At 34.6% G+C, this 288,358-nt stretch overlaps 1 pseudogene across 1 annotated transcript; it reads right to left on the bottom strand.

Moving 5' to 3' along the window:
- Window positions 1-126,381: 126,381 nt before the first annotated feature.
- LOC308264110 (transcription elongation factor, mitochondrial-like) lies at window positions 126,382-276,117 on the bottom strand (annotated as a pseudogene). Its single transcript has 4 exons — window positions 275,969-276,117; window positions 218,447-218,529; window positions 218,051-218,244; window positions 126,382-126,940 (listed from the first exon to the last, which is right to left on the bottom strand). The product of its transcript is annotated as a transcription elongation factor, mitochondrial-like (transcript).
- Between the last annotated feature and the right edge of the window lie 12,241 nt (window positions 276,118-288,358).

The following is a 288,358-nucleotide window of genomic DNA, read 5'->3' as shown; positions in this document are numbered from 1 at the left end:
CCCTCCATTATCTGGAATTCCGATGGGTCAAAGACTTAGAAATTAGAGCCGAGACCGTGAAGTTATTAAAGGAGGGCATAGGCTCAGCTCCACAATTCAACATATAGGCACAGATAGTAACTTTCTCAACAAGACCTCCAAAGCCCAGGAAATCAAAGTAAGAATTAACAAGTAGGTTGGCATCAAACTCAAAAGTTTCTGTTCATCAAAGGAAACCAGCAAGAACCTAAAGAGGAAGCCTACAGAATGGAAGAATACCAGCCACCACTCTGGTAGAGTGCTAATATCCAGAATATACAAAGAGCCCAAAATACTCTATACTAGTCTAAATATTTATTAAGATATTTCAAACAAATTTTTCCAATGCAGTTGTTTCCATCTTTTGCATAAAATATATTTACTGGGGCCGGGCGTGGTGGTGCACGCTTGTAATCCCCGCGCTTGGGAGGCGGAGACAGGAGGATCGCGTTGGTTCGGAGCCAGCCTTGCTGGCTTAAGAGACCCTGTTTCCAAATAAAAAAATATAAAATAGGTCTGGGAGTGTAACGTGGAGGTAAAAGGGCTTCCAGGAACCCCAGTACCACCAAAAAAATTATATATATATATATATATATATATATATATATATATACAGATATAGATATAGATATAGATATATAGATATAGATATATTGCTTACTATGCCCTTTAGCATCTGACTTGTTCCTCAAATAAAAATCTCCATAATCCTTACCATCTTTAAATTCTCCCTATAGTCAAACTTTTAAGTTCTATTTAGGATTGTTTTTCTCATCCCCAGTATTATAAATATTCTGGGCTATTTCCTTCTTTGGGGAAAGAGGGTCTATCCTGTGCATTGTTGGCCAATTAGCAAAATTTAGACAACCAAAAAGAATTAAAAAAAAATTTCTAGTGTCCCTAACTGAGAATCACTGCTTTGAAATAACTTCTGTTCCTAATCTGGGCCTAAGTAAAGAGTTCTGGTCAATTATAATGGTTTAACATGCATATTTTACTATACTTCCTCATAAAATCATTAATAAAATTAATCATGGTGGTGCATGGCTGTAATCTCAGAACTTGGGAAGTTAAGACAGGAATATTGTAGGTTCGAAGTTTACAAGTTCAGCAACTTAGTGAGTTTTAGCAATTTAGTGAGACCCTGTTTCCAAATAAAAAATAAAATAGGTCTAAGGTGTAGCCCAGATGTAGAAGATCCTTGGGTTTTATCTGCAGAAACACAAAATAAATAAATAAAATAAAGTAAAATAAAAATGTCAATAAAATAGTACCAAAGCAATAAGAAGGTATAAAATAACAGGGGATAAAATAAGCAGGGTCAGTTGATACTCTTTATATGGGACTATTAGTTTTCCAGGTCAAGTTTTATAAACTTTTGATGAATAGAGTGTACCATGAAAAGGTTGAATTGAAGACATTTTGGACTGAAGAATATCAAGAAATGCAGAGGGCAGAGGTCCAAGACTGAAAGAAAGAAGATGAGGGGACAGTTTAGTTACTAAAGTGCATATAGTCACTGATGATACAAATTCAAGAAAATTTCAGCATACTTATTTATGTTCCATTACCAAGAACCTAGAGGATTTGTGTGTGGATTATGACAAGTAATAATTTGGAAATGTTTTTTTCAGGAAGAGAACATTCTACCACAAAATAAAGTAGTTGGTAAGACTCATTCTTAGACATGCAAGTTCCAATCACCTTTATGAGTCTTCACTCTTAAATTTGAATAAAGATCACAATTCATCTGAGCAAAAATGCTAAGATATAGGATGAGAAAGATAATAAAAAATAGATTTAAAATTTTTTTGGTTTGTTTTGGTATCGGACATTGAACCCTGAGGAATTCTACAAGCAAGTGACACCTCCAGACGTTTTTATGTTTTTTCATATTGAAACTAAGTTGCTGAGAGTCTTGCTAAATTGCTGAGGCTGACCTCAAGCCTGAAATCCTCTTGTCTCAATCTTCCAAGTACTGGGATAATAAGCATGAACAGCTGGAATGTTTTTTAAAACCTAATATTTTGTGATATTTTAGAAACAAAGAAAATGACTGAACTAAATATTACAAGAAAGGATTATATAAAACCTATGTTAAGAGGTAAAATTGTAATATGAAAATAAAAATAATATAAAATAAAGGTAGTAAATTCTACCAAAAAGACAAGCATGCAAAGAAAAATGCAAAGAAAAATATTTGAAAAATAGATTTGTAAGAAATAAAGCAACTTTATGACAAAGATATCAAAAATAAAAGGACAAAGAAAATGTATATAGAGTAAATTTTTACGTGATTGGAGTCTTCATTCATTCATTGATACTTTCAATCATTCACAGTTCATACAATACACACTACCAGTTTATCTGCTAAACCTCACTGATGAACATCTGCACACCTTATTTGAAAGGAAACTGCAACTTATCTGCCTCTCTAATACCTGCCTAGAAATCCAGCAACTAGCTCATTGGTGATTTGATGTCCTAAAATGAGGACAGTCCCTCCCTCTCAACACTCATGTGAATTTTTCTTCCATAAACCAAGCATAAAAGTCATTCTGGATTTAGAATATTTTCCTTAAAATGAGTATTGTATTATCTTGCCTGCCTAAAGACAGGAAGGTTTGAAGAAATAAGTTTGAAACTTATTCTAGCTTCAGAAATCTTGTTTTTTAAATTACATGGATCTTCACAGTCAAAGCACACTATGAAAACATATCATACTAAAAAGTATCACAGAAGCCAAGGAATTTTTAAACCATCGGATGATAATAATTGACAGGATAAATATTTTAAGGAAATGCTTCCAATTGTTATTCTTTTTTCACTGCAAAGGAACTAACATTCTGAAATAGTAAAGGGCTTTGGCAATTCAGCTCTTGAACAAAAAAAAATTTGATGGATTTCTCCGTGGGGAAATAAGAGATACATCGTTGACTCTTTTTTAGGTCTTGTAAGAACATTAATGAGCCTTGTTCTCTTGTTCTTATGAATATAAAACTTTCACTGGCTTGAATGTAGTTCAGGGTTTTTAGAAGATAGCTTGAATGCTGCCTAAGAAAGAATAGAGTGAGATACCTGCTTCCTGGGTCTTTAGAGACAGATGGCCCCAAAGTGTATATGCATCCTCCAAATTCCACTGGTATTAACACTTATGATTTTAAAAAAATTATTTTTTATTCCACAAATGTTTTATTCTCATAAATGAGGTTATGATATGTATACTATTTTTGAGAATCTTTTCTTCAATTTCTCTGGGGCATCTCTGCTTAATAACAAATGCCTGCCTTCTAAATGGGTTAGTTCCTTTTAATTAGCAAAAACAACAACGAGATTTTTTTTGACTTGTGGAACATAAAACTTTGCCCATGTGTACTATTAGATATTGTAAAACCTAAAACTAAATTCAATTACTTCCTTGATGGCCATGTATTAGAGTCCTGGCCAATGAAGCAGAGTTCTGCTATCTCTCATCATTTTTATTCTTGAATATTCCCTGTGATACCTGAAGCTGTAGCAGCCATTAATCAAAGATGGTGGAACAGGGAAGGAAGAAACAAGTTTCTTCAAGGCCTAAATCTCAGCTGGAAATTTGATATTTTATTAGCTGCAAAAATAACAGTCCATACATGCAAATATAGCCTAGTAAAAAAAAAAATACTAGAAAATCACTGTTTACAAAGGCTCACCATTGGAATATTCTGTCCTTAAGGGACATGGTGAACTCTTGAGGAAGAGATGTAATTTTTACAGAAGTGTAAGGTGAGACTCAAAACTGTAGAGTACACCATGGACAGAATGTATTTGAGGGAAAATTATCTCATACTAGACAAAAGCCTTGACTTGCTCCCTTATTAGCTCTGTTTTCTTAAAGCATACAAATCTAATATTTCAAGATGATTGTAAAGTAAGAAGATATAGTTTTATAGAGCATTTCTAGTATAGAACAAGGTTATATGTGATTTCTCAAAGTTAGCAAAACATTAGTTAAATATAGATCATATTAATATGATGCTATATACATTCAAGGTGTGAGTCTGTGGGTTAAACATCATTTTGTCTAGATAAATTTAGTTTATCTCCTCTGCTTATCACACAAACTAATGTTCTTCCTGCTTCTGAGCAGGTAGCAGAGATTTCTGGGCTAAATTATTTAAGCACATGTCAATGGGAGACACATGCTTAAATGAATATTTCTCACTATTTGCCTGGATTATTTCCTGATAGGGGATAACCTCTCATTAGCAACTGCATAAGAAGCAGAGATTTGCATTAAAAATTGATGAATGGAAACTGAAGGAATGAGTGGAAAATTTTCAACTGCCAATACACCACCAACTGATTTTTATTTTCATTGAAAGCTGTCATTGTATATGTTGAAATGCTAAGGAAGGACTTCTTAGACACAGAATATTTGTACACACATGCATGTGCATACACACACACACACACACACACACACACACACACACACACACGATACCAAGTGGAATAAGAATGCCTAGGGAGAGGATTCATTTTCTCTCTTCCTTTGAAAGCAAAGCATGAACATATGAATTAATATTGACATCGAGAGCTGGCACTTGTCCTCTTCTGGGTTAAAGTTCCAGTGGGTACTAATGAGCATGCCTCCTAGCATTTCCTCATTAGTCTCCAATTCTTTCCTTTCAGTCTGAACTCCTTCCACTACAAACTCTAGATTCAATTAATATTAAAATAGGCAGGAATTGCTATTTTCTAAAAGAAAAAAGTCAGCAAACTGCATCATCTTCAAGATTTTCACACAGTACTGTCCTTCACAAATAATTCATTTACCAACTAAAACGCCACATTCTGAAACTGGCTCTGTAACCTTAAGGAATCTTCCACAAAGATATTACAAACAAGAAGAAGCTTTCCAGAAAGCTGTCACAGTTAATGTCCATGAGACAGACATTTTCAGCCAATGCAAAAGGAAGGCTGAATTAAATAAAGACTTTCTCACCCTGTACAGAAAACAATAAGTCATGACAACTTCAATTATGGGTAATGAAAACAGCTCACATATATAGAGCACTACAGAGTTTAAAAAGGGTTTACTCATACATTGCCTCCTACAAACTATCATTATTCTAATCATTGTTTTTCCAGAATACTACAAAACAGGGATCCTCAGGGTGTTTTACTGCTTATCAGGCTAAAGAGACAATGATTTGTGACAGTTGGTCAGATTATAAGCAGCAAGAGCTAACAAAAATTTTTGCTGAATGTTCAGTTTCATTGTGAGAAAATGAGAAATGAGACCCCCCACTCTATCTATATCCAGGCAGCTCCTTTAAACCCGGTCAGCAGTATCAGGCAGTCACTGTTAAAGAGATCTAAACATCAATGAGGTAGCAAGCCTTTTTTTCAATCTATTCCAATTAATGACATTCTAAGTTATTTTAGTTAGAGTGAGAGCTATTTAAAAAAATTTCCCAAGAATATTTAGATTTTTCAAAGGAGAGAAATTTATGACAGCTAAGTAGTTCTCAAAGAGTCATTATGAAGTACTATATAGATTTTGGTGAGGTGGTAGAGGTGGTTTAAGAGAGTGGTAAAATACAAAGGCAAGGGTGATTCAAAACGGCAACTGCAGGAAACAGCCCTTCTCAGTAGCTGAAATAAATAAAGTTCAACTCCCCAGAAGGCAGCGTCTTAACCAAGAAAATAATTATATCTCAGGAACCAAAACAGATCCAGGAACCTCAGCAGAAGAAATCCAGAAACCCTGAACTACGAGATCCATGCAAAAAATAAAAAACGTTCAGGCATGGTATCTGTTGCAGACACAACCGGCCTGCCTATCCATGCAAGGACGAGTTGCTGGCCTAAACTGCAATCCCTGGACCTGACTGACACCACCGTGGCAAAATAACCCAAGAGTTTGAAAATGGACATAGAGTGTCAAAATCTTAAGCAACAAGCAGCGCCCTAGCCAGAAGCCTGTGTGCACACCAAAGACAGGACCACAGCAGCACAGTGAGTCCTCCAGAAACCTGAATGAAGGAAGCCAGGTATCTTAGTGCATACAGAGAAGCTGTGGGTCTTAGAGCGTGCCCCATGTCTGGCACTAGCCCTGGGTGGCTATCCCCTGCCCAGGACCCAGCACTATCCTCGTGTGCACTGCCCGTGCCCCAGGACCTGTGCTAGTTGTCTATGCTACCTGCACCCCTAGACTCGGCGCTCATCTTGTGCGCCTAGCCTGCACACCCTGCCCAAGCCCAGGGTCTAACCTCACGGGACCAGCCCACTAACCAGGACTGCAATAGCTGTGTGTGCCCCACCATACCCCGAGATCGGGAGCTATCCTTGGGCCCCCAGCTCATGAACTGGGTCCAGCACTATCCTTATATGCCTGCCCTATGCCCTTGGACCTAGCAATACCCTCATGCACCCTGCCTGAGCCAGAGAACAGTGCTAGACCCTGTGCTCCACCTGCGCCCTTGCACCCAGCTGCACCCATCCCACACCTCACCCATTGCTGGGTGTCTGCACCCGCCCTGCAGCCAGAGACTTAGCGCTAGTCTAGAGCACCCAGGCCATGCCCCGGATCTAGCTCTAGCCCTGGGCACCCTGCCCGAGCCCTGGACCAGGCAGTAGGCCTCTGTGCCCACCTGTGCCCGGGTCCAGGGATAGCCGTGCACCCAGCCTACACCCTGGGACCTGGCAGAGCTCTGGCGGTAATTGTGTGCACCCCAGAACCCTACAACAACCTTTTGCCCAGGGTGCATCTTTGGACCCCATGGGTAGCCCAGTTAGAATTTCCAGAGACAGGGGAAAAGTCATCAAGATGCAATACCTGCACTAGGCCTCATGGGTAGGTATCAAGACTACTTTGGAAATCCTCCACTCTGAGGTAGGGAAGCACAGGCCTGAATCTAGGGTGGAGAGTGCAGAGGCGCCGACTACAGGCTGGAAATACACAGAACCTGGGACTTGTACAGAATTTATGAACAGCAACACCAGACACCCTGACACCTAAACCAAAGCTCTCAAAGGAAAGAGAGTTGTCCAAACACCCAGAGAGTGGCATAAAAAGCTGACAATAGAGAATAGAGCAAATTAAGAGACATTGGATTATAATCCAAAAGCTATCAAAGCAATCATTGAAATATTATATGTCCCCGACCCAATATTCCTAAATTAGGACTGTTTTTTTTTTTTGGTAGTTGTTGTTGTTGTTTTCTTTTCCCCCCCTTCTTTCTTTAACTTTTGTTTTTTTAAATATATTTGATAGTTTGCTTTGTTTTCTGATCTCACACAGTCACTAGTTCTTTTTTTAAATTTTATTCTTGTCCTTTTTTTCCTCTTTCTTATCCTCTTTATTTCTTTATTTCTTTTTCCTCTTTCAATTGTTTTTTTCTTTGATTATATAATAGTTAACTTTTGTATTTTGTGTTGATACACTATTTGTGTTTGTTTGCAACTTCTCCCACCCCTCTTACAAATTTCCCCACTCTAACCTATCTATTCTCTTCCCTCAAAACTTTATCCCATACTATATCTCCATGTTTAATATTCAAAGTATTTCATATCTCATTACTTAAATACTCTACTAACTATAGAGTCTTACTATTAAACGCTGTCTCATTCTCAACAAGGTATTATCTTATCATACTTAAATTCTTACTCAACCTAAACGTATCCTCTACCTAACCTGAATCCTATACCCATCACCTTGGCTCCTCCCCCATCACCCAACCCTTAACATTGGAAAAAGAACTTCTGACCTGCTGACACCTCTAAACTCCTAATACTAAGACTGGATTAGACATAATACTCACAAACAATGGGTAGACATGAGAAAAACAGGCCTGAGAATGTTGAAAATTCGAGAACCACGAATAATGAAGATACAACAGAAATAACTTTCTCAATAAGACTTCCAAAGCACAGGAAATTAAAGAAAGAATTAATAAGTGGGATGTCATCAAACTAAGAAGGTTCTTCTTATCAGAGGAAACCATGAAAGACCTAAAGAGGAAGCCTACAGAATGGGAGAAGATCTTTACCAGCCCCTACTCTGATAGGGGGCTAATATCCAGAATATACAAAGAGCTCAAAAGACTCTACACTAGCAAAACAAAAAAACCCAATCAAGAAGTGGGCAACTGAAATGAATAGACACTTCTCAAAAGAAGAGATACAAATACAAATGGCCAATAGATACATGAAAAGATGTTCATCACTAGCCATCAGGGAGATGCAAATCAAAACTACTTTGAGATTCCATCTAACCCCAATCAGAGTGGCAAGGATAAAGAAATCAAACAACAACAAATGCTGGCGAGGATGTGGGGAAAGAGGAACTCTTTTACACTGTTGGTGGAAGTGCAAAGTAGTTAAGCTGCTATGGAGATCAGTGTGGATATTCCTTAGAAAACTGGGAATAGATCCACCATTTGATCTGGCTATACCACTCCTGGGTATCTTTCCAAAGGGGTTGAAATCAGAGAACTACATTAACATATGCACACCCATGTTCATAGCAGTGCAGTTTGTAATAGCCAAAATATGGAACCAACCTAGATCTCCATCAACAGATGAATGGATTGCAAAATTATGGGAAATACACACAATGGATTCTATTCAGCTATAAAGAAGAATAAAATAATAGCATTTGCAAGAAGATGGAAGGAACTGTAGAACATTATGTTAAGTGAGTTTAGTCAAGCACAGAAAGAGAAGGGACATATGTTTTTTCTAATATGCCCAAGCTAGGGATTAGTGGTAATACCAGAGGGACTCCAGATAATGGAGGGAAGTCTCAGCAAAGCTAGAATAGAAGGATAGGAAAGGAAGAAAGCTGAGGTTGTTCAATGGAGGAGCTACATGCATATATGTGTAATAATATAAATATAACATGGTTAACCTGGACACTCTTTATTGAGAGGCGGGAAGGGAAATGGGGGGAAAGGGCACTTAGCACAATTTAAATGTACACTATTTTCAATATGTTCCACTTATAAATAAAATAAAATATTAAAAAAAAATTTAAATGAAAAAAAAAATTAAAAAAATACAAAGGCAAAAAGATAAGTAGAATAGTAACTGGCCAATGAGATTCTTTTGGTTTGATTTCAGATAAAATTTCCACATTCAACTCAAAACAATTCCAGGAAAGTATCTAATTATTTCAATTATTTTATTTTCATTTCATTATTTTTGGTAGAAAAAGTAAGGAAATATAAATAGCAACTATTTTAATCCTCAAATTCAACAAAATCAATGTAATTTACCCTGAAAAGATGTTCAGATCCTGATTTTTTTGTCCTCAGGAAAGCAATTTTTATCAAATGTATCTTTAGACTATATATTTTTAAATTGAAATGATGCAATGTTATTTCTGCAGAGTAATTATACACTTAACAAAGAGAAAAGAGAATCATATTGAATTATGGGATTGTTATTACAATTTTCTATGTCTATCCACCTTGTAGGCGAGAGGTGATGGAATATTTATTCTTTTATCAAATATTTTAAGAGTCTACTATATAGCAAACATTATTTCTAGACCCTTTAAGCTGACATAAGTAAATAAAGGCAGCCAAAAGTCTCTGCCCTGCAAAAATTGAGGGCCACAATGTTATTTAAAGAAACAAAACAATGATCATTTATAATGATCTTGACAGAGGTTTCTCTGTAATGCAAAAAGGGAAAAACATCTTTGTTTTTCACATCAAGTTTGTAGTTAAATTAATTTATTAAAACTTTTCATTTTTATTTTAGAAATTTATTTCATATTTAATCCAGTACTGAGTTCATATTTTTAAATCAAACATTATATCTATTTAGCCTTAATATCTTATAATAAACTGCTATTAAAACATTATTTATGTGTAAAATTTATCAATTAATTAAAATAACATGTCCATTGACCCAAATACATCAAGATAAAATTCACGTAAAAAAGTAACAACTCCCAGAGTCAATAATTTCTTACCAAAATCTCTGAAAGGTTATTTTTCTGAAAAAAACTAAGGAAGTTTTTGTATTTTCAGCTATTTGCTTAAATGTCATCTACTTATCTGAGAATATTGTTACATTTTAACCATAATGATAAAAATGATCATGTGACTTTCATACTTCAAGTTGAGTATTTTGAAATACAAAGTCTCATACCTTATCATTAATACAGATGTTGCCATAGCAGAAACATGTGTGGGTAATAAGTTTCAAACCTGTTAGCTGAGAACTGTAATAGAAAGATCCAGAGAATTCCCCATAGTGATCTTAATACCTGTCACTTCTGAAAGAATATTTGTTAAAGTAGTGTTTTTGGGAAGATTGAGTTAAAAATACTCTGTATGAAGAATATTGGAAATGCCACAAATTAAAATGCAATCCTTCAGTGTCAAGAGCCCATGTTTTATATTTGCTCTGCTACTGTCATAAAATACAGGTCTCTCCAAGGGCACATTGTAGAAAGAAACAGCTGGAATTAGCATCACTGAGATTGTTTTAAAAATAAATGTGTCAGTGATGTTTCTAGTGTTAAAATGATTGAAAAATTTTAATGAAAAATACACTTAAGTAGAAACAACAAAAAAACTAACAGAAAACTAATGAAATTGTTAGATATGGAATTTTTTTTTTGTTTCTGTGCTGTATTAATTGCCTTCTAGCCCAGAAGCAATACTCAGATTTTGAACTTCTATTACCCTTGCCATGACCTCATGATCTATTCTTCACTAAGATATCTGCAGTAACTTCTAAGAGGCTAGAAACCCAGGAGCAATGTGGGGGATGGAGCTGTCTGAAACCAATCTGTTATTAGTTTTAGGTCAATGCCTGCTCTTTTCAGCTAATACTGAAACAGATGGGCAAATTAAGGAACAAAATGGTTATATGAAAATATAAAAATTTAGTTACTATGAAAACTTAAGAAATGTTAGCATAAACAGCATTATCATGTCAATAGACATAAAGAAAAATAACAGCTTTATCTAAGATCCCATAAACCAAAATATGATTAACACATTTCCAAAGACCACAAACCCAAAACATGGTGATTTGATTTATTTAATAAAATATATTATAAATATCTAGGCTATAATAATAAAAACTACAATTATGAATAAATCCCTATATCTAGTGAGTTCAAATCTTCATCTAGAAGGATAGTGACACATGCAAATGCTACATAAAACTTATGAGAAAATTTTGGAAAATATTGGACTGAAGAAGAACATGAAAAACAATGTATAAATAGGAGTTTCTAGGTTGTTAAGTCATTTTAGATGGAGAATGTAAAATGTACAACAGCAATGAAACGAACACTACACTTTTTCAGAAAAAAATATTAGTTTAGTTGCTCCAACCAGAGGTTGGAAATGACTGGAAAACTATACGAGACCCATGTCACAAAGCTCTTGGATACAGAAACAGAAACTCAAACTTTCTTCAAAGAACCACAAAATAGAGAACTCAATATGGGTCTTAAGCAAGAGTAACATTAATTTTCTTTTTTAAATCTCCTAGATAAGTAAAGAAGTAAAAAGAACATAATGTTTAACCCAAAAGTTCAAAAGTAGGCTCTGCTATTATATTATAGAACCATTTTAGTTTTCATTTTTACCACCTGTAAAGTGGGGATCAAATAGTTACCCTATAAAGTTAATGTAAGGGTTACATATGAGATGGCTATATGAAGTGTATACATATAAAGCAGATGGACATATGGACTAGATATTAGAAAAAATTGTAAGCTAAAAATAGATACTGATATTAGTTGGATGTAGCTGATAGGTGAAGTTGTAGTAGATAGAAAAGAAGAAAATGAAAGAAAGAGAAGACAGTTTGGAAACATACTGAACAACCAAATAGAATGAGTAGGATTAGACATCACAACAGAAAACAATATAGATAGTATATTCTATTGAGGAGAAAGGAAACTGAAGAAGTTCATAGCAAAAGACAGCCAGCAAAGACCTCTTCTTGCAAGGACTCAGTCTATGACAGTCAAGGACACAATTCATACCATTTTTTCTAATTTGATAACTCCATGTTTTGAAAATCTATACTCAGTGAATTGCTTATCGCTTTATGAATTCCATTATTATTATTATTATTATTATTATTATTATTATTATTATTATTTTGTTGGTTCTGGGGTTCCTGGAAGCCCTTCTGCCTCTGGGCTACACTCCCAGACCTACTTTTTATATTTTTGAAACAGGGTTTTGTAAGCCAGCGCCGTTGACTTCGAACCTGTGCCATCCTCCTGTTTCCGCCTCCCAAGCATGGGGATTACAAGCGTGTGCCACCACGCCCGCCCGGCATGAATTCCTCTTTTAACTAAGGATGAGTAGCCTGTTTTATAAATATTTCTGTAGAAGAATAACACTTGTAAAATCCTAACTGTAGTGGACGTAATGAATCCAAACCCCTGAGGTTCATCTCCAGGTTGTGGTCGCCACTTTAGTCAAGGCTCCCTTTGCAAAAGCAGTTCAAAGAATCTGTGCTCTCCAGAAGTCACTTGGGGTTTGTGCCCCCAACAGTAAAGTGCACCATGACCTTATGGAATGGCTTTCTTGTAGCCTCCCAGTATAAGCATCACTAAAATGATACTATTTGTGAGCTAATCCACCTAAAAAATAAAAAAACAAAGAACATGTCCATGTGATACCATGTGACACCCAAGAATCCAAAAGTTCTTGACTGCTTTTTGGTAAGGACAAACTAAAAAGACAACAGGTTCTTTTATTTGTTTTTGTTTTGTTTGACTAGATTTAGTGTTATAAATTAACTTAAGAAAATAACTACTTGGTAGGCACTCTTCTGAACTTTAGAGTGGGTATTTCAATTTTTAAATACTCAAATTGAGAAGCTTCTTCTTCAGCACAAAAATCCCCTATAAAATATAGTCATCATTAATATTAGAAATTCATTTTAAAATAATGGTATCATGTTTCCAAGAAAAGCAACCATATTTTCTTCTAGTTTAAATGTAGATTAAAAGCCGAGCGTGGTGGTGCATGCTTGTAATCCCCATGCTTGGGAGGTGGAGACAGGAGGATCACGCAGGTTCAAAGCCAGCTGTGCTGTTTTAAGAGACCCTGTTTCCAAATAAAAAAGTATAAAAAAATAGGTCTGGGAGTGTAGCCCAGAGGTAGAAGGGTTTCCAGGAACCCCAGTACCACCACCAAAAATAAATAAATAAATAAATGTAGATTAACATATGATCACCTATTTTAATAATTTCTAACATAAATCTAATCATATTAGTGTATTTAAGGAGAGAAAGGAATTTTAACTAATTTATAATAGCCAAAAACATTGTCCAAAAAGATAAAGGTAATTACATATAAAATTTTTATGTAAAGAGCAAATATATAAAAGTGCCTTTCAATGAAAATATTAAATCCAGAGTAAACCATTTTTCTGTACAAACTGCCCCAAAACATGTCAAAATAAAATGGAAACTGACCCAGCTGCAGAGCTTCAAGGATATAGATTGGAAGGAAAAATGAATCAACAAAACTATTAACATCGGCACTAGTGAATACAGTAACCCGACTGGGGCAGTAATGAGGATGAAAACCACAAGAAGGGCCTTCTGATGTAGAGTGCTACTACCAAGCTGACACTTTACTTTCATTATCTCTAATTCTAGCAACAATCTCACAAGGTGATTATTATTATCTGTTTCACTGGAAAGAAACTGAGCCTCCGAGAGCACCAATTATTTGCCCAAGGCTAGACAGGTAGCAAAAAATAAGCCACACTGAAACCTAGCAATCGCTGGGTCCCAATCTAAGAAACTTTCTTTGTGATGCGGCCTCACAGTCACAGAGATAAAAGGAGTACAATGGGATCGGAGGGAGAAAATAGGAAAGTTCAAATAGAGGAATTTCAAAAAGTATAGGGGAAAATGGGAGTAGAAAACAGGCTGGCAAGGAGTAAACATGAAATAAGAAACAGCAGAGAAGAAATGGAGCAAAGATGGAATCAAGTGCTACCAGTTAAGTATATTTTCCTAGATTCTTGATGGATACAGACAGGAGAGACATCTAAGAGAATAAAGGCAGAAAAATAATAAAGAGAAAGAACCCATTAAAAATAGAAGGAAGATCAAATAGGGTGGAGTCGGGGGAGAAAGCAATTAAATCAGTGTATGAAGCATATTATTTTTAAATGCGGGTGCTCTGTTAAAGCCAGAGATATATAGCTCACTAAGCACACCTGTGTGTGGCTCATACATGATGTTTAGTGCACAAGTGTAACTCTCACAGCACACACAGGGTATGAGGGAAACAGGAAATGTGTGAAAGATGCAACTCCAGGCATGATAGGTAATGTGCAGGCACAAGTCCTGCTGATCAGGAGCACCTTGACAACCACATTGAGTCTCAGGCAACCTGAGACTATGATTGTCAGCATGAGACTGAAAACCAGCAGCTGCTGCTTTGGCCAAAGAGCTTTGCCACAAGGACATTCTGACCACTGATAATGAAGCCAAATGCTGACTCAACCAGCTGTGCTGGTAGCTGTTGGGCAATTCCTCACCTTCAGTTCTGACTGAGCACTGGTTAAGCTCAAGCTTGAAAATTGGAACAGACCCACCATTGACCTGAACTTGATATCCCAACACAGCAACTTGAGCTCTGTGGTAAATGGACTACCTAACCTGCTTTCCAGGTTGAACTAACATCTTTCTATCTGCCCTAAAATAGCATGTGTTGTGTAAAGGTTGCATGGAGTGTTAGTAGGTGAAGAACCTGTCCTGGTCACCATTATGATAAATGTTGTTGAAGTGCTTGAGACTGTATTTTGATTGTTTTCCACAAAGTCTGCTCAGAAAAGTCGGGCAACTTAAAGTAAAATACGACTCAAAGGAAGGGGGCTAAAGGAAGCTAATAAAAAAAAATTACAACTTTTGTCTTTCAAACAAAACCCCAAATAATAAACCTCTCTCTCTCTCTCTCTCTCTCTCTCTCTCTCTCTCTCTCTCTCTCTCTCTCTCACACACACACACACACACACACACACACACACACACACACACACACACACATTCTCTCATACACATAAACATAGATAGGTCTAAACTTTCACTCCATAGTTAGCCAAATTTCCATAGTTATGAAAATATTTAAAATTTGTTATATATTCCAAGCAGTCAGAGGCATATGTGTTGTTTTTAAATAACAAAAAATTCTTTTCTAGCTACAACCAATTCTTTTGATAGGTATAACTAATCATGTAAGCAATGGTACATCTATTATTTTATGTTGTTAAAATGGTCATCTTAAAGTTATAAAGTGACAACCCAATACACCTAGACAAAAAAGGCTGTATTTCTCAATGTTTATTAAAAGTAAGGCATTTGCAAGCTGAATTAATTTCTGTTAAATCTATAAAATTTCACTATTTTGACTGATGCTAAGATGGTGTATACTGGCTTTTAGTTCCCCCAAATTTTCCAACTTTGTGTAGTTTACTACACAAATAAACACTTGCATAGGCTAAAAGTATTTCTTAAATGAAATAAAACCCAGTAATTCTTTAAACACAGTTTTAGTTATGTAACACATTTTATTTTATTTATTTTTATTTTTATTTTTTGGTGGTACTGGGGCTCCTGGAAGCCTTTTACCTCCGGGCTACACTCCCAGACCTATTTTTACACTTTTATTTGGAACAGGGTCTCCTAAGCCAGTGTGCGTGGCTGGCTTCGAACCTGTGTGATCTTCCTGTCTCTGCCTCCCAAGCGCGGGGATTACAAGTGTGCGCCACCATGCCCGGCTATGTAATACATTTTAAAGATGTTGATCTATATCACTGACTTCAGAGGGGGAAGTTTGAAAAAGTCATGTGTTACCGGCGGGTTCAGTCCTGTGGGGGGGCAAGTCCACTAGCGGTTGGGGGCCTCAGAAAGATGGGTCAAAAGGCAGGCGACGTTCTGCAGATTCTTATCTGCAGCGGTTCTTTCCCCTCTATGAATTCCTTAAGTTTTTAGTTACGACGCTTTGGAAAAGAACCTGGGGTGGACAAAGGCTTTTTGAGCCAATGACACTTTATTATGAAAACCCCAAGAAATTTATACACTTCATCAGTAAAGTTAAAAGAAACAGGGGCGGGTCTTTCAGCTGGCTGTTGACCCTCGAAGAATTAACTTCTGTTTCTCTCCAAGGTCTTGCAGATAAGCAGCTCCAGGTGGCAGCCTCCCAGGATAGTCAAGGCTTGGGAGCTTCTCGGGAACTTTTCCTGGAACTTTCCATCTTTTGGGCTCAGTTCATATAGCAAGTGTGGGGAGATGTGGTGATTCAGGTGGATGTGATGGAGTTTCTTCAGGTGTTGGTACCTTGTCTTCTAAGTCTGAAAGCTTAAGCATACTCACAACACAGTTTGGCAGACAAAATATCACAAATAACACCACAAGGTTCTTAGTTCTAATTGTCAGATGTATTTCCTTAACTGCTGAGCACTCTTCTTTAAACAACAAGTCTATTAAAAGAATCCACTTCCCTGTCACAAACTCTCTGCAACCTGCTTCTAACTTTCTAATTCCTTTCTTTCCCAGTTGGGACTTTCTTATGATAAGCTCTTCTTCATGCAAAAATGCTTTTCTTACTCTTACGGTATTTCTTTTCCTTCATACATATATATTTAAAATGTCTGTCCTTTATTTTGTAATATTTATTTCTAATTATGTGGCCAGTTTTTTTTTATCTCCTGGAATGCTCACACTGAGGTAAAAGTTAACAGTCTTTTTCTTTGGGTCTATTGTATTCGGGCAGCTAAGTTGTTTCTTTAAGGTTACACACAAGGTTTCTCTCTGTCTCTAGGCAGGATTTCAAGGGTGAATAATTATTTTGAACTGAGCTATTTTTGCCAGAGTGATAGATAGTGATGAAGGTCGGAGGCCATTTGTGATTGCTGCAGCTGGGGTGCTTATCACAGTACCTGAATTCTGGCCAGTTTCTCATTATTGTTGAGCAGAGCCAAGGACATTTAGACAAATTATTAGAGAGTTTATTTCCACGGACTCAGTTTCTTTTTATATTTCTAATTTCACATCACTGGAGCAATTCGTGTAGAAAGTTAAAAGGAATAATAGTGAAGGGTATCTAAAAGTGGGGGGTACTTTAGCCAGAGACGACACCTTCTTCTCGGGGCTTTTTTGCCGATTTAACTATGTGGAGTGGGGGTTCTCAACACATAGATGCCGAGGCAGCAGGATGTCTTGGCAGTCATGATTGTGTCAAGTGATAAAAGAGAAGGTATGTGGGTTTCTTTAACCTCTATGAAGATTCATTAAATATCCTTTCTCTTGAGTTACCTCTCAGCCTTTTACCATTTTTTCAATTAGTAATATAACTTCAACCTATAGTAGTTTTGCTCTCTATATAGAGATGTTTGGAATATATGTTTAGAAAATATGAACATTTTAGATTTCATAAAATTTCAGAAGATAGGGAAATACCAGAGTTCTAAATTGGTGTACAATTAAAGGGATCAAAAAAATGTGGAGATATGGTATCATTTCCATAAGTAAGACAGTTTGAAAAGTAAATGAGGAAATTAACTTAATCTAGAATAGAGAAGAGTAGAAATTAGAACACTATAGCAATACATGTATACCAATGGTTATAGTGCACAATTCTCAATCGCCAAATAGTAGAACCAACCTAGGTATCTGTCAACAAATCAACAGATAAAGAAAATATGGTACATACACACAATGAAATTCTACTCAGACATAAAAAAAAACATAAACATATCCTTTAAAGGAAAATGGATAGACCTAGAAAATATTATGCTAATGAGATCAGTCAGTCTCAGAGACCTAAGGATTGTATGTCCTCTCTCATATGTAGAAGTAAGGCAGACAATAGGAAACATAAGGAACTCTAAATACTGTGGAGAGAGATATGTGAAATTGTGCAAGGAGATTGGGAGAGGGAGTTGAAAAGGTGGAAAAAGAGGACTGAGGAAAGAAACAGTTCAAATAATATTATGTGGTATGAGTCAGATAAAATTTCCCTGCTAGAAACAAAGTAGTTGGTAGAGTATGGTCATTGATTTTCATGTTTGACATCTTTGGCTTAATAAAATTATTTGATTCAGGGTGATAACTATATTCCTATTTGAGTCATTCTCATACTTGCAATATTATTCAGATTAAATTCCAGGGTCATCATTTTGTTATACTGGGTTGGATAAAATATAGGTAGGAGACAAGGCTACCTTTAACAGTTAATTTTTTAAAAAATGTCTCTGAAGAAATTAGTAGATGACTATAGTTAAAATATCATATTACTAATTTGAGTATCAGATCTTATGTTACCATCTCTAACTCTGGCTCATAAGTAAGTATCTTAACCTCACTAGTCTTGTCTGCCAAACTTGAAAATGAAAATTTTAGAAACTTACATGGATAACTAATAAATAAAACTGTACACTTAAAAAAAATGTACTTGCCGAGCATGGTGGCGCACGCTTGTAATCCCAGCATTCTGGAGGCTGAGACCAGAGGATGGTGGTTCGTGGACAACCTCAGCTATGTAGTGAGGCCCTCTGCAACTTAGTGAGACCCTGTTTAAAAAATAAAGAATAAGAAATAGGACAGGGGGTGTAGCTCTGAGGTCAAATGCCCCTGGATTCCATTCCAAAACCCCAAAAAAAAAAATGTTGTACTCAATTAACATATATGTGAAAATAAATATTTGTGTTTTATTATTGGCTTTACAAAAATAATGCTATGGTGATATATGAAGGTGTTACTGCCAATTTCATTCACCTATACAGGGATGGAGAAGGGGAGAACAAGAGGGAATATGGAAGGAAATTCAGCCAGAATTGTATGTATGTATGTTTGAATCACACTGAAACTAACAACAAATAAGTGTATAAAAATAAAAATAAAAAAAAGAAAAAAGCAAACAAAAATCTATTTCAGCAGATAATAGAACCACTCAGCAAGAATATTCAATAAGTGTGTTTGAATACAAATGATAATGATACAATATACTAACAAAAGATATAAATGAATTAATAGAGTTGAAAAGCATTGCTCAAAATCATTTATCAGATTCTATTAGACTTTTTTTGTGTGTGATACTGGGGATGGAACCCAGGGGCCATCCAACCTCTGAGCTACACCTCCACCCCTATTTTTTTATTCTTTATTTTGAAACAGGGTCTCCGTGAGTTGCAAGGAGCCTCACTAAGTAGATGAGGCTGTCCTCGAAACATGATCCTCCTGTTTCAGCCTCCCAAATGCTGGTATTAGAAGCATTGGCCACCATGTCCCACAATAGACTTTTATGGCTTATAAGCGTTATGATTAGGTTTTCATGTGATTGTGTGAGATGAACCTTTCTCAAAGTACCTGACCCATGTAAAAATGAAAATGAAACAAACCAATCATTGGCAAATTTAAACGTTTCTCTCTCTCTCTCTCTCCCTCTCTCTCTATCTATCTATCTATCTATCTATCTATATATGTGTGTGTGTGTGTGTGTGTGTGTGTGTGTGTGTGTGTGTGGTACTGGGGTTCCTGGAAGCCCTTCTACCTCTGGGCTACACTCCCAGACCTATTTTTACATTTGTATTTGGAAACAGGGTCTCCTAAGCCAGGGCTGGCTTCGAACCTGCGCGATCCTCCTGTCTCCGCCTCCCAAGCGCTGGGATTACAAGCGTTCGCCACCACGCCCGGCTATATTTTAACACATAAATAAATACATTTAGAAAATTTTGGAGTATTTGGAAAAACAAATTATTAATTGTTGCAGAAATAATCAAGAATAAATACATCGTTGTTAAATGGTCTATAAAAAATGAACAAAATAGCCATAGAGAACACAGTTTTTAAACAGAAACTAGTAAGAACAAGCATTCTTACAAATTTTAGCACATTTTTCTTACTAATTAATAGGAAATATTAAATTCTTTAAAAAGACAAAAGAAAATAAACAGAAAACTAAATTAATTAAAGACCTTATAAAAAAAGTAAGGAAGACAGAACTGCAAACCTTTGTAGAAAATCTCATAAATAAGACTTTTCACAATGTAGAAAGAAAATAAATAACAGTCAATTTCAAAAAAACAATACATTTGAATAAACTATCGATAATGGAGAAGTCATTTATGAAAAAAATTCAGGAAGAATAAAATAGATAAAAGCAATGTCAAAACCTTTAGTTATTATCAAAATACCAATCAAGAGAATCCAACACTTAGGAGACAGGCAAGGGCACATATGTTTCTGTATTCTACAAATCTCAAAGGCTGCATATATAAACCACTTTTTCTTTTACTTTTATTGCTAGCAAAAAAAAAATAGAAAGTTAAAAATGGAGAAAAAAGATGAATAGCAAATGTAACAAATAATAATATGCAGCACTATTTCTCCCATTATTTCTGTCTCTAGAGAGAGAAAAGATTACAAACTAGAAATATTGTACAACATTTATGACAATGGTGCTCTGTCCCAGGCATTTGCAGGGTGCTTGGAATAGTAACAGTCAACAAGATAAATAGAGTCATCTATGTGTATCATCTATGTGCATCTTATTGCAGAGTTCTTTGTCCAAACCGGCATAGCCACAGTGTCTACAAAAATAATTGCACTCAAGAATTAATACTAGGTACTTTGAGCTTATCAGACTTATACCAGAGTTGTTTTTTGTGTGTATTTTTCACTCTTCTATGAAAATTACAAGTATTCAATACCTCTTCAATTTCCCAAGTTATCTAATGGTATGTTTATATGAAAGTTTTACTAATCCACCAATAATAGAGTTCTTTCTGTACACTACCTGGTTACAAAACACATAGTGTACTCCACTTGTACATCAGGTCCCTATTCCTCCTTTCAAGTTCTGTCTCAGTAAGAAGGGGATACAGTGTTCTGCAATAAAATCAACAACTGGAATGTCTTAATGGTTTTAAGTCACAAAGTTTATTTCTAGTTTATACTGAATGCTTTTGTGTGCTAAGGAAGATCTGCTTATTTCTGTCAACTAAAAGCATCAGGCTGGCCAGATGAGGTGGCACATACCTGCAATCACAGTACTTGGAAGCCTGAGACAGGAGGTTTACAGGTTCAAGGCCAGCACATTGTAATTTAGTGAGACTCCATTCAAAATAAAATAAGGTTAGGGAAGAAACTCAGAGTTAGAATGCCCCTGGGTTCAACCCCCATTACACACACACACACACACACACACACACACACACACACACACCACTCTGTTTCAGCACAAGAGTTTATGCTAAAGGAATGGGTAAATGACTTCATGAAAAATCACACAGTGTTCTTAACACTAAGCGTGGACCTTAACCTTTTACTTGCATTCATATTTCATTGGTTAAAGGATCCAGAGTTCAAACATATGTGAATCTATAATCTTGCTTCAGGGAGAGCATCCTATAAGGCTTTAAAAATTAATACATTCTCCCACCTTTGACCCTCCTACACATCATGTTTCAGCACATGCTTCCCTTGTCCCTCCAATGATTCTAAATCAATTTTTCAAAAGTGGCCTGGCACCTAAATTCTAATAATTCATTAATTTTCCCCTCTCTAGTGTCTCATGTATTAAACTAAGAATGTTGCTGGATTCACATCAGTACATACTGTCTTCATTTTAGTTTACAACTTTGCCCCTTATCAGCCTCTGTCCCATTAGATCACATGGTGCCAAGAGAGTTCCTACTCCCTCCCACTTCCTGTTTTCCCTGAATATATCCTTAAGTGTCATGGTCAAGATGATACTATGTGTTTTATCAGTATTTTTATCTTTTATCTTTTTTTAACTGAGAATTAAATCCAGGTACTTTCTAATCCTGCTGTGTTGTTGTTGTTGTTGTTGTTGTTGTTAGTTTTCTAATTATTTATTTCAAACAGGGTCTTGGTAAGTTGCTGAGGGTCTAAGTGTTGGGACTGGCCTGAATTAAACCTGCAATTCTATCTCAGCCTCACAAGGACTAGTATAACTGTCATGCACCACTATGTTCAGTGTTTTACCATTTCTTACTTCATTTTCCTCCACTTGGTCACAAAAGAAGACTATAGTTTTCAGCATTGGTGCTTAAAGATGTATAATGGAATGTTGAGAAATTATACATTTATAAGACATTTAACAAAATAAAGAGGCTTATGCCTAAAATCTCCTTTGCCTCTTCTTCCTTTTTTTCCCCGACACTGGAGATGTGTATTGAAGAAGGCAACATCATAGGGCCAAAGGTAACACTGAGAACACTAAGGATTTCCCTACAACGAGAGATTCAAGGAGAGGCAGCCAAGTGGCACTGAACACAATTAGAGCAACACATCTGTGTGGAGCTCATTTTTGAGATTCCTATTTACTTTTGTGTACTACAAAATGGCCTCTTATAATTGGCACTAATAACATAAAAATGAATCCATAAACAAACAACTGGAAAAATAACACCTATTAAAAAAGAAGGGTCAACATTTTGTAGAATTTAAATGATTTCAAATCATCTTAAATTCTACAAAATTCCAACTTTTAAATATAAAACTGATGATATATTAAGATAATTAGTGTGAAAATATAAAAACAGAATTATGCACAATGTGTTAATTTCAGGCAGACTAATATTTGAATGGAATTTGTAAAGAATTATTAAGGTTAATTTCCCCTACAGCAATCAAAGAATATTCAACATTCTAAAGAATTTTGGCTTATATCAAGATACTCAATATGTATAGACTTAGCTCTGGTTTCAATTTGTTCCTAAAGAGGAAAAAAAATGATATTTCCTGAGCCCAGTTGATCAGTGATGTCTCGGAATTATTCTCTCAGCCAATTATCCCGTAGGTCCTATCAAAAATCCATTATGTATGGTTAATCTTAATACTAAATCCAATTTCAAAGAATATGTGATAAAGAGTCTCTCAAACAAATTACAGACAATTGCTGAGCTTGACTCAATTTAGATTGAGTTCAAAAACATCACAGCCTCGCTCTGCACTGCAGTGTTATGAATGAGCTCATGCTCACACAGCCCACCACCTCCAGCCTTTCCCTTCTGCTTTAGCACATGTGCATCTCCAGCACCCCAGTAAAGCTCCTAGGGAATGCTTATTGTCATTACCACTTAGTTCCCTTCCTTCTAAAAGAAAAAGCCTCTGTATTGTATCAGTTTTCACTTAAAATTATTTATTCCTTTTTTGCCTTTTCAAATTTCCAAGTTTGTTGTGCTGAAATTACTTCCCAAGATCAAGTTTGACTCACTTTAACAAACTTAAAAATTAAATGATCTAAATATCAGAGTTGAGAAACCAAAATGAATGGACCTTAGAAATAATTTAGATCAGCCTACCATCCAACCACATCTCAGAGAGTGAGATTTATCCTTTGCTGAAAACATTATGAGTATGCTAACCTCAACACTTTTTAAGCAAGATATGCTTAATAAAATTGAGTTGTAAATGTCTCTGCTTAATAATTCGACTAGATAGACCAAACTCAGTTTTGGGGAAGAAAATAAAATAACTCTATTTCCTATTTTATAAACCACATTTAAAATTTTTTCAAGGTGAATTTTCTGTTCCCATCTCTCAAATACTTTCTTCTACATAGTAACCAAACATACATGTAAAATTGCATAGTAATGGAGGGATTAAAAATGGCAATATGGGACACAACACTTCTCAGTAGATGAAATAAAGAAAGTTCAACTACCTAGAAGGCAGTGTCATAACCAACAAAATAAATATATCTCAGTAACCAAAACAGATCCAGGAACCTCGGCGAAAGGAATCCAGAAACCCTGAACTGCATGATCCAGTGCAAAAAATAAAATAAAATAAAATAAAAAGTAAAAAAGGTGCTGGTGATGTATCTCAGTAGTAGACCACCCCTGGATTCGGTTCTCTACACCACACACACACACACACACACACACACACACACACACACACACACAGAGTAATGTGAGAAATATTCTCTAAGATGAAAAATGAAGATATAAAGGAAACATAGCAATAAATTTTGATAAAAATAGGAAGTTCAGCCACGGGAAGCATAAAAAATTGCAATTTATTAAAATCTAAGGGCAGTTAATGAACTAAGTCATATTTTCTGTATAGTTTTGCTTTATTTAATATTATTAAATTCTCATTCCACTCTCAATAGGAAACCCAGCATATTTCCAAAAATCTCCAAAAGCTTATGAGGATCCTGATTTTTTCTAAGAATTCCTGGCCCAAGTTTCTGTTTTTTAATGAATTCTGAATTCTCTTTGCATATTGCCTTCTACTATTTCTATCCTTTTTTTAAACTCCAATTAACTTCATAATAGATAATATTACAGTCCCTTCATTTCATCAGAGAATCCACTAAACAAATGACAGTGCATTAAGAAAAAAAACATACAAACTTTTTTCTAAAAATTTGGGATTTATAGCAAGATTATGACACTGCAAAGGGGCTGGCCAAAACCTAAATAAAAATATTGTAAATATTATTTTCAGAAGTAAATCTGCTATACATGTTATGGTGAACACAGGTATCCGTTATTCATTCTGTTTCAGTTTGATTGATCATATCAGATCTCTTATAACCTGCTATTTTGGACTGATTACAGTAACAGCTTCTTCTGTGTCTCCTAAATGTGTTCTTTGTGAGTGCCTTCCAAGCTTCCTCCAGGCTAAGCTATGTGAGAAGCCGTGGCAAATGGCAATATGAAGCAAGAAGAAATTGAGGGACTGCATATCTAGGCTTGTCTTTTTGCTATTTTAGCAACTCTGTAATCTCTCCCATAAATAAGTCCAGGAGTAGCCTGCTGGAAAGACGGCCTAGTCATCATAGCCTTCCTAACTGAAGCTGTCATAAATCAGTCAGCCCTTTTTAATACAACAGATAACCAAAGACACATTGGCAAATTTGGGCAAGATCAGTCAAACCTGGCATAGATGAGAAAATGTCCATGTGAACCCAATGCTAATAACAAATCTATAGAACAGGAACTTAAAATATGATTGTCTTAGCCCATAGTTGATCAGCTTCATATTTTACTGTGAAAGCTAACTGATAAACCAGTTTGTTGCACACAGATTTCTAATTTTTTATCATGCATAATACTCCAGATTTGTGATACTCTCCAACACAAAGCAGGTTCTGGGTTGACACATATATGTGTAAAATTTTATCAAAGTCCTCTGGAAAATAAAAGCTATCTCTCTATTCCATGTCTTTATAATTTAACCACACAACAAATTCACAGAAACAATAAAACTGTATTTTACCTTTCAGAATGATGAGATTCATAGATAAGATTCAGTTTCCCAGCAAGCTCTATAAGTAGAAATACTGTTCAGAATTTTGTTTTCTAGATGAAATTTTTTGATTATATGTTTCCTCATGAGATAGCCCTATTTCCATATTAATTTCTAATATTCTTATAATTTAAGCAATTAAAAATGTCAATAACACTTAAAGTTTCAATGTCATCCAAAACTTAGTTGTCACCATTTTCCCATCTCCAATGCAAAATTATTTTACCTAAATTGTCTTAGAATCATAACAAAATGTAAGCTCAATTACTATATATATATATATATATATATATATATATATATATATATATACGTTTTTAGAGACAAAGACAGAAGTTTCCTTAGGAAAGTGAGACATACATGTTCAATGAAGAGCCTGGGCCACCTCAAGAGTGAGAGAGGTGTTAGGGTTTTACAGTTCTTATTTTATAGGACCCCCATGAGGAGGTAGATAGGGGTGCACAGCAGGTTGGAGGTCTGGACTTCACAGAACCCTCAGGTTCCTGACATCAGTCAGTGGGTTGTAGCTGGGTGGAACAGGAGCTTGATCTTTCTTAGGGATCCTTTGTTTACCATGTATCTCAGGAATTTCAGGTAGGAAAAAGTGTGGGCCTATTGAGGGTTTTTTCCTAAAAATATAGGGCCTGTAGGGTAAAGATAAAGATTATATAAAGCTTCTAGGTTTTAATACTATAGTGAACATACTTTGTGCCTTCACCTTTTTATGTTTTATATTATTAACTAACAAACTAACATTTCCTGGAAATTGTGAGTGCTACCCTCTCCCCTGGCATCCCCTTCAGCCAATGTTGTAAAGATTGTGAGGCTCTGTTCCCACCAGTAGAAGTACAAAACAGAAGCCCTGGGCTGAAATTAAAATGACCAGCAGTTTTCTGCCATGTTGCTCCTGCACACTACTAACTGGTGGCAGGATCCCTTTTTATAAAAACTAAAATTCACTTCTCCAAGCTGCTTTCAAATATGTGTCTTTTTTTATAATGCCATAAAAATGTATTTCTGACACTGGAGGTTTAGCTCAGAAGTATAACGTACCTGAGTGCAATCCCCAGTACAGTACCACACAAAAAAAGAATGATTTTGACTGAAAAAGATGGGTTTCAGTTTCAGGTCAGGCATATAAGGATCTTCAAGTCCTCACTCCATCCTAAGGACAAGTAAAAAACATAACAAACTGAAAAAACCAAATCTTAGTTCTGTCAGAGAAGAGAGATCACGGTGCAAGCCAAGTGAGAGAGACACACTGGGGCTAGGGGTCACAGGGAATCACAGCTTACTGGAGCAGAAACTGATTAGTAGAAACCTCCAGGGGAATCAGGGCAGGGACAGATACTAGGCAATTCACACAATCCTAGAGGCTTCCTGTGGACCAAATCTGAGATGTTAAAAATTCAGGAGGACCCAGTTATGGGGAGGGGACAACTTCTGTGATTTTTATCTTCAGGAGCTCTACCAGATTCTCTCAATGATCAGAGAATACTCCCTGCTGTTTCCAGCAGGGGGAGGAGAAAAATGAATCATTTTGAAATACACCAGCATATTCTGCCTTTAACCATTGATCATCAGCCCTATCTTTTGCTGCCTTCAAATCATGGCAGTATTCCTCCATCATAGTTGAACTCCTTCTATTTATTAATCTTCTGAAACTAGGCAATTTAAGGAAGTTTCAGGCACCATTAACGTAGGTAGTTTGGGATTATGGACCCACTGGTGGGACTAGCATTCTTCTCTACCTGTTCTTGCCATGAGCACCCCTTGTTCTCCTATCATGAGCATATAAATTATTGAACTGTAACTGTGTTGCATTTGCTTAAAATTCTTCAATGATTCCCATTGATCTTTAGAAAAACATAATCCAAAATGAGTTTGTCCTAATAAAAACAATTATAGTGCTTTATAAGATCACACTGCTAGAGCCAGGCATGGTGGCGCACCCTCGTAATGCCAGCATTCAAGAGGCTGAGACAGGAGGATTGTGGTTCACAGCTACCCTTAGCTTACTTAGTGAGGCCCTTTGCAACTCAGTGAGGCCCTGTTTCAAAATAAAGAATAAAAAGTAGGGCTGGAGGAATAGTTTGAGGGTAGAATCCCCTTGGGTTTCATCCCCAGTACTGAAAAAAAAAAAAAACACTTTGCTAAAGCTATTGCAACTATAGCCTACCCTCATGGAAATAATTAATAATGATATTTTATAAATTTAAATGGATGTAAGCCTACTCGGGTAGTGTAGATAAACTGATGATTCTACAAACAGAGGCTTCGCCATTAATTTGACGTTAATGTTAATATTTGTCTTGCATTCCTAGTATTCACATCAAACATGGGTGTTGTATAACCTAGTAAATAAATAGAAATATGATGTATAAATGTTTAAATTTGTATTAGTATTTATATTATATGTGATATGTCCATACACATTTAAAGCTTAATTTATGACATATAATTATTAAGCAATCTGTTAAAATATCAAAAAATATCTTAAAAATTGCTATGGAAGGAAAACATAAAATATTAAAATAGCCATTACTTTTGCTTAAAAACAGAGAGAATAAAATTTAAATGTATGTAGGTATTTCTTGGTTATGCTTCTCAGAGGAAAAATATCTTTAATATTAGACTGTGTGATCTTTCAAAATTTAGATTATTTTGTGCAAGTGTTAAAGTAAGGTAAAAAAAAAAGAAACCTTAAAATCTAAGAATAAAAGACATTGAACTTAAACCTCTGCGTTGCTCAATTGGCAACATGAAACTGAGAGGAAGCCATAGGTGAGAAACCTGCAGTCACAGTCCAGTGAGTGTTGCTTTAGTTACAAAAGCAAAAAACCGGAGCCAAAGACAAGAAAAAGAGGGAGCAGTGTTGAAAGTAAGGATCATTATTAAAAAACAGAAGCCAAGTGCTACAAACCTTCAACAGATAGCAAAATTAAGCTTTGTTAAAAAGCTATAATGAGAAGGTGAAAGAAATGTTTTAAAAGCAGACAGCAGAATAATTAATTATTCATTCATTCATAAACACATGTTAAAGCAGTGAATTTATTTAGAACATGCATGCCCCATCTTAAGGTTATGCTTCTATCAGGACAAAGGTAAAGTCAAGTGTTCGCACATGTATGCATGCATGTCTGTTCAGAAAAATAAAACCAAGGAGCCAGGAGTGGTGGTGCACGCTTATAATCCCAGCATTAGGGAGGCAGAGACAGGAGGATCACGGTTCACGGCCAGCCTCAGCTACTTAGTGAGGCCCTTTGCAAGTCAGTGAAACCCTGTTTCAAAATGAAGAATAAAAAATAGTGCTGGGAATGTAGCTCAGAGGTAGAATGTCCCTGGCTTCCATCCCCACTACCTTAAAATTAAAAAAAGAAAGAAAAATAAAAGCAAGAACTATATGTTTTCAGTGTACAATGTCATCTTCCTGAAATAACAAAATATTTGAAATAGTTTAGAAAAGCAATTCTGAAGTAAAAATTCACCTGTCATCATTATTTTTGATTGACATCCTGATATGCCATACATCAAGATGATGACAAGCTTAGTGGTTGATTTAATAAAAACAATAAATATTATGCCACAGAATAATGATGAAGACATTGTTTTTGTTCAAACTCTGCAAAAGTGGTGATTTCTTCAAATTTTATAAATTGCTTCTGAGTAAGTTAAAATTTTATTTAATTTAATCACACCTACTCTTTCTTCTTTCCTTTAATGCAAACATCCAACCCTCTCCTTTTTGATTTATGGAACAGCCTAATCCTACAAACATAACCATGGCAAAATAGATAACTGCCTATCCAACACCTCCTCCTCCTCCTTTTCTTGCTTATAAAGGCTGATTTAGAAGGATTGAGGCACAATATGCCTGGTCCAAGGTGACTAAAACAATTGATCTAAGCCACCTGTAGTAATCTCATCCTTCTTTGCAATCCTAGGATTAATCAAGTGAAAAATTTCTGGGCAAGAGGAAAAAGAGGTTCGGAAAACCTTTTCATTCTAGCTTTAATGGAGAAAAAAGAGTAAAGTATTGCTTCCCTGCCCCTTTCCTTTCTGTATGTAAAACAGTTTTGTTAGGTTGCAATGCTCAGCGAGTCACTGAGAAGAGATTGAAAATGTAAAAGTATCTATACCTGTTGACATGATTGATTTTCTGAATGGAGCCTGTAACATACTTAACTGTTACAGTCATAAATATCTATATAATCCAACTCAATTTGGGGGGTATTTTATTACCCCAAACTGAAAGCATAATAAGTGATATTATTTTAATATTAAAGAAGGTAATGGAAAAACATATGAACATATATAGTTTTTGAGAATTTAAAATATTTCCACTCAGTATAACATTAGTGGTAGGCTGAAAATATCGGTAATGCAACATTTGACTATACAGACCTGTTAAGTCACATTTTTTCCTCACTCCAACAGAAATAAACTTTAATCTGCTGCAATGTAAATATCTGATCAAGAAGGAAATAATTGGTGTGATACACTGTCCAGATGACATTTCATAGACTTGAGACTCAATCTCAACTATTTAGTCTCCTTGGGCAAAGGGTATTGTCTCCTCCAAGTATACCCTATCACTAGAGGGCAGCATGAATCTATTGATTGGTTGTGGAACATCTGAAGCACAATCTACAATTCAGAGATTCCTAGTGAGTCAGCTGAAGCTTCTGTATTGAATGTGAAATTCTCTTTCTATAATTTCTGTTTTTCTCACTCTCTTCTAGGTATCATTCCCAAACCTACATTTTAAAGATAAATTGTAAAATGGGATTTGGGAGCTAGATTGCCAGTCATTTCTCTCACGATGGAAAGCACCTCACTAAAAGAGGGATTCTTCAGAGAGCAGTGTTTGAAAAATGTTTGAGGCATTTTCTAAAACAGATCTAGATTTACGTACATATAACAGCATAAAGGAATGTGCTGGAAGGTAGAAACACTCTGATGTTTGTGATATTTGAAAAATAAAAGCCTTTATGATGTTTGTGAAATTTTTTATTTATTTTGCAGGGCCATATGTATATACTTTGGGGGAGAACAATAAAAGAATGAGGGTGAACATTCACCAACTTAAGATAAAATGTGTAGGTGACAGTGTTGTCTTGGTAACTGCTAAGAGACTATTATTTCCTGCAGAGTACAATACAAAAAAGATCTTCTAAATAATTTACTCTAAAGGTAGTACATTAACAAATTATTGACATGGCTTCGATTCAAAAGGAATAATCCCTGAAGAATTGGGATAGAGGATTCAGGATTATCATATTCAAAATTTCTCATATTTGTGTCTGTCTGACCCTTGTGGATTATGGAAGTCATCCGCAACTCTGAGTTAACACTCATATTTTCTTTCCTTGAAGATTACACAGATGCCAATGGCTTAATAGACTACATGTCAATCCCCTCAGGCTTTACCCTCAACTTCCAACCTGAATCTTAGACCAACACTAAAATTAAGATTCAATGTAATTTGGTCAGAAAAATGTCCCAGCTACTAAGAGGAAAAATAGGACTATTTATAACTTTTATATATTTCACACACACACACACACACACACACACACACACACACACACGTATGTATATGGATCCTAAAAGTTCTTCATAAAAGAGCAAATAAAATGGCATATAAAGTTGGATTAATGAAAATTTATCAATATGAGATCACTCTCTCATGATTCATAATTGAATATTGAATAACCTGGCCTAACTCCAAGGGAAGGTGCTACTAAACATCTACGATAGCTCATCAGAACAAGAATTTAATGACCCACCTTAAGTGAAATAGAAATACCAGAACTGCTTTCACAGAGAGTGAAAGAGGTAAGTTCAAAGAAGCAGATATACAAGGATAACAATGAATCATAAGTCAGAAAACCTTCCAGCTGACTAATATCCATAAAAGGGCCAAAGGACATTCCTTTTACTACAGAAATAAGAAATGCTCCAGAGAGAACACAACACTGGATTCAGAATTCAGAAAATTGATAGAGGCTGTCCTTTGTAGACTAGGGTTGAGGATGGGAGAGGCTTATTTAGAATAGTACCCCTAATAATAAATAAAAGGGGTCATAAAAGTCAGACAACCTTAATGGATGAGTGGCTGAATTGGATAGTAGCCATGGTGATTTGAGATACACAGAGCTATGGAGATGATTAATAGAACACATCAACACTCAGAACTACACAGATGGGTAACAAAGGTATTAAACTATTGAACAGAAGAAAATCAAGTTTGACTAACAAAGAACTAAGAGAAACTGATGCCCCAAAATATCAAAGACTGAACCAGTTTTCAGACTTAGGATTTGTTGACTCCAAGACAATAATTCCCTAAAACAAGAATCCTGAGAGGCCAGAGCAAATACATAAGGTAACAATTCCACATTCCCAGGAGACCTATGCACATCCTGACATTTGAAATGTTGATAGATGCAAGGTCAAGTTTAAATGAATTCACAGTAACCTGAATCATCAGGAGATGGGAGTAAGGAAGGATACGTCTGTCTGTAGGTGAACCACTGGAGCACAGAGCAGTGTCCCCTGCTCAAATCTAACATAAGAATGGCATAATGAGAAAATATTCAGATTCATGAAGATGGAAAGTCTGGGTTACCCCACCAACCAACGTGCCTGAAATGTCTGGTTTCTAAACAAAGACAAGGAGAATCTAGAATTGTTTGTAGAGAAAAGATGTGAAGAGTACCAGTTACAGTCCTGAGACCAACTCTCATTCATTCTACTTCTGTAAATTCTACCAGGAATAGAGATTAATCTGAATCCATGAGGAACTTATCAGAAATTAAGTCTGTTTTATAAAACAAAACAAATCTTAGAGACACAAGATGTGAATTACCGATATTAATGTTAATGTTATTAATGTTGTTCTTTTCAGATAGATTCCTCTTAGAATTTAGGTTTTTATTCTTCCCAAATAGCTTTAAACCAAAAGGAATTGCTTCACCTGAGCTCATGTCCTCTTTTCAGGGGCAGTCCTCATGCAATGTCTGGTCAACGCAAAAATGTAAAATGCAAATATCCTTGCCTAAAATGAGGATATTTCACATGGAGAGATTCCTACAGAGCATTACAACCTTTCCATATCCCTGTATGTTCTCTCACACTACATAATAGGTGCTGATCCTGAGAGAGCTCCCTAATAAACTACAAGTATATAAATCTCCATCTCAGAGTCTGTTTCCCAGGAAACTCTACTTAAGGCAAGGGTTATTTATTTTTACTTTAAGAATACTTAAAATTTTTTAACATACTGTGATATAATTTAGCTAAGGAAAATCTAAATACTGAAGTTTAAATGCATTATACTCCTCTATATAGTTACCCATTCAAAACACATTTCAACAAGTCTAAGTATTTTCTTTGATGCAATGTCTAAAAAACATCTTCAACAGCCATCAGAGAATAAACATTTGAGTCTAGATTGCAGTTAAAACTACATGCCAAACACATTGGTTTTGCTTTGTGAAAAGGAAGTATGAAGGATATTCAGAGTCTAGAATAACTATATATTGATTGCCTGACAAGGTGACACATGCCTGCAATTCTAGTATGTGGGAGGCCAAGACAGAAGAATCACAATTTCAAGGATAGTGCATAGTAACTCAGTGAAACTACTAAAAAAAAATAAAATCTCTAGTTCCACACATCAATACACAAAATAATGTATAGAATATCCTGAATCTTGTAAAATTATTATATTAAAGAAGGAGAAAGATGTTGCAGACTATATCACACTAAGAACAACAACAAAAAAAACATATTCATAGGCTGGAAGAAAATTTAACAGACCAGGGAAATTATAAAACCTAAATCATATTTCTCTACTCTTATAAGGAGGATCTTCTTCCTAGAAGAGGTAGGATAGAGGCTAAAGATGTATGAGGAAATAGTAAAGGAACACATGCATGCACTTCAGTAAATGCAACATTAAACTATGTGAATAAATAACAGGCTACCGTGAAAAGTCTTATCAGGACTATATTGGAATTGAGAGTAACTTGTGAGTAATCATGGCTAGATGAAAATTGGTGGAGAAAATATATGAGTCAACAATATTTCAACTTTAAAAGTGTAGAATTGGAAAATTATAGATAAGTCAACCTTGTAGTCAAACCAAATTTTTAAATTAATTATTTAAATAAGTGGTTGGAAGTATCTGGAAAAGGCTCCATATAAGGCATACTGAATTTGACTTCTTTATTGATTTATACTTCAGAATGCCAAATGAGGTGGATTCCATACACAGAACATTTTAAATTTTCATCAAGAGTTTAAGAAAGTTTCATAGTTGCTACAAGCATAAGATGAAATTCATGAGAATATTGGTGGAGAAGTTTGAAACTCCACATAAAAATAATACAATAACTTAGGTTCACTGGACATTCAGAGAACTATGAATACTTCCACTAAAAAGATACATTTTTCATACTTTAACAATGATATAGATGGTATACTTACCACTTCTAATGATAATGCCCGAACATCTTGTGCAGCAAGAGATAGACTCACAAGGCCTGAGACTTTAAAGTTCACCTTGGCAAAAGTAGGTGTGAAGTCTGTTTTCAGACACAGAAGATGCATAGATTAGGAGACAACACAAAAGGCCAATCAATAAAAGAGGTCTATAGTCTCCAGGGAATAGCACCATAGTAAGACACCTGGGGATCACCACATATAACCCAATTGTGGTGACTGGGGAGAGTCAGATCAACCCAACCTTATTATGGAGAATGCAGAATCCTACATATACATTGGGTTTTGTCCCAGTAGCACCTGCCACCTATGTAGGTATGGAACAATATAGGTTCAGGGTCTGTGGAAAGGGTAGAGACTTGTGCTTACACTGAATCTGTCCCTAGTGGGCCACATGCAAAGACAGAGAGAGAATCATGGACAGGTCCTGTGAAAAGCTCAGAGATTCAGACTTGCAGATGGAGAGACACCAGTGGCACTCAGTGCCTGCAGAGACAGGTAGAGACCAGGCCAGGGTCCCAATCATTGAAGGAGATCAAAAAGTGAAAGTACAAACTGACATCAATTTTTTGGCTACAGAGCAAATGAGCTTGGAACATGTTTGAAAATCTAATATAGAAAGTGAACATTATGTGACTCAAAGAATCCATGCAAACCCAAATGGACTGCAGAGGTCAAATTTATTCAGTACTGATATATTTGTAGGGTTGTTTATTGTTATTGTTGTTGCTGGATGTTTTATTTATTTGTTTATTTTGTGTGTGCTTGTTTGTTTGCTCTCTTCCCCACCTCTTTTACAATCTTCTTTCCTTCATCATATCTACTATCTTTTCTCCATCCCTTTCATTTTTTATTTTTATATTATATTAAATTCACCTCAAATCACTATAAGTAAATACTCTACACTTCTTACTTGAAATCTCCTATATATACAGTATCTCTAACCTCTACTATATATTACTTTACTACACTCAAACACTTATTGTACTCAAAGTTATCTGCTACTTTTAACTATTCTTCCATTACTAATTTAGTAGTAATAATTAGTTTTATTAAGTAAAGTAATAATACTATTTTCTCTGAAAAAAATTTAGAGAAAACCTCAATGCAATAAAGGAACAACAACAATCTAACACCCAGGACAAGATCAAAAAGAAGCTCTGAAGAAAGTGAAGGATGTAAACATTGAAGTAAAGGCATCAATATAAACTATAACACTAGACTAAACCACATAGAAAATAGAATCTCACTCATTGAAGATGACCATTCCAAAAATGAGCATATAGTATATAATTTAGAAAAAAAGTAAAAACATATATTGGACATTAAAGAGATATGGGTCAATTTTAAAGAGCTAACATAAGATAGGGATAGAAGAGGGAATAGAAGGTGAAACCAAATGGCTCAACAATCTTTTCAAAAAAGTAATATCAGAAAATATTCTAAATATCAAAAAGAGGCCAATACACAGGTACAGGAAATACATAGAACCTCCTTTAGACAAGATCAGAGAAAAAGTTCATCATGCCACATAATAGTCAAACTGACTAACATAGAGACTTTAAGGAAAGAACCTTAAAGGTGATAAAAGCAAAAGATCAAGTGACATTCAGAGGCAAACCAATCAGAATCACTTCATACTTCACAAACTAACACATAAAAGCCAGAAGTGCCTGGAGTAACATATTACAAACTCTGAAAGAAAACTACTTGCAGCCCCAAATTTCCTACCCAGAAAAAAATCTCTCTAATTAAACAGGAAATAAAATCTTCCAAGATAAAGATATGCTGAAAGAATGTGTTTTCCAAACCAGCACCAGAAAAAAAATATTCAAAGAGATAAATTACAAAGAATAAATAAATAATAAATGCCAGCACCAGAAAAACAATACTTACCATCAAACAACTAAGCAAAGAAGAATAAACACTACTTCAAAAATAAGTTGAAACCCAAAGTATTAGAACAAAAATCATCTCTTAATAATCACACTAAATGTAATGGCCTCATCTCCCCAATAAAAAGAAATAAGTTAGCCAAATAAATTTAAAAAACATAATTCATGTATATGCTGCTTGCAAGAAGTACATCTTACAAGTGAAGATACTCAAAAACTAAAGAGGTAGGGATGAAGAAAGGTAATTTATGCCAAAGGAACTCAAAGAAAAGCTGGAGTAGCAACTATGATTTTAGAAAAATTTGACTTCAAGCACAAGCTTATCAGAAGAGACAAAGCAGGTCGGTTTTACTGGTCAAAGAAAAAATTCAGCAAGAAGAAATAATGGCAGTCAACATTTATGCCCTAAACACATGTGCACCCACTTTCTTAAAAAAAAACTTTTTGTATGACATTAAGTCACACGTAGATTCCCAATAAAATAATACTTGGAGAGGTCAATATTTTCTCATACCCCTAGACTGATCTTCTAGACAAGTTAGTAAAGATGCCTCGGATCTAAAGAACGCCATAAACTAAATGTACCTGTTAGACATATACAGAATATTCCACCCAACTACAGCAGAGTTCAAATTTTTCTCATCTAATCACAGAAACTTCTCCAAAGTATAACACATCTTGGGCCACAAAGTGAGCACTAGCAAATTTAAAAAAAATCTGACATACTCTCCTGAATCTTACTAGACAATTATGAAATGAATCTATAAATTAACTTTAAAAAAACCCAGAGTAACCACATAAACAAGTAGAGACTAAACACCACACTGCTGAGTGAGAAATGGGTCATAAAAGTAAGAGGCAAAATAAGAAATTTCTAGAAATATATGAAAATAAAGATACAACATATCGGAACCTCTGGGACACTTTGAAGGCAATACTAAGAGAAAAATTTATAGTACTGCACCCACATAAAAAGAACAGAAAACTACCCAATAAATAATCTAGTGACATGCCTCAAAGCCCTTGAAAAATTAGAACCAGTCTTACCCCAAAGCCAGTAAAAGACAAAAAATTATTAAAGTCAGAACAGAAATCAATAAAATAGAGAATAAAAATAAATATAGAAAATAAACAAAACCAAAAGTTGGTGTTTTGAAAAAAATAAACAAGATACATAAACCACTATCCAACCTAACCAAATTTCTGGATAAACCCAAATTACTAAAATAAGAGATGAGCCAGGCATTGTGGCTCATGCTTGTAATCCTGGCGCTTGAGAGGCTGAGACAGGAGGATTGCATAGGTTCGAAGCCAGCCTCAGCTACATAGTGAGGCTCTCAGCAACTTACTGAGACCCTGTTTTCAAATAAAATATGGGTGGATCTGGGAAAGTAGCCTGGAGGCAGAAAAACCCCTGAGTTCCACTTTCAGTACCACAAATAATAATAATAATAAAATAAGAGATGAAAAAGGAAATGTTACCATGGACAGTATAGAAATCAAGAGGATTATCAGAAACTACTAGGAAAATCTATATTGCCTTAAAATGGAAAATCTAGAAGAAATTGACAAATTTCTAGATGCATACAACCTTCCTAAAATGAGTAAAAAATTTACAAAATTTAAAACAATCAATAGCAGTCAAAGAAATTGAGGCAGCAATAAATAGCTTACTATCAAAGAAAACCAGATGTTTTCCCAAGTGAATTCCATACAACATTTATAAAAGAGATAATTCCAATAATGTTCAATCTACTTAATGATACAAAAATAAACAGGAATCTTCCAAATATATTTTATGAAGTGCACATCAAATTAATATAACAACAAAATAATGAGAGTCAAAAAAAGAAATGTATAGACCCATATCATTGATGAACTTAGACATAAATCTGCTAAGCAAAATACTAGCAGTGTGCATTCAAAACAATATCAAGAAAATAATACACCATGACCAAGTAGGTTTTATTCCAGAGATGCAAGGCTGGCTCAACATACAAAAAATCTATAGATGTAATTCATGACATTACCAGAGCCAGAGACAAAAATCCACATTTCAATAGACATTGAAAACGTGTTTGATAAAACCCGATACCCATTTATGCTAAAAGCACTGTAGAAAATAGGAATAGGAGTAACAAACCTCAACTTTATAAAAGCAATATACAATAGGAACACAGCCAAAATCATATGAGGAGAAACTTCTAGAGTTCCACCTAAAACAAAAAAAGACAAGAATGTCCATTATCACCATTTCTTTTTAATATAGTACTTGAGATTTTAACCAGAGCAAAAAGGCAAAAGAAAAAAATCAAAAAAGTACAAGTATAAAAAGAAGAACTAAAACTATTCCTATCTGCAGATTACATAATATTATATTTAGAAGAACCAACAAACTCAACCAAAGGGCTTACAGAACTTATCAACAAATTCATATGAAGTTTCTGGATACAAAATCAATCTTAAAAAATCAGAAGCTTTTCTGTATGCCAACCATAAATCCACTGAAGAAGGAATTCAAAAAATATTTTTAATAAGTATCTCCCACAAAAAAATAAAATACTTAGGGATAAATGTAATCAAGGAGGTAAAAGACCTCTAAATTAAAAATTATAAATATTGAAAAAAGAAATCAAAGAATACCTTAGAAGATGGAAAGATCTTCATGTTCTTGGATAGACAAAATAAATATAATCAAAATTTTAATTCTTTCAAAAGTGATCTACAGATTAAATGCAATACCCTTTGAAAAAATAAAATCATTCCTCACAAACAGAAAAATCAGTCCTTAAATTTATTTGGAACAATGCCGGGCATGGTGGTGCACTTTTGTAATCCCCGCGCTTGGGAGGTGGAGACAGGAGGATCATGCAGGTTCAAAACCAGCCAGGCTTGCTTAAGAGATCCTGTTTCCAAAAATAAACAGAGTATAAAATAGGTCTGGGAGTGAAGCCCGGAGGTAGAAGGGCTTCCAAGAACCCCAGTACCACCAAAAAAACAAAAACAAAAACAAAAAAAAATTTATTTGGAACAAAAATAAACCCAAAATAGCCAAAGTAGTGCTCAGTAACAAGAACCAAGCATCACAATATACAACTTCAAACAATACTACAAAGCCATAATAGTAAAAACAACGTGATATTGTCACACACACAAAAATGACACATAGACCAATGGAGCAGAATAAAAGACTCAGAAACAAATCCAAACACAGCCAATTTTTTACAAAACGGACAAAAACATACAAATAAAAAAGATAGCCTTTTTAATAAATGCTGTTGGCAAAAATGATTAACCATATGCAGAAAAATGGAAATAAACTTCTCTTTTTCACCCTGCACAAGAGTCAGTTCTAGATGAATTAAAGACTTGGATATCAGACCAGAGAATTTACAGATACTTGAAATGGCACATGTACAAAATTTTAATATACAGGCACAGGTAAAAACTTTCTCAACAAGACCCCAAAGGCACAAAAAACTAAAAGGCTAAAAGGTGAATCAATATGTAGGACTGCATTAAACTGAAAAGCTTCTTTATAGAAAAAAAACACAAAACAAAAAAACTATGAAGAACCTCAAACAAAATCCAGTAGAATGGGAAGAAATTTTTGACAACTACACTTCCAATACAGGACTAATATCTAAAATATACAGAAAACTCAAGAAACTCACCATAAGAAAACAAATACCCCAATTAAAAGATGAACAAGAAAACTAAGTAGACCCTTCACAAAAGAATTGAAATGGCCAAAAACATATGAAAAATGTTCAGTGTTACTCCAATTAGATGGCAATCTTTAAAAACACAAACAACACATTCTGGTGAGAGTACGGAAAAGTAGAGACTCTATTACATTGTTGGTGGGATTACAATTTAGTGCAATGACTTTGGACAACAGTATGGAGGATTATAAAAAGAATGGGAATGAATTTACCAGCAGTACCACTTCTGGAAGTCTACCCAAAAGAATGGAAACCAAACTACCAAATTACTGCATCCATATCTATTTTCATAGCCTCACAGTTCACAATTGAAAAACTATGGAACCAGCCAAGATATCAATGAACAAAGGAATAGATTATAAAACTATGGAATATGTACATAGTGAAATTTTATTCAGCCACAAAAAATAACAAAACTATGTCATTTTTAGGGAAATGGATGAAAGTAAACATTATTATCATAAGTGAGTTCAGTCAGTAACAAAAAGTAAAAACAAAAAAAATGGGATTCTCTCCCTAATATGCATAAACTAAGGAGAAAACGGGTCATAGGAAGAACTCTAGATGAAGAAGGTGAAACCATAGATGAGCAAATAAGGTGACATAACGGAGAAGGATGGGAAGGGGAAGAGAAAAATTCTCTAATGTACATGATGTACATTCACAAACATATTAAAGTCAATCACTAAGCCAAACATGAGAAGGGAGCGGGGAGAGAAAAGGGTAGGAAAAGAGAAATGGCTAATTGAGTGATGTGTGCACATATATCTCTACTATTTTGTACTCAATGAAGATGTATGACTACAATTCACCAATAAAATTTTTATAAGAGCTGGGCGTGGGTGGCACACGCTTGTAATCCCAGCATTAGGGAGGCTGAGACTGGAGGATCTCGGTTCGCGGACAGCCTCAGCTATTTAGTGAAGTTCTCTGCAACTTAGTGAGAACCTGTTTCAAAATAAAGAATAAAATAAGTAGGGCAGGGGGTGTAGCTCGGAGGTTGGATGTCCTTGGGTTCCATCCACAGACCCGCAAAAAAACAAACAAAAAAAAAAGAAAAAAAGAAAAAGAGTGAGGAGCATCATCATTAAAACATATTTATTATATCACAAGCACTGTGGCAGTTATATCAGAGCTTCCGATATTTATTTTTAATTTAATTCTATAAATACTTTTTAAGGTAAGTAAAATTCTAGTTTTACAAGTGAAAAAATTAATACTCAAATGTTTCACAAATTTGGCAAAATACACAAAACTCTAAGTGAAGGAAGAAAGATTTAGCCAAGGTATGATATACTCCGAAATTATTCTAACTTAGAATTTTAAATAAAAACAACACTCTTGGGTCATTAATGAAGAAATTCAAATGGATGGAAGTTGTGGTTTCTATAATCTAGTATAATAACTGACCTTAGAGCACTTCTCTTATAATCATTGTGATTATATTAAGAAGTCATATTTCTCTTGGTCTACAAAATTAAGATATCCTTCTTCCCCTCTACTATTATTTCTTCTCTCCCATGCTGCTGTCTGTTTCTCCCTACAACTATGAATAAATACTAAAATATTATTTAATGAAAATAAAAATAGATTATAAATGAATATGTAATTAGCTTTTGAGGTTCATATCTGAAGGTGAATGTTTGTCTTTATTTTGTGGCATATTTTCTTAAGCAATGTCATTTTATGAATTTTCCAAAATCAAATAAATTGAAGCATATTTATAATAAATTATCACAGATTTCTTTATATTATTTAATTCCGAATATTTTTACCAAATAATCTCATGATACATCTATAATTATATATTTTCACACATAAATTTTTCTAAAAATATTTTTCAATTGCGTTTCTTGAGTTTTTCAGGATCACTGTAGTATAGAATCTTGTTAAAAGTGACAACAACAATGGAGAAAATTCTGCAAGACCCTATGACTAATCTCTAAGACATTTTGACCTGTAGGTTGAACAAAGACAATTGAGAACCATTTAAGCAGCAAGTGCTTAATGATAGAGGTAAACAGGCATATCTTGACTCTACTTGCTTGAAAGAAAGTATCTGAAACAGAAGATATTAATTTTGACATAAAATCTCTTGACTCATAGACTCTTGCATGGAGAGGGGAATTGCTGCATTTATGTTTGACCTCAGTTTATGGTCTATTCTGCAATTCTCTATTGCTTTTTATTTAGGCCTTGGAATATAAAGGCTACCATTCCTGCAACTTTGATGTACTCTCAGCTTCAGGGTACCCAAGCTTTTATCTAAGTATTCCTCCTTGAAAATCCTGATGTTATATAACAGAACTATATATTGCCTGGCTTGATCAAAATCAATAATTTTCAAAAATTTGTTTATTTGGATTTTGGTAAGGCTAATTTATATATTTTATTTGTACTATACACAGAAAAGTGTTTTTCATTTTGATGTGGTAAAGAATCTCATCTACAGCCGGGCTTTGTGGCGCATGCTTGTAATCACCGCGCAGAGGATCACGCAGGTTCAAAGCCAGCCGCAGTGGCTTAAGAGACCCTGTTTCCAAATAAAAATATAAAATAGGTCTGGGAGTGTAGAAGGGTTCCATCCCCAGTACCACCCCCCAAAAAAGAATGTCATATACAATTTGTAACAGCTTGACTGTATCCCTATAGTTCATGTGTTGTGAACTTAATCTCCAATGCATAGTGTTGAGGGGAGACCTTTAAGTAGTGATTAAGTGCATAACTAGTGCTTAGGATATGGAATTAGATGAATAGCAGATTCCAGGTCAGTGTGCCGTAACTTTAAATAGTGAGAACGTGTTTAAAAGTGTAAAAATAGGGCTGGGGATTTGTTCAGGTGTAGAAACCCCTGGGTTCAATCGTAGTGCAACATACATATTTTAAGAAAGTGATTGGGTCAGATTTTTGTCCCTCAAAATGAATTTATATATTTGTGGAGGGAGTGGTTTGTTTTCCCAGGGGTGGTTCTTTAAGAGAGAGGATGTATTATGAAAGTGGGCTCAGTCCTCTCTTGAGTTCTCTTGCTCTTTTATCAAGTGATGTCTTTTGCCATGGTACATTGAAGCAACTAGACCCTCACCAGATACAGCTTTTTGTCTTAGACTTTCCAGACTATAAAAATAAATTTCTTTATAAATTAATTATCTACTCTATGTTATTATGCTATTGTGACACAAAACAAAGACAATTAAACCAGATCATATTAAACTAGTACAAGAATATTCAAATGCTACCTCAATAAGTGTGTTCTATGTCCTGGCTTTGAGAATGATTTGGTGGGCTAATTAGGAACCAGTGGCCTTACAATATTACCATAGATTCCAAAATTAAGTTTCCACAGAGTCATTGGCTTCACACACCAGAAACAAACTCAACTATCAAAGTCCTTAATTTCAAGGCATGTACATTTGGCTTCTTTCCTTCTCTCTTTCTTTCTTTCTTTCTTTCTTTCTTTCTTTCTTTCTTTCTTTCTTTCTTTCTTTCTTTCTGTTTCAGGGGAAATACTGGGAATTAAACCCAAGTGCATCCTATCTCTGAGCTATACTCCCAGTCCTATTTTATTTTATTTTAGTTATTTTATTTTATTTTTGAGACAGGTTCTCACTAGGTTGAAGAGAATCTCACTACTTGTTGAGGCTGTCCTTGAAACTGTCATCCTTAGATCTCAGCTTCCCAAACACTGGATGACAAGCATGTGCCACCATTTCTGGCAGGAACATACATTTGAAGTGGAATGTTTGTGTTAATTCACTGAAGAAAAAAATTGTTAAATGTCTAAATATAAAAACATAATGGAATAATTTTCCAGACTTTAGGCATATTACTTGTTTGTACTTTAGTGAGCAATTCTGTTTTATTTATCAATGATTTATCTTTATGAATTAAACTCTAATAATTCAAATAAATATTAAAATGATAACCAATTTGTTAAATATACATTCAAACATTTTCTTAATTTCTGAAAAGATGAAAGCATAGGAACATATAAAACAATATTGCTTTGCTCTAAAATGAAAATATAAAACTATTACAATTACCTTAGATTTGGAACATTTTTAGTGTTTTAGTATTTCTTTCATTTTAGCACAAATTACTTCTCTCAGTATAGTCATGCCAACTTAATATTTTTATTGGTGCATTGTATTCATACATCATAATGGGGTAAAAACTTGTATCATGCTGACGTATTATAGCTCATGTTAATCTTAAATTATTCAGTTAACTCTAAATCCATATACATATTAATTTATTAGGAGTTACTTCCATTGATCTCATATGGGAACTTCTTGTGATATTTGCTCTCATTGCAACACTGAAGTATGTTTAGAGCTATTGACACAGTGCAAAAAAAAACATAAAAATGACTATCTACCTTAAGTTGCTAAAATGTAAAAATTATTGCAGTGATATTAATGATAAGCATACAAACCTAGAACTAAATGTAATATTTATTACTAATTATGCTAAAATCCAAAACTTAACTGATGGACAAATGATGCAACTCATCCATGTTAAGTACTCAGTCCAAATAAAAAGTATGCATAATAAGGAATTTTATTATCAATGTTTTACAGATTAAAATGCAAAAATTAAGAATTTAGGTAATTTTCTCATTGTCAAAAAGATTCAGATGAAAGCTGAACCTGTTGACTTTACCACTTCTGTTCTTAAATATGCATTAATTTTATTCTAAACAGATTCTTTAATTATTCCCATACTTAATAAATAATAAAATAATACAAATATATGTATATGAGTAGTTATGTACAATGTATAGAATGGCTGTAATAAGGAAAATCATCAAAAAGAATAATTTGTTATATATGAAAAGGATGGTTTAGAATAAGTATGTAAATTACATATTCATACAATATAAGTTACGTATATATGTACATAAAATCTTCCAAATATATCTGTGTCAGATTTTTCCATTGGATATTAATTCAAATAAGCAGTATCAATTTGGATTCTAGTGAGATATGTTGGGAACAAACAAGGATGAGTCAGACACCAACCCTATCCGGAAAAATTATTATAGTAAGAGAAATAATGTATTACACAAATAAGTAGAACAGAATGTAACGATGAAATGCCAGAAGAAAATTACAAATAAAATAAATCTATGAGAGTTGTAGCAGGGGTAATATCTAGTTTGGAGAGAAAGAATACTTTGATTAGAAAAAAATAGAGGTTAAAATATATTTCAGCTAGCTATGAATATTTACATATCAAATTGGAAGGAATGAAATTGTAAAAACTTAAGGAGTCTACATAAGGCAATATTTCAATTTAGCAATATGTGTTAAAGGGCAAAATGGAATTGATATTAAAAAAATCTAAAGGCTGTGAGACTAGAGCTGAACTTTCTTCTGTAATTAGTAGAGAGCGCCAGGAGGATTTATGTGCAGGAAGTCATCATGTACAGAACTGCCCAAAAAGGGCATGAGCATGTAAAAAGGATCAGAGCTGAGGAGAGCTGTAGCTACCTAGTAAAGAAGCTATGGCCATATTCCACTTACCTGCTACCTAGACTGACTTTAGGCAGTTTCCATGCTGCATAGATGTCCATATTATCTCTCTGGTAATAAACAAGTGTTATTAATTTTGTTGTCATCCAAAAGATGGGTCAAGCTATGGGAAGAATCCAAGGCCAATTCATCAAATCTAATATATTTATCTTTTTTGTAAATAAAATGCAACCGTGGTTCTTTATTTACATATTTACATATTTACCCCACAATGTCAAAGTTGAATAGTTGCCAGACATACCCTATGGTTATACCAAAGTCCCTTTAAAAGACTTTATAAAAAGGCTTTATAAAATGAAAAAGCATTTTGAAATAATAGCTTCAAAAACTTTTAAAAGAATACTCTAATGATACATGCACAGCCATACTGATAGTAGCACAATTCACAATAGCCAAATTATAGAAGAAAGTAAGTGTCCTTCAACAGATGAATGAATAAAGAAAATGTGACATATACATACAATGAAATTTTATTCAACCACAAAGAAGAATAAAATCATGTCACTTGGAGGAAAGTGGATAGAACTAGAAAATTTATGCTAAGTGAGGTCAGCTAGTTTCAGAAAGTCAACGTGTATATTTTCTCTCAAATAAGGAAAGTAAAGAGAAAATAAGAAACAAAAGGGACTCAAATAAATGAAGAGAGAGATCAGTAGAATAGTGGAAGGGGATTGTGAGAGAAAGATGGTTATGGAGAAAAAAGAATATTGAGGAAAGAAACAGTGCAGACAATCTATGTCCATATAGAATCTCACTAACATGTAGGAGAAGCAGGGTAGAATGTAGTGTCATCCAGAAGGAATCATACAAGGTACTATGTGTATGTATGTTTGGATCACATCAAACCAAATATGATGTATTATTACAATGTGCCAATGAAAGTATATTAATAAAAATTGTGAGAACACATTTTCCAACATAAACAATATGTTTCCTATATAAGCATTTCATGTGTTTCTCTTAATTTTCCTGAATCAACTACTATACCTATTTTTGAGCTAAATCTTTGTCTTGATCTCCTAACAGTTAAGACATTAATGATACTTTTTAAGGGATAATAGTTACACATAGCTAACTCATTGAGTTTTTCATGAGTTTTTTTCATTTATTCATCATTTTTATTCCCTAAGGCTGCATAATAAATTATCACAAAATTGGTGGGTTAAAACATCAGAAGTCTTTCCTGTCTATGTTCCTTTTTAGTCCAAGCTTCCAGTGTTTGTGCAGGTATAAATTTCATAGAAATCTTGTCTGCTGTTAATTTCAAGGGGAACCATGGCATTAAAATACCAGGATTCTCCACAGATCCTTCCATGATAACTCCACTTCTTTTTTTAGCTTCTGCTGAGATGATTATTGGATTCTTAAATCACATATCTAATCATTACCTTATCAAACAATTGTCCAACTTCACTTTAGATTCTGCTTCCAGAGCATGCTGTCTGGAAGGGCTGAGAATTTTCCAAGTCTTCAAGCACTGTTTTCTTTTCATGTAATGGACCATTCCTTAAGTTTTATATTTCTTCTGTTAATTTGCCTTAAGTAGAAAGAATAAAGCATTCTATACCTTCAACACTTGCTTTAGAAATTGCTTCAACTAAATATTCAAGTTAATCATTTACAATTTCTACCTTTCATTCAAGAGCAGAAAAGTAATCCAGCCAAATTTTCTACCACTTTATAACAGGGATAATCTTTCTTCCAATTTTAGATAGCATATTTCTTATTTTCTTCTGAGATATCACCAGAAGAACAATTAGCATTCATATTTGTAGCAACATTCTTTTTATGACAATATTTGTATTATTTAAAATGATAGAAGCTCTCTCTTTAGTTCTCCTTATTTTTTTCAGAGCATTCATCTGAGTCAACTTTAAGATCCATATTTCTACCAACAGTTTTTTCAAGTGTGTTTAGACTTCTCATGTATCTCCAACTACTTCCAGCCTTTGTTCATTACTTTTGAAAAAACACCTCTTTGTATAAATGAAAAACAAATCTTGATGTGTTTATGACAAAAATCTTCTCTTATCTGTGGGCAAAAGGTTCAAAGATACCCAATGGATTTCTGAAATCATAGATGGTACCAAACTCTACATATAACATGCTTTTTTTCTATGCATAAATATCTATAATAAAATTTAAATTATAAATTATGAATAGAAAAATATTAAAAGAAACTACCATACATCTTTACATCAAAATAATTTTTTTCTTTATTAAGTCAAGAACATTAAGCTTTCAATTAAAGAAAGTATATTTTAGCTTCTAAAAACTTTTTTTTGTTTGTTTTTGTACATCTGAATTGCCACCATTACTGTGGTTGTACTTGTATCATTATTAGGCAAAATAAGAACTAAATGAATACAAGCACTGCATCCACATTAATAACTGTAAACAGTCTGATAGCTACTAAACAACTGAGTACTAAAGACAAAGCTCCTCTGCTAAACAAAGAAATTATTCACATCCCAGGAAGATGGAGTGGGACAGCGTAAGATTTCACACCACGCAGAATGGCCCACAATTTAAAATCTAAGAATTTTTATTTTTAAAAAAATTCACTTCAGGCTGGGCCTGGTAGTGCACACTTGTAATCCCAGCATTTGGGAGGCGCAGACTGGAGGATGACGGGTTTGCGGACAGTCTCAGCTACTTAGTGAGGCCCTTTGCAACTTAGTGAGACCCTGTTTAAAAAAAAAAAAAAAAATAGAGCTCCAGGTGTAGCTCAGAGTTAGAATGCCTCTGGGTTCTATTCCCGGTACCGCAAAAAAAGGGGGATCCTCTTTTTCTATATATAATGAAGTACCTGTCAACTGAAATCAGGATAAGCTCAGATATCATTACTATATTTTAAAATCAAATGATGGAAATATCACCTGCATTCTGTCATTTGTCAGATTTACAGTATATATATATATATTTTTTTTTTTTCATTTTAACTTTTAGCATTAAATAAAAAAAAATAAAATTGGGAGCACCTAAAAAAATTCACTTAATATTTTCACATTACAGTTGACCATAGGTACCTGGAAAGGAAAATTGTGGATAAGAACGCCTGTTGTATAGCAACTTTCATGTGTTTAGTTATTACATCAGCATCCAATTGCTAGAGGCAAAATCTGAACTTATTTCCTAAGGCTAACATATTGAACTACACAGTTTTGGAGGATTAAGCACTAGACATTTTTGTCTCGTAATAGTAGAGTATAAAATTTTTAGATTAAATTTTAAACAAGATAGCGATATCTCTGATGCATATATGGGATAATTCTTCTCCCTTCTCCAGCTCCTGTTGGGTGTCATTAATCTTTAGTGTTCCAATTTCTCCACAGCCTTCATTCCAGTGTATCTATGTCTTTTTCTAAATTTCACTTTTTTATAAGGATACAGATCTTATTTGATTTAGAGCTTACCCTATTACAATATGATGTCATCTTAGTTATATTTGTCAACATTCTATTTCCAGATAAGGTCACTTTTTACTTTGCCTTCTGTCATTATAACAAAATACTTGAGCCTTGCATGGTGGCGCACGCTTGTAATCCCCGTGCTTGGGAGACAGAGACAGGAGGATTGCACAGGTTCGAAGCCAGTCTCACTGGCTTAAGAGACCCTGTTTCCAAATAAAGTATAAAAAATAAGTGTCTGGGAGTATAGGCCGGAGGTAGAAGAGTTTCCAGGAACCCCAATACCACCAAAAAAAAAAGGAGAAAAACTTGAGATATAAAGAAAAAGAAGAGTTATCTTAACCTACAGTTTTGGAGGTTCCAGTGAAAGATGGATCAACCTTGTTGCTCTGGACCTATGGTGGGTGAGGTGGCACAGCATGGACAAAGTGCATGCCAAACGAAACCATTCACCTCATCAAAAAGGAAGCCAAAGAAAGAAGATAATGCAGAGCTCTATAATCCCCTTTGGGGATCTGCCCCTAATAGCATACCATAACCTTTACTGCCTAAATGTTCTTTACATTCCAATTGCATGACACTGAGGTCCAAGCCTTTAACACATAGGTTAGGGGATTTCAGCATTCATAGTATTTGAACTATGTGTAATCACCTTTAAAGTATTCAAGGAAACATGGATTTAATAAAGACACTATTCAAAACAGTTTGGTGGTAAATAAAATTATGTTGAGAAAACTTTGGAAATTCTCTTTAAGATAATATAGTTCTAAAACCTTTTAGTTTTCTCATCCAAAAGAATGTTGATTATGCTTAACACTTATTAATCTCTTTCCAGAAAAAGTTATTTCAGGCTTTATGTAAATCTTAAGTCATTTACATAATATGAGACCCTAATATAACAGTTTAGGAAAGTAGGTATGGAATCCATCCCTATGTGAAAGGGGAAAAAAAGAAAATAAATTTAATGAATAAATTCACAGGAAAATTGAAATATGCAACCTAACCTCAATTCAATCCAAGATAAGAGGCCATTTATGCTTCTAAAGGCTTCAATTACATGTTAGCTTGATCCAAACAAAAGAACACAAAGCATTTTGTTTTCTGCTCCTCTCTTAGCCATTTCACTGCAAAGGTTGCTTGGCTTCAAGGATTGGTGCTCCTGTGCCAAGGGTCTTTGTGTGATCATCTGGCTTTGTTATGGTCTATATGACAACAGGTCCTCCTCCTTTCCAGGTGATTATGTTGGCAGCCAAACATAAGTTGCCCTCATCAGTTACAAATCAAATTTCAATACCAGTTAGACTACAAAGTCACTTAAGAGAGTCTTCCTGAAGGGAAAAGATGTGCCAGACTGGATACCAATAGCCTTGTTACATTTCTATGTATATTTTTCTGCCATTCCATTGCCATGTGTGACTGGTCATGCAGAGATTCCACTTTTCTTTCAGCACATTCTACTTGCTAAAAAATCTAAAACTGGCATCCTACATACATTGTAGAATTTATATATGCTAATACAAAACAGAAAAAATACTAAAACAGAAAGATCATTTTTGGTTATCAAGAATGTCATTCAGAATCTATGTTATTTATTTATTTATTTTTTGTTGTTGTGGTACTGGGGTTCCTGGAAACCCTTGTACCTCCAGGCTACACTCCCAGAACTATTTTATACTTTTATTTAGAAACAAGGTTTCTTAAGTCAGCAAGGCTGGCTTCGAAGCTGTGCGATCCTCTTGTCTCCGCCTCCCAAGCACAGGGATTACAAGCATACGCCTCCACACCCAGCATTCCTCTATGTTTTTATTTATTTTATTTTTATAAGTCACATGCCAGGCATCTTCGTCTGCATATAAAGATGGTAAGAAAATTGATTTTTTGTTCTTTAATTTTAGTTTGTTAACAGAAATTTTATTCTATAGAAATTTTAGCCGTTTAATTGTTGCACATAAAACTAGGGAGATCTTGATTAATCTATGCTGAATAAAAATTATGCAGGCACATTTGGCAAAAAAGCAGGCTATGAATTTCTAGAATGTTAAGACAGACAAACAGCTCATAAAATACATATTCATAATTTGAGTCAATGAATCAAAATGCAGAAACTTTACAAAATAAAAATAACTCATCTTACTCATATAATGGTCAATTCAGTTTCAATTCAACCTTCAGAAAGGTCTACTATCTTGAATGGAAATTTCCAAGTGTCAATGAACAATCAGCCTCCTTCTCAAAAAATAATTACATCTTCCAAGCCTCTTCTGCCACATGCTTAGCTGTCTATTTTCTTTTCCTTGTTATGCTGTCATGGTGACTATGTGTCTTATGCCATTCTAATTTGTTCCTACACTTAAAATATCCAAAATAAATTTAACTGTTGAGCAAACACACAATTTTCTAATTAGCATCTTTAAAATTATCATAGTATGGCAAATAAAATTAAAGAGAAGTAATATTTAGTTTTAATATTTTCATCAGTGTGAAGAAAGCAAAACAGGTACTTATTTCCTACCAGAAAGTACTCTCTAGAAATGTCTGGGTCCATCAGATTCCTTCTTCTGACTTCATTTAACACAAATTCACATCTCTGCTTAAATATCATCACCATCTTTCAAGTATGCACATAGAGGAAAAATAATCCTTCCCTCCCACAACAAAAGAGAAAGAGAAAGATCAGAGTGTATAGAAAATCGATACAAAAATTTTACTTTGGTTAATTTCATTGACTTATTTTCTATATGATATTATTATAAATCTAAGTATGAGCCTCCTTTTTTTTTAGCACCTTCATAGTGAGGTCAATCTTTCACAGATCCCTGCACAAATTCTTAGTGCTAAATCATTTTTTTCATACTTCCTAAAACAGAAGAGTATAAATTTCTTCCATTTTAGTTCACAAAAGTCTTCTTCATTTTCTCCCTTGTCTATCACAATGCATTGCATGTAATGGCAAAAGCCAAAAAAATAAATAAAGGATATACAATAATGGGCCCTAATTCAGAACAGGAGACTAAATTCTTCAGTTGAATAGAGGCCAGTAGTATGAAAATGTAATCCCAAATTTTCTTTGTTGTTTTTTTTTTTTATAGATGTCATAGAAAAAAAGGAACCTTAAGGGCACTTGAGCATTAAGTGTGAAATCAACCTGTATTATTTTAATTTAGGCCTATTTACTAATAGGATGTCATGATGGCCTCAAGCTATGTTTTGTAGCACAGGCTGTGTTGTTTTATTTTAATATTTTATTATCATTATATTTAAAACCAATTTTCAAAACAATCCTTGTTTTTCATTAAAATAGCATGCATTTTATTTGCAATTTCAACTTATCTTTTCATTTGACTAGGTTTTTAGTCTTTTATTTATGACAATTTATTTCTCTAATGTAGACTGTTGAATATTAATATAGTAAATTAATAAATCAATGGAGAAAAAAAGTGGGATGTGTCCACATTAAATTATTCAGGTTTTCTTTGAATTTCCTGGTTACTATATTTTTACATATACTATTTTTCCAGTTACATTATCAGAATTATAGTTTTCATTTTTAACATAATCATTGATGCATATTAAATATACAAATTTGTGGGTTTCATTGTGATATTTTACATACATGTATATATGATGTTTTGATCATAATTCACTTTCCCTTATATCCCTTCTTTTTCTTCCCTCCCTTCCCCCTTCTCCAATCCTGGGTCCTCTTCTCCTCCTTAAATAGTTTCTTTTGTAATTTCAGTTAATTCTTCTTTCTTTTTTCCATTAAAGTTTCCACATATGAGAAAAAAACATGAAATACTTAATGGATCTGGATTTTTTTATATGAGCTTCTATTCTATCCATTTTCCTGCAAATGACAGGACTTTACCCTTTTATGGCTGAATAATAGTTCTATATATATATATACAGATAAAATAGTCATATATATACATATATATGTATATATATGTATATATATAAAATAATTTTTGCATCCATCCTCTGTTGGTAGTCATCAAGACCAATGCAATACTTTAGCCATTGTTAATATTGTTACAGTAAACATAGGTATGCATGGATCTTTCTGCATACTGACTTCATTTCTTTCAGATATATACTCAGAAGTGGTATAGCTAGATCTATGATGGTTCTATTTTTAGTTTTTTGAGGACTCTCCATACTGTTTTTCATGGTGTCTATACTAATTTGCGTTTTCACAGTGTATAAGGGTTTCTTTTTATCCATGTCCTCATCCTCACTCAGGGATCCATTCTCTCCAGCCATTTTCCACCTCAGAATCTGGCTGCATTGCCTGGTACATAAATTTGAGGGGACATTTTAAATTCAAGCTTTAACAATATCAGAAGTGATTTGGAGTTCCACTCAGTTGGAATGCCTCTTAGCTGTTTCACACTGAAGTCAGAGTGGAATACAGAACTCCCCAGAAAGATTTTCTCTGGAGCTATTTTGTCCATGCTCTCCAAGAAGAGCAGGGTGAGTGCCAGCACTTCGGAGTGTCAAGGAGCCAGATCAAAAAACTCCCCAAATATTCTCTCTGGAGCTTTATGTGCTCTGCACCCAGAGGCAGGGACAACCTCCTTTACTCCTGAGGCCCAAGTCTGTGAAGCCTCAAGAGATCTGTGCTGGAGGTGTGGCTAGTGCTGGGAGTTTCCATGTGGCCCACAACTCGTGATTCTGGAGTTCTCAGTCTTGGCTCTTGTGTGCATTCACCAGTGACTACAGAACTCCAATAGCTGGCCTGCTGACCCTGAGTCTGCAGGAAAGCCTCTTCTCTTCCCATAGGTCCGCTGCCCAGCAGAAAAAGCCTCAGCCAGTTTGTCCAGATCTCCCCCCTGGGCTGAACTGCCACTCAAGGCTACAATCCATTGAGCCAGTGCAGTGACATTACTAGACATCTCAGAGACAGTACAGTGAAGCATCTTTTGACTCCAAAAACAGAGAGCTGAAACAATAGGGCTCTTCTCAGGATGGAGGTCAGTTACCAGTCTGTGAGAACATGCAGGGAATGCAGAGACGTTCCCCAGCACCAAGATCTTCACCAGGCGAATCCCAGGTCTGGTGTCTGTTTAGACTAGATTTCTGCAGTGTTCACTGTAGCTCTCCCTCTCTTATTCTTCCCTTCTCCTTCCACACTTCCCTGTGATCTGTTTGATCCTTCATTCCACTATCCAAAGTCTCTGTGTTTCTCGAATTCTGTTTGATCACTACTGAACTCCAGGATTTGTCTATAGCCACCCACGTCAGCAAGCACCACACCCAGGTTTTCTTGTTTCTACCTTTTAGAGACTCCAACTTCCATCAGCAGAATTGCAGCTTTTAATTAAATTCCTTTGTATTACTTCTGTATAAAAAACTTATTTTTTACACCTTAAGTTTAGTGTGTAATACCCCATGTCTTATTATTTATTATAGTTACTAGTAATTTATGATTTTAAAATGTAATTTTCATTAATCTACTACCAAAATTAATTGCTAAATTTTTAACTAAAAAGTGGTTTAGTAACAGTTTATCTATGTATAGACAATCATAATATATGATAATAGAAATTTCTTATTTTCCTATCCTTATAATTTTTAATTTTATTTTGTATCTTACTGAATTGGCTAAGAACTTCAAGAAAATATTGAATAAAAATAGTGGTAATGGTTACTCTTCTCTATTTTTTGTTGTTATAAGGAAAATGCTAATACTTCCTTATTCAATATAATGTTTGCTATACATTTTTGACTGACATTGTAAAATTGTAGAATTTCTTTCCTTGTTCTAATTTGCTATTTTTCTTATGAATGCATTTTTGTTGTTGTTGTTGTTGTTGTTGTTGTTGTTGTTTTGGTGATACCGGGGTTCCTGGAAACCCTGCTACCTCTGGGCTACACTTCCAGACCTATTTTTATTTGGAAACAGGGTCTCTTAAGCCAGAGAGGCTGACTTCTAACCTCTGAGATCCTCCTGTCTCTGCCTCCCAAGTGGGGGGATTACAAGTGTGCACCACCACGCCCACTTATAAATGCATTTTTAATTCTATTACAATAAATTTGATGCATCTATTCCATTTCCCACTTTTATACCATTAATGTAGTAAATTACAACATAATTTTATCTAACCTTAGAATACCTCTGTATTCATGTACAATCTCAATTTGGTTAGGATGTAGAATTATTTAAAGACATTGATACAATCTAAGTGTTTCTATTTTTTAGATTATTTACTTCGACACATTAATGAATTTGCCTGAAATTGAAAACCATTTTTTTTTTTAGCTAGTGTGAAAGGCAAACTTCAAAATAGTCTTCTATGAATTGCCTGACTTCTGTTATTTGCCTGTATACAATTTTTCCCCTTGGTTGTCCTTCAGATTTAGTCACTTGTTAACAACATAATATTGCAGTGACAAGATGCTATTTTCAATACTAAGTTTTAAAAATTATTGTGATTTCCATATCAGTTGCTATTACATGTATTTCTTTCCCAGATACCTTGCTCTTGGAGATGCAAGTATCTCTTTTGTAAGCAGCCCTAAGCATCACACACCTTGATAAGAGCATTAAACCCATCATGGAGTGCTTTTCTTTATTACCTAATCAACTAAATCCCCCAGTTTACATACTCTTATACTAATCAACATATGAATTTGAGGGACATAAAGAGAGTCGGATCAAAATAATTATTAATGTTGCTTTTTTTTGATACTAGGGATGATTCCAGGGGCATTAACTCTGAGCTTCACCCCTATCCCTTTTTATTTTTTGTTTTGAAACAGGGTATCACTAAATTGCTATTCATCTTGATAAGTTACTGAGTCTGGCCTTGAACCTCAGATTGTATTGTCTCAGCCTCCCAGGTTCTGGGATTTTCAGTGAATACCACCACACCCATTAACTGTCTACTTCTTTATTGTATGATAAATTACAATTCTTATTCTAAATAATTTAGGACTTGCATTTTTTTTCTTGAAAATTTTGAAATTTCTGGTTTAACTTTTTATTGATTATGGGAATTTTTGGATATTTTTATGAGTCTGCTTTGTAAATTTATTTTTTGTATGAAAGTATATGAATTAGTTACATTTATTTTATTTTAATATATACTGTCATTGAATTTATAATCCATTTATTATATACTAACATTTTATGTTGCTTTTTTGTCAATTCAACTACAAATGTTGTTAATTTTATTAATCTTTTGACAGAGCCACCTTTTGTGAAGTCTAAGATTTTAATAAGTGATGTTAGCCAGTCAAAAAAGTGAAAAGTCATATGTTTTCTTTCATATGACAAAGCTAGGGAGTAATTGGTGTTATAAGAAAGACCTTTGGTAATGGAAGAGAAACTCCAGTGGAGCAAGAAGGTGGTCTTGGGAAGGCTGGGACGAAAGAAGGAGAATTAATGAAGGAAACACTTCCACAGAAGTTAGGTCCATATGTGAGTTCTTCTGTGGGAAGGTGAGGAGTGGGGAGGGAGTTGGGAGAAAGCTCACCAAGTGCTATGCACATGTATGTCACTATCACTATGAATTACATTGTGATGTGAGACTAGTGCATAAATAAAAGTATAAAATATATAGCCTCATTTTCTATTTAATTATTTTATACTTTCTTCTGTCTCTTCACTAATGATCATTTTAAATGCTTAATATATATGCTTTACTATTGATTTTTCTTTCTTCTTCGACTATAAATTTAGACCCAACTTGTAATTTGTGTCATCACACATATTTAATAAGTAGGATTCTATTCATGCTGTTTTCATTTTCATTTTTATTTCATTTTGACTCAAAATATTTTAGGAATATTTATAATATATAGATTTTTTAAATTATTTTATTATGTCTCTGGAGTTTTATTTATAATAAAAACATTTTGTTTAAGAAACTTTGGATTGTATGAAATCTGTTCTTTGGAACTTGTTTGCTCATATATGCTCAGTTTCATAACCAATATATGCATGCTTTAAAAATCTGTATTTTCTGAGAGTTAGCTGAAGATTTTATGTACCAATTATATCACATATGTTAATTGTTCTATATTTTAATAAATATATAATTGTTTAAAATACTTATATATGTATAAAAGTATTTAAAAGTGATGGTAGACATCAATTTTTCATTACAATTTTCTGATACACTATATATTCTGAAGCTTCCTTTTCAAATTCACAAAAATGTGTAATAACTACTTCTATTGAAGTATTGACATAAAACTTTAACCATTACATAAATACACACATACTTTAATATTACTTTTAAAAATTAGAATCTCATTGGCAATATCAAACAAAATATTTTCCAGTACTAAGTTTCTCTGGATTATAAATTGTCTTGTTTTCTCACCTACGAAATCATACTTAAATTTCAAAGTCTAGCTGTATCTTTTTTTATTGTTGTTGTTGTTTTTGGTACTGATGATTGAGCCCAGGGGTCTTTTACTTTGGAGTTTTACTCCCAGAAATATTTAATTTTTTTATTTTGAAACAGGGTCTCACTAAGTTTCTGACTTTTTAAAATTACAAAGGCTGGCCTCAGATCTGTAATTCTCCTTTATCAGGCATTTACCACAATACCCACTTTAGCTGTATCTCTTTAAACGCACTTTAACTCTCTCAACTAAAATTATTCACAGTCATTTCTGTTCTGAAGGCACTTAACATATCCTCAAAGTTTAGCAAGCAGTAGCAAGTGTGAGGAAATATAGTCTATTATCAGAAACAAGTTTAATCAGAAAGATGCACGTTGTTAATTATTAAAAATGCCACATTATTCAGATGGAGCCAGAATTCCTTTATCAATACACTAATAAGAAAATGAAAAGCAAAAGCATAATTGGATAGGTATTAAAGAAGAGCAAACAGACTTGGGTGTAGTTCATTTTCAATCCACTTGATCAAAAATAAGTATATGGATTCGGCATACTTGCAGGTTAATTAAAAAGTATTTTAACAACGTATTATGAGAGATGATATGTTAATTCTTGAGTAGTTTCAAGATTTCAAAAACATTTCAGCAATATAACAGTACAACAAATAGCCAATGCTCTATTTTAGCCTCAAGAAGAGAAACAAACCATTTGCAATTTTCCTTAAAATATTTGTGTAGAACTTAATTTCTAAAATAAATGGTCTTGTTTCAGTGCAATACGGAAGAATTCAAATTACAAAATACAAATTAGAAATAAATTTCTTTGTTCATATATAATGTTAAAAACAGATGAGAACCTAAGAGGAAACATTTGTTGCATACTCTTCAAGGGAGTGCCCAAATTCATTAGTATAAAAGGCAAAAAAAAAAAAAATGTACTAAACTGAACATATACCAGCATATATTCTGCTGAAGTATTTGAGAAATGTGTGTTGCAGGTATTTTAAGGCATAGTTGCAATGATCTTTTTGTAAAAAGAAACTAATTAAAAATAAAAGCATAAAAGTGATTTGGTTATTTGTTGAATAATTTACCACATGTTTATATTAAAAACATATTGCATATATACTATTGTCTTCCAGCTACATCATCTTTTCTGTTTTCATTACATTTTGTGTTCCCATAACAACTGTACCTAGCTCTATATTAAAAGGTAACCCATAATATTACTATTTGTATTTACCTGCTCATTTTCTTTGCCAATTTAAATTTAGTGGAGGAATAAGCTTCAGTTATGTAGCTAATCATTATAACTATAATCCCTTCTACAAAATCTAACATATTAAAAGGTCAGGCTGAAGGTATTAAATTAAATTCATTTTATGTCAGTTGAGCAAATGTGGAAATAAACAAAAAAAATCAAACAAATGAAAACAAGCATAAGCTATTTATTCAGAGTTTGCCATAGCAAGAGAGTGAGCCACCATCGCGTATGTGAGAGCAATGATTCAAAGGCTGGCAGTGGAGTGCAACGGGAAGGTTTATGATAGGGAAGAAGGAAAGCTTCCTGTGTGGCCTAACTGGAGGACTTTGGCAGGAGAAATCTGTGAGCAGGTTAACTAGAAGTGTAATGTGATTTGTTAGGAATGTATATTTGACTTTCTCTGGTTTGTGCTAAGTTGAGAATGAAGGTAAAAAATTACCTCAGTAGGTAATTAGGGAAGATGTCAATTAATCATGTCCTGGATATGTGGGGCCAGTTGTTTCAGAGACTGTCTTGACTATCATGACTTTGTCAGAGATAGTTATAATTTCCTGCAAGTCTGGCTTACAGATGATAGGATGTTATCCTCGGCTGGTTACTGTGGAGATAGGTCACAGCTTTATTTTTATGTATGATATAACTTTTAATTTACTTATTTGATTAATATTTCTAAAACATCTAATTGAGAACATAAAGTATAATAAGCATTATCCAGTATAATGGGCATTGTCCAGATATGAAATGCTTTACAATAAAAACTCTATCTATTATTTCTATAAAGAAACATAGAGATGCTGTATCATCACTAAAGCAAAAGGGAACCATGAAACTGCATATCACCAAATGCCCACTTTTTTATTCTCCAAAATTAGCTAAGTTAAAGGAATAATGCAAGTCTGCACCAGAAAAATCCAAATATATATCATTATGAAGGATACTGGTTCTCTCTATGCACACTGGGAAGTAGGGCAAGCTAATGTTATTTGTAGAAAACTACTTTTTGTATGTACGCTAGGACAGTTGCTCTTTGAGATGCTGGTCATATAAGCAACCTGATGCTGATGATGTCACTGCGTTTGTAGCCTAGAATTAAACACCTTCTCTAAGTGGGAATGGGCATGGAACAAAACATTTTAGAAATGATATGTGTTACTTGTCCAGCAGCTGCCTTTCAATAAACTCCATGAGGCGCTGCTTCACAAAGCAATGGGAGACAAAGGGTCTGTCTGCTTGTTGCCAATGAACTCCTTTTGAGACAGTCACTGATCTCTTGCAAGCTCTTTCCAATAAGTCATATGCCTCCCACGCTGTCTCCAGGAACTTTCTTTGGCTTTTCCACCACCTACTCCACTGCTCTGGCACAAATGAGCTGTGGATGAGACATATGCATAAAAATAAACACCAAAGTCCCTCAGTATCAATAGTTGTTCAAACAATTTCAAAATTCTACTTTAGGCATTAATAAGATCATGAATCTTGAAATACTTTTCAAAGTAAATTAGAACAGCAAGTGTGTGCCACCACACCCGGCAAATCCCAGAATTTGGGAGGCAGAGACCAGAGGATCTCAGTTCGCAGACAGCCTCAGCTACTCAGCAAGGCCCTTCGAAACTCAGTGAGACCCTGTTTCAAAAATAAAAAGACTCGCCGGGCGTGGTGGTGCACGCTTGTAATTCCCGCGCTTGGGAGGCAGAGACAGGAGAATCCTGCAGGTTCAAAACCAGCCGCGTGCACTGGCTTAGGAGACCCTGTTTCCAAATAAAAATGTAAAAAATAGGTCTGAAGTGTAGCCCGGGGGTAGATGGGCTTCCAGCAACCCCAGTACCTCCACCAAATAATAAATAAATAACTAAATAAATAAGTAAATAAATAAATAAAATAAAAAGACTAAAAAATAGACCTGGTGTGTAGCTCAGAGGTACAATGCCCCTAGGTTCCATCCCCGGTAACACACACACACACACACACACACACACACACACACACACACACGCACACACAAACACTAGACTAGGATAGATAATTGAAGGTTTCAGATAATAAGAATAGAAAGAATAACTATCACTGAAGGGAGAAAATATGTTCGTACTTGTTTGTGCTAGATCAGACACTAAAACATACCGATTGTGATGCAGAACACAATGGTTTATTACGATTCCTTGGTAAGTAACTGAAATGACATTACCAGATTCTAGAACAGCAGGACAAGCTGTTTGTGATGACCAAACTCTAGAGAAATGTTTGAAAAATTCCGGTTTTATTACACCATTAATGGTCAGAGACCAATGAGCAAGAAAAACCTTTTCACAGAGATCTACATTTGGTTTGCAAATTGCAGATAATTATAATAATTAATATGGAAATTATATTAAAATACAGTCCTTTAGCTAAGAAGAGGTAGATTCTGTAACAGTGACCATGAAATTAGCATAAGGCTAACAACTTTACTCATCAGTTACTCACATACATTTTAATATGAATACACATGGCAAAAGATCAAAAAGTGAGTTAATTTCAAAAGAGAAGAAAAATTGACGACTTTAAAACCGGTATTTAATTTCGCCTAATTTTTGAAGCCATTATTAGAAAAAAAATTCTGGACTTGATTATGTATTCATGGAAATGTATATGGAATTTAAACTACAAGAGACACTAACAACATCTCTCCATCCTCTAATGAAAACCCCAAACTAATTTGTCTAACCAGAATTAAAACAGGAAATCTTCACTATTAATGCAAAGTTGATTCTTCCTTTTCCTTTGGGATGTGCTGCTTTAACTTATGCTCATTCAGATCTTCTTAAAATACTCCAGCATAGAACTATTCTTTAAAAGCTCCCTTCTTGTGCTTCCTAAATTAGCCAAAGGTGTTGTTTGTTTGTTTTGTGTGGTACTGGGGGTTGAACCCAGGAGCATTCTACCTCCAAGATACACCCTCAGTCCTATTTTTTGTTTTGTTTTGTTTTTAAAGAGGGTCTCACTATGTTGCAGTGGGTCTAATTAGCTAAGGCTGGCCTCGAACCTGCAATCCTCCTATCTCAGTCTCCCAAGTACTGAGATTACAAGTGTGCACCACCAAGCCTGGCATTACAAGTGTGTACCACCAAGCCTGAATGTCTAGAGTTTTAATAAGGCTTTCTCACATCAGAATAGAATGACTGTTGCATTTATTCTTTTAAGTATTTTAATAGTATCCAACTTCAAAAATTAAACATTAAGAATAAATATAATTCCAGATCTAGTGTCATTTGATCAAATACTGCTGCCCTGGGATCTGATAAAGTTATTTGGGCTACTTATAAATGAATCTTACCAAACTACTATATTTCATTTCATTTAGTTTATGTTTTTAAGGTAAATTTATAATTAGCCCAATATTTATTGACTTGATGTAATGTGCCAAATGCTTTATTATCTGTTTAAAAAGTAATCTCCATTTAGCAGATGATAAAACTGAGTGTCTGTAGGTTAATTGCCTCTGTGAAGGTCACATAGCAAGTAAGCAATAAAAGTGTGATTCAGTTCAGTTCTTGTCTGATCTGCTGATATTAAAGCCAACATTCTTTCACCCTTCTCTTGGCTCATTCTGTAACATCGAAAAGTGACATCACAACTGAAGCTCAATCATGACCTGGAGAAAACGTGTATTCTGAATAGAACAATGTTTCCTACCGTCAACACGAAAACTTTTGTTTTCCAGGTATAGTAAGTCAAAGCATCTTCTTTTATTTAACCAAATTAAACCCAGAACATGTACAAGTCTCTCTCACATTACAGAAGCTACTACATTTACACATGTGCGGCCTGAGTACTACTCTACTGACAAAGTGTAATTACACTTCATTCAGAATTAGGGAGAACAGTGCCTGTACCATTGTAAACGCTCATTTGCGAAAATTGTTCTCTTTGAATCAAAATGAGTGTTAGGTGTTAGACTCAGGGACAAGTCGTATGTATCCCAGGTGATTATTTATATTTCTAATAATAACCATTTAAGAGTTAAATAATCTTAACTAGGAAAATTCAGGAAGAAGAAGCTATAGAAGGCTTGAAAATGTTCATGCAGCAAATAAAAAATAACGATTTGGCTCCACTCTTTCCTAAATATGTTGTCCAGTGTAGAAAACTTTACATAATGGCAATAAAGGGCATTATTATGTCAAAGAAAAGATGAAGCAGCAACCTTTGGTCTAAGAATAAATCAAAGGTTTTTTAATATTCAATAAAATCTATCTTCTGTTATAGTTAGTATTGTAATAAGGGATTAATGATCAAAATTAAATAATTTTATGGTTGGTTAAGTACAGGCACTTAAGAGTAAATTTTGTTCTTGGAAGAAGGATAATAAATGCCAAGCCATATCTTTTGTCACAGCAAGATTTCAAAAGGTGATTGAATTTTTCATTACCACTGATCCCAATGCCCTCTCCAAAGAGAATCATTAAAAATATATCATTATTTTCTATGGTAGTATAAATATCATTTCCTAGACCTACATGATGCCAACAGCTTTTAAATGTGAAGTGTTGACTTTATAGTTTGAATATTTTAAGCCACCAAGAGGAGTCAAAATGTTTCCTCTTTTTGACTATATGATCGGTGACACCATGCTGGACACGAGAACAAAAGATAAATATTCACACACTTGAAAAATAAAATTCTGTGCAGCATTTATCAGTAGAAGTATTTTCCTATATTTATATATTTCCTGCTGTCTTTTTCTATTTTTTAAAAAAAACTTTACAAAAAGTTTATTGTTATCGTACTCTAATACAGATCAATAGTCTCAGTATTAGTAGTGTGAATAAAAGTCTATATTGTATTTTCCTGCAGTTTTTTTCTATAGTACATGCGAGTATGTTTGCTAATGCCCACATTGTGTGACACTGTCACTGAAAAATTAAACTATTTTTGTTCTACGATTAGTTAAAATGCATTTTCTTTACTGGGCATAGTAAGATGACACTTATGTAACCAATGGCAGAGTATTTTTTTTTAATTTATCATCACTTTCCCAGATACTTTCCACTGCCTCTGTTTGGAACTTTCACATTATAATTTTCTCTAAATTCTTGTCTACTGAATTACATCTCCTTGAAACCAACTGTAGGAAAGTAGCACAGTTTTTATTGTGTGTCCCTTCTCAAACTAGAATTCTGCCTTTAAACAATCAAGTATATATATATTCAAGTATATAATATATAATATATATATATATATTATATACTTTTTATTTAGTATAAATATTTTTATTTATAAAACATATATATTTATATATGCATATGTTGATATTACTTACCGATCTCTGCCACAGTATTTTAGTATGCTGCTGCAGAGTGGTAAAATATTTAACATTGAAAATAAATCAATTTAGTTGAGAAAACAATCAAATTATACACCCTGTAATTATAACTGATTATTAGCTAACCACGGTTATTGATTAAGTGAATGTTGATTATTAAATGGCAAAGCACACACACTCTTATGAGTTGAGGGGCAGAGAAATAAGGTATGGATAGAAAACCAGGAAGCTGTCCTTGATACAAAATATTTTGGATTCTCTGTTTTTTTTTAGAGTAAATGAGAATAACACTTGAGCTCAGTATATTTTCACATTATAGCCCATACTTTGCTTAAGAGCTTAACCTTGTTGTGTTAAAATGCTAATGATACTTTCCTAAGCATTTGACAAAAGAGGGCTTTTTAAGGAAAGCTATATGTGTCAACAGGACCAAATGGATGATGAAAAAATGGGTCCTTTAAATAGAAAACACAGATTATTTTAAACTAATTCTAGTTGGCTAGAGAAGGAAAGTGATGAAAATGGTGAATTGTCATAGTTTTGGAGAAAATAAAGAACAGTTTACCAAAGATTATAATTGAATATCAAAATATATTTGAATTTTTTATTAATAGCAGTTATTTAACAATAACAAATAATATCATAACTGATTTCACATTTAATAGATCAGTAATAAATCACAACAGTGAGCATTCTTCTTAAAGCAAATCAATTGGTGGTTGTATCTCATTTTAAAAGTCAGCCAATGTGTGGTAGATTAACTGTACTAAAAAAAATGTTGTAGGTAACTTTAATACTCTTTTGCCTTTTGACCAACATAGATTTCTGCAGGGTGTGGAGTTTACACTTGTAATCCCAGTATTTAGAAGATTGAGACAGAATTGCAAATTTGCGGCCAGCCTCGCTACTTAGTGAAGCTCTGCACAACCTAGTGAGACCTTAAAAATAAAAGATATGGCTGGAGGTATAGTTCAGAGGTGGAATGGCCCTGGGTTTGATCCCTAGTACCATAATAAATAAATAAATGAATAAATAAATAAATAAACAAACAAACTATGGGAGAAATCAACAGGGTTTTCCTCAGTGAACACCACAATTTCATAACATAAATTATCTAAAATTCCTATGCAAGTCTGCTTGGGTTTTAAAGAAGGACTTGCCTAAAGATTGTGGAGAATTTTTCTTTCTGTAGTTCTTCCCTTTGATTCTTTCTTGGTAAAGCCTCAGTAAGGATCATCAGGGATGCTCTTGATCTTCACTAATATTGTTGGTTCTCCTTGAAAAAATATTTTTTTCTGTAGAAGTACAATGTCATTCAGCATGATTTCACATGTTTTTATCCTTAAGTCATTGGTCTGAATCCTTTGTAGGAACATTCACTGCCGTGATGGATTCTAAGCTCTGAACAATAGACACTGAAACATTCTGAGCAAACTAAAATACAACAAAAGATGACAGATTTGGGAAAAATGTGTTATGATATTATCTCCATATAGTATTAAATTATGTGTGCCAATGCCTTAACAAGAATTTTAACATCAGTATTCATTACTAAATTTGGTTTATGATTTTCCTTTGGAAGTTCTATTCATCAAGTTTGCATATAAGTTCTATGTTTATAAAATCTGTAACAATTTAGGTAGCAATATAATTTCCTGGCCCCTTACATAGTGCTAAACATTCTGAATGAAATCATCTTAATGTAGTACATTTTGCTTAGGGATATTTTAACAACTTTTATGATTTCTTTCATAGAAATTTGTATTTTTCTTAATTGAAGTCAAATTGATATATGTATTTCCCCAAGTATTATTTATTTTATCAGATGTCAAAAATGTTGTAATAGATTTGTAAAATTATATAATTTTTCTTACTTCCTTTTGTAATGTTTAGGCTTTTTTTGGTAATTTTTTATTTTAAGACAAATTTTCCCTTAGTCTTTTACTAATATTTTAATAAGTGCATTTACTTCTTAATCATCATTTTTTTGTTATATATGATTTCCTTCTGTTTTATACTAATTATGACCTATATTGTGTTTTTTATTATTTTGTGGTACTGAGGATGGAACCCAGGGGCATTCTACCTCCAAGCTAACCCCCCAGCCCTATTTTTATTTTGAAATAGTGTCTCACTGAGTTCCAAAGGGCCTCACTAAGTAGCTGAGGCTGCCAGAGAACCGCAATCCTCCTGTCTCATCCTCCCAAATGCTGGGATTACAAGAGTGTGCCACCACACCTGGCTGGTTTTTTTTTTTTTTTTTTTTTTTTTTTTTTTTGTGTGTGTGTGTGTGTGTGTGTGTGTGTGTGTGTTTTCCTTTTTGAGTCAGTAGGGGTTCACATAAGAATTATTTAATTCATATTGATAGATTAAAGCATTAATGGTTCCTCTATTTGGTGTTTTAGATTTCTGAGTGGGGAGCTTTCAAATTTCCAAGTGAAAAGGATTTTCTGGATTTTTACTAATTCTTATTCTTCATACATTTTATCAGAGTAACTTTTCTTTGGCATGCAACTTAAAAATGATGCTTAAAAAATTTAAGGTTTGGACACTTTTTGGTGAAAGTTTGTTGTATCCTGAATATGATTTTATACAGAATAAAATCTGAGACATCACCTTACAATTAGGATTATGCTTTTCATGATTTTAATATCTTTATCATCTGATTTACTCAGACATATTTTTCCATAATCTACTATAGTTTCTGCTTATAGAGTTGGTGCTATATTGTATAGAGATATTGATAGTACATAAATATTACCAAGTGAACTGAACTTGCAGAGTCTCAATTTACCTTATTTGATATATTTAAGTATTTCTTTCTCCTGAATTTTTTGTCAGATACTGGAATCCATTGAATTCCTGAATCTTCATCTGATACTTTGACCTCTACTTTCTTGATGTTTAAACATATTCCTAGTATACCTTTGGCCTTTCTATAGACTTCTATGAACCTTTTTATTTTAGAAGAGTTTTTATTTTTACAGCAAGGAGCTAAATTTCATAATTGAGCCAATATGAGTTTTTCTAAAAAAGTGATTTATGTCTAGTTACATTTATTTATATGACTAATGTGTTTTGTTATAACTCACCATTATATTCTGTTGCGTTATTGTATGTTATTTACAAAATATTAATTTTTCTCCTTTATGTAGTTGATTCCTTATCTTTCTTTTTAACTTCTTTTAATTCCTTTTTGATATGTAGATTGATGTTTAGATTGATTTTATTATGTATTATTTATCTTACATGTTTTTTTCTTCCTGTTACTCTAATTGAATGTACTGTAGATTTTATTTTGTCTTATTAAATGTAAATGTTTCTTTCTGGTCTTCATACTTGGAATTCTTTATTTTCTTATCTGTTTTTAGGCATCTTATCAATACTCTTCATTAAATTTTAAATGAGTATACTCTCACATGGGGAGCTTATAATTTAGCCTTTATTTTGAAGATGGTGGAGTGCTTTTATTCACAGGATTGTTTCTATATTTAACTATTTTTTTCTATATTTAATTCTAGGAAAACTTCTGATTTTAAGATTGACAAAGGGGACATAAGCATACACTGGAGAAAAGACAGCCTGTTCAATAAATGGTGTTGGCAAAACTAGTTAACCATGTACAGAAAACTGGAAATTAATCCCACTTTCTCACCCTGAACAAGATTCAATTCAAGATGGATCAAAAACTTGGAAATTAGACAAGAAACCTTGAGGCTCCTTGAAGAGGACATAGCTCCAAAACTGCAACAAATAGGCACAGATAAAACCTTTATCAACAAGAACACAAAGGCACAAAAAACTAAAAGGCGAATCAATACGTGGGATTGCATGGAAAAGAAGAGCTTTGGTACAGCAGAGGAAACTGTCAAGAACCTCAATCAAGAGCCAACAGAATGAGAGGAAAATTTTGCCACCTACTTCTCTGATAGAGTACTAATGTCTAGAATATACAAAGAACTCAAGAAAGTCAACACTAAAAAACAAATAATCTAATCAAAAACTGGGCAAGTGAACTAAATAGACACTTAATGAAGGAAGAAATTCAAATGGCCAATAAATGCATGAAAAAATGTTCAACATTACTAGCAATCAGAGAGATGCAAATCAAAACTACCCTGAGATTTCACCTTACCCCAACTAGAATGGTAACTATTCAAAACACAAACAACAAGAAATGCTGGCAAGGATGTGGAGAAGTGTGAACTCTAAAACATTGTTTGTGGGATTGCAAATTAGTCCAACCACTTTGGAAAACAGTATGGAGGATCCTTAGAAGAATGGGAACAAATCTACCATTTGATCCAGCAATAATACTTCTCGGTATCTACCCAAAAGATAGGAAACCAAACTACCAAAATAATGCATGTGTATCTATGTTCATAGCTGCACAATTCACCATAGCCAAATTATGGAACCAGCCAAGATGTCCATCAAAAGATGAGTGGAGCTGGACGTGGTGGCGCACGCTTGTAATCCCTGTTCTTGGGAGGAGTAGACAGGAGGATTGCGCTGGTTCGAAGCCAGCCGTGCGCGCTGGCTTAGGAGACCCTGTTTCCAAATTAAAAAAATTATTATTAAAAAAAATTAAAAAAATATATAAAATAGGTCTGGGAGTGTAGCCCGGAGGTAGAAGGGCTTCCAGGAACCCCAGTACCACCAAAAAAAAAAAAAAAAAGATGAGTGGATTACAAAAGTTTGGGATATGTACACAATGGAATTTTACTCAGCCATAAAAAAATCCACAATTGCAGCATTTACAGGGAATTGATTGAAACTGGAGGACATTATGCTAAGTGAGATTAGTCAGTCGCAAAACCTAAAAAATCCAATGCTTTTCCTAATATGTGAAAGCTAAGGTGAAATGGGTTATAGGAGGAACTCCAAGTCAAAAAGGAGATCCTATACAGGAGCAAATAAGGCAAATTAACTGTGAGATGGGAGGGGAAGAAGGAAACTCCTTAAAGCACGGAATGTACTTATTCATATTGTAGTCAACCACTAAGCCAAGCATGGGAGGGAGGGATGGAGAGGGAGTGGGGTTGGGCCTGGGTGGGTGCTGGCTGGGTGACGTGTGCATTTATGTCTACACAAGTTTTTATCCCATTATGATGTATAAATAAAATGCACCAATAAAAGTTTTTAAAAAAAGATTTATTTAGTCAATTTTTTGCAGATTCATGATTCCCATATACACTCCAAAGCCACACTCCCAGGAACCCCTTCTTAGCAATCAAGGCCAGCTTCCAACATTGTTTGGAAACCTTGTTTGCAAGAGTGCTAGAGGGACTTTCTAAGTTCAAACCATTACAACACTAATACTTCAACATGTTTTTTCCACAATGAGATGATCCTCCAAAATACAGTATTCTGACAAAGCAATTATTTAATTTGCTACAGTATTATGTATCCAGATAACAATCTTCGAGCATAATTTTTTTTTCAATTTTTTAAAAAATTTATTGTTAGGATATAGAGTTTAGAACTTACACATGTCAGGAAAATTCAATTTTTATGTCCCATCTTCAAAAAATTGTCTGACTACTGAACTACACCCCAATTAAAGAAAAATAGAGCAATTTAGTGAAAATGGCAATGTATAATATGGAGATCATATTGACAAAATATTCATTTTATAAAGAGATAGAGTTCAATCAGAGTCTGAAGGAATCTCCTTTGAGGAGTGCCATTTCATCAGTGATCACTTTCTTAAAAGAAAAGTGGAAAACAAATGTAAAAGCTTTCTTCTTTTTAGTTAGCAAGGTAAAACTAAACTTATAATAATTGAATAATAAGCATAAATGGTTGACTGATTATAATGCATTTAATAAGCATATTTACAAATGGTAGAAGCTGCTATTTGACTAAATTTTGGGGGGGCAGTATTTTGAATTCAAAATAAGCCAGTCAAGTACTTTCATTGTATCTATTAGATAGTTTTTCATCATTTTTAAAAATCACATCAAACAATAGAGCAAATTATTGGATCCTATAACTGAGAAGTTCTTCCAGGGTATTATGCTTCCAAATTCAAATCCTATGAAAAAGATAAAAGTGTCTACTTCTATAGTTTACTCCAAAGTTAAAAACATAATTACTTTAATAATTTGATACTATGTTTTAATTAGTTTCAATGATAGTAGTTTAGAGAATACTTTGTTTTTTTTGTTTTTTTTTGTTTTTTTTTTCTTTTTTTTTTTTAATTAGTTTATTTTTTAAATTGGTGCATTGTAGTCATATATCAATCACATTGGAGTACAAGACTTGAGAGGATATACAAGCACACATCATCCAATTAGCCCTCCTCCAGCCCCCGTCCCATTCCCTCCCCCTCACTCCATCCCACACTTCTTTGGTGATTTACTTTGATACATTTGTTTATGTACCTCCTGCATTTTAAAGAGGCTCCATCCTCCAGTATTACATACCCTCTGATTGGTCACATTAGTTGCTTCACTATAGGGCCCTTTCTATAGCTCAACCTCTTCCTGTTGCCCTTTTCCTCCTAGTTATTGCTGATTAAGAGAAGCGTCTGATTTATATTTTCTGCGATATTTCTCTGTGCATGCTGCGTTGCAAGTACCAATCCCACTCTTGATGGTCCCAGTAGTGGCCTGGCTACTCAGTGGATTGAACCAGACCTCGCTGGCTCACGCAGCGGCCTTGCCTCATGGGAGGACCCAGTTCTGGTCTCGCTGGCCCCTGAACCGGTCAAACCCCTAAGCTGGCTTTGGTCCCGACCTTGGAGGCCGCAGGAGTGAACTTGCCTCACGCCAGGCTCCGATGCTGGCCATTGGCCCCTGCACCGGTCTAACCCCTTGGCAGGATTCCAATCCCGGCCTCGGAGGCCCCAACACTGGTAATGCCTCACGGCAGGCTCCGATGCCGGCCTCACTGGCCCCAGCACCGGCCTAACCCCTTGACAGGCTTTTATCCTGGCCTCAGAGGCCCCAGTACCGGCCTTGCCTCGCGGCAGGCTCCGATGCCGGCCTCGCTGGCCCCAGCACCGGCCTAACCCCTCGGCAGGCTCTTATCCTGGCCTCGAAGGCCCCAGTACCGGCCTTGCCTCACGGCAGGCTCCGATGCTGGCCTCGCTGGCCCCAGCACCGGCCTAACCCCTCGGCATGCTCCGATCCCGGCCTCGGAGGCCCCAGCACTGGTCATGCCTCACGGCAGGCTCCGCTGCCGGCCTCGTTGGCCCCAGCACCGGCCTAACCCCTCAGCAGGCTCTTATCCTGGCCTCGAGGCCCCAGTACCGGCCTTGCCTCAAGGCAGGCTCCAATGCCGGCCTCGCTGGCCCCAGCACCGGCCTAACCCCTCAGCAGGCTCTTATCCTGGCCTCAGAGGCCCCAGTACCGGCCTTGCCTCACGGCAGGCTCCGATGCCGGCCTCACTGGCCCCAGCAGCGGCCTAACCCCTCGGCAAGCTCTTATCCTGGCCTCGGAGGCCTCAGTACCGGCCTTGCCTCACGGTAGGCTCCGATGCCGGCCTCGCTGGCCCCAGCACCGGCCTAACCCCTCGGCAGGCTCTTATCCTGGCCTGGAGGCCCCAGTACCGGCCTTGCCTCAAGGCAGGCTCCGATGCTGGCCTCGCTGGCCCCAGCACCGGCCTAACCCCTCAGCAGGCTCTTATCCTGGCCTCAGAGGCCCCAGTACTGACCTTGCCTCAAGGCAGGCTCCGATGCCGGCCTCGTTGGCCCCAGCACCGGCCTAACCCCTTGGCAGGCTCTTATCCTGGCCTCGGAGGCCCCAGTACCGGCCTTGCCTCACGGCAGGCTCCGATGCCGGCCTCGCTGGCCCCAGCACCGGCCTAACCCCTCGGCAGGCTCTTATCCTGGCCTCGAAGGCCCCAGTACCGGCCTTGCCTCACGGCAGGCTCCGATGCTGGCCTCGCTGGCCCCAGCACCGGCCTAACCCCTCGGCATGCTCCGATCCCGGCCTCGGAGGCCCCAGCACTGGTCAAGCCTCACGGCAGGCTCCGCTGCCGGCCTCGTTGGCCCCAGCACCGGCCTAACCTCTCGGCAAGCTCTTATCCTGGCCTCGGAGGCCCCAGTACCGGCCCTGCCTCACGGTAGGCTCCGATGCCGGCCTCGCTGGCCCCAGCACCGGCCTAACCCCTCGGCAGGCTCTTAACCTGGCCTCGAGGCCCCAGTACCGGCCTTGCCTCAAGGCAGGCTCCGATGCCGGCCTCGCTGGCCCCAGCACCGGCCTAACCCCTCGGCAGGCTCTTATCCAAGCCTCGGAGGCCCCAGTACCGGCCTTGCCTCACGGCAGGCTCCGATGCCGGCCTCGCTGGCCCCAGTACCGGCCTTGCCTCACGGCAGGCTCCAATGCCGGCCTCGCTGGCCCCAGCACCGGCCTAACCCCTCGGCATGCTCCGATCCCGGCCTCAGAGGCCCCAGCACTGGTCATGCCTCACGGCAGGCTCCGCTGCCGGCCTCGTTGGCCCCAGCACCGGCCTAAACCCTCGGCAAGCTCTTATCCTGGCCTCGGAAGCCCCAGTACCGGCCTTGCCTCACGGCAGGCTCCGATGCCGGCCTCGCTGGCTCCAGCAGCGGCCTAACCCCTCGGCAGGCTCCGATCCCGGACTCGGAGGCCCCAGCACTGGTCATGCCTCAAGGCAGGCTCCGATGCCGGCCTCGCTGGCCCCAGCACCGGCCTAGCCCCTTGGCAGGCTCTTATCCTGGCCTCGGAGGCCCCAGTACCGGCCTTGCCTCACGGCAGGCTCCGATGCCGGCCTCGCTGGCCCCAGCACCGGCCTAACCCCTCGGTATGCTCCGATCCCGGCCTCGGAGGTCCCAGCACTGGTCATGCCTCACGGCAGGCTCCGCTGCCGGCCTCGCTGGCCCCAGCACCGGCCTAACCCCTCGGCAAGCTCGTAACCTGGCCTCGAAGCCCCAGTACCGGCCTTGCCTCAAGGCAGGCTCCGATGCCGGCCTCGCTGGCCCCAGCACCGGCCTAACCCCTCAGCAAGCTCTTATCCTGGCCTCAGAGGCCCCAGTACCGGCCTTGCCTCATGGCAGGCTCCGATGCCGGCCTCACTGGCCCCAGCAGCGGCCTAACCCCTCGGCAGGCTCCGATCCCGGCCTCAGAGGCCCCAGTACCGGCCTTGCCTCAAGGCAGGCTCCGATGCCGGCCTCGTTGGCCCCAGCACCGGCCTAACCCCTCGGCAGGCTCTTGTCCTGGCCTCGGAGGCCCCAGTACCGGCCTTGCCTCACGGCAGGCTCCGATGCCGGCCTCGCTGGCCCCAGCAGCGGCCTAACCCCTCGGCAGGCTCCGATCCCGGCCTCGGAGGCCCCAGCACTGGTCATGCCTCACGGCAGGCTCCGCTGCCGGCCTCGTTGGCCCCAGCACCGGCCTAAACCCTCGGCAAGCTCTTATCCTGGCCTCGGAGGCCCCAGTACCGACCTTGCCTCACGGCAGGCTCCGATGCCGGCCTCGCTGGCCCCAGCAGCGGCCTAACCCCTCGGCAGGCTCCGATCCCAGCCTCGGAGGCCCCAGCACTGGTCATGCCTCAAGGCAGGCTCCGATGCCGGCCTCGCTGGCCCCAGCACCGGCCTAACCCCTCAGCAGGCTCTTATCCTGGCCTCAGAGGCCCCAGTACCGGCCTTGCCTCACGGCAGGCTCCGATGCCGGCCTCACTGGCCCCAGCAGCGGCCTAACCCCTCGGCAGGCTCCGATCCCGGCCTCAGAGGCCCCAGTACCGGCCTTGCCTCAAGGCAGGCTCCGATGCCGGCCTCGCTGGCCCCAGCAGCGGCCTAACCCCTCGGCAGGCTCCGATCCCGGCCTCGGAGGCCCCAGCACTGGTCATGCCTCAAGGCAGGCTCCGATGCCGGCCTCGCTGGCCCCAGCACCGGCCTAACCCCTCGGCAGGCTCTTGTCTTGGTCTCGGAGGCCCCAGTGTTGGCCTTGCCTCAAGGCAGGCTCCGATGCCGGCCTCGCTGGCCCCAGCACTGGCCTAACCCCTCGGCAGGCTCCGATCCTGGCCTCGGAGGCCCCAGCACTGGTCATGCCTCAAGGCAGGCTCCGATGCCAGCCTCGCTGTCCCCAGCACCGGCCTAACCCCTCAGCAGGCTCTTATCCTGGCCTCGGAGGCCCCAGCACCGGCCTAACCCCTCGGCAGGCTCTTATCCTGGCCTCGGAGGCCCAAGTACCGGCCTTGCCTCAAGGCAGGCTCCGATGCCGGCCTCTCTGGCCCCAGCACCAGCCTAACCCCTCGGCATGCTCCGATCCCGGCCTCGGAGGCCCCAGCACTGGTCATGCCTCACGGCAGGCTCTGCTGCCGGCCTCGTTGGCCCCAACACCGGCCTAACCCCTCGGCAAGCTCTTATCCTGGCCTCGGAGGCCCCAGTACCGGCCTTGCCTCACGGCAGGCTCCGATGCCGGCCTCGCTGACCCCAGCACCGGCCTAACCCCTCAGCAAGTTCCGGACCCGACCTCGGAGGCCTTAGCACAAGCCTTGCATCATGGCAGGCTCCAATGCCGGCCTCGCTGGCCCCAGCATCGGTCTAACCCCTCTGCAGGTTCCAATCCCGGCCACGGAGGCCTCAGTAGTGGCCTTGCCTCACAGCAAGCTCCGATGTCGGCCACTGGCCCCGGCGCCCGCCTAACCCCTCAGCAGGTTCCGATCACTGTCTCTGTGGTTAGTATTTCAAAGGTTCCAGTTGTAATGTATCAGATCTCTGCCTCCCCCGAATATTGGCCACTGGCATTGCCACTGCCTCCACCGTTTCAAATCCTTCCCAGGCTCTTTTTCCACTCTGAATGTTGTCCAGTGTTCCTAAGCATGCGTGATGGTAGCATTCGACATTTGGTGTAATTTCTCCAAAAAAATAAAGTTGGTAAGATCCGGTTTCTGCTTCTCCTGAATACAAGTCTCTACCACCATCGCGAAGAACTCTTTCAACACCGCATTTCTCCTTGGTCTCCGCTAAACTCTCTCCTTATATGTGATATCTGAGATTCTTAACAATATAGAGAAATAGCAGTCCTCTTTCACGGCGAATTTTTCCATAAGTTCCAGTGCATTTAGGTAAGTTTTGTCTGCATCTCCAGTGTCCTGGCATCCATAATGGCTTTCTTACCACCTCTCCGATATTTTTCTTTATCTTTTTCTGTTCTGGGCCCGGTTTCTCCAGGGGTCTGGCGTGCTACTCGCAGTTCGGCCGGGACCCAGAGTCCCGCGACCCAGGCCCCGGCTTTTGTGCGCCGCGGGCGACCCCTGCCCAGAACCCAGCGTCTTACTGGGCCTGGATTCTCCAAGGATCTGGCGTGCTACTCGCAGTTCTGTCTGGGGCCCAGAGTCCCGCGACCCGGGCCCCATCTGGCGTGCCCAGCCCGCGACCCCAGCCCAGAACCCAGCGTCTTACTTGGCCTGGTTTCTCCAGGGGTCTGGCGTGCTATGCGCAGTTCGGTCTGGGGCCCAGAGTCCCGCGACCCGGGCCCCATCTGGCGTGCCCAGCCCGCGACCCCCGCCCAGAACCCAGCGTCTTACTGGGTCTGGTTTCTCCAGGGGTCTGGCGTGCTACGCGCAGTTCGGCCGGGGCCCAGAGTCCCGCGACCCGGGCCCCATTAGGCGTGCCCCGCCCGCGACCCCCGCCCAGAACCCAGCGTCTTACTGGGCCTGGTTTCTCCAGGGGTCTGGCGTGCTACGCGCAGTTCGGCCGGGGGCCCAGGGTCCCGCGACCCAGGCCCCCGGCTTTTGTGCGCCGCGCGCGACCCCTGCCCAGAACCCAGCGTCTTACTGGGCCTGGTTTCTCCAGGGGTCTTCGAGCATAATTTTAAGTAAAAGTTATTGATTTTAACTTTTAAAATTTTTCCTCCAAATGTTCAGTGAATGTTACTTCATAGCAGCATTTGTTTTTCCTATTAAGAAGTAAAATAACTTAATCTGGAAGATTATCTTTTACTTTTGTATAACAAGTTAGAGTTCATTTTCTAGACTGAATCAAAGTTTTTTAAATAGTATAAGTAACTGAAATTTTTCAGTTATACATTAAATTTAGTGTTCTTCAAGTAGACATGTCATGTTTCAGAAGTGGAAACAAATAATAATATGCCTTCATATGACTTATTAATTATAAGCAGTCACATATGAAGTATCTACTAGAAAATATTTTATTATAGAATATTATCATAAAAATTAACTTATATAATCAATAAGAATCAAGTATAATATTATTGGGTAACACCATTTTAATTGAAAACATTTAAAAATCTACAGATGTCTACATGGATGTCTTCTCATCCTAAACATATTAGAGTTTAAAAAGAGATTATTTAATAACCCTTATAGGCCATGTCAAGTATTATTATGTTTCCAATAAATAATTCACATATATATTTAACTGGTAATAGCAATGGAGTGAAGATATATACCTCTTAAAATCTAATAATGCTCTATTAGAAAATTGGACTATGCACATGCACACAAAAATTAACTTTGCACTTTTTTTTTTACTGTGATATAGGGATTAAAACCAGGGACTTGTATATGTTAGATAATCCCTATACCACTTAGTTACTTCCCCAGATCTGCACATATTTTTTTTTTTACTAATACTAAGTATATATATGAAGGATATTATTAGGTATAGCACTATGTTAGATCTGAGAGTAAGGGAAGAGAGAAAAAATATCATAATATCTGCTGAAATTTCCCTGAGTCTATAAATAATAAACACTTTGGGGAGTAGATGATAGAAAGCAATTGGCTATGTCATCCTGAGATGATTTAATGGATGGTGTACTGATATTTTTATGAGTATATAGAATAAAAATGATCTTCCTTGAATTATCTAAACTTCATAGCTTCTCTAATACAAAGATATTTAAATATTTAAATAAATTGTGTTTCAATTATATTTGTATGATTACTACAGATGTTTTGATTTTTAGATATCTTAAATGTATTTTATTGAAAAATAAAATGTTACTCTATAATAGTTTATTAAGTGGTTTAAATATGAAAATGCTCAGCCGGGCGTGGTGGCTCACGCTTGTAATCCCTGCGCTTGGGAGGCAGAGACAGGAGTATCACGCAGGTTCGAAGCCAGACACATGCGCTGGTGTAGGAGACCCTGTTTCCAAATAAAAATGTAAAAATAGGTCTGGGAGTGTAGCCGGGAGGTAGAAGGGCTTCCAGGAACCCCAGTACCACCACCACCAAAAAAAGAAATTACTTTATGTTAATTAAAAATACTTTCATGTATTTGCATTTATCAAAGCTGAATGAAGTAGTAGGACTCAGTGTAACCTGACCATTTTGTTTATTGGTTTGTTTTGGGTGGTGGTACAAGGGATTGAACCTAGGGCCTTAGTACATGCTAGGCAAGTATTCTACCACTTGAGCTAGAGCCCCAGCCCTCTGATGATTTACAATGCAAAGACTCTTGTAAATTGAGAACCATGAAGATCAGAAAATGTTCAGTGAATAGGCATGAATAGAGCTGCAGAATGAAAAAAAAAATTATCAGACCATGATGTCAACCAAGTCTCTGTCCTTGCAGCTAACATTTAAACCTTTGGAAAATAAGTTATCATTTACTAAAGTTTTATGAACAGGTAAATGATGGCCATGATATCAAATAAGATAAAAATAGAGTTTGACAAAACAGGCTGCAAGATATACAAGGTTAAAAACAAAGGCTTCTAGTAGAGAAAATGGCTCAAAATGCTTGAGAATTATGTATGAGAGTGCTAAGTTAGAAACCATTTCAAAGAAATGAAGAATTGATGAATGATGCATATCATGTGACCCTTGATCTTTCCCTATTGCCATGAAATGTAATAATCTTTATGGCTTTCTGCTGAAATGAATAAAAAAGATCATTTCCACCAAGGAGAAACTCATAAAATAAAGAATGAGAAAAATATACAACCTTCCTACTTCTGTTTCTATGCTTGATGTTTTTCTATAATTATATTCTGTGCTATACATTTGAGAAATGACAAAACATTTGCTCATATATATCTATACCATATTGCTTTCTCTTGAAGATTACAGTATGGTCAAGTACTTAAGGACTTTGTTGAGTTGAACTTCCTAGGTAATATTCATTTCCACTCAACAATTCTAGCCTTGTTGAGGCAATTGTCATTAAAAAAAAAAATCTTGTGGTCTGATCTTATTACACAAAATAAGAAACGATGTGTATAAAGTGTTTCAAAAGTCAAAAAAGTGAGTGAGAATGACTTCTCCCATTTTGCCACATGTTGCTGTCTGTTTTCAAAAATATTTTCATGATTGAAATTGAGCCATCAATGTTTTGGCAATATTATACTGTTTCCAGTTAGAATTTTGATACTCAGCAGTGTTTTAATGGCTTAAAAATATGTAACACTATTCTAGCAGCGTGCCAATATAAATAGAAAAAGTGATGACATGAATCATTTGATTCTGCTTAGTCATTTCTCAAAATATTCTGAAATTTTTTTCTTGTGTTAATAATTTAAGTAAATATGGCACCATCAAGGAGAATAATACATTTTAACAATCCTATTAATTCATTAAGAGTCGTCTTTTAGAAAGGAAACTGAAAATGCCCATTGGTGTTTTCTGGTAAGTTTCTAATGATTTTGAAAGTGGAGCTGATACATTTTTATAGATCATTTATTTCTAATAAAAAACCTGAAATGATTAATGATTATATTCTGAAATTTTACTCCTAGAAAAACTAACATTGTCATTTCTCAATAACAGGCTCTTGCATTTATGAAGTCTTTGTATTACCATAATGTTCATTTTTAAAGCTTTTATTTTTTAACAAAATAGTCCAATGCCATTATTTTATAATACTGGGGATTGAACTCAAGGCCATTCTATCTCCACGCTATACCCTTATCCCTATTTTATTTTATTTTATTTTATTTTATTTTAAAACAGGGCCTTTCTAGGTTGATGAGAGTGTTACAACTTTTTGAGGCTGGTCTTGAACCTGCAGTTCTCCAGGCTCATCCACCCAAATGCAGGGATTACAGGCTTTTACCACTATGCCTAGCTTTTCCAATGTCACATTAAAAAAAAAAAAAAAAAAATATATATATATATATATATATATATATATATATATAATATAACTCTATATTTAGAATCTGGACTTTCAGCTTTTACAGCATGGCTTATACAAGATAAAAATAATCTTGGTCGCCAGGCTTAATGGTGCATGCTTGTAATCCCTGCACTTGGGAGGTGGAGACAGGAGGATCACGCAGGTTCGAAGCCAGCCTCTCTGGCTTAAGAGACCCTGTTTCCAAATAAAAATATAAAATAGGTCTGGGAGTGTAGTCCGGAGACTAGAGGGGTTTCCAGGAACCCCAGTATCACCACCACCACCACCACCACCATCATCATCATCATCATCATCATCATCATCATCTTGGTAAAAAAAAAAACAGTGGGTAAAATACTTTGCATTTGCAATTAGTATGTACCACAGTTACTAAGAAAGAATGGAGTCCTAAATTAAGTTTTTTAAAGAAAAATAAATAATAATGGGTGTATGTGTGTGTAGATATGTATCACGTTATGTAAATACACATCTTACTATAAAGAAATAGTTAAAGAAACAGATATTTTAAGGAATTGGCTTATGCAATTATGAGAACTAACAAGTCTCAAAATCAGGATGGCAGGCTAAAAATTCAAGGGAGTTCATGTTACGGTCTTTAGTCCAAAATCCACGAAGAATATGAAGCAGAAGTTCTATGCTACAATCCTAAGTCATATTTTTCTCCAAGTAGCACAATTTCTGCTTTTAAAGTATTCAACAAATTGAATGAAGCTTACCCACATTATTGAAGATAATGTTTAAGCTAACATAAATATTAATCGCACTAAAATACACCTTTAGATCAAATTTTAGTCTAGTATTAAATCACACAACTGGGAAGCATAACCTAATCAAGTTGACACATGAAACTAACCATTTTCTATTGAAAGATACTATATACATTTTAAGAAACCATATAGATGTGAAGTTTTCTAATCAAAACTGTAAATGTGGTAGACTGGAGGACTATATTGAAGAGAAGTGGTGATAGTGGACATCCTTGTCTCGTTCCAGTTTTTAGGGGAAATTCTTGAAGTTTTTCCCCATTTAATATGATGTTGGCAGTGGGCTTATTGTAGATTGCCTTGATAATGTTGAGATATGTTCCTTCTATTCCAATTCTCTGCAGTGTTTTTATCATAAATGGATGTTGAATTTTATCAAATGCTTTTTCAGCATCTATTGAGATGATCATGTGGTTTTTGTCTTTGATTCTGTTTATATGATGAATTACATGTATTGTTTTTCGTATATTGAACCAGCCTTGCATCCCTGGGATGAACCCTACCTGGTCATGGTGAATGATTTTCTTGATGTGGTTTTGAATGCGTGTTGCTAGTATTTTGTTTAATAGTTTTGCATCTAAGTTCATCAGAGATATAGGCCTGTAGTTTTCCTTCCTTGAACTATCTTTATTCGGTTTGGGTATTAGTGTGATGTTGGCTTCATAGAATGTATTTGGGAGAGTCCGGGTTTTTTCTATTTCCCGAAATAGTTTGAGTAGTATTGGGATTAGTTCTCCTATAAAGGTTTTATAGAATTCACTTGGGAAACCATCTGGTCCTGGGCTTTTCTTTGATGGTAAGCTCTTTATTGCTATTTCAATCTCTTTGATTGTTATTGGTTGGTTTAAGTGTTCTATATCTTCTTGACTCAGTTTAGGAAGGTTGTATTTATCTAGGAAGTTGTTGATTTCCTCCAGATTTTCCATTTTTTTGGAGTATAGTTTTTCAAAGTAGTTTCTGATAATCCTCTGGATTTCTACGCTGTCAGTAGTAATGACTGGAGGAGTGCTAAGTGGAAGAGACTTGGGTTTAATCCCAGCACTAGGAAAAAAAAGGAATAAATTATATTAATTTGAACCTAATTGACCTAGTTATGACAGTTACTAATAAATCATTAATTCATTTCAAATGTTTAAAGGCGATACATTTTAGTAACTAGTACTTATTGTTTTTTCTTTTTGTGTGTGTGGTACTGGGGATGGAAGCTAGGGGCATTCTACCTTTGTGCTAACTGTCAGTCCTATTTTTTGTTCTTTATTTGGAAACAGGGCCTCACTGGGTTACAAAGGGCCTCACTAAGTAACATCTGAGGCTGTATTCAAACCACAGTCCTCCTGTCTCAACCTCCCAAATGCTGGGATTACAAGCGTGCACCATCACACCCAGATACTAGTACTTATTATTAAGAATTTTGTTCTTAATTTGCTTTCCCATTAGAGAATTAAGTACAAATGTGAAACTAATCACACTGTATAAAATTACAGCAACTCCATTAGCTGTAGCATGATTACAATTTTATACATATGTCAAATAAGTATCACTATTATCTGGCAAAAGTCTTTTACAAGCTTGAAAATATCATAATTTATTTCCTATCAAAGCTTGTTTGGTTATAAAGTGTGTAGAAATACATTCAAGTTTTTCTTGGACTGTCATGTGCATGATTTTTTTACTCCTATCATTTAAGATTTTACAAAATAATTTTCATTTTTTTTGAAACAGGACTGTAAAAAATTGTCCAAAACCCTGAGTGATAAAAGATGTAACTATTTATTATGTGGCACAAAATATCCATCTTTGCTCAATTTGCACTCTCTTTGCTCAAATTGGTAATTGGGTAAGGGCTAATTAGGTGATGTGTACATGTATGTCTCTACCATCTTGTGCTCCAGTAAGATGTATGACTTCAGTGCACCAATAAAAAAATAAAAATAAATATTCTTTTTATTCTCTCATTTTTCAATTCTATTTCATCTTTCAGTGGGGATAATAAAAATATAAGGATGCTTTAAGGAGGAGGAAGGCTGAACTTGATTAATGAGGGTCCACATCCGAATATGTGTAAAATTATGAATATGGCATGGTTACCCGGGACAATCATTGGTGGCAGGTGGGACGGGAAAACAGGGGCGGAGGGGGAGGGGGAATCAAGCATAGTTTAAATGTACACCATTTATGTTCAATAAAATTTTTTTTTAAAATATAAGGATGTTTTAGATATTCTGTTAAAGTCAAACTGAAGATTCAGAAATTTTTGTGGGAATTTTAGTTTAATTATTACTATTTTCAGCATGCCAAAATTTGAGAATTTGAATTGACATCTTAAACCTTGTTCTAGATCCACTAGTTTCTGCAGGGCCTCTCTATTTACCATCATTTATAAAGGTCATTTGAGGAGCTCTCTGCAAACTATCTGAAGATTTTAAACATGACAATGTGACATAAAATCACTGGCATCCCATTTAGACTCCTCCATCTAATTAGATTCACAGGGGTTGTTTATAGACTTTTGGGCAATTTTTCAATACCAAATGACTTTTCAGATACAAGCAAATACAGCATAATGTGCATAATATCTTGAGAACTTTTCAAATATAGTAAATGCACAAAACCATCCTTTGAAAATTATAGAAAATAAGGCCAATCAGTCTGCTGATTTACCTGTGGTAATTTTATAATTAATATTCTATCATTCACTTTTTGTTATCTGAACATATTTTAGATCTTTCTCACATTTCTACAATTGAGAAATTACAAAGGGAGAAATTAACAAATAAAATAATAATAGGCTTCCATTTTAACAAACTTATTAATTATTATTGTTCCAACCTGGAGTATTTCACTAATGGGATATTTCCCCTCAGTATATATTTGTAAGTTCTTTTTATTATAATTCTAAAAGGCATTTATGAACATAAGCTCATTCTATATATGGCTTTCTTCTTCAAGGTGCTCCCTTCAATTAGAAATTACTATTTTTTTCTCTTTGTTCCATTTTCAGAGTAACTGCTCTTCTTTCATCCTGCAACAGCCTTTTGTTAAGTCACTTTATAATGGAATTTTAATTTAATCTACTCTTATTACAGTGTCTTTTTATAATACAGCATCTTTCTGGGTTTTTTTAGATTTCAACACTTGACTTTTCTTTGTTAAATATTATAAATGCCTTAATTCTCTTAACTTTCTCTAATTGAAGTCAAATACCACTTCCCATCGCACTTAAAAGTAATGTTCTACTATGTTGAAACAAAGTAATTCCTTGTATAAACCTCATTTTAAAATTTGCAATCAGGCTTTCATTACAAAAGTTTTTCATGCCTATTTCAATTGGATTTATATATTTGTTCCTATCATGAAATTGAATAACCTTTTTGGGATAGTACATTTAATAACCTGTTTGGTATACTACTATAGATATATTTGTTACCCGAAAAATACCTAGAATTATAAGCAGTTTTGTTGGCAGCACTTTAAATGGAAAATAAAGTATCTTTAAAAACTGGTTAGTCTTCACATGCTATTGTCAGTAAAAAAATGAGAGCTAAGCATTACAAGTTTATTCCTTATGTCATTTGCTTATTAATCAACTAAATTTCTATTGTCCTGCTGGGCCTTGGTATGCATTGGGGAGACAAATGAGACTCAGTACAGGACTCCTGATCTCATATACAGGAAAAAAGGCAAAACAATTGATAAAATATCAGATATTAGCTTTAATTAAAAGAAAGCAGGAAAAAGTGATAGGAAGATCTAGGGGATTTCAGAGAAATGTATAAAAAAACAATATTTGGGAAAGCATCATTTGAGCTGAGATTTGATTGATAAACTCAAGACAGTTTTACAAGAGAGCTTCCCAGATAGAGGGATAGCAATCATTGACTTGACATGGCCAAAAACTTGGTACAGTTGATTCTCAGAAAAAAAAAAATCTATGCAGTTGTAGATTAGAGACTGGGAGCAGATGAAATATTATACACTTGCTTTAGTTCTACTAACAAAATGATACATCCTTTCCTCTAAAAGGCATATCTGTAGATAAATAAAAGGAACATATTCTCAGTATACTCTCCTTTTCAGGTATAATGGAATACTGTTTGAAGAAAAAGTAGTTTACCTTAATGATCTTGAGAGCAATTTATAGAGTCTGAAACTCCACTACTGAGCGTTCTTAGATTCTGCCTGTCAAAGGGGTCATGCGGATGGATGAAACAGGCGAAAGATTAGAAAACACTCACAGAATTAGAAACAGATGACATTTTCATGTGAAGTAACTTAGTTTAAACAACTAAGATCATGGTAGAATTTTGTGCTACAGCAGCACATGCAGCAGGAAAGAGGGCAATGCCTATGACCACACACAAGACAATCTAATGATAATCTGCAACCACCACAAGACTGCACTAAACAAAAAACCACCTCCTACATGACTATATTCTGCCTTAATAGGTGACCCTATGCTTAATAAAATTGAAATTCCCTTGAAAGAAAGAAGAGATTCCTGAATTAAAGTGTAATAACAGGGAGCCTACTCTTCTTAAATTGTCAAGATTCAGTTCCTTTCACTACTGGATAGTTAGGGGAACTAGAACTAAGATGAATTAAATTGTCAGAAGCTAAAGTTGAATATTTGCAGGTCCAAATGATCACAATAGAAAATAATAAACTATTCTTCGTGTCTATGTATGCAACCAGTAACTTCTAACTAATGGAATAAGGCACAGTTATGGGATATTACTCTTGCAATAGGTAATATGATACATCAAAAGAGTTCCCATGACATGGTTTGAGTAGGCTACAGTATATGGCAGAGGTTATGAAATGTCAGTGCCAATATTATATTATATTGCATCATATTATATTATAGTATATATTATGTAAATCTTGGCAGACTGGCATGAGAAACTCCCTGTGTGGCCTGATGAATAAGTGAACATGCTGGAGAAGCCCTCGTGGTGAGGTTCTGCAAGGGGCCTTTGAAAGTTGCAAGCAACATCCAGGATCTGAGAGGGATCTCCAGCCGGAAAAAAAAGGCCCAGGCCCTCAGTTATAGAAACACAAGGAAATGAATTGTTCCAAAGACAGAATGAACCTTGTTTCTGCCAACAGCTGAAGCTCAGCTTCAAGAGCTTAGGCACAGGTTCTTTATAGTGGAGTTTCCAGATGAGGACAGGATGTAGCTGAGGCTTCCTGTGTAGTGTGCAGAGGCCCTGAGTGGGAACATGTGAGTGGACTCCTGACCTGCAGAAACAATGAGATAGCAAAGCATTTGTTTGGAGCCACTGAGCATGAAAAGATAGCTAATACAGGCTCATTCTTGGCATTTAAAGCACTGTACAAAGCCGGGCGTGGTGGCTCACGCTTGTAATCCCCGCGCTTGGGAAGCAGAGACAGGAGGATCGCGCAGGTTCGAAGCCAGCCGCGCGCGCTGCCTTAGGAGACCCTGTTTCCAAATAAAAATGTAAAAATAGGTCTGGGAATGTAGCCCGGAGGTAGAAGGGCTTCCAGGAACCCCAGTACCACACACACACACACACACACACACACACACACACACACACACACACAAAAGCACTATACAAACCTCCTATACTTAGTCATGAAGTCTTTGCAGTTTTTAAAACATGTTTTAACTTGGTGATTTCCATTTAATCTGCTAATTAATCCTAACTTATTTTTAAAAAGATAAGTTCTATAACCTTGTATGAGAATAATATTACCTTATACATTACTATGATTCAACAAGTATAAGGAAAACCTATCATACAAAATATTGTCATCAAAAAGTCTGTTGTCACTGAGCTTTTAGCATCATGGACTCTGAAATCTAACTACCTATGTATAAATCCTGACTTCACTAATTTCTAGAAACATACTCTAGAGATTTCCTAATTATTCTGTGACTCAGTGTCCTCAGCTGGAAATTGGGAAGAAAAGTAGAAATTTTCAAATTATTAAATTCAATATCACATGCTATACAATCGCAGGTTCTCAATGAGTATTAAGTTTATATTTTAATATTATTAAAGTTGATTATATCAGTAATATCAATGGTGTATCTTATATAGTTCTGTATTACTTTCTTAAATAGGAAGAAGAAAATTATGTTTTCCTTTTTTAATGATTCTATATTAAATTGTATAAACCATCTAGTGTTAAATTTTGAAAATTATGAAGCCTGTAATTAAGTGTTTGGACACTAATAGTCTACAATGTGAATTACTCATAATTTTTTATTATCACTGCTTATTTTTGTCATTATTAACTACATATAGGACTTCTATACAGGTTAAAAGGTATATTAATATTCAAGAATATCATAACATCAACACTTAATGAATTTCCTACAGACAATAATCAGTTCCTATCTATATATTGTTCTTACCTTAGATGCAATTGAAAATCATAATTGGTAGTTTATTGAGTTGTAAATACATATAATTGAATAAAATAGTTAAGTGGATTATCTGCATTCACCTCACATAAAAACCCACAAAAAGGGCAGATAATGGTTCTCTATCCTTGAAAACCAAATCAAACAACTGGAAGCAAATTAATCAAAACAAAAGAGCAAAAACTTTAAGTTATAAAATAATTCATCAATGAGTAAGCATAAAACATAAATCTTTCCCAGATCTTTTGCTATCCAAAAGATGCTTTTATAAATCATCTTTATTTTTTCTATTAAAATTTTGCCAGATTCAATGAAGAGATGGAACTCACTGTACTTTTGTTTATATCAGCAGTTCTTAGAATTTTTTAAATAGAAATAAGTATTTTATTTGTTTAAACTCTGCATTGAATACAAAAGGGAAGAATTCTATATTATTTCCAAAAGGACTGGAAAATCTACCAGGATAAGCTGACTCTTGTAATTGCTACAAAATTTCCAATTCCAACATAGAAATGAATGTTCAAGTCTAATTTTCTATCTGACCTTCTATAATAATGTTACTCTGACAATTTTAATCTACTCAAATTGACATGTTTTATACTAAAATATAATGTATTGAAAAAATATAGTCCAAATTTCAGTGTTTTGGAGTCAAAGAGAGATACTTAGAATGATTATTAAAGACATAACAAAATTCCTCAAAAGTGAAGATTTTTCCGTAAATTGGAGATAAATTATTCTTTGTATTTATTTTATTTTGGCAAGAAGAATTCTTTGTATCTTTAATTTATATCTTACCCATTCCCTGAAGTATAGTTGGCATAAGGAAAAAAAACCCTGATATCACTGAACATAAAATCAATAATTAGAAAAAACAAGACATCCATCTATGATAAGTTGGGGAGGGCTAACATAATTTTTAAATATTGATTACAGAATAATTATTAACAATCTTTCAAACATCATAGAAAGAGTAAAGAACATGATATTTAATAGTACTAGCTGTTATTGCTTTTAATTATTATTACTAATTTACTTCTAGTATCTGTTGCTTTTGTGTTCTATAATTACATAATTCCAAAATATTGAGCTTCTATTTATTGATACTATATAGTAGCTTAATAAAAAAGTCAGATTTTCTGTCTTTCCACACTGCAATTTAATACAGTGTCTAGAAACTGCCCAGATAAGTCTAGGACGCTGAGGCAGGAGGATTGCAGTTCACCACCAGCCTCAGCTACTTAATGAGGCTCTTTGTAGCTCAATGAAACCCTGTTTCAAAATAAAGAATACAAAATAGTGCTGGGAGTATAGCTCAGAGTTAGAATGTTCCTGCCCGTGTTCCATCCCTAGGGCCAAGAAAGAAGAAAGAAAGGAAGGAAGGAAGGAAGCAAGCAAGCAACAGGAAAAAGCAACAGAAACACTATAATATACAAGAGACCAACATGGCTGAATAGATAAGGAAAGAAAAAAAATTGTTACCTCCATCAATCCACACCTTGCTCTTATCCCAGAGAAGGAGCTGCCATGTCTCAATCCCCTTGTAGTGCTACAATCCCAGCATTCAGGAGGCTGAGACAGGAGGATCATAGTTCGCTGACAGCCTCAGCTACTTAGTAAGCCCCTTTGCCACTCAGTGAAATCCTGTTTCAAAATAAAGAATAAAAAATAGGGCTGGGGGTGTAGCTTTGAGGTAGAATGCCCCCGGGTTCCATCCCTAGTACACACAAAAAAAATCCTCTTGTAGTGCTGCTAGACCTTTTTGGAACCAGAGCTACCATTGGGATGCATCCTTCTCTAGAATGAGCAGCTATTACACCTTCCATCTTTGAGACTTTTCCATCACTGTATCCTATTCACACAGTGTCATACCATCCCCAAACCAGGCCATTGCTAGGCCCTGTCCACACAGTATCAGCTACTTGGGAGTCGCTTCATCTATTAGATCCTAGATGCAGTGCACCCTCTCCTCTTGATGATCTATAGTGATTCTCCACCTCTTGGACACCAAAGAAATTGTGCCGTGGTACCACAGCTGAAGCATTGTTCCAGTTCTAAGGACTTCAAGACTCCTGCATAACTGCATACCAGAGTGGTCCTGTTTCCTGACACCACATGGAGGCAGTTTCCTAGCCCTCAAGGATCTCAGGCCTCCTGACTTCTGGAGCAGTTGACACAAATACTGATGCCACAGAGGAGAAAGCATCCTGCAGGTGGAAAATGTGAGCCTTCAGCAAGCAGATCCAGACTCACTCCAAGTACCATAGCTGATGCATTGTGTCTTTTCCCCAAGGTAGCCAGAAGCTCTGCTGACCTGTGTGGCTGTTATTTCTGGTGCTGAAAGGCAAAATGTCATGTCCCAGGGAGTCAGAGTCTTAGCTAACTGAAACAACCAGCCCTCTAGGACAAACACAGTTCCCTGCTGATCTGCAGCTGGACCAGGCCCCCCAATCTTGCTGCTGATTTCCGAGTCTCACAGAACCTAAAGCACTTCCATGTCCCACTGTACCAGGGACCGGGTTGACCATTGTGTAGTGCTTCAGCCCCAAAGCACCTGTTATCACTATTTCTTGTTGGTTATGGGTTCCAAATAGCCAGGTATGCTGCTCCCTAGGGCTTAACATTGTGAAGTGCCCACCTCTTCTCCAGAGCTTAGCCATCCTAGATCAGAACCACAGCAGCATTTTAAATTCATGGGCCTAAACTGGTAGGATGTCCTCAAAGCAACAGACTCCAGCCTAAGGGGACAACTATATTCATTTGTGCCTTGGAAGTTGAATCTGCACTTCAAGCCCAAGGTGCTGTAATAGTTTCTCAAGACCTTAGGCCTAGAACAGGGCTTCACAGCTATACCAAGCACCCATATCCTGAATCCCGAGGCCACTCTGGATGCCTGTGATATTCTATTTTTTGAAAGTATGCAATTATTATTTTAATTTGGGTGAGTTACTGAAAAGAATAAAAATAGACAACTGAAGAAAAATCAGGAAGACAATTTATGATCTGAGTGATAAATTCAGAAATATATGTATGTATAATAATGTTATGTAATATAACATTAAAAAATGTTGCAGCTGAGGCAATCAATGATAAAATAAAAATACAATATACAATGGTTACAGCAGTGTAGATCAAGCCGAATAAAGAATTTGTGAACTTGAAGACAGATCTTTTGAAATGACTCAGAGGACATAAACAAAAAAGAATAAAAAAGAATGAAGACAGCCAAAATACTTATGGGACATCTTAAACCCACACATATTTGCACTATTTGAGTTACAGAAGAAGACACCAGGAAAATAATAGAAAGCTTATTTTAAAAAATCAAAGAGAAAGTTTAAGAATGTCTTGAGATAAATTATAATTGAAACGTACACACTAAAACCTATGAAACACAATAAAAGCGGATTTTTAAAATACTTTTATTGGTACATTATAATCTTACATCATAACAAAGATCATAATAAAGACACACATATACACAGTATTTGGTGGGCTTTCCCTGGGCTTTCTGCCCCCTTCTCTTTTCCCATACATGGTGTTGGTATTGAAAGTAGTATTCTCACATATGTAGGTATTGTCCATGGAAGTTGTTTCTTTATTAATTGTTCGTCTCATAACAACCCCCTTCCCTAGACCATTTCTCTGGCTCCACTGAGGATTCTCCTCCATTAACTAAAGTTCCTTTTGTATATAGATTACTTCCTAGCTTCTACAAACTAGACAAAACATATGGCCCTTTATCTTTTGTGACGGCCTAATCTCACTTGATATTATTTTCTTCAGGTCCATTCATTTTCTGGACTAATATAATTTTATTCTTTATTATTGAGGAGAATTCCAATGTGTGTATATCTGATAATTTTATAATTCATTTGTCTGTTGATGGAAACATAGGGTGGTTATAGCATCACAACCCATAATAGTCATAAGCGGGTTTAAGAGTAAAAAGTGAAGATTGTATTAATAAATTCCTACATTTCCAAAGAAGGACAAGCCAAAGTAAATGATCTAACATTACACCTCAAGAAATTAGGAAAATAACAAACCAAATCTTACGATGGTAGAAAGAAGAAAATAATTAAAATCATAACAGAAAAAATCAAATAGAGAAAAAATAAAATAAGAGCTTATTTTTAAAAATGAATAAAATTAAGCCAAGTGTGGTGGTGCATGCTTATAATCCCAGTACTTAGGATACTGAGATAGGAAGAACAGAGTTTCATGGCCAGCCTCAGTTACTTAGTGAGGCCCTCTACAGCTTAGTGAAACCATGTTTCAAAATGAAGATAAAAATCAATCATTAAACTAAACAAGAGAAGAAGGCAGGGGAGAGGGGATTGGGTGGGAATTGGGTACGGGCTGAATAAATGATGTGTGCATGTATAGCTCTACGATTTTGTACTTCATTAAGATATATCACTATAAGGCACCAATAAATAATTTTAAAAATGAGTCTGTGGAGTGTAACTCAGAGGGAGAATGCCCCTGGGTTAAATTTTGAGAAATGCAAAAAAAAATTTTTTAAATGAATAAAATTGGGGTGGGAATTGGATAAAGGCTAATTGAGTGATATGTGAATGCCTCTACCATTTTGTATTCCATTAAGATGTTTAAGTACAATGCACCAATAAAATTTTTAAATGAATAAAATTCAAAATACTTTAGTGATTCTAAAAAGAAATATATAAAATGCACAAATAAATAAAATTTAATATGAAAATGAATAAATCACAACAGATGTCTTTGAAATGAGATTATATTAAACAATTACATGACAAAAAATTCTCTAACTTAAAAGGAAATGGATAAATTCATAAAAACATCTAACTCAATATTATATTAACAGGATAAAAATCACATTATCATCTTAACTGATATAGAAAAGCATTCAATAAATTCCAATTTTTGTGGGATAATAACTCTCAATAATTTACATGCAAAAGGAAAGTTCTACAACACAGCAGAACTTTTAAAGACCATTTACTTAAAACCCACAACTAATAACCATAGGGGGAAATCTGAAAGCTTTTTAATCAATATTTGAAACAAGGCAAGAATATTTATCTTTGCCGTTTCTATTCAACATAGTACTAGAAGAGAAATCAGACAAGAAAAAAATATAGAAGACATTCAAATTAAAAAGTTATATTATTTCTTCTGGCAAATGATATCTTATTTGCTTTTTAAAACCCAATGATCTCTCTCTCTCTCTCTCTCTCTCTCTCTCTCTCTCTCTCTCTCTCCCTCTCTCTCATACACACACACTCTCTCTCTCTCTCTCTCTCTCTCACACACACACACACACACATACACACACAAAATAAATGAACTCCGTAAAGTTGTGGGATGTAAATATTAACATTTAAAAATCAGTAGCATTTTTGTTCACAAATAATCACCCAAAAGAAAAAAGAGAAATTAAAAATAAATCTTATTTACAATAGCACCAAAAATGAAATGTTTATGAATAAATTTAACCAATGGGGTGAAAGACTGTACAATGGAAACTACAAAACATTGATGAAAGAAACAAAAGACAAGTAAAAAATATATCCTATGTTCATAGATGAAAACATAAATTATTGTTAAACTGTCCATATGACTTAAATTTATATACAGATTCAATGTGATCTCTGTCAATTCCTAATGGCATTTTTCAAAAAAAGAGAAGAAGCAATCTTAAAATTTATATGAAAACATAAAATTCTGTAAACAGCCAAAGCAAGCAAATTTAAAGACATTACTCTTTTTTTTTTTCAGGTCTGGGGATGGAACCCTGAGGCGTTTGACCTCCAAGCTACACTCCCTACCCTATTTTTTATTATTTTGAAACAGGGTCTTAACTGAGTTGCGGAGAGCCTCACTAAGTAGCTGAGGCTGTTTGAGAACTGCGATCCTCCAGTCTCAGCTTCCCAAATGCTGGGATTGCAAGCGTGCGCCACCACACCCAGCTGACATTACTCTTTTTAATTTAAAATTATTTTACAAAGGTATAGTAATCAAAACAGTATGACATAAAAACAGAAACAAAACCAGAGCAAAGAAAATAAAAGTATAGCAATGAATCCAAACATATATGATCAATTAATTTTTGACAATGGCATCAAAAATACCTAGAGGTACTAATAAAACTAGATTCCCACATGCAAATGAATGAAATTGGACTTTACACCATACAAAAAAATCAACTAAAGTTGGATTAAAAGACCTAAATATTGGAGACCATAAAACTTCTAGAAATTAATATAAAGAGAAAGCTCCAGGATATTAGCTTTGCAATATCACATCAAAATTTCAGGACACACAAACAAAAATGAATAACTAGAATTATTTCAAACTAAAAAGACCTCCTCAGAGCCAAAAAAAAAAATCAATCAACAAAATGAAAAAGCAGCCTACAGAGTAAGAAAAATATTTGAAAACTATACATCTGATAAGAGCTTAATATACAAACTTTACAAATCAGTGTAGAGGTTCTTCAGAAGACTGGAAATAGAACTGTCATATGACCCAGCTGCACCACTCCCTGGGTATATTTGCAAAGAAATTGAAATGAGAAATTTATAGTGATACGGACATATCTATGTTTGTAGCAACACATTTAAAAATAGCCAAATTATGGAACCAATCTTGGTGTCCATTAACAGATGAATAAATCATAACATTATGGTATATACATAATATGAAATTTTACTCAGTCATAAAGAAGAACAAAATTATGTGATTTGCAGGAAAATGAATGGAACTAGAAAATACTATACTAAGTGAGACTAGCCAGTCACAAAAAGTGAAGGGTCATATGTTTCCTCTCATATGTGGATGTCAGGAGAAAATTGGGATACAAAAGGACTCCAATTAAAGGAAGAGTTTTTTTGAAACCCCAGCAGAGCGAAATAGTGGTTTAGGAAAGAAAGGTGGGTTGGGAGAGAGTCTTGATGAAGAAAACATTTTAATTGATGATGTGTGCATATACAAAATTATCAATGCCAGTCTTAGTATTATGTATAAGGAAGAGGAAGGAGTGGAGAGGAAGCTGGAAGAAGTTCACTAAATACTGTGTGCATGTATGTCTATATCACCTGAACTTTATTATGATGTGATTACAATCACCAATAAAATATATACATCTCAACGGTACAAAGACAAATAAAAAGAGACTAAAGACCTAAAGAAACACTTCTCTAGAGAAGATAAAAAACAGTGTACAAAAGATAGTATATGTGAAAATGTGCTGAACCTCATCAATCTCTGGAAAAATACAAATAAAAACTATTATGGGATACCACTTCATACCTGTTAGGATGACTATAGTTAAAAAGTCAAACAATAACAAATATTGATGAGAGTGTAAAGAAAAGGAATTTTTTTATGTACTGTCGGTAAGTAGGGAATGGAGCAACTATATAATCTGTCAATTCATCTTCTGGGAATATATGCCAAGGAAATAAAATCACCTCCACAATGAAGATATCTCCACGTCCAGTTTCATTGCAGAGTTATGCACAATAGCCAAAATATGAAAACAAATTTAAACATTTTGAGTGTTAAATGCACAAAGGTTTTGGTATATATAAGCAATGAAATATAATTCAGCTCCAAATAGGAGATCTTGCCATTTTCCATGGGCCAGATAATCCTGGACAACATTATCCTACAGAAAAATGTCAAATGCAGAAAAAAATATTGCATTTTATCACTTATATGTGGGATCTAAAATAAATAATCAAATATACAGAAAGATCAAAATAGCAGTTATTATGGACTGAATAAGAAGATTGATGATGAAAAAGAATTAGAGAGATGTAGGTTAATGGATATAAAGAAGCAAATATACAGGACAAACAGGTCTAGAGGTTTAATATACAAAAGGGCAATATGAGTACAACAGGTAATAAAATTGTGCCATAATTTGAGATTAATGAAGTGAGTATGTTGTAATCAACCCTTGACACAAAATCAAGACAAAAATAGTTGCCTATATAAGGTGATTCATATGTTCATTTGATTCAATTTGTAGCTTTTTATTATCTCTATGCCCCATTAACATAATATTATATAACAATTTACAAAATAAGATTTAATTTAAAAGTAAACAAAATAAATAATATATACACATTTATAGACACTTTAAAGACTAAATTACAACATATGAATAAAAATTAACTTCCAAGAGAAATGCTCACTTGCTAGTATTCCATTCTTCCCATGATATATGTTATAAACCAAAATCTATTAAAACAGCTATAGCTGAACAAGAACAGATGTGCAGGATTTTTTAGATGTGTTAGTGTTGTTTGTTTGCTGAACACTGACATCTATCACTACGAACAGAAAAATACTAAAATGACTTGAATGACACAAGCTTGGAACAAAGACCTAGATATGACCAATTCTAGTTGTTCCCTTTAATTTTTGGTGAGATTCATAACAGTAGTTTGTTCTTTAAGTCTTCAGCACATTCATTATTTAACAACGACTTTTTAGCTAGATCATTTACTTTTTTTCCAACTAAGGTGTGCACATCTCAGTATAAACTATAGTTATATATATATATATATATATATATATATATATCAGTTCTCTTCTGCTGAGGAATATTTATGATAACTATAATAAAATGTGATTCCATTACAAAATTAAATACATTACATTGTAATATTTCAAACTCAACTAAAATCTTACTGCATAAAAGAATACTATTAGATATTTATTTACTTTGATAAAATGTTTAAATTCGGTCTATTTGAGACTGGGGACTACAGTACAGACCTTGAGACTCTTTAACTGATGTATACATTTTTTTTATAAAGATTACTTCCACATTCAAAATGAAGTAGAAAATCAGAATTTATTCCTTTATTATGCTCAGCAAAAATTCACTTTTTCTATTAAGAAAAGCACTTCAATACTCTGTCATCTGGGTTGTATGTCAAACAAAACTCAATGAAGTAATTATATTTTGTAAATTAAACTATTAATTTACCAAACACATACAGGGCTTAGTGTGGTATAAGCATTCTGCCAAATATTTTTAGTAGAATTAAATAGATAATATACTATATGTCTATATATTTTCAAATTATAGATGACAAAACTACATATTTAAGACAAATAAAAAGTGAGGGAATTGAGCATCAGCTCATCCACACTAATAAAAATTGACAGAATTCTAGTAGAAAAAAATGGTCATTGATATAATTAAGAAGAGAAGAGAAATAAAAAAGTGAATATACAATATGCAATTAAATCTAAATTGTGAGTAAGTAGTTGGCTAAAAATGTGTGCTAAGAAAATAAGAAAAATAATTATTGCATGTTGAAATATTTTAGAGTAAAAGCACATAGCCACAGTGAAAGAAAAAGACAATGAGGAGGACAATTGGAGCTAATGTGTCTAAAAGCAATGCTCCTTAAATTTAATGTACCTAAGACACACCTAAAATTCTTGTAAACTGCAGGTTCTGATGCAGTAGGTCTGTGTATGTGTGTGTGAATGGTGGAGGGGATGTCTGATGTTCTTAAAAGCACCAGCTGGTGTCAATTATGTTTGTCTGGGGACTACACTTTGTTGAGCAAAGTCTAATGTTCTGGAATTATCTAGTATGTGATTAATATACTACTGAAAATAATGATTTAAGTTAATGGTACATATTGTGATCCCTAAGGTAATCAAAACAGTAGTTGAATATATAAATAACAAGGTAGTGAATAAGAACAATATAATTATATGAATCCTAAGTAATCTCAACTAATATCAGGAGAAGAGGCAAATATGGGACAAGTGACACAATAAGAAATATTTAGGTTGGGTATTTAATCCCAAACACATTTAAATGGATTAAACACTCCAATTAAAAGACAAGTTAGTTGGACCTCGTGGCCCATGCTTGTAATCTCAGCACCTGGGAGGCTGAGAGAGACAGGAGGATCGTGTAGGTTCAAAGCCAGCCTCAGCTACTTAGTGAGGCTCTCAGCAACTTAGTAAGACCTTGTTTCCAAATAAAATAGAAAATAGGTCTGGGAGTGTAGCCTGAAGGTAGAAAGCCTTTGGGTTCCATCCTTAGCAACACACACACACACACACACACACACACACACACACACACACACGACAAGTATTTTCAGAGTTTGGACTTTAAAACAAACTCAGTTATATCTTTTGGTTAAGAGACACTCCTTAATTATAAGACTGTGTGATGGTACACAGTAAAACTAAGAAAAAATATATAACATGAACAATAAAAAGTTTACTTGTAAAGCAGTGTTCATTTCTACCTATAAGGAGAAAGTTTCTTAATCAAATAGGAACCAATCCATCAAGAAGATACACAAGTATTAATTTAATAATCCCCCAATATTATATACTAGAGTATATAAATTAAGAATTAAGAAAAATAAGTAAAAGTTATAGCTTTTTAAATAAATGATAAAAAGATATTAATTTGTAAGATAAGAAAATTTTAAACAACATCATCTTGACACATATGAAATGATTCAGTTAAGAATTTCAGAAAGCAAATTATTTTTTTTTTGTTCTTGGAATATTTGTATGCATTAACAATGTGAATGTTTAAATAGCAAAGGTTAGAAAATTCAAAATTATTCTGAGTACAATGACATTAAGTAAGGAAACAATAAGAAAGATGACAAAAATGCTCCAAATATTTAGAAATTAATACAGTGTTAACTCATTCATTAAAGAAGAACTCATGGTTGGTCTTTTAAAAAAGTATCAAAATATCAAAAACTTGTGGAATATAGCAACACGGTGACTAAAAAGAAGCTTTTACTTTTAGAATCATGTTAAACAAATAAAATATAATGAAGTAAATATCCAATAAAAATTTAAAATTAATGAACAATAAAATCTGAAAACTCATACTAAGAAGAACTAAAAAAAAAATCCTTAGTTAAATTGCATTCCCTACAGGAGAACTCCCAGCACTGCACCCCCAAGGGACTCACACAGCCAAGATAATCTCCCTGGGTCTGAGCTTTTGCAGTTCAACCCATTGAAGAAGTAGTAGCAGCTGAGATTACCACACCCTCCAGAGATCCAGAATGGTGCTCAATAACACCATAAGTGAAGTCAAGGTTCCCGCAGAAAAATGCCCAGCCCAGGGTTCCCAGGGACTTGCACAGCCCAAATAAACTCCCTGTATCTAGGACTTTGCGGTACAAATGGAGAAGTTAGAAGTAGGGTCTGGTGTTGGACATAGCAGAGATTCAGACAGACTTAGGCTCTGATCAGTGGAAAGTGTGGGGGAGACCTACGCTTAACACTATACCCAATTAGTAGGATCTCTGGAATCACCACAGACCTCCTAATCATGGTGAATGGGGAGACATCAGACCAGACCAGCCTTAGCTGTGGAGAACAGAGACTCCTACACTGAATTTGGTTTCAGAGGTATACACCATCAATAGAAGCAGGGAGAGACTGAGACTCCAAATCTGTGGAAAGCATGAAGAGTTACCTGTGCTTGACACTAAAACCAGCCACATTGTTACTGACCATCTGCATAGACTAAGAAAGACTCAGAGAACCAGACTCACAACAGGACAGGTGCTAGTGGCATTTGGTATCTACAAAGAGAGAGACTACAGAGGCCCTGTCTGCTGAATAGTCATTTATTTGTAGAGTTGCATTACTTTGTTGTTGGAGTTGGGGTGTGTGTGTGTGTGTGTGTGTGTGTGTGTGTATGTGTGAGAGAGAGTGGGTATGCCTTTTTTTTTTATGCTTTTCCCAAACCCTTTTCCAAGCTTTGTCCCTTGTACATACCTACTCTCTTCTCTCTATCCCGTTTCTTTTTTCTTTTTATCTCTCCTTAGTCTTCTATTTAATCCATATCACTATACCAGAAACTCTACATTGGTTACTAGAATACTATGACAATTTTACTATCTCTAATCTCTAGTATATATTAACTTACCAAACTCATGCTCTGATTTTTTTCGACCCTGAGACTTTACCATATTCTTCCATTTACTTTTTCATTTCCCTCCTTATTCAGCCGTCACTGTTGAATACAATACAACTTGGCCTTGAACATGCCAGCTGATACCTAGAGACTGAGAGAAATCTATCAAAAGCAACAGATACAAACTTCTGAAATCATGAGAAGGAAGAACAACAAGGAAGCAAAGAATTCCCACAACCCCACAATAACAGAAACTGATAACACAGAATTGCAGAGATCTCCAGAAGGTCTGATTTGACCTTCTGGAGATCTGTAACTGTAGAAATAATACAAGACTCCTGAAAAGAATTGGAAAGAGTCTGAAAGAAATAAATGTTGCAATGATTGAAGTAAAAGGCATCAATTCAAACTAAAAGCAATCAATTAGACCACACAGAGAATAGAATCTCACTCCTAGATGATCACTCCAAAAACATACACATAGTTTATAACTTAGAAAAAAACAATTTGACAGCAGGATATTGGATATTGAAAAAATATGGGTTCATTTTAAAAGAGGTAACCTAAGAATGATTGGCGTACAGAAGGAAAAAGAAGGTAAAACCAAAGGGATCAACAATCTCTTCAAAAAAGTAATAGAGAAAAATTTTCCAAACACAGAGCAAGAGGTCAATACACAGGTACAGGAAATTTATAGAAGCCCTTTTAGACAAGATCTGAGAAAAGGTTCCCCACATTACATAATAGTCATACTGACAAATTTAGAAACCAAGGAGAAAATCTTAAAGACAACAGAAACAAAAGACCAAATGACATTCAGAGGAAAATCAACTAGGATCACTCCAGACTTCTCAAACCAAGTCAAGAAAGCCATACTGGACTGAAGTAACATGTCAAACACCAAGAGAAATCAACTAGCAGCCAAAAAAATTCTAGCCAGCAAAACTCTCATATTAGATGGGGAAATAAAAATATTCCATGAAAACAGAAGTAGGATGAATTTATGTCTTCAAAACCAGCAGTAGAATAAATACTCAAGGAGATTAAATGCAAAGAATAAATAATAATACATGCCAGAACCAGAGAAACAAGATTTTCAATCCAGCAGACAACTAAGCAAAAAGAACCAACAGTATTTCAAACAGAAGTAAAATCTCAATATGTTAGGAATTAAAAATTCTCTCTCAATAATCACACTGAAGGCAAATTGCCTAATTTTTCAATAAAAAGACATAAAGTGGCAAAATGGATTAAAATTCAGAACCCATCTATCTGTTGCTTGCATGAAACACACCTTACAAATAAAGATAGTAACAAACTTAAGGTAAAGGGCTAAAGCAAGGTAATACATGCCAACAGAACAAGAAGACAAGCAGAAGTAGCAACTACAATATGAAAAAAGCTAAGCCGAGCATGGTAGCAAACACTTGTAATCCCCGCACTTGGGAGGCTGAGACAGGAGGATCACACAGGTTAGAAGCCAGCCTCAGCTACTTAGTGAGGCTCTCAGCAACTTAATGAGACCCTGTTTCCAAATAAAATATAAAATAGGTCTAGGAGTATAGCCCGGAGGTAGAAAACCTCTGGGTTCCACCCCCAGTATCACAAAAAAATAAAAAAAATTTAAAAAAAGTAAAAAAAGAAAAAAGTTAGACTTCAAGCCCAAGCTTATTAGAAGAGATAAAGAAGGTAATTTTTTGCTGATAAAAGGAACAATCCAGCAAGAGGAAATGACAATTATCAACAGTTATGCCCCAAACATAAATGCCACTACTTTCATAAAACAAACTTTGTTATATTAAGTCACACATAAATCCCAATACAATAATACTGGGAGAGCTCAACACCCCAATCATACCATTAGAAAGATATTCTAGGCAAATGTCAGTAAAGATGCCTCAGAACTAAAGAACACCATCAATCAAATGGACCTGATAGGCACATATAGAATATTTTACCCAACTACAGCAGAGTTCACATTTTTCTCAGATACTTATGGAAACATTCTTCAAAACAGATCACAACTTGGGCCACAAAGTTCGCATTAGAAAATTCAAAAATGTGACATGTTTCCCTGTGTCTTTTCAGACTATAATGTAATGAAACTAGAAATCAAGTATTAGAATACCCAGAGAAACCACATAAACATGTGGAGACTGAAAATCATACTTCTAAATGAATAATGGGCCATAGAAGAAGTAAAGGGTGAAATCAAGAAATTTTTAGAAACAAATGAAAATAGAAATACAGCATATCAAAACCTCTGGGACACTTTGAAGGCAGTATTAAGAGAAAAATTTATAGCACTGAGTGCTCACATAATAAAAACAAAATCATCAAATAAATAACTTAATGACACTCCTCAAAGCCCTTTAAAAACAGGAACAATCTAAACCCAAAGCCAGTTGAAGAAAAAATTATTAAAATAAGAGCACAAATACAAAGTAGAAAATAGAAAGACAATACAGAAAATCAACAAACCCAAAAGCTGGCTTCTCAAAAAAATTAACAAGATAGATAAACCACTAGCCAACATAACCATAAAAAGAGAGAACCAACCCAAATTATAAAAATAAGACAAAAACAATATATCATTACTGACAGTGTAGAAATCCAGAGGATTATCAGAAACTACTTTGAAAAAACTATACTCCAACAAAATGAAAAATCTGGAGGAAATTGACAACTTTCTAGAAAAATACAACCTGCCTAAACTGATTCAACATGATATAGAAAATTTAAACCAACTAATAGCAACCAAAGAGATTGAAACAGCAATAAAGAGCTCACCAACAAAGGAAAGCCCAGGACCAGAGGGTTTCCCAAGTAAATTTTATAAAATATTTATAGAAGAGCCAATCCTGATACTCCTCAATCAATGTCATGAAATAGAAAAAATAAAACTCTCCCAAATATATTCTATGAAGCCAACATCACATTAATACCAAAACCAAATAAGGACAGTTCAAGGAAGAAAAACTACAGGCCTATATTTTTGATGAACTTGTATGCAAAAATGTTAAACAAAATAGTAGTAACATCCATTCAAAACCACATCAAGAAAATCAAACACCATGACCAGGTAAGGTTCATCCCAGAGATGCAAGGTTGGTTCAACATATGAAAATCAATTCATTTAATTTATCATATAAACAACACCAAAGACAAAAATCACCTGATAATATTAATAGACACTAGAAAAGCATTTAATAAAATTCAATATTCATTTATGCCAAAAGCACTGCAGAGAATTAGAATACAAGAAACATGCCTCAACATCATAAAGGAAATATACAATATAACCACAGCCAACATCATATTAATTGGGGAAAAACTTTGAAAATTTCCCCTAAAAACAGGAACATGACAAGGATATCCATTATCACCACTTCTCTTCAATATAGTACTTGAGACTCTAGCCAGAGCAATAAGGCAAGGAAAGGGTATTATAGGACTACAAATAGGAAAAAAGAAGTCAAACATTGACTATTTGCAGATGACATGATACTATAATTAGAAGACACAAAAACTCAATCAAAAGGCTTTTAGAACTGATCAACAAATTCAGCAAAGTGTCTGGATACAAAATCAATCTTAAAAAATTCGAAGCTTCTCTGTATACCAACCATAAATCCACATTAAAAGAAATTCAGAAAACAGTTCCACTCAGGTTTTCCCACAACAACAACAAAAAAAGAAAATATTTAGGGCCGGGCCTGGTGGTGCACGCTTGTAATTCCCGCACTTGGGAGGCAGAGACAAGAGGATTGCGCAGGTTCAAAGCCAGCCACACTGGCTTAAGAGACCCTGTTTCCAAATTTATAAAAGTATAAATTAGGTCTGGGAGTGTAGCCCAAAGGTAGAAGGGCTTCCAGGAACGCTAGTACCATAAAAAACAAAAACAAAAAAACAAAACAAAAAAAAAATACTTAGGAATAAACTTAACCAAGGAGATAAAAGAACTTTACAAAGAAAATTATAAAACATTTAAAACATAAATCAAAGAAAATCTTAGAAGATGGAAAGATCTGCCATGTTCATGGATAGGCAGAATAAATATCATTAAAATGGCCATACTTCCAAAAGTGATTTATAGATTCAACCCATTTCAATACCCATTAAATTACCCAGATCATTCTTCATAGACAGAAAAATCAGTCCCTAAATTCATCTGGAGCAACAAAACCCCAGAATAGCCAAAGTAGTTCTCAGCAACAAAAACCATGCAAGAGGAATCACAATACCCCACTTTAAACTATACTGCAAAGCCATTGTAATAAAAACAGCACAGTACTGGCACAAAAACATACATAGCCAATAGAGCAGAATAGAAGACTCAGAAACAAATACACACACTTACAGCAAATTGATTTTTGACTAAGGAGCCAAAAACATACATTAGAAAAACGATAGCCTGTTCAACAAATGGTGTTGGTAAAACTGGTTAACCATATGCAGAAAAATGGAAATAAATTCCACTTTCTCACAAGAGTCAATTTAAGATGTATCAAAGACTTGGATATTAGACCAGAGAGCTTGAGGCTCCATGAAGAGGGCATAGATCCAACATTGCAGGACATAAGCACAGATAAAAACTTTCTCAACTAGACCCCAAAGGCATAATAAACTAAAAGGCAAATCAATGCATGGGGTTGCATGAAACTGAAGAGCTTCTGTAGAGCAAAGAAAAGCTGTCACAAACTTCAACTGAGAGCCAACAGAATGGGGGATTTTTGCCACCTACTCTTCTGATAGAGAACTAATATCTAGAATATACAGAGAACTCAAGAAACTCAGCACTAAAAAAACAAATAATCAAAAGATTGGAAAGTGACTTAAATAGACACTTCATGAAAGAAGAAATTCAAGACCAACAAATGCATGAAAAATTCCTCAACATCATTGGCAATCAGAGAGATGCAAATCAAAACTCCCTGAGATTTCACATCTGCCGTGCCTTTTTTCAGTGTAAAACTGAGCAAGGCTCGTTTTAGCAGGAATGCTACATGGCATACATTCCCTGGAACAGGCGTTTGGCATCTCCTTCTGGGGAATAGTATTAGGCATGGGGGTTTGGGGATTTTTTGGAATTGGCTTTGTTACCAAAAAGATACCTGAGACTCATGTTATTAACAGCTTCAAAGTGTTTAAAATAATTCAAGATTTACTCCCTGAAACTGTAACATTTATGTATGAGTTGCACCTAAATTTCCAAATAATCAATCTAACAAGAATTCTATAAAGACTCAGACAATAACAAGTAGAACAAGCCTTAAAGGCAACTGATCCTCCCCAGGTTTTTCCCAAGCAATATTAACAATACACCTAAAACAGACCCAAGACAACTTGTTCCCACCGTCATGAATTTTGAAAGGCCAGAATATTTAATCAGAGGTAGGCTATGGTATAGTGGCTACTGACCCCCCAGTTACCCTACCCCCTTTTGTTGTACAATGGGTACATGGACAGCAGCAGAATAGATGGGTACCCAGGCACATCCTTGGGACATGGGAAAGTATGAAATGTTCCTCTCCTTAATAGTGCCTATTGATTGAAAAACAATGATGTATATTAATCAGAGAGTATAATGCTTAGCATAGGATATTATTTTGATATTATATTAGTAGTTAATAATAAACTTTTGATCTATTCCATGGTTGCTTGTAAGAGGAAATGTTCCCTTAAAAAAGAAACTGGCCGTCTGTCACCTTGCCTTGATGTAGTAGTTCTTTGTATACTAACTGATGGATTAATGCTAGAAAAATTTGTAATAGTAGAATGTAGCCAAAAAAGAAAGTATAAAATGCTTGACAAAACCAAAAGTAAACAGAGCAGCTTCACTCTCCATTGCATCTGTGTGCTGTTTCTCCGACGTACTTCGCCGATTCCTCACTGCACCGCTCATGGACCCCCGACTTTTGCTAGAGCTGGACCCTGACACACATCACTCCAACTAAAATGGCAATCATTCAAAACACAAACAACAACAAATGCTGGTGAGGATGTGGAGGAGTGGGAACTCTAAAACATTCTTGGTGGAGATGCAAATTAGAGCAACCACTTTGAAAAACAGTATGGAGAATCCTCAGAAGAATGGGAAATCACTTACCATTTGATCCAGCAATACCACATCAGGGTATCTACCCCAAAGAAAGGAAAACAAACTACGAAACTAATGCATGTTCATAGCTGCATAGCTCACCATTGCCATACTATGGAAATACCCAAGACATCCATCAAAAGATGAATGGATTACAAAACTGTGGGATGTGTACACAATGGAATTTTACTCAGCCATAAAGAAAAACACAATTACATCATTTACAAGGAAATAAAAGGAACTGGAAGACATTATGCTAAGTGAGATTAGTCAGTCACAAAAAAAAAAAAAGAAGAAATTGGATGTTTTCCCAATATGTAAAAGCTAGGGAGAAATGGGTTAAAGGAGGAACTCAAAGAAGGAGACTGTATAGAGGAGCAAATAAGGCAACCTAACTGAGGGGATTGGAAGGGTGAAGAGAGAAACTCTCTAAAGCGTATGATGTACTTAAACAAACATATAAAAGTTAATTACTAAGCCAAGCATGGAAAGAACAGATGTGGAAGGAATGAGGTGGTGATTGGGTAAGGGCTAATTTGTTGATAGGTGCATGTATGTCTCCACCATCTTTTATTCCATTAAGATGTATGACTACAATGAACCAATAAAAACTAAAAATAGAAAATTAGGAATAAAAAAGTTTCAGCACCATTGATCCTATTGACAATGAATATAAGGAGACACATCTATAAATAAATTTATTCACTAAATTTCAAATTTTAAATCAAATGGGAAAATGTCTAGTAAAAATAAATAAGCCACACAAATTAAAAAAAGACAAACTTTTAAAATCTGAATCTTTATCTATTATAAAAATTGAATAACTCAATTCCTTCCCACAAAATAAACATCATGAACAGAGGGTTCCAACAATAACTTTTTACATTTAATGAAGTAAAAGCAAAATCTTTCAGAGAATAGAAATTAAAAAAAATATTTTCTAGTTCATTTGATAAAGCCAGCACATCTGTGATCTTATAGCAGAGATATAACAAAGAAATGTGAATGCAAGTAATTATTACAAACATTAAAATTATAAATAAAACTTTTGTAGACTAACTCCAGCAATTTTTGTAATGTAGAATCAGTTCATTTTAAACAAATCTGACTTATTCAAAAAATATAAGGTTATTTATCCAGCCAATAATGTCCACGTGTATCACATCTATAAAACCTTTTATTCAAGGGCTAGAAAAATAGATATGAATAATAGAACCAAAGATAAAAGAAGTAATACTGTATTTATTTATTAATGATAGAATTATATATATTAAAAAATTCAAAGTGGTTCTAAGAATGATAATAAATTACATCAAGGTCTCAGGACTCAAGATCAGTATACAAACAATGAGAAAATTGCATTTGCTAATGAACTAAAACATTTTTAAAGTTTAATATAAGGAATAAAAAATAGTGATTTTCAAGTGTTATAGAACTATTAACATTGATTTTGAACGCTTAAAGGAACATTTAGTTCATTTTTGTAATTACAAATGCTGGTAGCTTTTTAAAAAATGTATTGGTACATTGTAATCATACATCGTTATGAGTTACAGAATGGTAGAGGCATAATGCACACATCATATTTTTAGCTCTTTCCCAATTCCCATCCAATTCCCTCCCACCCTCACCTTCTCTAGTTTGGCTTAGTGACTGACTTTGATATGTTTGGAATATACTTTATGTACATTAGGGTGCTTCCCTCTTTCACCCTTCCATCTCCCTCAGTTAGGTCATCATCTGTACTCATTTACGGTTTATCCTTTGTCTTGAGTTCCTTCTATGTTCCATTTTCTCACTAACTTCTGCATATTAGAGAGAACATCTGACTTTTCACTTTTTGTGACTGACTAATTGCACTTAGCATAATATTTGCCAGTTCTATTTCCCTGCAAATGACCTAATTTTGTTCTTCTTTGTGACTGAGTAGAACTCCATTGTGTACATATCTTACAGTTTTAAACATCTTTGATTTTTCACAATGTCTTCCACAATTATTCTTGCCTTTACTTTTATATAGACTTCCTATTTTCTATCCTTCAGACTAATTTTGTTTAAGGACATACTCAAGGTGACTGCTTAATTTCTAAAAATTTAAAGTATATTATGCTGCCTCAAATGTAAGTAAATTAAAATTAAAAAATTGGAAATATAGCATAAACACTATAGAAAATATAAGGATAATGGAACTTTCCTATATCTTTATCCATAATATTCAGCAATATACTAAGTCAAATATAAGTACCTTGTAAATATTTTGAAAATAATACATGCCTTTTGAATGACTATTTTTGCCGTAATAGACGCTAATTCTCAAATCTAGGAAATTCAGTGTTTATCTAGATATAAGATGAATCTTTCATGAGAAAATTATAATAAGGCTAATTGGTAACATTAACTTTTAATTTACTATTTATCAGATTTGCATATAATATATTCAAGCCACATAGCCCTTACTGTCAGATTTATTAACCTCAAAGTTCCAAATAATTTGAGGACTTTAGATTTTTGTAATTTTATTTCTTTTTGAGAAGCTCCAAAGATACTACTTTCTAAGTCCACTGACTCTGGAAGCATGCTCAATGTTCTCCCAAAGTATGCAAGTTTGGCTTGGTACTGCACAATGTACCACATCACATTTCAGGTGCCTTTGCCTCACCAAAAATTCTACTTTTCTAAAAAATTCTTTGAAATAATCACAATAAGAAGAAAAATATGAGAAAGACTTCTACCTTTTGGACTCCTAAAGATTCTGCCTGTTTTTAAATTTTCTTAATAGATATACTCTTCCTCTCATTAAAAGACTTAAGAATGCCAAAGAGAAAAAAAATCACACAATTTAATATTTGTCGAATATCCTCAAGTGGCCATTGCTCAACTTGCTAAATATCTTCAAAAGCAGTGGCCCCAAAATAGATGTGACTGTGTAAAATATACTCACCAGATACTTACATCTCTGCACTGTGTCTCTGAAAAATTACTGTCATTAATTTCTGTAAGTATATAATCCAGATACCCCAATTTGTTCTTCTCCCAAGGGAACTGATTAATATTCTTGGCTAATTAGTCTTGACTGTATCTTAGGAAGAAAAATGTCAATCCTGGTCTTCTGTATTTAGTAATATACTTACCTGGGTCTCTTTGTTTTAGGATCTCACCACTACCCTGACACCCAAATCTACATAGTATGCTACTAAATCACCTCCATTATAGATGATTGGAATAAGTTCTATCAGAGTTATAATTAGCACTGTTATAAGGCCATTTTTCAGCTAGTCAGGTGGGTGCTTCTATATATCATGCTAAGCATTCCTATCCTACATTAAATCACAAGCATTAATCTTAAGGTAATGGCAGCTTCAAAAATCATCCTAAATACTTGCTTGCCAAATAGTGAGGTACCTGGTCCTTGTGCGTGCTAAAATTTCACCATCATTAATCTATACATTTTGGGTGAAGAGATTAATAATGAATACATAGTTATGGCCACTCTGAGTTCCACTGCTTCACTATTATAGTACTGTCATCTTTAATCACATGTTTAGGGCTTTATAAAATGACATTTTTTTGAATTTAAGAAAACTATTTCAATAAAATTTTAAAATATACATGGCATATATTTGGTACTGATGTTTTTGGTCTCATAACTTTGAAATATATATTATTCTTGTTTTGTGGATTAGGAAAGGGAATCAATGCAATATAGCTTATAAACAACAAACCTAGACAGACCAAAGTCAAATGATACCTGATGTAACATTATTTATATTTCTTTTTCTCATCATGCTAATATAAAAATAGTTTATGTTACCACATTTCTTATTTCAGTAAGTCTGAACTTTTTGACCTGACATTCCTCGCTCATTCTCATTTGACATGGTCTTAATTTTTCAGCTTTGCAAAGTGTTTGAGACAAAATATTAAAAAAATTGAAGTTCAAGTGTGAATTTTGTCTGGGCTGCTGCAGTAAGATACAAAGAATGGAAGACTTAAAAAACATACATTGATCTTACAGGCTAGAAGTCCTAAATCATGATGCCAGCATAAGTGGTTTCTTGAGAGGGTCCTTTGCTAGGTCACAGACTTTGTGAATCTTCGCATTCCAGAAATAGAATAAAAACATTTTCTAGAGTATTTTTTATAAGGAAACTCAACACATTCATAAACTTTTCATCCTTATGACCTAATTGCCTTCCCAAACATCCATCCTTAAAACCATCATATTGGACTTAAGATTTTGATACATGAAATTGGGTAACATTATATAATGGAGCTTTTATTTTCTAACCTTTAAAAAGTTTTATACAAGTTAACATAATTTAATATTAGAGTTATTTATATTAAATAAGTTCTAAATATTGCTCCTATTTCTGCACTTGATTATTTATTCCAAATTTAGAACTTTAATTGGGCTCATTCCCATACTACATTTGATTATACTCTACATTTGCTCCTCAGTCCAACTTTTTCATCATGTGTTCATATATATATAACCTATTTCAAAGATCTAATCATGATGCTTTTCCTCAGTTTCAACAGAAATCAGTTTTACAATATTTTATCTCCTTTAAATATTTACTAGTGTTAATATATAATTTCATAAACCTTTAAACTTTGTCTTCTTAAATAAAATTTGCCCAGAAGTGAAATTATTTTTATGTCTTTTTAGTGTTTGTGAAAGTACATGGTCCTCCTAAAATATCTAAGAAGCACTTTTAATACATAATTATTTACAGTGGATAAGTAAAAAATTGGTAAGAATGATGTACATTCAGAAACATATCAAAGTCAATCAGTAAGCCAAACAAGAGAAGGAGGAAGGGAAGAAATGGGGTTGGTATTGGGGAAGGCCAAATGAGCAGTGTGTGCATGTATGCCTCTATCATCTGGTACCTCATAATGGTTTCTGGAAGTGATATTGTCTGAATGTTCCCCCAAATGTATATAATGTCTATGTTAAAACAATTGCCAAAATAACAGTATTAAGAGGTGAGGCCTTTGGAAGGTAAAAAAGTCATAAAAGTCATGCCCTCACTAACTGGACTAATAATACAAAAGAAATGCAGAAATGCCTCTTATCATATTTGTCCCTTTTGCCATATGAGGACACAGAAATGATGTACAAACTTGTAAGCAGAGATGATGTCTCACTATACACTGAGCTCACAGGCAGTTTGAACTTGGACTTCTAAGCCTTCAGAACCATGATGCATAAATTTAAATGATTTATTAATTACCAAGTCTAAAGCATTTTGTTATAGCAACACAAAGAGAGACAAGGAGTATGAGGTAAGAAATATAGGACTGTGTTTGATTGTGAGTTGGAATAAGGAATATTATCTTGGTCATGTGATACCCTTATTAGCTAGTCTGCTTAACACAATATATGTCCATTGGCCATTGATTTTCCTGCCATTTTATGGTGTTAAAATATAAAAATTATGGATTTTAAGTCTTTATAAAATTTATTTTTATATATAATAAACATTCTCTGCCAAACTTGATGTTCTCTTTTAGATCCAACACCATTGGTTTTAGATACCTAAATCAGTAACTTACTCTATTCAACTCACTTGTGCATTGGTCTACTAATCCTACACCCATGTGGTATCATCATAAGTCCAGTGGCTCATAGGCCAGTATTCTAGGCCACTTCAAAATTCTAATTCAGTTTGGCTCCAGAGAGATAACACTGAATTCTTACTTCTAAGTAGCTTATTCTGGGATTGCATTCCATGCTGACATAGAGAATATCAAATATTGATTCTTTCCAGAGTTCCAAGGAAATGCCAAATGTGAACGGTGAAAGCATCTTTGGCCATAACTCCTCTCCTTATTTCACCAGACATCCTTATTTCCTCTCAATCCAGAGTGAATAGGTTGGAAAAGCATCCCTGGTAGATTCTATCTCTTATTCTTTCCCTTGCATCAGATTTCCCAGAGGCACAAAGAATTGAACCTTCCCTGAACAATTCTATGTGATCTTCTTTTTTCTAAAGTGTGTCTTTGTGCTCTATTGACCTCTTATCATGTAATACTACAAAATATATGATAATTGAGTCACTAAATAGGGATAAAAGAAATTTGAGCTATACCCCTAGCTCTATTTTATTCTTTATTTTGAAACAGTGTCTTACTAATTGATAGAGGGCCTTACTGAATAGGATAAGCTGGCCCTGAACCTGCCATCCTCCTGTCTCAGCCTCCCAATTACTGGATTACAAGCCTGTGCCATGATCAGGTTTTAAGATTATAACTGTAAAAGGAAATCAAAGGAGTACAAATAGGAAAAGAAGAACTTAAGCTTTCACTATTTGCAGATGACATGATACTATATTTAGAAAACCCAACAAACTCAACCAAAAGGCTTATAGAACTGATCAACAAATTCAGCAAGGTATCTGGATACAAAATCAATCTTAAAAAATCAGAAGCTTTCCTGTACACCAACCATAAATCCACTGAAAAAGAAATTCAGAAAACACTTCCACTCAGGATCTCCCACAAAAAAATAAAATACCTAGGAATAAACTTGACCAAGGAGGTAAAAGATCTCTACAAAGAAAATTATAAAACACTGAAAAAAGAAATCGAAGAAGATCTTAGAAGATGGAAAGACCTTCCATGTTCATGGATCGGCAGAATAAATATCATTAAAATGGCCATCCTCCCAAAAGTGATCTACAGATTTAATGCAATGCCCATTAAACTACCAAGATCATTCCTCACAGACATAGAAAAATTGTTCCTTAAATTTATCTGGAATAACAAAAAGCCCAGAATACCCAAGGTAGTTCTCAGCAACAAAAACCACACAGGAGGAATCACAATACCTGACTTTAAACTATACTACAAAACCATTGTAATAAAAACAGCATGGTACTGGCAAAAGAACAGATATATAGACCAATGGAGAAGAATAGAAGACCCAGAAACAAGTCCACACACTTTCAGCCAATTGATTTTTAACAAAGAGGCCAAAAACATACACTGGAAAAAAGATAGCCTCTTCAACAAATGGTGTTGGCAAAACTGGTTAACCATATGCAGAAAATTGGATGTTAATCCCACTTTTTCACCCTGTACAAAAGTCAACTCACGATGGATCAAAGACTTAGAAATTAAACCAGAGACTTTGAAGCTCCTTGAAGAGGGTATAGGTCCAACACTACAACACATAGGCACAGACAAACATTTCCTCAACAAGACCCCAAAGGCACAACAAATTAAAAGGAGAATCAATACATGGGATTGCATGAAACTGAAGAGCTTCTGTTCAGCAAAGGAAACTATCAAGAACCTCAATCGAGAGCCAACAGAATGGGAGAAGATTTTTGCCACCTACACCACTGATAGAGGACTAATATCTAGAATTTACAGAGAACTCAAGAAACTCAACACTAAGAAAACAAAGCATCCAATAACAAAATGGGCAAATGAACTAAATAGACACTTCACAAAAGAAGAAATTCAAATGGCCAATAAATGCATGAAAAAATGCTCAACGTCACTGGCAATCAGAGAGATGCAAATCAAAACTACCCTGAGATTTCACCTAACTCCAACTAGAATGGCCATGATTCAAAACACAAACAACAGATGCTGGTGAGGATGTGGAGAAGTGGGAACTCTAAGACATTGTTGGTGGGATTGCAAATTAGTGCAACCACTTTGGAAAACAGTATGGAGAATCCTCAGAAGAATGGAAACAAATCTACCATTTTCCAGCAATACCACTGTTGGGTATCTACCCAAAAGAAAAGAAACCAAACTACCAAACTAATGCATGTGTATCTATGTTCATAGCTGCACAATTCACCATAGCCAAACTATGGAACCAGCCAAGATGTCTATCAACAGATGAATGGATTACAAAACTGTGGGATATGTACACAATGGAATTTTACTCAGCCATAAAAAAAACTCAATTACATCATTTTCAGGGAAATGGATGGAACTGGAGGACATTATGCTAAGTGAGATTAGTCAGGCACACAAAATAAGAAATTGGATGCTTTCCCTAATATGTGAGAGTTAGGAAGAAAAGAGGAGCAGACAAGACAACCTAAAGGAGGAGAAATGAGGGGGGAAGAGGAAAATCTCTAAAGCTCACAATGTACTTAAACATATCGAAGTCAATCACTAAGCCAAGCAAGGGAGGGAGGGACAGGGAGGGAATGGGGTGGGATTTGGGTAGGGGTTAAATCAGCGATGAGTACATGTTTGTACACACAAGTTTTTTACCCCAATAAGTTGTATGAATATAATGCACCAATAAAAAAAAAAAGATTATAACTGTGATTATGCTAAGTCAACTTAGAGAAATTACTACAACTTCATTACAACCTGCTATCTTTAGATTTAATAAAGTAATAAAATAACTTTATATGCATATAGATCTCAAAATTTTGTTCAAATTTATGATCTTAATAGCTATAAAAACTTTAACATGTGTGCTTTTAAAACTAAATGTCACTCAATATTATTTTTGTGCATGTAGAACCAATTTTTAGATTTTCACATTTTAAAATATTATTGAGTTTTCTAATTTTTAGCTAAAAATTTATTTCAATATGTAGCTTAAATAGAATTTATAAACTATATTTTTATTCAAAATTCTTTATGTATAATTTTGAAATAGAACATCTCACTGTTATCCATCTTTAGAAAATCTAAATGTTCTACATTTTGAATTTGAATTACAAATCAATATATGCCATGTTTAAGTCTTTATTTACACAAAATATTTTATTTTGATAAAATTGCAATGAATCTATACTAATAATCTATCCTAATACACTGGTAAACAAGGTTCTTCATACATTGTATGAATATGTATCAGTTTTGCTATTAAAAACGGTAATATAATACAGCTGGTATAACACTATTTAAAAGTTACTTGAAAACTTCAACACATTTCTTTGAATAATATTTTAGTCATCAGCCTAAAAATAAACTTTATATTTCCTTTCAAGTCTTCACTCTAATAGTGATATTCAGAAAATCTCTATTATTACCGCTAATGGATCTCGTACTATACCCATTGTTCTGCTACTGTGTTGACAGTCATCATCTGGTTGGTAATCCATATGAATTAGTTCTTAAGGGAGCACTGAAATCATTATTTTCTTAAATGGGGTATGTTTATTTCAACTTGGGTTAAAGACATGTTCTATCCTGATTTTATAGCAATTTACAAAGAACTGAATTGTACCCGGGCATGGTGGCACACGCTTATAATCCCCGCGCTTGGGAGACTGAGACAGGAGGATTGTGCAGGTTTGAAGCCAGAATCTCTGGCTTAAGAGACCCTGTTTCCAAATAAAATATAAAATAGGTCTGGGAGTGTAGCCTGGGGGCGGAAGGTCTCTGAGTTCCATCCCCAGTACCACCAAATAAATAAATAAATAAATAAGTAAATAAATAAATAAATAAATAAATAAATAAAACTGAATTGTAATGCTCTCCTAAGTCAGAAGCTAGCAAGCTATATCATGTGGGCCAAAATGGGCCCATCACATGTTTTTGTAAATAAACTTTATTGGAACACAGCCATTCATTCGTTCATGTATGTATTTTCAATGACTGCTTTTGTACAGTTATGGAAATACCAAATGATTGTGACAGGGCTCCACATTTTACTATCTGGCCCTTTACAAGAAATGTTTGCCAAATAGTAACATTAATTAAGATACATAGTAAGAATTTAAAGGCAAATCAATACAGAAATAAAACAAATGCCTTGGTAATGTAAAACTATTATGTGGCATTTACTGTGTATCATCTTATTCTGAATAATTTTAGAATACTAAATCATTCAATCATCTCAATTTCATGACAGTGTGAAGCAGAACTGGGTTCAACTTTACTCAAAAAATCTTACTTTTGATCTTTCTTTCGGTGTTCCCCTTTAATGCCTGTTCTCACTTTTCTGCTCCATCTCCTGACTTCACATGAATTATTTTTCTTAATTAGAATTTTTACACCAACTCCTCTACATGTTAAATTCCTCACTATTGAATATATTCAGCCAGCTTCATGGAAACTTAGTAGGGATTGTCAGAAAAGAAAAGCCATGTAAGATTATGTTGCACAAATCAATCTTGAGAATTTTTATATCCAAATCAACAGAAAGCAAAGCAAAAAAATTCAACTTTTTTTTATCTTGAGAAAATCCACTGCTCAATGGTTTTAAGACAGAATAAGATTTATGTATTTCCAAAATTAGAACTCAAGTTAAGCATACAAAAAGTCAAGTATTTGAACTTTTATCTTCATAAAAATGAAAAATATGGGTCCTATCAAAAACATGGAATATTAAAAGAATTTTCCACAGTTCACTTAACCTCTGACCTACTAAAGAACATTGTCATGTTATGTAAAATCTTCCAACTTAAAAGAAAAATATTTCTGCAATTAAAATTAGTTTGTAAACTGGGCTTGGTGGTGTACGCTTGTAATCCCAGCATTGGGCAGGCTGAGACTGGAGGACTGCGGTTCACAGACAGCCTCAGCTACTTAGTGAGGCCCTTTGCAAGTCAGTGAGACCTGGTTTCAAAATAAAGAATAAAAAAAAAATAGTTTGTAAACATAAAATCGTTAACACAATAATATCTGACTTATAACACCTAATGATATTAAGCAGAATATTTATCATAGCAATATCCAACATAATTTAAAATTTGGACATTCTAAAGATGCATTTATTTCTAAGAATGAGATCATCTTATTGTCATTCCAATTTGACTTACAACAAAGGTTTATGAAGCAACTATACACCCCTGTTTATGTTCTCCTGAGTTGTTGCCAGATTTGATGCTTAGAATCTTGGATCGCAAGAATAATCTTCCCCTTTTAACTTCCTATCTTCTTCTCAGGAAAGGTCTAGAATGACATGAGAGTCTTAACTCCTTTTTCATGATCTTTCTTTCGGTGTTCCCCTTTAATGCCTGTTCTCACTTTTCTGCTCCATCTCCTGACTTCACATGAACATCTGATTCTCATTTTATGGTTCTTTGGAAGAATGAAACTTGTGTCTAAAAACCCTAGTATAAGGTCCTGATTCTTAATAATTTAGCATGTGTCCATATAGTAAGTTAGTGGTTAACTTCTCTTTATTTTCATTTTACTCATTAGAAATGGAACACAATAAAAATTACTTTATATGATTTGAATAAGATAAATGCAAAACATTGGACTAAAACTCTTAGCGGGAACAAAAACTACCTCACCTAATTAGGTATATAGTGGGTATTTGATCATCCTGGAACTAAAGGATGAGTCTCCTACTTAGGCTCAGTCAAGGGTACATTCTTAGGGATATATTGATTATTCTTTCTTGGTTAGTGATGGCTCTTTATTTCCATAACAACATAACTAAAATAAAAGTAATTTTAGAAAAAAATTGCAATGAAATTACAATGTTAAAAATGTTATACACAAAATTAGTTTATATCTAAAAATATTACTTAATCTTAAAGAAGAAGATAATCTTAGTTCATAATATTTAATTTTTTCAATAGGTTTGGAAGAAAATAAACATCTTGACTGGGCACATTTGACTAAAATTTATGGGTGCATAAATTTGCTTTATGTTTCCTGTACAAAATATAATTTTTCTAAATATTTCTATAATAACTACTTTAAGCCATGAAGAATAACTGTGGTATGATGGGTAAAACAAAAAGAACAAAAAAAAACCCAGTAAGATCAGAAAAATTCAGCCCTGAGCCAAAAGCATAATCTTGACTCATAAAAAAATGTGTATTTCCATAGCATGAAAGGACATACAAATAATATTGGTCAAAAGTCCTATATTATTCTGGCTTCCACTCACAATTTGGTTTTCTTGAAAAGATCAATCTTAAGTACTATAGAAGAACAAACTACTTCCATATGATTCAATTTTCAATAAAAATTGTTAATTTCACTTAATCATGTATGTATGTATGTATGTATGTATGTATGTATTGCAGTAAAGGGGATGAAACCCAGAAGCATTGTACCTCAAAGCTAAATCCCTGGCCATAGTTTTTAGTTTTTGTATTTTTTTGTTTTTGTTTTTGAAACAGGTTCTCACTGAGTGGTGAAGGGCCTTGCTAAGTAGCTGAGGCTGTGCATGAACTGTAATTCTCTGCTCCTGCCTCCCAAATACTGTGATTACAATCGTATACTACCACAGCTGGCCCATATTTTATTTTGAATTAAATCATGTTTCAGTTATAATATCTTTTGTTGCTATATACTTTACTAAGAGCAATAAGTCAAGGAAAGGAAATAAAAGGGTACAAATAGGAAAAGAAGAGCTTAAACTTTCACTATTTGCAGATGACATGATATTATAATTAGAAAAACCAACAAACTCAACCAAAAGGCTTATAAAACTTATCAACAAATTCAGCAAAGTGTCTTGATACAAAATCAATCTTAAAAAATCCAAAGCTTTTCTGTACACCAACCATAAATTCACTGAAAAAAAAATTCAGAAAACACTCCACTTAGGTTTTCTCACAAAAAATAAAATACTTAGGAATTAATTTAACCAAGGAGATAAAATAACTATACAAAGAAAATTATAAAACATTAAAAAAAGAAATTGAAGATCTTAGAAAATGGAAAGATCTGCCATTTTAATGGATAGGCAGAATAAATATTATTAAAATGGCCATACTTCCAAAAGTGATATACAGATTCAACACAATACCCATTAAATTACCAAGATCATTCTTCATAGAAAGAAAAACCAGTCCTTAAATTCATTTGAAGCAAAAAACCAAAACCAAACAAAACAACAACAACAACAACAACAACAAAAAAAAACAGAATAGCCAAAGTAGTTCTCAGCAACAAAAACCATGCAGGAGGAATCACAATACCTGATTATAGGTTAACCTATAGGACAAAGCCATTGTAATAAAAACAGTATGGTACTGGCACGAAAACAGATACATAGACCAATGGAGCAGAATAGAAGCCTCAGAAACCAATATACACACTTACAGCAAATTGATTTTTTACTAAGGGGCCAAAAACATACACTGGATAAAAGATACCCTGTTCAACAAATGATGTTGACAAAACTGGTTAACCATATGCAGAAAACTGGAAATTAATCGCACTTTCTCACCCTGCACGAGTCAATTCAAGATGGATCAAAGACTTGGAAATTAGACCAGAGACCTTGAGGCTCCATGAAGAGGGTATAGCTCCAACACTGCAACACATAGGCACAGATTAAAAACTTCTCAGCAAGACCCCAAAGGCATAAGAAACTAAAAGGAGAATCAATATGTGGGATTGCATGAAGCTGAAGAGCTTTTGTACAGCAAAAGAAACTGTCAAGAACCTCAATTGAGAGCTAAAAGAATGTGAGAAGATTTTTGCCACCTACTCTTCTGATAGAAAACTAATACATAGAATATACAGAGAACTCAAGAAATTCAACACTAAGAAAACAAATAAACCAATTCAAAATGTCCTAGTGAATTAAATAGACACTTCATGAAGGAAGAAATTCAAATGGCCAATAAATAAATGAAAAAATGCTCAACATCATTAGCAATCAGAGAGATGCAAATCAAAACTACCCTGAGATTTCACCTTACCCCAACTAGAATGGTAACTATTCAAAACACAAACAACAAGAAATGCTGGCAAGGATGTGGAGAAGTGGGAACTCTAAAACATTGTTGGGATTGCAAATTAGTCCAACCACTATGGAAAACAGTATGGAGGATCCTTAGAAGAATGGGAATGAAGTTACTATTTGATCCGAAAATAGCACTTCTGGGTATCTACCCTAAAGAAAGGAGACCAAACTACCAAACTAATGCATGTGTATCTGTGTTCATAGCTGCACAGCTCACCATTGCCAAATATGGAACCAACCAAGATGTCCATCAACAGATGAATGAATTACAAAACTGTTGGATATGTACCCAATGGAATTTTATTAGCCCTAAAGAAAAACACAATTACATCATTTATAGGAAAATGGATGGAACTGGAGGACATTATGCTAAGTGAGATTACTCAGTCACAAAAAATAAGAAATTGGATTCTTTGTCTAATATGCTAAAGCTAGGGAGAAATGAGTAACAGGTGCAACTCAAGATGAAAAAGGAGATTCCATAGATGATAAAATAAAGCAACCTAACTGAGGGAATGGAAGGGGGGAAGAGGGAATCTCCCTAAAGCACATGATGTACTTAAAAAAATATCAAAACAATAACTAAGCTAAGCATAGAAAGGAGGGCAAGGGATGTAATGGGGCAAGAATTGGGTAAGGGCTCACTGGGTGATGTGTGCATGTATGTCTTCACCATCTTTTATCCCATTAAGATGTATGAATACAATGCAGCAATGACAAATTTAAAAAATTATGGAAGGTATAGCATATTTTAACATAATTATCATTTTATTTATCAAAATAGTTAATACTGGAGTAACCCAGTATTATAGTTTATTTACTTTATTTTTTATTTATTTTTTATTTCTTTTTTTCAATCTCATAAAATATTTATTAGTTTGGTTTTGGCTTATTTTTCTACCATTTCATAGCTGGAAGTCTGACTTTAGACATATAAAATATACTCAAAATAGTTTTAGTCTTCATTAACATAGTTGCTAGTTTTACAATTATCACTAACAAGTACAAATTAATGTAACTGTGTGTGTGTGTGTGTGTGTGTGTGTGTGTGTGTGTGTGTGTGTGTTACTCTTAGGGGTGACCCAGGGGCCTTCTACCTCCTGCCTATACCCCAGCCCATAGTGTCTCACTAAATTTCTGAGGATGATTTCAAACCTGCCATCCTCCTGTATTGAAGGGGGTCGGGGGTCTTCGGTACCAATGAAGGGGGGGTCAGCACAGGAAAGACCCAAGGCCAGCGGTCGGAGATAAGCAAGGAAGTAAGCAATCAAAAGCTTTATTAAGACAGCCCAGCTCCCTTTTATATCAGGCAGCTGGGAGGAGGGAGCTTCCGCTGATAGCGGAAGATCGCACAAAGTACGGAGCGTTTACTGATTGGGTGGCTCATACCCCAGTGGGTGTGTTATCAGGGGACTGGTTGTTGGGCATCCCGTGGCCCCTTTGGCAAGCTATGAGGTAGCCAGCACAATCCAGAAGAGAAGCCGGAGAGGCACCATCTTTGGCATGACTGGGCTGCTTATCCTAACATTTGGTTTTTTAGGGGCAGGGGGCATTGGATCCTTCTGACTACTTCCTGCTGAAAGAGGGCAGTGATGGGAAGGGGTCGGGAGGAGTAGGGAAAGCAGCCCCCAAGTCCATGCCATAAAAAGTAAATTTCGCCAGGGCAAAAGTTGACCAATGTTCCCTGAAAATGCAGATCCCACAAAGACATGAGCCAGTCATCAGGATGGTGGATAGGAGGTATCTTCCAGGAGGGCTTGTATCATAAGTCTCCATCATGAAGGGATCCATCTCTGTATGCTGTCAGTCGTCCCTGGGAATCGGTATCTTCCGAGTTTCGAAGCTTGTAGTTTCTAAGGAGAAGCTGGTTAAAAGTCTGATTAGATATTTTATTTACCTGGTTTTGTATTAGCTTAGTTATGCAGGGTAAGAACATGCAGGCAACAAATATAATAAAAAGTGAACCCAGGATGGGCCATATCCATGTAAGTATTGGGGACTGAAACCATGTGGAGATGTTTTTTGAGATCCTTTTTAAGCCTGAGTATATTTTGCTCTACTCTTCCTGATTCATTAACATAATTGCAACTCTCTTCCTGTAAGAAAACACAGGTTCCACCCTTTTCAGCTGTCAAGAGATCAAGGGCCCTATGGTTTGGACATGTTAATTGGGCCAGGGATGTAACCTGTTTCTGTAATGCTGAGAGTGATTCGCAGTTGATGTGAGGGCACTTTCAAGTTTGCTGCCTAAATCATCAGTGGCCCATAAGGCAAAGCCTAGAGTCCCTTCTGAAAGTTTGTTTCTGATGATGGAGGAGGTTGAGGATACTTCAACCAGAATAGGGAGAAAAGCAGTCCTTTTTGTAAGCTTGGGTGGGGTAATCAGATATTGTAGTTAGGCATAGCTGTAGAGAGTCAGTTGTGGGGCCACCATGACCAAGAAACAGGGAGTGGTGGAATTGAGATATATGATGTTGCTGAGAGTCCCATTGCACCAGAAGAAATGACCTGGTTGGGTATAACTGGGACTGGCAAGAGTGATAATGTACTGAAAAGTGGCATCTCAGGAGGAAGGTAATGTCACAAAAATGTAAACTCTGTTTGGCTGGGTGATATTGTCTTTTTGGGGTTCCCATAAGGGAATATTCTGGAGAATATGAAATGAATTAGTTGAGAGGTGAAGGCATACTGAGAGGCACTTATCGGTACTGCTGCCAACAAGGGCCAGGCAAGCAATGTTTATTTTTTATTTTTTTAATTTTATTTTTTATTTTTATTTTTATTTATTTATTTATTTATTTTTTGGTGGTACTGGGGTTCCTGGAAGCCCTTCTTCCTTCGGGCTACACTCCCAGACCTATTTTATATTTTTGAAACAGGGTTTCTTACGCCAGCATGGCTGGTTTCGAACCTGCGCGATCCTCCTGTCTCCGCCTCCCAAGCGCGGGGATTACAAGCGTGCGCCACCATGCCCAACAAGGCAAGCAATGTTTAAAGGAAACAGTTTGAGGGGCTCAAGGTGGGAGAGATGAGATTTGGAACCGATAGAGTTTTGGTAATTAACTGAAACCACGTATATGCAGAGGAAGACAGAGTGGAGTTAGAGACTTTTTGGAGACAGTTAAGTATCACCTGAGCTGAATGTTGGATATCTGTGGGAACTTGTGAAATTTGGGTGCCAGTGGATATATATTCACAAAAGAAATAAAGTGAACTGCAAAGGGTAGAGCATATCCGTTACAGTAAACCTTAGCTGTAACTCCAGAAGCCCATCTTGGATCCCATGGGTCAGGAATAGTATAGAGGTAGATTTTAGTTTTGGAATTGAAATTAAAATTTTCTGATCCTAGTTGTCCTAGATAGGCATCATGGATTTTACATGACCAGTATCAGCATCCACCATATACATTATCCCAATTTGGATTGCAGCAAAAACTTTCAGTTTGGTTACAAAGAAAATAAAGATAAGGGCAGATAGCTTGATGAAACAGCTTAATGGTAGAAGAGAAGGCTAGTTGTAAACTATGAGAACATCCCATCAGGGGGCAATCAGCCATTGCAACTAGTTCAGTGACCATTGTATTGTCTTCAATGTAGCTTTGCTGAACCTAGAATCTCCAGACAAAAGGGGAGGAAAAGATTACGGAAAAGCATATGAAACTAGTGAATACAAAAAGGTAGTTATTCATTTTCAGGTATGGGAGTCTCCAAACAAAGTCGAGATATTTGAAGTTTTAGAGGATTATGGGAAGAGATAGTGGACATATAAGTTGATCTATTAGCTTGAGGCATCTGGGTTTTTTGTGAAGCTGCTGAATCAGGTGGTTGAATATGTTCTGGAGCTGGTTTGAGCCTAGAAATATGAATCCAGGAAGTATAATGGTTATCATTCAAATTAATTTTTGCAGCAGTAGGAGTACATAGGATAACCTGAGCCGGGCCATCCCATTTAGGTTGTGAGGTAGGTTTGTCTCCCGGGGGGTTGAAATAGACCTGTTGTCCTATGATTAAGGAAGAGATGGTGGGGGCCTGCTTGGGGTCAGGGAGTAGCCAGTCTTGATATTTCCAGAGTTCTGATCTGAGATGGGATAAGAGAGGAAAGGCTATTTGTGGAGGAAAGACATTGGAATGAGGAGAAATTCCTGGGGGAAACAAGAGGTGGCCAAACATAATCTCAAAGGGAGATAAAAGGGAGGATTTTTTTTTTTTTTTTTTTGGTAGGGCCCAAATGTGTAAAAGTGCCAGGGGAAGTAGGATGGTATGGGCAATGAAAATGCCAAGGCAGAGATAGAGCTCGGGCTAAAGATTGAGTTATTTGGGGAGTGAACTCAGGGCCATTAACAGATTGTAAAGAGGAAGGCATGCCAAAGTGGGGGATAATTTGAGAAGTTAGGAGATCAGAGACTGTAGAGGCCCTTTTATTGGAGGTTGGGAAGGTCTTGATCCATCCTGAGAAAGTGTTGACAAAGACGAGAAGGTATTTGAATCTCTTAACCCTGGGCATATTGGTATACTTTACTTGCCAATCAGCAGCTGGAGTATGTCCCCTTGCCTGGTGGGCCAGAAAGGCCTGAGGTGTAAGGGGAGTGGTTGGGTTTGTTCTTTGGCAAATGATACAATTAGATATAATCTGATGAAGGAATTTTTTGTCCTTGGGTGTGAGAACAAAGAATGATTGTAGGAATAACTCAAGGCTTTGTGAGTTTGAATGAAATAAGGAATGTAGATATTGTAAAAGATCAGAATGGGAATGCTCGGAATCTGAGGGGGAATCCAAATTATTAGAGGCTGGCGAAGGAATGTCATCAGCATTGTGTAATAACAGTACGAAGGGAAGGGGTTGATAAGTTTTTTTGGGCCGCCTCCCATGCTGCCTGGTCAGCCCTAGAATTTCCCTGGATTATTGGGGATGAGTCAGTCTGATGAGACTTGCAGTGAACAATACCTAACTGCTGTGGGAGAATAGAAGCTTGGAGGAGTTTGGCTATCAGTTTAGAATTAATAATGGCCGATCCCTTAGAATTGAGAAGACCACGTTCCTTCCAAATTACAGCATGTGAAACTAGGATGTGGTAAATATTATTTGGAGTCTGTGTACAGGGTGAGAGTTTTTGTACTGCTAATGTACAGGCTCTGATAGCCGCCATTAGCTCGGCCTGTTGGTTGGTGGTATTAACAGGAAGAGGATGGGCCTCAGTTGTCTCGGTGGATGAGACTATTGTGTAGCCCACCCACTGTATCCCATGAAAAGGAATAAACTCCCATCAATTAACCAAGTAAAATTAGGATCTGTTAATGATGAGGTTGAGGAACAAGGGAGAAAGACTTCCAGAATATCACAATAATTATGTATAGGAGAAGGATGGTTAGCTGTGGCTTCTGGTAGTAAGGAGGCAGGATTTAGAGGTGGGCAGGCCTCAAAAGAAAGGGATAGATATTGGAGGAATGAGACTAAGAGAGATAAGATTCTGGAGGGAGGTAAAGTCTGTAGGCCTTTATAGGCAAGCAAACCTCGGAGATGATGTGGAGAAAAAATGGTTAAGGGTGCTCCAAAAGTCAGCTTGTGAGCTTCCTTTTGTAGAAGGTGGCCTGCTGCCAGGGCATGAAGACAAGGTTTTGTTTGGACAGATATGCAACCAGGGCAAAGGTGGGACCATACTGTTGACCAAGAACTCCTAGGCCCTGTCTTCCTTTTTCATGTATGTATAGAATAAACGGTTTCTTTAGGTCTGTCAGGTGTAAAGCTGGGGCTAAGACTAATGCCTTTTGTAGGAGATGAAAAGCATGTGAAGGGGAGGAGGCCAGAGGTATATGAAGGGGGCCCTTGGTCGGCTTGTATAAGGGTTTGGCAAGAAGGAAGTAGCTGGGAATCCAGGCCCGCAAATAACCAGCAAGACCCAGGGAAGAAAGAATTTCATTTTTTGTGTTGGGGACTGGGAGAGTCTGGACACACTTCTTGTGGTCTTGTTTTAATACTGATTTATATAGATAACCATAGAAAACAGAAACATAGGAAACTATCTTAATTTTACTGTCCTTACATAAACTTAATTGTACACAATCATTTTTAACATGCTCAGACCTTCTTTGACCTGCTTTTTGCCTTCTGATCCTGTCCTTTCCTTTCCCATGTGGGACAATCTTTTTTTTTCCTTTCCTTTTGTCCTTCCTTATCAAAATTTCCCTTCTTTATATCTTTCTCTCATCCCTACATACTGGTTCCTTTCTGCCATAATTCCCTTCTTGAATTTACATTTTGAAATGATTCTGCATGATTTTTAACACAATAGGTTTCCATAGAAGAGAACTCTATGAGAGGCAAAGCAAGCAGAGAACTAAGTCCTGTATAAAAAATCAATATTTTGTCTGACACCTCAAGAGCTACCCAGGCTTTCTCTTGCTGGTTAGAGGGCTGAACAGAGGGGCCTTGCCAAGCCTAGAGCATCTTCAGTCTTCAGTCTTCGAGGGCAGCCACGATGGGAACAGGTTACCTCACTTCCCTTCAGAGGTAGGGCAACATGCTTTCCAGTATTTTTCTCTTCACAGAGATGGCACAGCCCAGATGCAGATGGACTCCTTTCAGGAGTGGAGGAAATCAGGCACCGTTGTACCGGCAGGTGCCAAGCCATTAGCCCCTTTTTTCTCTCTGTATGAGAAGCCTTTGGTATCTCTGAGGGGGCAAAGACTTATTACCCAATGCAGGGCTATTAAATGGGCTTGTTCCTGTATTTGCATTTGTCTCCTCTGATGCTTAATAATCAGCCAATAGATTAAACCATCATTTAAACAAAACAAATTCTCAGAATGATATTACAATTTGAACATCTATTACCAGGAAGCCAATGGTAGTTGTCTTAGCTTGAAAAAAACAAAGTATTAATCTTTAGTGACAATTTTGAAAATTTTAATAAACATTTAAAAATTTAAACCACATGAACTAATACGTAATAAGAGTAAACTTCTGATAACCAAGAGCTTTAGCCAGTGTTGACCTTGGTCAGATAAAAGTTGGCTGTTATCCCAGCTGAACTCTGAATGCAAAGTGAGCCTGTAGGCTTGAGTGATATAAAAAAAAATTTTCTGATATAGATATCAGGGTTGGAGGTGTAGGAGCCTAGCTTGGTGTGAATCTGGGAAAGATCTGCCATGGAGAAGGGGATGTGAACTCTGATTTTGTCCTTGGTCCCAGCCACCTCATGGAGAGGAGCCATGACTGAAGATATGGGGGTGGCTGGGGGTTGAGAGTGAGATTGAGCACAAGATCTTGTTAAAGGAGGACTAAAGGCTGGTTGGGGAGAAATCTGAGAAATGGGGAGGTAGAGATGAGAAGATGAAGTTTGCCCGGGAGGGGTTGAGGTTTGTGGAGGAGGGGTAGAGTTTGTGGGAGGGTGGAACACCAAGAAAGAGATAAGTGTGCTGGAGGGATTTGTGGGGAGGGGGGGGAAGGCAGGCTGGTGAGAAAGTGATAAGCATGCTGGAGAAGAGTTTGTGTCGAAGGCACATGCCTATGAGGGGGGGTTCATTTGCATGCCTATGAGGGGGTCAAAGGCAGCAGTGTCTGACTCAGGGAGTGTTTCAGAGCAAGGTTTTTTTTAGAGGGAATTGCAGTGGTTTGCAGGCTAAAAGAACTTGCTGGGTGGTGCAGGAAAGAACACAGATTGAAGGGGTACGAGCTTAGATCTCTTTCCACCCTTTTGCATGCTCGAAGTAATGAAACAAATCACGGAGAAGTAGAAGGTCAAGGGATCCCTCAGAGGGGTCAATGTTTGTTATTGTCCAGAGAGTAATGAGGCCAATTTAGCTTTAATGTCTGGAATAAGGGAGAGGTGGCTTAAATGATTAGGTAGACACCTTAAAGGGGCAGTATTTGGGATGGAAGAAGAGGCCCCCATGGTGAAAGGTTAAATGTTAAAAGAGAGTTAGGTAAGGATGAGGGAGAGAGAGAGAGATAACAAAGAGTTCCGGTGTTTGAGAAGGTGTGGGTGAGAGAGAACAGAAAGTCCCATACAGGTAAAGGAACAAAGGACCAAAATGGGCGTCCCCAGATGGCCTATTGCTCCCGGAAGCCAGGTGGGGTCGGATAGGCTGAAGACATTTTCAGGTCGTCACCCGAGAACAGTCTGCCTGGGTCAGAGCTGGAGGTCACGGCACACCTAGCACTAGGATTTTCGGATGGTAGGAAGTCAGACTTTATCAGTCTGACATAGTCGGCCGGACTTTTTCAGTCAGACAGACGGCGAACGATAGTCGGACTTTATCAGTCTGGTAATTGGTCGGACTTTATCAATCCGGTAGTCAGTTGGACTTTTTCAGTCGGACCGATGGTATTATCAGAATGGAGAGTGTTAGGAGGAGGAAGGAATGAGAGTGGAAATAATAGCAGGGCCTGCTCTTCCTTCCTGTTATCCCGTCATTAAATGAAGCAGTAGACTATCATGGGAGTCCACCATACCCTTGAAGGCTGTGGTGGGGTGCAGTCTCCCCACAAGCCTGGCATCAGGGAAGAGCTGGACAATCACGGTCAGATACCCTGCTATAGCCAGACTCAGGCAGATAGCCTAAGGAGGACTTACCCAGCTGCTGGAGTGACAGAGATGGTCGGGATGGCTGGTGGTGGGTGCAGAGAGCGAGCACCCAAAAAGGACGAGGACGGCCGGCCAGGGGGAGAGTCAGGAGGAGGGAGTCCTCTAGATAGAGGGGTCTCCCTCCTGGGTTTCGGCACCAATGAAGGGGGTTGGGGGTCTTCGGGACCAATGAAGGGGGGTCGGCGCAGGAAAGACCCAAGGCCAGCAGTCAGAGATAAGCAAGCAAGCAAGCAAGCAAGCAAAAGCTTTATTAAGACAGCCCAGCTCCCTTTTATATCAGGCAGCTGGGAGGAGGGAGCTTCCTCTCACAGCGGAAGATCGCACAAAGTACAGGGCGTTTACTAATTGGGTGGCTCATACCCCAGTGGGTATGTTATCAGGGGACTGGTTGTTGGTCATCCCGTGGCCCCTTTGGCAAGCTATGAGGTAACCAGCACAATCCGGAAGAGAAGCCAGAGAGGCGCCATCTTTGGCATGACTGGGCTGCTTATCCTAACATGTATCAGCCTCCCAAGTCCTGGGATTACAGGCATACACCACCATGCCTGGCTTAATGTAACTTTAGAGAAGGTACATTAACTTTAGACTTCCATCTCAGCATCAACAACTGCTATCTCTTAGAAAGCAATAGCTTGTAACAATAAGTCATATAACTCTTCTATTCTGTAAGTCTCAGTAGATGAAAACATGTTTGTGTAATGCAGTAGTTTATCTGGTAGAAAGAGCACCCGCCACTCCGCCTTCAGTACAGACTCAGAGAGGAACTGCTTCATTTCTTTTCCACTAGTCCGAGTGTCACGGATTATGAATCCAAAGTGCTTCCCTACTGCGTTTTGATTCATGTTCAGCACTTGATGCTGGCCATCCTGGGCAAAGGCTGTATCCAACAAGGCATACAGCATGGCTTCTGTGATATGCAAATGCAACAGTATAGAAAACAGGGTTGAGTTCAGCATGGAAAGTCCCGTTTTTTTCCCAGAACATACAAATCTGCTTTAGGCATCTTTGAAATAATTGAAAAAATATCTTCTAAGTAGACTGATGTCGGGTAGGTTCTATTCGTTAACTTCCAAAAGTTATGCTGCTGCCAGTCCAGCACTGCCAATTTACGATCCAGGTGAGCCCAGGCAATTTTTGAGTACCAAAAACAATAGATAGGATACTATTGACTGCCTCCTGCTTTGAGAAGTTACGAAACACTCATGCTGCCAAGACTTTTCAGGAGGCCCCATGTAGTCTCACACTTTTGCTTTAAATCAACTAAAAACCAAAGTACATTGTATGCCCTGACTGAAATACAGCCTTTGTTGGCATCCCATTGGTTATTAGTCTTCTACTACTGAGAGGGAAGTCAAAGACTAGTAGATATATATTTTGTACATTCTTGATAGTTTATTAGTTCTTGATTTACTCAAAAAATAAGTATTAACTTTAGCACCAAATATAAGATTTTTTTAATAAGTGACACAAAAAACAAAATTAGCTTTTAAGCAAGTAAGTATAATTAAAATCAATAGAATCTCAAAGGGAATATAGTCCAAATTGTTCTGCTCTGAAATTTAGTAATTTTATTGGACATCAGAAAATAATATACTTGCCTGGTTAAATGAGTTTTTCATAGAAGCAAAAATTTGTTTTAATGCCAGGCATGGTAGTGCACACTTGGAATCCCTGTGCTTGGGAGACAGATACAGGGGGATCATGGCAGGTTCAAAGGCAGTCTCATTGGCTTAAGAGACCCTGTTTCCAAATAAAAATATAAAAAAATAGATGTCTGGGAGTGTAGCCCGAAGGTAAAAGGGTTTCCAGGAACCCCAGTACCACCAAAAAAAAAAAAAAAAGTTTTACATCACTATTAATTACATGTATAACTTATTAATGTGCATTTTAATACTAACATTTCATTCATATTAACTCATATTAACTCAGTTTTCAGAGCATTGTAATAAATATATCAATTCTTTCATTGTGATGAATATTTATTTCTAAGATGCATTTGTTAAAGCACTAGGTTAGTTTATTAAGTAAACTATAGAATTATTTTCTAAAGCCATTTTCAGAATTAAATTCTTTTTTATTTTATTTTATTTTATTTTATTTTTATTTATTTATTATTATTATTATTATTTTGGTGGTACTGGGGTTCCTGGAAGCCCTTCTACCTCCGGGCTACACTCCCACACCTATTTTATATTTTTGAAACAGGGTCTCTTACGCCAGCTCGGCTGGCTTCAAACCTGTGCGATCCTCCTGTCTCTGCCTCGCAAGCGCGGGAATTACAAGCGTGCGCCACCATGCCCAGCTTAAATTCCTTTTTAAAACTGATATAAGTACATGATTGTTGAGTATATTTCTTTGCTTCCTTTTGAATTAAATTGCTTCCCATTCCCCCTTTTTATAGGGTTTTTACCTGTTGTTCAAAACAAAGTATACAGAATGATATATAGATAGCACTCTCGAAGCAAGAAAATCAAAACACAGTTAATAGTTGGAAGACTCTACCATTTTATAACAGTAGAAACTTCCTGAATAATTATCAGACTCTATAAGCAGGTTATATCATCATATCACAAAATACAGCAGATGATATCTTCCAGTAAGAAATATCTAGTAACTAGTCCAATATATGTAGTAAAAATTTTTCTTTGGCTTTCCTTAATTAGTTTTACTTTGATGTACAGAAATCCCTCCTCCCCCTGAACTCAGGCCAGAGTTAAGAGGAAAATGTATTACCAATCCTGACATTCCATGAGTAATGCCTGCCAGTTTCATTATAATTTCTACCACCATAACCTGCTACCCTCACTTGCTTTTGTCTTAATAATCTAGGTTTTAATGTATCTAGAAAGAGAAACCTGTATCTAAAAACAAACATTTCTACTCTGTTTCATAAATAATAGAAGCTGATTCTTTTCAGTTTAAGAGCTTGGAAACATGTGCATCAAAATCATGTTTACAGAAAAAACACAGCTTTATGGACACAAAATATAGAGGAATTATGTGTGATTTCCACAAATTTTTCATAAATCTAAAAATGTAAAATTAAAAGTTAATTTAAAGAAATGCAGCTGCCTGAGTTCCAAAATATATCTTCTAAATCATGATTTTTATAAATGTCATGGGGTAAGTTCCTTGTAAAAAACACCCCACTTAATTCTCGTATACACCAAAGATTCCATGCTGTCTAGGAATAAACAAATGCCCTTTATATTCTTCTTAGTATGGTCGAAATGAATGAGTAATCCACCTTAAAGGGCATCTGAGACCCAAGTGGCTGATATACTTTATTGTCTATGACTTATGTTCTTGGATGTATCTTTTGAGCTTTCTAGTCATAGAGATTGCAACTTTAGCTGGAGCTTTTATAGGAATATTAACCTATCAAGTGGACTTCCTGGAATAACACGACATAAACACTAAGTTCCTTAGTCAAGATGGAGGCAAAAATTATGAAATGTAATTTGAAAAGATGTAAACATCACAAATTTTTTAAAAAACAAGCAAACAAGCATAGGGGTAAATGGCAATAGCTATTATGTTTTTATGTATTTCTAGACTCATAAACTTTATTATTCTATATATTTACTTAGAATTTACCTCAATTTATGAAACATTTATTTTACATCAATTTTTTCCATAAACTATAAATGTTACTAGTTATTTAGCTGTACTGATTAATCAATTACACTAAAATTTTCATTAGAACCCACACATCAACATTTGTAAAATGCATTTGTCACTTTTGTTTTTAGTTTGCTTGTTTGTTGGTTTGTTTGTTTGTTTTGGTACTGAGAACTGAACCTAGGGAGCATTCTGCATCTAAGCTTCTGGCATCTCCATTTTATTTTATTTTATTTTATTTTATTTTATTTTTAGTATCAGGGATGGAATCTAGGAGCATTCTACCTCTGAGCTACTCCCCAGACCTATTTTTTATTCTTTATTTTGAAACAAGGTCTCACTGACTTGCAAAGGGCCTTACTAAGTAGTACCTGAGGCTGTCTTCAAATCACCATCCTCCTGTCTCAGCTTCTGGATGCTGTGATTACAAGTGTGCTCTACTATGCCCGGCTTTATTTTCTATTTTGAACTAGGGTCTTTCCAAGTTGTTGAGGGTCTTGAAAATTTTCTTAGGCTGGCCTTGAGACAGCAATCCTCCTCTCTCAGATTCTCAAGGATTAGGATTATAGATGTCTGCCACCACATCCTGCTCACTTTTGTTTTTTATGAATGACTCTAAGGAAATCCTAAAAGTTATTTTAACACAATAAGGAGACCACTTTCCAGTCTTTTACAAATGATCTATGCCAGTATTTCTTTCCTTATATAAGCCCATAGAAATAAATTGATACTATTTTAAGTAAAAACGAATGCCACTTAAACCATTTTATTTTCTCCCTAGGACCATTTTCCATACTAACTTCCAGATATGTCATTCAAATCTCCTGAGTGATTGCAAGAAATTATGTCTTTAATAAATTTCTTACATTTGATTTTTATTTCAATCTGGCCTGCTTTTATATGATTTAAATTAAATAAATGACTCAGTGAGACCCTGATTCAAAGTAAAGAATAAAAATTAGGGCTGGGGGTGTAGCTCTGAAATAGAATGCCCCTGGGTTCCATCCACAGTACTGCAAAAATAAAAATAAAAATAAAAATAAAAATAAAAATAAAAATCAATTAAGAGGAATGTTGATATGTACCCAAGTAGATGAAAAGCTGAATTATTAAAACAACATGTCAAAACCTGATTCACATAATCTAGCAAAGAGGAACCGGTGTCAGGCACCCTGTATCCCTGTGCTGCTCTGATCTAGTGAGGACCAAGCCATATACCACTAGCCATTGTGGAGTATTGTTTAAAAATGAATGTGCTAAAATTTTCTGATTTATATTCATTATCCCCTGACCTGTCTCAATGGAATTCACAAAGAGAAGCAAAACTAATTACCTCAGGCCAGGCTGTCTGGAAAATAATGGCACAGTGATTTAGAGAAAAAACATTTACACCACAAAGGCATTTTGAAATTGTGTATATTTTTAAAGTTAACTGTCATACTTTTATGTTTTTCCTGGTCAAACTTTTACATTTGAACTAACGTACCACCATTTCTTTAAAAATTTCAGTACTAAACAATGATGACCTTTGTGGATTACATATCAATAATATTAGTTTACTTTACCTTGTCATCTTAACATACCTGAAAAGAGATTAGAGAAATATAAGAAATCATATGATAGATGACTGAGAACTAAAAAGAGAAAATAATTTGATAATTCACTGTGAAGTCCAAGAATATGTGAGAAGTCAGTATATTCTGGAAGCACAGTAGGATCATAAGAACTTAAAGAAAAATAGCCAAAACTAAAGGGGGAAAACTGTGAAATTAGTACATTCTTATAATCCAGAAAGTGAAACTAATCAGGAGCACAGGATATTTGACCAAGCGTGAGCATAACATCCAGTCCCGGAAGCTCTGTTTTCTTACTGCTAAAAATAATCATATCAAATTAAAGAGTTAGATGTGAAATGTTAACAATCTAATTGCCTTTTTTGTAGAGGTCTGGGAGAGTTTGGAGGACAATTATGTTGTCCTCCAAATGTAAAATTAAGAAGAAAACCAGTTGGGTTATATTACAAAAATCTTAGTATAGATTCTTATACTGGAAGAATTAGATTAGATCCACTCAGGTACTTCTCCTACCGAATAGTGTAATGTCATGTGTAAATTAAAAATTTTATAATTGGTATCTACATTTTTTCAACTTTGCTACTAGGATATGAAGAAAACCTTATATTCTGGCAAAAGCAGTTTAGTCTCCTTCTTTAACCTGAGTGAATTTGAATGCTGCGTCTCATCTTTTTCCAGCCTGTTCACACATCAGAGGGTTCTGGAAGTAGAACTGCAGTTAAATGTTAAAACTGTATTCATCCTTTTTGTTTTCCCTTGTCTTAATTTACCTTCCTCCCCATATATAAAAGCAAATAGAAACTTCTTTAACTTAATGAAGAGAAAATATAGCAGTACCACTTTACATAGTCTTGTAGACACTGATAAGTTTCATAAATCCTAGGGATAATAGAAGAAACAAACATTTCTTGGGCTTAAAACGAATAAATGTTAAAATGAGAAAGATACTTGATTCTGAAATATGTCAGTAAATGTGTAACTTTTAGCTATTCTTAACAGTGCAAATAGAATTGTCCTGCTTACATAAAAAAATTAACAAATGTTAAGATACAATCATTTGCATAAAATATGCCAATATTATTTTTATAATATGTATTTGATGAGTTCTATAGACAAGGTAGAAGACATAGCGATTCTTGTTCAAAATGAATATGGTCATATTTCATTTGTATTGATTGTATTGCATTTGTATTTACAATTTTGTTAACACTCTTAAATTTTCTAAAGAAGTGATTTGCTTCCCTTCCTCTCTTGTATCTCCTTCCTTCCCTTTCTTTCTTCCTCCTAAGAATTGCACCTGGAGCCACACTCACATTTTTCATGCACTCTACCACTGCAGTACACCCCCAGCACATCTTTGTTCCATTGTTCACATTTCAAAAATATTTTTTCAAAAAAAATGATTCTTTTTTTAGCAATCTATTATTCTAGTACTTGGGTATAACTTTTCTTAATGTTTTACCATAGAATCTGACTACCTACAATATTTACTACCTGAAAAACCTTAATGTCTTTATTACTAATACTATCATACCACATCATAATTATAAATGTGAATAAGATTGACTTTTTTATTGAGTAGGATGCTAAGATAATATTTAGAGGAAGCTAACTGATACAACTAGAAAGAACACCTGGGACTTCTAGAAAAATATAAACTAAAAATTTTCCCTCAAAGTTAGTTATGATCACAATTTTTTTAGTAAAAATGGTAAAGAAAAACAACTCTTAAGAGTTTAAATTTTTATTTAGGAATAATATTTCTCCACTCACTTTTAACTGTGGAATGTGAATTTTTAAAATTTTGAGAATAATTTTCAATACAAGATTCTGTTAATGGTGAAATTGTCCCTGAGTTGTCCATTTTCTAGGTAAAGTATTATCAGCTATTTAATTTTTTTTTTTTTTTTGTGGTACTGGGGGGTGGAACCCAAGGGCTTTCTGCCTCCGGGCTTTACTCCCAGACCTATTTTATATTTTATTTGGAAACAGGGTCTCACTAAATTGCTGAGAGCCTCACTAAGTAGCTGAGTAGCTGAGGCTGGCTTCTAATCTGTGTGATACTCCTGTTTCAGCCTCCCAAGCACGGGGATTACAAGCGTGTGAAACCACGCCCAGCTCTCAGCTATTTAATTTTTTTTAAATCATCAAATCAATTGTTCAAATTAAAGTTCTTTGAGTACTTAAAGTATATTCTAAATATTTTCAAAGATTTCAAAATGTCTTCACACACTATTTTATTAGGAATATTTTTGCTTGGTTGTAATTTTACATTTACCTGAAAAATAATTTCCCTTAATCATGGGTCTAGATGGTAGCAATGAAGATTATAACCAGTTTATATATGTTCTGAATATTTCCTTTATAATGCATATACTGCAAGCTTAATCACCAATGCAACATTGTTAAGAGGTGGGTCCTAATCCATCCACATGACAAAATTAATGTGGGTTTTATCTAGAGAGCAGGTGCTATAAAAGTGAACACAACTCAGTCTCTCTGTCTCTCTGTCTCTCTGTCTCTCTCTCTCTCTCTCTCTCTCTCTCTCTCTCTCTCTCTCTCTTCCTCCCCCTCTTACAAATTACTCAATCTGTGGCATTTTGTTACAACCAAAAAAAAAAAACTAGCTAAACTAAACTAAATCAGATTTCTGTATAACAAATCTCCAAATTCCCACCTGCATCTTGTCTGTTATTCCATGCACACTAATATCTCCATGCTTTGAAAAGCAAAATATTGGGAGACCATTTATTGCAAGCATAATAAAAGAAATCCCACTGTTCTCTCGTCACACCTGATTGGTTATTTTTAAGCAGATTCCAACAAATAAATTGTGTTCTTTACAGGCAAGATGCCTTGTATACTGATATTGTTATTGACAGAGTTCACTGACAAATCTTTCCTTAGTTCAATCTCTTTCAAAGTTAAATAGCTTTAGTTTTATCTTGTTTGCAGGTAGGACCTGGAGAACATTATGTTAAGTGAGATTAACCAAGAACAGAAAGAGAAGGGATATATGTTTTCTCTAATATGCTCAAGCTACAGGGTATTTGGAATACCATAGGGACTCCACATAATGGAAGAGCTCCTCAGTGGAGCCAAGGAGGAAGGGTAGGAGAGGAGAAGGACTGAGGTTCATTAATGGAAATACTACCAAGGATTATGTGTATACATATAAATATAACATTGTCAACCTGTACACTTAGTATTGAGAGGGAGGAAAATGGTGAGGGGGCACTAAATACTGTGCGAATGTATGCTACTGTCAACATGATCTACATTATGATGTGAAGCTATAAAGCATCAATAAAAATAATTACTTTTTAATACATACTAAAGATGTGAACAAAATATCCCTCATCTTATTATTGACATGTCACTCATGGCCTTTGCCAGTTACTATTATGACACTCTCTTTACTGACTTATATTCCAAAATTTCATCAATCAGATGTATTCCATTGCAAATCTAGGGAGACCCAGGAATTTTTCAATGAGTAAAGCAAAAGAATAATTACATTCTTCATTAACTCAGCATAGTAAAAGAATTATAGTTGTATCTTTATGACTAAATGTATGATTAAAAATAAGAAATATACCAATTCAATAATATGATTAACATTTTTGTTAGCAATAACTGAATAAAAGTCAGAACTAGCATTTCAGAAACATGTCTCCTAAATATAATTTTATTACATATAGTGTATAGCTAATGTAAAATTTTATTTGGTAGTTCTTTACATAAAATATTGAAAATTCTACTAGAGTTATTTCAATGAGTTTTTTTAAATTTTGTCTCTCTGTGCTTAAAATTATAAAAACATTTATCCCCAAATCACTTGTGAAAACTCTCCTAAGTTTGAAAAATCATCCAGGAATTGTTGTATATGCTTAGATCCCAATAACTTGAGAGGATAAGACAGACGATCTCAAGTCTCAATAGATTCGGCAATTGAGCTAGATTCTGTTTCAAAAATAAAGGTAATATAGGACTAGGGGTACAGCTTAGAGGTAGAACAGCCCTGTGTTCAATCACTGCCAAAAAATAAAGATAAAAATAAAGAGTTTAAAAATAGGAACAATATATGTGTTTTAACGCATCAATTTTTAATATACTTAATTTTTTTCTTTTTATTCTCTTTTTTAAATGCCAGAATTAAAAATGCTTTGTCATAGATTTGTGCATTCTTTCTCTTGCAAAATTTTATAGTGTAATTCTGCTCTTAATTTATTTTCCCAATGTACATAATGCACCAAAACATACTAAGATAAAAACTAAATTTTTGCCGGGTGTGGTGGCGCATGCTTGTAATCCCGGCATTCGGGAGGCTTAGACAGGAGGATCGTAGTTCACAGACAGCCTCAGCTACTTAGTGAGGCCCTCTGCAATTTAGCAAGACTCTGTTTCAAAAATAAAAAATAAAAAATAGGGCAGGGGGCATAGCTTGGAGATTGAATGACCATGGGATCCATCCCCAGATCCACACACACACAAAAAAAATTATGCTTCCCAGAATGCATAGTAATTTAAATACTCTTTTTCTAAACTTTGAAAATCATAATAAAGACACTGAATTTTATATATGTATATAATATTTGAAAGTAGAGAAAGATAATATGCACTCAATAAACAATAGTTGATTTAAAGAATTGATGTTTAAAATAAGGAAGAACAAAGTTAAAAAAAAGTATACAGTTCAATTTCAGAAAGATATATTTTTCCATTTTCTAGCATTGTAGTATTGGGCAATTAAATTTGCATCCTTAAACATAAATTTTCTCATTCTCAGGATATTCTTGAGACTCCCTGAGTTGTTATATTTATGGGTATATTTAAAATACCAGAACAATGCCTGCCATCTAGAAGCTGCTCAATAGACCGATTAATCTGAAGGAAGGGAAAAAGGAAGAAAAAACATTAATGTTTGCATTGATTAAAGGATTATTTGCCGCCTGGTATATAAACACACTTTAAACCTCTAAGTTTTTAAGCAGATTAATTGAACTAAAAATAACATTCTTTCTTAAAAATTACAAATATTTTTTCTTTGGATATAGGATAGCACAGATACATTTCAAAACTAAGATATTATTTATATAATTAATTATATAAATAATATATATGATATATTAACTCTAATATATTTGCAATATATATGATATATTAACTGTAATATATTTGAAATCTATATATTAACTAAAAAATCTCTTGAAATGTGTCCAATTAACTCTTTAGTATCAAAAACTATGTCTCATTTCTACTTCCTATAAATGAGTATTTCTTCATTTGTATTGTGTTTCTACCAAATTGGAAGTAAAGCTCATAAATCATTGTAATATGTCTTCACACTCTCCCTTATTTCTAGTAATTAGTGGGATTATTTTTTGCCTTGCATCAGCAAACTCAAAGGATTCTACACTTAGATGAGCCCTGCAGATGTCCATGTTAACATGAGAAATGACCTCAATTACATTTTTCACTCTTTCCAATTACTTCAAGTATTGCAAGTACATTAAGCAGAATAATATCCCAAATATTAATATTTCCACCAATCATTTGGATTTTCTCTATTCTATTCACTGGAACCCATTACTCTTCATGTAAACACTAATTAGATTCAGGTCCCAAAATTTACAAATTCATTCAAATTAATGACAGCCTACTATATTTAGATACTAGTTAGATATGATGGTGGCTTGCTTTTCTTGTGAAGTATATATGCTTCCAGATAGTAAAATTGTATGGTTGTAATATATAGAAAGTCATTAAAATAGTGTTTTAAATTAATTATTAATTTTTATTAAGGCAATACAATACATATTTTAAAATGAGTTTGATATAAAAAGAGTATAATGAAAAAATAATACCCTTATATCTAGTATGCCCAAACCTTACTCAGTTCAACAATCATTCTCAACTCTTTTAACTTTTTCTATTGCTTCATGTTTACAAAATCTGAACAGTATGTTGATGTTGGGGGTTGATGTTGGAATTTTAAAACATTCAAGTTCTTCATGATAGTATAATTTGTCTCTCTAATAAACTTTTTCCTCTCATTGCCTCTTATTCATGTTCTTCAAACATGTGTGTGTTTGTGTGTGCACATAGATAAAACTATGTAAGAAAATCATGTTAAATGGTAGACTAATGCTCATTATTTTGGCTATTCTTTCACTAAATAAATTCTGCATTACTTTCATGTGTATATATCCAAGTTTTGCATATATTTTATTTCTGTTTGTAGATCAAAAATGTTTTCCCTAGTTCTATTAAATATGTATGTTATTTTCAATAAACCATTGAGGCTTAGGGTATAGTTTAGACATAACATGATTGCCTGAGATGTGTAAGGCCAGGATTTTGATCTCCTTCACTACAGAAAGAAAGAAAGAAAGAAAGAAAAAAAGAAAGAAAGAAAGAAAGTCCAATAGTTTGTTTTGGTTTTCCTCATTGGTAGAAACATCTTTTAGAATACTCCATCCATTTTGTTCTTTTGGAACAAAAACAAGTAATTGTTCTCTTGGCATGAGACATAGTTGTCAGGTTTTGGCAATCAAACTCTTTCCTTTTGCTATAGGTTTAGTGTTATCTGTGTTCCTTATGGGTTCATTGTGAATAAAGGCTTGGTTTCCAAGAGAGTGGAACCTTTGGAGAGATAGGTCCTTAAGTCCTAGAAACATGACCTCAGAGTAGAATGTGAGCTCCCAGACTCACTCACACACTCACTCTCTCTCTCTCTCTCTCTCTCTCTCTCTCTCTCTCTCTCTCTCTCTCTCTTAATTTATGTTTGGCAATGTTAACCTTTAAAAAAAAACATACAAATGCTTCTACCACAATGTGACTAACTTGGTGGACATTCTTCAGAACTTATCCATATTGTTGAACTAAATAAAAATTTCTCTTTCAGAAGTAAGATATGAAGCGGACATGGTGGTACACACTTGTAATCTAGGTATTCAGGAGGTGGAGACCAGTGGATCAAGGTTCCCGGAGAGCCTCAGCTACTTAGTGATGCCCTTCACAACTTAATGACACCCTGTTTCAAGAAAAAAAAAAAAAAAGAAGTCAGATGTTCTTGTTGTTTTGTTATAGTAGCACAGATCTAATAAACCTTTATGAATTTCAGTTTTAGGTTCCACAATTCTTGGCTTATCAATCTTCCTCTTTTAGGCCTACTCCCTTGTTTTGTTGAAAAAATTTTTTGAAGAAATCTGTAAAAAAAGTATGGATATAAATATTTTTAAGCATACCTACTTGAAACTTTCATTATTTGATTGGTATTTAGGTGAGGTAGCAATTTTTCCTAGGTATTTAAAAATATTATATATTTATACTTTCCAGTAATAGCATTGGGAAATTGCCAATATTAAGTTTATTATTTTTAATAATCTTTTTTTACTAGATCATTTAGAGCCTTCTTTTTAGAACATTGCCTTTTTCAACTTGTAATGAAATCACAAAATTTTTAATATCTAGCTTACTAGAACTTCAAAAATGTGAAAGTTTAACATTGTTAATTGATCTCTTAATTTATCTAATTTTCTTGTGTTTATTTCTTTTTTTTCCTCTGATTACTTTTCCTGGAAATTTTTTGAGTCTTTATTCAAAGATACTATTAAATGTATAATAATTTTCAATATTAATTATTCAATTTTTTTCTTTTTTGATTCTTCATACTTTATAATAAGCTGCAATGGTTTATAGGAGAAATGTCTGATTTTACAAATTTTACTTAAATTATATTCTTTTGGTTGTGAACTTTCATCTCTCTCCTACTCTTTCATTTTAGTTTGTTCTTCTAAATAAAACAATATTTAAATAAAAGGATAATTGTTTTCGAATAATTTATACTTCAAATACATAAAAAGTATAATAATAAAAGTTAACATCAAATTAAAGTATGAGAAATATTTGAACAATAATTCCAAAGAATACCCAAATGGCAAATAAATAAACAATAAATAAACATAAAACAATACACTGTCATCAGACATAAGAAAAATTCACACTAAAACTCAATATGATATTCCTACACATTCAAAATGTCTACATTTTAGCCGGGCGTGGTGGCGCACACTTGTAATCCCCGTGCTTGGGAGGCAGAGACAGGAGGATCGCGCAGGTTTGAAGCCAGCCACGTGCGCTGGCTTAGGAGACCCTGTTTCCAAATAAAAATGTAAAAATAGGTCTGGGAGTGTAGCCCAAAGGTAAAAGGGCTTCCAGGAAACCTGGTACCACCAAATAATTAATAATAATAATAATAATAATAATAATAATAATAAATGCCTACATTTTAAAATTGCAGTGGTAAGTATTGATAAAAAGGCAGACTATTTGGAAGTTGAAGAAGAACTTCTATTTCAGAAAACGACTTCATTCTTGACCAAAGCCTAATTGATGGAGTTGTTTAAAATTTTAAAAATTAAATTTTTATTAGCTCATCGAAGTCATACATTTTAATGGAATATAATATGGTTTAAATAAAAAATATTTAAAATTATATTTATAAGTTTATATAATATATGCCCATTGTTTATTTTAGGTCTATAAAAAATATAAAAAGATGTTCCAGGACAGCCTCAACTACTTAGTGAGGCCCTTTGCAACTAGTGTGACACTCTTTCAAAATAAAGAATAAAAATAGGGCTGGGGATATCGCTTGGAGGTAGAATGCCCCTGGGTTCTATCACTGGTACTGCAAAAGAAAAAGAAAAAAGAAATATAAAGAAATGATAACCTCTAAAGAATAATGGTATTATAAATAAAAGCTTATATATAATATGATTATACATGCTATATATAACATATTATACAGTATACTATAATTATAATTTTATATATGATTATATATATATATATATGTGTGTGTGTGTGTGTGTGTATGTGTATATGTGTGTATGTGTGTGTTTGTATATTTCTGGGTAATTCTAATGTGACTTGAGATTCAATGATTAACTTAGAGTCTATCCTTTTTCTTTGAAGCAATATAATATCCATGTTAAGAAATTAAGATTTTTCTAGAAGCAAAAAGAGATAGCTTTGAAAAAGCCACCTGATTCAAGATTATACATAAATAATTTGAGCTTTTCTTGTCTCAATTTGTATCTACAGAACCAGAAATATAATAAATTTCACCCCACATTTCTATAATAATATTTAGAGAAGTATTTGTGGTAATATAGATGTCTTCTTATGCTAAAACTTCCTCTGAGTTATATTTTATTCATTTAATAAATTTTATTTATTTTGATGTAGCAAGTATTAATTAGATACTTAATTTACTCTAAATAGTGGTGATAAATTAGAAAACAAAATGTATATACCTTCCTAGAGCCTAGAAACCAGAAGTAAGAAAGTAATTTTACATTAATAAACCAGTTACTGGTTATGCAAACAGACAGGTAACATAATGGCAAATATTATTCATTCAAAAATATATATAATAAAAGTCTCATTAAATTCAGCACTAAAAGAAGAAATAATGCAATAAAAATGGACAAGTGAACTAAATACACCACTAAAGTAACATAATGGCAAATATTATGCATTCAAAAATATATATAATAAAAGTCTCATTAAACTCAGCACTAAAAGAGCAAATAATGCAATAAAAATGGACAAATGAACTAAATACACACTTCACTAAAGAAGAAATTTAAATGGCCAATACATGTATGAAAAAATGTTCAACATCATTAGCAATCAGAAAGATGCAAATTAAAACTACCTTGAGATTTTGTCTCACTCCAATTGAAACAGAAACCATTAAAAATACAAACAACAACAAATGCTGGCAAGGGTGCAGAGAAATGGGAACAAAAATACATTGTGGGATTGCAAATTAGTGCAATCACTTCGGAAAACAGTATGGAGAATCCTCAGAAGAATGGGAATGAACCTATCATATGATCCAGCAATACCACTTCTGGCTATCTACCCAAAAGAATGAAAACCAAACTACCAAACTAATGCATGTATAATTATGTTTATAGCTATACAATTCAAAGTTTGCATACAATAGAACTGGCCAAGATTTTCATCAACAGATGAATGGATTGCAAAACTATGAAATATGTACACAATGGAATTTTACTCAGCCATAAAGAACAAAATTATGTCATTTTCAGGGAAATGGATGGACCTGGAGAACATTATGCTAAGTGAGATGAATCAGTCACAACAAATAAAAATATCAGATGCTTTTCATAATATGTAGAAGCTAGGGAGAAAATGGGACATAGAAGAGACTCTAGACAAAGACAGAGAAACCTGAGATGAGTAAAGAATGTAACCTAAATGAGGGAGATGAAAATGAGGACGATAAAAGCTCCCAAGTGCACATGATGCACATTCATATGATGCACTTTCATGAACATATCAGAGTCAATCTCAAAGCTGAACATGAGAGGAGGGAGGAGAGAGGAAATGGGATGGGAATTGTAGAAGGGCTAAAGGAGTGATGTGAGCATGTATGCTTCTACCATCCTATACCCAATACACCAATAAAAACATTATTTTAAAAATAAAGTAAAATAATACACACAAAAAGTGTAAGTTTTGTTTTCATTCTAAGGATACAAATGTATGTCTTTAGAATATGAAATATGTAAACTAACTTTAGTTTTTTAAGGGATCATCAGACAGTGGTGGAGAAGGCAGGATCGACTACAAAACTTGTTCTTAGGAGGTGAATGTGTCTATTGTTCACTTAAGGGAAATAATATTGTTGAATGATTTGAAAAATGATTGTGTGAACATGTGTTTTGAAAGCAGAATCCATGTGTTTTACTGATGAGTATGATGCAAAATTTAAAACTATGCCCAAACCAGGATGACACTAAGCACTATTGTATACTAAACAATTAACTTTAGTTACATTTGTTATCTTATTTAATCTCAAAATATTTCTTCATGTTTAGTGGCATTATTCTGAAAAAGATAAGGATATGATATCTCAATATATACTACTGTGACATATTATTTTAAATTTAAGACACTTAAAGTACTCACAGAAAGGGTTCTCTGACTTCTTATTTCTACTTAAAAATAAAACATAAAATTTCTTATGAATAAGGTGCCCTCCCTATCTCTGGGAAAGGAGTATATGCTTATAATGAGAGCTAAGGCTCAATGCTAAGATATATCTGTACAAACAAACCTACTAAAATAAGTTTAATTTTTCACAAGTTGACCTCATTTATTTCTTAGTTTTCTACAATTTACAACTCTTAGTTTTAAACCCATTTTTCTTTCTCTTGGTGCATCTCCACAATTTAATTTTCTTAATTAATATGGTATATAAGTTTTTATTCTTATCATCATCTTTGAATTTTCACTTATTTTATATGAAGGCCTTCATGTCATGCAAAAATATTAACATGAAATAAAATAGGTATACCTTTATTTATTTGTATGTATGCATTCTTATCATTTACCTGTTAAATCTCAGTACCAACCACAGAAACTGAAAGGTCTACTACAATACCCACTTTACAAATAAAAAAAATTTATCATAATTTTTTTGCTACTTACAAGAGACAAATTATTTAATTTTATTTTGATCTCATGCCATAGTCTTGCTATTTTAAGAAGCCATAAAACTATTGTTGCATTTTACAATTTTTTTTCACTTATTTTCTAATATTTTTTTTTTTTTGGCCATACCAGGAATGGAGTCCAGGGGCACTCTACCTCAGAGCTCTACCCCTGCCCTATTTTTAATTCTTTATTTTGAAACAGGGTCTCACTGAGTTAAGGAGAGCTTCACTAAGTAGCTGAGGCTGTCCCCGAATCGCTATCCTCCTGTCTCAGCCTCCCAAATGCTGGTATTACAAGCATGTGCCACCATGCCAGCTTCTAATACTATTTTTAATTCCAGTATTTCCGGATTATAAAAATATGAGTGAAAAAAAAAGTGATATTATAAGACTGAAGAAGCATAAGACATGGGCCAAGAACAGCCACCATTCTAACTTTTTCCATAGTATAAACTTGAAGAATGAGTGTATGATAAAGACTGGAGAAATAGTCCAGGAATTCTGAAAAATACTCAAATACCACATTGACTATCATCTACCTGAACTTGAACTAGTTATTTTCTCTAAACCAAAATCTTCAATGTCGAGTTGTAGGTGAAAGCCTTAAAATTACTAACCTCTCGAAAAACACTATGGGGAATGACACTACACTGAATTCTTTTAAAGTGAGTGTGTATAATAAAAATATTCTAGAAGAAACTGTCAAAATCAATCATAGCTATTGCAAATATTGTCATTTTCTGCCCAATTTATTCTTAATTTTTTACCCTTGAAATACAGTGATAACTTACTGAAGAAAAATAGCCTCTAGTTTCTTTTTTAAAGTATTTCAAAAGTCAATAATTAATTATTGTGGATTAACACATAAATTACAGCTTTAAAATCCTTAGATATCTACTACTTTCATGCATTCTATGTTTAATTAGAAATGAGCTTATTCTTTTTTCCAGGAAATTGTCATATCTTTGAATGTAGCTTAACCACCATGGTAACTGGCAAACAAGTGTGCTAATATAAACCAAGTAGTTACAGATAGATGCCTGAAGAAAATGGTTCACTATCTCCATGAATTTAAATGATTCCGACAAGAAGCACATAATATTTTCCAGGTAGATACCTTTTCTATGAGAAAATTGTGGCAAAGAACATGGAAATAGTTGACAAAAATGACCAGATTTTCACACATTCTGACCCATTTTAAGATTGCTGTTAAGCCTTAGCATAGCTGGTTTTGCAGAGTAAAAGACTTAACATCATTTTCAGAGTATTAATACCCTCTCAGAGTCCCCCTCTCTCTTTCTCTCTCTGTCTCTTTCTCTCTGCAAAGAAACTTAAATTTTCTAATTCATAATAGTAAATTTCAATTTTGGTCTTGGGTATTCTACTTCATGAAAAAATACTTTGATATCATTTTCTTGGACTTGATAGACTATCATTCATACTCAGGAAAATTAAATAAACTAGAAATTTATTCAAATTTTTAAAAGCTTGACTTCAGATATAATTACTAACATTAACAAGCCATCTATCTAAATAAGAAAAAAACTTAAAATAATTGAATATTGTTTTGTTGTATGCAAAAAAATTTTCTTAGCGGACCATCTGTATTACATGCATTGAGAATATTATTATTGCCTTGCAACCAACTCTAGTTGTAATAGTGTTTGAACTCTTGATCTTTGTTCAAATATAAAATCATTTTATAAGTTGTAGAGGCATTATTCTCTTTCCTATTACCATTTTATAGTTTGAAACATTGCAGCTGAGTAGATTTTCTCTTTCATCTTCATTAATACATTACATGAAAATTTTATTGGTTTTTCTGGCCCTTACTGGTATATGAAATTGAATAGTGGAGAGTGTTTACAAGATTGTCTTGGCTTACACAGTGCTCTAACCTTTTTCTCAGGCTTTATGGAAATCATCCTAGAGGAAGGAGACTGACAAGGAATTCCACAGCATGTATGTATATAGTTATATATACACACAAAAGAAAAACCTATGAAGGTAGCCAGAGTACTCTTCAAGAAGCAAATGATCAATGAGGCTGAACTAGCCCATGACAGACTGAGTAATAAAATGAAGCTAAAGAAATAAGCTGGAATTAGGGCATGAAAGTTCTAATAGAACAAGTTTTAGATTTTGATCTTATCTCAGAATATTATGGGACCACCAAAAGATGTCAGCTATTAGATAAATGCTATCATTTTAGTTTTGGAAATATCATTTTGGTTGAACAATAATATGGGAGGAATAAATATGAAGAGTCAAAATAAATGCATAGTAAGTGAAGGCAGAAGTGAGCCACTTTGGAGACCTGGATAATGTTTTGTTCTCTCAGACCAATATATAAATAAATAAATAAAATCAGATGTGTCAACCTTCTCTCAATACCAAAATATATTTTAATAACAATATATTTTGAGGTAGTCAAGATAATATGAATTATGTATTAAAGTTCTATATTCAAATTAGTTTCTCCACTTACAAATCTCTTTGCTTTAGATAATCCATTTAATGGCTGAGTTTCAGTATTCTAATTTTTAGTGAGACTATTATTACCCACTTGATGTAGATCACATTTGATGTAAATCATATTTAAGAAACATGTTTAAATATTTGAAGCATTTAAGTGGTTTATAAATATCTCCATTTTAAAATTAAAAAAATAAAAACATCTTTAGCTGGGAAGAGTAGTATACACCTGTAATTCCAGCTACTAAAGAGGTGGAGATGGGGTTATTGTTAATTTGAATACAACCTGAGTAATATAGCAAGATCCTGTTTTTTTTTAAGTTCAATTGTTGTAAAACACACACACACACACACACACACACACACACACACACACACACACACAGAGAGTACTATCAAATTTATTCACTTTGTTCTGCAACCAGTCTCCATAATTTTTTTTTATTTTGTAAGACTAAACTAAAACTTTATGCACATTTCACAACAACTCATATCTTTTCTGGTACTATTTATAAATTAATATACAACAAAGGCTTTATGTTCAAAGGATGCTGTTTTGACTGTAGATTGAGCCCAGAACATTATCCAGGTCTCTACTGTGGCCCACTTCTGCCTTCACTTACTATGCATTTATTTTGACTTAGCCTCACTAAGTAGCTGAGGCTGGCTTTGAAACTGTGTGATACTCCTGTCTCAGCCTCCCAAGAGCTGGGATTATAAGCGTGCACCAATACACCCAGCAAAAGATGTGATTTTAAAGTAAGAAAAGTTAGAGTATCTAAAAAAATCAGGTAAGAGTAAATAACCATAAAGTCTGGGTCCCTTGAAACAAATTCTACTAACTCAGGTCACATTTTTACCTGTGCTCTTCTTTGCCTGATATAATATTACCCCATTTTTCAAATAGTACACAGAAGAGTAGAAAGACATCTCTCACCTTATCATTATCAAAAATTATAAGTATTAGTAAGATGAAAAGTTATGTCTAATAACAGAAGAAAAAACCTGCAAGAACATCTAAATGAGCATTAGCAGAGGCATTTATTTGGAGGTTTCTGTCCTAGGGAGTCAGCTGCCCATGTCACTTGCCTTTGGTAGAGATTCAAGATCAAAGAGAAAAGCAGGAAAACATGGTTTAGAAAGGAAAAAAATGAAAAAGGAAGGAAGGAAGGAAGGAAGGAAGGAAGGAAGGAAGGAAAGAAGGAAGGAAGGAAGGAAAGAAGGAAGACAGGCAGGCAGGCAGGCAGGCTAAGGTATGCTCTGAATATGATTTGTTGGCATAGGCAAACTGGATGTGAGCTACCTAAAAGGCAGGGCATCCTAGATGATTGGTTTAAGGTACTTACTTAGCTTTATATGGGTGAGCCTCAGGAAAAAAAAAAATCTATGGAAGCTGGTAATCATAAACCAAACCCTAAACATTCCCCGCTGAGTGCTGAAGATTATTGTTTGGCTTATTGTTTGCTACAGAGATTATATGTCCAGTTCTATTGCCATATATGATACATACATATTCATTCAAGTAGTTGGGAAGGGTTTAAAACTTTCAAATGAGGAATAAATAAGAAAAAATGAGTATGCTGGCAGATTCATAAATAGTGAGAGGTTGAAATGGGAGTCAAAGCAAAATATGACACGTAAAAACCTTGAATAGTTAACATAATTAAATGGAGCTTTATTTATACTATATAGAGTTGGCCTAACAAGGCAAAAAAATAAAATTATAAAAAAGTATTTTTTTCTTTACCTTAAAAGAAAATAGTCTCACCTTCTGTCCTAGACACCTGTCAAGTTCTCAATTCTTGATGATTAGAAATCTTCACTATTCATTTAAGAAAAAAAATCACTCAGGCATACACAATTTATGAAAAGAAATTATGCAAAGCTTAGGTTTAAATACATTCAATGTTATTCTCAATATAGAGTTATTCTTATGAAATATGTAGTCATTCAGTTGTCTCAAATCTACTTAGCTACACTTTTCTTCACTGTTAAATGAGTCAATCCACATCAGAAAGAAAGCAGTTTTTTAAAGAACCTACACATTTATTATTAGAATCAGTCATTCCAACTGAAGAATTAGTTCACAGAAAGCATTTTTCTTTGTTTCCTTAATATTTCCTTCTGTTCTTCTTCTTTCTTTTTCTTGTTAATCTTTTTTTATTCTTTTTCTTTATTTACTCCTTTTATTTCCCTTGGTTTCCCTTTTTCTTTTCTTTTTTATTATATCATAGTAACATTTTGGTGATTATATTCATTATGTTTTTTGTTGTCATTATTGTTGTTGTTTCTGTGGTGCTGGGGATGAAACCCAGGAGCATTCTACCTTTGAGATATACCCTCAGACCAATATTATTTTTATTTGGAGACAGGGTCTCACAAAGTTGCTGAGAACTTCACTAAGTTACAGAGGCTGACTATCTCAGCCTCCCAAGTACTGGGATTATAGGCATTTAATGCTTTGATATTTTAGAGGCTTTCTGTCCTGGAAGAGACTGTCCTCCTAATAAAAGGCAGTGTCTGGAAAAAAAGGGAACTCACTTGCAAAAATGCCTTTCATATGCAAATCAACCAATCTAAAGCCAACATCCCAAAGAAGCACCTCCTTCTCTGAGCTCTTTGCTGACCCTTATACCAGGATGATCACCTCTGTACCTTCAGTGGTCTGTACTGCCTGTTTTCCTTCTTCCTGAGAGCTCCAACTAATAAATTATCTTTTCAATAGCAATTGCCTCCTGATCTGTTGGCATGACTACACCTAAGTAAAGAAATCTACATTTTAAAATAGTAATATCTGATGAAAAATATGTCAGTGGGTTGCTGAGTGAGGGAATAAAAAGTCAGCCCAACAGTTTTTTGCAGACTATCTTTGAGTTCAAACAACTGATTGGTTTTCTGATGAATTTTCAAGCTGTGCATGTATATAGTCCTTAATGAGCACTAATGCCCTGACCTTGTTTGAGGAATGCATTCTGAAGTAAATTTATGGTAGGTGGAAAATTACACATGAAGTATCAGAGCATTTTTAATTTTCTTATCCTCAGAAAATTATAGCTATCAGACTTGCTCTTACAACTAGTTATGCATTTCTTCAGAAGAAATTGAATGGCTTCATTTTTTTCAAATAGCCAACCTATAGGAACTTTCAAATAATTTAATCTCCTCCCTCAAAATGAAAGATTCAAGGGGAAAGCCATTTTGCCAATGAACGATACACATGAAAAGCATTACACAATATTCCAAAAACAGAATGCATACTAATAGAGAATATAAAGCTGGTTGGGGCCCCAGATCAGTGTTCTTCAAACATTTTTGATAATATATTTCCTCAAAACAAAATTTTGAGCATATTCCCCTATAGAAAATATATTCTTAAAGCATATATGTGTACATCTATCTACAAATTAAACAATAAAACCTACAAATTAAACAACAGTGAAGCATAATTTATTTTCTGATATCTTGATTGATAGAAAGAAATAGAATTTATCATTTTTCTTTGACAATGTATTGCATGATTTATGGTAATTCCTCCAATGTGTTTACCTGAACAATAGCTTGCTATGTGGTTTGCTATCTGTCCATTATTCATCTAATTGTTTTATTTATTATTATTCTGTCTCAGGCTTCCAAGGACTGAAATTACAGGCATGTACCACTACGCCTGGTTCACTATCAAGTCTTTACACAGTAGCTATGGTGATTGTTTTAAGCATTGGTCATTGTTTTTTTCATTTCTCATTAAATCCTTCCAGTGGAATTTCTCATTGAATTCCAAATGTCAGAGGTTGAGTTTTCTTTAATATACATTTATTGTTGCATTATAGTCTCACATAATGTGGTAGTTCAGTTATAGTGATAAATGCACAGAGGCCTTGTTGAGCTTTCTCCCAACTCTCCTTTTACTCCGTCCACTTTCCCATATATTGTATTGACATTGACATTGGTATTTTCACATGTATACATAGTATAATTTCCTATATTAATTCTCCCTCACCTCAACCACCCTCCCCTACATCTCCTCCCTCACTCCAATGGTTTTTCTCCTCCATTCTCTACAATCCTCATTATATCCTACTGCCTTGCTTCCACATAGAAGGGAAAACCTATTTTCTGTGACTGGTAATCTTTCTTAACATAATGTCCTTCGGGACCAACCATTTCCTTGCAAATGCCAAAATTTTGTTCTTTATTGGTGAGTAGGATTCAATTGTGTCTATATTCCATAATTTTATAATCTATTCATCTGTTGATGGCCACCTTGGTTGGTTTCATAATTTTACTATTTTGAATTGTGTTGTTATAAACATGAATATGCTCATATCACTAAAATATTTTGATTTCAGTCCTTTGGGGAAGATACACAAAAATAGTATAACTGATCATATCATAGATCCATTCTCAGTTTTCTGAGGAATTTTCACACTGATTTCAGTAGTGTAAATAGTTTGAACTAATATACAATCCCATCAAAAGTTAATAAGAAGTACCTATTTCTCCACTCTGTGCCAGTATTTATTGTTGTTTGACTTCTTGATGATTGCCATTGTAATTAAAGATAGATAACATTCCAGTATAGTTTTAATTTATAGCTCATTGGTAGCTAATAATATTCATCAATTTTTCATATTGTTAGATATTTGTATTTCTTTTTCTGTGAAATGCCTATTTAGCTCACTCGCCCATTTCTTATTTTTTAAGCAGTAAATTTCTTAAGTTCTTTGTATATTCTAGTTATTAGTCCTCTATTTGAATAGTTTCTGGCAAAGATCTTTCCATTCTATTTGCTCTCTATTAAAGTACTTGATGGTTTCCTATGCTACCCCAAAGCTTTTTAACTTAATGAAATGCCATTTATTGATGTGTGTGTGTGTGTGTGTGTGTGTGTGTGTGTGTGTGTGTGCCTTAGAAGTCTTATTGAGGAATTTTCCACCTGTACCTATTATGTTGATGTGTTGAACCTATACCCTCCTCTAGTAATTACAAAGTTTCTGGTATAATTTTCAGGGCTTGGATCCATCTTGAGTTAAATCTTATACAGGGTTAGAGGGTAGAATTTAATTTCAATTTTCTACAAATGGATAACCAGTTTTCCCAACACTATTTGTTGAAAAGGCTGTTTTCCCCCCAATATATATGTTTAATGAATTTATCTAAAGTCAATTGGCTATAAGTATGTGAATTCGTTTTTGTATTTTCCATTCCATAGATCTATTTTTGTGCCAATATCAGGCTTATGTTTATTACTAAAGCTATATAGTGGGATTAGAAGTCAGATATTATGATGTTTTCTGTAAAGTTCTTATTATTGAAAATTGGTTATTCTGGGTCTTCTGTTTGTCCTTATAAAATATAGGACTAATTTTTCTAGGTCTGTGAAAAGTAACATTGTTATTTTGATAGGGATTGCATTGACTGCATTTTAACTTTTATAGTGGATATTTTGACAGTATTTATTCTGCCTATCTAAGAGTATGGAAGATCTTTCCATCTTCTAATATCTTTAATTTATTTTGTTAGTGTTTTATAATTTTCATTGTGGCTGTATTTTAGCTCATTGGTTAGATTTATTTATAGGTACTTTTGTTTTATTTTGTTTTTGAGATGTTATGAATGGAATTGTTTTCCAGATTTCTTTCTGAGTGGATTTATAATTAGTTTATAGAAAGGCTCCTAATTTTTTCACATTGATTTTGTGTTCTGTTACTTTACTGAATTTGTTTATTAACTCTAGAATTATTTTGGTAGAGTTATTTGGGTATTTGAAATATAGAATCATTTTATGTGCAAAGAGAGATAATTTTAGTTTTCTTTGGTTTTTATATTTTGTGTTTGATTCCTTTCCCTTGCCTTATTCTTCTGGTTGTTTTTTAATTAATTTATTATAAATAAAAAAAGGTGACTGTGGGCATCTTCTTCTTGTTCCTGGATTTAAGCAAACTTTTGTATATTGCCTTTATGATGTTAACGTAATTTTCTTCTATACTGATTTGCTATTCTGATTTGTTGCCGTATTCTTGCATGAATAAATGTTAGATTTTTCAAATGCTTTTTCAGCATCTATTGAGACAATCATTTGTTTTTTTCCCTTTGGTTCAATTTATGTAGTGAATGACATATTCATTTGTGTATATTGAACCAGCCTTGCATCTCTTCAATGAAACCAATTTGACCATAGTGTACAACTTTCTTGATATAGCTTTGAATGCATATTGTTAGTATTTTGCTTAGAATTTTTTTATTTATGTTCATCAAGAATATTGTTCTATAATTTTTTTGGCATCTTTATTCAGTTTCTGGTATTAAAGTGATACTGTCCTCATAGAATGAGTTTGAAAAAATATCATCTTTATTTCGTGGAATAATTACTAAAGAATTGGCTTTAGTTCTTCTGTAAATGTTTTGTAGAATTCAACTGGGAATACATCTAAACCTGTATATTTGTCAACATGTTCACAGCTATAGTCTAAAAGACTTGACTGCATAACTTAGAGGAAGAAAGATTTATTTGCTCACAGTTTTTGGGTTCAGTCCATGTGGGTCTGTGGACTATAGATCTCAGGAAATGGTGGTGGAAAATAAAGAGAGGGAAGTACATGTGATGTGCTCCTCACATCATGGAGGCTGGATGCAAGAAAGAAAGCAAGGGAAGGAGGAACCTTAAATAATACCCAAGGCTGCACTTCCAGGGACCCATTTTCTCTAGATACACTCTACAGGCCTAGGTCATTACTCAAAAAATCTTTTACAATTTATTTATCCACTGCTGGTGTTTTAATTCTCAAGACTCAATTACATCAACTCCAAACACCATTTTATGAACTACTCAAGGGTTCATTCTTTATATCACACTCCAGCTCTGGTTCCTGAAAAGCTTATGCCTAGCTCTGAATGTAAAACATATTTAGTCCTCTTCATTCTCTCCAAGAATTTCCAAAGTCTTAACAACTCCAGCAAGTCTAAAGTCACCTCTGATATTCAAAGTGAACTCTTATGAGCCCCTGAAAAAAAATGAAAATCATAAGAAAAAAGTTACATTAACCCAATATACAATGCATTCAATATTTAATAGCACAAAGAAAATGTTTGCATTCTCAAAGGGGAAAATAGAACCATAGGAAGAACGAATGGAACCCATACAATAATGAAATTTAGAAGGGCAAGTATTTAATACTAGGGCTCAAATTCTGGCCTTTGTGGCACATGAAAGTGAGAATAAACCTCCAAGGGGCCTTGGTAGTCCCCCTCCATGGCCTGGTGATTGCCATACCCTGACACACATTGCCTACTTTACCAGGCTTTTTTTTTTTTTTTTTTTTTTTTTTAGATACAGAGGGGAAGCATTCATTAGCCCTTCAGCCAGAAAATACAGCATTACAGAAATACTGAGATGGACTTTCAACAGAAAAGGTCATCACACCTTCTTTAATCATTGCCACTGTGGTCTTTTCAGTAACTGTAACTCAGCCCACTCTATCTGGCCCACAGATGAGTCTGCATCTATCTCAGCTGCTACTGGCCCCATCTATCTGCCACCCCTTTTTATTTACTTTCAGAAAACTTACTTTCTTCCACAACATCATCTCTTTGGTCTCCAATTTTATGCATGCGTTTCCCACAAAACTGCAAATATATATAGTTTCTATGTTTTCCTTCCCCTCTTAAAATTCATTGTACAGTCTGCTGAATGTGGATATCAGTATCTAAAATATAGTTTTGATATTTTGCTACATTGAGATTTCCTCCACCAGTTCAATCAGCCCATCATATTTAAATTTAGCTTTGCTCAAAGTTTCAGGACATGAACAAAATGTGGATAAGGTCTTTCCTAAAGCATATCACACCTAGACTCTACTACATTTTCCTATAGGGGTCTCTTTGCCCCCCCAAATCTCCTGAACACAATGCCTACTGTCTGCCTGTTTAGGCACATTTTAGCTCTTCCAATTTCCTCTCACAAAACATTTCCAAAGACATAAACCACATGGTCAGACTTAGACATAGCATGACCCCACTTCTGGTATCAATTTCTTTATTTATCAGTATTTTCACAGCTATAATGTAAAACTTGACTATGTATCTTAGAAAAAGGAAGATTTATTTGTTCATGATTTTTTGGTTCAGGCCATGTGAGGCTAAGATAGCAGATCTCAGCGGAAATGGAAAGAGGAAGAATACATGGGCTCTGCTTTTTATATCATGGTGGCCAGAAGCAAGAGAAAGTGAGAGGAAGGAGAAACTATATATAATTTTCAAAGCCACATCCCCAAAGCCTTCTCCAGTCCCACCTTACTAGCTTAGGCCACCACTGCTGGAATTACAACTCTCATTCCTTTATTACATCAACTCCAGACATCATTTTATGAGATCTTCAAGCCTGATCCTAAGGAAAAACTCTGGAGAGAATGTAAAGCTTCAGTGTTTTTCCACCATGATGCTCCACAACGATCATTCACCTATTAATTATTCATTGTTATTTGGGGAAATGTAGATATACATTTTCACATACTTCTTTGCAGTATGGACGAGGCAGACTTCAGCAACATGAGGGTATTATTTCAAGAGAGATTCACAGAAAAGAAGTAAACTGAAGATGAAATATATACAAAAAGTCATAAAATTATCCCCAAATGTGTCAGAAGTGTTATCCTTTATGTAATTCCACTTAGAGAGGAATTGAATTACTAACTGTGGCTTTGCATGACTTAGCCCTATATCTGCAAATTCCTTTTGCATCACTTTTTATCCATAGTCTTCATCATGCCAAATTAGTCTTTGTTATCTTGCTTTAACCAATCAAGTTTTATCTCTATGGCTTATTCTTTTTGCACAAATTATTCATCTAACCCTAACTGTCATATAATTTACTCCATTAAGTGATTATTATGGTAGTTAAATTAATTTATTTTCAAAGTTATATTTTATCATTTGTTCCAAAGAAAATTCTATGTTTTGCATATTCTTGGTAAAATTTATGTGTTTTATTTATTTATTTTATCATTTATTGACATGTGAAATGATTCTATTTTTTAATATATAGGTTTAGTCAAAAATAAGATAGATAGATCCATGAGATCAATCATATATCCAGATATAGGCAATTCCTATATCTGGAAATTTGCCTATCACTTGAAGTTCTACCTACATCTTTGATCTCAATTTCCTTGTTAAATTTTGTGAAACAAAAAAAAAATCTAACCATGGACTTATAGTCATAAAATGTGGTCTACTTAATTCACAAACAAGAGACAGACTTTTTTTTAAATAAGTAAGTAGTATAGAAGAAGAATATGAGACTACCATGTCTACTTTTATTTAAAAAGATACCTCAATGAAATCAATGAAATTAAAAGTAACCCAGAGACCAAGACGATTCTTATAAACATCTTTGCTTAGAATTTCTATGTATAATAATGACAATACTCAGAAAATGAAAGAGAAACTGAAGTTAATGGAGAATGGTATTTAATGTTGTCATTATAAAAGAAACAGCAAAAATATATTCCTCAAATCAAGCTGAATCTTAGGAAGATACAATTGGCAAAGGAATTTTGGAAGGCTAGAAGAAAGGGATTTAAAAGGGAAATGAAATAGAGTATCTAGAAAAAAATCTTGTCTTAGTTGATAATAAATCAGTTACTGTAACTAGGATCCACAGATCTCCAGATCACAGAAAGTAGACCAAAATTTCTTTCCAAGTGAGAATAAGGGTCCAGGAAAATATTGAGAAGTGCCCTCTTATATAGCATCAATAACAAGAACAATAATAATAACAACAATAAATATCTATGAATTGGTTCAACCATATCAAATAGCTACTGAAAAGTTATGGCAATCTTAGAGAATACCAGGAAGGTGACTCTGTTAAAACACTAAAAGAATCATTGAGTCAATTCTAAAATTATTTTTTCATTAGTAGTTAGTGTACAGATACTACCTGTCCTCTTGGGCACAAATTGCTAAACAGGTATATTAAATTAGGATTCATCAAAGAATAGAAGTTTAAGTTGTACCATTACTATCCAATAAACAAAGCTGAAAATTAGAAATAAGTTGGTCTATGAGATTAAACACAGTAACAATAAGGACACAGAGCTCCATGTCAGGGAGGCAGGTTGTATACCTCCATGTTTGCATACCTAAAAATTAAATGCAGTAGCTCTGAGAGTAATGGTACCAAAAGAACCCAGGAAAATATAACAAATTCTTGAGGTAAATATTAGATCATAAGAAAATAAGTATTAGATGTGATTATCAAGCTCAGGATGAGAAAGACAACATTTTTTGAAGAGTGGCTATATATAGCAGGACTATTATTTTTATTAAAGGTGATCTTTAAGAAAAATAATCTAGAAAAATATATTAAAAACAAGCAATGGGCCGGGCGTGGTGGCGCACGCTTGTAATCTCCGCACTTGGGAGGCAGAGACAGGAGGATCACACAGGTTCGAAGCCAGCCGCGTGTGCGCTGGCTTAGGAGACCCTGTTTCCAAATAAAAATGTAAAAATAGGTCTGGGAGTGTAGCCCGGAGGTAGAAGGGCTTCCAGGAACCCCAGTACCACAAAAAAAAAAAAAAAAAAAAAAAAAAACAAGCAATGGGCAACTATAAGAGAGAATGTGCAGTAATAGTAAAACAAACTAGGCAATTTCAGCAAATATCCCTGCATCTGTTTAAAAAGAAAAGGATAAAACTAAGAAGCATGCTATAACATAAAGAATTATGGCACTTTATAAAATAATTAAAGCTCCCTTCCTGACTCACATATATTCAATTTAATACTCAGAGGCAATAATATTTTTAAAGAAATGCCCTAGTGATTCCTCTGTACAATAAGAGTTCAGAAACATCACACAAGATACAGATTCTGCTGCTACACATAATGATATAAATTGTAATGCTACTACCCAAGATTAAACCCATTCAAAGTTCAGTAAAGAATGTCTTGAGATGGGCATAGTAAATTTAAAATTTTTTTTTAGTTAGACTTTTAGTGGAAGAATTTGGGGCAGATAAAGAGTTATTTTAATTTAGAAATCTTCTGAAGGTAATTCTATAGCAAAAAAAAAATAAGGGAGCTGGGGACAAAGTTTCCCTAGGAGGCAAGTTTCACAAGCATAAGCAATTCTCAAGAGTCACAGTAGCCAAAGGGCCAAGAAAACTAAATGCTTGATCATGTGAAAATGAAAAAGCTATATCTCCTAGCAAAGCTCAAATTCAGTGCTGCACTAAGAAAATATGTATACAGAGGCTTGAAATAAATTAAGATGAGGCATCAAAATATTAGAAATTAATTTACAGGTCCTGATATTGTTAACATTTTAAAGTATTATCAGGTGTTATATCATTTAAATTGTATTATCTGAGAGAGGGTCAACTAGAAATAATTTTATACATTATAAAATTAACCACCCTAGTTTAGGATATGGTTAGTAATAAAAGAATAAAGGTAACACAAAAGCTGTTTTTCCTCTTGATGATCCCATCATTTCTTCAATTTTCATGCATTGCTTAAGAAACACATCATTCGGATGGTTTCTATCACTTAGCCTTTCTTACTCCTTTTCTCTCACCTTTATGAATATTCACCCTAGAAACTTAAATTGATGAAGGCCTGGGTTCATCTATCCTGTTATTATAAATCCAATCTTCTTTTCTCAGCAACTGAACAACTTCATGGTTGATGAACCAGAAGAATCAAATCATCTTATATTTGTCTCCTTTTACTAGGCTTTGGTTTTCATCTTTTATTTGAAAATACAAAGAGATGCCTAGTATAATGTAATATGTGGGGTCTGAAAATTGAATCATGTAAAGTGCTGGATCACATTGTAGTGCTATTAAGGAAACAAATGGCATCACGCTGTGTATCTTGCTGGTCAAAGAATCTGTCAGCCTGTGAGCTCCAAATCCATCAAAGCCCTGCCTGCAATTTGGTGCCACCTGGCGGCAACTGTTGCCCCCAGCTTCAATAAGAAACCAGGATCACTCTGGGTTTTATAAGAGGCTGGAACAACTGGGACAGAAGCAGGCATTCCAGTAAACTGCTTAGGAATGAACCCATTTTCTTAGTCTAATCTGAAACGATCAATCTGGTAGGATCAAGTCACAAGACTCTAAGAATATTTTCAGGATGAGGTTGTCTTCTATTTCTTTACATGGCTTTATCTTCTTCCCTTAAAAAAATAAAAAAGGATTGCTCTCATTTGATAAAAGTTTGAACACAGGTTGGGAGCTAATCAATAATTCTATAATTTCCAAATTTGGACTAACTCTGGGTACAGTATCATAGGGTTATACTATATAATTTTTATGATTCATTCCTTTTACTAATTTTAACTTTCAACTTCTTTACCAAGACCTTTGTCATACTTTTGCTAGACTGTCACAGCAACCTCTGAATGTATTACTCATATTCTTAAATATTCAACTAAAATATACTTTTTAAAAATGTTTCCCAGACCATTTTCTTGTCTTGCATCCGTGGCTCCTTAGCTTCCTGGGCAAACATTTATGTGAAGACATGTCACCCTTTCACAATTTATTACTTAAATATCTGTCCTTTTAATCTGCTTTGGGTTGATGACTTAAATAATCTTATTCCCATAACTTACCACAATGCCTAGGAAATTGTGGATGTTTACTGTTTTAGTCTGCTTTATGTTACTTTAACAAAATACCTTTGGCTCATAGTTCTGAAAGCTGAGAATTCCAAGAGCATGACATTAGCATCTGCTCATCATGTAGGGAAGGCTTTCTTGCATCACCTGGGGAGACAGAGCAAGTGTGCTAGATGAAGTCTCTCTTCTTATTATAAAGTCACTAATATCATCATGAGGGCCCTACCCTCATGACCTCATATAATTATATCCCAAAGCTCAACCTACAAATACCATCAATATATGAATTTAGAGATAAAGTTTCCAAAACATGAGCCTTTTGGAAATGCATTCAAATCACAACAATTTTCTAATTGTTACTTTATATATTCAACCTACATTATACGCCCATAACTTTATACATTATTTCTTCATTAGCTCTATAGTTCTTTGAAGAATATCTAACTCATAGTGGCATAATCACAGCTTATGTGAACGTATCTCAAAAAGATCTTTTTCTAAAATTTTGACACATACTGTACTGATTAAGTATTAAAGCTAAGTGTTGACCTCAAGATATTAACCTAATATTACTGATGAAGCCAGACTCAGTGGTGCATGACTGTAATTCCAGTGATTTGAAGGTCAAGACAGGAAGATTGCAAGTTCAAGGCCAGCCACAGCAACTTAACAATATCCTTAACAACATAGAAAGGCCCTTTTTCTAAATAAATAAATAAATAAATAAATAAATAAATAAATAAATAAACAAACAAACCTGGGGTTGTAGCTTGAAGTTAGTATACCCTTTGATTTAATGCCCAGTATCCTTTCCCAAAACCAGCATTGTCTTTATAAAGTTGCATTAGCCTTTATTTTTCCTTTTTCATACTTTTTAACTAGTGTCAGGTAACTACTTACCAGTAAGTATTTTTTGTCTACCTATTATGAGTAAGACATAGTGGTATAAATATGGAGGTTAAAAAAGTTAAATGTTATAAGAGCTTGTTTCTGTTCTTTTATATCTAAAGTATAGTTAAAGAAATAATATTGATAATTTGGATGATGATGATGATGATGATGATGATGATTATGATTAAAAACACAGTATCATCTTTTAAAAACAGACTTTGTATCAGGTTTAATGATCTACATAAATATAAATGCATTTTATACCTCATGGATAATTAAATGAGGTTTGAGAACATCAAAATCCTGCACAAGTGTATAGGGTGAATGAATGTAGAGCTAAATTTGAACCTTAACTGTCCAGAATAATGACTTGTACTTTTTAACCATGACATTACTCACCTGTGAGAAAAGGCAATATGAGGAGGGTAGAATATATTGATCTGGAAGATGAAAAGAAAAAGATTACACTGAGATGGAATACTCAGGAACAATTTCACAAAAGAATTAGGATTGAAACAGGATCCTGAAATGTATGGAGAGGAAAGGAGTTGAAAGGGTGAATTATGAAATATGTCCAGAAAAGATGTGATTAGATACAAAACTTCATACTGCAGAATTTTAGTTTACCTTTCCTTGGTTTTTCATAAGTGAAACACTCAATTCCTCCCTCTCAATCTGGTGTTCAATTAATATATTGTCCCAGTAAAGATTTGGGTTCCCAGAAATTCATATATTAACTGAATTTTGTCTGAAGCCTTAAGTAGATATAGAGATAGAAAATAATTAATCTTGATTAGGTGTAGTCTTTTATAGTAGACAGAGCAATGAAACTATAAAAAATTAAACACCATTTCATTATTTGCATCATAGTACTGATAAGGACTATGAGAACATGTCCATATTTCTTCACATATTTTCATCTTTAAGATAATTTAAGCTATAGATTTTATACTTGTAGTTAGGAAGACAATAGAAATTTTTTTATATAATAGCCAAAGATGTTTTATAGGTGTCTCAATAATAGATTGAAATGAGAAAACAAATGAGAAATGGACAGAAGCCCTTGTCAATTATAAACTAATTGGAGAAGAATAATGTGTATTAGAGTCATTATATTCTAACACACATGTGATATAATTGGTTCCTTGTAAAATATGATTTATAGGAGGCAGAAATCATTAAGGTAATAGACATAAAACTCTAAAAAAACACATTGTATTCAGACACCACAATGTCCAGGATTCCAATTTTGAGAATTGTTTGAGTAGAGAATATTTAACAAAATATTCAGGTAAAAATGATATAAAAATAGGCAGGAACTACAATTTTATTTTTTATATTCCAGAAAAACCAGTTTTGTCTGTAAGTTGCTATTTAGCAGCTTTATTTTCTTAATTTACAAGGACAATGTGTTTGTGATCGAATGACGTCCTTCTTCCTGCTTCCTTCTTCTGGATCTGTCCATCAGTAAAACCTTCTTTCAGTCTCTGATTAAGTGGCCATATTGAATAAATTGTTTGTTTCTGAGTTATTTTATAAATAAAGTAACAGACATTAAAATACTCTGAAACTGAATAATGATTGAAAAGAACATGGTATTTTCGTGGCTATTACTTATTATATTAACTCCTTATTAGACATACAAAACTTCCTCCAAAATAATCTATTAGTCATTCTTTCCCAAGAAAAGATGTGGCTCAAAAGAATTCTCTCATTTACAGATCTGCTTTCTCTAAAAATTTGTGTCAAGAATAACTACATCCTACCATTTCATTTTACCCTGAAATGTGTCATTCAGAAAAAGGCCAAGTTGAATATAAAAACAAATTCATAATGTTAACAAAAATTTTAAGTTACTCTTTTCCTAGTATTTACATTTTTCTAAATAAATTTTATAAAATATTTTACCTAAAATAGTACTTCTCAGTGTTGATACATAGTCTATAAGTATGTATTTGTGATTATAAATATATCAGGTGAATATAGTCATGTAACTGCAGTTAAATTTTTAATGACTATAATTTACTAAATGGTTTATAGAAAATTTTCTAAAAATTTTGCTATTTATTAAAACCTACCTTTAGAAGTATATTATTTTGATCTTTTCAATAATCTCCTTAATTTTACCATTTTATAATGGTATAAATAACCTATAACCTATAGGCGAGGGATCTCAAATTTACTTTGAGCCATTAAGTAAATTGCTAAAAGTCACACAAACTTATAGTAAAATCAAGAGATAATATTTTCTTTCTTTCTTTTTTTTTTTTTTTTTAGTAGTAGTGGGGTGGAACCTAGAGGCCTCCTACCTCCAGGCTATACTCCCAGACGTATTTTATATTTTATTTGGAAACAGGGTCTTGCTAAGTTGCTGAGAGCCTCACTAAGTAGCTGAGGCTGGCTTCAAACCTATGCAATCCTCTTGTCTAAGCCTACAAAGAACAGGGGTTACAAGCGTACACCAGAATGCCCAGCTCAAATTTATTTTACATTAAAGAACTTTTTTAGTCTATATTATTTTAGAGCCATTAGTGTATAACATGTAGCATTCATTAGGGTTCTTCAGAAAAAAAAAAAACAGAACTAAGAGATGCATAGAAAGATAAAGGTAGCTAGTAATAAAAGTTGTATTCATGATAGAAATATGAGATTATAAGGAATTAAAATCACTGAGAATCAGAAGTCCTGAATATGTCATCTAAAGCTAGAGATGCAGATAAGCAGAGAACAGAGTTCCAGTCTAAGTCCAAAGGACTGAAAATCAGGGAAGTCCATTAAAATCTGAAATTCAGACAGGCTCAAGACCTAAGAGATAATTTTTCAGTTTGCATGCAAGAGCAGAAAAAATATTCCCCATTTGAACACTGAAAGAATCCACTTTTTTTTATTCAGGTCTTCCATTGGTTAGATAACCTCAACTCTATCCCCTGCACCCTCCACACAAAAGAGCAATTTTAATTTCAACTGTTTGATTTAATCTGCAGTTTTAAGTGTTAATCTCATCTAAAAAAACCATTTGAACAAATTCCTGGGCAGTTGAATTGATACAAAAAATAAAATAACCATCACATCTGCTAATATGACTGAGATGGACAGGAATCTGAATGTTTTCCAAAGATTTAATGATAAAATCCATATTTTTTAAGAACAATTCTCAAGAGCAATATTCTGTAGAACATCACTGATATTTGTTTCTTGAGATATTGGAGATTGTTACATTATACCATGCTTTCTCCATAGCTTTTGCGAGCTTTCACTCTTTCCAGTCTTTTTAAATCTATTTACCCTCACAAATAGCTAACATAAAATCTATCAGAATAAAGAAGCATAGTCTTTTAAGTGATTGTAGTAGATTTTTATAATAATGGTCTCAATTTGAGTCTCTGTTCCAATGCCCTTGTTTAGGCCCATTCCATTAACCATAGACTTGGTTGGCCATGCCGCTTTGACCAATGAAAATTAACAGTAAGATACAAGCAATGACTTGAAAAGCAATTTAACATTGAGGCTTTGTTTCTTTTTTTCATTTTGGACTATGCTTTATCTCTGCTTACAGACAACCAACCCTCACTATTACCAGTGAGCAGCAATTGGCTGCACGTGCTTGAGTACATCTGGCTTTGACCAGCTACATCCAGCCCAAATCATGGACCTAAAGAATCAACCCACTGTGTGAAGACATGATATCATGGAGATATTTGTTAGTAAGAATCAGAACTTATAAGTCCTGGTTCCACCAAGTTTTAACTGTGTAACTCATCCCTTGGAACCTTAGCCCCTCTTCTTTAAAGTTGGTACAATAATAAATATACTCAATAATATTGCTTTAATAATTACACAAATAATGAATTTTAAAATGGTAAGCTATAAATATTAAGTGTATTATCTACTATTATTTTATATAATATCTTATCTATTTTTATTAGGTATAGGGATGCTAGCTACCATTTGTATTAGCTGATATTATTTACTGTTTAACAACCTACTTTTTAAGTCATACAGATTATCTAATCTCTTGGCCATGTGTAAACATGACCTCAAGCCCAGGCCAATAACAAAAGGATGGTATCCCTTCTCCAGTGAGCCCATTTATGCCATTTATGCTATTTTAATGAATCTTTGTTGAACCTCTTCAACAAGCTTATTGCATGCTAGAAACTCCATGCAAAACAGAAGGGTTCAACATCTAGTCCTGTTAGACTGTCTACTAAATGGAAGAAAAAAGAGGCCAATCAACCATACCAAGGTAGCTTCCTTCTGCTTTAATTTCTTTTTATTCTGCTGAAAGTAGGAAAATAATAATTACCATATAGTACTGTTGTGAGAGGTCAATGAGTTTATGCTTAGAAAGGAATCAGGCCACTACCTGAAACATTGTAAGTACTCAATAACAAATATCATATTATTCAAGAAGTTAATAGCAGTTACTATTTTTATTATTATTATACAATAATAGTATCATTGTATGATCAGTACTATTTTCTTGCTTTACTTTGTCTTTGGACTATTCAGTCTATAACTTTGCCAATCCTTTCATTCATTTAACCATACATAACTAATCACAATTGTGAAAATATTTCAAATGATTATTTTATAAAAGGTTTAACAATAGTTAAAACATTTGGGTAAAAATATTTATTAAATTTATTCATCAATATTTATGATGCAAAGATGCTCTATATGTTTTCATGTTCGTTTATGCAAGATCATCCATGCCCTCAATTGATCTCACACTTCAACTTTATTTATCTATTTATTTTTATTTCATATATATATATATATATATATGAAATATATATATATATGCATTATAGCCTCACATTATAATGTAGATCATGTTGATATTGGCATATATTCACACAGTACTTGGTGCCCTCCCCATCCCATCTTCCAATTTCCCTCCCTCCGAATACCGAGTGTCCAGGTTAACAATGATATATTCACAAAGTTAATGAAAGAGATCCTCAGTGAAGCCAGGGAGAAAGGATGGGAAGGAAGAAGACTGAGGTTTATTAATAGAAATGCAATCTGTGACTATGTGTATATATGTGCATATCATACTTCAATTTAGAGGAATATTATCAATTTTAAAATATTTGCAAAATCTCATGACAGTATCATAAAATACAGGTGTTCTCATTAAATATAACAAAGGTAACAAAAATATATAATGTACATACTTACTTTTATCAACTTTAAATAAACCCTACAAAGCTCAAATATTAAAATAAGCACCTAAGAATTTTATTAGCACTAATACAATAATGCTGTATAAAAGTGGTTTCTTTCTGGACTTTAGCTTACAATTCCTTCTTTGAATTTTGATTCATAAAAATACTTTGGGAATTTTATTGGGTGAAAAAGCATTTAGCCAATTAATATTTTACCTTACTGATTAAGTTAGTTCTATTTACCATGGCATAACATTGCAGAAAAGTCATTTATTGTTTCTTCAGAAAAGGAGATTCTTTAAAATAAGAAAAGTAGTCTCCAAAACAGATACATAAGCACTGAACTCACTCTTATGATAACCTGTAGGGCAGAATGATAATTCAGTTATTGTATGTAGATGATTTTCAGTACTGGATATTTTATAAACTCTTTTTTATATTAACTGAACAAATGGGAAAACATACTGATTTCTCTGGTTGCAAAATTAATCAAATTATCTCATTTAAAGTAATGTTTGCATAAAAAAGGACCATGAGAGATAAAACAGATTAAGAATTGTTGCAGTATAAATTTAGATAGAAACTTATTTGCATAGATATTGCAGAAGTGTACTTAATATGTATTAATGATCATTTACAGACAGAACAAATTGTCTCTTCCTTACATTAAAAGGCATCTAAGAGACATCGGTATTTTTGCACATTGGTTTACTTTAAAAAAAAAGGGGAATGTTTTTAACTGATTCAAATTATTTCCAGTAAAGAGAAGAGTCAGCAATCTTTTGAGTTGTTAGATATATAAGGACATTTTATTTTCTCATGCATATTCAGGTTTTCATGTGTTCAGAAAATGTTATTTATGATAAATATAGATAAGAATATGGCAGCTGTGCATAACACACTTAACTCATTATTATAAAAATAAAACTGATTATTATTATAAATACCATAACTATAAATCTTAAAATGCATCCACTACACAAAAGAAAAGGTCATGGAGAATAGGTAAACACTTAAACATAAAAGCAGCATGAGAAAAAAATGTAAAATGTTTGGTACGTTATTAATATTAAACAGACTACCTATTACTATTTTATATGATATCTATTTTTATTATTAGATATGAATATGTTAGCTACCACTTGTATTATTTGATGTAATTTACTGTATAATGTAAATTTTTATAAGTTCTACCAATTTTATAAGTTCTATTTTATAAGTTCTACCAATTATCTGATCTCTTAGCTATGTGTAGACATGATAACAAGCCCAGGCTAAAAAAAAAAAAATGGCTCAGGATGAACATATAAAAAAAGAGTGATGTGCCTTGTCTAGTTAACCCATTTATGCTATTTTAATGGATCTTACTAGATATTATTAGTATATATTAACATGTTTTCATATATTAAATAGAATATATATATATAGATAGATAGATATAGATATGACATTGTGATGTCCTAGTTACTCACAGTAAAATCAAGTAGGAAGAGATGAGCAGATATAAAAGGAAGCAAAAGCAAGTGAAATTCAAAGATTCCCCTTAATATAAAGAAAGTCATGAACTGCAGACACCAGAGACAGAATTAATAAGAGGCAGAAAAGGGGTCACTGCAGAACCAAAGGAATAGTCTGTTTTTTAAATAAAAAGGCGCTAAGGAAGAATTTAGGCAACCCTCCACAGTGAAATTGATGAAGAAGTCATTTGTTGGCCCAGCATGGTGATGCACACTTGAAATCTCAGCATTTGGGAGGCAGAGACTAAAGGATCAATAAAAATCACCCCCAGACTTTACAATCCAAGTCATGAATGCCATGAGAGACTGGTATGATGTAATCCAGATCCTGAAAGAAACCTTTCAACCAAAACTGCTATATCCAGCAAGATTATTATTCAAAATTGATGGATAAATAAAGTATTTCAATATACACAGAATATCAAAAAATTGTGAATTCAAAGCCAACACTGAGAAAATACTTAAAGAAATAAATCATAGAGAAGAAAAATGAAGCATTTTTAATATATTTTTATTGGTGCATTGTAGTCAAACATCACAATGGAATACAAGACTTATTAGGATATCCAAGTACATATCATCCAATCAACCTTTATCCAATCCCCATCCCACTCCCTCCCCCTCTCTCAATTCCATGCTTGATTTAGTGTTTAATATTGATATATTTATTTATGTGCTTTAAAGAGATTCCATCTTCCCCCATCCCATTGCCTCTGATTGGTCCCCTTAATTGCTCCTCCATAGGGCCCCTTCTTCCATTAGATTCCCTCCTATTACCCATTTCTTTCTAGTTTTGCATATTAGGTAGAGCATCCAATTTTTTCATTTTTTGAAAGAAGCATATTTTAGAAACAGAGAAGAGATGAAGTTGATCATTGGGGTAACTAGCAAAAAAATATTAACAAGATAGAAAACAAAATGGAAGAAAACAAAAATCATATTTCAATAATAACCCTGAACATCAACCACTTAACTCACCAATTAAAAGACAAGACTGGCAATGTGGGTTAAAAAACATAAACCAAATATATGCTGCTTGAAAGAAACTCACCTGACAGTCAAAGACATTCATAAGCTGAAAGTGAAAGGATGGGAAAAGATATATCATGCTAATAAAGACCGAAAACAAACAGGGGTAGCAAAGCTACAAAATAGACTTTAAGCTAAAACACATCAGAAGAGACAAAGCAGGACACTTCCTTTTAGTAAAAGGAACAATTCACTAAGAATATATAATGATAGTAAATGTTTATGCCCTAAATGTGGGTGCACCCACATTTGTAAAACAAACCCTTCAGGATATTAAATCTCAAATAGACTCAAATACTATAATATTGAAAGACTTCATTCAACACACCACTCACACCACTAGATTGGTCTCAAGTCAAAAGATGAGTAAAGATTTTTCAGAACTAAGGAAAACTATAAAATAAACGGACATAATAATATACAGAATATTTCAACAAGGAACTGCAGAATATACATTCTTCTCCCCAACTCCGAGCTTTCTTCAAAATAGATCACAGCCTGGGCCACAAAGCAATACCACCAATCTCAAAATATGTAATATAATTCCCTGCATCTTTTCAGACCACAGTGAAATAAAAATAAAAGTAGAAATCAACAACAGGTAGACCAAAAAAAATATATTTAAATACATGAAGACTGAATGATACACTATTGAATGATGACTGGGTAAGATCAGAAATAAGGGAAGAAGTAAAGAAATCTCTGGAATGATACACATAACAGAATCAGTGGGACACTTTTAAGGCAGTGTTAAGAGGAAAGTTTTTAGCATTGAGTGCCCACATAAAAAGAACAGAGAGTTGTCAAGCAAACAGGCTAATGATACATCTCAAGGACCTAGAAGAACTGCAACAGTCTAATCACAAAGCCAACAGAAGGCAGGGAATAATTATAATCAAAGAAAAATAAATAAAATAAGGAATGAAAAACAATTCAAAGAATCAACAAAACAAAAAGCTGGTTCTTTGAAAAGATTAATAAGCTTGACAAACCCCTAGCCAATCTAAGTAAAAGAAAGAAAAAAATTAACTCAAAGCATTAAATTCAGAAATTAAAAAGGATACATCACCAAAGACAGTGAGAAAATTCAAAGGATTCTCAGAAACTATTTTGAAAACTTATACTTCAATAGACATGGAAAAAATTGGTATATTCCTAAGCACATATAACCTACCTAAATTGAATCAAGAGTACATAGTAAGCCTAAACCAACCAATATCAAGCAAAAGAATAGAAACATCAATAAAAATTCTACCATCAAATAAAAGCAAAGGCCCTGACAGGTTTCAAGCGGAATTCTAGAAAACTTTCAGTGAAGAACTAATCTCAATATTTCACAGCTTGTTTCAGGAAACTGAAAGAGATGGAATTCTCTCAAACTCCTTTATGAGGCCATTATCACATTAATACCAAAATCAACTAAAGACATCTCAAGAAAAGAAAATTATAGACCAATATTGTTTATAAACCTAGATACAAAAATTCTAAACAAAATATGAGATATACACATTAAAAATCATATTAGAAGGATTGTACACCACGACCAAGTTGGTTTCATCCCAGAAAAGCAAGGCCGGATCAACATATGCAAATCAATACATGTTATTCACCACACAAATATAACTGAGAACAAAAACCACATGGTTATATCAATAGATGCTGAAAAAGCATTTAACAAAATCCAACCCCCATTCGTGATAAAAAAAAAAGTGCAGAAAACTGGAATAGAAGGAATGTATTTAAACATCATTACATCATTGTAAATGGGGAAAATCTGCAAGAAAATCCTCTAAATTCAGGAACAAGACAAGGATTTCCACTATTACCATTCCTTTTTCAATATCCACCTCTAGACTCTTGACACAGCAATAAGACAAGAGAAGGGTATCAAAGGAATTCAAAGAAGAAAAGAGATATGAAAATTATTCTTGTTTGCAGATGATATGATCCTTTATTGAGAAGACTGAAAAAACTCAACCAAAAGACTACTGGAGCTGATTAAGCAATTCTGCAAGGTTGCAGGATACAAAGTCAACCTAAAGAGCACTGGGCGTGGTGGCACATGCTTGCAATCCCCGGGCTTGGGAGGCAGAGACAGGAGGATCACGTAGGTTTGAAGCCAGCCACATTGGCTTAAGAGACCCTGTTTCCAAATTTAAAAATATATAAAATGGGTACTGGGAGTGTAGTCCAGAGGTAGAAGGGTTTTTAGGAACCCCAGTATGACACACAAACAAAAATCAACCTAGAGAAATGAATTGCTTTTCTATATACCAACAATGAATCCACAATGAAAAAAAATGAACGATTTCATTCACAATAACCTCAAAACCAATAAAATATCTAAGAATAAACCTAACCAAAGATGAAAAAAACCATTACAATTAAAACTATAACACATTAAAGAAAGAAATTGAAGAAGACCTTAGACAATGGAAAGATTTCCCTTGATCATGGAAAGTCAGAATAAATACCAGCAAAATGGCCATTCTGCCAAAAGTGATCCACAAATTTAATGCAATTCTTATGAAAATACCAATGACATTCTTCATAGACCTGAAAAAATCAGTCATGAATTTTATATGGAAAAAGAAAAGACCCACAATAGCCAAAGCAATTCTTAGCAATAAGAACCATGCAGGAGATATCACAATCTCTGATTTCAAATTATACTACAGATCAGTAATAGTAAAACAGCATGGCATTGGCACAGCAACAGGCATACAGAACAATGGAACAAAATAGAAGCTACAGAAACAATCCCACACACTTACATTTAATTATCTTTGACTATGGGGCCAAACTCATATGTTGCAAAAAAGACAGCCTTTTCAAAATTGGTGTTGGGAGAACTGGCTATCCATTTGTAAAAAGATGTAACTAAATCATAACCTCTTACCATGCACAGAAATCAACTCGAGATGGATCAAAGACTAAGAAATTAGACAAGACACTGTGAAGTTATTGGAGGAAGGTATAAGCTAAACACTTCAACATACAGGCACAGACAGTAACTTTCTCAACAAGACCTCCAAAGCTCAGGAAATTAAAGCAAGAATTAACAAGTGGATGGCATCAAACTAAAAAGTTTCTTCTCATGAAAGAAAACAATAAACAACTTAAAGGGAAAACCTACAGAATTGAAGATCTTTGCCAGCCACCACTCTGATAGAGGGCTAAATCCAGAATATACAAAGAGCTAAAAAAAAAAAAAAATCTGCACTAGCAAAACAAATAACCCAATCAAGAAATGGGCAACTCAATTAAATAGACACTTCTCAAAAAGAAGAAATACAAATTGCCAATAGATACATTAAAAAATGTTGAATATCATTAGCCTTTCAGGAGATGCAAATTAAAACTATGCTGAGATTCCATCTAACCCCAATCAGAGTGGCAAGCATAAAGAAGTCAATTATCAACAAATGCTGGTGTGAATATGGGGAAAGAGGAACTCTTTTATACTGTTTGTGGGAGTGGAAACTAGATCAGTCTCTATAGAGATCAGTGTAGAGATTCCTTAGAAAAATGAGAATGGATCCGCCATATGATCCAGCTACACCACTCCTGGGTATCTTTCCAAAGGAGTTAAAATAAGAGAACTATAGTAACATATATATGTTCATAGCAGCAAAATCATAATAACCAAAATATGGAACCAACCTAGGTCTCCATCAATGGATGAATAGATTGTAAAATTATGGGAAACACACACCATTAAATTCTATTAAGCAATAAAGAAGAACAACATAATGTCATTCACAAGAAGATGAAAAGACATGGAGAACATTATATTAAGTGAGATCAACCAAGCACAGAATGAGAAGGGGCATATATTTTCTCTAATATGCCCAAACTAGGGAGTATTTGGGATACCAGAGGGACTCTAGATAATGGAGGGGAGACCTCAGCAAAGCTAGAATGAAAGGGTAGGAAAGGAAAAGCCTGAGGTTGATTAATGAAAGAGCTACATTAGAATATGTGTATAAGTGTGAATGTAAAATGGTCAATCTGGGCACTCATTGTTGGGAAGTGGGGAGGGGAAGTAGTGGGGAAAGGCACAAAGTACTGTGTGAATGTATGTCATTGTCAATATGATCTACATTATGATGTGAGACTGTAGTGTAACAATAAAATTTTTTAAAAAGAAAATGATAGAGCCCGGTGTGGTGGTGTACACATTTGGGAAGCTGAGACTGGAGGTTCATGGTTCGCGGAGAGCCTCAGCTACTTAGTGAGGTCCTTTGCAACTCAGTGAGATCTTGTTTCAAAATAAAAAATAAAAAAATAGGGCAAGGGGTGTAGCTCAGAGGTCAAATGCCCCTGGGTTCCAAGAAAAAAAATGATAATAAATTGGAAAATATATTTAAAAATTTAAAGAAGTTTTAAAAAGAAGTTTGTTGTGCTAAAGAAACTTTGCTTGAGGATGTACTAAATATTTATGTATTATAACCACTTACATAGTAAGATAGATATTTGTTCCTCTTTCTGACATCCTTTCTTCAAATAATAAGAATGTAAAATAAGAATGAATATATAGTAATCAAATTTTTTCTCATAAGTTTAATAACCATGTTAAGTAAGAACCAATTAAGATATAAATAATTAGTTTCTTGTTCCTTTGAGGTCTTGTTGAGAAAGATTTTACCTGTGCCTATGTGCTGCAGTGATAGACCTGTACCCTCTTCAAGGAGCCTCAAGTCTCTGGGCTTATTTCCAAGTCTTTAATTCTTCTTAAATCAAGCCTTGTGCAGGGTGAGAAAGTGGGATTTATTTCCATTTTTCTGCATATGGTTAATCAGTTCTGCCAACATCATTTGTTGAACAGGCTATATTTCCTTCAGTGTATATTTTTGGTTCCTTTGTCAAAAATCAATTGGCTGTAAATTTGTGGATTTGTTTATGAGTCTTATATTCTGCTCCATTAGTCTATGTATCTGTTTTTGTTCCAGTACCATGCTGTTTTTATTACTATGGCTTTGTATTATAGTGTAAAGTCAGGTATTGTGATTCTTCCTGCATGGTTTTTGTTGCTGAGAACTACTTTGGCTATTTTGGTTTGTTGTTGTTGTTGTTGTTGTTGTCTCATTAGAGTTTAATAATGGGTTTTTTATGTCTGTAAAGAATAACCTTGGTAATTTAATGGAAATTGTGTTGAATCTGTAGATCACTTTTGGAAGTATGGCAATTTTGATGATATTTATTCTGCCTATTTATGAAGATGGAAGATCTATCTTCTAAGGTCTGCAATTTATTTTTTCAATGCTTTATAATTTTCATTGTAGAGGTCTTTTACCTCCTTGGTTAAGTTATTTCCTAAGTATTTGATATTTTTTGTGGGGTGGGAATCTGAAGTGGAAGTGTTTTCTGGATATATTTTTCAATGGATTTTTGGTTGCTATAGAGAAAATCTTCTGATTTTTTATTTTTTATCAAGACACTTTGCCGAATCTGTTGATGAGTTCTATATGCCTTTTGGAAGAGTTCCCTGGGTCTTTTGAGTGTAGTATCATGTCATCTGCAAATAGTGAAAGATTGAGTTATTTTTCTATTTCTACTCCTTTGATTTTCTTTTCTTGCCTTATTGCTCTGGCTAGAATCTCAATTACTATATTGAAAAAAGTGTTGATAATGGACATCCTTGTCTTGTTCCTGATTTTAGTGGAAATTCTCACAGTTTTTCCCCATTAATATGATGTTGACTATGGGCCTATTGTAGATTGCCTTTATTATGTTGAGGTAGGTTCCTTCTATTCTGATTCTCTGCAGTGGTTTAAGCATAAATGGATGTTGGATTTTGTCAAATACTTTTTCAGCTTTTATTGAAATGATCATATGATTTTAGTCTTTTATTCTGCTTATGTGATGAATTACATGGATTAATTTTCATATGTTGAGCCAGGATTGCATCACTGGGATGATCCCTACTTGGTCATGTGTATGATTTTTCTTGTAGTGGTTTTGAATGCATGTTGCTAGTATTTTGTTTAGCAGTTTTGCCTCCAAATTTATCAAAGATTTAGACCTGTAGTTTTCTTTCCTTGAGCTCTCTTTATTTGATTTTGGTAATAATGTGATCTTGGCTTCATAGAATGTATTTGGGAGATTCTCATTTCTTTCTATTTCATTAAATAGATTAAGTAGTATTGAGATAAGCTCTTCTATAAAGGTTTTATAAAATTTACTTGGGAAATTATCTGATCCTAAGCTTTTCTTTGATGGTAGGCTCTTTATTGCTGTTTCAATTGCTTTTATTGCTATTGGTTGGTTTAATTTTTCTGTATCTTCTTGACTAGTTTAGGAAGATTGTATTTATCTAGAAAGTTGTCAATTTCTTCAGAATTTTCCATTTTGTTGGAGTACAATTTTTCAAAGTAGTTTCTGATAATCCTCTGAATTTCTACACTGTAGGTGATAATATCTCCTTTTCCAACTCTTATCTTCATAATTTTGGTTGTTTCTCTTTTTATTTAGCTAATTTGGCTAGTGGTTTATCTATCTTGTTAATTTTTTGAGAAACCATCTCTTGGTTTTGTGGATTCTTTGTATTTTCCTACTCTCTATTAATTTTTATTCTGATTTTAATAATTTCTTGTCATTTACTAGCTTTGGGGTTAGATTGTTCCTGTTTTTCAAGGGCTTTCAGGTATTTAATACACACACACACACACACACACACACACACAATCAGTAAATCAATACATGGTATTGCATTAAACTGGAATGTTTCTGAAAAGCAAAGGAAACTATCAAGAACATCAACAGCGAGCCAACAGAATAGAAGAAGATTGTTATGATCTACTCCTTTGATAGATGACTAATATCTAGAATAAACAGAGAACCCAAGGAACTCAGCACTAAAAAAACAAATAACCCAATAAAAATATGGTCAAGTAAACTAGACACTTCATGAAAGAAGAAATTCAAATGACCAATAAATGCATAAAAATTGCTCAGCATCATTATCAGTCACAGAGATGCAAGTCAAAACTACTCTGAGATTTTACCTAACTCCAATAGAAAGGTAATCATTCAAAACAAACAACAACAAATGCTGGTGAGGATGTAAAGAATTGGAAACTCTAATATATTGTTGGTGGGATTGCAAATTAGTGCAACCACTTTGGAAAAAAGTATGGAGGATCCTCAGAGAATGGAAAAAAAACTTACCATATGACCCAGCAATACCACTTCTGAGTATTTACCCCCCAAAATGGAAACCAACCTACCAAAGTAAGGCACGCATATCTATGTTCATAGCTGCACAATTCAAAATTGCTGAAGTATGGAACCAGCCAAGATTTCCATCGACAGATGAATGGGTTATGAAACTATGGGATATATAGACAATGGCATTCTACTCATCTATAAAGAAAAACACAATTAGATCATTTACAGGGAAATGGATGGAACTGGTGAACGTTATGCTAAGTGAGATTAGTCATTCCAAAAAATAAGAATTAGAATGCTCTCTCTAATATGTGGAAGCTTGGGAGAAAATGGGTCATGGGAAAAACTCTAAACTTAGAAGGAGATCTATAAGATGAGCAAATAAGGTGACCTAACTGAGGGCATTGGAGTAGGGGAGAGGGAAATTCTCTAACATATATGATGTACATTAACAAACATATTAATATCAATCAGTACACCAAATGCAAGAAGGTGGAGGGGGAAATGTGATAGGAATTGGGTAAGGACTAATTGGGTGATATGTGCATGTATGCCTCCCCCATTTTGTACCACCTTGAGATGTATGACTAGAAAGCACCAATAAAAATGACAAAAATAATTAAAATATAACTCGAAATAATTTTTAGACGTCTGACTCAATTATGTTTTTTCTAATGTAGTTATGTTAGAAAATAACAATTCAAGTAAAGTATCTACTGATTCTTTTAATAATCATGAACCCACAATATGTATATATTTTATCTATTATAGTATATGACATTCTAACATATAGTCATAAAATAGCACCATTTTATTTTTCATTATGAACACAATCTCTTTCTAAGGAGCATATGATAAGGTAAAGATTCAAATTTTAAAAATTTTATGTTTTTGAGGATAGCAATTTCTGACTCATTGTTGAAAGTTAAACATATGGAATAATGGTTTCTTTAAAAAATGAAACTTAAGACTCAAATACTTGCAGATAGAAATCACTTGAAGGTCACACAGGAAGAGAGGATGAGAGCTTCAAGAAATAAAACTCACAGTTTAACTAACACATACTTCCTTTGTAATTCCTTGCATTTTAAACTATTAATTTTTTCACATACAGCTTTTTTTTCCCATTGAACTAATTACACAGTGTTTAACTTTTATTCTCATTACCCTTTCTTTGGTGTTCTTTGCCATTTTACTTCCCAATTTAGATTTCTATTCCTTATCTGTTTTGTCTATTTTCCACATGGTAATTAGCACTTCTGTATGGTAATTAGGTACAAGTAGATCAGTCTGTTTATTCTTCTTAAAATCAGAATTAGGTAAACACTCAGAAAACAAGATGATCTTATAAATATTTGATATCTATCCATTATCAACTATCATCAAAATTGGGCCACTCACTATGCCAGGGTTTATGGTTATGGTAAATATCTGTAGATTTTCTGGCAACAGTGACCCCATGAATATCACACCCTGCTGACGCTAACAACACACCTATACATGATTTCTCTAGTTAAGCCAAGTTAATACATTTTTATTTTTAAGTAAGTTAATTATAGATATTAAAATGAAGTTTACATATATTACTTCTAAATTATGCATATTTTTCCAGTAGGGCTAATTTTAACAAAATAATCAAAGTATTTTTCAGTTGCACTTTTTATGTTTTTTATCCAGCTTTTGTATTAGCTTTCTATTGCTATGTGAGAAATTACCACAACCTCTTACAAGTGTGAACAACAATACATTAGTTACCTCACAGTTTCCTTTGCTCAAAACTCAAATATGGGTTAACTGAGACCTCTCCTTAGCATTTTTCATCAGGCTGAAGTCAAGGTGTCAGGTAGTAAATGTAGGTATTAAATGTAGTTTCAATTGAGGATCAATGTTCTCTTTCAGTCATACTGGTTGTTGAAAGAGTTTAGTGTCAATGTGATTTTAGAAACTGAATTATCCCTTTTCCTTCAGATATTGGTGACTTGTACCACTCTAAATCTCAGTGGTCAACTCAATTTTATTCCATGTAACTCCCTCAGAACTTAATTAAATTGAGGGATTTTTTTAAGGTTGGCAGGAAGAATGCCTCTTATTTTGAAATTCTCTGACCTAATGTGTCATATAATTAAAATAGGCTGAGGCAGGATAATCTCTGATTTGATTAACTCATAGCAACTAATTAAAAACCTTTATTACATCTTCAAAATCTCTTGTGGCATATAATGTAAAATAATCATTGGAAGGATATCCTATTATACAACAAGCTCCTCTCAAGTAGTGGGGAATATTACACAGAACATGTTTATCAGCCTGTTTAGAATCTTGAGGGCTAATTAGGACTCTGCTTACCACAGCTAGAATCTGAGTATTTGGAAAGTTTAACGAGGATGTTTAAGATAGCTCTTAAACCACATAAACTCTCAGAGACTTAAGAACAAACCTTTAGCTTCCGCATGCACTCAGAAGTTACCACACAGTGACCATATACAATTTAATTGACTGCAACAGTCACAGATGGTTATTTGCTCTTAATACATAAAGTAAATTATTAGCATTTTGTTGAACTGCCTAAATAGCTACAGATGGTTATATTGAGATTCTGGGTAAACATCTGTCCACATAAATCTGTAAAGGAAAACTACAAGACTGCCAGTTTTAGCTCTGACACATGAAGAGATTGAAATCATCAGTTTTCTCCCCCCACAAAAAAATACTGAAAACCCAATTACTTTTATGATAACTAAAGTCTCAAGAAGAATTGTTAAGCCAAAAGATGAAAAGACAAAAAACACAGAGTCACAGCTGAGATTTGCTTAACTAACCAGAAGTTGTTGGGGTAAAAAACTGAACGTAACACTGAAATTATAATTCCCTAAACTACTGGGGGCTGGAAATAGACTAGTGTCAGAATGAGAACTATCTGTCAGAGTCTTAGGGAGATCCCGCCACTTTCATAGTTTTTATTCCTAGGTTCTCTAAAAGGATCTTAGTGAAGATCCAAGAAAGATAAGCTGTGGCTTTGACGGGAGGAGAAAGGAATGCTTCTGAAAACCTCAGAGAGCACTCCAGGTACTAAGGGCTGCTCTCCAAGAGACCTTAGCAGACCTTTGGCCTGACTGAGAGAAGGGTTCTCCCCTCCAGCCCTTGTCAACCTTCCTCTAGGGGAGGGGGTGATGTCACATACTGGAGAGATAGGCAGGCCATAGCCAAGAGACTCAGGTCACTAAAGTCCTCAGCTTAAATTAGAAGTTTACAGGACATATCCTTTCCCCAGTACTATGACATTGCAACAAGAGGTTATATTATGCTAACAGATCTTTGCAGCTGACTGAACAGCAAGATAGACTCTCTGAGGAAAAATAGTAATTCTAAAGTAAAATCCAGACTTAAAAATTAGAACTAGGAAGCCTCTGTCACTGACACATATAGGAAACCAAAACACAGGCAACTCCTAGCCAGATTATTAGAAAACCATACAAGGCCTATTTACTCTTTTTTTTTTTTTTTTTTTTTGCATGTTTGGTATTGAAACCCAGGAGCATTTGACCTCCGAGCTACAGCTCCTGCCCTATTTTATATTCTTTATTTTGAAACCGGGTCTCACTGAGTTGCAGAGGGCCTCACTAAGTAGCTGAGGCTGTCCACGAACCGCGATCCTCTGGTCTCAGCCTCCCGAATGCTGAGATTACAACTGTGCACCACCATATCCGGCCTCTATTTACTCTTGTTCCAATTATGTGATCCAATATGGTCGCTTTCAGGAGAAAAATTACATTCACCAAATCAGAATGCACTATGGACCATTACAAATACTTAATTATTCTAAAAGAATAAAATAATAGAGGAAATGTTGGCCTCATAAGATGGATTTGTAAGTATTTTCTGTTCTTCAAACTTTTGGACAATCTGTGTGAATGGATTGTTATGACTTCTTTAAATATTTAGTGGAAGGCAGGCGAGGTGGCACACGCTTGTAATCCCAGCATTTGAGAGGCAGAGACCAGAGGACCGCTACTTAGTGAGCCCCTTCGCCACTGAGACTGTTTCAAAATATAAAAGACTAGAGCTGGGCGTGGTGGCAAAACATTTAGTGGAATTCAGCAGTGAAGAAATGAATCCTTGAATGTTTGTTTTGGGAGGATTGTGATCCTTTATTCAATTTCCTTATTCATTACTGTAATCTGAAAATCTTCTATTTCTTCACATATCAGTTCTAATAGATTGTATGCTTCTAGAAATGTATTCATTTCTTCTAGGATATTCTAATTCATGGGCATATTATTATTTCTTATATTATTATTTCTTTCTGTTTCTTAGCATCAGTTAAAAATAAGCCTATATATACATGTTCAGTTGCTCTTTAACAAGGGAGTCAAGAATACACAATGGTGATGAGTAATTTTTGAACAAAATGACACTAGGAAACCAAAACATATGTACATATGCAAAAGAATAAAAGTAGACTTTTATTTCATACCATATGTAAAAATCAAGTAAAATTGGAATAAAATTCAGACATAATACCTCAAAATTCTCCTAGAAGAATACAATGGGAAAGATTTGTGGCATTACAGTTCAAAATGTATCTTGTATATGATAGGATAGCAAAGCACAAACAATAGCTTGTTAACACATACCACAAAAGTTTCTTTAATAAAGAATAAATATTTGAATAATCTAAATTCTGTCTTACACCAACCTATTCCTAAATCACAGGTTGAATCTCTAAGTCTGATGTGACTAAATTTAAAGAAGGGCCATTTAAGCAGGTAATGAAGGTTAAAAAAGATCAGAAGTGTGAGTGAATCCAATAGGACAAGTATCTTTAAAAGAAGAAAGAAAGAAGAAAGAAAGAAAGAAAGAAAGAAAGAAAGAAAGAAAGAAAGAAAGAAAGAAAGAAAGAAAGAAAGGCAGAAAGAGAAAGAGATACCAATCTTTCTCATCTCTTTCTCCAAGCTTCATAGAAAAAAGACCATGTGAGGAATGTCAGGGCATAATTAGGGGGGGTCATCTTCAAGTCAGGAGGAGAGATTGTATTAGAAACAAAATCTGATAGCACCTTGATCTAGAAAGTCCAGCCTCAAAAACTGTAAGACAAAACATGCCTGATATTTTTCCTACCCAACCTCTGACATTTTCTTATCGCAACCAAGCAAACTAGCATATAATCAGTCGCAGTGATACCAACTTGTATATATTTAGACTATGAAAAGATACCCAAGTAAATTTAGGGAAGACTTGAAAAATATTTATTGAATGTAAATGTATTCTGAACATAAAAAATATGCTATTTGATTTAAAACTTAAATAAAAAAATAGTATACATGGTCCCATTATCAAGTAACTGAGTTTAAGAATGAGTAAGTTTATTGTCTGAGATTAAAAAAAAAAGAACCATGCTTACACAGAAAGTGAAGCTGTCACAGATGGACAATCTAATACTTGTGTGGTTTTTTAGTACTTCATACTGTTAGAGGGTTGGATTTGATATAGTTATTCTCTCAATAAAAATATGTTTTTTTTATTTTTAAAAATATGGCAAAGTTAGAGTCATTAACAGAGTAGCTTAAATTTCATTAACCCTTACACTCTATTTTATTTAGAGCTCAAATACATATCTCACTTGCAGTATGTCTCATCAATGTAAGAAATAGTGGCATGTCTCAGCCTCCTGAATGCTGGGATTACAAGAGTGTACCACCACTCTTGAGAAAAAGAAATAGTGGCATGTATATACACCTTTATATGTAAGCCCCCTCATCCTCCTGATGTTCTGGTCAAATTAATGGCCTAGAAATAGGATTATTTACCACTATCACTATTATGAAACTTATTTACATTTCTCATTTTTAAGTTACAACCTAACTAAATCAATATAATTGTAAATTTATGTCAAATTTACATGTAATAGCTTTGTTGCATGAAAGTTTAAATAATTCTTCTGTGATGTATAGTACTTGTTCTCTTCATTAGAACATTAAAATTTACCTTTTTAAAATCTTAATTGAATAGAATCATTGAAGTAATTTTCCACTTTAATGAATGGATTTTAGTAAGCATTTTCACCCACCCTAAAATCAACATTATATGGAAAGTTTGTAAATCACTGGGCATTGTACGGCACACTTGTAATCCCAGCACTTGGGAGGCTGAAACAGGAGGATTGTGGTTCGAGGACAGCCTCAGCTACTACTTAGTGAGGCCCTTTGCAACTCAGTGAGACCCTGTATCAAAATAAAAAATAAAAAAAATAGGGCTAGGGGTGGGTGTAGCTCATGGGTAGAATGCCCCTGGGTCCTCCCCAGTACACACACACACACACACAAATTAATGAAAACTCTCCTCAAAGAATAATAAATTATATAAAAAGTTCATTTGACCAGGAACAAAAGCAACCCATAAACAAATTAGAATCTGCCTATTTAAAGCATGATTCTTTTGTTTGTCTGTTTTATTTTATTTTTTTATTTTCTGGTACTGGTATGAAGCCCAGGGGCATTCTACCTTCGAGCTACAACTCCAGCCCTATTTTTTATCATTTATTTATTTATTTATTTATTTATTTATTTATTTATTTATTGGTGGTACTAGGGTTCCTGGAAGCCCTGCTTCCTCTGGGCTAAACTTCCAGACCTATTTTTACATTTTTATTTGGAAACAGGGTCTCTTAAGCCAGTGCGCGCAGCTGGCTTCGAACCTGCGCAATCCTCCTGTCTCTGCCTCCCAAGCGCGGGGATTACAAGCGTGCGCCACCACGCCCGGCTTATCCTTTATTTTGAAAAAGGGTCTCACTGAGTTGCAAAGGTCCTCACTAAGTAGCTGAGGCTTTCTGCAAACTGCAATCATCCTGTCTCAATGTCAGGGCCCACTAGGCTAGACCGAGATGGGGTGGTGGCTCAAGATGGCGCCTAGGCATGTTGCCAAGTCATGAGGCTCAAGAGGCTGGCGGTGCCCTGAGCCTGCGCAGTGAGCCCTATCAGGCGCCTTGATGTCCCCTTCTAGTAACAACACCTGCTCCAAAGGATAACTGCTATTCTGACTTCTAACAGCATGCATTTTCTCATTTTGCTTATTATATATGTGAAGCTATGGAGTAAGCATTCTTTTGTGTCGGGCTTTTTTGATTGACTTTATATTTGCAAGACCCATTTTACTGTGCAATATCATAATTTATCTTCTTATATTCTACTGTTTATGAATCCTTTAACAGTTTTCAGTTTGTTTTGGTTCCGCATAGTGTTGAGGTGAACAAAGTGAGAGATGTCTTCTGCTGAACAAATCTATGCATTTATGTTACACATTTGCCTGACAATTACCATGTTATAACCATGTTAGGACACCACATTCCTCTTTATCAAAGATGGACTATTCAAGATGCTATCTTGGAGACAGAGATCAGACCTTCAACAAACAACTGATCTTATGACACCTTAATGTCACACGCTCACAAAATGAATTTCTATTCTTTACAAATTACCCAATCTCAAGTATTCTGTTATAACAGCACAAAATGGACTAAGACATTTAGATGTATATGTATTCACAGATATTAATATATCCATATATTCATGGGTATATATATATATATATATATACCCATAAGTAGTGAGGATGACTTTGTTTTATGTGTTGATTGGCCAATTGTATCTTATTTCTTATTAGCTGAATATTCCATTATTGAATTTTTAATATTCAGAGTCCCAATTTTTTTATCCTGAAAATCCTAATATGTAGTATTTGTGATACATTATAATATAAATTCATGGAGACCAGAAGTATTTATCTTTTCTGTTGTCTTATGTACTATATTCCTAACTCCTAGATCAATGCTGCAGTTATTGAATCTTCTATACACGTTAAATTAATTTGTTAATTAATATAAAATTATTTCCTTATATTAAATTATATATAGCAACAAACAAATATACAAAGCCAGAATTGTAAGACAAGATCTAACACAATATCTATTTTAAAGTTTTTAATCTTTTGTAGAGGTGGTTTTTGCTAAACTCAATTGATCATTGAAGAGACAGAATAAGTTAGGAAGTATATTTATTTAATTGTTTTCTATCCACATAAGAAACCTCTAGGACTCCATTTATATTTCCCTTCATGTAGTCTGACTTGGCAATTTTCTTCCTCTTTAGAAAACCTCTTTGTCTTCAACTTGTACATAATTGTCATATTCAATTGCAGTATTAATCTCAACAGTGTTCTCCCTCCAGCTCTAACCACCTTTTCAGTACAAGAGGTAGAAAAGAAAACAGCTCTTTTCAGTTCAACACATCAGAGGAGGCTAGAAATCCAATTTTTTGATTCACAGTTCAGTTTTCTCTTTATTAGAGACATAATACCATGGAGTAAACTTTAATACTATATCTACCGAAAGTTCTAACATTCAGAGTCACAAAACAACATGTGTATTGCCTTCTTCAAATTTTGAGGGTTCAGACAATAGGGAAAAAGAAAAAACAAAACAGTTGTGAATAATATATTTGGGTAGGGATCTGATTTACAAACTTCCAGCTTGGTTTACTCTTGAACCCTATTCCCTCTTTTTTTTTTTTTTTTTTCTTCATGGTATTGCTTGAAGCTACTTGGGAATTTGACTCAGAGAAGACAAAAATAAACAGAAAAGAGGACTGCTGGTTAAGAACAAGACAAAAGCCATGATAATAAAGGCAATACCTGCAGTAAAGGATTAAAATTACGGACTCACATATAAAACTGTACATAAAAATATGTAGACATCATATATAATACAGACAATACCTTTTGAAGACGTCATTAATAAATTAGAAGTCTAACACTGGCAAAATTTTCCATCTGGTAGTAAAATTAAAAAATCTAAATCATCAAACCTCATCAAATATTACTGCATAGAAAGATGTTGCCCTGAATTATACTGAAATTGTGGAGAATGCTGAACAGTTTCCAAATATTACTGGCATTAATCAAATAAATATTACAAAATAAAATGACACACTGAGAACAGAGAAACTCATTTCACAAAAGAAATAAATCTCTTTTAAGTTGATAGTTGGTATTGTCATTACTTTCTTGTTGTTGACTGCAGTGTGCAAAGAGAGCAGTTATAAGAGATCATCAGAAATTACTGGCAATAGCAAGTTCTAAATTCCCATCCCTTCTCCCATCACAACATCATCCACTATACAAGAATTGTCAATAATGAAAATCAAGAGAGAGTGCTTTTTTTTTAAAACACTCAAGTGTATTTTTAAAATGTGAAAACATGAAAGTGATAGCAGCAGGAATCTACAGCAATTTTTTCTAACATTTACATTACATATTAGTCTGGAAAATAAAATCATCCTCAAAAGTAACACACTTTGAAGATACATTTCATATTTTTTAATTAACAAAGTATAAATTTATAAATGTTAATAGCATTTTTTTTTCTTTTTTGTGGTACTGGGAATTGGAATCAGGAGTATTCTCTGAGCTATAGATCCAGTCTTTTTTTGTTTTTAGTTATTTTTTTGAAACATGATATGTTGTGGAGAGTCTCCCTAAGTTGGTGAAGCTGACCTTGAACTTGTGATCCTCCTGTATCAGTCTTCACAATACTGGGATTACATATTTTTGTCACTGTGCTCAGCAGAACATTGATAACATTTATTTGAGCAAATAGTCTATAAGCCAATTCTTATTATTTTCTGGAGAAAATTTTATATAACCTGGTTAAATTTACAGTTATATTGACAATAATATATAATATGGTTTTTGAAATACTAAATCAATATATAAGATAATGTTATTAAATTTATTAGTAACATTTTTCAAAATTAGTAGTAAAAATATCTAAAAGCAATTTTTAAAAAATCCACCATAAACTATATATTCAGGAATATGAGTAACTGAGATTTAGGTAAAGAAAAAAAGAAATAAGCAAATAAGATCTTTCAAAATACCAAATATCATATTTGTACTTTATTCTCATGTTGTTAATTATAATTTATGCTTTCATAAATTAAAATTAAAATTTATCAACTAAATTTATTTATTTATTTATTTATTTATTTATTTATTTATTTATTTACTTTTGGTGGTACTGGAGTTCCTGGAAACCCTTCTACCTCTGGGCTACACTTCCAGACCTCTTTTATACATTTTTTTTTGAAACAGGGTCTCAAGCCAGCGTGGCTGGCTTCGAGCCCGCGCGATCTTCCTGTCTCCACCTCCCAAGCACGGGGTTTCTGTGTTTTAAAAATGAGTTATGAGGAATTTAATTATTAAGTAAATTTGAAATACAGAAAATATTATAAAAATAAAAGATAGCACATTGTAGTTGAAAGGGAGCAGAACATATTACAGACACCAAGACCAGAGGAAGAGAAGTTTATTGTCAAAGAGGGATCTGACAGGCTACTTCTGGCAAGCAAAAGAACAGCAGCAAGATCTACTGGTGGTACAGGTTTTATGGGGCCCTGAGGTGGAAACTCAATAGCGGGAAAGTTGTTAGTGGCAGAGTTGACATTTATAAAAATAGGTTGTTTGTTAGCCATGGTCACCAGCTTTCTGAGAAGTTACAGTTTCAGTTTGTGAGGTAAGGAAATTATTTTGTTCAGTCCCTGACATGGTGAATGATTTAAAATGGCTGTGATTATGGCAATAATATTATTGCTTTAAATGATGATAATAGAGAACATTTAAAGTTGCACTATAAGGAAAATTTAAATAAGGAATGTTTATAAGTTAGATTTGTTATCAGAGTAATAAAGTTTTACTTTCTTACAATTTTCAATAAAAAGAAATGCTCAAAACAGAGAAACGGAGCTGGGCATGGTGGTACAGGCTTGTAATATCAGCATTTGAGAGGCTAAGACAGGAGGATAGTGATTCCTGGACAGCCTCAGCTACTACTTAGTGAGACCCTTTTCAACTCAGTGAGGCCCTGTTTTAAGATAAAAAAGAATAAAAAATAGGGCTGGGTGTGTATCTCGAAGGTAGAATGCCCTTGGGTTCCATCCCCAGTACTGCAAAAACAACAAGCATACAGACCAGTGGGAGAGAACAGAAAATAGAAACAAATCCACACACCTGTAGTTAATTAATCTTTCGCAAAGGGGCCAAATTCATATGGTGGAGAAAAGACAGCCTTTTCAACAAATGGTGCTAGGAGAACTGGCTATCCATTTGTAGAAAGATTAAACTAAATCCTTACCTCTTGATATGCACAGGAATCAACTCAAGTTGGATCAAACACTTAGAAATTAGACTAGAGACTGTGAAGTTATTAGAGGAGGGCATAGGCTCAAGACTCCAACATATAGGCACAGGCACTAACTTTCTCAACAAGACTTCCAAAGCTCAGAAAACTAAAACAAGAATTAAAAAGTGGAATGGCATCAAAGTTGATTCACATGAAAGGAAACCATCAAGAACTTAAAGAGAAAGCCTATAGAATGGGAGATCTTTACCACCCACCACTCTGATAGAGGGCTCATATCCAGAATAAATAAAGAGCTCAAAAGACTCTACACTACCAAAACAAATGATGCAATCAAGAAATGGGCAACCAGCCGGACGTGGTGGCACACACTTGTAATCCCCCCCCCCCCCGCTTGGGAGGCGGAGACAGGAGGATCACACTGGTTCAGAACCAGCCTTGCTGGCTTAAAAGACCCTGTTATAAAATATAAAATAGGAGTGGAGTGTAGCCCGGAGGAAGAAGGGCTTCCAGGAACCCCAGTACAATCAAAAAAAAAAGAAAAAAAAAAGAAAAGAAAAGAAATGGGCAACTTAATTGAATATACACTTAACAAAAGAAGAGATACAAATGGCTAAGAGATACATGAAAAGATGTTCAACATCATTAGCCATTAGGGAGTTGCAAATCAAAACTACATTGAGATTCCATCTAATCCCAACCAGAGTGGTAATCATGAAGAAATTAAATAACAACAAATGCTGGTGAGTATGTGGGGAAAGAGGAACTCTTTTACACTGTAGGTGGGAGTAAAAACTGGTTCAGTTGCTTTGGAGATCAGTATGAAGATTCCTTAGAAAACTGAGAATGTAACAACCATATGATCCGGCTTTACCACTCCTGGGTATCTTTCCAAAGGGGTTAAAAATCAGAGAACTACAGTAACATATGCATACCCATGTTCATAGTAGCACAATTTGTAATAGTCAAAATATGAAACCAATCTATGTCTCCAGCAACAGGGGAATGGATTGCAAAATTATGGGAAATACACACAATGGGATTCTACTAAGCTATAAAGAAGAACAAAATTATGTCATTTGCAAGAAGATGGAAAAACCTAGAGAAAATTTGTTAAGTGAGATCAGCCAATCCCAAAAAGAGAAGGGACATATGTTTTCTCTAATATGCCCAAACTAGGGAGCATTAGTAATACCAGGGGTACTCCAGATAATGGAGACAAAACCTCAGCAAAGCAGAAATAGAAGGGTAGGGGACAAATAAGGCTGAGGTTTATTAATGGAGGAGCTACATTCAAATATGTGTAAAAATATGAATGTAGCATGGTTTACCTGGACACTCACTGTTGGAAGATAGAGGAAGTGGGAGGGGAAAGGGCACAAAGCCTAGTCTGAATGTATGCCAATTTCAGTATGATCCACATAAAAATTTAAAAAAATAATAAAATAAAATAAAAAGAATAAAAAATAGGGCTGTAGGTGTATCTCAGAGGTGGAATGTCCCTAGATTTCATCCCCAGTACCACAAAAAAAACAACAGAGAAACAAATGACAATGAAAATCACCTCTAATTCCAGTACTTTAGTGGCTGAGACAGGAGGATCAAACATTTAAGGACAGATTCAGCCATTATCTGTTTTAATAAGAATGTCCATAAATGTCTAAGAATGCCTAAGTAGAAATGAATGTGCTTTCTTAAATTAGTAAAATTAAGGTTTGTAAGAAACACTGCATACAATCTTAGAGTTAATACTCAGCAAAATGCTTCACATTTGGTTCATTGAGCCAACAAACTCCAAGTTTGAAGTTGGCCGCTGTAAGTGAAATCAATAAATGCTTTTCTTGGTAGAGAGGATCACACAGAATAGAGCATAAATCTGAAGAAAGACGAAAAAAAGTGATGACCTCTTCAGACATATTGGTTGATGTTTGTATTAGAAAGTAAAAACAAAGTACAAGAATGGATGACCCCACTCACTGAAGGCCTTTCCATTACAGTTTTACCTTCAGTACTCTTCAATGGATTGGTAAAAATGTTTTTTGAACTAGTTTCAAGGCACAGATCCATTGATTTACTGAGCCTGGGCTATCAATACAACGTCTCCAGGCTGTCTGGCAAGCCAGTAATCTCCAGGGAGTTTTAAATGAAGGGTAGGTAAACTGTCTAAATATTTATTGTAGATTTCTCCTGTTGATTAAGAATTCTTCTAAATAACAGAATATGAAGAAAAATTACCCATTGCTTAATTTTTTCTGTAATATGTTGATGATGAGACTCATAATACAATACCATAAAAGCATTCTATAGTCAAAGTGTTCTGTCACCATTTGGCAAGTAGATCTCTAAATTGTTCATTTTTTTGTTTTTAGAAGAGAGCCAATAAAAAAAATTGCCTATTCTGTATATATGTATATATATAAAGCTGAAGCTTAATGTTAATATTTCTACTTTAAGACCTAGAGCTGATGAGGTATTTTAAATACCTACATTATATTCATTTAAGACATCTCCTGAGAGTTTACATTCCCAAAGGCAGAGGCATAGTGGCCTAGAACATGGGTCTTGAAATTCCAGCCCTACTTCACCACCTACTGGCCATGTGACCTTAATAAATTTACTCACTTTTTTTATTTTAGACTTTCTTGTATAAAATAACATGGCAAAGAAAGCCTGCAGTTCTTTTTGTAAGGAACTAAATACATATAAGGCACTTAAGTAAGTGTCTAACATATGATAAATGTTCTGTAAGTAATGGCTAATATTGTTATGATAAGGAGTTATAATAATCTAACATGACAGATATTAGTAGCTGAACACACAAATTATATGGACTAAAGTAGTCCTCTTTTCTGTTAAGTATGGTCATGTAGTAGTCAAGGGTTAGGGAAAATGTGTATAATGGAGGTGTACTACTCCCAAGCTAGGCCTGAAAAAGCTTCTTTGTGTTCTACGATCAGTCTCTTTTCTAGCTGGTTGAATTGTCAATGCCAATGTCATCCTTGGAAGACACTAAATAAAAACAGCAAAGTCTCTGAGTGCCCCGGCTCCATAATGTACAGAGGCGAGCTGAACAGGTACTTGTCCACCTTCTAAACAGCTTTCCATACACATAAAATATGTTTCTCTATTCTTTGAAATAAATTTTACTATGGCCCATGATATTTTATGGTGATCATGAGATAATATATGAATAAGACACATTATTTGGCTAAAAGACCTCATAAACATATGAAGAAGCCGAGACATTCACAAATTTAAAGCTCAGTGCTATGAAGAAATCAGAGAAGAAATATTTTTAATTATAGGAATTTAAGAGTTTCCAGAAAGATGAGAAATAATACACTTTAAAACTGAGTGGGATCATGACAAATACATGAAGATTGTCAGGCTCAGTGGACAGCCTGAAAAAAAATAGCTAAGTGAGAGAGTGGCCGATATTTTAAGAGGTCATCAAATGCTAAATTTGTATGAAATGAGAGAATGTGTAAGGATGGGAAGATATACTAGTATCAGAATTTTTAAACCTATATTTCCATACATAAATACTCAGAATTAGAATTAAGCTGAGCAATGTATATGATTGTAATTCCAGTATTTGGGTGGCTGATACAGAAAGATCATAGGTTCATGGCCAGTCTAGAAAATGTGTGAGGCCCTCTGTAAGTCTGTGAGACCATGCTTCAAATTAAAAAATAAAATATGACTGACTGGAGGTATAGCTCAAAAGTAAAATGCTCCTGGATTCAATCCCCAGTATCCCCCCAAAAGAAGAAAGGAAAGAAATACTAAGAATTGACTTGAAATGGAAGGGGAATACTTAGATTATGAAAGAAAGTACAAGATAGTGATTATCAGTATAATCACTATACCTATAATCACTCATAATTCTTAATGTGACTCTTGCTCAATTTTCTGACTTTCATTCTTCATAATTCAGAAATTTCCAACTTTCACTAATTCATATCTCTTTATCTCTGTATATACTGCTCTTTATTATTATTATTATTATTATTATTAATTATATTTTTGGTGGTACTGGGGTAGAACCCAGAGGCTTTCTACCTCCGGCCTATACTCCCAGACCAATTTTCTATTTTATTTGGAAATAGGGTCTCACTAAGTTGCTGAGAGCCTCACTCAGTAGCTGAGGCTGGCTTCAAACCTGTGCAATCCTCCTGTCTCAGCCTCCCAAGTGCGGGGATTACAAGTGTGCGCCACCACACCTGGCTATACTGCTCTTTTAACTAGAGCACAACCTTGTTTAGAATATCTTCAGTTTTCTACCTCTCTCATGGTTAAATATTTTATTTTTCTGATACCCCACTATGTATGTTAGTATGGCACCAGTAGGTACCAATAAACTGTTTAATGAATATATTTCCATATATACTTAAGAATGTATATCCATATTATAACATAGTAAAAGTGTTTAATTCTTTTTGAGTGTTTCACCTAACTTTGTATTATCCCTTTCTGAGACACACAGTGCACCTTTAATGATGATGTTTGTCAACCTAAATTGCTATGTGTGATGGATTCCTGTGATGAGAAAATAGTAGGGAAACTCTCTTAAAGAATGTATCAGATTCTCATTCTTAAATAAGCACTATAGGTTATTTCAAACCCATTGTTCATATTATTACATCAACAGAAATGCAGCACATTACTGAATTAGCAGCTAATAAAATATAAATGAGTGTAGGATGCCACAGGCCATTTTTGAAAGCATGGTGTTCTTTCAATTGATGCTTTTAAATAGGGGTAAACTGCTAACACTGTGATAATAAAACTGATGTACTCCATGCAAGCTTCATGGTATTGCAGCAAAGTAGTCGGAGGTACCCAAAGCTCTGTTGTGTAGATGATGATTCACTAAATTCAAGGAAGACATAATTATAAATTATAATGTTAATAATAGTCAAAATATGACTTAAATTATGGTGCTACTGCAACATTTGGAAACTCATTAACTAAATTTCTCAGAAAAACTCCTGCAAGAAATTCGGCTTACTTGGCCACCATATCTAACCACTAAAATCTTAACACCTAAGATTTGTCTGCTTGTTTCTTGCTTAAAACATTTAGGATAATTTTAATTGATAATTATTGATTTAATCATTATAATTAGATTCTCAAATAATTTTTGGGGAGCCGGGTGTGATGGCACATGCTTGTAATCCCAGCATTCAGGAGGCTGAGACCCAGAGGATAGGGGTTCACGGACAGCCTTAGCTACTTAGTGAGGCCCTCTGCAACTCAGTGAGACCTGGTTTCAAAAAAAAAAAAAAAGGATAAAAATTAGGGCAGGGGGTGTAGCTCGGAGGTCAAATGCCCCTGGGTTCCATCCCCAGACTCACACACAAACAAAAAAAAATTGTGGGGGGGTTTACTGGTACATTATACTTACACATCTTAATAAGGTAGTTAAGTTATTCATTGTTAAAGAAACATTAATTCATTGTCAGAGAAACAGACATACATACACACAATACTTGTGTTTCCTATTAAATCCTACTTCACTCCTTCCCTACTTTGTATATAATATTAAAGTTGATATTAATAACTTTACATATGCACATAGGATTAATCCTGGGGTATAGAGCAACCACAAAATGTAAATGACATAAAATCACTTCTTTTTGAGTGTTGGGAAAACTCACAATCATCAGCCACTAGGGGACTGTCAGTTTTTCCTCTTGCCATTTGCTTAACTTGAGTTAATCATATCTTTGTAACAGAACTGGCATGTTAATTTCAGAGATATCTCAATTCACACAAAATCCAGTCATTATAATAGAGTCTTCTCTGTGTATTCACATAACTCTAACATTTTATTTATGTTACTCTTAATCCTGCATAGATCTCCTTAAATAACTTCTCACAATCCTATGTATAGCTCAAGTTCAGCATATACAAAATTATATTTGATTCCTCAGCTCATTCCTTATAAAACAATTTTCTCCCTCTCTTCTGTATCTTTGTGTCATCAAGGTGTCATACCACCTAAGTTTGCAGCCATTTTTGGATTTGTCTGCTTCTTATTTTTCAATGGAAAATATTTTTTGTCTTTATGCTTTATATAAAAATATTATTCTCCAACATCATTGAATTATACTATTTTTTCTACTGCCATTCATACACTAGTGTTTGAATTACTGCAACAAACTTCCACAAGGATTTCCTACACCTTTACCTGAGACATTAAAAAGCAAATAACAATGCTGGGCATGGTGGCGCATGCTTGTAATCCCCGCGCTTGGGAGGCCGTGCTGGCATAAGAGACCCTGTTTCAAAAATATAAAATAGGTCTGGGAGTGTAGCCCAGAGGTAGAATGGCTTCCAGGAACCCCAGTACCACCAAAAAAAAAAAAAGCAAATAACATAAAAAATAAAATAACTAATTAATTAAAAACAAAGAAATTACTTTCTAACTACTGGTCTCATGGAGACAGTCCCTGTTGTTTTGTGAGAACTGATTATTAAATATTCAGGGACTTTTTAAAAGAAATAATAGGCCACTGGTAGTTTATAATTGTCCATGGATAAATTATCTCTACTATAAAAATTAGACAATTCCTCAGTTAATTTACCAGCATACCACATGTCTATTTTTTCATTGATAAATACTTATAATGCATAATTTTGATATCATTATAAGCTTCCAATTGGTTAGTGGTCTCATTTTCTTCCTGCTGGTTACGGTGGATCATTAGGACTTAACCAAAAGCCACACCTTTGCTGTTTCTCTAATTGGTAAAGTTTTGTCCATCCCAGCACACTTTATTGTCCCTAGTATCTCTCTCAGCTCAATAGAATCAGTAATCTCAACATTTTAGAATAATCTGTGATCTACATTTCCTGTTACCTTTTCCTTTCCCTTGGTTGCTTTTTGTCCCATATATTGGGTAATGTCATTTTCTGACTCTGGTCTCAGAAATCTTGTACTCTGGGCTAACTTTTCTTTCCTTTCCCTCTCTTCCTTCCAGCATGTCTGGAGCCCTGGCTATTCTGGGGTGAGTTCAAAAACCTGACATCATCTCTCGACTTAAGTTCAATAATTCAGGCCAAAGGAAGCACTGAGTCATCACTTCTCATAATGAACCAGGGAATAAAAATGCAGCTCCTAGCCTGGGCACGTATAGGTTTTATTCTACTTTGTTTACATAACCATAAGCTATTGTTTTACTATCTGGACATGTTGGACATGCAAGGGGAAAAATCACAAGGAGAAATGGTTGCTACAGCAGAATATGACTCATTTTCTCACCTTCAACATCATCACTAACAACAAAAAGTATCAGACCATGATTATTAAAGGGAATAAAAATGACCCAAGAAATACAATCTAGAATAGAAACATAAGAACTTTCCATAGTAACACCCCTAGTGTCACTTTACTAAACAGGGATGTGAATACAGAAGTGCAAATCTTTACCAAGGTCTCCATCATTTGTCATCAGTGACTACAAAACATACATATACATAGGTGACTTGAGGATCCCCTTCTACACTTGACCATCAGTATCAGAAGTTTTACTTCAATGACAATTGCCTGCTTCTAACCCATCATGGTCAATACCTAGGGATAAGAACAACAACAAAAAAATATAAAAACAGCAGATAAGGTTTAAATCTTGCTAACTTATTAGCTTCTGTGCACTCACTAAGGTAAAATGTTCAAATAGTTCATATCCTGGGGTCAGATAACCCTTGACAACGTTTGATATACAGGCTACAAAGAGAATTGTGACAGTATGTGTTGTTCTTGTCTTTTAACCACACTTAATAAGGGTCATATACCATAATAAAGCATTAAAACATCATTCACAAATGTTTGTTTCTGAATAAAACAAATTTTATAACCTTCATTAGAGAAGAAACTTTTTCTGTTTCACTCACTATTATGACCTCAGCTTATAGAATGCTACATGACATATACCAAAGGCTCAAAATGTGTGTTGCTTTAATAAATTTATGGGAGTGAATAATTGAGTTCAGAAGTCCAGGTTTTCCTCTACAACACAGAATGAAAGTGCATTAAAGGCACTCTCTTTTCAGATTAAGCTGTATAACTCTATGTTTTTTGTTTTGTTGTGAATGTATTATGTGATATGACTCAAGTGCTTATATTTATTCATTATAACTGAAGACAAAACTATAATTCCAGTCAAAGTTCTTTATTCCAAATAAACTAAGTGTTATGGTATATACTTATTCTTTAAAGAAATCCATCATAGTTATTGGCCAAATCCTGGCTTCAGGTTTCTACGGTTGTAGGCCACAGACCAGGGCTTTTGACTTGATGATAAAATTTAACAAGCACAGTGCAGGAAGACAGAAAGTAGTTTATTGCCATAATCTGGCATGATTTTTGCCAAAGTCCATATAATTGCGGAACTCTAGACTTTTGCAAGGCCATATTGCCTATTAGAATTTTCAAAAAGCGTGGACAGAAAAGATCAAATGCATTGTGGAGTAATATAATTGAATAAAACCTAATGACATAGTCATGTATCATACTGGGAAAAAACCCTGTCATCAAGAAAAATAATCTAAAACAATTTTTCTGGTTATAATACCTGAAACTGTGACCATAGGATGGAGGTGATTTTGCTTTTGAATACTGGCCCTCATCATGCTCTCTTGGTTCTCTGGCCAGGAGAGCTTGTATTCCTAAGACATCAAAATTATAAGATGAAACATCAATTCATAACTCAGTTTAAGTGAGTCAAATACTACCTTTCCCCTGATATAAATTGTTCATATAATATAAAATAATAAGTACTTATCATTTTGTTAAGCTTGTCATTCTATTCAATAATAGTGAATACAAATCAGAGGGCAATTGTCATTGAAGTAAAGATTCTTTTTGTGTGTGTTTTTATTTTTTTATTTTTAAAATTTTATTTATATGTGGAACATATTGAAAATGGTATACATTTAGACTGTGCTTGGTGACCTCTTCCCCCCACCACTGGTTCCCCTTCTCCTCTTCCCAACAATGAGTGTCCAGGTTAATCATGCTATATTCATACTTTTACACATATTCAGATGTAGCTCCTCCATTAATCAACCTCGCCTTCTCCTCTCCTATCCTTCCATTTTAGCTTTTCTGAGATTTCTCCTCCATTATCTAGAGTCACTCTGGTATCCCCAGTGCTCAGTGGAATTATATTCAGCTATGAAGAAGAACAAAATCATGCCATTCACAAGAAGATGGAAAGATCTGGAGAACATTATGTTAAGTGAGATCAGCCAAATAGAGAAAGAGAAGGGACCTATGTTTTCTCTAATGCTCAAACTAGGGAGTAAAGATTCTAAGAGTGAGGATGAAGTATCAGCAGTCAATCTTCAGGCCATTGATTAAAAGTATGTTTCAAATGGCTTATAAAAGCTTATCAGCTTCCTACCTTTTCATCTGATATAATTTTTACTAATCATGTGAAACACAGCAACGTTTTACAATTGGAAAATATAAGTAAAGAAACTTCAGAAATAGTAATAGGTGTAACGTATGATTCATGAGACTCTGCAAATGACTTTTATATGTGCCAAGATCATCAATGTTAAGACTAAATCCTGCGACTAAATCATAATTTTACACATACTCTCAAGCTGGAAAATATGCTTTTGTCCAAATTATTTTTCTCTAAATTTCCTGGTACTAATAGGTAATTACAACGTGCAGGGAAATTTTTCCAGGACCTGGGTAAGTGTAAGAAGCCATGGAAGCTCATCACCTTGTCCGCTGTGAGGTATGAGACAAAGATGTGGAAATTGAGAGGCATATAGAAATAAACAAGTGCGAGTGGAGGATAAATAGAAGAAAAGGGAGGAGGAGGAGGGAGAGGAGGAAGGAAACTGCATGTGCAAAAACTCTAGCGTAATAGGAAGCTAGCACACTTCTCATTGGCTGGAAAAGAGAGGACAAAATCTTAATGTCAGTACACAGTGAAATACTTAATATCTATTAGGTACAATGTAAATATCCATAAATAAGTCATTTTTGTTTATCTACATCTTCCACATTAGAATGTCTGTTTTTGCACTAAAACAAATATGAAAATTGAATAATAATGCTTATATTTAAATGAATACTACAGTCCCCCAATTACTAATGTTTTCAAAATAAGTGATCTTCAACCAAATAGATTAAATTAACAGTGTTATGTGCATCAATTTCTAATTGTAACTCCAGACAGTTATGGTCATTGTCCAGCAGGTTGTATGCTCTTTGAATACAGGTGTCCTGTTCAGCATCACTCATTGTCAAAAAAGCTCAGGAACAACAGCACACTGTGCACATTTGATAAATAACTCTCAAATGAATGTGGAGATGCTGTGTCCAACCCTGTGGATTTAGTTCAGAATGCTCTCTTGATATCTCTCCAATATGTTTTGGACATTTCACTTGGATGTCTCACAGACACTTTAACACAAAATTTCAAAACATGCGTTTTTCATTCCTAGTATTAGTAAATCGTACAAAAATAATTGATAGCACTCACTTTTGATTATCTTACATATCTTCCTCAATTACGGCGTGTTCTCATCAATTTCTAAATCCCATGAAATCATTTTACTTTTACTATTTCTCTTGCCATTCTTCAAGCTCTCATCTCTTATTAACAGGATTATAATTACATCCCCATAATTCTACTGACTTCCATCTCATGGTTGCCAGAGTGATCTTTCTAGAATGCAAATTTGATTAATTTTTACCCATTTTTAAATCCTTTAATATCATTGAGATACTTTTTAGGATAAACTTTGTACTGTTCTTTAAATTAGTCCTTCTAATAATCTTTTACATTAAGACAACTGGCTTTACAAAGAAATTATAGGCTCCAAAAGAGCTTAAAAATACTCTCAAGAGTTTTCTATAAAATATGAAATAGCTATTTATATGAAATATATCATGAGTTATCTACCAATAATGAAACATAGGGCATATTTTCATAATTTTAACATCATCAGAATATTCCCTCTTATAATTATCTATACATCCCACAAATTTTAATATGTTTATTGTTCATGTTTCTTCCTTTTTTCCATGTCTGAATTTGGAAAAGGTAATATGACACCTCAGTAATCTTTGCTATGCTATAAAGCACAGATAGGAAGATATATAAAATACTAAGGATTAAAAAAATCTCTAGCATATTTTATATTTTTATTTGGAAACAGGGTCTCTTAAGCCACCGTGACTGGCTTCGAACCTACGTGATCCTCCTGTCTCCGCCTCCCAAGCGCGGGGATTACAAGCATGCGCCACCACACCTGGTTCTAATATTTTTTCTCTTTCTTTCCCTTAATTTCTGCAAAAACATTTCCATGCCTTACTGAGTATATAAGCTTTAGGGGGCAGTCAGTATTCTTGCTTTATTTTGTTTTACATTATATTAACTACAAGCCCTTAAATACAAGTCTCTTAACTACAAGCTCTCTGGGACAGTAACCTGTCATTTGTCTAGGACTGGTTTACCATGTACATTTCCTTAAAAACAGTAAATAAGAATAGCCATTAGGCAACTGTAATGTAAAAGAACAGCATGAACTGAGTTTCAAAGCAAATCACAACTCAGAATGTCACAATCATTTTGGAGCCTTCGTATTTGCATCAAAGTGGCAGAAAGTTCAATTGTTCTATTCACCACATTAAAATAACGCTTGTTTTGAGTGGTACTAGGGATGGGACCCAGGGGGCATTCTCTCTTCGGGCTACACCCCCAGCCCTATTCTTTATTCTTTATTTTGAAACAGGGTCTCACTGTGTTGCAAAGGGCTACACTAAGTAGCTGGGGCTGTCTGCAAACTGCCATCCTCCTTTTTGGGAGGTTACAAAGCATGGGGTTACAAAGCATGCACTACCATGCCCAGCTACTATAGCACATTTTTTATATTCAAATCTCCATATTATTCTATATCATTTATTATTTTCATTCTATACACTAAAATACATTTTTCTACATAGGTAATTCACAGTTGCTTAGGTATTTTATTGCTGCCAATGTATTTTTTCCAATAAACTTTGATTGGTTATTATTAGTCTTCATACTGATTTTATGTGATTGAGGCTTTCAATTTAAACAGAAAAAGTAGTTAATTTAATCCAGTGTTTTCCTTTTCTTTCTTATGAGCATTACAATATTCACATCTTAATGTTATCAAATATACTTATGAGCTTAGCTTTTAAATTGACACAAATTTTACATTTATTTTTAATTTTTTAATATATTTTACTCATGAATTTTTTTATATACTGTAGACTAAAACACAATAAACGTTTCATTAGAATTCCTACAGCTATGAAAATGACCATAAAATAAGACTGTATTTGCATCCTAGATGATTACCAGAGAAGCACATTTTTATTGATTTTTACAAAGAATTTTAGCATAAGTCTATGGAAGAAGACCTTTCTATTTTGTCTAAACATGTATTAATAAATTACAAAAATTAACCATAAATTCTTCCATTTCTCAATGTATGTGATTTTGCTATTGAAAGTTAAGACATCTCTCCATTCTCTGCCTCTCTCTCTCTCTCTCTCTCTCTCTCTCTCTCTCTCTCTCTCTCTCTCTCTCTCTCCTGGTTGCATCTGCATTTAGCTACTTGCCTTAACTAATTGGATAATAGCAGCAGAAAGGACATACGCAAAGGTGTGAAAATTACTTTTTAAGTTTTATTTATATTTTATACCTTTATTGGTGCATTATAGTCTCACATCATAATGTAGTTCATAGTGATCATTTCACACATGCACATAACACTTGATGCGTTTTCCTCCAGCTCCCTCTCCACTCCCTCCTTCTCTATATAAGCTACTGAGACACTTCTGCTATGTGGCTTACACCATCTCCCAGTTAGGAATCTTTTCATTACATGTGAAGGAGCTGGGACTATCCTAAAGGTACATGAAGATACATGAAGCAGAAATCAGCCATATTAACTTAAGATCTGCAGACTGCCTAACAGAAAGGTTGAAACCATTCTAAACTATGCATCCTCAGTCAAAACAACCCAGTAATAGGCCACTCCTGTCACAGCCATGCTAAGGCAGGCCAGCAGCTGACCAAAGAATCACCAATAAACGACATAATGGTTGTTTTAAATTTAGGACTAGTTTGTTATGAAGCAATATAAAACTGATGGAAACAATTACTGTTTGCTCCTTGTGTTATAACAGGAAGAAAAGATAACAATATAATATGCAGAGCCAAATTAGAAGTTTCATCCTTGCCCCATACCACCCATACTGGAAAGAAATAATTACCTATTAACTTACTTTACTAGTCTTTATGTTTTTTTTCTCTTTTATTCTAAACATCAAAAAATACATGTTTTTTGAACGATATTCTCCCCAGATGAGGGTATAGTTTAATGGTAGAGCACTTGCCCTGCATACAGAAGGCTCTAGGTTCAATATCTAGCACCAAAAGCAAAAATTTGAACTCATTCAAGAAAACCCAATGACACAAAGAGACAGTTCAGAAACTAGTTAAAAAAGTTGATATGTAAACATCTTAACCACTATTGTTTTTATTAAATCACTACTAAATCTGATTATGAGTTCAATCTATTTTTAGGACTTCAGCAAGAATTTTTAAAATCATATTAATGTTAAATAATATTCAGGATAAGCAAAATATTATCTCAGAAAGTTTGGTAGAATACAAATTAACCATAGAAATAGTTATGCTTATAGTCTTATTATTTGAAAACATTTTAGCATTTGGCAGTCAGATAAATATTGAAAAAGAAAAAGTTTGTAATTTAATTAATTTTAGAAATACAGACAAATCATTGTGCATTTGATCATCTGTTTTTGTGCCAGGAAATATTATATAGACTTCTAGTCTCACATCTAGTTAATAGAGATTTATTTCAGTCTTGCATCTATATTTTGTGTAGATCAGACACTCAAATAAATTACATATGAATTATATGTGAGGTGGTTTTATTTAAATGTCTTGGAAAGAGAGAAATGCTATAATTCAAAATGTTTGTTTGATATAGTAGATGTACTTTTGCTAATTGGAACAAAACAAAATAAGCCCTATGGTTATTTCTGTTCTTTAGATCTTTTCTAAGTGTCTCTTTTGTGGTGTATTATGAAATACATTTAATCTTTGTCTCTAGTTCCTGTCAGAGTTCCTAAAATCTTTGGAATTTCCTTAGTGATAGCAGTGTCTTTGTTATTCATAAGAATTCCTTTTTATCGCACCTCAGTTCCTGCTAATAAGGTGACTTAGAGTAAGTCTCCTAGGTGGACTCACCAGAAAGTGTCCTGATTAGAGGATTTAGAGGGTTGAGACTTTACACCCACCCAAGGTGAAGGAAGGGTGACCTATAGATTAATGAGATTTGATGAGTTTCTGGGGTTGCTGAAACAGTAGAGGTACAAAGGATGAAGCACCCAACGAAGGCATAGAAGCCCTGTGCTTACTCCTATCCAATACAGGGTACTCAGCTGTGTTTGTACAGTTAGAGAATTGCTTGGTATGGAAAAAATACCAACAACTGATGACAGAAGTGTTCCATAAAAATGTAGATAACTGAAATGTGTTTTTGTTGCCTTCTATTCACTATCAGTTATATATAACAATTGTTCTGAGCTCAACTAAATGAGAAGGGCCTGATGAATTTTCCCATATTTTTTTCTGCTAGTCAGTGTATTTACAAGGTATAAATGTAAGAAAATTTACAATGGAATACTAAAAATTGGTTAATATTTCAGCACTCAAAAATCTACCATAGCTGAAATTTCTATGAAATTTATAAATTGCTATAACATATTAATCATAGAAAGATTTATTTATAATCTTACATAAGCCAATAGGTTTGGAATTTTTCTAGTTTTTCATTAACTAAAATTTTTATTTTGAAATAATTACAGATTGCAAAAGAGTATTTTCCTTTCTGTATAGTCATTCTATCAATTATTGAGGGAAAATAATGAGGTATCAAACTGTAATTGTAGATTTTTTCTATTTTTAGGCTTATGGAATTTGTTTAGTGCATTTAGCATCTCTTTTGTGCATAATATGTAGGATTGTTATATACTCTTTGTGAACTGGCATTTTAATCATGTATGTAATGTTCTTCTCTATTGTAATTTTTGCTGAACAGATATTGCTTCTATTTTACTTAGTCACTTTTGATATATTTTGCTTAATGCTTTTTTACTATAACATTTTTAGCCTTTTTCAGTTTATGTAAATGATTATAAAATTGAGATTTATAAAGACAGCATAGACTGGGTCATTATTTTATTTACTCCTCTAATTCTATCTGTGTGTGTGTGTGTGTGTGTGTGTGTGTGTGTGTGTGTGTGACTCAGGATTGCATCCAGGTACATTTTATTCCAAGCTACATCTCCAGTTTTTTCTTTATTCTTTATTTTTAAACAGGACCTCGCTAAGTAGCTGAGGCTGGCCACAAACCTGAGATCCTCCCAAGTAGTGGGATTATAAACTTGGCTGACTCTATGTCTTTTTTTAGTTTATTTAAAGTTAATGTAATTATTAAGTTAAAACTTAAAACCGCCATTTTATTTTTTGCTTCCTATTTGATTTTCTGTTATTCATTTCTATGTTTGTATTTCCCTGCCTTCCTGTGGGTTAATTCAACAGAATTAGAAACTAATTTTAATTTGCCTATATATTTTTAAGTTATCTCTCTGTATTTCTTTAGCAGAGAATTTTGTATGCTTAGGTGTCATGTTAAACAAAACAACATAATATTAAATTAAGCACAAGAGAAAATGATCAAATCACGGAACGTGGTAACATGAGCATTATGAGGCTGCCAGTATAACATGGCATACTGTTTACAGTAAATATTATTTTATAGGTAGAAGGAATACAGCTTGAATGAGGATAAAATTGGTAAATTATAAGTATAAAAATAGTAACATTATTATCCTTATAAAGTATTGTCTGGCGTGGTGGCGCACGCTTGTAATCCCCGCACTTGGGAGGTAGAGATAGGAGGATCGCGCAGGTTGGAAGCCAGCCCCGCTGAATTAAAAGACCCTGTTTCCAAATAAAAAAAAGTATAAAATAGGTCTGGGAGTGTGGCCCCGAAGTAAAAGGGTTTCCAGGAACCCCAGCACCACCAAAATAAATAAATAAATAAATAAATAAATAAATAAATAAATAAATAAATAAATAAAATAAAGTATAACATACTTTATATAACAGTATATGCTGTACTTTTATGCCACTGGTAACATAGCAGATTTTTTTACAATAGCATCACCACAAACACATGGGTGACGCATGGCAGGATGATAATGTTATAATGACTGTCACATTACTAGACAATAAATTTTTGGTTCCATTATGATCTTATGGGACCAGCATTGTATATGCAATTTGCTGCTGACCAAATACATAATTTAATCATACTCTACTGATGTTAACTTATTACAAAACTAAGTGAAGTGTAAAAACTACATCTTTAGGCCCTTTAAACTTCCCCATTTGAAACTGCCTTAAGATTTTTCCTATATACACTAGAAGACATTAGTTACGATAATAATTTATAATTTAGCTTTCAAATATAATTTAGAAAACTTAAGTGGAGAAGGAATGCATTTTACATTTACACATATATATTGCATATATTACATATTATATATAAATATATGTAAATACTATATTTTTTATTTTCTTTATTCTTTCTACCTTCATACATTTTTTGAAAAATTTATTTCTATCATTATCTTTCTTTTTAGGGGAATTCCTTTAGCCACTCTTTTTGGGTTAAGTGCAATAGCCAATGTTGTGTTTATCTTCAACTAAGGACGATTTTATTTTCCCTTAACTCCTGAAAGATATTTCAACTGATGTATAATTATGAATCAATTGGTCTTCTCTTTCTGCACATAAAATTTTTGTGCTATTTCCTATTGTTATACATAATTTCTCATGAAAATGTTCTATAATTCAAATAATATTCCCTTATCTGTAACACACTGATTTTCTATGGTTTTGAGTGCTTTCTTTGTCTATAATTTTCACAGGTTTTATTATAACATATCTTAGAATAGACTTCTTTAGGTTTATCCTTCTTGGTATTTATATAACTTATTGATTCTTTACATTTATAACTTTATCCAAATATAGAAAAATTTTGCATTATTTCTTCAAGGATTTTTTTAGCTTTGCCCTTTCACTTCTTTCCTCCTAGACTCTTATGACATGAATATTGTATCTTTGTGAGTTTTTTTTTTTTTGTGTGTGTGTGTGTGTGTGTGTTTAGAACTGGGATTGAATGCAGGGACATTCTTTCTCAGAGCTACTCCTCTACCCCTATTTTTATTATTCTTTATTTTAAGAAGGATCTCACTAAGTCACTAAGTTGCAAAGGCCATGACTAAGAAGCTGAGGCCTGCCTCAAACCTGTGATACTACTATCTCAAGTGTGCCCCATCATGTCTGGCTTATGTTTTTGTTAAAGTCACACAGAACCCTGCTCATTTTCTTAGTATAATTCTCTATATCATTGAGACTGGAGAATTTCTATTGTTCTATCCTCATTTATTGATTCTTCCCTCTGTCTCCTCAATTTGCTTCTGAGCCCATCATTGAGATTTTTTATTCCAGATATTATGTTTTATAATTCTAAAATTCTCACTTTATTCTTCTTTATATCTTCTATCTTTTGCTGAGATTTTAAATTGTTTTATATGGCGAGGCGTGGTGGCATGCTTCTAATCCCTGCGCTTGGGAGGCGGAGACAAGAGGATAGTGCAGGTTCAAAGCCAGCCACACTGGCTTAAGAGACATTGTTTCCAAATAAAAAGTATAAAAATAGGTCTGGGAGTGTAGCCCAAAGTTAGAAGGGTTTCCAGGAACCCCAGTACCACCAAAAAAAAAAAATGTTTTATATGTTTCTACCATATTAGCATATTTGGGTGGCTGTTCAAAAACCCTGTCAAATAACTATAGAATTGTGTAATATCATGTGTTGATTTCTATTGCTTGTCATTTCTTATTCAAATTTAGATATTCTTGTTTCTTCTTATGATTAGTGGTTTTGAATTAAAACTTCAGTGTTTGGGATTCTATAAACCTGGATATTATTTGGTTCTTGTATTTTAGCAGACCTTTTCTGGCAGCACTCCAGGTCTTCCACTCCGCATCACCAGTTTCATATGTGATATGTGAGAGGAGCTTCCTGTCATTGGTGGGTTGGCAGTGGAGACTGAAGCACTTTGTTAAGCTTGCCATCATATCACCCTAGTTTAGAGGTACAGGAATTTCTCAAAACTTCTCACTTGGTTCTACTTATACCCTGGAATGGTAGTAGTGGGAAAGACAAGGCTTTTACCTGGGGCATTTCTGACACCACATCAATATGTGGGAGAAGGATCCTCACTATATACATGAGGGTGGAAGTCCAGGTTCCCCACATGATCTCCACTCTTAAAATAGAATGGGAGGGTTCCCTAGTGTCCATCATGAATAAAAGTCTCTGCTCCCTTCTCTAATATCAACTGGCCTGGCCTTTTGGTGACTCCTTACCTAGCAGAAATTGAAGTCTAACTTTCCATTCTGCCTTTCCTACTGGACTTTAGGCCACAGTTATTCAGTGTCATTTGGTTAAAGTATAGCAGTTACTATCTAAGAGGCCTCTGTCTTAATAGGATCCTCAGATTATCAAACCTCCATCTGCAAAGCCTAAGAATAAAATTTACTCATGTTTCTGGTTTCTGCAGTGCCAAATCTACAATGTATGAGACAAAAAACAAAACAAAAAATGGGTACTCACTGCTGTGTCAGACATCAAAGTCCCATCTGCCTTTTTTATCAACCTTCTACTGTTTTTTTTTTTTTTGTGTGTGTGTGTGTGTTTGTTTCATATACAACACTCAAGGGTTTTAGCTATACTTAGAGGAATAGATACTAATATACCTGTTCTTATAAACAAATGTCATTAGATAATTCAAGAAAATTATATAAAAGGTTTGGGGTTGTTGTATTTTGGTCTGTTTAAAAGAAATAATAGCATAATTCTAACTCTGATCTGTTTGAGATATATAGATGTTCTTTTTTTTTTTTCTTTTTTTTTTTTGGTGCACTGTATTCATACATCATAGTAGGGTACATACTTTTGTAGACATACATGCACACTTTTCCCAGTCAGCCCCCACCCAATCCCCACCCCATTCTCTCCCTATCCCTCCCTCCCATGCTTGGCTTAATAATTGACATCTAGTATTATGGCAATTTATCTAAAATTAAAAATTATAATCTCACATAACAGTTTCATTTGTCTGATACCAAGCTTTTGATGACTTAAAGATAACATTTCAATATTTCTTTTTGCTTTCTTTCTTAACAGAGAATATTTTTTTCTATTTTTTAGGTGAAACTATCATATATTTATGTATTTATTTTTCAGAAAAAAATCTATCCTAATATGGAATATGGAGTCTAGGTACCCAAAACGATCTTGAAAAAGAACAAAGCTAGAAGATATATATTTTTTGATTTCAAACCATATAAAGCTACAATAATTGAAACAGTGTAGTACTATTCTAAAGGCAGATATATATAAACCATTGGAGTTAAATAAAAGCCTAGAGCTAAATTCTTCCCTATATTGTCAAGTTATTTTTGACAAGGTTTCCACGAACATTTGGTGGTGGAAATGATAATCTTTTAACTAAATATTGTTAAAAAATAATAATTAAATGGAAAAGAATAAAATTGGACCCTTACCAAATCCCATATACAAATATTAACTCAAAATAGATAATAGACCTAAATATAAATCTTAAGACTATAAACTTTTAGGAGAAAATCTGGGTCATAAAACCTCACAACATTGAAATTGGCAGTGATTTCTTGGTTATGATTTCAATGGCACAGGCAACAGAGGAGTATACAGACTCCCTAAAAAATAAAAAAAATAGAAAAATTGTATATCCAAAGACAATGTAAACAGAGTTAACAGTTACTAATAGAATGGGATAAAATATTTCCAATTGCTATATCTGAAGGTATATTAATATTCCAATTAGAAATCCTAAAAATTAACAACAATAAAGGCAAACAATACCCTTTAGAGATAGGTAAAAGACTAACATAAATAATGAATCTCCACAGATAACCAATCTTAATTGTCTGTTGGATGGAAACTCTTGTTTCTCTGGTTCTGGTGTGTGTTACCTATTTCTTCTTTGTAGTTAATCTCTTTGAGTATTTTCTCTAGTGCTGGTTTTGAAGACATAAATTCCTTCAGTTTCTGTTTGTCATGGAAGCTTCTTATTTTTCCATCCAATTTGATAGAAAGTTTTGCTGGGTAGGAAATTTTTGGCTGGAAGTTGTTTTCTTTCAGAGTTTGGAATATGTTACTCCAAGCCCTTCTGGCTCTCATGACTTGGTTTGGGAAGTCTGGAGTGATTCTAATTGGTTTGCCTCTGAATGTCACTTGGCCCTTTGCTTTTGTTGCCTTTAAGATTCTCTGCTTGGCTTCCACATTGGTCATTTTGACAATTATGTGGCGTGGGGATCCTCTTCTCCGATCCTGTCTAAAGGGAGTTCTATAAGTTTCCTGGACCTGTGTATCAACCTCTTGCTCTATGTTTGGAAAATTTTCTGCTATTACTTCCTTGAAGAGATTGTTGATCCCTTTGGTTTCACTTTCTTTTCCCTCCTCTATTACAATTATTCTTAGGTTAGCTCTCTTAAAATGGGCCCATATTTCTTCAATATCAGATTCCTGCTGTCGGATATTTTTTTCTAGATTAGAAACTATGAGTTCATTTTTGGATTGCTCATCTTCTAAGAGTGAGATTCTGTTCTCCATGTGTTCTAATCGATTGTTTGTGCTTTGAATTGAGGCCTTTACTTCATTAATTGCATCCTTTATCTCTTTTTGGCTCTCTCTGAGTTCTTTTCGGAGCACCTCTATTATTTCTACAGTTATTTTCCTGATTTGATCTTCTAGAAATCTCTGATTTTCTGTTTTATCGGGTTCTGATGTTGTGGGGTTGTGGGCATTAATTGCTCCAGTATTATTCCTCTTTCCCATGATTTCCGATGTTTGTGCCTTCTCTGGGTTCTTCCCTTGGGTCACTATGACTTCCCTTAAGGTGTTCTGGATCTCGAGTCAGTAGTATCTCGGACCCCACTACTCCTTTACTGGGTTTTATCACAGAGTCTCCGACCCAGAGAGTCGATAGAGGCTGCTTTAGAGTGTGGGGGGGTGCCAGGTTGCACGTTCTCCTATGGTGTGATATCTCTGCCACCGCCCCTCTCCCACTGGGTCAAGTCCCAGGGAGTACAGTACTGGGATTTCTCCTCTGTGGCCCGCAATTTGACTCACTGTTCTTGAGTACGCAGATGTAGCTGTACTGGCCTCGCTGAATTCGCTGCTGCTGCCGCCGGTGGCAATATGGTGCCGCTGCTACGCCCTCGGCTATGGGGCTGGCATTTTTCTTCTTGATTTTGATTTCTACTCTGAATCCCTGCAGCGTGTGCTGAGCTCGGCCTCTGGGAGCTTTAGATGCTCTCTGCGCGGAGAAATCCCGCCTAGCTGTTCCACAGTGGCTCACCTCGGCTTGCTGTAGCCGTCCCGTGAATTCGCCGGTGCCTCCGGCAGTATGGCGCTGCTGCCGCGTCTGCCGCGTCCTCGGGCGCGAGGCCAGTGTATCTCCTCTGTGGCTCTGTTCTCAGTCCGCTTTCTCTCTGGAGCCTGGTGATTTTTTGTTTCACTGGTGATGGTGTTTTCTGGCTATGAAAGGCGCTGATTTTGTGGTAATGGAGATTTGTTGTTAGCGGGGCTCTTAAGCCCCGCTTTTCTCGGTCGCCATCTTCCCGGAAGTCTTAGATGTTCTTTTACTACTTTTAAGTATAACTTTTTTTTAAATGAGCTCTATGGTTATCTATAATCTATAGACTTTCTCCATATTTTTCTTTATTTACTAAATCAGTTCTTTATTTAGGAAATCATTTGGTGCACAAATTATTACAGAAACCTCATGGATGCTCCTTGTTTACTGCCAATAAATTTGTAGGAAACACATGTAAAGAATTTTATAAAGGATGCGCAGAAGAATTAACCAAAATAAAACACTGAAGGCCTACCATAGCTCAAATTATTATAATTTTTAAATTTTTATGATATATTAATCATATAAGAATGTTTATTATTTATTATAAATCACATTGTAAAGCCATATCGTATCACAAGACAAATCATACTATAAGCCATTATAATTTCTAATAGTTACAACCAACTATTAGAAATTTTTGTGGTGCTGGGAATGGAACCCAGAGGCTTTCTACCTCCGAGATACATTTCCAGACCTATTTTATATTTTATTTGGAAACAGGGTCACACTAAGTTGCTGAGAGCCTCACTAAGTAGCTAAGGCTGGCTTCAAACCTAAGTGATCCTCTTGTCTCAGCTTCCCAAATACGAGGATTAGATGTGTGTACCACCATGCCCGGCTAACAAAAAGATCTTTAAGAAAATATTCAAACCTTTCTATTGACTCTTTCAGACACAAGAGTCAAAACTACTACCTTATATAGTTTATTTTGCAATCCACATTATACAATTCTAAATACTTTAGACATAAAATGAACTACAATGGCCTTCAGTTATAAATTCTGTCTTTATCTAGTATCTTTATCCCTTGGATAAAATTATTTACCTGTACAATTATATTATGTTGTTTAAATAAGATTTGTTTCAGTTTGGGGTGTAGAAACCCCCAGAAAAGTAATTTCTAATAGTGTATATATGTATGTACATCTGTATTGATATGTATTTATATGCACACACACATGTGTGCACACATATACATACATAAACACATATACACACCTCTATTCAGAAGAGTCTGCTTTGTTTTTCCACATTTATATTTGTAGTAGGTTATAGACCTGACTGCTTTAAGCCAAATGATAGTATTAAGAAATATAATATAGAACTAGTTAATATTGTCAAAGAGAATGACCTTACTGGTAATAAGAGAGACCTTTGGCTATAATTTGGATCTATCCCCAGGCTAATAGGGGAAAAAAGTAATCCTGTTCTTGTGGTTTCCTTTAACATGACAGATTCCTTACTGTTTAAGGGCTACATTGACCATTGAACTTGGAATGTGCCTTCAGGGGAATACAACAGGCAGTGATGCTTCTCCCACACTTGAATGTGGATCTTTCTTACTGTGTGTTTGCTTGTTTAGTGTTAAATCTAAGTAAAAACAAACTTCAACCGAGTATAAATTGTCATTCTCCAGGGTTTTCTAAGCTGGACTAAACAACAGACCCTACAAAGCACATCCTCACATGCTACTTTGCAGCTGCTTTGCCAGTTCTCTGATCAGATGAGCTTTGCTTGTGCCTCTTAGCATCTGTTTCTCTGACATGACTACAACATGACAGAAAGCATATTAAAATCAGGATCTGCTTCTGAAATTCACAAAAATGTGGCTTTGTACTCTTCTGGTCTTCTCCTTTCAAAATAATGATAATTTAAAACCTTTATGCATATTCATTCTTTTTTGTGTCTATAGAAATTATCTGGGCTGAAGTATAATGTATTATTTATATTGCTCCTAGAATTTAAACCCTCTGGTTCTTTAGAGTGTTGTAATTTATAAAAATTATCTCCTTCCAAAATTGTAAAACAAACAGGTCACCACAATCTTCTAAATTTATTAATGTGGAAAATAAAACAAGACAGTAAGAAGACCTGAGACCTCTGAGATTCACACTGGGACAAGGAATGTCTTTTGCTTTCTTTTACCGTGTTTCAGGCCTTGAGTTGTTTTTTGTTTTGTTTTGTTTTGTTTTGTTTTGCTTTGCTTTTATGATAGCCTAAACATTTCGAAATTTATAGAAAAATAAATATTTAACAATAATGATTTTTAACATCAAGCATCCAAGAAACACTAGAAACTTTTTAAATGACCAAGAAATTCAAAACTAAATTAGATACATGTCATAAATTGTTTACTAAAACTACGCTCTGGATTTAGGTCTTGTTTCTTTGTTTTGTTTTGTTTTTATGCCAGTGAGGCCAGTAAGAAAAATACATTATTAGAAAAATTAAAAAGAGTTTATGGTTGGACAAATGGGAACACCAAAGTGAATATTGAGAGCAAACTTTCCTGTGAACTAAAGTCTGATTAGTACCTACCCATCTTGTGCTTCCTGAAATATGGTTATCATAGTGAACAGGGTTTTCAGATATGATTGGGTAAAGTCACAGAGTCATCCTTTACAAAGCTATGTCTTATGATAAGCATTCGTGGATAAAGCCCAGGGCATAAAACTAAATGATAACAAAAGAAAACTTTTCTATAAGTAATTAAAATTATACCATTCATGTTGCTCTAGATTGCAATGTATCTCTCTAAAGTTTATGTTTTGAAACCATAACTCTCAGTGTAATGGTATTTGATGATGGGACATTTAGAAAGTAATTATGGTTAGATAAGGTCATGATTAATGGTTTTCCTCAATGGCATCAGTGCCCTTATAAGTACTGTAAAACAGAGGCAGAGATCTACCTCAAGTACATGCACACAGAGGAGATGTAAGCACACACAATAAGATGGCGGCAACCTGCAAATGAAAAGGACTCAATACAATTTGCCTTGCCAGCACCTTGATCATAAACTTTGATCCCTTCCTCTGTAAGAAATAAATTTCTATTATTTAAGCCATCAGGTCTATAGTATTTTGTTATGGTATCTTAAGCAGACGATTATATAAGCATTTTAATTTTTCATTTTCTATCTTAATATAAGGAATGCATTTAGAAAATCTAGTCTCTAAATAATTGGCCTGTTCCTTAGACTATCTCCCTGAGATACCAGATGTTTTCACAGAGATTTTGGCAAGTGATGGATCATATATGATTTAAGGTTCAATTTTTTTATTTCTATTATATCTATCCCATGAAATGGTTGAAAGAGCAATATCTTATATTTTTATAACTGTTTAAATTTCATAAAATGTTTTTTAACATATGATCTCATCAGATCCTAACAAAGCCCTGGGTTGCAATTTTTTCTGCTTTACTGTTAAAGAAACTAAGACTTTAAGGAAAAGTAGATCGTCCAAAATACATTTATCTATTCAATTGACATTAAATATATTTTTACTGCTTTCTTCTGTCTTCATTCCAGGGATTGTGCTTACAGTGGAGACAGACTGATTAACAATGACAAAGCAGATGTGATCTCTAAGCCCTGCACTCAAACTCTCTTTCCCTAAATTATCTAACTTCTATCTACAAGGTCCAACACAGTCTTAATCTCTAGGGAAAGCCCAAGCCTCTAAAGAGATCTGAGATATAACACCAAGTAACATTTACTCAATTTTGTCTCCAGTTTTTACCCAAGATCAGATAAAGGTCTATCTTATTTATTGGCAAAGAGCAGTTTTGTTTGTATCCTCTTTCTTCCCATCATTGTAAAAGGGAACAACAAATCTAGAAGTAGATTCCTATGTTTAAGTCTGATGCCAGCCAACGTTTCAGTATAAAAATGTGATTTTATAACATACATTCAAGATCCTCAACCTTTTAAAGTAGATAATAATCATATCTATCTCAATAGGTTTTGTGAACATCATATTAAATATTATTGCTTGTAAGTGTGCAGTTTTGTTTTTGAGTCTTCTATTCTGCTCCATTGGTCTATGTATCTGTTTTTGTGCCAGTACCATGCTGTTTTTATAATTATGGCTTAAGACACTTCATGAAAGAAGAAATTCAAATGGCCAATAGATGCATGAAAAAGCTCAATGTCATTAGCAATCAGAGAGATGCAAATCAAAACTACCCTGAGGTTTCACCTAATACAACTAGAATGACAATCATTCAAAACACAAACAATAACAAATGCTGGCAAAGATATGGAGAAGTAGGAACACTAAAAATTGTTGGTGGGATTGCAAATTAGTGCAACCACTTTGGAAAACAGTATGGAGGATCCTCAGAAGAATGTGAATGAACTTATCATATGATCCAGCAATACCACTTGTGAGTATCAACCCCCCAAAATGGAAACCAAAATACCAAACTAATTCACGCATATCTATGTTCATAGCTGCACAATTCACAATTGCCAAACTATGTAACCACCTAAGATGTCCATCAACAGATCAGTGGATTACAAAACTATGGGATATATACACAATGGAATTTTACTCAGCCATAAAGAAAAACACATTTTTTTCATTTACATGTAAATGGATGGAACTGGAGAACATTATCCTAAGTGATATTAGTCAGTTACAAAAAATAAGAAATCAGATGCTCTCCCTAATATGTAGAAGCTTGAGAAAAAATGGTCATAGGAGTAACTCTATACAAATATGATACTATAAATGAGCAAATAAGGTGACCCAATTGAGGAAGATGAAAGGGGGAGGAATATTTCCTAATGTACATAATGTACATTAACAAACATATTAAAGTCAATCACTACAAACATGAGAAGAAGGGGGAATGGGGTAGGAATTGGGTAAGGGCTAACAGTGATATATGCATGTATGCCTCTGCCACCTCATACTCCATTAAGATGTATGACTACAATGCACCAATAAAAACATTAAAAATATTATTGTTCAAAAATCAAACATGCAATAATGTTCATTAAAAGTATGTGTTTATTATTAAAAGTCTTTGTAGTATCACAGCAGCACATGTTGATCTTATTTCACAATATAACTTAATTTTCTCCAACTCTGCTTAAGTTTCTATTCCAAATCCATTCTGCTTGGATGGTTAAACACTTAATTTCAGCTCTCCCTTCAATACCAGAGTTGTTAGAGGCCTAGAGCCTTCTGGAGCAGCAAGCTTTTGGTAAGACAATGGACATAAAGTTCTCGGTCAATAGTTAGTTCTGTCTCCTGTGCTGTCATTACAGCAGGGAAAGCATGCTCATGCTACCTTGGATTCTTTCTTTGCAGAGATGTTTCCTGCCAGCATCCCTCTCTTGGGCCTTATGATATCTCTATTCTAAGACCCATATATTTCCATGTGCTTCCTCTTCTGTTTTTTTATTGCCCAAAGTAATCTATTTCTAGACAAGAAAAAAATATTCCTTTTCCCTCATCACACTAGTTTTAGATCCTCTTTCTACTTTGGAGATTACTTTTTTAGGAGAAAAGTCACAAAGGTGTTAAATGTACCTCTTCCCTGTGCCATCTTATAAATACATGAGGAGGGAAAAGATAGTGTTTAATGCTCCAAACTATTATTTCATCCTATATTTTTGGTCTTTCAAAGTCTGACCCCTTGTGACTGAGTGCTCCACTATCTGTGGATTGATTTCCCTGATTCCTATTGACACTCACCTGCATTTGAAAGCACTGTCTAATCCCAACTGTCTGCCATGTAGAAAAAATAAAAAAGCATGGCTCCTAGCCAGAACCTCATGGATGAGTTTTAAACACTGAGCATGCTTGGTGACAAAGGCTTGCCCTGGCAAGTTTCACAGGAAAGTATCCTCACCACACCAGACTAACAGCACGGAGACTGCATTTCAATCTCTGAAGGGAGTTGTAATCAGGGTCTCATGCCTAAATTCTATACCATGCTAAATTAAAACAGAAATTGTCAAAGACATAATTCTGAAGTTTGATATTATTATGGTACTGTATTAAAAGAATTACGTAAGACTATAAAGCATGCTGAAAATATAGTCTCACATGCAACTGAAGAAATGTCCATGAACATTTTCAATAATCTTATCAGCTTTCTCATTGAAATAAGGCATAAAGAATGGTGGTTGTCCTTAGCAGAGTTCCACCTAACACTTGCTTGCAACTAATAATAACTTAATAAAATTAAAGATAAAATAACTTCCTAAGCAACATAACATTTTAATGAGTATGTATAAAATGATTCTTGAATTTAATATAATGTGTCAAGTATTACCTTGGTTATTCAGCCCAACACCAAGTCTCCGGCTCCAGGAAAACAATGGGGGTTCTATAACTCCTGATTTCTGTCTGGCTCACAACTCCTTCTCACTTTCATCCCTCTAACAGTAGGTATGGCAGGGGCTTCCTATAATTACTGAAGTCTAAGTAAAGCAAAAAAAATGCACTTTTGCTTCTCAAGTCTTTCTAACTCTTTTATAAGCAATCCCCTGCCATACCTACAGTAGCTCCTGTTTTTCTGTCTCAACAAGGACAGATATACTCTTGTGGTTTATGGGCCATATCTACCATGGTAAAGCACATATCTATCATAAGGAGATTACATTAAAGAAGGTAAGATAGATTATGTCCATTTCATATGTGGGTTCAAGTGAAATTAATGAGTTTAACATTATTTGTTTATAAGGTGAATTCTCTAAACAGTACTTTATTTGCATCTTTAAATGCTTGGAATGTTAAAGGAATATGAACATTCACAAATTTTCATATATATATATCTATATATATATATATATAGATAGATAGATATAGATATAGATTAATTGATCTGCTAATGATCATAATTTATTTATCAAAATATTTTTGATATCAGGAAGGGCCCTTAGTTAATAAGGACCTAAATTTGACAATATTTTAGGCATAAAAACCATATGTTTAAGGAATATTGGGAAACTCAGAATTATTAAAAGATTGACACCCACATGGAGTAAAGGGCAGGAGAAAAGAGAGATCAGACAGAAAATTAGCTAACACTTAGATTCTAAAGGCATGCTACCTGGGCTTGAACCTCATCTCTACCCACTTAGGGTAAATTGCTCATTTTTTCTGTTTATTATTATTATTTATGTAATGAGATAAAGATAGTGCCTTACAAATCACTTTTATGAAGAATAGATGAGTTAAATCAAGTATAGTGCTTAGATAAATTTTGGCAACACAGTGAGATCTCAGTAAATACTAAAATTAATATCTTGTCAGTCTGAGTATTGTAATTAATGTTCTTTATGTTGGTTTCTATACTTAGCATGAACAGACATTGAATTCTTCCACTAGCACCACATCATGGCTTCAATTGGGAATGACGATTGGTTTTCTTCTCCATGATCAGAATGAATGCCACCTTTTCTTTTCCCCATTATCAAGCCCTGATTCAGATAACAGGTCACATATTTAGACATCTGCTGCCAAACAGGTCCAAAGGCTTTGCTCAGCTCTTATAATTACAGGTAGGCTTTGATTAACAAGACTCTATGTAGTAGAGAATGACTCAAATACAAGAAATTGGTTCACATGCTGGATAGAAAGAAAAAAAAAGAAAAAAATATAGACAAATGTCCTCTATTGTTATTTGGTTTAAAAGGCTATTTTATTTGTTTGATGTTTTTTGTTTTAATATAAAATAAAAAGATGTGTAGGCCATCAATAGTACATGTTAAAGACGAGCATCTTGGAGTGGAAAGAGCACTTTACTCATATTTTATACTGCTGAAGGATGTAAACCTATGACTAGCCATTAGTGAGAAATTTCCTTTGAAATTTATTATTATTATTCTGTTATTCTGTTAATCCCTTCTCTAAAAACATAAAATCCATAGGTGATATCTTAATCTTAACCTAAAAAAATGCACAAATGTGACTGTAAGAATTAGCCTGATTGACTTGTAAACATGCCAAGATCTAAATGTACAAATAAGTGTGCCCATAACTGAACTTTTTGAAAATCATGCACTATTTTAATGATGCTATTGTGTTTTGCCACATCTGAAATTCCCCTTCAGGAACTGCTGTCTCTATCAGTTTAGAGATGACAAAAAGCATATTTTTCTTTAAATTGAATGTCATTTTTTTAAAAAAAGGATATAAAGGCTTTAAAAATAGTAATAGAATGTGATAATGTTATTTATCATATTTGGTTTTGGCTAATTTTCTGTTTTAAGAAATTCCAATATATCTAATAAAAATAATTTTTCACAAGAAGAGATTTAAAAATAGCATTGGCTTTTGAAATAACTCATAAGTATATATCTTGATGAACCCTCTGCAACTTAGTGAGACCCTGTTTCAAAATAAAAGAATAAAGAACAGGGTTGAGGGTGTAGCTTGGAGGTTCCATCCCTAAACCTGCAAAATAAATAAATAAATAAATTTTTTAAGCTGGGCGTGGTGGTGCACGCTTGTAATCCCCACGCTTGGGAGGCAGAGACAGGAGTATCGCGCAGGTTCGAAGCCAGCTGCTCTGGTTTAAGAGACCCTGTTTCCAAATAAAAAAATATAAAATAGGTCTGGGAGTGTAGCCAAGAGGTAGAAGGGTTTCCAGGAATCCCAGTACCACAAAAAAAAGCATTTTTAAAAAACAAACAGCTTCATTTGACTATGCTGTATTTCATGGTTGTGATATTTATGCTACATAAAATTAACCTATTGGCTTTAACACACATTATAATCTGAAACTGATTTATTTAAGGTCATAGAAACATTCTGTTTAAGTGATTCCTATAACCATGATTTCTAGTTAAATCACAGAACATACTTATCACAAAAAATAGACTACATAAAAAGAAAGAAAGCAGAGTAGAGAAAATAAATGATACAGTTTTACCATTACATAGGCAAGTATTTAACCCCAGAACCTTCACACCTCTTGGGTAGATTTCTCTGAGAGACAACATCTGGAAAACTAATTCCATTTTCTTGGAACTCTTTAAATGTTTCAATTAAAATGCATATATACACAGAAGCTGAACCAAAGGTCACCTACCCAAGCAAACAGGGAAAACACGTAATTGTAAAACATTCAATAAATGTGTTTTAAACAACTGTGGAATATGCCAGGTCAAAATCCAAATTATATGTAGAGTAAGGAACTTGCCTAGAAAGCTAGCACAAGTTTGTTTTTCCTCTTTCGCCCTCTCTTTCTCTAGTAGAGTCTATAATGTTTCCTAATCATTAAGAAATTCCCATTATTATTTAATTTGATTCCTCAAATTCCAATGAATCATGTCCATTAGCCTCATCCAGAAAAGCACATTAATGAATATATTATAATTATAATTTGCTTTGAACATCTGAAGCAAAAGAAAAATATCTTATTAAATGAATCTTCAAGTACCTAATGTCCTATATAGTGCTTAAGTCACTGAAATATACATAAAATTTCATAATCAAACAAGAGCCCATTTTAACAAATTTATGGAAGAAAAATAAATGGATAGGTAGAAAAAAAATCTCTTTTCAGAGCAATTGTTCCCATAATATTTGGAAGAGCAGTGAGCTGTCACTTTCTCTAACTTTATTTGCAGTATTTTCTGTAGCTGAGCCTATTTTGTCTACTTTATTTGTTGGTGAAGTATTTGTTTTTGCAAGGCCACAGCAATAAAAGACAAATAAAACCTAACTATAATGCATCACATGCAGACCTCTTGCTTTATCATCTCACAATGTGACAATAGAAAAGGAGCTTATATTTTAGAAAGTTAGTCATTTTAAGGTACATAAGTGCATGCAGTTTTACAAGCAATATTGTATATTTCTCAATGTCTAAAGATTAGAAAAATTATATGAGAAAATATTATTTTGTGGAGGAATGTCATTAAGTAAAATCTTATAAATAAAATTTGGGCATAAATAGAAGCAAATAAAAAATTACATTGTTTTGAATAGACATATTAAATGTGTTTAGTTTGGTTTGGTACTGGGGAATGAACCAGGGGTATTCTACATCTTAGGTGTACTATCAGTCTAGTGTGTGTGTGTGTGTGTGTGTGTGTGTGTGTGTGTGTGTGTTACAAGGTATTGATCCCAGGGGCATTCTACCTCCAAGCTATACTCCCCAGCCTAATTTTTTATTTTTTTTATTTTCAAACAGGGTCTCACTAAGTTGTGGAGGGCCTCACTAAGTAGCTGAGGCTGGCAATGAACCTATCTATGGTCCTCCTATCTCAGCTTCCCAAGTATTGGGATTACAAGCATGTACCACCATGCCCAGCTACTCTCAGCTCTGTTTCTATTTTGTTGTAAAACAGTACCTTTCTGAGAGTCTTGTTAAATTTCTAAGGCTGGCCTCGAAATTGTGATCCTCCTGTTTCAGCTTCCCAAGTACTGGGATTAGACATGTACCATCGCACCCTGATGACATATTAATTTTAAATGTCTTCAAATGTTTTGAAAGCCTAGATACTGCTCTATATTAAAGTAGATTACTTATGGACATGGTACCCCATGCCTATAATACCAGTACTTGGGAGGCTGAGATAGGAAATTCACAGCCAGCCTAGGCAATTTATTGAGGCTCTCTGCAACTTAGTGAGATTTTTGCAAGATTAAAAATAAAACAGGGCCAGGCATGGTGGTGCATGCTTGTAATTCCCATGCTTGGGAGGTGGAGAAAGGAGGATCGCGCAGGTTCAAAGCCAGCCTTTCTGGCATAAGAGACCCTGTTTGCAAATAAAAATATAAAATAGGTCTGGGAATATAGCCCAGAGATATAAGGGTTTCCAGGAACCCCAGTACTACCAAAAAATAAAATAAAATAAAATGTAAAATTAAAAAAAAATAAGACAGGGTTGCGAGTTAAGCTCAGAGATATAATTCCCCTGTGTTCAACCACCATTGTACAGCAACAACAACAACAACAACAAATGTAATGGCTCATACAAAAGAGTTAGCTGTGGTGAGCTACTTGCTTACTCTCATTATTTTACCCAGAGAAGTTACAGAAAAAAGAGAAGGTTTTAGACTCCAGGAATTAACCAAAATTAATAAAAACTGCAGCAACAAAAATGACAAAGCCTTGGGGAGACACCATTTTCTTGAACTAGTGTTTGCTGGATGCAGAAAGAATAAGGGTCACTGTAGCTTCCCCCCTGAACTAAAGAGAGTCTCTAGAGGCAGAAAGAGGTCAAAAGCATAGTTTACATTCTGTTCTTGTTTATCTACAGCTCAGTTCACAGAACATCATACTAGGAATCTTTTTTCAGAGCCAACAGCAGAAGCGGCAGTGAACCTAAATAAGGAAATTCATTAGTAGATTAATACTGGTGGACACTGATTATCCCAAAGTTCCTTTTTCTATGGGTTTATATGATGACCTGACCTAACACACTTCTTGGCATTTTGTGTCTGTGGGGTCCCCACTCAGACACTCAATAAGTTCACTTCTTACTGAACTCACTGAGACCATCACAGACTAATGCCTGGCATGAGTCCTTTCTCATACCCAATCCATATAGTATAGTCAATAATCCTCCATGAAGGAACATGATGTCACAGAAACAAATAATTGAATACCTGAGGTATATAATACCTTAAATACAAAATAAGTTCCTGGAAAACCTGTGATTCAAAGCAAAGTTGTAGAAAAAGTATCTTTCATACCACAAAAAAGGGAAAATATGAAACAGCTAAATCTAAAATATGGAGGATTCAAAATGTGCTGTACATCTCAGTAACTGGAACAAATAAAATTCAACTACTGGGAAGGCAGCATCTTCACACACACACACACACACACACACACACACACACACACACACACAGCAACAGAAGATTTTTATGAACAAAAACACCAACGGGAACCACTATGGAAGGAAATCCAATATTTTGAATGCAAGATCCACTGCAAAGAGCCTGAGTGCGTGACTGACCAAGTGTGGTAGCTGGCGCCATCTCGGACCACTGACCAGAACTGCAGGGGAGCTGGCACCATCTCAGACCACTGGCCAGAACTGTATTTGCCAGCTTCGGCTCCACAGCCCCAGGAAATTCTGACAAGAAACCCAAGAACTTGAAATGCAGAAAGCAGTGTCAGAGCTCCCACATCTTAAGGAACAAGCATCATGCTTCAGGGACACAGTAAAAGATCCAAAAGCCTGTGCACTCACCAGAGGCACCACCCACAGCAGTGCACTGTGCTCTCTAGAGACCTGGCCAGCAGGACAGCAAGGTAACCACATTGCATTACTTTACTTGGTGGAAGATCATTCAGAACAGCCCTGGGATCCCCGTAGGCTAAGACCTGGTGGCCCATCCTGGAGGTAGTCCAGTTAGAACTACAGAACACAGGAAAGATTCATAGAGCTCAAGGTATGGTACCTTCACAGGGTCACAGGAGGTCACTCCAAGACTACACTGGACACCTTCCCATGGTACAGGTTGGAAGGTGCAGGCCCAGGGCATGAAGGTACAGAGCACACGGCCTGAGATCACAGAGCCCAGGTGGAGAGCATAGAGCCAGAGCCAGAGGATAAGAGCCCAGGGCTGGAGGGTATGGAATACAAGGCTGGAAAGTGCAGAATCCAGGGTGGGGAAACACAGCCCTGAGCTTACATGGAATTAATTTACAGTGAAACCCAATGCCCTGACATGGAAGCACAACGCCATCAGAGGCAAGAGAGGGATGAAAACACTCATATAGTGGGCCCAAAAACTGAAAATAGATTATGGAGCAAATAGAATATATTCCATAATCTACCACAGTAAACAAACATACAGATATTATATGAGCCTGGGCCCTATATATGTCAATTAGTAGGATTGCTGTTTTTTTTTTTTTTTCTTTCTTTCACAGTGTTGGTACTTTAATTTTTGTGTTATTTTTCTTTTCTTTTTTTTTTGTTTGTGTTCTTTCTTTTTTTTTCTTTTGGGTTTTTTTTTTGTCTTTTATTTATAACTCTTAGTTTTTGTAACTTGTTACTTTATGCATATTTGTTTGCTCCTTCCCACATTCCTTTTACAAACTTCCCCCTTTTACCCTATATACACTTTTCTCTCAAATCTTTTTTACCTTACTGTATTTTCTTGTTTTATATTCAAGCTATTTCATATCTCCATACCTAAATAATCTGTACAAACTACAAGAATCCTACTATCTAACTTTTTTTATTCTCAACCAGATACTACATTATTATACTTAAATTCTTACTCAACATAATCATATCCTCTACATTGCCCAACTCATGTGCCCATCACCCAAGGTTTTTCCCCCTAACCAAACCTGCACCATTGAAAAAAGCACTGCATACCCATGCACTAACCAGCTGCCACCTTTAAATTTCTACTGCTAAGACTGTATCAGAAACATTACTCAGAGACACACACACACAATAAAGTGTCAAGAAATAAAACAAGCCTGATAACTCTGAAAATATGAGAACTAGGAAGAGTGAGGAAATAAGGAAATCATGAATACTGACCTACAAGCAATGCAAGGAGAATTTCAAATTCTGATCTTCAATATGATGAAAGTCCTCATAGTAAGAGTACAGAAAATGAAAGAGGAAATGAAGACATTAAGAAATAATCAGAAAGAGGCCTGGGATGAAATAAAAGAGTCAATAAATGAAATGAAGACAGCAATAGAAATAAATTCTGGAAGATTAAATGAAATGAAAATCAGAATATCATTGTTAGAAGACAGTTCATTAAAAACCAAAAGCACAGTCAACAGCATACAAAAGTCATTACAGCAGCAAAACCTAAACATCCAATAACTATGGAACAGCATGAAACATCCTAACGTATGGAAAAAAGGCATTGTAAAAGGGATAGAAGTACAGACCAAGAGTATATGTAATTGATAAGATGGCTCCCTCCTCCACGTGATCTCACAGTGGAACAGGAAGTGGAAGCTAGAAGCGGAGATACCTCAAGACTCCAGGTGCCTCAAGACTCCAAACATTGCGATGCTACAGATGCCGCGAGAGAATCCACATGCCTCTAAAACATCGGTGCCTCCAATCCACCACATGACTCAGCCAGCCAATCAGGACTATGCGAAACTCTCCAGACACATGGCCCATCGGTCCCTTCCCTCACGGCTGGCTGACTCTCCAGAGGGGGTTGGGTCCGAATAAAACAGCGGTCTCTGATAACCCAGTTGGTGTTTCTGCCTCCCTCCTAAACCCCCTAACTCTATTTTCAACCTAACAGGAATCTCTTCAGAGAAATAATTTCAGAGAATTTTCCAAACATAGAAAGAGACTTGAACATTCACATACAGGAGACATAAAGAGCACCATTAGAACAAGATCAAAGAAGGACCCCCCCTCGCCATGTAACAATCAAAATAACCAACATACAGGCTAAAGAAGAAATCTTAAAAACAGTGAGAACAGAAGAATGAGTGACATACAGGAGCAAAACAATAAAAACTCACCCCAGACTTTACAATCCAAGTCCTGATTGCCAGGAGAGACTGATATGACATAATTCAGACCCTGGAAGCAAACAACTTCAAACCAAGATGGCTATATGAACCAAGGTTATTATTATTCAAAATTAATGGAGAAACAAAAGTGTTTCAAGATAAGCAGAATCTCAAAAAAATCATGAATACAAAACCAACACTAGAGAAAATACTTAAAGCAATAAACTATAGAGAAGAAAGAAGAAGCAAATTTCAGAACCAGAGAAGAGATGAAGTTGATCAGTGGGCCAATTAAGCAAAGAAGAAATAAAATTATATCAAACAGAAGATAGAACACAAAATGGCAGAAAAGAAAACTCATATTTGAATAATAACCTTGAACATCAAAGAACTTCATTCACCAATTAAAAGACTTAGACTGGCAATGTGGATAAAAAAAATAATCCAAATATATGTTGCTTGCAAGAACATCTTACAGCCAAAGACATTTATAGACTGAAAGTGAAAGGGTGGAAAAAGATATATCATGCTAATGAAGACCAAAAACGATAGCCAACTAATCAGACTTTAAGCTAAAATGCATCAGAAGAGACAAAGCAGGGCACTTCCTTTCATTAAAATGAACAATTCACCAAGAATATTTCAACTAGGAATAGCAGAATACTCATTCTTCTCAGCAGCCCATGGAACATTCTCCAAAATTGATCATATCCTGGACCACAAAGCAAGCTCCAACAAATTCAAAGGATGTAATATAATTCCTGCATCTTTTCAGGCCACAATGGAATGAAAGTAAAAATCAAAGACAGGATGACTAAAGAAACTACTTAAATACATGGAGATTAAATGATACACTATTGAATAATGAGTAAGATCCAAAATAAAGGGAGAAATAAAGAAATTCCTGAAACTAAATGAGAATAGAGATACAACATACCAAAATCTATGGGACACTTTGAAGGCAGTGTTAAGAGTCAAGTTCATAACATTGAGTGTCCACAAAAGAAGAGCAGAGAGTCGTCAAGTAAACAGACAAATGATACATCTCAAGGACCTAGAAAGACTGCAACAGTCTAATCCAAAAGCTAGCAGAAGGCAGGAAGTAATTAAAATCAGAGCAGAAATACATAAAATATAGAATAAAAAACAATTCAAAGATCAACAAAAAATCATTCTTTTAAAAGATTAACACTATTGACAAACTCTGGCCAAAATAACAAAAAGTAAGAGAGAATAAACTCAAATTATTAAAATCAGAAATGATAAATGAGACATCACCACAGACAGTGGAGAGATTCAAAGGGTTATCAGAAAATATTTTGAAAAATTTATACTGCAGTAGACTGGAAAACATGGACGAGAATGATACATTTCTAAGCACATATAACCTACCTAAACTGAACCAAGAGGAAATAGCAAACTTAAACCAATCAATAGTAAGCAAAGAAATAGAAACAGCAATAAAAATTCTGCCAACAAAGAAAAGCTCAGGCCCTGATGAGTTTACCCCTGAATTCTACAAAACTTTCAGTGAATAACTAATCCCAATATATCGCAACTTGTTTCAGGAAATTGAAAGAAATGGAATTCTCCCAAACTCCTTCTACAAGGCCAATATCACATTGATACCAAAACCAAATATATATGCCTCAAGGAACAACAATTACAGACCAATATCCTTCCTGAACATAGATGCAAAAATTCTAAACGAAATACTAGCTTTACATATTCAAAACCATATCAAGAAAATAATACACCATTACCAAGTTGGTTTCATCCCAGACAAACAAGGCTAGTTCAACATATACAAATTAATACACGATATTCACCACATAAATAGAACTGAGAACAAAAACCACATAATTAATAGATGGTAAAAAAGCATTTGACAAAATCCAACAGCCATTCATGTTAAAAACACGCAGAAAACTGGAATATAAGGAATGTATTTACACATCATTATGGCATTATACAATAAAACCAAAGCCAACATCAAATTGAATGGGAAAAAGCTGCAAGAATTTTCTCTAAAATTAAGAACAAGACATGGCTCCCACTATCACCCCTCCTTTTCAATATAGTCCTTGAGACTCTTGCCATAGCAATAAGACAAAAGAAGTATATCAAATGAATTTAAAGACGAAAAGAGGAATTAAAATTATCCTTGTTTGCAGATGACACGATTCTTTATCGAGAAGGCCCAACAAACTCAACCAAAAGACTGCTGGAGCTGATTAACCAGTTCAGAAAAGTTGCAGAGTACAAAACCATCCTAAAGAAATAAATTTCTTTTATATATGCCACAATTAATCCACAATGAAAGAAATAAAGAAAACAATTCTAGTCACAATAACCTAAAAACCAATAAAATACCTAGAAATAAAGCTAACCAAAGATGTAAAAATCATCTAAAATGAAAACTATAAAAGATTAAAGAATTAAATTGGAGAAGACCTTGGAAGATGGAAAGATGTTACTTGCTCATAGATAAGAAGAATAAATGTCATCAAAATGACCATTCTGCCAAAGTGATCTATAGATTCAATGCACTTCCTATCAAAAACGCCAAGACATTCTTCATAGACTTAGAAAAAAATCAGTCATAAATTGTATGTGGAAAAAGAAAAGAACTAGAATAGCCAAAGCAATCCTCAGCTATTATAATAAGAACCATGCAGGAGGCATCACAATACCTGATTTAAACTTACACTACAGAGCAATAATACTAAAAAGAGCATGGTATTAGCACAGCAACAGCCATACAGACCAATGGAAGATACAGAAACAAACTCACACATTTATAGTCAATTGCTCTTTGACAAAAAAGCCAAACTCTTACACTGGAGAAAGACAGCCTTTTCAACAAATGGTACTGGTAGAACTAACTATCCATTTGTAGAAAGATGGAACTAAATCCTTACCTATAACCATACACAGGAATCAATTCAAGATGAATCAACAATTTAGAAATTAGACCAGAGACTGTGAAGTTATTAGAGGAGGGCACAGGCTCAACACTACAACATATAGGCACAGGTAGTAACTTTCTCAACAAGACCTCTAAGCACAAGAAATTAAAACAAGAATTAAAAAGTGCATGGCATCAAACTAAAAAGTTTCCTCTCATCAAAGTAAGCCATCAAAATCTAAAGAGAAAGCCTATAGAATGGGAGATCTTTACCAGTCACCACTCTGATAGAGGGCTAATATCCAGAATATACAAATAGCTCAAAATTCTCTACACTAGCAAAACAAATAACCCAATAAAGAAATGGGCAACTGAATTGAATAGACACTTCACAAGAGAAGACACAAATGATCAATAGATACATAAAAAATGTTCAACATCATTAGCCCTCAGGGAGATTCAAATAAAAAACTGCATTGAGTTTCCATCTAACCCCAATCAGAGTGGCAAGCATAAAGTAGTCAATTAACAACAAATGCTGGTGAGGATGTGAGGAAAGAGGAACTCTTTTACACTGTAGGTGGGAGTGAAAACTGGAGATCAATGTGGAGATTCGTTAGAAACTGAGAATGGATCCACCATATGGTCCGGCTTTACCACTCCTGGGTATCTTTCCAAAGGGTTTGAAATCAGAGAACTACAATAACATAAGCATACCCATGTTAACACCAGCACAATTTGTAATAGCCAAAATATGGAACCCACCTAGGTCTCCATCAACAGATGAATGGATTGAAAAATTATGGGAAATACACACAATGGAATTCTACTCATCTATAAAGAATAAAATTATGTCATTCACAAGAAGATGGAACAGCTTGGAAATTATATTAACTGAAACCAGCCAAGCACTGAAAGAGAAGGGATATATATTTTATTTAATATACCCAAACTAGGGAGTAATAGAGATACTATAAGAATTTCAGATAATTGAGAAACCTCAGCAAAGCTAGAATGTAAGGGTAGGAGAGGAAGAAGGCTGAGGTTGATTAATGGAGGAGCTATATCCAAATATTTGTGTGAGAATGTAGCATGGTCAACCTGGACACTCATTGTTGGGAGGAGGAAGGGGAAGCAGGAGGAGGGTACCAAGCACCACTGCATGAATGTATGCTATTGTCAATATGATCCACATTATGATCTGAATCTATAGTGTACCAATAAAAAAGAAAAAAGAAAAAAATCTAAAATATGAAATAAAACAATGTGTTGTATGAGTGATAATAGAGAGCTTCTTATGAAAAAATTTGTGAGTTAGACTAGTTGAATGAATTGTCCGAAACAAAGCAGGATATGGTACAAAAGACATATATAGGTAGATATGGCAATATCAGATAAGAATACTAGAAGATAAAAAAATTAAAACATGGTGAACAATCTCAAATTTAAGTAAGTCATACTTCCTTTTTTTGTGGTGGTACTGAGGATGGAACCCTTCTACCTCCAGGCTACACTCCCAGACCTATTTTAAATTTTTATTTGGAAACAGGGTCTCTTAAGCCAGTGAGGGGCTTCGAACCTGTGTGCTCCTCCTGTCTCCTCCTCCCAAGTGCAGGGGATTACAAGCATGCACCACCATGCCCAGAAAGTCAGACTTCTTAAAGAAGATAGATAGAGTGAATTGTAATACACAAAGAGAAAGAGAAAACTTATAAGCCTACAGAAAAAATTGGATTTCCTGCAAAAGTAAGATGATTGAGTAGTGTTAGATGCTATGATTAAAGAAGACAGTAAATCTTTCTAAAATATTAAAGGAAAGTAACATTGAGTTAAAACTTTAACATACAACTTAACAATAACTTAAGCAGATTACATACTAATAACAACAAAAAACCCAAACACAAGGTCTCAGAGAATGTTCCATACAGTGAACTGAACTGCAAATACTTTTAGAAGTAGAATGAAAATAAAACAGCAACCTGAGTTGATCTGTTTATAAATTCCTATTTTTGCACTTCAATACATTTTCTCTAAAATTAAAGGTAATATTACCTATTTTAAATGTCTTTTGTATTTAAAGTGTGGGACAGAAGCAAAAATGACAATAGTGTTTTTAACCTCTTATTAAGCCCTTATTACATGCAAGACCTTATCAGCAAATTTTATTTGTTCACCATCAAAATATATCCTAAAATATAATCCCTTTTCACAGTTTCACTGACACTGTACTCTTTCCTGCAATAGACATTTTTACTGTAGTCATTTTTATTCTTTCCCCTTCCTCTATACCTTTCTTCCCTCTGTGCATTATTTTCAATATCAGCTAGAAACATCACTTTAATGTTACTCTCAGATGATAGCATCCATCCATTATCTTCTACACTGGCTTCCACAGGTTGAAATAAATATTTTGTATGTGCACAACACTGTACTATGTGCTGGCATAAACCAACTTCTTTCTACAATATTCCCATGCTCCTTAAGAAGTAAATTAAAGTGTTATATAAAAAAAAAAAACATTTGGCCTCAAATCCCCTACCCAGTAGGTGGCAGTCAACTTTGGAGTCCACTGTCTTTCTGCTTTAGCTCTATCCAAACAACATGAATGATGGATGGATGCTCCTCCAATATAAAATTTTTTCTTGCCTTCTTAATATTAGACTTCTACCCTTAGATACACATATGGGCACTCAGCCAGTATTGGGCCTTGTTGAGGCCATGAGCCTAAGGTAGAGCCAAAAAGATGGAAGAAGAATAGTGAAGGCAGCTAAAGGAGAATCTTTTTCACTGGGTGTTTAGAGGGTGCCCTTGAACTCTCTTTTCCATCTCATTCTCCTTCTTGAGTGCTGGTATGCAAAACTACACAGTGCATTGAGCAGTGCTTTATTTAGTAGTTATCTTGGAGTAGAGAGAAAAAGATCTATAACTTAAGGGTAAAAACAAAAGTTAGAAATAAGGACTGAATACCTGATCATACCAACTCTGGTAGCCTACCTCCATACTTCACTAGCTTGCTTAAAAAACTAAAAAACAAAACAAAACAAAAAACTATGTGACTTATGTCCACCCATTTGAGGACTTTATCAAGCATGGTACAATTAATCATAAATAAATGACACTCAAGTGCAAAGATTGAGTATTTATATTAAATAGAAGAGTTAGGAGGCGATGTCATTTGCATTACATGTGAGTTAGGTATAGAGCCTGGAAATAAAAGTAGCCTGAAACATAGATAAGACATAGTTTAAGAGCATAGAATGGATGGATTTAAATGCACACAGTTAGTGTTTCATTAATATTATATCATTGCTGTTCTGTGACCCAAAATGTCTGATGACCACAACATGGATAAAGGAAGATTTTTTTTCACAGTTCTAGAGAGTTCAGAGGTTTCAATGTTAGACTGGGTTATGTCTGTGAAGCTCAGGGCCTAGTGGTGGAAAACAAAGAGAAAGAAGTACACAGAGCCAGAGACATATATAATCCTCAAGGCCACATACCCACTGGCCTGCCTCCCCTAGCCACTCCCTACCTGCCTACTCTACTACCCAATAAATCCATTAATTTGTCAATGGATTTATTCACTGATGAGATCAGAACCCTCACAATTAGATTATATCAATTTTTGCCAATACTTGAGCTTTTCCAGAGGACATTCTATATCCAAACAACTGTTATCATTATTATATTTTCTTGATAAATTAAGAGATAGGTGCACAAGTGATACTATTATATATGTATACATATATGTAGAAAATAAAATAAGATTATTTATGTTTCCTATTTCTGTAGTTATATTAATAGAAGTCATAGTAAAACTTATTTTAATTACTAACTATATGCTAGCTACTATTTTGCATCAAATAAAATTTTTTTATAATGGTAGATATAATGGAAGAGGATAATTTTATCTCTGTTTGAGCAAAAGAAAATTGAAGCTCAGAGACATAAATAACTAACCAAAGATCAAAGCACTTGTAAGCATTGAAAGTTGGAATTGAACACCAATCATGAATGCTGCACATCCATCCTTTGATGTCCCTTTCAGAGACTGCATAATTCTGTTTTATCATGATTACTTGTTTTATATTAGTTTTAATCAGTTTGTGATATTCTCTAGACTAAAAACAAACCTTATATGAAATAATTCTAGAGGTAGTGAAGTGCCTTGTATTCAAGAGTTACTGAGTAAATGTGTCTTAATGAATAATGGAATTGATGGATGATTAATTGAACTGAATGTTCCAATTCTTACCTTCTTATATACAACTAAAGAAAAAGGTTCTAAGGTCACTTTCCCCAGGAGATAAACTGTTAAATTTCCAACATTTACATTACATTTATAGGCTGGAATAAATCTTTTTCTTACCATCAGCTGAAATATCTAAAAAGTAACTCACATATAGCCCTACCTAACACAATCAAAAAATTATCCTAGTTCATTTGAGAGTGTAAACCTGTATACATTAAGCTTTAAAGTATGATTCCAATAAATACATGCAACTTAATTGCAAAATATTATAAATAAAAAGTTAGCTTTAGATAAAACTCCTCAAGTACCATATCTATGATATGTGCTGTTTTGAAAACATTAAAGAGCTATCGTAAATAATCATGCATACTGCTTTAGTCTTGAGGATTCATGTGGCATTGGCTTGCTTACTCTTCTGAATCCATTTATTGTTCTGCTTCATAGAAAGACCACTTCATTTAATTCAGCTGTCTCTGAAAGACATTGGGATTTATTTTGCTCATTGCTGCCTATTTGCTCAACTTTATAACCATTTTTCATGTGCACATCCACAGAGTCAGAGGGGTAGATTTTGGAGTTGCCAGTAAATTGCACAGTACCTTCCTGGTAAATAAGACACTACATACCACTCATTACTCCTGTATCTGCCTTTGTTCAGAGAGTTGCATATGTGGAAGTAAAGACAACCAGTCTTTGTTGTCAAAACTTCAATTGCTTTCCAGCAGTTACCTTGGCTCAATTCCTGCCTTCCAACAGATATGTGAATATTTCCCCAGACCTCTATTACAAATCAGAACCTGTAAACTGACAAACAGTGCCAACACATCCCAGACCCAAATTCCTGAAACTGAAGAATGAAAGACTCCTGGAATTGAATAACAACAAGGTAAGATTCCCAGTGAGATGATCTAACCCTTACCAAGTTCACTTGACCTATTCCAGGTACCAACATCACTAACCAGCGCCAAGGGTTGGAGGAAACCCTGGCAGAAGTGAAATAAGGCCTCCCACAACATGCTCAGTAAACCCTAATAAAATCTTCATGGCTTCCACTTGCCAAAACATGAGCATGATGAATGAGTGTGCTGTATTTTACACAGTTAGACTAGCAGCATTTCCAAACGTGAGCAGTGAAGAAAAACCAGCAGAAATGGTGTGTGTGTCACCAGATTTCCATTCATTCCTTCCAATAATGAACTGTTAAAGTTGTGAGGATCCTTAGGTCCCCAAAGAAATGACATTTTATTTTATTTAAGCATTCACATTTTCAGTTTGAACTTTGAATGTACTAGCTTCCTCTAGTTCAGCACACATACTTTAGATACCCCAAAAGACATCTTTTTAAAGATTTTCCAGAAAGATTCACACTAGATCTGTAATAACAACAGTGCCTTTAACACCAGCTCTTTTCCACTACTGTTATTTGGATGTAATATTCACCATAGATCCATATTTCTCACTAACTTCTGAAATACTAAAGCCATCAAGTACAGGTGAAGCGATTTCATCTACCTCTGTCAAAAGCAAGCACAAAGGAACTCTTCTATTTAAAAACTCCTAATGCATCAGCACATTCCTAAGAATTTTACTGGTATTAAGTAATTTAATCTTCTAAACAATACTATGAAGTGGTTTTCATTATTATTAACTTGTTTTTACAGATAAGAACTACCCCAAATCACAAGTAGTTGTGCCAAGATCCAAATCTAGCAACAGTCTTAGTACAAAACCTGGTTTCTGAACCTGTGTTATGCTACCTCTTATTCATAATGATAGTTAACACCTTCTAGGTCTTTTCTAAGTACTTTAAGTGTTTTCCAGGTCTTCTTCTAAGTGTTTTGCAAGTGTAGGATTCTGAGGAACCATCTCTTTGTAAGATACTCATGAGACTGCAAAAAAAAAAAATCTTCCTTTGTTGAGTCTTATAATTTTTGTCTCCCTCCTGATTTATCTACTGAAATTATAACTCTTAAGGTTATGGTATTAACAGGTAGGACCTTGAGAGTTGATGAGTTCATAAGAGCCAATATCCCCTTGAATGAGATGAGCAGCCTTGTGAAAGGGTCCTAAGGGAGCTATTTGCCCCTACCACCATGAGCGCTCACCACCAATGGGTGTCCTCAGTAAGAAAGCAGATCAGATGTGGAATTTCTAAGTCCTTTGATACTGGATTCCAAGCCTCCAAATCTGTAAGAAATAAATTTCTACTGATTTTAAGCAACCTAGTTTATGTTTTTTGTTTTATTTAATTTTTTGTGGTAATGAATATTGAACTTAAGGACATTCTACCTCTGAGATATAGCCCCAATTCTACTTAATTTTTTAAACAGTCTCATTAGGTTGATAAGTATCATTATATTGCTGAGGCTGTCCTCAAACCTGAGATATTCCTGTCTCAGCTTCCCAATTACTGGGATTATAGACATGCACCATTGTGTCAGGCTTTGCTTTTTTGGCTTGTTTTTGTTTTTATATAGTTGTCCAAACAGAAAACACACTGAGTATTCAGCTGATGATAAATGGTGGAAACAGAGAGAGTAATATTCAGTCTATTTTTCTATGATGACTTTAGGAATGAAGTCATAGAAGTATAATGTAGCTGTAGGACAGGGATATATCTAGATTACACTCACATTTGTAAGTTAACAGTGCCCTTTACAAAGCTGATAAAATGGTAGAAGAATGGCATTTCAATTTACTATTATTAACTATTGTGTTAATAATTATTTTATTTTACTTGGAAATCACTCTTTATCAACCTGGTTTAATAGATAAATATATGCCATCTGGAGAAAAATTTAATCTGAATGCAAAGTTGTTCATTTTCACTGCTTTTTTTTATACTGAGATCATTCAGAAATTATCATTGAGTTTATAACTCTGATTCAAATTATAATTGAAGTGAGGAAATGGTAAGAAATCTCGATAGGAGAAAAAGAAGTATACTTATAGCTAAAGAAGGATTAGATATTTCTTTTAAAAAGAAAATAAAATAATGTTCTTTGTGTCAAGTATGTTACACATGTGAGGGAAACTCACTAAGTCTACAATACTAAAGTTTAAAGTTAGCCATCTCTGGGAAATATGAGCATGAGTGTGAACAAGACAAGAAGAAGACACAGTTTCTGTGGATAAGAAAGCAATAGCCACAGGGTGTTATGCAGTGCGGTAGTCTGGCAGAAGAAAAAGAGGGAATCTGCTAAGGCAAGAGGCCCAAGATGATGAAAATGAGATGAGGTCTAATGAAGCAATATGGTCAGCAAAAAGTTTTACTCACCATAGAAGAGATAGTACATTTTTAGGACAATAACTACTATTTTGATTTCTTTCTTTGAATTATAATTACTGCTTGTTATTTCTTCAGTGACTAATATAGAATAGCCTATTTGTGTGGTGGTTTGAGACACTAAAGAGATGAATCAAGCTGGTGCACTCGTTGTGATAGCAGTTGCAAGACTCTTGAGTAATGAGCTCAAAATGGTGGATCCAGAGGCACCTTCTTAGAATTGCAAAACTTCTGAAATTGATAGGAATACATAGGTGGCAGGACCAGAAAATTAGATTAACAGATTGATTTATCTCTTACTATTATTTATATTCTTATTAGTACATCACAATTATCTATAATAGATGCTCTTGGCATATTTCTATTTATCTATTTTTGGTACTGAGTATTGAACCCAGGACATCTTCTTGCCTCAGAGATACGGCCCCAGCATCTGTTTGTTTGTTTGTTTGTTTTTGTATGGTTGCATTTTGTTTTCTTTTTCTTTTTCTTTTTTATTTTTTTGGTGGTACTGGGGTACCTGGAAACCCTTCTACCTCCGGGATACACTCCCAGACCTATTTTTATATTTTTATTTGGAAACAGGGTCTCTTAAGCCAGCGAGGCTGGCCTCGAACCTGCGTGTTCCTCCTGTCTCCGCCTCCCAAGTGCGGGGATTACAAGCGTGCACCACCACACCCAGCTTTGTTTTTGTTTTTATAGTATCTAACTAGTTTTCTGAGGCTGGTCTTGAACCTGTGGTCCTCTTGTCTCAGGCTCCCAAGTACTGAGATTACAAGCATGTACCACTATCCCCATAGATTTCTATAGATTGTATAGATTTCAAATGTCCTATGCCAGCGGTTTTGCATTTATCAAACCTGGAAAAAATTAGTGCATCTTTTTAGTATATAAGTTGTATATCTCATTCTTCTCTATACAAAGTAATGTGAAAATCAGGAATTAATGGTTCATAATGACTTAAATTTTTTATTACAAATATATATAACCACAAATGCTAATGTTGCATGCCTCCTTTCTTCTTCTGTGATTTTCACCACTACATTTTGAAAAAATGTTTTGATATTTTCTTACAAATTTATACATATACCTACTTTATACGACTTCCACTCATAATTTTTTTACTCCAAAGAAATGAAAATTGTGTAGTTCCTCCAAAATTTTTATTTAGATATTCATAGTAATATTATTTCAAATTACCAAAAACCACAAGTAGACCAGTATACATATAATCAGTGGTCTGTAGTACTACTAGGCAACAAAAAATGAATATGTGTCTGTGTATCATATATACGCACCTCCAAAAGCAAATAAATCTCAGAGATATTATGCATAACCAAAGAAACAATACCCAAATGAGCCCATAATATATGAAAAAGTTTATTTGAAATTCTTGAGCAAACAATAATAATCCATAATCTAAAACACCAGAAAAACACTGTTTAGGTGAGGTAAGAGAACATTCTGGTTAATGGAATCTTATTCACCACTTTTTTTTTCTTCCCAAGAGAATCTAATTGCTTCATTGATTTTGGTTATCTCCATTTAAAGAGGGATCTTGGAGACTGTGATGGTTGAAATAACAATTCAAGGGAAACAAACATACTTAAAAGAGAGAATTACTGTCATGGCTTTTTTCTCTAGATATTTCACTGGGTATGAAGAAATAAACATTGCCTTAGGTATTTCTATTAGTCATCTTAGTAATACAATGGAAATCAGTATCAAAGTGAAATCTACAATTAGCATGATAGAAGAGAGAACTGGAAATAATCTTAATTCTAGCCATTAAATTAGCCGGCTCTGGAAACTCCCCTACTTCCACAATTCTTCATACTAGAATGAATAAGTTTAATAAGTTTACAGCAGTTTGGGTAAGGAATTCTGTTGCAGGCTGCATGGCATATATTAATTCTCCATTTGATAGTCCTATGAAATTATTTCACTAAAATTACTGTAACATCTGGATCTTTCAGTTTTATATTGCTCCATATACAACCTAAGCTTTTAAAGTATAACCTACCCAACAAAGTCTGTATATGAATGGCAGGAAATTTAATCTCTTGGGCTCAAAAATATCTTCTCTTGCAGTTTCCCTTGTCTATGTAAATGGCATCTCCATACTTTCAGTTGTTCCTGCCAAAATTTTTGGAATGTCTTAGATTCTGTCTATCCCTTACATCCTCAAACCATCCATCAGGAAATTCTGTCAATTCTGACTTTAAAATATTTGTAGCATTATTGTTAGGTAGGCTATTTTTTTTTCTATCCTTAACAGATGTACTATGAAGCATTGAAAAATGACAGGTCACAATTTTTTTTCAAACTACTTTTAAATGAGTTGGGTCAATAAAAGAGTTGAAATATATGCATATATGTGTACAAATATGAGGGAGATAAAGCATATGAGTAAAATAATAACAATTGATAGAGTGAAATTTGGTAGCAAAAATACTGATTTTATGGTCTTTGGATTTTTTTTCCATTCCCATCCAACTCTACTTACATGTTCTTGACTCCCTCTTCTATTGCCTGATCTACCAAGTTGGCCTCATAACTTTTAAACATCTGCTGATAGGCTTCTATGATCTATTCTCTATAGCAGAGCAGTGCCCTTCAAATCTATGTAACACCATGGCTATCAAAAAACATCTTCCTATAACTTTGTATACCACTCATAGTAAGAGCCAAAATTCTGATCTTAACTAATAAAGCCCTAGGAACTGCTCAGGTCATGATCTCTGACCTTTTCTCCTCTGGCTTTTCTTTTGGTCATTAGACACTCACTGAACCAGTTTTCTTGCTATTGCTCCAAAAAATACCTCCACTCCCTGCTCAGAAGTGTTATATTTAGTATTATCTGCCTAATATTTCTTCATTGAGATAGCTAGATAGTTGACTCAACATTTCTTCTAGGTACCCTCTCAAATATTAATCAAAAACTACCTTTTAATCACAGATAGCTTTCACCTTCCATGACAACAGTCAAGTGGCTGTCTGGACACTACTTTTGCCAATTCCCCTTGTACCAAGTAGGATCATAGTACACAGTAGAAAGAGGGAGAGAAAAGTGAGGTCCACCACTCTATGCCTCCCACATAAAATCTTCTGTGACATCTCTATATTCTCTTCCCTTATCTCCACCTAGATGTTGATACCCAATTTGAAAGCTGGACCTACCCTTTGAAAATAGCATAGTCCACAATAGTCTCAATCTCTGAATGACTTCACAGAACTGAAGACCCCATAGTCATTCACACTTATAAAGAAGCTTGTATTTGGGCAAGCCAGTGGGATTTCAACATTTTTCTAGGAGTTCTTATACAGTTCAAATGATACACTCATCTATATGCCAGTAGAAAATCTCTGGTCAGTATCTAATATAATGTATGTTTGTTTATTTTCTATTTTTCTCAGTAAATCATACATTGAAACAGTGTTATAAATATAAATTGCTTTTGTTTATTGTGTAACACTATTACTTGGGACATTTATTTTCCAACAAATATGTTTTAAGTAATATTTCATGCTGTTTGGTTGTGACTATCTTGATTATAAAAGCAAATAAAATTATATTAAAAGTTCTATGGTGATTTTATAGTTTTTATCATGAGTGTGATAAGAGAGATGTGATGGTATGCTACCTAAATAATTAGTGTCTCAAGTCTAGAAATGGAAATAATGAAAAGGTATCCATTGTCCTATAGTTTAAAACATGTGGCCAAGTATGCATTCTTGATGTTGGTTCTGTAGAAGCTTTGACCATTTATTAGTTAAGTCTTCTTAGGCCTTTTATTTTTATTCATTATTTCAGCAGATAATTAGATAATTATTAAGGAATTATTCTAATCATTAGAAAAACAGGTAGACAAAAAGATAAAGGATCTGAGATCATTCTAGTGTGAAGGACAGATAATTTAAATGATTGATTTCATAGAGAAGTGGATAAATGAAAATCACATAGCAACATGAAATAAAGATCTCATATGAGAAGTCTAGTCAAGCTTTTATTCCTTCCGTGCCTTCAAATTTTGTCTTCTAATGCCCATAAATATTTTTTATTGTATCAAAAGCTTATCTTCATTTACTTAGCCCATCATCAGCATTTAACATAATTAGTACTCCATTTTCTTTGTAAATATTTCTTCATTTTTCTTCCATAATATCAACTTCAACTACCTTCTTGCTTTCTTGTACTCTTAGGATGGAAATCTTCAGAACTCAGTCTTTAGACACTTTTCCTCGCTCTACATTATTCTTTTAGTGATCTCATCTACTATTGTACCATAAAAATGATTTATTTCCTGATGACTTCCAAATCTATATCTTCAGTCTTGTCTCTCAAAATTCAGATATATCCATCTTGACATCTGCACTCATATATCTAATAGTATTGCAAACATAACAATTTCAAAATTTAGCTTCTGCCACCCTCTCCCAATATCAATCAAGATAAGCTATGTTGTGCTACAGTAGCAAATAGCCCCAAGTTCTTAATGGTCTAACATAACAAAAAGTCATTTCTGGCTTTTGCTAAATTGTCAACACGGCTTGACAGGAAGCTAAAATAATAATAGTTGCTCATGTACATGGATGAAACTCAATAACAAATGTACCCAAATAATTTAGCTTAATATGTGTTTCCATGATCAAAAAGTTCATATATGTAGAATGAAGCACAGGCCTATGAATCATATACTTGATAATAATGTCCATCACCTCACCTCCTATTAGGTAAAAGAAATACAATGGACATGTCTAAGATATAAAAAGATGGAGAGGTAAAATCTACCTATTTTCTAGGAAAAGCATTGCAAATATTTGAGAATGCCCAAAATGCAGTATAACCTCTCTACCTTCCACAACCTATTCTTATCACAATCCAACCCACCTGAGTATGTGGCAGTTTCTTACTTCTGATTACTTAAGTCATCTTTCACACTCAGATTTTGATCAAACCTCATTTTCTACTCATCAACAAATCCAATAGTTATGTTTTCCACACACATTTAGCATTTTATTCCTTTTTATCATTTTTACTCTTATCAACATTCCCTATATTATTTCCTGCAGGATTATTGCAAGAGCCTCTGGCTAGTCCTTCAGCCAGTGCCCTGCCCTATTCATTCAGTTCTTAACAAAATAATGAGAAATCCAGTTAAAACCTAGGTTAAAACATATTAATTCTATGTTAAAAACTCTTCCATCAGCTGGGCGTGGTGGCGCATGTTTGTAATCCCCGAGCTTGGGAGGTGGATACAGGAGGATTGTGTGGGTTTGAAGCCAGTTGCACTGGCTTAAGAGACCCTGTTTCCAAATAAAAATATATAAAATAGGTCTGGGAGCTGGGAGTGTAGCCCAAAGGTAGAAGGGTTTCTCTTATTTTAATCTCCAACATTTTATGTGGTTCAAATCCATTTTTCTTACTTTATTAATATTCCCCCTTTAGTCCCTGCTCTCAATATTGTGGCCTATTTTGCAATTTTGGATAAGCTCTCTGGAGTCCTAACTCAGAGCCCTTTTTACTGTTATTCTCTTGTCCTAGGGAGCTCTTCTGTTACATCTTGTATGGTTTACTCCCTCACATGCTCCAGGATTTAATTCAAATAAAATTTTTAAAATAAAGTTACCCCTGGTCAACATCATTGGCAATTAGAGAGATGCAAATCAAAACTACCCTGAGATTTAATCTAACTCCAACTAGATTGGCAATCAATAAAAACACAAACAACAACTAATGCTGGCGAGGATGTGGAGAAGTGGGAACTCTAAAACATTGTTGGTGGGATTGCAAATTAGTGCAACCACTTTGGAAAACAGGATGGAGAATCCTCAGAAGGATGGGAACAAATTTACCATTTTTTCCAGCAGTACCACTTCAAGGTATCTACCCAAAAGAGAAAACCAAACTACCAAACTAGTGCATGTGTATCTATGTTCATAGCTGCACAGTTCACCATAGCCAAATTATGGAACCAGACAAGATGTCTATCAAGAGATGAATGGATTACAAAACTGTGGAATATGTACACAATGGAATTTTACTCAGCCATTTGTACAAAATTCAATTACATCATTTTCAGGGAAATGGATGGAACTGGAGAACATTATGCTAAGTAAGATTAGTCAATCACAAAAAATAAGAAATCAGATGTTTTCCCTAATATGCAAAAGCTAAGGAGAAATGGGTCATAGGAGGAACTCTAGATGAAAAAGGAGATCCTATAGAGGAGCAAATAAGGCAATCTAATTGAGAGGATGAGAGGAGGAAAGAAGGAAACTTTCTAAAGCACATGATGTACTTAAACAAACAAATAGAAGTCAACCAATAAGCCAAGCATGGGAAGGAGGGAGGGGGAGGGAATGGAGTGGGGATTGGGTAGGGGCTATACAAGTTATATTGTCTATTGCTGCACTTGCTGCACTAGAAATTACTACATGAAGATAGAGATTTTTGCATGTTATTTTATCTTGTTCTCCAGTGTCTAGATAAGTATCCGATATATAATACGTGTTTAAATAACATAAAATCAATATAATAATTTATTGATTGGTTGATTGATGTATTATAGTCATACATCTTAATAGGGTACAAGATGGTAGAGGCATACATGCACATGTCACTTATTCCTACCGCATTCCTTCCCCCTTTCCTTCTTCTAATATTTGGCTTAGTGATTGACTTTAATATGTGTGTGAATGTACATCATGGATATTAGGGGATTTCCCTCTTTCCTCCTTCTTCTATCTCCCTCAGTTAGATAACTTTATTTGTTCATATATGGTTTCTTCTTTTTTGTCTAGATTTCTTCCTATATCCCATTTTCTCCCTAGTTGCTGTAGGTTAGAAAGAACACCCAATCTTTTACTTTTTGTGACTGACTAATCTCACTTAGCATAATGTTTTTCATTGTATTTATTTCCCTGAAAATTACATAACTTTATTCTTCTTTATGGCTGAGCACAATTACATTGGGTAGTACCTCACAGTTTTTTCGTTTTGTTTTGCTTTGTTTTGGTTTTGGTGGTACTGGGGTTCCTGGAAGCCCTTCTACCTCCGGGCTACACTCCTAGAACTTTTTTTTTTAATTTTTATTTGGAAACAGGGTCTTTTAAGCCAGCCCGGCTGGCTTCAAAACTAGGCGATCCTTCTGTCTCCGCCTCCCAAGCGCCGGGATTACAAGCATGCGCCACCACGCCTGGCTATAGTTTTTAATCCAAACCTCTGTTGATGAACATCTTGGCTGGTTTCATAGTTTGGCAATTGTGTGGCTATGAACACAGATAAGCACACATTAGTTTGATAGCTGGTGTCCATTCTTTTGGGTAGATACTCAGTAGTGGTATTTCTGGATCATAATATAGGTTCATTCTCATTCTTCTCAGGATTCTCTATCCTGTTTTCCAAAGTGGTTGCACTAATTTTCATTCCCACCAACAGTGTATTAGAGTTCCCACTTCTCCACACCCTCACCAACATTTGTTGTTGTTTGTATTTTTTATTCCATATCACTGTATATATTTTTAATTAACTAAAGGGTCCAAGACAGAAAAGTACATTTCCTTCAATATCTCTTTTTGAATTTTCTATTGATGTATTGTACTCATACATCTTAGTGGAGTGCAAGGTGGTAGAAGCACACATGGACACATCACTCATTTAGCCCTTGCCCAATTCCCATCCCATTCCCTCCTCCTTCCTCCTTATCATGGTTGGCTTAGTGATTGACTTTGATTTGTTTGTGAATGTGTTTTAATTAGAGTTAAGTAAAATCCCAGGGTAGTTTTGATTTGCATCACCTGATAGTTAATGATGTCGAACATTTTTTCATACATTTATTGGCAATTTGCATGTTTTCTTTTGTGAAGTGTCTATTTAACATGACTGAAAGGTAGTAATTTTTATTCTTATTTTATAACTGAAGAAACTAGACATCAAAGCAGTTAAATAACTTAAGTATTAATATTAAATAACCATAATAGGGAGTGATTATGTTTTTTTGACTATCTTGAGTAAAGTCCCAGGTATACAATAGGTTACAAATAACATTTTTTAAATGGTTCAACATGCTAAAACTTAAATGTAGTCTTCTGGACACCAAAACTTCATTGTTTTGCAGTAAAGTGCTTTTATTTTATATAGTAAAATTTGAGAGATATCTTAGATAAGTATTAAGTAGAAGATAAGAGTGGTAGTTGGTCAATGTTTAGATATGGTTTGTGAATAATGAATTATAGCACAAAGTGTTAAGCAGTTAAAAACACATTTATAATGATGTGAATATGATAAATATAGTAGCTACTTATTACAGACAATATCTATATATTTATATTCACATGTGTAATACCATTTTATTTCTCTCTTTATTTTGAGAGATAAGTATTATTTAGTAAATTCTTCAGGATGAGACATACATTAAATGGGTGTGCCAGAATTTATGACCCAATCTGACTTCAAAGCCATTATGATAAATACTTAAGAGGATATTTTCTTGGTCCAGGTGAGATATCATAAGGCTAAAGATGAAAGTAACAGAAAGAAGAGAATAAATTTAAAAGGTTAATTGGTGATATAATTGGTCAAATTTTAAGAACGTTTTAATATGGAAGGAAAAGTTGATGTTGAAAATAACCTTAATATTATTTGTGCCAGTGTAGTATTAATATTATTAGCATAGGTCACAAAATCATAAGGACTAGAAGAATAGGATTGAGGTAGATAATTATTTAAAATATATTTCCCAAAACATTCATTCCTGGTGAAATGCAATATAAATTACAGTAAGGCATTTGTAGAGCAAAGTTGGCTTTGAAGAAATGCAAGGGGAGAGCTCAGGATATATTGGAAAAATATATAAAGGCGAACAAGATATAAATTATAAAATTGCTATTGCCCAGTGTACTTTTGCTTATATGAAGAGGAAAATCATATATATTTTATCTGAAAGATTTCTTAAAAGATGAATTAATACTCAAGTAGCATGAGTGAAGTAAATGATCACTATGTTTATGGATGATGATAATCCTTTTTAATAAATATTTATAGCCAATATTTTCTTTAAATAATATCTTGAGACAAAAGTCTACATTTTTTCAACATGCCCTGAATTCTAGCCTTAATTTATCTAGCCAGTAAATCTCTAGTGATTTGGCTTAAATATTTAAGACCACAAAGTTAATTCATTGTTCAGCTAGAGTGGTGGAAAAATGACTCCTCAGCCAGAAGGAGGAGATTGCCAAACTAGTACTACTTCCATACATGCTGATGTCAATGTGCCCTTCTTAGTCAAATTCAACATACATTCTGGATCTTCATCCAGCTTGCCCCTAGTCCATCTGCTGTGATGGCAGTGTGCCCATTCAAAAAACAGTCTGCCAGGTTTAGCTGGACAAAAGATGCCAGCCAAAGAGAGGGTAAAAAGGGAGTTGGTTTTCTATTCATTTGTATATGGAATACACATACTAAGGTAGGAAAATTTGCCTCATTCTCAAAGATACATATCAATTGTGAACATAGAAAATACATCCCACCATTTGGTCAGTATAAACAATGGCCTTCAGACTGCTTGAAGATCTAGTTTGTTCACAGTTGTGTTAATCACATGTCTTTTTCATTAGATCTGTGGGAACCAACTGCTGATTCTAAAGCATATCATTTTAGATTTTTTAAGTGCACTATGCCCTGATAAAAGGTAAATTAATATGGTAAGGGCAAAATTCATCTTTAATATTAGTAGCATTGTGGAAGAATTACAGAGGGCTCAACAACCCCAGTCTTCATGATAACAGTGTTTGATTGTTTTATCACCTTATATTTTTTACCTTTCTGACTTTGTTATTTGTAACCATATTAGTTCCTCACGTTCTTTTCTATCATATGCAATCATAAGAATTTCATCATCATGAATATATATACAATTTCTAATAAAAGTATTGCACTGACTTGAATAATGTGTTGTTAGAGAAGCTAGTTGACTGGGAGATGATCACGATTCTCTTTTTTAAGAAAAAATCAAAGCATTTTTAGCATATTTGAAAACAATAATGAATCAGGTAGCCAGTTGTGAGAAATAAGTCACTTTTGCTGCCTTTGTTACACCATCTGAATTAAATTTCAGTAACAAATATCCATGAGTTATTGCCAAATTGTATTTTTATCTCTCCAGTTTTTTGTTTTTTGATATTTGCTTGATATTTGTAAATTTACCAGAAGTTCTGAAGGCATAAAACTTAATTTTTATGTCTAGACTTATACATATTCTGTTTGCACACTCTTACCAGCTGGCTTTCTTTTCTCCTTCAGGAAAACTGTTTTGACCTAACTAGACTTCCCCTTGGCATTTCATTCCACCTATTTTCCTCATATCACGATTACTATTTGAGCATTTATTTATTTATGAGTAATCTATCTTCCCTAATAGATTTTAACTTCTACATTAAATGATATCTGTTTTTATTTGCAAACATATTTATAGAATCTAACACATCTTATTATTATGAATAAATGTAGATATCAATAAAATTATCTTATATGAGGAGGCTTTAATGAGTATATTTTAATATTAAAAATCTCTGTGTTGCTTTAAGATTTTTACGTACAGAAAAAATTATCTACTCTAGTTAGTTTTAACATGAGAACACATATTGTATCTTGTTAATGACTCATAGAATTTGGGAGACCTCCAGGGAACTAAGCATAATGACAGACAACCAAAATGACCTAACCAAAAGATGCACCCTACCCTACCACCAGAAATTTTACTGATGCTACTAGATGCTGATCAACATTCATGAAAAGCAAAGACTTAGACATCAGAATACTCTTATCAGATAATACATAAACAAAAGTCTTCCTTGTCCATGTAAGAACAAAAATAACAAATGCAGGGGAGGATATGGATAAAAAGGAACTCTCATATATTGTTAGTGAACATGCAAATTAGTACAGCCATTATGGAGAACAGTATGGAGTTTCCTCCAAAAACTAACAATAGATCTACCATATGAAGCCACTATTCCACTTTTGGGCATATATTTAAAGTAAATTAAATCAGCACACCAAGAGATACCTGCACACTCATGTTACTGCAGTACTACTCACAGTAAGTAGTATATGGGATCAATTTGGGTGCCCATTAACAAATAAGTTGAGAAAAATAATGTGGTATATATGCACAATGGAATATTATTCCAGCATAAAGAAGAATAAAATCCTGTCATTTGCAGTGAAATGAGAGGACATTATGTTAAGTAAAATAAATCAGACACAGAAAGACAAATACCACATGTTCTCTCTCATATGTGGAAGCTAAAAAAATGTTATCTGTTATCCTGAACGTAGAATAGTGATTATTACAGGTTGGAAAAAAGGAAAAAGGTTGAAAGAGTGGATAAAGGAGGATGGATTTACTTAGTGTACACCATACACATGTGTAAAAATATCACACGTAGACCTATTACTATGTGCAAATTCTACATATTTGTCAAAAACAAATTAAAATATTAAAAAAATAAAAAACTAAACTTTGTCTCCCAGTGTTTATTTTTACCTTTCTAGTTTAAATATGTGTGTCTATTTGGTGGAAGTAAGTCTCACATGGAATCCTAGATGCATTAGAATCTTAGAATCATAGTATTTTGTTTTTCAACATCTTGTTGTTGTTTTTTTAAAAAAAGATTAACTACAAGGCAGGAGTTAGATGAGGCAATCTACAGTATTTTCCATAAATTCTGTGGCTGAAGAGAATGATTAGAGAATGAAAGGAAGCAAGAATAACTAGAGGACAATAAAGGATAAGGATATCATGTCAATTTTCTGCAGAATCTTCCAACTTAGTCAATACTAGTAGCTACATTTCACAAATGTGGAAATACTTGTAGCCAATACCACAAAATTACTAAGTGAGTCATTTGATTTTAAAACATATATTTGACTCCAGATCTGAATGACTAAAACTTTACCTGTATTCTTTTACTATCATCACCAGATATTAACCAACACAAATATTTAGCAATCATGTCCAAATTATATGGAAATGGAGAAAATAATGAAATCTACAGGAAAAAATTCAGATAGTTTTAGAATTTATTTTTGAGTCTCTTACTTGTATTTTATTTTAGGATCAAAAATTTTAAATACTCATTATTGTCCATTTGTAAAGCCTTAAATAGTCCCACATGATTCCAGAAAATGAGCTGTCAATGTTAGTTTGTCTTGTGGGAAACAGTCCCAAAGTATTTTGTTGGTCTACTTAAACTCAGTCATGCATAATTTACTGGGTAATCACTAGTGTACTAATCAATAATTCTATCTACCTACTCACTAATCCACTGGAGAAACTATGTGATTTAACATGTGATAAACTCGGGACTAACTTTTGACAAAATTACAGTCTGTCTTTATCTTTCCTTTTCTCTTTACCAACTACCTTTCTTAAACTGCTATTCTCATAAAAGTTCAAGCAAAAAGAAAGACTTTAAAAGCAAAGGTTTTTTTCTTAGGATAAGGAAATTAAAACTTATTAAGAGTAAGTGACTGGTACAAGACTATTAAATTAACTAATTAATAAAAAAGTCAAAAAAAGTAAAAGCTAACACCCTACATTTGGGGTATGTTAATTCAGAAAACTGACCATGGTCCATCTCTAAATAGTTCCAAAGACTAACTGTGAATCCTGGCCAGCTCGTTGATGCAGAACATTAGTATAAAGAACAACAAATCCTGCCAGCATGTGATTGGAAAGTTGATTCTACACATTTAATTTGGTTTCAGCTAAAGGAAAATATACTTGTTTTAAGGCATCCTTGAATAAAAATAAAAGCAAAAAAAAAAAACTTTACTGGATACAGTAGATTGAATGTCTGAATGTTTGTGTCCCCTGAAATTTATATGTTGAAATCCAAGCTTCCAATATAATAGTGGTAGGAGGTGGAGCCTTTGGGATATAAGTATGCCATGAGGGTAGACTTCTTGAAGAGGATTAGTGCCTTTATAAAGAGATCCTAGGGAGAAACCTCTGTAGGTCCTTCCACTATGGGAAGATTCAAAGAGAAATATGCAGTCTGCAACCTGGAAGACGGCACTCAGCAGAACTTGTCCATGGAGCTTATGGATTCCACCTCAATCACACTTCCTCATAATTTTAAATGACTTCCTCTGTTTCAGTTGAAATGTTCTCCATTAGAGAAGCACTGTGTAGTCCACCCGTACAAAATGAGCCTCACAACTCCAGTCCTACAACTGTCTGTCACATCTCTCAACTCTTCTCCTTCATAGCATGAACCTCAGTGTTTAATTACACTTACTTAATTGATTTCCAGGTTATATGTTTTCTCCATAAGATGAGATGGTCCAGAAGGTTAATTCTCATGGTGTACCAGGTATGATTTCAAACTATGGCCCATAGTAAAGACTTGGTGATGAATGCATATCCTCAATGAATGAACAACTGGTAAGAACTTTACATCAGGACTTAGCACCACTCACTGGATGCTGTCTCCACACTAGGCAATATGTCTGTTCATTGTGTTCACCCAAGCCAGCTCTGTGTTAGTTTATCTTGTCTAAAAGTGATTTTTTTCTATCCTTTCTTATGGTGCCATTAGAAACCATTCACTTTTTTTTTTTTCAGGGCTGGGGATGGAACCCAGGACCATTTAACCTCCAAGCTATACCCCCTGCCCTATTTTTATTCTTTATTTTGAAACAGGGTCTCACGAAGTTGCAGAGGGCCTCACTAAGTAGTAGCTGAGGCTCTCTGCTAACCACTATCCTCTGATCTCAGCCTCCCAAATGCTGGGATTACAAGCATGCGCCACCATGCCTGGTACACCATTCATTTTTAAAACTAAAACAAATGTACTTAATAAATTTGAATCCAGATACCTTAAAATATAATTATTAATAATTCCTAGAGTTTGTGGATTTTCCAGCATAGGAGAATATTTGTATTAGATTTAGCCACATGAATATGGCATAGGTAGGTATAAGGTAAATAATTTCTATCCCAAGAGAATCAATCATCCATTTATAGATAAGGCTCCTCTTGAGTCTGAGGGTCTCAGCATGTATTAATCTGATAATGGAAATAAAGTGAATTAAGATAAAATAATTTACTTATAAATAAGAACAAAAGGAAATTCTGAAAAGGTGGATATTTATTAGAAGTGCTCATGAATAAATAAAAAACTAAGTTTTTTCTAAAGCACATTTGATTATTTTACATCTGTGAAAATAATACTATTATAAATAAGAATTTTTTTGTTTTATTCAAATACATTTAGTCTAGGTACACAAAGTCAACATACATATTGTAATCCTATAATTCAAGTATATCTATTAATGGAAAGATTAAAATGAGTTAAATCAATTCAATCTAAGAAAAATAATATTCAACAATAAAACATAAAAATATGTGAGATGATCATCCTAACTATTGCTAGAAAAGTTACTTTCATTCCTTTAGTGTTGAGTAGGCAGTGTGCAACCTACTTTCATGGTCTCTCAGGAACTGAGATTCTTTAAATAAAGATTAAATTAGATGCCACAGCTGGTTCCAGTTTTTAAGAAAAATTATTTCTGTGTTTTCCCCAATTCTCCAAATCATATTTAGTGTAGATAGTAGTATCACAAATGCTCTACATTTTATATTTTAAACAGGTAATTTAATAAGATTGCAACGAAGAATTAATTAAATCTCTGAAATGATCTCGCTCCTTCCTGTTCTCCCATGAATCATATATTAGAAGAAACATCATCTTCAGGAGGGAAGATTAACAGGAGAGAGTGTTTAGTCAGTTTTCATATTAACATGCAGGCCAGTTGAAATTACTCCCCAGACATGATTTGGCCTGCAGCCAGGTGGTTGATACTGTTAATAGAGAAAACATCTGTTTACCCTAATGTGTTAGTTTACTGTGCTTGGAGGCCATCAACCTGAGCTGATGTGTGCAGGTATTATAAAAGGAGTGAAAAAACTTTTTTTCATCAAAAGTCAAAATTAGGTAGAGGAATCTTGTTTTATAGTCCTCGTATTAAACCGTGCTCAGAAACTGAAGAAAATGAATTAGACTAGAAGCCATACTTTGCTCTCATTAATCCTGAATAAGTACTTTCTTACTTCAGAATTAAATGAAATCAGATTTTACACTTATGCAATTGGTGAAAATGAAGCAATCCATAAGAAAAATATGTAAACTGAATATAATCAGCAAATTCAGCGCAATCACCTATTATATAATCCTATGACTTCTAAAATAGCCTTAGGATATAAGCTTGTGATTTTCTTTTTGCATATAAAAGAGATACTTGATTTCCATATATTACAGAGGCAGTATAAAATTCATTGATGATAAAAAAAACATTACTGTAAGCAGATGAAGGCTTGAAAATTGTACAAATGTATAAGAAATAAACATCACATAAGAAAAATGGTAGGATGGTAGGGGCCTAGTATCTTTGTACACTTGGAATTAATATGTTCAAAGTTTCTAAGAAGGTCGTAATATAACCAAACTCCTGCACTACCTTGGGTCATTATGCAAACCTTCATAAATAATTGTTGGTTATTGAAGTATAAGGGAAACAAATTTGAGTTTATATGGAGAAGGTCATTACTTAAATGTAGACAGTCTCACTGCTTTGTGGAACAGGCTAATGAAAAATGTACTTGCTCACCACCGCAAGAATCAGGGCGTGAACTAAAGACATAAAACTTTTATGGAGCTTCTCCACAGATACCACATTGCTTGCTTTTCCTTTACTCTTTGCAGTAAACTTGATAGGAAAAAGCTAAGTGCAGTGCCGACATTCAAAAAGGACTTCTCAAACTTAAATTTAATTTTACTTTGGGGCTAAAGTAGAATACCTCTGATAGCTTTACTAGCTGCAGATTAGGTATGAGGTAAAGCTGCACTCTATGTAGTGTTGGAAGTATGAAGTATAAATCAGGTTTCATAAATATGCCCATTTGGTGTACTCAATTGACTGTAAAATAATTATGTTCTGCTGTGTAATTGTGCTGTGGAAGAAAGCAGGACTTCTAAGCATTTATCAGAAGTGGTAATGTAACCTGAATTAAGACAGGTTTTGCTTCCACCATCTTAGGTTCTACAACAAAAGCATTTTGTAACAACTTTATGTTAAATCCCTAATGCGCAGGCTGCATAAATATTAGGGATTTCTTTTGTTTTCTTTTTTCTATTTACACTTTTTTTCTTTTTTTTCCCTATCTGTTTTCTGTAAATATCATCTACTTTGTAACTTATATTTTCAAACTTCTTATGGTGACTTTTCATGAATATAAGTTCTTAATTCATCAAGCTTTCTTATTTTTATACTTTTATTGTTGCATTGTAATGATGCATCATAAGGAAGTTCAGAGTGATTGAAACATACATACACATAGTACATGGTGTGTTTTGTTTTGACTTCTGTGAGGTTTGAGGAGGATATATCAAGTAGCCAATTTTTAAAAATATTTTTGTTTTGATTTTTATTTTAAGTTATTGCTAAAGATTTAGTAGTCTACTTTCCAAAGATTATTTATCTGGGAGCCTTTGAAGGTATTGGTAATAAAAACATTTCAGATCTGCCTGAAAATGTATCTCTGATGGTAAAGCAGCATCTATTTCTCTATCATGACAGAACTTCACAGTAATATTCAAGATCTGTGCTTCTTGTTATTCTTTCCAGATATTTGTATTGAACTAAAAAGAAAACAAATACATAATAATAAAACAAATAATATAAGAAGGGTTTTCATGTGTATTTTCAACTCTACTCTCCTCCATTTGTGAAATAAATAAGTACTTGTTGTATACAATTTGAAAGATAAATATAAACATAGAAAACAGGTTTCCTATTGTCCTACTGTTGATCTTTCAATTTGCCAAAAGCACATGCTAAAATAAAGATGTTTTTCTCACACTGAATCATTGTTTCACATTCAGTGCATGGACATGTTTCTTTTCTTTCTTTCTTTCTTTCTTTCTTTCTTTCTTTCTTTCTTTCTTTCTTCCTTTCTTCTTTCTTTCTTTCTTTCTTTCTTTCTTTCTTTCTTTCTTTCTTTCTTTCTTTTCAGGTCTGGGGATGGAACCCAGGGGCATTTGACCTCTGAGCTACACCCTCTGCCCTATTTTTTATTCTTTATTTCGAAACAAGGTCTCACTGATTTGCAGAGAGCCTCACTAAGTAGTAGCTGAGCTGTCCATGAACCGCGATCCTCTGGTCTTGGCCTCCCAAATGCTGGGATTACAAGTGTGTGCCACCACGCCGGGCCTGAACATGTTTCTTCCTATGACAACCAATGATCTGAATGAAAGCTATGATGCCACTTTGCAGGTTTTTTTTTTTTTAGCATATTGAGCTAGTACTGATTTATATATATACTTCTATTTGTACTGCATAGTCTCATGTCATAATATCATAATATAAATCACATTGATAGTGACATACATGCACAAAGCACTTGGTGGGCTTTCCCATGACTATCTCCCCATCCCTCTTTATAAAGGCTATTGCATGCATGCAGCAAAGCCCATTCGTGGGTATTATTGCATAACTAAATTAGCCATTTGTTTTCAATTTTTTATGCATCTGGGAGAGAAAATTAGGAAAATAGTAGCAGTGACTCTTCAGTATATCTTTATTAGTTTTCTTTGTAAAAAATAAGATTCTCTCTACCTTGACTTAATCAACTGTCTTTTGTGATTTATGTTACAACTGGGTACCAGTCACAGTCAATCTAATCTGCAAATCTCTGGGCCTTGATGTTTAATTGCCCTATATATGAGAAACATGTCTCACCCTCTTTTTGTTACCCTTCTCAAATTTTGTAAGAGCAGAAGAACTTTGGAATGTCTACAGGAAGCCATTATTCTGTGTCTATCTTTCTTCAAACACTATCACAATCTATGAGGCCTGTACTTTGAAGTTTATCTTTTTGCTTGCCTTTTGAATCCCCGGGGAGCAAGCATTTAAGTCTGTATTTTTTAAATTCAGAGCCAACATGACTTCTTGCTCTGTTGCTGGCCTCATTTGTGGTGCTAGAAAATTATCTTCTCTTAATTAAGGGATTCACACTGTTACCTTGGAGTCCCAAACATTAAATTTCAAGTAGAAATGATAATTTTCAGGCAAATACAAAATATTTTATTTTCATATTTATTGTGGCCAGATTGTTAAATAAAGTTTATTTGCATGCATAAAATACATAACATATGTAAATATACAGAAATTGCCCAGTTAAAAAAGAGGGTATAGAGATTCAGAAGAACAAACTGACTCTAATAGCAATTCTTGTTATGATTAATATGAATTTACCATTTTTATGGGAAAAGACTAGAATACTAGATTAGCTTTCAAGAAAGATTTTAAAAATATTTTTGATACTGAATATTTTTTTTATATTTGGGATGTACATTACATTCATTCATTCATTTTACTTTATACAATCTAAAAGCATTATCATTACTAAATACTCTATTGACCAATTTGTCTCATGTGTCATTATTCTACATTAAATTAATATCTTTGGGAGCATATTCCTCCTTTTATATTTATTGTCCCAATTCTTCAGTTAAGTTCTATTAAGCATAATCATGTTCAGTATTTTTGCTGAAGCATCCTTGCCAATAGAACTTTCTGCCAGGAAGGAAATGTGCTATTGTCTTTACTGTCCAATATACTAACCACTAGCACATATGGCTACTAAGAGCTTGAAATGTGGCTTGTGCACCCAAAGAACTCAATTTTTAGTTGCTTAACTTTAATTAACTTCAACTTAAATTAAAATTGTCTCATGTTTCTAGTGGTGATTATATTGGACAGTACAAAGTTAAAGGGCTCCCACTCCAGTCCTCAGTAACTCTTCAGGAAATAATTTATTTAAATTAATTAAATATTTTATGTATTTAATAATATTTTATCTTCAAATTGTATACAAGTATCTACTCCGCACAGCTACATTTATTTCTTTCCTACTGTTCTACCCTAAACTCAATATTTAATGACAGTTTAAAATTCTTTTCTATGCCTTATCATACTGATTCTTCCTTAGGACTACAGCAGATTAATGAAATTACTAAGTCAGTACACTTGTGGACAGCATCTTAAATTATAAATCAAGGTATGTCATTAAGCTTGGGTAGATTTTAATAGCATAAACATAGATTTATATGTGCCTATATTTAAAATAAACATGTCAACAATAAAGTATGCCAGAGAGAGTTAAACATAGATTATCTATATACAAAATCAATTCTACATATTCTTTTTAATCTTCCTTAAACACAAGATCCCACATCAGGACCTTTGCACTGGCTCTGTGCTTGCCATACTCTTTCTTCAAAGACTTACAGACCTCACTCTTCGACCTCCTTCAAGTCTTCACAATAGCACTTTCCAGTGAAGTCAACTCTAAGCCCCCTATTCATGAACACATCCCATCTGCCCCCACCAATCCTCAAGTTCCTTCCCCTGCTCTGTTTTTCTAAAAAGCATTTATTACTTTCTACAAAATAAGTGTATTCATTTACTACCTTTATTTTTGTGTCCTCCAAGTAGATATGAGATACAAGATAGTAGGTATTTAGGTCAGTGATGCTCACTGATGCATATCAATAGCTTTAACATCTGGTCAGGTGCTTGGCAGCTCTTAGTAAACATTAAATCCTATCCATTTACTTCATGATTTGTTTCATTCATGAACTCTCAATGGTAAATTTTTTCTATATAAAGTAAGATATTACCTATTTTAGGCTTTACAGACCACACACATTTTTCTGTCACAAACCTTTTTTTAAATACAAAGTTTTTTATTTTTTAATTGGCAGACATTATAAAAACAGACTATGAGCCAGATTCAACCTATGGGATATAGTTGGCCAATACTCGGTCCAACATAGTGAAGAGATTCAATCATATAATACTCAAAAGATGATTAGCTCTAAGATTAAGTATACTTGACACCGCAAAAATTTTGTGATAATATATCCAACTTAACTAAAGAGGAAGCACTGCTGTGTTCAATTCAGTAAGAATGACAAGAAAGTAATGTAACTTGGCAAACCACATCCTTTCCATTCCCTGTCTGCCAAATTTGCTATTCTCAGTCTTTCAGCTTCAGTCAGCATTCTCAATGCTGTAATAGAAAACATCTGACCAACACCACTTAAAGGAAGGAAGTGCAATTTACTCACAGTTCTGGAGATTTCAAGGGTTCAAGTCTATGCTTGGCCAGGTAAAGTCTGAGGTACTCAGGTACTGGCACAGGAAACAGAGGAGAGCATGCAAGAGCTCTGCTCTCACATCACATTGTGTAGAAACAAGAGAGAGAGCAAGAGGAGGAGAGACTAGATATAAACCTTAAGGCCACACTTCCTCCTCAATGTCTAAGCCCTGCCTCCATCATAAATGTCTTTTCTCCATGAGGTCTAAGGGACAATTTAAATTCAAACTAAATTTTCTTTGGTTGCTTTTTGTTTCTGGTGATCAGTTTCATATTGTTAGAATCCTCCTAGTTAAATTCCACATTTTTTAAAATTTGGTGGTTGAATGTCCTAGTTAATAAAAAAGAAAGTATAATAAGTATTCATATTTTTATTTCTATACTAGCTTCACCAAGAAGTATATAATTTTTTCTCTTTTCCTCATCTTCTTAACATGAAATATTACTGATTTTATGTGAGCATATTCTATTTTTTAAAAAAAAAGCTAAAATACAACCATTTCATGATTTCTCAGGATTTCCATGCTTCCTTCAAATCTAAAATCATAGATACAACCTATATCTGCACTACTCAGTGATGCACTTGAGATACTGCTATGTCAAGCTGGAAAGAAAGATGTGTTACTGTTACTCGATTTGTTATTGAAAATATTTAGACATTGCTTTTTCCAATTAATTTACTTTGGAAAAAAATTTTTAAATGTTGTTTGCAGTAATTTACATAATAGAATTATACAGAGTGGCATTTAGTTGGACACTTATGAATGAGCAGGAAACTGTAAGCTCAAATAGGAGACTGACTGTCCTTCTGTATATTTCATGGGAGCACATTGACCATGGAACATCACCTGTCAAGTGTGTTTTTGCAGAACATAATAAATTGTAAGAACCACTGAACTAGAGAAATTATCCCTTCGTATAGAAAGAAAGCATTAAATATTCTTATTAAGGAAAAATGCTCCAAATATTCACTAATTTTGATGTGTATTCTGCTTAACGAATTCCCAGGGATTTAAGAGGTAATTCAACTGCTAAGACTCAAGAAAATATAAGCTGAAAATTGTTCTTTTGTCTGGCTAATCACAGTCGACTTACTCTGGTTGTTTGAAAGGAAATGAAGATAAAACTGTGGCAAACACAGGATTCATAATGTCAAGGTCAAATTCACATATATTGCTTGGGAATTCTGAAAGTCACAGTAAAAAACTAAAAAAAAAATATGACAGAACTGGGATAATGACAGTCTTCTAAATAGACATGCATTAAAAAATGGATTTACCTGTTTGATGATTCATAAATGCCATTACCCTTCAAAGAGACATCTCTTAGTCTTCTTTTGTCACATTATAGATAAAAAAACTCAAATATATCTAATTTCCCAACAAGAAGATAATATTAATTGATCAGAGTTTGAGATGTATAGCAGTTATAGGAGGACCTATATATTATAGGGATTTTAATAAGCTATCTTCTCTCTTCCAAATAAAATAATTTTTAAGATTAGAGTATATATCACATGAATTTACTAAAATAGAAAATAACAATATTTACCTTCATCAAATAATAGTTCAAGAAATTTATAACTCAGCTTCCTTAAAAATCTGTTTTATTTACCCCACTGTTTTGTGTAACTTTTAATAGGCAGAAGCAAATAACCAACATATACCATGATAGGTCCAGAAAAAAAAAATTTAAGCCTTTCACTTCATTTTCCAGTTGTTTCAATAACTTTTTTTTCTGTGATGGTACCTATTAATATTGTAAAAATTAGCAAGTACTCAGGAAGCAAAAAGTAGCAGTGTTGCATGACAAATAGCTAAAACAACGAAAAAAGGAAAAGATGATTGGTAAGATAGTGTCATTAGTAAAAGTCATCATTATCCCATATCTATCTTTTTATGCTGCATTTTCCCAATAACAATAGGTTAATGGTATTCATTTAAGAAAAATCAGCTTATCTTCACTTAGAGTATAAAAATAAGGGTTCCCTATTGCAAATCACATCAGTTATCCATTTAGACTCACATCCTTGCTATGGAAGTGTTCAATTTAGGTTTCCAAAAGTGGTTGGGGAGGGGATCAGTGTCTTTCTATTCATTTTTTTTACCATTATTGTGTAGGACTTGATTCTGACTAAACTGTGTAAAGTAAGGAGGAAATCACTGTTGTTACCTTGAATAAAGAGCTTTTTCGTATATTATCTGGCATATTCTGCAATAGCAACAATAACCAAAATAGCACAACACAAAATCAAACAAACTTAGTCTATCTTAGTAATATGTAATCATATAATTGTGTAACATTGAACAAATATCAAAAACACCTAAAACTGACAAATGTTTTACAATATCTTATATAATTCATATGGTGCTTTCAAACTTGGAAATTTTAATTCTTTTTGGTGTGTTGTACTAAGGACGGAACCCAGGGGCATTCTACCTCCAAGCTACACTCCCAGACCTATTTCATTCTTTATTTTGAAACAGGGTCTCACTAAGTTGCAGAAGGTCTCATCAATTATGAGGCTGGGTATGAACTTGTGATCCTCCTGTCTCAGCCTCCCAAGTACCGGAATTATAGGCATGTTCCACCATGCCTGACTTTAATTCTTAACTAAGCAATCTTATTACCATTTATTTGACACATTCTCTTAAAATGCCAGTTTTATAAATATAGATAGTGAAACTCATAAAGACTGGAAAATCTTTGCACATAATAATACTCTAGTTAGTTTATTTGAACTACATTGTAAAATTTCAATATCCTCTTAAAAGTAACAAAGTGACTAGCTAACCAATATGTGCTTATTTTTATATGGTTGAAAATTTCTTGAGTTTATCAACTCACCAATATTTCAGGAATTCATTTACTCTTGTAAAAGCTATATTTTAAAAGGTGTTTTTCTTATTTTAAAGTGAATTTCTTACTTTTAATGCTATACTTACTGTCATTTACAAATGTTAATTAGCTTTTAAGTAATATGTTTTCATATATTTGAATTGACTATATTTAGTGAAATAATTTGGATTTTTTTGTATAGATTTGTTTTAAAATGTTTTTTTTCTTTTTTTTTTCAGTACTAGATATTGCACTCAGGGCCATTCTACATTTTAACTATATCCCAGGCCCTATTTCTTTATTATTTACTTTGAAACAAGAACTCAACAAAATGCAGATGGCTTCCCTAAGTACCTGAGGCTGGCTGTGAACCCACAATCCTTCTGTCTCAGCCTCTAAATTATTGGGATTACATGCATGCACCAGCACAACTGCCTAAAGCATCCTGTTTTCTACAATGAAATATTTTATCTGAAATAGAAAATTATTTGATATATAGCACCTGAATTCTAACTTTAGAAATAAAGTATTATAATTAAAAGCCCTTAAACAATTTTGCTTAATTTTTCTTCTTTCTAAAATATCTTCTTCGTGTCTATTATTTCTATGCATTCTGTCAGAATGTTAAGATATGCCTATTTTTTTCAACAATATATAGCATTTGACTTTTAAAAAATTACATAAATGTTATCACACACTATAGTTTATTTTAAAAAATGAAAGAAGCTTATTCAACACACATATATTTTTCTGTAAGGCACTACTCACACTTAGGAAGGATAGGCAAGAATTCAGCTCTAGAGAAAAATTTAAAACAAAAGGGGCGAGAGGGAGAAAGAGAGAGAGAGAGAGAGAGAGAGAGAGAGAGAGAGAGAGAGAGAGAGAGAGAGAGGAGAAAAGAACAGATATAGGGAAAGACATGAAGACAGACACTAAAATGGACCTATTTTCTTGAGAACTGAAGCAAAATGGGAGAATGCCTCCTTGCCTCCTTGTACATCTTCAGTTGGGAACATTGATCCTAGATTACTAAAAAAAAAAAAAAAGTTTTACTTCTTATTTATATAAAAAGAAGCTTTTTGTTAGTTGCAGGTACATCTCCCTGAAATGACTATGGAAGTACATGCATACTGATATGGAGCTAGAAATAAGTTTCAGCAAGCAGGCAAATTCATACAGAATCCACAAGTGAAGACCAGTTACATCACTTTATAAAATCAACTTCACAAAGGAAGTTCTTCTGGACATAAAACTCAGGAGACTCAAAAACCGATAAATATTTCTCTACATAATCCAAACTATTATTACCAAAATACGTATCAGAAGCCAGTCTGGCTGTCATTTCTTGCTATATGTTTCTTGACTATTGTTCATATGGGCTTTTGTAGGAATTTTTAAGTTTATTTGAAAGTCTTATTTTACCTGAAAAATATTGATGCTATCAGTACATATCTAGTATTTTTACTTTAATTGTTATTCTGCCCAGCAACTAAAGAAACAAAAATCATCTTTTGTTTTGCTTTGTTTTGGTTTTGACTGTAATGTTTCCTTGATTATTGGTCATCTGTTATTTTACTCTTTGAGCCATCTTCTGAAAAATACATAATTAAAAAATTACCTGGATCTAAATTTATCCTTTCTTTTTTTTCAAAATTTCTTTCAGTTTTATGTTTTTTTAAATAGAATTTCACTATTTCTTTCTCTTTTGTTTATTCACTTCCTAAGATTATTTGTCTTCTTATTTCTTATTTATATCAAGTTGTTAAATTTCTTTCATAATAAAAGGACATGCATGGTTGTGCATACCTGTAATCCTAGTATTGGAAGGCTGAGACAGGAGGATCACAGGCTCGAGGCCCGCCTCAACAATTTAGAAAGACTCTCAGCAAAGTCGTGAGACTCTACTTCAAATTTAAAAATTAAAAAAGGGCAGGGAGTGTAACATAGAGGTAGAAGCTCCTGGGTTCAATCCCCAGTACTAAAAAAAAATAAATAAAAAATAAAAATAAGAATTCACAATGAATGCCTTGAGCTTTCATTTTAAAAATATTTACTACAGTTCATTAAATATATTCCTGATATCCAACACACAAGTTAAACCTTACTCATATAGAAATTTATATATAACTAGCATCATATAATAATTATATTATTATAGAATATACATCATTATAATTATAGAATTATAGCATTATATATTACATGTATTGCTATAGTTTTATTTTAAATTTTTCCTATTTTATTTCAATGAAAGGCTTTTCCATGTTGGCCTTCTTTATATAACTATTATTCTTAAATTTTTACATTAATATATTAACATGTAGGATTTTTTAATACTGACAGGTAGAATGGCTCTATCAACAATTGAGTAAGCTACTTTTTAGGGTCTACTTACTATCTACCTCAGGTTAGACTCCAGGTTTTCTATTGCCACCTCCAAATCAATGTAACTCCTCCAAATTCCTTTGTCCTTTACTTCTAATGTTTCCCAAGATGGGAATTTATGTGTTTCTAGGCATCTCCCTCTTCCATAACAAACCCAGCAATCTGGTGTCATTGATAGCTAGTTTTTAATATAAAAAAATCCCTCTTCTTGCCGGGCGTGGTGGCGCACGCTTGTAATCCCTGCGCTTGGGAGGCAGAGACAGGAGGATTGCGCAGGTTCGAAGCCAGCCGCGCCGGCGTAAGAGACCCTGTTTCAAAAATATAAAAAATATGTCTGGGAGTGTAGCCCGGAAGTAGAAGGGCTTCCAGGAACCCCAGTACCATCAAAAAATAAAAATAAAAATAAAAATCCCTCTTCTTAACGACATTTGCACCACTAGCCCTGGATTTACCAGTTCTCTCCCAAGTCCCTACCCAGGCCTCTTAATTGCTTTCCTCTTTTCCAAGATTGCTATTTATGTTCTCTTAATTGTGTTTGAAATTTCAGGTATTCAGATCTATCTTAAGAGGCAGGAAAGTCTGAGAAACATCATACATAAGACCATTAGTTTCTCTTGTTTAGAAACAAAATTTGTCAGCATCTCTGTTATATTTGTATTTGGGTACTCTTCCTCCACCCTGTCCCGCTTATGCCACTGTCTTATATATTCTAAGATAATACATTTTTATCTTTTCAATTGGTCCATAAAGAATATAATAGTATCTAGTGGAAGCAGATCTATGTATTGCAAAACTAGTTTATTCCTCTTTTCCTGAATTTTAAAAGCCTTTTGTCACAACATATTTTAAATTGGTCACATTTTTTTCTCTTTATTTCTTTATATTCACTATTCTTTGAACACAGGAGGTGTTTCTTTTTGTGTTTCTGTAGCCTAATTCATTATCATTAATAAATGTACAAAAATGAATTCACAATGAAACAATGAGATTGGTACTTTCATACTATTTTTTTCTTCCCCACTTCAAAATATCAAAATAAAACCCCCAAATCAGCTTCTAAGAAAATCTTTGTTTTTTTAAGGACTTAAGAGATTTTATGTCTATGTAATTGCAGTTTCCCAGTCTAATCACATATTAAACCAAAGAAATCAAATGTTACAATTGAAGGAAGAGACACTTTTATTAATTTGGTTGCACATGTACTAATTATTTTTGATAATGTTTATCCTTCAAAGAAATAAGCTTTCATATTTTAAGAATTTAATGCATTAGGGCTAAGTTCTTATTTACCTACTTTACTCATTATTTCAAGGTGTTTTATTTCCGTGGTGCCTCTGTTTCTAAATTAAGTCTTTATAATGGGCCACTACGTTTAAATTTTTTTTTTTAGTTACCATTTTCTTGGCTCTAGAAGTTAATTTAAATTAGGAGAAATTGGCTATGTTCCCACACATGGGAAATGATTAGGGACACAGCCCATTGTTCTTTCGTTTTGGATGAGGAAATAAATGTAAAACTGCAGGAGAAGAAGTTTAAGGAAAACAACTGGGAAACAACTGATTAGAGTTATAGGCTGAAGTAGGATTTATAAACTACAAATGCTACAGACTGGTGTCAAAATTCTGGAGACATTAGTGACATTCAGAGATTGATGAATTATGAAAGTGAGACTTAATAACAGGCCTAAGTTGTGTTTGTCCTGAGGATTTGTTCCCTGGAGCAAAATTCACCTCCTCAGAGATCTCAAAAGACTTTTGCTGTATTCTCATTGCCTCGATTTTCACAGATGAATTTTCCGTTTTTCTCGCTTTGACATTGATCCCCACATACTACTATGAATCTGTCAAAGGTTGCCACTGATTTCTTTCTTCTCTCATATTGCTATCTCTGTTATATCTGGAATTTTTAAATTTCCTTTTCTAGCTGAGACAGCATAGTTTGCCCTTCTTGATTCCCTTTTTAATTGTTTGGTTTTTGGTGTGCTGACCCTAATCCGTTCCCTTGGTTTGTTTTCTTTACCATGTCCATATTTATTTGTATTTACTAGTTAACGATCCTCAGTCTTCCTCCTTTCTTCATTATATATTCTCTCACTGAGAAATCTAATCCACTTTTACATCATCAACTATCATAGCTGTTTGAGTCTCTTTTTTCACAAAACACATAGCTATATTTAAATTATCTACAAATTCTTAGCTGAATGACTCACAGACATTTCCAACTCAGAATATCCAGAAATGCCTTTTCATCCATTTGTATTTCATAGAGGCATTTTAGTGCAGCAATTATCATCTTGATTCTGGAGCTAAACTATTCATAGTACCTTCACCCACTACCAGCTTGTTATCACCTTGAGCAAGTTTTTCCCTTCTTTGTACCTCTATAAATAAATAAACAAGGTTAAGAAAAAATAGTACTAGCTTCACAACGTGGCTATAAACTCTTAAAAGGTTAATATACTTAAATGGCTTAGCACAACACTAGTGAACTGCTTGGCAAATGCTTCATTTCCATTTTTATTTTTTATTATTTTATTGTTGTCATGTCTATTGTCAACTTCCCCTTCTCTGTGAACACCACCGATGTCTGCTCATTTGTCCAAACTAGAAATCCTGAAGGAATTCCACCAACTTCCTCACTATCCAGATACTCAATTTCTTACCAAATAATTTTTCATCTCCTGCTAAAAATCTTTTGGAGCTTTTTTCCCTCTCCATTGTTGATGCTATAATTCCATTACTTTCTTCCAGACATTATTTTTAAACTTCCTAACAATGTTCTCTCTCTTTTTTGTCTTCTTTCATGAAGGGATGGTTCACAAAACAAAGTTATTCCAGTTACTTCTTTCAAAATTGTTATCTACCGATTGCATTTAAAATAAATTCCATACTTCTTGGCATGGTATAAAGGTCAGAGTCTGATCCAGGCACTGGTCTGATCTATTACTAGTCATTAGTCTGCTGCATCTTCAGTCCTGCAAACTTAACCCAGGCTCCTATTAAGTAGTCTGTATTTGAATACTTTGCATAATGTGCCTGTCTAACTGGCAAATTCTTACTCATTTTCTAGATAACATTCTTCTATAGAGCTCTCTGACTTTTTGACTACCACCTACCTCCCCACATTATATTTTCACTATTTATCTATTCATCTTTTTACTCTTATTCTGTGCTCAACTGAAAACCAGAAAAATGTCTTCTCCTGCATATTTTTGTAAATTGTAGGTTGTTTCGTGCAATCTTTATCAGAGTAAATTATAAGAAATTATCCCAACTTTGAATAATAGACCAAACACAATGAAAAATTGTGATTTGCTTTTAAGAAGTTACCATATCACCAAGAGGCCCTGCTCCACACAATGACGTAAGAACATGGACTGATGGAAAGTCTGGAATCTAACTCATGGCTATAAAGTTTGGTGATGAAAAAAGCATCCAACTGACAGGGAATCAAGTGGAAAGGCTTAGTGAAAAGATCCTTTGTGTTAAAGCTACAAATAACATATGTTCATTTAATATTGGCTGGAACTTAGTCACATAGTCTCAACTTACTGTAAAGAGAGCTGAGAAACGCAGTCAATCTGCTCAGAAATATCAATAATTCTAGTATGTAGCTGTTAGTATACACTGCCATGGAAATATAGTATGCATCCTTCCAAAACCTGACTACTTCGAATTATAAGTAGCCCCTGGAATCAGAACTTTCTCTGGGGATATTTAAAGAGTGTAAATGAGTGAGGCAATATCCTAAACCTTTTTAACCAAGCTGTGTAGTTAAGGATCCTGTATTTTGCTATTACATAAATGATTCAATGGGTACTAACTAAAGAAACTATTTTTTTATTTTATTATAAAATAGAAAAATTTCTATTATAAAATAGAAAAATTTTAAGCTATAGAAGTTTTTAAAATAAATTGAATTCTTTTTGTTTATGTTTTTATGTTGTAGCATAATTTTATTTATAATTTTTAATAACTTGATTAATGCATTGCAATTGTACATAATAGTTAGGTTCAGTATGATACAACATACATGCACACTGAGGTCTTATTTCCCTCCACATTCCACCCAGTTACCCCCTTTCTGTATATGTTAGTGAGATTGGTAGTGTTACCCTTATGCTTGAAGATAAAATTATTTAGATGATTTCCTTCATCAATCTTGCTTTGTCGTCTCCCTGATTTCCTTCCCCAAACCCCTCCTACTATTCTTCAGGCATTTATCCATGTTATTTGGAATTCCTTGTGTTTTGTATAAAATCATTTGAATTCTAAATAAAACAAAGTAGTTGATGTACCTGTTATTTAAAACTCAGAAAATGTTAAATGTTACACTCAACACCTCACAAGCTTTAAAATATTTTAAAGTTTCTCTTGTGATAAGTAGAATTTACACATGATAGTCGAAAGTATAAACTTTCTGAGAGGGTCTATTTCGGTTTAGTTTCCTTTTCTTGTCTAAGGGCATCTCCAAAAATAATTAGTATTTATTAACTATCAATACATATCAAAGGATCAAGTGTACTATTTTCCCCTTTCTTGTAGTATGTATTAATAGAGGGATGTACACAAATCAGTGAATGCTTTGAGAAAGGGGTAAGAACCTTTACTTTACTACTACTAATATATCATTAGTTATATTGTGAGTGTTTAAATCAGATCTCATATTTATTTCAGCTTTAATTTTGTTTTCCTCAACCACATCAAGGCCATCTAACTGGTTTATCACCTGTAATCAGTTTAGCCATTCATTACCCCAAACTGGAGATATTTATTCACAAGCAGAAGTAATTAGCAGAGTCACACACAATAATACAATTGCCTGTTCTGTATTCACAGAGTTATCTGGCCTTCTGGCAGTTAACCAGATTAAATATCAAATCTAGACAGTCATGAACATACAAAACATAGAATTTCTTTAAATCATAAGTAAATTCACATAAAATAAGTCTATGTGTGTGATTCAAATACTTTTGTCACTGTATTAAAATTTTTAATTGGTAACATGTTTCTGTGTAATAGTGAAAATGAGGTATTCACATCTTCAATATATTTATTTTTATTATTTTGAGCTTATTTCAAAGACTTGGTAGCATTTCTTGACAGGGGAAGATTTTGCTCATATCTACACATCAATTGGATCTGTCTCAAACTTACATAAAGATAGGTTAGGTCAAGACCTTTGTGAAAATACTGCTAAGATATACTTGTTTCATAGAGATGTGGTATTGATTTGTCACTGAAGCTTGAAAGCCTACATGGCAATGGATTTCTACTTTTTGTCTAGACGTAGCCATAGAGGTACTTTTTGTAAAAGGCTAGATGTTAACAATAATGAAAAGGCTAAAAGAAATTGTAAAAAGATTACTGTAATAGAAGAAAAGAAAATCACATCTATGTACCAGGCTTGAAAAGAGTATTTTAGTTTGTTTTTTACAAACTGTTACAGTTATAATGAAGTGAACAAAAATAATTTCTAGGGAAACCAAAGAAAAGTCTGTTGAAATATCAGGAGATAGAAAAACTTTGGTTGGATTCCTCATTTACAGGTTCAGTGTCAACAATTGCATTTCCAGAAATTCAATTTTTGGACAAAAAAGCTGGGTAATTTCACAGAAATTACTCATTAAAAATAAGTGCAAATGGAGCATAAATTAATAATATAATCAAACTATTTTTCAACTCATTCTAGGTGTAGAAATATTTACACAAGAGGGTAAGGAGATTAAAATCTATTATCCTGAATATTATATGGTATGCATACATTCAGTATTATTTCATACACTGTTGGTACAACCACTTATAAAAACTGTCATTGTCTACTAAAACTAGTCTTGTATATATGTAGAATAATATATATTACATATATATTATATATTCAGTGTGAATATAATATATATATTCTATTTCCTAGCAATTCCACCATTAGTTAAGTGCTCAAAATGACTGTAGGTACATGAACAAAAACAAAACATATACAAAAATATTCAGAATGGCACTGAAAGTAAGAGTCAAAACCTGGAAACGATCCAAATGCTCAACAATAACAGAATATATAAATATATTGTAGTATATTTATACAAATAAATAATAAATAGCTATCAAAGGAATATCATGGATAAGTTCATAAATTTATGTATATCTGAAAAAGTAGGAGTGGATATACTGCATGATACCATGACATAAGTTTAACCACAGGCCAGATTTTGCATAGTATTGGAATTAAGAAAAGGGATTCCTTCTGGGACGTAATGGGGCTTCTGGAGAGCTAGTAATATTGAAATTCTTGATTGGTGTGTTTAATTATGAAGATCTTACCTTTTGAAAGCATACAGAGTTACATACTATGATTTGTAGATGTTTTGCATAAATATAATATATCAATAAACTGTTTAAAAATGTGTTACTTGGGGGTAAATAGAAAGGAATACATGGGATACTTAATAAGAGTAATGAATACATGAGAGTTTATTATACTATGTCTTCATCTATTGTATGTCTTGGGATTTTTATAACTAAAAATAATTCAATTTAGGTGTGGTGGTGCACACTTTTAATCCTACTACTTGGAAGGCTGAGGCAGGAGAATCGCAGGTTCACACCTAGCCTCTGCAACTTAGTGAGGCCCTCCACATCTTAGTGGGACTTTATTTCAAAATAAAAGAATAAAATATGGCTGAGAGTATAGCTTAAATTATAATGACCCTGGACTTCATTCCTAATACAAGAAGAAAGAAAGAAAAAAAAGAAGAAAGAAAGAAAGAATGAATGAAAGAAAGCAAGAAAGAAAGAAGGAAAGAAAGAAAGGAAAGAGGGAAGGACCAATTTCTAGAAACAAATATGGTATAGACATAAAAATATATTCCTGTAAACTTGTGTGAGGAGTTATCTTAACTATATATAATATCAAAAGCACAATTCATAAAAATTGATGAGATTCCATAAAATTAAGAATTGCTATTTTAAATATACTATTTAAAAAAATCAAGATAAACCACCACTATAGAAGCTATTTACTAACCACATACTAGATAAAATATTTATTCAGAATATACAAATAAACCTCCAAACTTATATAAAATAATCCATAATCTCATTTAAGTAATGGGCAAAATATTTGAACAGAAATTTTGCCCAAGAAGATAGAATGTTAAATAAGCTCATAAAAAGTGCTCAAAACTTACATTTTAGGGAAATGTGAATTAAAGTCGCACTGAAATGCCACTACTCATCTATTGAAATAGCTGGGATTAAAAATATTGGCCATTCCTAGTGTTGGTGAAGATGTAGATGATGAGAATTCTCTTATTTCATGGTGAAATGTAAAGTGTTACAAGCACATTAGAAAATATTTTGGACGCATCTTAAAATCTTAAAATGTTAGTGATTTGACTGAAAATTCCTCCCCTAGATATTTAGCCAATAAAAATGAAAACATATTAGTATGTAAATTTGTACATAAATCTTCAAAATGGCCGTATTTGTAAGTACCTTAGAGTAGAAACAATGTGAATATCAATCAACAAAAAACTAGATAAAAACATTACAATTAAATACTATGCAATTGTTAAAAATGTTTTCTATGCATCCATTACCTGAAAGTAATTGCATTTTAAAAGTGAGCAAACTTAATAGATTCTGTATGATTTCATTTATTTAGGTTATTGCACATGTAAATTCATTTGTAGTTATAGAAGGCAAATAAATATTTATTTTGGAATTGTGAGAAGTAGGAAGATGAGGAGATAGTTTAAATGAGCATTGAGAAAACTTTGGGAGTGATGCAGTGCCTTGAATGTAGTGATTATTTCATGAGTCATTATTTCATGAGTGTATGTTTTTCCCAACTTATCAAATTTTAAACTTTAAATATATCTGGAATTATAGGAATGCACCACCACACCTTCCTTCAATATTTATTTCTCTACTTGGAATAGAAAATAAGTAAAATGAGAAAAAGCTTTGTTTTATTCAGCATAGGCTGAATAAACTACTGTTTATCTATCCCTACTTTTCAACAATGTGCACATCTCATGCATAGAATATCCAAATGGATTTTTGTGGACCATCTTAGAAAACTGTGAAGCTAAATTCTTTTTTAATTTTTTTTTTATTGGTGCACTGTAATCATACATCTGATGAGGTTCAGGATGGGAGAAGCAGATTACACACTTCACTCACTGAGACCTTCCTCAATCCCTACCACATTTCTTCCCTCCTCCCTCCTCCCTCTTCCCTCCTTCTGAGGTTCAACTTAATGATTGACTTTGATATGTTTGTGAAAGTAAATCATGTGCATTAGGGTATTCCCCTTCCCCCTCCCATCTTCCTCGGGTTCTTTTAAATTATTTTTATTTTAACTATTCAAATCATTCTGTAGCTAATTTTTCCCTCTGTCAACTTTGTGGGTTTTAAATTAGAGCTACAAACATGACTGGACTTTGAACCTTCCATTATGCTTCAGCAATAATTCAACTATTATTAAATAAGAAATTTTGTTTTTGCAAAAAATATTTCATCCATGTGGATTTTTTTATTTTTCTGTTCTCAGAACATTACCTTATCTTTCTTTTTTCTTTTTTCTTTTATTTTTAAAATTTTTTATCGGTGCATTATATTCATACATCATATTGGGGTAAAAAAACTTGTGTGTGCATACATGTACACATCACCGATTTTTTTTTTTTATGGTACTTGAGTTCCTGGAAGCCCTTCTACCTCTGGGCTACACTCCCAGACCTATTTAATATTTTTGAAACAGGGTCTCTTAAACCAGCATGACTGGCTATGATAGATCCTCCTGTCTCCACCTCCCAAGATCAGGGATTACAAGCCTGCACCACCACGCCCGGCTCACATCATCGATTTAACCCCTACCCAATTCCCACCCCATTCCCTCCCCATCCTTCCCTCCCTTGCTTGGCTTAGTGGTTGACTTCTATATGTTTAAGTACATTGTGTGTTTTAGAAAATTTCCTTCTTTCCCCCTCCCATCCCCTCATTTAGGTTGTCTTGTTTGATCCTCTATAGGATTTCCTTTTTCATCTAGAGTTCCTCCTATGACCCATTTCTCCTTAGCTTTCACATATTAGGGAAAGCATCTGATTTCTTATTTTTTGTGACTGACTAATCTCACTTAGCATAATGTCCTCCAGTTCCATCCATTTCCTTGAAAATGAGGTAATTGAGGGTTTTGGTTTTTTTTTTGATGGCTGAGTAAAATTCCATTGTGTACTTATCTTTCAATTTTAAGGAATAACATAGTATGCTTCTCTGCAGTGTCAAAATATGTGTAATCTAAACTTTGTCAAATCTGAAGTAGTTATAACAAACTTCAGCTGCTGAGAAAGTCAGGTTCAGAGAATAAATGTCTTACAATAAATGCATGTTAAGTTGTTGAGTATAGACACAAAACCAGATCTGAATCTGCATCATATTTCAGTTTTCTGAAAGATGAATGTTATGGCACTTCTAAGATGCTTTAGCTTTAAATATAATTTTATTCATATGATTTTCTTTGAAGATGTAAATTATTTCTCAATGATCCAAGTTATTCTTCAATGAGCCAAATATTTGGGCACATATGCAGTGAGAACTATCACTGTTGACAAATCAGACATACAAGTTAAAACCTAGGTCCATCCATGAACATTGTTAGTTTAGGAAAGTGTCTTCAATCCTTGAGATTTATATCTCCTCAATTTGTATTTTACAAATTGAGGAAGTATAATTGAGGAACATAATACCTATCTTCCTGGCTATTGTTAAGCTTCGAAGTAATGTATACAGAGAGTGCAACATGAAAACATTTCTCAATAAACAGCTCTGAAAGTAGGCCCGATGAACAATGATACTACTTCAAAGGGCAGGGATTAGATATTTCTACCACTTTATGACATTCATTTACATAAATACACGTTTCTGAAAATGCATTAAAATATTTAAAAAAGATAAATCTAAGCTCTCTGTGTGTGTTTGTGTGTAACAATAAAATATGCATGCTCTACAATAAACCAAAAGCATGCTAGATGATTCTCAGATGTGCAGCACCATACTTCATTTACTCCACATATTTATTGAGTGGCAGTAAGGGTAAAAATGCTAGTATTTGACAAACACATTTTCATAATTTATCTACCAACCATAACTGTCTTATGTGGTTGGAAAAGTTATAGCCAAGATTATACCTATTACATTTCTAGGCTGTATAACTAGATATCGATATCTCTCTCTCTCTCTCTCTCTCTCTCTCTCTCTCTCTCTCTCTCTCTCTCTCTCATTCTCTCTCATCTATCTCCCCTTCATTTATTTAATTATTTATTTATTTATGTGTGTTGTGTATGTGTGTGAGTGTGTGTGTATGTGTGTGTGTGTACTGTGGATTGAACTCTATCTCTGAGCTAGACCTTCAACCTATTTTTGTTTTTGTGTGTTTGTTTGTTTGTTTGTTTTGCGAAACTGAGGATGGAACCCAAGAGCATTCTATCTCTGAGCTACACATCCAACCCTATTTTTTATTCTTTATTTTGAAACAAGTTCTCACTAAGTTGCAGAGGACCTCATTCAGGAGCTAAGGCTGACTTTTGAACCTATGATCCTCCTGTCTCAGCTTCCCAAGTACTGAGATTACCAACATGTGCCACCACTCACCGCTTTTATTTTGATTTTGAAACAGAGTATTGTTATGTTACTGAGGGTCTTTCTAAATTACTGATGCTGGTCTTGAAACTTTGATCATCCTGTCTCCCTCCACACCCAACATGATGGGGTGTGTCCATATAGTGCCTAAGGAGATACAGCCTTCCTTGGCCTGAGCGGCCTACAGCCTAAGGCAAAACTTTAAGTAAAGTGATTTAGCAGAAAATGGGCTAAAGATGGCGCCTGGAGGAAGCTATGAAGGTGTGGTTTCCCCATTCATTATGCGTGGGGAGACTGAGCGGTTTTTCCCTTTCTACCTTTAAAGGAGCTTTCTGCACATATGAATGGCTCATGTACTGGCCTGGGATTGGCTGTAAACTACGTGCTAGTGATCTTTATCCCGGGTAGGCTAGGCTATTTCTCATGGGAATTCCCCTTGTGGCTTGGTGCTATATATATGATTGCTTGGAGAGATATAAGTGAGATCTTGCTTGACTTGACTCCCGGCTCGTGGGTTTGTGTTCGAGTCATCAGTACTCATCATCTCTCCAAGCCCCGCCAGCTGTTGGGCTGGATTCCCAACACCAACATACAGGGATTTTAAGTGTGTGCCACCATGCTTGGTTTAGATATTCTCTAAATTATATTACAAGTCAAAATATTCTGTCCTGACTATATTACTTACTCTAATTAATAAAGCTTAACACACATTTTATTATTAATTTTATTCCACAAAATTACCAGTCTGTAGAGTAATAATGATAATCTATGCCAACCAACCACATTCATAGTGCCCACTATAGCAGAAATGTAATGAATTGCATTGGCTACCTTTTTCAGGTTTGTTTGTACAGGATTAATAATAGCTGGAAATTTCAAGTCTTGTCCTTAATTTTGCAGTGCACAAGCTCAAAATGTTCTGTTCGAGTAAGTCATTACAAAATTTATATGACTTCTTTTTTTACAACCAAAATTTAGTTCTGAAGGAGCTTTCCATTGGTATACAAACAATCATGAATAAAGTATGCCCTTCTTAGCTTGGTTTCCCTCTAAAATCCCTATTCTACTTCTATTACCACTGGTCTTAGGATTCTCCCTTTATGCTTATACATGTTCAGTGCTCAGGACAATTTGACAAAATTGAATGTTCAATCGCATCCTTGAAATTTTGTTTCTGACATAGTTCTTTACTCAGACATCCAGAATACTATTTTCCTAGTTTTTCTCCTTTCTTATTATCTATTCCTTTTCAATATCCTTTCCCAAGTTCTCTACTTTCTTTAGATTTCTTACTCTTCATGGATATGTTATAGGGCCCACCCTTTTCTTCATCCTTATCATGACAATCTCACTTTTTGTGACTTTAAATACATTAATGTGACTTTGACTTACAAATGTACACATTCAGCCCTCATGTATTCTATGCACTTGAATTTGTAATAGGCACATCATTATTAGCACATCTCAAAAAGAAATGCTTCTATCCTCCTTCAGCACCACACTTCAGCAGTTAAAACGAACTTAACTTCACCTCATCTTTGCTGTTCTCATCTCTCTTCTAGATTCCTGTAAGTGATTTCTAACTAATCTTTGTTTCTACTCTTGCCCCCTTCCAATCCTCCTCAACAAAGCAGCCAAATTATTGTGTTCCTCCTCTTAGAATCCACTAAAAGCTTCCAATTACAAGTAGAAAAAATATGCATCTAATAAATCTCAATGTCTATACTCTGACACCATCAGACCAGATTTAAAACTCGTTCATTGTTCAGTATACTCCAGCACTACTGATATTTCTATTCCTCAGATATAATGCTCTCATTTAAATTACAGAGACTTATCTTAGAATATATAAATGGCTTACTCCTCAAAATTCAGAACTCAGCTTCAAATGTTATTTTCTAAGGAAAGTATTTTCTCTCCACTTAATCTGTAGCACTTCATTCTGTTTTGTATTCAACCTATTATACTGTTTTGTATTCAATTTGGTATCCATCTATTTGTTTACTGCCTATCTCTTTCCATTAAATGTAATCTTCAGACAAAATCTTGTGTATCTTATTCAATCTTTTATTTCTAATGCTTAAAATAGTATTCATCTCATGAAGACTCTCCATTCATGTTGAAGAAACAAAATGGAAATATATGTAGATGTATCTGTTCATGATAGATGGAAAAATGGTATCAGATATTTGAAGAGGCCTTAGATGGTCTCTTTGGAAAATTAATGAAATGGTAGTTTGGTTAATCTAGGAGTTCTATATATGTTGGTAATACCCAGAAATTAATTTGCATATCTATAAACAGCATAGAAGTAATAACTTTTGTTTTTGTGTAAACTGTATATATTTTCTAACCATTATATCTCCTGCAGACTAAACAACTGTAGCAAGAAGGCAGCTACTAAAAGCAACAGATATTAAAGAAAACAGAAAATCAAAAAATGTTGGGCTGCTCATATGAGCACATAACTGTGACTTCTCATCAATTAAGTTTATGGCTCTAATTTAATGTGATGAGGAAGATCTGAGTAAGATAACTTAGTGCACCATTTGTGCTAGATTCCAAGGATAAACTCAGTTTTAGGGAGCTCAAGGCACAGGCCTGACATTCTCATTATTTTAGTGATTATGTATGTGATGCTCAGCACAAGTTTTGGGCTTTGGTACTAGATCACAGTTACTAGGCCAAAAGTCAATTCTCCAATGTTTGTGAAAAACCTAGAAGGAATTATAGCAGTTCATATCATTGCAAGAACATTTTTAGGAATTATTGATATACTAGGATATTATTTCCTTAAAGAATATTCTAAAGATTTACTACAGTTGACCTTATGTAATAAAAACCATGTGATCAAAACTGAATGTTTTTAACATCCACAGACATCTCTGCTGCTCTGTAATTCATAGCCATTTCTGGTAAAAGAAAAGTTAAGCAGGAAATGTTTAGTATTTAGTGACCTGATTCTTCAAGTACTAACTTGAGTGGCAGTTGTGAGACAGATGCTGCTTCCCTGAGGGCCAGAAACACTTGCCTACTTGTAGATTTCCATCCCTGTAGATGGCTCACTTTTAGAACATCATTTTATTAAGTGTTAGAGGACATAGACATCAAGCTTTTATTTTCGTGAGATCTTCTCTCTGTCTTCTTATTCATTTCCTAACCAAAAAAAAAAAAAAATCTGCTAATGACACAGTTCTTTAACAAGTCTAACCTCGTTTATCATTATATGTGCTCTAATTTGGATTTGTTAATTATTCTTCATTTTGCTAATTGTGATTATCCAGAGTATCACAATTTATCATACTGCTTCCTCTTAAAAGACTCATTTACAGTTTTGTTCTTTCATGAATTCTTATTAACAGTCTTAATTGCAGCTGCTTCAGAAGATCTTCCATATTTCCCTTTCATCTCAAAATATAGCAGTATTTATTTTTAATATCCCTCTTCTTTACTTAGTTTATGCCATCATATATTGCCTTTGTATGTGTTTTTCCTTAATCTAGACCTTTTACCATAGGAAATAGTTTTTGTGTGTGTGGTGGTACTGGGGTTCCCGGAAGCCCTTCTATCTCTGGGCTACACTCCCAGACCTATTTTATATTTTGAAACAGGGTCTCTTAAGCCAGCGCAGCTGGCTTTGAACCTGCATGATCTTCCTGTCTCTGCCTCCCAAGTGCGGGGATTACAAGCGTGCACCACCATGCCCGGCTACCATAGGAAATTAAAATCTATCATTGATTTTCTGTTTACATAGTAATGTCATGAATGTCACCTGTAGAAAAGTAACAGCAAATAAGACAAATATTTTATAAATATATATAAATATTTTATAAATATAATAAATGCACTAGACACAATTCAATGAGTTGAACTAAAAATATGCCCCTATTAAATAAATAAATAAATAAATAAATAACTGCTTATTTCTGCATCACTTAGTTTTTTCACCACTGTGTCAAGTGATGAAAAAAAAATTTTCCTGTTCTAAATATGTAGTCTCTTGTGGCCATGATATATTTTATACTATAAGAAGATGCAATGTACCTTAAAAGATTAGGAGGGAAAAATTCTTTTAACTAGGAAAAGTACAGAAGGCTTTAGGAAGCGATAACATTTGAGTTTGAACTTTAATCAGATTCAGAATATTTGATGTAATGTCTATAACTACCACCCCAGTAAATCACAAGCAGAAACTTTTGACCTGTATTTTGGGACAGTGATATAGAGGGAATAGGAGAAGTCCATACGAGAATGGTATAAAATCAGGTTTACTTGTAACTTGGGCTTAAATCACACAGATCCGGAGATGAAATTTTAGCCTTAGTATACCAGAGGGAAAGTATGCAACAATTTAAGTTTGATAGGAATGTGATTGCATGTGTAATAGGAAAATGAATCTTATAACGGAAGGCATACTAGTTATAAGACTATTAGAATAGACTAAGTCAAGCTTGAACTAAAGTGGCAGGAGGGGAAATGGAAGTAAGCTTGATTTAATGGTAAATTTTGAAGATGGAAGAAAAGTATTCATAACTAGGTAAGTAAAAAACCCCAAATATCTCTAAGACTCTGCACCCATGTAACTAATAACAGTAAAAAATAGTACCAAACATGAACTGAAAGGTTGCTAAATTTTATACAGGTTTAATACTGGCTTTCCTTTCTTCCAAAGTGGCCTGAGTGACCACTGGGCAGCCAGGACTGAGTCCCATGGCTTTCCTCAATGACTCAGCCACCTGAGCTGCTGTGCCTACTGGTGCAGGTCAGTCTTCCTGTTGATTTCTTCCTGCCATCTACAATGTTTCTCAGAATGGCTCAGCAGGGATGAATATCCTTTCCTCACATGCTATGCTTTATTTTTTAAGGCTTTGACAGAAATTAGCACATGTTAAAGGTTTATTCATACCAGTTTTCTTTGGCTTTAGATACCCCTCCCCCTTTTAAAAAATACACTTTCATTAATGCATTGTGACCATAAATCATATGGGTGTTCAGTACTACAAATTTTAAGTGTCCCAGTCCCAAATAGATTCACTTATTTCATCCTCAAATTTTTTTTATGTAGCTAAGATCCAGTTTGCCACGAGTATAAATTAGAAAAATTGAAGAAAAAATGGATTTGGAGTGAAGGACAATTAATTTTATTATTATTTATTTTAATTTTAGATACAGTATTTGAATACAAATAAATTATTAAAGAGTACATTATTTGGAAAGTATGATGGTGAGCAATGGAATTAGGGATAGAGGGTCAGCCCATCAATGATGGATTAAGTCACTTATTCTGGTGGGTAATTGCCACTTGGTCTTCATTGGAAACTTGTAGAAAATGTTGAAAACATAGGTTTGAGAATTATCCACTGGGGAACTGAGAGAGTTTGACTATTTATGGACTCATGTGAGTCACTGGAGGAGAATTGCTTTAAAGGTGTTAATTTCTCCACACATTTGGGCTGCCACACACAGAACAGCCTTCCACGGTTCTGGAGGAAGGCCCTAAAGTCCAAAGATGCAGAAAATGGAACTTTAGTAAGAGCAGAAGCACTGTAAAAGGTTTACAGGATATGGTTAGGTCCCCAACAGATGCCATATTAAAGTGACAATAAAGAACAAACACAACAGAAACATAAATTACAAGTATCTTAGAGGGAAAAAATAGCATTGGCAAAAAGAAAAGAAACAGAATTAGGTAAGAGATATTGTTATTTCCAGACAGTAGAATGGCTAGCTTACAGTGCTAAGTAGGGCTATTAGAAGGAGGAAAGAGAATTAGCCAAGTAGAGACAGAGGAAATATTTGAGCACAGGATCCACTGGATTTTTCCTGGAAATGTTGAGGAACAAGGAGATTATTTTGACGGGAATGCTGGCAGCAGTTGGAGGAGTGGTAATGAGTTGGCTGGTGAGGCACAGTATATAAATTGGGTAGGCTCCTTTGAGGACTTGTAAGGTCTTTTCTTGTAATTGAAATGGGGGCCCTAGCAGGTTTTAAATTGAGGGTCACATAAAATATTTTCTGTATTTTTCTTATAAAAAGATTGTTGTAGCATTTTCAGTTCTGGTCATGAGGAAGTAATGCGTTGAGACTTACCCTCCCGAAATGAAAAAATAAAACACTAGACAAAATATATGAAGTAACCTTTTTTAGATATTGGTCTGTGCTTCCTAAAAGAAAAACTTAAAAGCTCATATAAAACACTTAGTTAATGAAAGACAAGTCAGTCTCTACACTGAAAAGAAAACTGCTAAGAGAAAAATCAATGGCAATGAAGAAATATACCATATTCATGGATTTTTTTAATTTTTTACTTTTCATTTTTTTTGGTAGTACTGGGGTTTCTGGAAATTTTTCTACCTCCCGGGCTACACTCCCAGACCTATTTTTATATTTTTATTTGGAAACCGCGTCTCTTAAGCCAGCAAGGCTGGCTTTGAACCTACGCAATCCTACTGTCTCCACCTCCCAAGCGTGGAGATTACAAGCATGCACCACCAACAGATGCCGTATTCATAGATTTTAAGACTCATTTTTAGTATGTTGATTTGCCCCACAGTGATCTGTGTTTCAATGTATCTCAATAAAAGATACAGTGAAAATTTTAGTACCTACTGAGATTACTTAAAATTTATATAGAAATACAGAGATATAGATTAAATGAAACTGCATTTTTGAAAGAATATGTCTGAGCAATAGCCACTGCCTGACTTTAAGAATTTTTAAAAAATAAATTACTAGATAGCACATGTTAAAGGCTCTTTGTAAAATGTAATCAAATAGTGCAGTCTTGGTGTAAGAAGAAAAACATAATTCAATAGAAAAAATGAAATAAAACTTGCAGAAACTCAATTTTCATCAAAATTGCAATGCAATTCAGTGGGGAAAGGATAATCAACAAATAATATACTATAACAACTGGATAAACAGCAAAATAAGGTTGACTGTATGTCCTTCCTTTTACTATCCATAAATTAATTTGAAATTCATAATAAATCTAACCATGACTGCTAAAATATAAACTTCATAGAGAATCTATATTATTATAATATTTCTATGACCTTAAGATAGGCAAAGATTTCCTTGAGAGGACACTGAGAGCTAGAAAAATAAAATGATAAATTAGACTTTACAAAAATAATACATTCAACTATTTTATGAAGTACAAAAATGTAAAATAGTACTACTTCAGAAAACACACAAACTAGAAACAATTCAAATATCCATCAAGTGAATGGACAACATATTGTGCTCTTTGTATACATTATAATGACATCAACCAATTTGCAAAATAAAATATCAATTCAATTAATAACATGGAAGAATCTCTAATGCACTTTTAGACAAACTAAGGAATAAACTGTCATTGCAACTGAAACATATATAAAATAATTCAGAATTATCCATATCCTCCATCTACTTTGATTACAAATATCTACAAAAGAGGCAGAAGAGGGCCAAAGAGTATTTCCTAAAACTCTTTCAGTTTAAATAATGCTTAGTATAGTAGTGCTTATTTCTATATTTGGGATGTTATAGAAAGTTCTAAAGGTGCCCAAGAGGAGGTGAGAGGTTATAGGTAGTTCAGGAGAAGCCAGGCATAGTAGAGTCACACTTGTAATCTTAGTACTTGGAAGACTGAGATAAGAGGATCACAGGCTCAAGGACAACCTCCATAAGTAGTGAGACCCTCATCAAGCTCACACACACGTAGTTCAGGGCCTTTCCCTCAGTATAGTAATGCTTTACTTCTGTCTCAAATAAATTCTGCCTCCTGCACATCTCTCAGGGTTGAACCAAAACCATTATTTTTTAGTGTGAGATGAAAACATAGAGAATATTAGAGGCAATCAAAGGAAAGAACAAAACAAAGGGACCCAGAAAAATGGTCAGTACTAATTATTGAGTTTGGAAGTTGTGGATTTCTTTGCTGGGGTGTATGGTACTACTCACTCCTTTTATCACAACTTATGTTTGGGCTGGAGTTTCTTAGAAGACAGCAAAGGATGTAATCTGCTTTGGCTCATAGGACTAAAATTTCTTGGCATATTTCTTATCACAAATCTAAATTCCAGATGTACAGGGTAACAATTATATAAGAAGAAATAACTGTTAAAGTTGGAAATAAAAGACTCTACTGAAGTTCTTTACAATATTCACAGACTTTCATACCCATATATCCTTAGAGGCAACTAGCTCTGTTAGAAAATTAAACTTCTTTCATATCCATTACCTTCCATTTATTCAACCAATGATATGAATTGGTGGAAACCATAGTTGATGTGAATGATCTTAAGTTTCAAGGGGAAAGCTAACAAATAGAGCTTTTAGACCTTCCCTAAGGATACAAACAGCATATTCCTCAATAAAATTAAGAGTTTTCCTATTCTCCCTGGTTTTGGTAACTATGGGTAGGGAGGAGAATGTAAATGGAAATTATCTAAGGCGTATTCTCTGGCTCTTCCTTCAGAGCCCAGAAGTCTCCAAATGAGGATCTCAATTACTTTTCATTACAGGAGCTTTGGTCTGTCCACTACTCCCAATACCTTCCAATTAAAAACATTTATTATGTAAAGCCTCTAGAGAAGCCCCATATAATCCTGAAAACCTAGGCAAATATGAGTCAGCTCTCTAAAACTTAAAATTCGAAATAAAAAACCCAAATGGAAAAAAATAAGAACTCAACGCTGCAGCTGCCCATAAAATTTGAGAAAGTATGTTAAGTGGGTGTCGTTACAAGGAGTTAGATGGAAACACAAACTGTGAGCACCACAGAGTTTGCTTCTGATTTTTACACAGTTCGGGTTGCTATTACCTGGGGGCCTGTGGGAACATACACAGGTGCTGCATCAAAAAACAGCTGAACCAGAAGGTTTGCAGGGTTTGCTGGAGTGCATCAGTAAGTATCACAGATCCATAAACAGAACTTGGAAACTCCAAGGGCCCATTACTATCAGGAGCCATGTTGTCACCACTAAACAACCCAAAGGACAGATGTTCATCTTAATACCTCTGTCTCCCTTGTCAGTGCTTATTCTATTTTAAAAGTACAAGATGACTATCATTATAAATCACATTCAAAGTTATTTATTGTTTTTAAGCTGATATTTAGATTTTGGTTGCCATGTGCTATTGCTTAAAGCACAGTTTTGTTGTTTCTGTTTTTCCTATGTTTTGATGTATTTTGATGTTAAAATAACCCGAGACAGAAAGAGAGAAAAAGTGAGCAAAAACAAGCTGGTGGGCCCTTAAAGGTAATTTTTAACTCCTTCATAGTGAACTACAGAAATTTATCAAGATCAACTTCTCCTGAAGCAGAACTTAATCTTCTAAAGTTTTCATTTCTCACCAAACAAAAGATATCCTAAGGACTTTCAATATCAGAAAGACTATGTACCATCTCTTGTCTTTCTCAAAGCTGCCCTTCAAGCAAGAATTAACAAATTTCTGCTTTTCCCTGTCCCTGCCTGGTGAAATGCTACATGAGCATTCATCATTATGATTCTCTTTCTTTTTGCTTCTCTGTCTTTCTCTCTTTGTTTCGTCCTCGTTCCCTCTTACACACATACAAATATAATCCTGTTCAAAATGCCCTTACAGTCCCTTGAATATTGGCACTTTACCATGATATAGTAGGTCCAATAGTATATATTGTTATAAAAAAAAGGCATAGCTAAAAATATATAAACATACCTCAATAATCTGTTACTATAAAAGTACATATTTTGCCAGCCCTCTAAACTCCCCATGGTATTGTTCTGGTTTTCTTCAAAAGGTGGCGGCAAACGCAATGCTATCATCCCCTCTTTTAATGGCTCAATATTGTGCTAGGCGAAGACAGACTACACATGAGGATGGGGATAGGGATGGGTGCCTAGTCTTGGCCAGTGTGGATCCCATTACGGAGGATTAGGTTGACACTAATGGGGTTGATTCTGCTGCCTGTTCAACCTCTGTCTGCCAATAGTCAGAGTGAGCAGCCAGAGAACAGAGTATCTGTATGTTCGTGCCAAGACAACTGCAGTAGCTGAGGCTTGCTGCTCTCAGTGTCTCTTTAGACTAGAGGCAGAAGGTAATTCAAAGAAGAGGAAGGCAGCAGCAGGATTTTCAGATTTAGCTGGCAGGAAGGGGCTGAGAATGTCAGGTGTCCCCTCTGTCAAGGCCTCTGTTTAAAAAAGGCTGGGTCTCACCCAAGTATATTCCTCATCCTATTAAGTGTTGATTTAGGGAAAGGTCCAAAATTATCACTAGTTGAAAAAAAATGCCTTCTGCTATGCTCAGGAAGAAAATTTCCTACATTTGGTGTGCTCTAGACCAGGATTGCATTTATTTTTTTTTTTCTGGTACAAAATCTAGCAAAAAGGCAGAACTTGTTTCCAAAGTGAAAAATGTCTATACATTTCTACAGGAGCCTTCTTCTTGCATCAGTCGGTGAAGCCACTGCTAATTCTCAGAAGCAAGAAGGAAAAGACTTTATCTCAAAAACTGGAGAAACAAGGTAATAGTATTTTAACTAGCTAGTATTTTAGATTCAGTCTTTTGATGTCACCGTATTGTTGGCCTACCTACCCAGCAAGAAGAAAGTAAATAGCGTCTCACTAAGTTGCTGAGCTTTTGCTAAATTGCTGAGGCTCTTCTCAAAATTGTGATCCTGTTTCCCCCTTTCACATACTAGGATTACACATATGAAACACCAGCCCAACTTGTGCTTCTTTAAATAAGAACAAATGTATAAAATATTAGAAACTGATATTTTTTAAATGTTAAAATTATTTGTGGAACATATTTAATGTTTTAAACATTTATAATGTGCAAATTACAAAGTGCTTTAAATTTATTATTTTTGTTTATTTTAATTTTAAAAAATTCTGGATCCAAATACTTACACATCATTTTATTCATTTCCTTAAACTGACATGTAAATTTTACAGGTCCACTCAGTTCTTGGTTTTAGTAACAGCATAACTGCAATGAAAAAGATTTCTTCCCTATGATATAAAGATTATTGTTCAAATATAATTAAATAGGAAAATCAAGAAAAGTCCCTGACTTTCAGATAACTTCCAGTATAAATTTACAATTTATATAATGCTAATGGCTCATCGATATGGATATATGCTTTTATATCCATTTAAATATCAAGAGATGCCAAAGACCATATAGTCTTTCAAATATAAGACTAAATGTGTAACTCTTAGATTTGAGTTTAAGAATGAATAGTCAACAGAAGTTTATAATGTGCTTATACCAATTCTTGTACAATCTAAATTCTTGTGTGAGTGTATGTGTGTGTGTGTGTGTGTGTGTGTGTGTGTGTGTGTGGTATTGGGGGTTGAACCCAGGAGCCTTAACCATTGTATTTTTTTATTTTGAAAGAACGTCTCCCTAAGTAACTGAGAGCCTCACTAAGTTTATATTGCTGAGGCTGGCCTTGAACCTGTGATCCTTCTGTCTAAGACTCCCAAATACTGGGATTACAGGCATATGCCATCATGTCTGGCTAAATTGTTTTTTTAAAAATTTATACATACATATTTTATTAATGTAACATTTCATATTTTTCAAATATTAGTTGGATGATTTTCTATTTCTGTTGATAACCAAATCATACAAATAGAACAAGAATGACTATTTTACTGTTTAAAATTAGAAATAGTCAAATAAAAATTAAACATGGTTTTATAAGTTCTGTAGAAACAGTCCTAATACTGATCCCTTTTCTAATCCTATAATTTGTTCATCATGTTCCCTTCCTCACTGTACCCTTATTATAATGCACACCGCTCATTACTTTGCCTCTTCTGCAGTGAAGAGCCTGACCATACAATTTCACATTATATGAATGTGTGGTGAGAATGAGATCACTGTGAGGAAAAGGATTTTTTTTTTTTAACCAGAGTTGAAATTTGTGCCTTTGGGACCAACATCAGAAAACCACTTAACTTTTTCCTCCATAACTCTAAGAGCTCCTTTAGAAGTAGAAATATAACCTTGTCTTTTCCTTGGACACTTTAATTAGGCAATGATTCAGTCTTACGTTCTTAGTCAGAATCGAGGCAAGAGATAGAAGCCACAAAAATTATATTAACAGAGAGAACTTAATGTGAATAATTGTTAACCTGGCATTCCAAAACTGAGAGGAAAAAGGCAATTCTGAGTTCTCATAAAGCAATACCTGTAGGGAACAGATTCTCGCCCAGGGCTGGGAATACAAAGGGACAAGGTTAGAATTACTAAAGTTTACTGCAAACCTCAGCAAAGCTAGAAAGGAAGGATAGGAGAGGAAGATGGCTGAGGTTGATTAACTGGAGGAGCTACATTAGAATTCGTGTATAACTGGGAATGTAGCATGGTCAACCTGGACACTCATTTATGAGAAGGGGGGTTAAAGGGGAAGCAAGAGAGAGGGAATCAAGCACTGTGTGAATGTATGCCATTTTCAATATGATCCACATAAAAACAAAAATTTTTTTTTTTAAATTACTAAAGTTTAAAATCTTGGAGAAGGAGCCAACGGAAATACAACTCAGATTTCTATGAAAGGAGCCTGACTTGGACAGTACTGAAGTCTCAGGAACTCAGAGGAGGGAACTAAAGAAGTTGGGTTTCAGAACTCCAAGGAGAAAGTCTCTAGTTAGGCTGGTTCCAGGATGTGTAGAAAAACTATAACCACGCATCTGTGGCTTCTGCTGTAGACAGCTGCTGTTACAGAGTGAAAACACTCTGCATGTGAGACACTGATGGGAACAGAACATTCCATTAGCTCCCACCTTGCTATTTTCCCTGTAGCATTGTCCCCATGGAACCTTACAAGAGCAGCTAGCAAAGTGGAACTCAGTATATCTCCAATCCCAACATCACAAGCCATGTGTGAGAAGCTTTAAAGCTGAGATGGAATGGTTTAATAATCACCCTGCATAGAAGAGAATATAAAAAATAATGCAGCATGCCCTCCTTTGATCCAAGATCCCAACATACGTTTGAAAATGTAGAGAAGAACACTTAACACCTATAACAGAGGTGTTTTTTTTTCCCTATATGTATATACCTATGATAAAGTTTTCTTTATAAATTAGGCATAGTAATATATTAATAATAAAAGAGCACAATTATAACATTAGGTTATTTAAAACATAAATTATTTTGAGGATTTTTATTTAATACTTTCAGGCCATTTTCATTCAATATTTTCAGATAACCAACAGCACAGAGAGTACAATCGTGGCCAGGCAAAGCCTCTGTAATAACTATGACCTGATTATGTGCATGTTTGTGACTTTTTTATGCCTCAGCTAATATAAGATTTCAGTGAATATCAATCAATGTGGTCAAATTTAACAACAACAAAAAAAAACAACAACAACAAAGAGAGTCTGAATGATTTTTTTGCCAGTTCATGTAAAGCCTTGAAAGCCAAGTCCAGTGATCAGTCATTTGGAGAGCTTTAACAGAAAGGTGACAAAATGTGGCTTCCGGTTGAAAAGGTCACTCTGAATGCTGTGGCAGGACAAAGGTGATGAGAAGCATGGGATTGCGGCCACTGGAAAAGGTGATACTGGAGTTGTCTGGGTGAAGGAGGAGAGTGCTTCAAACTAGAGCACAGCTTGTTGAGATGGATAGCCATAACACACACACACACACACACAGACACACACACACACACACACACGCACACACACACACACACACGTAAATATCTATGACCTGATTGTGTGTGTGTGTGTGTGTGTGTGTATGTATATATATTGCAGTACTGGAGATAGAACCCAGGGATATTCTACCTCTGAGATACATCCACAGCCCTATCATTTTATTTTTTATTTTTTGAAACAGGGTCTCACTGAGATGCAGAGCACCTCACTAAGTAGCTGAGGCTCTCTGCAAACTGTGATCCTCCAGGCCCAGCCTCTCGAATGCTGGAATTATAAGCATGCTCTACCACACCTGGCTTAAAACATATATTTGAGATAAAAGATTAGATAATGAATTAATTAAAAGAAAAATACCTATGACTTAAGTAATTAGGTGGAAGTTATTACTATATACTGAGATAGATTACTGAGGCAGATAAAACTTAAGTAGAAAAATTATAAAATGTTCACTATAGACTTTATTTTAGAGCATACAACAATATGATGGCCAGATAAAAGAGTCCATTGCTGAAAAAAGCAGATTTAAAATTAATATATTGGAGATTTCTTAGCAGATCATGGTAGTCAGAGATGTGGGCAAATGTTTTTACAAGAGTTTTCATTGTAACAGTCTTCAATGAGAAACTCTAAAATGAATACAATGAAGATTAGTAAAAAAATATGGTGTAGAGATTCAAGTTGATGTTCACTCTGTAGCTATATCTTATTTTATTTTCTCTAATTAGACAATATTAAAGTGCAAAGATAATAGTCATAATGTTACTAGAGCCACATTTATGGTTGTAACTAAGCAAACCTTTATGTGGCTTACAAATATTCACTGATTATTATTATTATTATTATTATTTTTTTTTTGCAATACTGGGGATTGAACCCATGGGCATTCTACCTCAGAGCTGCAGCCTCAGCCCTATTTTTCATTCTTTATTTTGAAACAGGGTCTCACTAAGTTGCAGAGGGCCTCTCTAAGTAGCTGAGGCTGGCTGCGAACTTGCAATCTTCCTTTCTCAGCCTCCCAAATACTAGGATTACAAGCGTGTGACACCAGGCCCAGCAGTTCATTGATTTTTTTTTTAAATTACTTAATTGGCCCATTGTAGTCATACATCTTTATGGTATCAAAGATGGTGGAGACATATGCACACATCAAAGACTAAACACTAAAATTAAAGGTAACCATAATTCACAGAAAAATGTTTCCGTAAATACAGAACTGTACTCTATGCACTAATGAATCAGAAATAGTAATAGTGTTATTATTTCTGTTACATCTTGGTCAAAGTTATGATCCAAAAGTAGTTAATGTGTGTGTGTGTGTGTGTGTGTGTGTGTGTGTGTGTGTGTGTGTATATATATATATATATATATATAATACATATATTATTATATTATATTATTATATTATATTATATATTTATATATTATTTATACACATAAATATATGGGTCCTTCTTGTTCATATTTAGTCTTAATTACTCTATTAAATATTCATCTATTATCTTGTGTGCCTGTGTTTGGGCTTATTCCTAAATAGCAGGTTTCAAATGAGCAATATAATGAAGTTATTAATATATACCGATTATATAATAACCTCAAGTAATGGAGTTCTCACATGTTATTCTTAAAAATAACATAATTCAATAATTGAACTTTTTATTTTAAAAACACACAGCTTCAACAGTAAATTATTTATTAATTTGAAATAAATCTAGTTGAAATAAATTCAACTTCTTTTTTTTTTTTTTTTGTGGGTCTGGGGGTGGAACCCAGGGGCATTTGACCTCTGAGCCACACCCCTGCCCTATTTTTATTCTTTATTTTGAAACCGGGTTTCACTAAGTTGCAGAGGGCCTCACTAAGTAGCTGAGGCTGTCCACGAACCGTGATCCTCTGGTCCCAGCCTCCCAAATGCTGGGATTACAAGCGTGTGCCACCACGTCCGGCTTCAACAACTTCTTAATAAAATATTTTGAATGATTTTTATTCAGCACACTTACGTTTTTGGATAAAATTTACCTTCACTGTGATACCAACATCTACTCTTTATTATTAAACCAATTGTGTAAAATCATTATTAGGCAGTTTTTAGTTTTTATTTCAAATATAATAATAAATACTTTTTAAGTTTGATTATAGAATTTTCTTCATTGGTGAGGCCAATTACACAACAGAAGTCATTTATCCAGTATTTTATGTGACTAGAAAGATTTCTATTATTTTTAATGATTACTAGTTGTGGAGGTAGAAATAAGTTTCTATATCCTTTCGATATCATCCAGAAATGATTTGTTGTAAAATACCTTAACTTTTTCTGCAGGTCAAGCATCTGCTACTTAAGTCTTGATTAAAATATTGACATAACCTTCCAGGCTCCCAGACCCCAATTCCTATCTCTAAGCACTAAGACATCTAAAGAATATAAATAGAAGCCATTTCTTTTGCTTACGGAGATCTTTCAAAAATTAGTGATGAATTAATAACAAGCTAGTAATAAAGTAATCAGTAAAGAAATAAACAGAACACATTACAGTAAATTCTAGGTTTAAAAGAGTGATTTTTAAAAATAGTCTTTTAGACTATTCTCCCCAAACTGCACTAAATCAGTGTTATACTCAGAAAAGAGAAAGGGAAATAAAGAAACAAGAAAGATAAGAAATAAAGTAGGAGAGAAAATTTCTTAGTTACTTGCTATATTTTAGACAGCACAAAAGCCAGAAGACAGTGTAAAATTCTGCTTTTTAACACTGTCCTTTTAAAAAAAAAACATTCTCCTTTCTTGATAAATGTGGTTTCATTTAATTAATTTACTTATGTATTTGGTATAGGGGATTGAACCTGGTGGCATTCTACTTCTGAGTTACACCTCCACTCCTTTTTACTTTTCATTGTGGAACAGGATCTTGCTAGGTTGCTAATGTTCTCACTAAACTGCTGAGACTCAGCCTCCCAAGTATTAGGATTATAGGCATGTGCCACCATGCCCAGCTGTGACATGTGGTTTTAAGTGCACTACTACTTGGAGTTTTATTTATTAATTTCAGAGCTTATGCACTTTAGGTGTCATAGTTTCTCCAACTTGAAAATTTTCTAAATAATGGAAGTATTTGCTAAAACAAATAGAAAAAAAAGAGTATATATATATATATATATATTAATATGCAGTGGCCTCACTATACAAAAAGAACTATTATAGCACTACTTCTTTATACTCTGTCGCATATTGATAGGTCATTTTTCTAGAAATATTTAATAGATATTCTCAACATGTGTTGAGGACAAGAGAAATAAAATTTCATATAGAGAGATTTGAAAAAAGAATACAGTATTCTCTTTATCATATCAAAATATTGAGATTATCATTAATATACATGCAGATACTCTACACAATAATTCCTAAAAAGAGTTCATTTCCACAATTCTATAAAATAATCATTCTTATCGATTATTACATTAATTCTTAAGAGTGGTATATTCCTCGCAGGTCCATAAAAACAATGTCACTGTGCTTGAAATGCAGTGCTAATATGTACTCAATATCTAAAACCCTCAGAGTTCAGAAGAAACTACTGGTAGTATTTCACAGCCAATTTCATGAACTCACAGAGTAAAACAGACTGAGAAAAGGAAAACGTGGAAAGAATTCATCCATAAACTGTCCTCAAACCCTTGAAGAAAAAAAAAAAATTTTTGTGGTACTAGGGATGGAACCCAGGGGCATTGTGCCTCCTAACTACACCCCCAGCCCTATATTTAAGTCTTTTTATATTTGAAATAAGGTTTCACTGAGTTGCAAAAGGCTTCACTAAGTAGCTAAGGCTGTCTATGAACCACAATCCTCTGAACTCAGACTCCCGAATGCTGGGATTACAAGCATGCACTAACACACTGGGCTGAAATTTTTACTTAAATTGTTCCTTTATTATAAAAATATTTTTCTAGCCGGGCATTCTGGTGCACGCTTGTAATCCCAGCATTCAGGAGGCTGAGAGCAGAAGATCGTGGTTTGAGGACTGCCTCGGCTACTTAGTGAGGCCCTTTGCAACTCTGAGACCCTGTTTCAAAATAAAGAATAAAAACTAGCGCTGGGGGTGTAGCTCAGAAGTACAATGCTCCTGGGTTCTATCCTCAGTACCACAAAAAAGTCTTTCAATAAAAGTGAAATATTTATTTTATTCATCCACTTACTGAATGAAGTCAATAGTGACAACTGAGCTTACTTTCTATGAAAATTAGTATGAAAAGTAGAAAGAAGTAAGCGTGAAAAAATAGGAACCAAACCTACTTTAAATAATGCAAAAATAGATCCCGGCGTGGTGGTACATGCTAGTAATCCCAGCATTCTGGAGGCAGAGACAGGAGGATCATGGTCCGAAGACAGCTTCAGCTACTTAGTGAGGTCCTTTGCAACTCAGTGAGAGTTTGTTTTAAAATAAAGAATAAAAACTAGGACTGGGGGTATAGCCCGTAGCTATAAGGTCCCTGGGTTCAACCCTCAGCCTCAGTACCACAAAAAAATAATAAAATTATTATATATCATATTATATATTATATATAGTGCAAAATAGATAGGTCAAGTAGTTGGAAGGAATTAAGGGAGAGTATTTGGGAGGGCTAGAGGGAGAGTTGGAGACAAAGAGTTCAAATAATAATATGCTGATTTTTGATGATATTATTAACAGTTTCACTCTTTTGGGGAAAAAAGAGGTAGACTGGGGATGGATATGGAGGCAATATGCAAAGAGCCATGTGCATATATATTTTTAATACATCGAACCTCACTATTATATATAATTGCAATACACTAATAAATTATGAAAGAAGGAACATTATCCTGTTTTTAAAGAAGTTAAAATATAGTCAAAGAATAAAAACATTGAAATATAAATGGGTAACTGGAAAATAAAAATAAATGAAAGTAAAAATATACATCAAAGTATGTATGAAGTATTTGATTAAAGGTTATTATTATTATTACAGGCTAAAATCAATATAAAATTATTTGTGGCAGAGGTAAATCTATGTGTGTGTGTGTGTGTGTGTGTGTGTGCGCGCGCGCGCGCGCGCACGCATGCTTGTGGGTGTATGAGTCTTACTAGTGATTGAACCCAGGGTCATTCTACCTCTGAGTTACTCCCCAACCCTACCTATTTTATTTTTTATTTTGAAACAGGGCCTCACTGAGTTAAGGAGGTCTTCACTGAATTGCTAAATTAATGATTCTCCCGTCTCAGCCTTGAGATTTATTTATTCACATAATCCACTTAATTCTGTGAAAACTGTATTAAGTAAAATTTTTAAACATCTTAGAATTTTTGCTAGTCCCAGATAAGGCAAGATAAATAAAATACAAAACCTACCAAATCAAGATAAATAAAATATAAAGCATACCCTATATGTGTAAACAAACTTTGTCATTCTGTTGTGTGCAATATTATGGTATGAGCCAGTGACTGGAAGAGTTCAGGGAACAAATGGAATGTATGTCAGATATCATAGAAGGTATTGCATGAAAAGTTACATAGAAGCCACTTTAAATGGTGAAAAGGAGCATTTTCTAAACAGAAATAATCACAAGTCAGTAAACAAGCATGAAAATTAATCCTTGCCCATGGTTGTCCCTTAGGGGCAATGTACAAGGAGTACTGCAAATGCTGGACAGATCAGCAAAGATTAGTTTTTTTGAATCCCTTGTATTCCATATGAAAAAATTCCAAATTTGTCATACGAGCTTTGCAGAATCACCCAAAGACTTTAAGACTTGATTGGTAGGATTTGCGATTCAAAAGATCAGAATGATGGCATTGCAGAAAATAGACTAGATAAACAAAGAGGAAAGATTTAGGAAGTGCATTTATTAGAAACCTCTTATAAAACATTTCAGATCCTCTTAGGCTCAATTTTCTCTGCATGAGTCAGTCTATTTGCAACCTAACAACACTTCTTCATGTGTTCTTTACTGGCCGTAAGTCTTGGGCCTCTAGGCTCAACTTTTCCCTGTTGATCTCTGGGGTCTCAATTGCTACCTATAAATGTGTAACCAACACATGTGAGGCTATAAAAGCCCTGGGATAAGACTTTGTCTAATGAGAGATGAGAATAGGTTGATGGATTCTAATAATACTTTCCTAACTTCTTCTTTTTTCAGTCCTTAAATACAGAGATAGTACTTCCTGAATAAAGGTTTTTGCATCTAGTTCTTAGAGGTGAACAGGTAGATGATATATAGTTTATGGACTCTTAGGGGCCTGCTGAAGTCCAGCTGCAGTCCAGCAATAATCCCAGGAGATTTCAGTGATGAGATTCCCAGAGAAAAAACATTTGGTCACCATCTCAAGGAGAACAAACAGCAACTTTATTCTGACCCTCTCTTTTATAAGGTTCTGGGCAAACTGGAACATTTCCATCCTTGAGTGCACATGTGAATTCATATAGGGCACACATCCACAGCAGCATGACATGCACATGCATGTTTTGTTTTGCTTAGTCATACCCTACCTAATTATAGCTGTGGGATGAGCACACGTCTGTGATTGGGCACACCAAGCAAGATTGTGTAGTGCTGCAGGCCTGTATTCCCTTTGGGCCCCACACAGTCCCTCTCTCTTCTTCTCAGCTTTATTCCTTCTCCTCATTCCAACTCCCTATATGCCATAAAAAATATTTAACAAGGAATTTCTCTTTAGCCATAGTAGTACAAGAGAATAAAGAATGGGTTTGAGATACAGAAGAAAGGTTGAATATAGTATGGTGACTACAAATGGGAAAGGAGTAAAAGACTAGGCTAGAGAGACTTCTAAGGATGTGGTATGTATGATTTGCTGGCCAACTCAATATTACTTATAAAGCAAAATAAAATGTTATATAAACATCATTAGAGTTTTTATACTGAATTGTTAAGGAATAAGACAAAAATGTCTACACATGTTGAGTATAGATGCAGAATATTTCCTGATTTTTTCCACCTGCTGTTGGTTGAATCATGGATGCAAAACCCATCAATACAGAGGGTAGGCTCTATATATATTTCCTGATCTGAGAGATCATTTACTACCAAGTAGGAGCAATCAAAAAGGCTATTAGAAATGTAAATATGGAAGCCGGGCGTGGTGGCCCACACTTGTAATCCCAGTACTTGGGAGGCTGAGACAGGAGGATCACAGGTTCGAAGCCAGCCGCAGCAATTTAGTGGGGCTTTCAGCATCTTAGTGAGACTCTGCTTCCAAATAAAAGATAAAATAGGTTTAGTAGTATGGTCCACAAAAAAAGGTCCCTGAGTTTCATCCCTAGTACCACAAAAAAGGGGGAAATAAAAGAGAGAGACATTGAAGAAGAAAAGCCAAAAGTCTGTTTCATGTTTGTCAATAATGACAGAAGAGAAGAAGTAATATAACTTTGGAAGTCAAGGAAACAGTGCTTTTAAGAAGAGATAGATCAGCCAGGTATGGTGGTGCACGCTTGTAATCCTAGTACTTAGGAGGCTGAGACAGGAGGATCACACAGGTTCGAAGCCAGCCTCAGCTACTTAGTGAGGCTCTCAGCAACTTAGTGAGACC

This window comes from Muscardinus avellanarius, assembly GCF_963383645.1.
Source record: "Muscardinus avellanarius genome assembly, chromosome: 6".
NCBI lineage: Eukaryota > Metazoa > Chordata > Mammalia > Rodentia > Gliridae > Muscardinus > Muscardinus avellanarius.
The sequence above is the reverse complement of the archived record's forward strand: the minus strand, read 5'-3'. Positions and strand labels throughout refer to the sequence as shown.